The sequence below is a fragment of the Rana temporaria genome, chromosome 2 (genome assembly GCF_905171775.1).
Source record: "Rana temporaria chromosome 2, aRanTem1.1, whole genome shotgun sequence".
Classification (NCBI taxonomy): Eukaryota; Metazoa; Chordata; class Amphibia; order Anura; family Ranidae; genus Rana; species Rana temporaria.
The window spans coordinates 123115069-123382170 of NC_053490.1; the positions used below are offsets into that span (position 1 = coordinate 123115069).

Consider the following 267102-nt stretch of genomic DNA (forward strand, 5'->3'; position numbering starts at 1 on the left):
TTTGGAGCTCGGTGGGTGGAGTCGTGATGTCAGTAGACTCCCCGCCCACCTCTACACCCCCCTTGCCAACATGCATTTTCTCTTGTGTATTCCTTACAGTAAATTCTGCTATGATCCCTAACATCCAGTCAAAATCCAGAAAAGTAACCACATGACTTCAGAAAAGGAGTGGGGTGTGAATGTAAATAACCTGATGTTGCAACTGTGATCAGGTGACCTCAGACACACACACACACTGCAATTCTGCCCAGCTCTTACTAGATACATCTAACCTAAATCGGATCACTTGTCTGTGTGTATATTCTGCTTTCTGTTCTGTGTTTTCACTGCAATATAGATGCATTTCCTGTCACACTGAACTGTGGATCACACCCCATGATGAGAAACATCCAGTCAAAACACAGTAAATGCAGCCAATCCTGGGAGAGCTGGAGAGGGAGGGGAGGGGAGAGGGATGTGAATTGTGAACTTTTTACACAGGATGTGCCTCTGTCTCAGGCTAGTGCATGAGATATGTAAATAACCTGCCACTGACAGCATGGGGGCCGAACGGACTAAGTCTGTTTTATTTCACTGAAACAAGAAAAGAGGATTGCTCAGAGCTGGATTAACTCTGTGTGGCAAGACTGGGCACAGATGATAGGAAATCTTATACCCTACATTGTGACATCAAAAAAAATAAAATTGGGTTTACATCCACTTTAACTCTTCCCTGTCCAGTGTCATTAGTACAGCATACCTCCCAACTTTTTGAGATGAGAACAAAGGTCACTTATTAACAAAAGTATGCAGCATAGGACACATCCACCCCCCCCCCCCCCACACACACACACACACACACACACACACAAGGACCCACACGTGCCTTTACCACTACTATTCCTTTAAATTGGCTTTTGAAATTTACAAATGCTGCCATTTAGAAACTGGATGAAAGGTTTAGTACTGGGAAACGCATTTTTGAAAGATAAAAAGTAAATTTTATATATAACTATATAGATCAGAAAATTAGGAAGAAACAAACCAGGGACAGTCCCTCGAAATCAAGGACATATTTTAAGCACTGATCATTGTATTAGTGTCACTGGTTCCCACAAAGTGTCAAAAGTGTCAGATTTGTCTACCGCAATATCGCAGTCCCAGTATAAGTCACTGTTCGCCACCATTACTACTATAAAAAAACACCATACTTTGTAGACTTTTGCGCAAACCAATCAATATGCGCTTATTCGGATATTTATGTTATTATGTAGTAGAATACATATTGGCATAAATTTATGGAGAAATACATTTTTTTGGATATGTTTTACAGCAGAAAGTAAAAGATTTTTTTTTTTTTATAAAAACAATCGATCTTTTTTGTTTATAGCACAAACAAATAAAAAAAGCAGTGGTGATCAAATACCACCAAAAGAAAGATCTATTTGTGGAAAAAAATGACATTAATTTCATTTATGTACAGCATTGCATGCAATTGTCAGTTAAAGTAATGCACTGCTGTATCGCAAAAAATGGCCTGGTTATAAAGGCGGGTACGTTTTCCGATGGTCAAGTGGATAGGCACCTATGTCAGTGTTAAATGGCTTGTCTCATCCAGTGGCGTCACTATGGATGGTCTCACCTGGTGCAGTAAAATACGGTATCGCCCCCCCCCCCCCTCCACAGGGCACTGAGCAGGCTAGTGCAGGGGTCTCCAAACTTTTCAAACAAAGGGCCACTTTATTGTCCTTCAGGCTTTAGGAGGGCCGGATTGTGGCCAGCAGGGGCAAAAAATGTCACGGGCCAGACATCAGTGAGAATAAATATGGCCTCAGGGTTGGTGGTCAATAGGAGGAGGAGTATTCCCCCGTCATTGATATCGGTAGAAGATATAGTGCCCAATTGTTGGTGTCAGTGGGTGGAATTGTGCCCCAAGGGCTGGATAAAGGCTAGCAAAGGGCGACATCTGGCCCTCAGGCCACAGTTTGGAGACCCCTGGGCTAGTGCATCGGCGCGGCTCTCCCCCTTAACCTGATACAATGGATGGAGCCAGGATGGGGTTGGGGGATGAATAGAATTGGGGTGGTAGATGGACCTGGAGCCAGGATGGGAGAGGGGGATAGATGGAGCTGGGATGGGATCAGGGTGGTGGATGGAGCCGGAATGGAATTGGGGGAATCAATAAACCCGGGATGGGATCGGGGGAATGGAAAGAGGAGGGATGAGATTGGGGTGGTGAATGGAGCTGGGATGGGATCAGGGTTGTAGATGGAGCTGGGATGGGATCAGGGTGGTGGATGGAGTCGGGATGGGATCGCGGAGGTGGACGGGATCGGGGGGAAATGGATGGAGCTAGGATGGGATTGGGGTGGTAGATGAAGCTGGGATGGGATCGGGGGGTAGGATGAAGCCGGGCTGGGATCAGGGTGGTGGATGGAGCCAGGATGGGATGGGGAATGGATGGAGCAGGGATGAGATTGGGGTGGTTGATGGAGCCGGGATGGGATCGGGGTGGTAGATGGAGCTGGGATGGGATCAGGGTGGTGGATGGTGCCAGGATGGGATCAGGGGGATGGATTAAGCCAGTCTGGGAGCAGGGCAGTGGATGGAGCCTGGATGGGATCGGGGAGGGTTGGATGGAGCCAGGATGGGATCTTTGATTTGAGAGGGTTAGAGGATATGTGCTAGGGGGTGCTTTGGGATAAGAAAGGAATTGTGCTGGGGGGTTCAAACTTCAAATCTGCCCCCCTCCTTCTAGCACAAGTCCTGTCTAACTCAAAACAAAGCACATACTAGCACATATCCTCTAACCCTCACCCCCTGTCTAAAATAACTCCTGTCAGCATAATTGTTACCAGAACCCCCCCTCCCCAATTACCATATCCTCCAAGACTCCTGTTGTTCCAGAACTCAGCTCCAGCCCCCAGGCAGATGCTGTAGCATGGTGTCCCTCCTCCTCCTCATCTCTTCCTCCCGGCCAGTGTACTTGACATGTCAGAGCCGAGGAGGCGGCGCGTATAATCCAGTGTGCATTGAGTGTAGCTGTTGAGGAGAGAAATGCGATTGTGGCGTGTGGTGGTGTGTGGGATCGTATTGGTCAGACGTGGGGCACCCTGCCTGTCTGTCTCTTCCTCACTCCCTCCTCCCCGCACATCGCGTAGAGCTAAAGAGATCCCAAAATAGGAGGAAGAGGGAGCTGCGCCGCCCCTCTCAATGCGGCCCAATGCCAGTCTGGACCTGATGTCACCCTCTGGCAGGTGTCACCCCGGTGCGGGCCACACCCCCGTACCCCCATAGCGATGCCACTGCTCTCATTCCTTTGACTAATGCATCTGCAGGAGAGCTTGTTCTGTTAAAAAACAAGAGACTTACTGGCTGGATCACCAGGTGAAAATAAAAGAAAGAAAGACTAAAAAGGAAAACGAAGGCAGCCGTTGCATCTAAGAAATGGTGGGAGGGATTGTCCTCCCGCGGGTGCCTCTCCAGACTCCCCTGTGTGATAGGGAAGCCCAGCATCCAATCAGGCGATTCCACTGGCTGATCATAGTGTAGAGTTCAGAAAGTCTCCGATCAACTCTAGGACACAGGGGTGCCCAATCTCCAGGTCACGGACCAGTACCAGTCCATGGGCTGTTGATTGGCAAGCCACACAGTGGGAGGTGAGCGGCGACCGTGGTCTTGACAGGACTATCACAGGTCGCGGTTGCCGCTCACATCCTGAAGTGCGGCTGTGTCTCCGAGCCTGTGTGTCTTCTCCCAGTTCTCCAGCCCCACCACCGATGCCATCCTGATATAAGCGTGTAATGTGTATAATGTGTAAAAAAAATCCTGATCACTTCCCTAAAGTAGTACAATGTTATTATGGTAACACTGTATTGCTCTAGAAATGGGACCTTATATGAAGCTCAGGATGACAAAATGAATAGAATGGTGGAAAATAAATAGTTTACAAAGAAATGCACCCATAACATGGTGCCAATTTCTAACCCGGCAATCATTAGTAATAACATGTTTACAAACATTTAATATTTATTGTAAAATATAAGGGGGCCACCATATTCTTAGTTGGATATATATGTTGAAATAATAGCATCTGCATGGTCAATAGTCTTATGATCCCTATCAAGGTAGAAATAATATAGACACATATCATGGTGGGTGTGTAGCTCGTACACCATATCTAATAGCTTGACGCGTTTCAATGGCTTTAAACCGCTCTTCGGGAGCAGACATGTGAGGTATCTGCAATGGGAGAATAAATTAACTACGTAAGTTAAAGGGTCACTAAAGGAATTTTTTTTTTAGCTAAATAGCTTCCTTTACCTTACTGCAGTCCTGGTTTCATGTCCTCATTGTTCGTTTTTGCTTTGAAGTAGCTGTAATTCTGCTGTGATCTCAACACTTCCTGGTTGCCTGTTTCCTTATAACCATGGTACTGGGAGATTTTCATGGTGGTCTAAGCTGTCATTACTGTGTGTCTAAAACTCCTCAGAACCAATCAGATTCATTTTAAAAACAAAACACTGCCCTGGATTTGTTTGTTTTTGTTCTGTGAGTCTTCCCGACTCACCTCTCACCCGGAACTTCATGTATGTACCTTTAAAACCGAAAGTGAAACTAGAGGCACATTATATGATAGATTAAATTCAATTTTTAATCATTTTTAAAAGGAATCAGTTAACTTTTATGTCTCTATACCCAATAAACGGTAATTTCAGCAAAGAAAAATGTTTTCCTTTAGTGACCCTTTAACTATGTCAGGGTAGGGGAGGATGGGCAAAACCTCCCAAAAAACTATGACAAGATAGCTTATGAATATGTGTGCACTGGAAGGTATGGAGTGAAGGACTGTGGGCCAGCTAAGAGCATCAGTTTTGGGAGCCGAGGTCCAAGTTGGACCAAGGTAACTATGTATAAAATGCCCATGCCTGGAATTATTCTTTAACATTTTTGTACATAGTGTTGCAGCCAGGTAAGGTTTACCGTTTTGCCACTGTATGTTTTAGGATTAAGGCTCCATTTAGATTTGTGCGGCTTCATTCTGTGTGTATGGCTGCCCTACCTCTAGAAACGCAGAGAATGAAGTCCTGACCCCTTTCTATTTATAAATCATTCCACACCTAGCTGCATGGTGCTGCGGCACCACGCAGTTTGCCATGGCCAAAAAGACGCTGCAAGGGCTGATTCTATTAAGAGTTAATGGCACAGCCCGAATCTGTTAAAGTGCAGCTTGTTTTTCTGCAAGTCAGGGGTGTGTGCGATTTTTGAGTGCGGTCCACAGCCGCAAAGATGAGAGCATAGCCTAATACAGCAGTCAAAATTAGTTAATTGTGAATATAATATGAAAATGCAACATGCGCAAACAGTATAGCCAAATTATGTGGTAGGACTGCTTAGAATTCTTTTTAGAGTTTGATCAAACATCATTGTTAAATTGTGTTCACATTTGCAATTGTATTTGAATACAGATGATAATGTGCAAATTATAATTGTATGGTGATGATAACTGAGTTGCGGAAAAGGGTCATGGCGGACTAAATTCAAAATGTAACTTGTGAAACAGCATTGACATAAAAGAAACAAATTAGGAACTGTATTTGACTTTGAAATCTGATGCTACAGCAGCTCACTGCTGCCCTCTTTTGATAGAAGAACATCTCTGCATATTCCCCTTTGACTCTTCATACTAGTGTTATATTGTATCAGAGGCTAGAAATACTAATGAAAGGTGATCCTAAAGATTGACAGGTGTGGGGAGCTATATAAATGGCATTAATGAATAATATATGCTTTCTACAGAAATCTCTTTAGACTGTTGTATATTTTGCCTACATAACCCCTGTAAAAGAAACCTGTCATAGATAGATAGAGATAGATAGATAGATAGATAGATAGATAGATAGATAGATAGATAGATAGATAGATAGATAGATAGATAGATAGATAGATAGATAGGACAGGCAGTTGTTGGCACCAATGACTATCCTTAGAAAAGAACCCTTAAAAAAGTCGGGACTGCCAGTAAAACATTGGAGACGTGGTATACTGTGACTTTAGCCCCTGAATTTTACTTTGTTATAGTAAAGAATGCTTTCCTTGTTTGGCCCTTTATCTACAAGCAAATTACTGGCTTAAAGTGGTAATAAATGACTAAGCAAAAGATTAGCTTAACTGAAGTGTAGGTTAGTGAACTTTGTGTTGCATTATTCAATTTCAAGTCATTACAGAAGACAAGGGGGCACTCTTTACTTCTGAAGGAAAATATATTTAACATCAACATACAGAAAGGTTTCTTCATTTGTTGAAAAAGAGCACACTCGACCATTCTCTTCTCACCAATTTTAGACCTATATCTCTCCTTCCCTTCCTGGCAAAGATCCTGGAGCGGGTTGTCTTTCAACAGATGCAAAGCTTCTTTGAGTGTAACGACCTGTTCCATGATTCCCAGTCCGGATTCAGGCCGGGACGTGGCACTGAACTTTCTGCACTAGATATGCGTGAACGGTTGTTAAAGGTAAAGGATGCAGGGGGGGGGGGTCGTCAGCCTTGGTGCTGCTTGACCTCTCCGCAGCCTTTGATACTATCGACCATCAGATTCTGGGAGATCGTATGAAACAACTTTTTGGATGTAGAGGCACTGTTCTCCGGTGGATAAATCATTTCTTAAGGACCGGACCCATCAAGTCCGGATGAACACCTACAGCTCTCCAATTGAACCCCTTATCTATAGGGTCCCACAGGGTTCGGCATTGTCACCCCTGCTAGTCAACTGCTATATGCGCCCTTTAGCTGACATCATTGCTACACACAAACTAGCTTGCCAGATGACACGCAGATCTTGGCTGATTCCGCTGACGGGACTAACATGCACTTACATCTGAGAATTGGACTTCTCCATATACAAAAATGGATGGCCGATAACAAACTGGACCTTAATGAAGTAAAGACCGAGGTGATGCTGGTGGGCCCTCAATCTTCCACCAATTTCCTCTCAGCTTGGCCCACTTCTTTCTGCCCTATTCCAACGCCGGCAAAACAGGTTAGGAACCTAGGCATCATCTTCGATCCATGTCTGTCATTTATTCCTCATGCAAAACACTGTATTAAAGACTCATATTTTTATATACAGAGACTCAGAAAAATGAAAGAACTGTTCTCGCATGAAAACCGGCTAACTCTAGTGCAGGGCCTTGTGCATTCCTGGTTGGATTGTTCCAACATTTTTTTTCTTGGACTTCCACTAAAGTGGCAAAAAAAATTGCAAGTGACTCAGAACCAAGCTGCTGCCTGATCTCCAGATGTACAAGAAGAGACCGCATTACTCCTGTGCTCGCAAAATTGCACTTGCTCTCCATTGCAAAGAGGGTACTATTCAAGGCAATGTGCTAAATGTATAGGGCACACCAGAAGCTGGGCCCAATCTATCTGTCTGAATGGGCCTCTCACTATGTACCATCGAGAACACTTCGATCAGCCAATCTACGTCTAACAAAACCAACAACTAGCAGCCTACAATCCACTGGCAACAGACGCCTGGTCACAAAGGGAAATGAGCTATGGAACTCGCTACCATCGACCCTAAGGTCATTGCCCTCCCTTTTGAGCTTCAGGAAGGGTTTAAAGACCTTTCTATTTATCCAAGTCTATGGATAAAAACCTGACGATAATCCTGCTATACATGGTTTCTTCCTATGCTTTCCCCCCACTCTATCTGGCTTGTCTTTGTTCTACCTCCCCCTCTTATAGCACTGTATTTTCAACCCAGGGCCCTCTACCAGTTTATCGGTCATCTTAGCTGATTCTAGGGTCAGTGTGCACCTAGACGCACTCCTAATGGGGGCATATTCGGCGTAGTATAAAGCCTATATCATCATAGTAAGAGCTGTGTGGCAGGGTGAGCCCATGCCACGGTCTAAGACGGCAGTTTGGCCAGATTTTGGAGGTAATGGGCACACTAATGGTGCAGGTGTGCTGGGTTTATGTTAGAGATAGAATTAGAGATCAGTGCCCCACCCTCCCGAGGTGGTCAGTGTGTGAAGGAAGAAGTGAGAGGTGCACATCTGTTTATATGTTTTTTTCTCGTATTGATGGTTGAAAACCCCCTGCATGGGAAGATTTTCATGTGTAAACTTTTGCTTTCTTTTAAATAAAAGGGGGCAGAATAAGCCCTGAAATGTACTTGTAGCGCTCACCCCCGAAGGAGCCGCTGATTAGTTTAAGATCGGCGTACTAAGTTGCCCTCTTGTTTTGTCTAGGGTGGCACTTGTGAGTGTAGATAAAGAGTGAGTGTCCAGACAGCAAACAAGTTTTCAATGCTTTATTCCAAGGCCTGACACGGCCAACATCAACATGGTACACAATAGAGAAAGGTTGATGAGCAAGGAGAGAACTTTGGTATCCGGCCTTGGATATGAAGGAGAGCAAACCCGCTCTCAGCAATAATAAAGCTCAACTCATCGCCACTCCAGCCAGAGTGGGTAAAGTGCCCCCGGACAGGCGACTATCACAGGCCTGGCAGCCGGAGCGCCACTTGTAAATCGCTGGCAGGAAACAGGCCTCTGCCACAGGCTTTGCAATTTGAAATATGAGATTAGGTTGAATGAATCCTCCCAGATAGTTCAAATAGTGTCACCAATTGACAGCTTTAAAGCGGGAGTTCACCCATTTAAAAAAAAAAAAAAAATCTCCCCTTAGCTTCCTGCTCGTTCGGTCTAGGGGAATCGGCTATTTATATTAAAATATGTGCAGTACTTACCCGTTTTCGAGCTGCATCTTCTTCCGTCGCTTCCGGGTATGGGTCTTCGGGAGCGGGCGTTCCTTCTTGATTAAAAATGGAAAATGGAATGGGGTGGTGGCGCTGCCCTACTTATAAACTGTGTAAATATAAAATATAGTAGACAGTGACCCTAAGAGGTGCGTGAATAAGTGAATAAGTAAATGTTATTAAACCGTGGAAACCAACAAATGCTGGGTAGTAAGTGTAATATCAGTGACCAGAAACTGGCATGTAAAGACTGAACTCAACCAAAGGTGGTACACTATACGAGTAACCCAAGCTGTGCTATCACTACTAGGCTATGCGCTAGCCTGTGTGTGTGTTTCCACTAAGTGGGTGCAATATACTCATAAGACCCATAAGCATATGGGAAGTGAAATATAATAGTAAATGCAGACGGTAACTCAATTAGTAAAATACAGTGAGACAATCAATCATCATAGGTATTGAGTGTATAGAAGATAAAAAATGAAAAATGGAAAATAAAAATAGTCCAGAACTGTGAAGCAATATAAAGGACAGTCTTCATACAAAGTAACAATTAAATGAATTAACAAGGGATAAAGTCCATCCAAAAATTGAAGGGATCCGTGCTTATAAAGGTGCACCTAAGAAGGTGGGTGCTCAATTGGGCATTGGTGACAATTCCACGCAGTGATCACGGTGCTCCCCCTTTGGGTCCCCACTCACCAGAGGCACTAACCCCTGCAGGGGTACAGTGCAAGAAGTATGCCTCCAACGATTCTAGGATCTCCCACGGTTCCTCTGATGCCCTTGGTGTTTCCTTTCCTCCTTATTGGTGGAATTCCGGGTTCAGGAATGGGGGTACCGTTTATTGGTCAGCAGTCCTCCAACAAAACAAATGAGCTAGCATAGCGTAGTATGTTTGATCAAACGCTGATTTATTAACACTAGCAATGACATGCGCAGTGTATAAAATGTAAAAATAATAATAAATAAAAATACTGGGTAATAAAAAATAATAGAGCAAGGAATGTACTCTATATAAGATAAAAACTAAAAACCGAAGTAGCAGGTGGAGTGGCTAACAAAAGCTAGCATAACTCCTAGCGCCGCACTGCGTGTACCAGGAAGTGTCGGCAATAGCCTGGAAACGGCGTGCGTTCCACCAATGACCAGCTGGAAACCGGAAGTGCGTGCGTGTATGCGTGTATCCGCTTTACGTACGTTTCGTTCGGATACGTCTTCAGAAGCGGGTGCACGCATACAGCAGAGGGTTGCCCATATAGCCGACTTCATTATGCAAACACCTCCCACCAGCGGCGGTAGCCAATCGTGTTTATTTGCATTGGTTTCCCATCAAATCATATATGAAGGGGGTGAGCCCTTGGATTGTTCTATTTGCATATTTATGCCTCGGCGTCCCAAATGAGGCCAATAATATAAATGAAACGTCAGCAATATAAGCGCAGATCGATAAACATTACTAATATCACAGTATAACATTAAGCAACCTGCTCTGCTGTAGTGAGCCCTAAATGGACAATCATGGGCAAGTATAGATATACAGACTGGATAAAAGAAAATTGTGTATAAAGGTTGAATGGGGGAAATATAAGGTATAAGGTACAAGTAGGTGTTTAGTTCTAGGGGGATAGGGTCAAATATATGAACCAGAGCCCAACTATCATAGGCTAGTAATTGGAAAACGAAATATCCCCTCGGTCTTAGGTGGCTACATTTAAAGATGAAAGGTGTAAATGAAAAATGTATATTAAAGCCACCATAATCTCATGGCAATCCAATGGTAGGTAAATGATGAATAATAATTGATAATTAGTTAGCAAACAAAGGAGAATGTTAGCTAGTAATATATGAAGAGGCTCCCAAAGTGATCTAAATGGTGATCCTTACTAAGCAATATAGATATTAGTAATTACCTCGAAAGGGTAAGTATCTAGAGATTATCTTATTGAGGACTATTCTCTTATTGAAGTAGAGACCTTCTAGGTGATGGGCAGGAGTGTAGTTATAATACACGGTCTAAATGACCTATTGACAACATTTATAGTAGAAGTGCACATAAATGAATGTGAGTCTCCCCATATCCGCTAAATGGTCATCAGTCAGATAGAGTTTGAAATAAGAGGGACAAAAATATATCAGCGGGTGGTATAATACATAACCCAGCTACCATAAAATTCTGTATCACCCCAAAGAAGGTAGGGGTGCACAGAATTGGTAAAATCCCATACGGTATGTCAAAGAATGGGGGGCGACGAGCTGATTTGGAGGTGGAGATCTCGCCTAGTAAACGAATAGTGCTCAGAATTAGTCAGATTGGTAAAAGATGGTACATATGTCTCGTTTTAGATGGTCAAATTCAGGGGTTTGCCAAGAAACAGTTTAAATCTATGTCCTTATTTAACCCATAAGGCGCCAATGTTCCCAGACGGTAGATCCAACTGGTTTCGTTCTGGGAGATGGCGGTGGTTTTATTGCCACCTCTCCAGTTGTCTTTTACAAGGTCTATGCCGTAAAAAATCAAGCCACTAGGGTCTTTGTGGTGGACCTCTTTGAAGTGGCGTGAGAGGTAATGTTTGTCATATCCTGTTTTGATCCTATTTATATGTTCACGAATTCTCACTTTAAGAGGTCTGGTGGTTCTTCCCACATATTGTAGGTGGCAGGGACATTCGATGATATACGTCACATGGGTAGTGCTGCAGGTGATGAGTTCTTTGATCTTGTATTCTTTAAAGTCAGTTCTTGATTTAAAACTCATTTTTCGTCTCGGTTGGTTTTTGCTCACTCTGCAAGGCAGGCATTTCTGGCATTTATAAAAACCTTTAAGTTCAGGGCATATATTGACTGATTTTGGTGGGTCTATGACGTTATGCACAAGGAGATGACGAAGAGAAGGGGCACGCCTGTAAATAAAATTGGGTTTTTTCCCCAGTATTTTAGTAAGAGCATGGTCTTCTTGTAGGATTGGCCAGTATTTTTTGATTATGTGCTCAAAATCCTTATATTGAGAGTTAAAACCTGTGATAAATGCTACATTTCGCTTATTCTGCTTGTTCTTTATTTTAGGTGCTAGCATGTTGTTCCTATCCATGTTGAGAACTTCTTCTTTCAATTTTAACAGGTTTTGCTCCTTGTACCCCTTTTCCTTGAATCTATCTACGATTATGTCGGCTTGTATTTTGTAATCTGCAATCGAACTACAATTTCTCCGGAGCCGCATCATTTGTCCTTTAGGTATGTTTGACTTCCACCTAGGGTGGTGGCAGCTGGCTGATGGAATGTATCCATTGCGGTCCGTTGATTTGAAATGTGTTCTGGTCTGTAATGTTGAGCCGTCTTTGAAAATCTGAAGGTCAAGGAAATCTATGCATTCTCTATCGCATTTTCCCGTGAAGGTGAGGCCATATCTGTTGGAGTTCAGCTCCTCTAGGAATTCCTGGAAGCTGTCGATCGTCCCATCCCACAAGATGATGACATCATCGATATACCGACGGTATAGTTTGATATGGGGAATGTTTCTATTGTAAACGTATTCCTCTTCCCAACAGTCCATTAATAAATTTGCAACACTGGGGGCATAACGTGCCCCCATCGCCACGCCTCTGGTTTGAACGTAGTAAGTTCTGTTGTACCAGAAATAATTGCATTTCATGGCCATTTCAAGTCCTTCTACAATGAAATTAATCTGTTGTTGCTTTAGCCCTGTGCTTTGATGTAGTGCTTTTTCCACCCCCATAATGCCATCTTTCTGTGATATACTGGTGTACAGTGAGTTGACATCTATAGTAGCTAGTAGTAGATCTTGTACTTCGTCAATATGTTGCAATTCGTTAATAAGTTGCAGGCTGTCCCGAAGATGTGATCTCCCCTCTTTAACAATCGGTTGTAGGTAAGTGTCCAGATATTCCCCCAGACGGGAAAAGATGGAGTTTATCCCGCTTATAATGGGGCGACCTGGGGGTTTAAGCAGTCTCTTATGGATCTTCGGAGTGTAGTAGATCACTGGAGTTTTAGTGGAGTTAGACACCAAATACTCTGCCTCCTTTTTGTTGAGTATCCCCATAGTGGCACCCTTTTTGACATATTTAGTCAATTTTTTGATGTATCTCGCTTTCGGGTTGCCTTTGAGTTTTTTATAGGTGTTTTCAACCCTCAATAGGTTCTCCATTTCTTCCTCATACTCTGCTTTATTTAGGATTACCAATCCACCCCCCTTGTCAGCTGGTCTGATAATAACCTCATTTTTGTTGCCAATCTCCTTAATAGTTTTCCACACATTTTTATTTTTATTTTTAAATGTTTTCTGTAGTTTCCTTAATATCCTGTATATCTATACTTGCCCATGATTGTCCATTTAGGGCTCACTACAGCAGAGCAGGTTGCTTAATGTTATACTGTGATATTAGTAATGTTTATCGATCTGCGCTTATATTGCTGACGTTTCATTTATATTATTGGCCTCATTTGGGACGCCGAGGCATAAATATGCAAATAGAACAATCCAAGGGCTCACCCCCTTCATATATGATTTGATGGGAAACCAATGCAAATAAACACGATTGGCTACCGCCGCTGGTGGGAGGTGTTTGCATAATGAAGTCGGCTATATGGGCAACCCTCTGCTGTATGCGTGCACCCGCTTCTGAAGACGTATCCGAACGAAACGTACGTAAAGCGGATACACGCATACACGCACGCACTTCCGGTTTCCAGCTGGTCGTTGGTGGAACGCACGCCGTTTCCAGGCTATTGCCGACACTTCCTGGTACACGCAGTGCGGCGCTAGGAGTTATGCTAGCTTTTGTTAGCCACTCCACCTGCTACTTCGGTTTTTAGTTTTTATCTTATATAGAGTACATTCCTTGCTCTATTATTTTTTATTACCCAGTATTTTTATTTATTATTATTTTTACATTTTATACACTGCGCATGTCATTGCTAGTGTTAATAAATCAGCGTTTGATCAAACATACTACGCTATGCTAGCTCATTTGTTTTGTTGGAGGACTGCTGACCAATAAACGGTACCCCCATTCCTGAACCCGGAATTCCACCAATAAGGAGGAAAGGAAACACCAAGGGCATCAGAGGAACCGTGGGAGATCCTAGAATCGTTGGAGGCATACTTCTTGCACTGTACCCCTGCAGGGGTTAGTGCCTCTGGTGAGTGGGGACCCAAAGGGGGAGCACCGTGATCACTGCGTGGAATTGTCACCAATGCCCAATTGAGCACCCACCTTCTTAGGTGCACCTTTATAAGCACGGATCCCTTCAATTTTTGGATGGACTTTATCCCTTGTTAATTCATTTAATTGTTACTTTGTATGAAGACTGTCCTTTATATTGCTTCACAGTTCTGGACTATTTTTATTTTCCATTTTTCATTTTTTATCTTCTATACACTCAATACCTATGATGATTGATTGTCTCACTGTATTTTACTAATTGAGTTACCGTCTGCATTTACTATTATATTTCACTTCCCATATGCTTATGGGTCTTATGAGTATATTGCACCCACTTAGTGGAAACACACACACAGGCTAGCGCATAGCCTAGTAGTGATAGCACAGCTTGGGTTACTCGTATAGTGTACCACCTTTGGTTGAGTTCAGTCTTTACATGCCAGTTTCTGGTCACTGATATTACACTTACTACCCAGCATTTGTTGGTTTCCACGGTTTAATAACATTTACTTATTCACTTATTCACGCACCTCTTAGGGTCACTGTCTACTATATTTTATATTTACACAGTTTATAAGTAGGGCAGCGCCACCACCCCATTCCATTTTCCATTTTTCTTCTAGCCTTTCCCCTCGGGGAATTGTTCTTGGGGGGCTGCAGCCTAACCTTTTACTTTTCATATTTGTTATTTATCCACTTCGTTGGCACTGATTGGCCTCACACTATAGTATTCTACATCTGTTTTAGCCCTGGTAGGTCCTAAGCGCGGTTCATTTCCTTTTTTATACTAGTTCCTTCTTGATTGACATTCTTCCGAGAGGCTTCCGACGGTCGCATCCATCGCGTCACTCGTAGCCGAAAGAAGCCGAACGTCGGTGCGGCTCTATACTGCGCCTGCGCACCGACGTTCGGCTTCTTTCGGAAAATCGTGACGCGATGGATGCGACCGTCGGAAGCCTCTCGGAAACCTGTCAATCAAGAAGGAACGCCCATTCCCGAAGCCCATACCCGGAAGCGACGGAGAGGATGCGTCTCGTAAACGGGTAAGTACTGCACATATTTTAAAATAAATAGCCGATTCCCCTAGTAATAACGAGCAGGAATCTAAGGGGGAAAAGTGCCCTCTAAGGGTGAACCCCCGCTTTAAGCATACCTGTCATGCAGTGTGGTGACTGGATCCCCGATGGTTCGTCTATGCCTCTTGGACAACCCCTAGTTCTAGGTTCTCCCCGGGCCGATACCCATCGCACAGCTCTCAGCTAAGGATCCTCCCAGCAGAGGGTTTGGGACCCAGCAAGCCGCTGGGGCCCCTCTCAGTGTTAGGTTGAGGCTCCGCATGGTGCGCAACCTCTGTGAAGTAGGCCACGGTGGCGGGGCCCATGGATGCACGCACCCTGAAGGTGGATGCACGCACCTGGAACTCAGGCCCTGCACAGGACAGCTAGCTCATGGCCGCTGCCACAGATATACCCCCCAGCATGCCCAACAAGGGAAAAACCTCCTCTGATTGGCTTCTGGGGAAGGTGGGTCCATCAGAACCCCTCTAGCGCCAACTGTCGCCCAGGGGTGGTAAAGCACCCCTGGAGCGCAGACTGACCCACAGGACAGTTCTGAATTGACAGCAGCCCAAATTTCAATAAATTGTGAATGGGAGTAAACTAATCCTCCCATTCCCCACTAACTTTGGCGTAGCGCCCATACTGAAAGTAAGGGGGCGCTACATACTTTTGGCATGACGTAAACTCACTGTTTTGCACTATCAATGAGCTACAAAACTGTCATTTCTTATTGCACAAAATTTAACTGAATATTAACACTTATAGGTAGTAACACTATGGAGTGTTGATTTAGGGAATTTGTGATTGTCTCCTGGAATTTTTTTTCTCAGCTAGAGCAAATTTGACAGTGCTTTTTTGTTTTAATTTTTTTCTTCTATTTGTTTATTTTTTCCTGTTGGTCGAAGTAGATGGACTTTTGTCTTTTTTTACCTATGTAATGTCCCTTTACATGGAAAGTGTTTTCAATACTACTAAAGAGACTCGACCTACGTAGCAATTTAACTGCAAATCTATCTTCCAAAATCCAGTAATACATGACTGGCAGCTCTAGCAATGCACTCAGTGGCCTAAAAAAATTAATTCATGTATTCTACTTTATTCTTCAAACAAGAATATTGTCCACTTCATTGGTTGAAAGCAGATACTCTTGAGGATAGAATCATCTAGAAACCTTTTCACTTCTAATGTAGTAATGTAGTGCCATTCTGAATATCCACCATCCCATCAAAATATTGTTTAAAGTGGATGTAAACCCCAAATTATTGTTTGATGTCACAATGTAGAGAATAAGATTTCCTATCATCTGTGCCCAGTCTTGCCACACAGAGTTAATCCAGCGCTGAGAAATCCTCTTTTTATTGTTCAGTGAAATAAAACAGACTTCCAGATAAAGACCAAAGTCCTTGCTTGAGTGACAGGTTATTTACATATGTTGTGCACTAGCTTGCAGACATGCACAGCTTCTGTAAAGTGCACAATTCACATCCCCCCCCCTCTCCTCTCCCGTCCAGCTCTCCCAGGATTGGCTGTCTTTCCTGTGTTTTGATTAAATGTTTTCAAAATATGGGGTGATCCACAGTTCAGTGTAAACAGTCATCAGAATATACATAGACAAGAAGCTGTGCATATCTGCAAGCTAGTGCACGAGATATGTAAATAACCTGTCACTCAAGCAAGGACTTTGGTCTTTATCTGGAAGTCTGTTTTATTTCACTGAACAATAATAAGAGGATTGCTCAGCGCTGGATTAACTCTGTTTGGCAAGACTGGGCACAGATGATAGGAAATCGTATTCTCTACATTGTGACATCAAAAAAATAAATAAAACATTTTTGGGTTTACATCCACTTTAAGGAATAGCTTGTGGACTGTATAAAATCCAAAAAAAACATTATTGTAGAAATTCCTCTGTACTTTACCTGTGTAATTCTGTCCCAAAGGTTGGTATTTATCATTATCAGATGATGTTTCAGTGTTTTTTCCTCCAGCATCATATTTTATGGTGTCATGGTCATCCAATAAACCAAAAGCAATTAGTGTTTTGCACACATACTCCAAACCTGATAGCTCCGGTTTTACAAAGTGCATTTATATTTAAATGAACGTTATAGAACAATTTACAGTTGAAGTATCTTTATTGTAAATTAACCTAATTATTGTATAATCAAAAATAAAACAATATTTGTGTTTTTTTCCAAAATTTTCATACTCTGCTTAACAAGATGGTTAAACTGTGCCTGACATCACACTCTCCAGAAGGGGAAGGGTTCATCAATAAAATATTTAAATATTCTTATTTAGCATAGCAATGTGCAAAGAGACATAAACCCAGCAGCCATTAGGAATTCATCCTTTATTCATTTAAATCAGCCGATTTAAATCTAATTGGCTGCCACTGGTTATTGCACTTTGTACATCGTTATTGCTACTTGCATTGTTTGGTCAAACAAATCTGTATTGTCATTTGCAATGTTCACAGAAAAGTTCTCCTATTTTCACATAGTACAGGAATCTTTTACAGAATGCCAGAGAATGGAAATCATGGCAAAACGAGTTCTACTGCTCCTCTATGATAGTTTTTACAATGTGCCTTATTTTTCAGTGCAGAAATAAGACGTAGGTCATTGTACCATAGGGCCAGATTCACAGAAGAGATACGCCGTCGTATCTCCTGATACGCCGTCATATCTCTGTGATACGCCCGTCCTAACTATGCGGCTGATTCATAGAATCAGTTACGCATAGCTAGCCCTAAGATCCGACAGGTGTAATTGACTTACACTGTCGGATCTTAAGGATGCAATTCTATGCCGGCCGCTAGGTGGCGAGGCCATTGCGGTCGGCGTAGAATATGCAAATGACTAGTTACGGCGATCCACGAAGATCCGCGCGTTTGTCGCAATCCCGTACGTCGTCGCTAGTCGTTTTTACCCGTCGCAAAGTTACACCTGCTTTAACATGGCTTATCTTTAGATCAGCCATGTTAAAGTATGGCCGTCGTTCCCGCGTCGAATTTCAATTTTTTTTTCTTTGCGTAAGACGTCCGGGAATACGAAACGCCGTAACGCACGTCGCATTTAAAAAAAACGTTGGGGCGCCGTAATTTCTCGCAATGCACGTCAGGAAATTTGAACATGGAGCATGCGCAGAACGTTCGGCGCGGGAACGCGCCTAATTTAAATGGTGCCCGCCCCATTTGAATTAGGCGGGCTTGCGCCGAGTGGAATTACGTTACACCGCCGCAAGTTTACAGGTAAGAGCTTTGTGAATCAGGCACTTACGCTGTAAACCTGCGGCGGTGTAACGTAAATAGGATACGTTACGCTGCCGCAGCGTAACGGATTTCTCTCTGAATCTGGCCCATAGCAACTAACTGGATTCTGCAAAGTCATTTTCCAGGGCAGGTTTGAATTTGATTGGTTCAGTACAGGCCATTCTTGTCTCAGAAACTGATAAATAAGGCCCATATTCTTTTACACTTTTTGTCTAGAAAATCTTCCTTGGCATTCCAAATCCCTATATTGAGCATTTTTAGAAAAAAAAACACAGCTCTAAAAGGTTGACTTTATCGATGTTACAGAAGTTTAGATCCACAGAGCCTGTTCACATTATGACATTGCAGGAACGAGCATATTACCACACACTTTACTGCAACACTCAGCAATGCGCGTTACATGCGTTGAATTCACATCAAAGCACCTTCTAAATTGCATGCTTTGAAGTGCAATGCACTGACGTTCATTGTGGTGCAGTGCAATGCTAAAAAAGCGCAACATTTTTTGACAGCACACCACAACACATGCAAGGCAAGGTGTGTTATGCCCCGTACACACAATCGGAAATTCCGTCACGAAAACATTTTTTCTGATGAAATGTTAGCTCAAACTTGTGTTGCATACACACAGTCACACAAATCTTGTCTGAAATTCCGACCGTCAAGAACACGGTGACATACAAGACGTACGAAGAGCTGAGATCAATGAAGTTCAATAGGCAGTTTGGCGCTTCTGCTTGATTCTGAGCATGCATGTTTTTTTTCGTGTCAGAAATGCATACAGACGAGTGGAATTTCCGATAGGACTTTTTTCCGTCGGAAAAATAGAGAACCTGCTCTCAATCTTTTGTTGGTGGAAATTTTGACAGAAAAAGTCAGATGGAGCAATTTCCGTCCAAAAGCTCACATCGGACTTTTCTTGTCTGAATATCCCATCGTGTGTACGCGGCCTAAGGGTGCCATTCAGAGTGAAGATCATTGCATTGCACCAACACATTTAATGTGCATTGCCATACATTGCAGTAAAGCACGCATTAATGTGCATGTTACCGCAACATGTAATGCTGTTGTTAAGAAAAAATCGCCAATTTTTTTCCCATACTGATGTAAAAATAAAAAGACAATTCTGTACCAAGCAACTGTCAGGCATTCATGACAACTGTGCACTCTAATACAGGCTGACATATCGGAACAGGAAGCAGGTGAGTTAATGTACTTTAATCAGAAACAAAAACATGTCCATTGTCAGTAAAACTTTACCTTCCCAAATATCCATTTAAACTTATATACCCCAAAGCCTGAGCACTGAAGACAGCATTACACCATTTTCATTGGCTCCTTTTAATCCACTCCTTGAGCATACATTACTAACCCCATGTTAATGACACAGTGTGAGATTTGACAGATATACAATAAGTTAATCTAGAGGATTGAGTTTTAAACACAAGTGGGTACATAATTGAGTGCATTGCAAAATTGCAAAGATATAGAATAAACATTAGCAGCTGTTAGTATACAGTACGTTAACAGAGCACGGTAGAAAGACACGGAGCAAGACAGTCATACAGGAAGGATAATGTTTGGCAGCAGAGGCCACAGGAAGCTAACTTGCAGCATGCTGGGAATAAGCTTCAGTTCCTTTGGAAACTAGAAGTGAAAAATAGAAGAAGAAAAAAAAGAATGATTAATATGAACGTTTGTTAGGACAAAAAAAGAGCAGAGGTGTGTATGCTGCCTGTAGTTTGCACTGGGGTCATAAGTTTAGACCAGTAGTCTCCAAACCACGGCCCATGGTTCAGATGCGGCCCTTAACTTGTCTTTATCCAACCCTTCCAGCAACATTTCTCTCATTGAAACGAGGCACTATTCCTCACGCTGATACCATCGATGGGGCATAATTCCTCTCATGTACACCAACGATGGTGTACTCTTAAAACCTCCCACTGTCACCAATGATAGGGTACTCTTCCTCCCACTGTCACCAATGATAGTACACTCTTCCTCTCAATGTCACCAATGATAGTACACTCTTCCTCCCACTGTCACCAATGATAGTACACTCTTCCTCTCAATGTCACCAATGATAGGGCTCTCCTCCTCTCAATGTCACCAATGATAGGGCACTCTTCCTCCCACTGTCACTAATGATAGGGCACTCTTCCTCCCACTGTCACTAATGATAGGGCACTCTTCCTCCCAATGTCACTAATGATAGGGCACTCTTCCTCCCACTGTCACCAATGATGGAGCACTATTTCTCCCACTGTCACTAATGATAGGGCACTATTCCTCCCAATGTCACCAATGATAGGGCACTCTTCCTCCCAATGTCACTAATGATAGGGCACTATTCTTCCCACTGTCACCAATAATAGGGCACTCTTCCTCCCACTGTCACTAATGATAGGGCACTATTCCTCCCAATGTCACTAATGATAGGGCACTCTTCCTCCCACTGTCACCAATGATAGGGCACTCTTCCTCCCAATGTCACTAATGATAGGGCACTCTTCCTCCCACTGTCACCAATGATAGGGCTCTCCTCCTCTCAATGTCACCAATGATAGGGCACTCTTCCTCCCACTGTCACCAATGATAGGGCACTCTTCCTCCCACTGTCACCAATGATAGGGCACTCTTCCTCCCACTGTCACCAATGATAGGGCACTCTTCCTCCCACTGTCACCAATGATAGGGCACTCTTCCTCCCAATGTCACCAATGATAGGGCACTCTTCCTCCCACTGTCACCAATGATAGGGCACTCTTCCTCTCAATGTCACTAATGATAGGGCACTCTTCCTCCCACTGTCACCAATGATAGAGCACTATTCCTCCCATTATTACCAATGATGAAATACTATTCCTCCCATGAATACTAACAATGGGGCCTTATTCCTCCAACTGATACTAACAACTGGGCACTATTCCTCCCACTAATACCAAGGATGGGGAATCTTTTGCTTCCACTGACGTCAGAACATTTTCTACTCCCACTGACCACAGACAAAGTTCCCTATATTCTGAAGAACAATAAAGAGGCCTTTTTTATTTGAGACCCCAGGTTTAGACTATTCCTAATGCTACATAAACTATACATTTATTTTACTAATTTATATAGAGTTAAGCCTCTGGCATAATCAGTAAAACCCGCTGTGCTCTCCGTGACCATGCCCGTGGGCCCCGCAAACTCGATGTTCGCCGACGGCCCATGATCATGACACAGAGAGGCAGAACAGGGATATGCCTATGTAAACAAGGCATTTGCCTGTTCTGCCTAGTAACATGGCAGGGATCTACTGCTCCCTGTCATCGGGAGCAGTGATCTCTGTCATGTCAGTGGTACCCCATCCCCCCTACAGTTAGAATCACTCCCTAGGACACACTTAGCCCCTTGATTGCCCCCTAGCATTTTTTAGCACTGTTTGCTGCCATTACTAGTAAAAAAATACTAATAAAAATGCCATAAATCTATCCCCTATGTTTTAGATGCTGTAACTTCTGTGCAAACCAATCAATATATGCTTATTGCGATTTTTTTTTACCAATAATATGTACAAGAATACACATTGGCCTAAACTCAGGTAAAAAAATATATTTTTTTATATTTTTGGGGGGATATTTATTATAGCAAAAAGACACAAATATAGCTTTTTTTCAAAATTGTCACTCTTTTTTTGTTTATAGTGCAAACAATTTAAAACGCAGAGGTGGTCAAATACCACCAAAAGAAAGCTATGTTTGTGGGAAATAAAGAACGTCAATTTTGTTTGGGTGCAACGTCGCGCAACCGCGCAATTGTCAGTTAAAGCGAAGCAGTGCCGCATCGCAAAAAATGCTTTGGTCAGGAAGGGGGTAAATTCTTCCAGGGCTGAAGCGGTTAAAATAACTTTCTATATGATCCTAAGGCACCTTATAAATTCAACACTGCTGGCTAAAAGACTTTCATCCATCCATCCAGATGTAGCCTAATAAAGTAAAAAAATTTGAGTAGGATGGAAGACTTAATCCATTCACAAAAGAAGAAAAAAAAACACCCTAGATATTATTCATAAAACATGGCAATTCTGGCACATGTCCATATTCTCAGACAAAAGGGAAATATCTGTTAGCAGGAGTTCATTGAAAATGGTTTGCCCATGTCAAGAACCAAATAGCTGTTATTACCTCTCCTTTTTTATCAATAGCAGTTGACTTCTCTTCCACTTAGCGGTCTTCAACTTCCTCTCCACCCCTTTTTTTTTCTAGTTCTCCTAATCCTAACAAGGAGCTTTTCCCTCTATTACTATAGTTCTTTATCCTTCCATTTAGCTTCACCCCATTTTTCTTTCCCACTTCCGTTATAAATGTAGAAATTAACAGATCGGAGATTTGCCCTAGTTGGTCACCTTAGTTTATTTACTTACATTCCATTTTTTTTTCACCTATACTGTTTTTGTTATAAGTTATTGAAAACAAGTTTCAAAGCATAAATCATAGCAATTTACAACTGCCTTTCTCGCTGATCCAACTTTACTGGATGTATTTGGAATGCACAACTTATATCTGCTGTGTTCTGTGATCGTAATGCTGACCTACATAAATATATGGAGATCTGATATGATAAATGACCTCTATGAACATGGCATTGTATACTCATATGACATTAACTATGCCAATTTCTACTGATGTATTTGTGACCTTGTTGAGTCTTATAAATAAAGAATTCAAAAATAAATAAAGAATTCAAAAATAAAATAACTTATGTCATGATCTTCCGATCCTGTACTTGCAATTTGAGATCTAAAAATCGTAAGCGATTTAAAAAGAAAAACTGATGTAAATTAGTTAATTCTGTTTGTCTAAATCAGCATTTTCATGAGGAAGAAAAATACAAATTGTCCCAAACAAGAAGTACATCGTCAATGTACCAGTCCAGAGTTTGAGCATGCCAGCCCATTTGTTCCTCAAATAAAAGATAGCTTAATTTCTGTGCAGGGTTGGGTATTTTATGTACATAGATTTGAATATTTTAGAAGATATTTTACTTTAGATTTGTTGGTTTTAAGTGCAACGCTTATTCTTTGTAATTCGGACCTGAACAAGTGAACAAAACTGCACCGGACTCCTTTGAAAAATCGTGATGAAACCAAGCTTAAAGAGGAACTGCAGTCTGCTCACATAGTTTGTAATAAAAACATCTTTGCCATTCTGAAGCTTCCCTCCAACCAGTTTGCCTATTATTTTATATACACTGCGATTCTGTACTTGCCAAATATACTACAGAAATCTCCCTCCACTGAGTCTGGCTGCATCCATTATAACTGTGGGCAGCTGAAGCTGCTGCCTGTTCACTTACTGGATTCACACAGAGGCACACCTCTAGCTCTGCAGCTCTCATTGGCCCTCTTATGAATCATTCCCCCTCCCTTCCTGGCAAACTCAGGAGAGTAAGAGAGAGAGAGAGCTGTGCATGATTTCATAAGCCTAGACTTTTTAACAGACAAGAAACAGGAAGTGGGCTGTAAAAGGTATTTGCTGGCAGAAAAAAAAAAGTTTTACTATCCAAAGTTAAAACAACAAGGGCAGAAGATTTAATAGATAGAAAGTTGAAAAAATTACTGAGGGTCCGTTTTAAGCTGATGTTTTATGTCCGTTTTTCATGATACTATATGTAAAAAATCTTTGTTTTACAAAAAAAACATTTATAAAATAACAGAGGATTTCTAAAGCACTACAAGTTTGCTAAAGAGACAGCACAGCAGCAGACATGCAGCTGGCTTTGTGTGCTGGTTCACCGTTTCAGGTCCGATTTCAGTTCCGAATTTTGGGCTGAATTTGGACCTGAAACGGACCAAAAGATACAAAAGTGCACCGGTCCTGCTGCGGAAATATGTGAACCGGCTCCATAGAGAGCTGGTCAAAATCTCCTGCTATTGCAAATTGGATGCGGAGATCCTGCATCCAATTCGCAATGGTGTGAACCCAGCCAAACTGTGTAAAAAAAAAGAAAAATATTATATATTTGATAATTACTTGACAAGAACAAAAAACAAAATGGAAAGCACTTTTTTTTTTAAATTCTTGACCATAAAAAAATAAAATAATATGTATAAACCTTACATTGCCTTTTATTATAAATGTGTGTGTGTATTTCCCCTGTGAAATGTCTCACTTACTATCTTATACACTACCTGGAAGTGCAGGAGAGAGGACTTAGGTGATCTCTGTTATTAGCTAGCTGCAGTCTCCTGATGAAGAGGGAATAACTGGGACTGATCATCCGCTTCGCAGCCACATGGCAAGTCACTTCTGTAAGAGATAAGGTGTACAATATATGAAAGTGATGTTTAATAAGACAATAAAATAGTATCTTGTCTATAAAAAGTAACATTTTAAAATGGCCACCACAAAGGCAACACTGGTGCAAGAATACAGCAGTAGGTCATGGCACAGAGATAAAAAATTGGCTTCCTTAAATGTTGTGCAATTGTTTTATTGGAAGAGGAGCCCATTTGTCCCCAGACAAAAGAGAAAAAGAGACACACACTTTAGCTATGTATAGTGGTTAAGGGAACAAGCTCTAAAAGGTGAAGTTTGACACCCTGATGCCGCGTACACACGATCGGTTAAACCGATGAGAATGGTCTGATGGACCGTTTTCATCGGTCAAAACCGATCGTGTTTGGGCGCCATCGGTTATTTAACCATCGGTTAAAAAAAAGCCAACTTGTTTTAATTTAACCGATGGATTCCTAACCGATAGAACAAAACCGATCGTTTGTAGGCACGACCATTGGTTAAAAATCCACGCATGCTCAGAATCAAGTCGACGCATGCTTGGAAGCATTGAACTTCGTTTTTTTCAGCATGTCGTTGTGTTTTGCGTCACCGCGTTCTGACACGATCGTTTTTTTTAACCGATGGTGTGTAGGCACGACTGACCATCAGTCAGCTTCATCGGTTAACCGATGAAAACAGTCCATCGGTCCGTTCTCATCGGATGGACTGATCGTGTGTACGCGGCATTAGAGTTTATCTACAAAAACTGGGGAGATATGGATGAGACAGTTTGTGGAATACACATATACTTACAGTTCCAGTACCCCATTGCATCAACCTCTATACAGTATCTACAGCAAACCATTAACACATGAGAACTTTCTTATAACCAAATTCCACTAGTCATCTAGTCATTTGATCAACTTGTAATATGACCATCAAGTGGTTTTCCTTTGACAGCATAAAGGGTTTTAGAAAATAATGTTTCCAACTCGAGCATTGAGAATCGCTTTGTCTGCAGTGTCAGCATTAGGAAACCTAACACTAGATTCAGTACTATTGCAGCATGTGTAGTCTAAAACCTCATACACACGACCGGTTTTCCGAGAGCTTTTGGCCGGTGTGTATGCTTCCTCTCAGTTTTCCCGGAAAACAGCCAGGAATCCCAGCGGGGAAATAGAGAACCTGGTCTCTATTTTCTCGTCGGGATTCCCAGTGTTTTTTTTCCCGCCAGATCTACTACTTACCTATGGGAAAAACTGCGAGGCAGTGCCGATGGAGCATACATACGGCCGGGATTCCCGGCCAAAGTTCCATGGCAGTTTTCCTGCCGGGTTCTCGGCTTTCCCCTCGGGTCTCACCGAGCGCGTGTACAGGGATTGACTCTTCTTTTGAACTAAAAACGAATGATTAGTACACATGATCGTTTTTCCCGTCAGGAAAACTGCCGTGTTTTCTTTTGACCGGGAAAACTGGACGTGTGTATGCTCCTTAGCAGTTTTCCCGACAGGAAAACTGCGGTTTAAAAAATGAGAACATGTTCTCTTTTTTCTTGCTGCTAATTGCGGCGTTTTTTTCCCTGCAGTTTTCCTATGGGAAACACTGCGAGGGAGCATACACACGGCCGGTTTTCCCGAACAAAGTTCTCCTGGCAGTTTTCCTGTCGGGAAAAACGTTCGTGTGTACAGGGGAAAAGGGACCGAGCCAGTTCCCGGTTTTCCCCTCGGTTTTCCCGCCGGTCTTTTCACCGTTGGGAAAACCGATCCTGTGTACTATGCATAACTGACTAATGTCACTAAAATAAATGATTTTTTATAAATGCTGTATTAGATATATGTTTCTGAACATAAGACTCATGAACTATTAGGCCTTATGCACACAGAGCCTAAAAACCTCCGCTTATACAGGTGTTAAGTGTTTTAAGCCAGTAAAAGCACCAATAGAGTAGATTTACTAAATCTCGTGCACTCAGAATCTGGCACAGCTGTGCCAATCACCTTCTAAAATCAGCCTGTTTATATAAGCTTTGGCAATAAAACCTGGAAGATGATTGGTTTCTATGAAGAGCTACACCAGATTTTGCACTCTCCAGCCTTAGTAAATAACACATATATGCATTTACAGTTTATAGGTGTATTAGAAGAGGAGCATTTACAGGCAGGAAAAAGCACACCATAGGTGCGTTCACGAGAGGAGCATTGCAGCAGAAAAAAATGCACAAATGCGCATAAACACTAGCCTATAGAATTTAAGTGCATTCCAATGGCAGGAATAGATTAATATTCTGGCCAGTAGAATGCATTTATGCTCAAAACATTTAATTGCGTTTTTTGTCCCACATTTTCCTGCCAGCTGTTCTGGCGTTCAGAACTTGTTTAGATGCTCCATGAGCATGAGGCCTTAAAGGGTTATATCTTTCAGACTTCTGGGCACTAGCAAGCCTGCTTTTATTAGACACATTAAAAATAAAGCACACTAATAATTTCCTTATGATTCATTGATGTATTGTGGAAAATGTGACCTGTCCTTAGGACTGGTTTGGGAAAAATATTGGTAGCACATGATATGATGTGATATGAATCAGGTTGATGTGTATGTGAAGGACAAGCCATGCCTTACACTGCGCTGTGTACCCGTGACTCACCTGTTATCATTGATGTCTGTAGCGTTGCCTGTGTGTGCAGCATGGCGTGGAAAGAAAGCTTATTAAACATTGTTTGACAAATAATAACAGCTTTTAGATCACATTTTTTCAATACTAGCCCATAGACATATGACGTCCACGGATGGGATCTCCCATCCTGGGTGGACGTCATATGACGTCCTGGGATTTGCAGGGGGATATCTGAATGATGCCTGCAGCTAGAGGCATCATTCAGATATCATTCTTTATTCCCGGCAATCCTGCGCACCATAAGAATGATCATAGCAGAGGTTCCGCTGCTTGATCATTCTTATAGGCGGCGGGAGGGGACATCCCCCCCTCCCGCCACCATCCGGTCCTTCTCCGGGCTCTTCCGTGCCATCGGGGGCCCGGAGAAAGAATCGTCCGGCGTAGGAAGACCAGATGGTCACCAGTCATCTCTATGACCGTCGGAGGCCCGGGCGCGATGTGATGACGTCACGCCCGGGTCCCCGTAAGTAAACAAAGCCGCGATTGCGGCTAGTAAGCAACGGTAATCATGATATCGGTGAATTTTTTTTCACCGATCTCATGCTTTCCAGCCTGGAGGAGAGATGCAGGGTCTTTTTAACCCCGCATCTCTCCATAAAGAGGACCTGTCAGACACATTTCCTATTACAAGGGATGTTTACATTCCTTGTAATAGGAATAAAAGTAATAAAAAAAGAAAAACATTTAAAAAAAGTATAACAAAATAAATAAATAAGAAAAAAATTAAATAAAATAATAAGAAAAAAATTAAAACGCCCCTGCCCCCCGGTAGCAGGCGCGCAGAAGCGAACGCACACGTAAGTCCAGCCGACATATGTAAAACGCCATTTAAACCACATATGTGAGGTATCGCCGCGTGCGTTAGAGTGCCAGCAACAATTATAGTACTAGATCTCCTCTGTGAATCTTAACTGGTAACCTGTAAAAAAATTCAAAGCGTTGCCTATGGAGATTTTTAAGTACCGAAGTTTGGCGCCATTCCATGAGTGTGCGCAATTTTAAAGCGTGACATGTTAGGTATCTATTTACTCGGTGTAACATAATCTTTCATATTTTACAAAAAAATTGGGCTAACTTTACTGTTTTGTTATATTTTTAATTCATAATTTTTTTTTTCCCAAAAAAAGGCGTTTGAAAAATTATTGCGCAAATACAGTGCAAGATAAACAGTTGCCTAGGGTGTCTGCTAAAAAAAACATATATAATGTTTGGGGGTTCTGCGTAATTTTCTAGCAAAAGAATGATGATTTGTACATGTAGGAGAGAAGTGCCAGAATAGGCCCGGTATTGAGGTGTGTATAAAAGACCGGTATTGAAGTGGTTAAAAAACATTTCACTAGATTCCTTTAAGACATATGGCTACGTGTCACAGAACAACATGGAATCACATTTGTAAGGGTACCCAGGGCTGGACTGGGACAAAAATTTGGCCCTGGACTTCATCCAGACTGGCCCACTTTGACAGGTCTCTCCCATGGCAGCCGGACAACTCCCACACCCCCCTGCCAGGCCACCGAAGCCCCCTTACCCCTTTCACTAACCACAATACATTCTACTTTATTAAAGTAGAACGGCTGGTACTGGTACTCTTATAGGCAGTACCAGTGGGGAAGCTAGATATTATTTCACCCGGGCAAAGAATCAGTTCGGTGCCCCCCCCCCCCCCTTATGGGACAAGATTAGACAGAAGTGAGAAACTCCCAGGCCATAGCTGTTGAGTCAGCTGTCTGTCCCCTCCCCCATGCTCCTCTGTCGTCGTCCCTGCTCCTCTGGTCCTCCCCCTGCTTCTCTGTTCACCCCAGGTGTGCGCTGCGGGGAGGGAGAGGAGGTGAGCGCTGCGGGAAGGGAGAGACAAAGGAACGGAGGGGGCGGCGGTCCGCTGTCACTGAAGCCGGCCCACTGAGCCATCGGCCCACCGGGAAACTCCCTGTAGTCCCTGTGGCCAGTCCATCCCTGAGGGTACCCATACACATGATTCACTTGTCTTGCTGGTTTTTGTCAAACCAACAAACAACTACATGTTTGGCACCCTGACCTCTCCAGATATCTACTTTTGAAGAAGATTCAAATCGGTCAGGCTGGCTTAGCTATACATACGCAGATTATAGGAAGTAAAGCTTTTATTCTACTTCTTAGGAAAAGTAACTGCTGAAAGATTGCAGAGACATTCTAACTTGTTGGAAAAAATCTGAAAAACCTTAAAGTCTATGTCTGAGGAGAATAAAGAAGCACATGCATGCGTCTCTGCTATACATGCACATTTCGCCATCTTTTGTGCTTTTAATGTATAACTAAAGCCACATTTTGTTTTATCACTGCCCCTGTTAGGGAGATTCACTCTCTCTACTTGTCCTGGTGACCATAATCACCATGAGTGAAAGAAAATCCCAAATTTTCAGTTATCACCACTAAAAGAAGAGAGGAGAAAATGTACAATTTTCCAATGAGGATACCAGTTCTGGTGATAACCAGGGATTTCCTCTCACTCCCTGTTTTGGCTATAAGACGGGAAGTACAGTAAAACCTTGGTTTGAGAGCATAATTCGTCCCAGAAACATGCTTGTAATCCAAAGCACTTGTATATCAAAGCATTTTTTTTACAGGGTATAAAAGAGAAGAGAGGCACCTCTAAGTGTAGCAATAAGTTGCTAAATGTTGCACCTTCATTAAATGTAACCATATTGCTACACTTAGAGGCTCCTCTCTTCTCTTTTTTACTTAGTTGTGACATGACGCTACTCTTATATCAAGACATCGCTTGTATATCAAGGCAAAATGTATTAAAACATTTTGCTTGTCTTGCAAAACGCTCTCAAACCAAGTTACTCTTAAACCAAGGTTTTACTGTAAAGAGGAAAAAAACAGATCTAAGCATTTACAGCATGTGCATTATGGTGAGTCAGTTGGGGTACCTTACTAAATAAATATCATCAAAATGCACAACACATGCATTCCATACATTGAGGCACCAAATGAATGACGGCACAATGCTCTACACCAGGGAAATGCAATTAGTCCCATCATGCCTCTGCCTCTGGGTGTCATGCTTGTGGCTGTCAGAGTCTTGCTATGCCTCATGGGACTTGTAGTTCTGCAACAGCTGGAGGTCTGCTAATTGCATATCCCTGCTCTACACAGTGCAGTGCATTACCATGCATTGCAGTAACATGCAGAAAGACTTGTGTTTTACTGCAAATTACTAAAACCCATAGGTACGAAACCTGCCTCAAAATGTCAGCCTGTACCTCCCTCATGGATACTTAGAAAGGCTGCCCAAAACTGGCATTTGATTATTTGATTTGGTCTTTTAGGTAAACCCCTTACCATTATCCACATTCATCTTTGTGTAGGGAAGTAGGCTGCTAGAGGAAGAATTGCTCTTTGTAGCGGAACAGGGGTTGGAGAAACTAAAATGAGAGAAAATCAAAAGGTTAGTGATTGTATTGTATGAGACTTATCTTGTAGTTTTTGACACAAGGCCTTCAGTAGAGGAAACAAGGTAAAAAAAAATCTAATCCTAATTTTTATCTTAACCCCATAATTCCAACCCCAAAACTTGAGCTTTCATTTAAAGCAGTATAATGCACCTTTCACCCAGGGGCAGGAGGTGCGGTGGTGGTAAAGTCCTGCTATTTTTAGCGGCGCTTTACCGTCGGAATTGCAGTGGTATTCGGCCGCTAGCAGCCGAAAAATGGTTAATACCGCCGGTAATGTGCCTCTGCAGAGGCGCATTGCCGGCGGTATAGCCACGGTTTTCCATTGCTTTCAATGGGCAGGAGCGGTGGAGGAGCAGTAAACACACCGCTCCTTCACCGCTCTAAAGAAGCGGCTAGTAGGACTTTTGGAGCGGTCCTTCTAGCGCACCGCTCCAGTGTGAAAGCCCTCGGCTTTCACACTGGAGAAACAGCAGCCGCTGTTTCAGGTCGGATCGCATGTGCTATTTTTAGCGCAATAACGCCTGCAAACCGCCCCAGTGTGAAAGGGGCCTTTGAACCCAAAGCAAAAATTTATTATTTTGCGTCTTACCAATTGTTAGATGTGGTGGCTGCATTTGTTTTCCCTATTTTTTTTGGGGGGGGGGGGCTTTTTCACTCTATATTTTTTACTTGATGATCCAGCCAGTACGTCTGCTATTTTTACACTTCCTTTAATAGACCAACCTGTCCAGCAAAGGGGAAGTTAGAGGGTTGCGACAAACCATTTAACCGTGACAAGGGTGCTAACTATGATGAGCTTTTATTCATTGTAAAACCATTATTCCAAAAGGAAAAACATGTTTCCTGTAATTGCTTATAAAGCTGGAGTTCAGCTTCAGTTTGTTAGTCAAGTCACCAGCCTGGAATGCTGCTGTCCAAAGGTTTCTGCTTTACCACTTTATCTAGAATGCGGACATCCTAAGACAGGAGGTATGTTACTGGCTGGATCACCGGGTGAAATAAAGGAAAATGCCTACAAAAGAAATGAATGCAGCTACCTCATCTAAGGATCGGTAAGCTGAAGTATATTACACTTTTGTTTTTGGGTTTAATACTGCTTTAAGGCTTGTGACTATGGGCCATTGAGTGTATCGGATGCATTCCTATACAAATGCATGAGGGTCCAAAGCCTGTTTGAAGCAAGTTAAGTGCAGATAAGAGGGAGGTCAACTGCAGGTCAAATGCACTTATCAGTTAATTCTGAATGATCTCAGGCCTCGTACACACGACCGAGGAACTCGACGGGCGAAACACATCGTTTTCCTCGTCGAGTTCCTTGTTAGGCTGTCGAGGATCTCGGCGAGCCAAATTTCTCCATTCCCGTCAAGGAAATAGAGAACTTGCTCTCTTTTTGGCTCGACGAGATCCTCGACAGTTTCCTCGTCGAAAAGTGTACACACGACCGGTTTCCTCTGCAAAAAAAAAAAAACAGCAAGTTTCTTGCTGTCGTTGTGTGTACGAGGCTTCAGATCAAACTGATGCTCTTGACACAGACCCTAAATTCATTGGTACATGTCCCTTAACCCCTATGTGTAATCTGAACCAATAATCACTGACCCTAACGTAACCCCTAGTGGATCATGATTACTTTAAAGGGGAGTTCCACCCACAATTTCACTTTTTAAATATAAATACCCCTGTAATACACAAGCTTAATGTATTCTAGTAAAGTTAGTCTGTAAACTAAGGTCCGTTTTGTTAGGTTGTTACAGCATTTAGATTAGTTTATAATCTAGAAATAGACCGTGGCCATCTTAAGTGTGGGCATCATGAAGCCAGACTGTATGACTTCCTGGATTTCAGCTTTGCATATCTCGCACATGCTCAGTGCTGCACAAGCAATGTAATAGGTTTCAGTCAGGTTTGCAAGGACTACTGGGAAACATGATGCCTATCCCAGAAACCCTTGCGAATAGCCATGTGACTTAATAGCCTAGGCTAATAAGGAGGAGGAAGTAATGAAGGACTACAAAATAAAGGTATTTACAAGCAACAAAATAAATAAAAATTGTCCATTCTGAACACTATGAGATTGGGGCATGCAGCACAGACAAACATAAAAAAATGGGTGGAACTCCACTTTAATTTGCACATGAAATACCAGCACAAACCTAACGCTGTAGCATCCAGATGTCACAGTGCTGAAATACTGGCACTGCAAACAATGGGGGTTATTTACGAAAGGCAAATCTACCTTGCACTACAAGTGCACTTGTAAGTGCAGTCGCTGTAGATCGCTGTAGACCTGAGGGGAAGCTCTGAAATTAGGGGAAGCTCTGCTGATTTTATCATCCAAACATGTGCAAGCAAAAATGCTTTTTTTTTTTTTTCCTTGCATGCCCCCCTTAGGCCGCGTACACACGGTCGGACAAAACCGATGAGAAGGGACCAAGGTTCAGTTTCATCGGTCCAAACCGACCGTGTGTATAGCCCATCGGTCTGTTGTCCTTCGGTACAAAATTTTAAAACATGCTTCAAAATCGAACCGATGGCCCGCTGCCGGATCGGTCCAAACCGATGGTTAGAACAGAAAGCATCGATTCAAAACCCGCGCATGCTCAGAATCAAGTCGACGCATGCTTGGAAGCACTGAACTTCGTTTTATTTAGCACGTTGTGTGTTTGACGTCACCGCGTTCTGACCCGATTGGTTTTTGGAACGATGGGGTGTACGCACATCAGACCATCAGGCCACTTCAGCGGTGAACCGATGGAAATGGCCCGTCGGACCATTCTCATCGGTTTGGAACGACCGTGTGTACGCGGCCTTAGATCTACAGCGACTGCACTTGAAAGTGCACTTGCAGTGCACTTGTAGTGCAAAGTGGAATTGCCTTTTGTAAATAACCCCCAATGTGTCTTTTTTGTGGATTACATATTATTAAAGTGAAAAAAAAATAATGAAACATGTTCTATTGGAGCCAGTATGCTCTTTATAATTACTTTTGTCTCAAGAAAATGGAAAACATAATGTAATATCTTTAAAGCGGAGGTTCACCCTAAAAACATGTATATACCATTCCATTCAGCATACTGCCGACATGTACAGTATGCTTTTGTTTTTTGTTTTTTCGCTGTACATACCGCCGTATAGCTATTTTCCCCCCCGGCTTCTGGAAAGTGGCTCCCGTGGGAGTGGGCGTTCCTATTCAGAGACTAAGTGATGACAAAAGCTTTCCCCCGGCGCATAATGCGCATCACCAGTTTCCGAAAGAATCGCGAACGTCGGTGAGCAGGCGCCGTATAGAGCCGACTCGCAGTTCGGCTTCTTTCGGAAACTGGTGACGCATCTTATGCGCGGGGGGAAGCTTTTGTCATCATGTCATTTACTTAGTCTCTGAATAGGAACGCCCACTCCCGCAGGATCCACTACCCGGAAGGGGGGGGAAATAGCTATACGGCGGTATGTACAGCGAAAAAAACAAACAAACAGTATACTGTGTACATGTCGGAAGTATGCTGGATGGAATGGTATATACTTGTTTTTAGGGTGAACCTCCGCTTTAAGAAAGGGTGTATTTTGTAATCTAAAGAGACGTACATAGACTATTATTGTTGATCTCCTTTCAAAATTGCCTGCTGCCGTCATGCTGGCCCACTTACTTCAATGAAATGCTCAGAATGAAGATGCATTCAATGGAGTCAGAACCCCTAAACTGTATTAGTGAAGCCAGAAAATGAGTGTAATAGCCATGCATCTAGCATTTTCAGAAGAAGGTCAGACTACATATTTTTCTTAGCACAAGTTTTAAACTGTACTTTAGCAATGGCAAGAATGTTTGAATGCGTAAAAAAGACAAAATAACATTGCCGGGATAGATCAAAAGCACATTTGAGCTTTTCGCTTACATACCCGCCTTGTGAGACAGATTTTTCCATAGTGGCAGCTTACTAAGCATTACTATCAATTATCATACAGTTTATGTAGAAGAAGAAAATCTGCACACATCATCATTTAATGCATGCTTCAACAGAAAGAGCTGGATTGTCATTTTGATTAGCAAAACAAGATACTCATTCCCTTCCGTACCATTATGATACCTTACGTCTGCTCAATAGAAGCTCAATGATGCCTAAACTGACTGTTTTGTTAGGCTGGCCATACATTGTACAGGTTTCTTGAATAATGTTTCTTTAGATTTACCAAAACCCTATACAGGCATACCCCACTTTTAAGTACACAATGGGGTTTATTTATTATCGCTGGAGAGTGTAAAATCAGGCTAATTTCTGCATAGAAACCAATGAGCTTCTAACGCCAGCTTGCTCAATTAAGTTTTGGTAATAAAACCTGGAAGCTCATTGGTTTCTATGCAGGAGTGAACCTGATTTTGCACTCTCCAGCGATAGTAAATAGTATGCTTGTAATATGAGGTCAAACCTAAACAATTTCAATTTCTATGCAATTAGGCAGGCCCTTGGACTACATCGTTGAAGGTAAATTTAAAGGAAATTGAATAAGAAAATGGAATAATGCATGGCCAGCTTTAGATATTGTTTGAATAAAGATAGGGTTCATTGGGACCCCAGAGACCCAAAGAAGCCAAGGGGATACACACCCGGCCCTGGGACACGCTTCTCGGTATACCTACCATAGTGGTCTCAAACCTTTTACCCTCACCGCTGGTACCCCTTAATTGGTTCTTTCCAGCGCTGTTCCTGGCTGCTCCTCTCTGGTCCCTGCCTACTATCAGTTAGGTCCTAGGGACCAAAAGTTTTTGAATATTTTACACAGTCAGCACAGATCCTCACCTTGCTGGGGGCATCTTTATCACCATCTTACACCCTGTGTGAGACCCCTTTCTCCACGTTGGGCTCAGACTCCCCCAAGGAGTGAATTTGTGTGCACAGATCAATATCTCCTGACGAAGCTACCACGAGTAGCGAAACTAGTAGAGATCCTGATCTATATGACCCCCTCCGCCTCATCGCTGCCCGCAGACTAGGGCCTATATACCACCCTATGATGTGTTGGCTGGTCGTATAATCCATCTGTTTTACACTACTATTGTTGTAAATTTAAAAGATTGTGTACTCCTTAATCCCCTTATGCTATGTTTATTTTTTAATAAATTGAACTTTTTTACCTTTACTATACTCTTCTGTATAACTGATTTACCTAGTACCGATACAGTCCACTAGCCCCCACCCACTCCCTTTGGCTTCTTTGGGTCTCTGGGGTCCCAATGAACCCTATCTTTATTCAAATTATGTTAGGATGATGGTACTTTAATGTCATGTTATTTTCTTCTACTGAGAGGTCTCCATATAAATCATTTAGATATTGTTGTAACATTTACAGTAAGAACAGTAGGGGAGAATTACTAAAACTGGTGCACTCAGACTCTGGTGCAGCTGTGCATGGTAGCCAATCAGCTTCTAACCGAAGCTTGTTCTTTTACAAAAAGGCTTTATTGTATTTAAATCATACACAACAGAGCTGATGGGATGACAATTTAAAACATACAGTATGTATGCGTATATTGGGATTGCAAACATAACATTGATGTGGATTTGTTTAACAAATAAACTTCAGCTTGTTCAATTAACCTCCCTGGCGGTATGATTCTTTCAGAAAAAACATGCTGAAAGCGGTACCATTATTTGCAAGGAAATTTGGCGTTTTATATTGTAGGTCTGTAATTTTTAGAAATAACTCACTTAAATCTGACCAAACAAGATTCTAATAGGCATCCCGGGTATGACATTTTTTTAAAAACAAAATTATAAATTATAATATAATAAATAATTATAAATAATTATAACAAATAATAATATAATTATAATAAAAATTATTCAATAATGTAATCAAATTAAAATCACTGAAATTTGCTCAGTTGCAGAATTGTTGCTGTCATTATTTTTTTTTTTTTATGACGAATTTCCCCACAAATCGCTATCGCACAATTCTGCAAGTGATTATAATTTATTATCGCTGTTTTTTAGCTGATCTAAAACTATTTTTGACATAAAGGGACACTTTTGGTTGCTATGGACAATCTACAGTTTGCAGGGAGAAAGAAACGTTTTTATTATATAAAATGACATGCATGACACAGGACAGACCACTAGGGACAGGGGGGGTGTGGTTTTTTTACATACAGTACTGTAATCTATAAGATTACAGTATACTGTATGTAAGGTGTTTGTTTACGTTTTTGAATTTGGCGCCGTTCTCCGTCCCCGTGCGTCGTAACGTCGCAGGGAACGGAGATCGGCGTCACACGGAGGCACTATGTGAATCGAGCGAGGTCCCGCTCGCTCACACAGCACGGTGGCATCGCTGGATCCAGGGACAAGGTAAGTAAAAAGTGCCTGTGGATCTAGCGAGGCAAGCCCGAGTCTGACTCGGGGTTACCGATCGTAGCAGGAAAATCTAACCCCGAGTCAGTCTCGGGAACACCGCCAGGCAGGTTAAAGGGGTTGTAAAGGTAAAACATGTTTTCCCTAAATAGCTTCCTTTACCTTATTGCAGTCCTCCTTAACTTACCTCATCCTTCCATTTTGCTTTTAAATGTCCTTATTTCTTCTGAGAAATCCTCACTTCCTGTTCTTCTGTCTGTAACTACACACAGTAATGTGAGGCTTTCTCCCTAGTGTGGAGAAAGCCTCTTGAGGGGGGGAGGGGGCGAGCAGGCAAGTCAGGACACTCTCTACTTTGCAGATAGAGAAAGGAGCTGTGTGTTAGTGGGTGTCCTGACTTGCCTGCTCGCCCCCTCAAGAGGCTTTCTCCATACCAGGGAGAAAGCCTTGCATTACTGTGTGGATTTACAGACAGAAGAACAGGAAGTGAGGATTTCTCAGAAGAAATAAGGACATTTAAAAGCAAAATCGAAGGATGAGGTAAGTGAATGAGGACTGCACTAAGGTAAAGGAAGCTATTTAGGAATTTTTTTTTTTTTACCTTTACAACCCCTTTAAGCTTTGACAGTAAAACCTGGAAGCTGATTGGTTTCTATGCAGAGCTGCACCAGATTTTGCACCTTCCAGTTTTAGTAAATGGCCCCCAGTGATATGAATTTTTCCTGGAAATACATATTTACAATTTATGGGTGAAGATAGAAGCATACATTGTATTACATGCCATTAATACTTACAATGTGTCATTGGAGGAATTGGATGAATGCATGTACATGTTTTGGTATTGCTGGAAGATGTTGTTGGTGTAACTAAGAGAATCTGAACTGCGAACTCCATAGGAATTGGTTGGGGAAGATGCAGGGTAGTGTCCTGGTCTGATTGGCTTGGCTAAAAAAAAAAAAAAGTTAAAAATAAAAAAAAATGTAAATGAATGAATTAAAGTAAACAAGTTATACAGTATTGGATGTTTGTATTTCGTATAATTTACATGGCAATACAAGAGACAGGACACTTAACAAGCTTTGTATATGAGATGCGCATTAGCCATGGTTTCTATAAGTATTTTACTCCCATTTCTTTTTTTATACAGTATATGTTTTTTTTTATTATGAGCAGATTAGATTGTCAGAAAAGACAGTGATTTACACTGCAATAAAGAAAATGCATCATGGTGTCTTGTCTTTTGTCCTATATCTTTTAATACTACAAAGTGCAATTTAGTAGTGTGCAAAGTGTAAAGTGTAAGGTTTTCTGTGTATTCTTTTTTTATTACTTGAATTCAAAGACTTCTTGCGTCCAAAGGACTAAATTTGTTACTAAGTTTCTTCCCATTGTTACTTGTTTTTTAGGCTTTAACTACTTGAGAGCTGCGCTATAGACGAAAGACATCCACAGTGTGGCTCTCAACTGCCGGGTGGACATCCCTGAACGTCTTGCTGTTTACATTCCCCCCTGGCGGGGAAAAGCTGTGCCCGCTGTGTCACGCCAGCCGCGATGTCCGCCAGGTACTCGCGATCGGCAGTTACAGAGGCAGGACGTGGAGCTCTGTGTGTAAACACAGAGCTCCACGTCCTGTCAGGGAGAGAGGAAACCAATGCTATGTCCCATGTACACAGATCGGTCACCTCCCCCAGTTAGTCCCCCTCCCCCCACAGTAAGAATCACTCCCAGGGTACACATTTAACCCCTTGATCGCCCCCTAGTGTTAACTCCTTCCCTCCCAGTCACATTTATACAGTAATCAGTGAATATTTATAGCACCGTTCGCTGTATAAATGTGAATGGTCCCAAAATAGTTTCAAAAGTGTCCGATATGTCCACCGCAATATCGTAGGCCTGACAAAAATCACAGATCGCCGCCATTACTAGTTAAAAAAAATAATAATAAAAATGTCATAAATCTATCCCTTATTTTGTAGGCGCTATAACTTTTGCGCAAACCAATTGATAAACGCTTATTGTGATGTTTTTTACCAAAAATATGTAGAAGAATACGTATCGGCCTAAACTGAAAAATAAAATAGTTGGTTAAAAAAAATATTGCAATATTATTATAGCAAAAAGTTAAAAAAAATTGTGTTTTTTTTTTAAATTTCTGACTTTTGTTTATAGTGCAAAAAAATACCACCAAAAGAAAGTTCTATTTGTGGGAAATAAATGATAAAAATATCATTTGGGTACAGTGTTGTATGACCGTGCAATTGTCATTCAAAGTGCGTCAGCGCTGAAAGCTGAAAATTGGTCTGGGCAGGAAGGGGGTTTACGTGCCTAGTAAGAAAGTGGTTAATTTCTTGATATAAGATATTTACAAACAGGTATAATAAATAAATAAATAAATAAAGGGAAAGTGCACTTGGCAGAACCACACTCTAACCAACACATTTTCTGTAATTTAAGCTAAGGTAATAGCTGGGGAATACAGCAGAGGGATATTCCCTTTGGATGGAGATAAAACTCGGATGCAGATATCTTGCCAAAGAAGTTTCCAATAAGCTTGGCCTTTTAATATAAATAAACTTACCCTATAAACATTTACGTTAAATTAAAGAGACATTGGTGGTTATTTCCAAAATCCACTTTGCACTACTACTGCAAAGTGCACTTGAAATTGCACTGAAAGTGCACTTGAAGGTGCAGTTGCTGTAAATCTGAGGGAAAGATCTGAAATGAGGGGAAGCTCTGCTGATTTTATTATCCGGTCATGTGCAAGCTAAAAGGCTGTTTTTTATTTTCCTTGCATGTCCCCCTTGGATCTACAGCGACTGCACTTCCAAGTGCACTTTCAGTGCAATTTCAAGTGCACTTTGCACTTGTAGTGCAAAGTGAATTTGCCTTTAGTAAATAACCCCCATTGTCACCTTGCCCATTCAGAGCAAATGTCTCTACAAATTGTCAAACTAATACTTACCTTGTCAGTGCTCCCCTGTTGCTCTTTTCTCTATTGTAACCAGCAGTAAAATCTGCAGTGTCAGCAGGTGTCGGAAGCTAGGAGGAGCAGTGATATTTTTCCCTCTGTTATGTAACAGTGCTGGGGTCTAGTAATTGGCAACTAGACCCCAGCACTGTAACATGGGTTCATTTTAATGCTCAACCATACCAAGAATAATGTATTGCCACCAGCTGTTATGGAGGAAGAAGTGGTGGGGGAACCTGCCAAGGTGAGTTTTTGTGGGGTTGGGTGGGCTCCTTTGTAAAGACTTTGTAATGCCTCATTTCCACTGAGCGGATCGGTTCGGTACGCTTTTCGGTACGGTACGCTATTTTGGGTGTTTCCATTATGAAAGTGTGCCATAAAACCGAACCATCCGTACCACACCATTCTGGGTCCTGCTTCAGATGTGGGGCCATAGAAAATGGAACGGTTCAGTTAGGGAGGAGCTGCAATATATTCCACTGATTGGTGGACACGCTAGGCATTTTTTCTAAACCCTGTATGGCCCCTGACAGGCTGACTTGCAGTGGAAACGCTCACCAGAATAGAACGGACCATTCTAACCGTTCCAAACTGTACCAACCCGAACTGTTCTGCTCAGTGGAAACGAGGCATAATTGTGCCATAAATGGGCCAGGTCACAGTATTATTGTACACTGCTATTTTGGCACAATATTGTTACAATATATTCCTTCTAAACCTAGAAAATTGAGATCACAATAAAATACATGAAAAAATGGCACAAAAAATTACACAGAAAAACAAGTGGATTGAGCTATAGTTGTCATTTGCATTCTCAAAAGCCCAGATTACATTAAGATGTTGTTAGTCAATAGTAATTCACTACAGAAAAGCAGAAGGGCAACTGTCTGAGGGCATATGAAGGGCCCCAGCTAGACTGCTACTTTATAAACTTGTGTGCAACTGGCGACTTTTGTATTGACCAAGAAAGCATTTTTTTTTTCTTGTATAGTTCAATATACTTTCTCTTATTTGCTGCTACAAAATTTCATTAAAGCTGTACTCCAGGCATATATCTAAATACAAATATTTAATACATGTATTGGAGCTGTTTTATCTGCCAAATGGATTTGAATTTCTGTCCTTCCATCCAGTTGTGAGATCTATACAGCTTCACCACACAATACAGCCCTTTCCAGCAGGACAGATGACCTAGTTGTTTTCTGCTGCAGCCAATTCAAACTTATGCCGCGTACACACGATCGGTCCATCCGATGAGAACAGACCGATGGATCGTTTTCATCGGTTAACCGATGAAGCTGACTGATGGCCCGTCGCGCCTACACACCATCGGTTAAAAAAACTATCGTGTCAGAACGCGGTGACGTAAAACACAACGACGTGCTGAAAAAAACGAAGTTCAATGCTTCCAAGCATGCGTCGACTTGATTCTGAGCATGCGTGGATTTTTAACCGATGGTTGTGCCTATTAACGATCGGTTTTTTTCCCATCGGTTAGGAATCCATCGGTTAAATTTAAAACAAGTTGGCTTTTTTTTAACCGATGGTTATATAACCGATGGCGCCCACACACGATCGGTTTGGACCGATGAAAACGGTCCATCAGACCATTCTCATTGGTTTAACCGATCGTGTGTACGCGGCATTAGAGGTTTTCTCACCTAAGCTGGACATTAAAGGAGAAGCAGCAGAGTGATAAACTCATCTATCTGATTGGCTGCTTGTGCTGCTTCTCCATCTCCCTTAAACCTTGCAGAAGGCTGATGTCAAATTCAGATACTTACACGGTTTGTCTTAAAAAATAAATGAAATTATTTATTAATGATTATAGAGCCACTAGTAGGTAATATTATGGGGCTAACCATGATGCAAATACCTATGTCACAGATCACGCATCTCCCTTACCAATCTGTGCAGTGTGAGTGCGCCTCACTGTATTCTTGTAGCGTACAGCTTCCTTAATGCGGTCCACCTCCTGCTGGTACCTTCTCTTATCCTTCATGGCACCCTCTTTGGCCTCTTTCAGTGCACCCTCCAGGGCCTTAACTCTCTCAGCCGTAGCCCGAAGACGTTTTTCCAGTTTAGGAAGCTCACAACGAAGATCTGCATTGTCACGAACCAGCTGGATGAGACCATAAAAGAAGAGCAGAAAAATGAACTAGGCACAGAAAGTTGACCAACCATGACCAGAAAGCTTGAAAAACTATTTTATGAGCCAGTAAAAGTATTTTTTCACCTTAAAATTATTTGTATAATGATGATTTTATTTATTTTTTGATATGCAAACTGCAGCTAACAAGAATTTAAGTTTTTCATTCAGGATGTTTTGAGGAAATTGTCTGCTTTAATTTAGTCAATAAAGATCAAAGTGACCTATTTTAGTTTCTGTCCTAACATCGGTCTCCCTCTTCAGCCTACAGCACATATAAATGCTTTATTTTATGAAACATTTGTTCACAAAATAAAATTGTGTTCATTAAATGCACAATGAGCCTGTGTGCATATTGCGGTACTTTGATGAAATCATTAAAATGATCATAAACTGCTTCAAAGATGAAGACCTTGGACCTGAGTCAATCCCAAATCCAATGCTGCCAGCAAAAACTGTACTTTTACGCCTATCTACCGCCAATGAATGTCTTGTAAAAATGGCTGACAGCAGCACCAAGAGATATTATATTTAAAGCAATAGAAAATGAATGTTATTATATAGGCACGGTTAATTGATCTATAACAATATTAATGGTTAATTAAAATAAATACGTGTTCAGTGATATTTCTTTGAACGCACTGTAATGTGTAACACATTTCTAAGCCTTAAAAAAAGCAATTACAATCATTAGGAAAAATATATCAAATTATAAACATTATAAAAAATGATATTATATTTTAAAATTCATGGTTGCCTACCCTTGTGCGCGTGAAGGTTAGCTTGGGTAAAATCTTGGTGATGTGTGCCCAACTTTAGCAAATGTGTATACACCTAATCCCAAACCCAAGTCTAATCCCAGATCAGTATAGGTTTGTTTTTTATTTTCTAAATAGGTTCCTTTAAGTTGGTGCATTGTTGGTTCACTTACCTTTTCCTTCGATTTCCCTTCTAAATGTTTTTTTTCTTTGTCTGAATTTCTCACTTTCTGTTTCTCCTCAGTAAACTTGCCACCAGCATCCGAGCGGTGGTTAGTCAGCCAGAACAGCTTACTGAACAGCTTACTGAGGAGGAACAGGAAGTGAGAAATTCAGACAAAGAAAAAAAACATTTAGAAGGGAAATCAAAGTAAAAGGTAAGTGAACCAACAATGCACTAGCTTAAAGGAACCTATTTAGAAAATAAAAAACAAACCTTTACAACCCTTTTAACTGAACAAGCTGAAGTTAAACGCTGATTTGCTACCATGCCAATCATTAACCTCAGTATGTATTAAAGCCATTAGATTGCCATGATAGACAGGTAACTAGCATTTTCAGAAGGAAAGGTATGCAGTGGCAGCCCCCTTATTCAGCTGCACAGATTTCCTTTAAATCTGCATCAAACTATGAATGCCAATTACTTAACCTCACAGGAAGGTAAAAGTGATGACACAGTTCTATTCTCTCTTCAGCCTTGCTGTATATGTGACAGATTCAAGCCCTTAGGGATGATTTACCAAAGTAGAGACTATTCATTTAGGTAAGTGAATGCTGGGATATAAGATGAACCTGTGCTCACTCTTAATACCCTAATGTGTGCAAGTATCCGTGATTATATTCTCTAATTGTGCCAGATCCTCATAATCTAGACTAAAATGAATACCCCTTGGGTGGACTTTTAAGAAACTAATTACATAATATGTTAGATACAGTAAAAAGTATTTATTGAATAAATATATATAAAAGAACATATTAAACATGGAACAACCACAACTTTGAGTAGAAATGACACCATATAGAGGCAAATTATTATGATCCTCCTTCACTCGATGTGTTTCAGAGCAAAATTATCTCCTTCTTCAGGGGTGTTTGAAGGGTAAGATCATATATCTATAACATAAAATGGATAATCATAGAACAGTGATGACACATAATTTGCCTGTTCATAGTATATGTATATATTTTAATAGTTTCAAAGACTCGTATTTCAATGGTGTCATAAGTAGACATTCCATGTTGATTATTAAAATCAAAGAACATACATAAAAAGGATGTGTCTCAGAGATTCCTGCTGCAAAGGCTCTTCGTAGTACTAATCTTATGGCTGTCTGATGTAGTCAAATTTTTTAGGAAAGGATCTCCCCTGTAGTCACCCCCCAGGGGATAATGGACAGCAGAGAACACTGAGGTCAAATATTGAACAGGGACCTGCAAACACAAATATTAATGGTTTTATTATCCTTTTTGTTATATATTTATGATCTAACCCTTCAAACATCCCTGAAAAAGGAGATGCTTTTGCTCTGAAACGTGTCAGGTGAAAGAGGATCACAACAATTTGCTTCTATGTGGTGTCATTTTTAAACAAAGTTGTGGTTGTTCCATGTTCAATATGTTCTTTTATATATACTGTATTTGTTCAATAAATACTTTTTACTGTAACCAACATGTTATGCAATTAGTGCCTTAAAAGTCTGCCCAAGGGGTATTCATTTTAGTCTATTGCGTGCAAGGGACATCTTTGAATTAGGGTTTTTGTTACCTAATGATTCAGTATTTAAAGTAAACCCCTTGTTTTTACTAACCTTCATTTTGATTGCTAAGTGAGCAATGCTCACAAAACCTGCTTGAATTACAGCTGATCCCTGCTGAATTTCCAAACTTTGAGCCATGAATGCCCCATTTGACACCACCCAGCTCGACAAAAGTCATTTGATCAAAAGACTCTCCTCAAAGAAGAGTTAAAAAAATTCTCTCTCATCGTCAAATGTGCTTTCAAAATTGTTGGCTGTCGTGACCAAATAACACCTGCATTCACTATCTGTACTCACTGTTCAGGTATAATGGCAGGGGCAGATTTGTCCATCTGCACTGTTTAGTATGGATAGAGGAGTATGTTAGAGTTCTTTCGTTCAGCCCCATGATAAATTAAAGAAATCTATGAGTGCAAAGCCACCTTTACTCATTAAGTAAATCAACCCATTTTTAAAAAAAAAATAATTTAAATAAATAAATAAATGTGATAAACTGTAAAAAATCTTATCAATGTCGATAAGGGTTAAAAAAACAAAACATTGTTATTGTTCAGTATATAATTTATAAGTATAAGTATACATGTTTGGGCACCCCTGGTCATATTACATGTTTGGTAAATTTTCAATTATAAATTAAATTGTAATTTCAAAACACAATTAATTAACATTTTCTGTAAGGTTAGTTCTTTGTTGATAACTGAACAAAAGAAAAACAACTATTGCCATGCGCAACTGTACTATTAAGCATACGGACAAGAAATGTTCTGTTGTCACGACAGCCTTTATTTCCCTAGTTTTAACTTAAATAAAAGAGCAGCGGTCATAAAGGTGATCTAGGCTGCAAATACTGCTACAAGGTCTAGGTAGGTATCTATAGCAGGATGTCAAAAATTCCTGAAAGAAATAAAAAATATTTTACAAATACATAATAAATGTAATGTATTTTAATGGTAAAAATTGTTAGTAGATGTATTGTCTTTTTTTTTTACACATACAACATTTATCCTTTACATGCTGCAGGTCAAACTGAAATACACTTTCTCGTTAGGTGTGAAGTGATTGATAGTGCAGCAGCTATGACATTGCAAGGGAAGCAGAAGATTTTGTGAGGATGGGATGGGGCTCCACATAGTGAGACTCAGGTATCTTAAGATCTTATTGCACTATTGCAGCCTGACATAAAAGGAGGATGGGGACACTGACAACGGCAAATGTAACTTTCAAGACACTAAGCTGTATCTGGCTTCCAAAATTAAGACAGCTTTAAATGCTACCATTACCTACTCATAGCCCCCCTTTCCGCTATCAAGCTGTATGAGACACAATTTTTTTTATTACAGATTAAAGTATACACTATTCAAGTATACAAACCAGGGATAAATTACCATCACTGCAACATATATACACACAACTTCTAGTGCCCAAAGCAACTCCCCTGCTAGGATTATCATATTACACAGAACATTTTCTTGTTTTGCTGGTCCTAACCTGGCTTAGCATATTGTGACAGTTGGGCTAATTTACTAAAGGAGTAGAGCATGTTCACTTACAAAGTGAATTGACACTTATCTTAAAGAATAATGTAAAAATTTGCTTGGTATAAGATTTGATATTTTCTTGCACATGATTTGATGATTGAGGTCAGCTCAATTTCACCTCTATCATGAAGATAAGTGCATTTTCACTTTGTTTCACCTTATTTACTAGGACAAATGAAAATTCACCTCTTTTTGTAAATTTTGTAATTGTCAGGGCTGTGCTGCCCATGAGGCCAGTTGAAAAGGCTGAATGAAGGAGCACTCATGGAGAAAGATGGAGGGGAAGTCAAAAAAGTTCATACTGGACACTCCATCCTCAGTGCAGGTTAGTAAATCCGAGCAGGAAAAATGGCCACCTTGGGCAGCATCCGCGACTGGCATGGCCATAGTCATTGTGTAAATCGGGTTCATGAGCTGGACAATAAATATAAAGCAGCCTCATTGCTGCACCACCTAGGCTTGTACCTAATTATAAGTCAGGCCCTGATAACAGTGTAAAAATTACATAGGATATGTGCTTTAAACACATGCATTCATTATACAAGTGTTCTTATTGCATGCAAGCACTGCAAAGGCCAAATGCAAACAATGGATAATGCTGGTGTATCTTATGATCCCCAGTTAGTGAATGAGAAGCAATGTGATAACAGAAGCTAAGCATACCAATTCATGCAGACCATAAAATACTGCAAATACTAACAGTAGTATGAATGAGAGTAGTAGCACCAATGAAAAATAATACGTAGGCAATGCCTTCACTTACATAATAGACATTATTGGCTCTGTGGGTTAGAGGGCTGACCTTTTTTTACTATAGAATAGTGTGGTCCAAAAGATTGGGGTCCAAGTTTAGTTCAACAGAAATAGAGAAACAAATGTAAAGCTAACAGCCGTAATGATCCAGTTGCACTATTTACCTGCAATATCATCACAGCTGTACAAATATTCTCTCCTGAAAATACTTTCAAATTGTTGTTTATGTATGCCAGGTAAATAACCACATCTATAATCGTATTATATAGAGCAATCATTCACTGCTATATGGCCTTAGAATGTTCAGTTCTAAATGAAGCCCTCTTGGGCTCACTGATCTGAAATCTAGTTGTCAAAATGAGAGTGCTCCAATAGGACTTTCTTTCCTTTTTAGTTTCAAATGTCCAAAAATTTTGATCTAAAAACACCAATAAAAAGACTGCTTATAGGAGGATGACCACATGGGCTTTACAAATGGGTAACATATTTTGCAAAATACTGTTCACGACAACATGTGATAAAACAAATGTATAATAGTTAACCCGGTAATAAAATAAAAAAAACAGACAATTTACATGTAATTATCATGATCTGGCAGTAATTTAGTAAGTTTTACTCAATTTTTTTTGTAAGGGTCAGTCCACCCAAAATTAATAATTTAGTTACAGAGGTGTGATCTTGTATGCCAGCCACTTACTAGCACATTGTATATGTAGTTTTTTTTAAAAAAAAAAACAGAGCTTTCTCTCCTCTAGTTTCAAGCTTTGTTGGCTTCTGTTTGTGGCCTTGCTCCTCTTAGTACCACAAAGGCTTTGGAACTACCACCCACTTTTGCTGCATTTTCATAACATAAATTAAAAATCCAACTGGAAAAGTGGAAAAGTGGGAACCACATGAAACTGCCACAGCAGATGTGCAGATCTAGGCACTCATATCAAATCTCACTATTAGAGTTCCCAGAGGTAAAAAAAAAAAACTTTAAATTCTAAAATAATTTCTCCACCACTGGCTTGATCACATGGAATGCAGTGTGAATCACACATGTATTACTTCCCTCCAATATTTTAAGTCCTTCCAAATATATGCCAGGGTATGGTAAAATTGGTTAAATGAACCTGCAAATCTATATCAAAGCAGTGTTTATATTGTATTAAAGCATGATTTGACTATTCTCCCAGTGTAAGCCACTATATCATTACCCAGCCAATATAACTGGACACCTGACATATTGTAATGGATCTTGTATTTTCTACAATAATTTTTTTTTCCAACAATATAGCCATAGCTATGCAATGGAGATGAAGTACAATCAGAACAGAATTGACGCATATTATGGCTGAAAAAAATAATGCAGAAATATAATAAGGAGCAGGGTGGGACTAAGTTTTTAATGGTAGATGAACATTTTACAATCAAATGAAACTGGAGTATAAAGTTTGGATTGTCAAACATCAGATAAAGGATGCAAACAGGATGTGAACTAAATATACATAGTGCTTTAGCAATCCTGTTATCCATAAACCTCTAACAATTTGCAAACTTCTGAAGCCTCGTACACACGACCGAGGAACTCGACGGGCGAAACACATCGTTTTCCTCGTCGAGTTCCTTGTTAGGCTGTCGAGGAATATGACAAGCCGATTTTCTCCATTCCCATCAAGGAAATAGAGAACATGCTCTCTTTTTGGCTCATCGAGTTTCTCGACAGTTTCCTCAACGAAAATGTACACACGACCGGTTTCCTCGGCAAAAAAAATATCTCCCAGCAAGTTTCTTGCTGGTTTTTGAAGAGAAACTCGGTCGTGTGTACGAGGCTTAAGGCTTTTTGGGGAGAAAACATTGCAGAGGTCTTACAGTGGGATCACCCACAGACATGGGCTCATCACCCATTGAGCAACTGACATCTCAAGTCTATTGCCAAATTAGGGTCAACTAACTGCAAGCTAAGCACACAACTGGGTAAAAAAAGAAAAGGGCAAAGCTGTTCTTGGGTTGCTTGTAGACAAGAAATAACATCGCTATTGCCCGTCCTGTAGCTGCATTCTGTTGCACTCAAATGTATGAAATAATAATCACACACATAGGTTGGACTTGATGGACTTGTGTCTTTTTTCAACCTAACCTACTATGTAACTATATGTAACTATGTAATTCAAACCCTGATCAACTATGTTTAGGCTTCTGTTTTAAGACCAACTTGATGACCATTGAAGCCTTAAAGTTGAGCAATCTAGAAATAAGGATGGACAAAATCATAGTTCACATGGAAGATTTGATGCAGAACATCTCAAAAATTTCCTCTCTATTTTTTCTAGGTTGTCAAACAAAGACGTTGCAATCTTTACTGCAGGTAAAAGCAACAATGCAAAAGAGTTTTCCTTTTCAAGTGATCCATGTATAAGAGAGGCGTGCAGAGAAGCATGCCAAGTCTACAAACAACATACCTCATTCACTAATGCCACATGTAACACCTATCGTCAGAGCTGCCACCCTGACTCCATGTTGCTGCATTTATTTAAATTATTTCGGTTTTTGCTGTGATCATATTTTTGTACATTATAATGGACTATGAAACTTAAAGAGGAACTCCAGTCAAACAAGCAAAGCAATTATTGCATAGAATACAGCTCCCCTTCATGTTTTGTACAACCAGTCCTTGGTACTATATATTGTCTCTTATTATATGGGGCTGCTTTAACATTTAATGTTAGCATCAGTTCTAGAAGTAGACGTAGAGTCAAGGCATTAGTCTATGAATTATCTTTGAGAACAAGATTACTGCTTAATGCAGAAGAGGAGAATTGGACACACATAGGGCTGAGTGAACAGACACCAGCAGACCTGGAGTTAGGCAAACATCTCTGCATTAATATCTTTCAGTACCTTGGATACCCAGTCATCCAGCTAAATGGAAGGCAGCAAGGAGGGAATGGGGATACAAATGGGAGTCATTGAAAAGAGTTTGCTTTTCTGCACAAATGCAACATGCAAACCAAAAAAGAAAAAGAAAAAAGAACATGGAATGAATAGAAAAAAAATGAACACAGGGTGAGATGGCACTTAAAAATAAAGATGCAGAGGATGCTTGGTAGATAGAACAATATAAATTCAATTATTCATTGAATTTCTATTGAGGTGAAAGATGGAAAAGGTTCATAAAAGCTATTAAAGAAGCAAGTAGAATGATATTCCTTGGACTGTATAAGACATTTGATCAGAAAAGCTGCACAAGCAGATAAAAGCCTTTGACTCTGTCACTAAAGGTGGAGCTGGCATACTCCAAGCAAACTGCTGAGGTGTAGGAAATAATTCTGTCTCTTGTAGGTTTGAGCTGAGAGCCCTATGTTCAAACATCATATAAAACGACTATCAATTTATTCAAAATAGTATACATAGTACTTTATATAAAGATAAAACAAGTCTACTAAAAAAGGAACAACTCTATTAAGACAAGAGTCTCCAGTTAGCCTATGTAATTTTAGAATATGTATATTTTAACTTCTCCTTCAACAGCCACTTTAAGGATATATTTGTATATCAATCTGTGGATGAAAAATGATTATTTCTTTTATTGTAAAAAGCACCTAGAAGGCAGGTGGGGAAACCTTTCAGTCATTTCACCCAATTTAAATTATTCCTGGCAATTCTGGGAACTAGTAGAATTACATTATATTAAAACATAGCCAGAGTATATTAAGATAAACAATGTGCTCGCTACGATGTGCTACAGTAGTATTTATTAAATTAACTTAAAATATAAACTTCAGAATAATCATGTGTTTGCTTCTAAAATTATTATGTAATTGAATCACCTTTCCATTTCGGTTTGTAACTAGATGTAATTTTCTAAAACTGCCAAAAATCTATTCCTAATACAGTATTCAATTAGCAGATATGACTTTTTAGAGTCTTTACTCACTGCTCCTGTATTTAGCTCACTGGCTCACTGTGCACAAAGTATGTAAGGAATGTATGGAGGTTATATGTATTCTTACTTATGGTGAGACTAAAAAAAGTAAAATTCCTAAAATGATTTCCTTTTATTTCTCAGGTTTTGTGTTAAAAAAATAATCCTGTTTACCTAGCTCCAGCTGACATTATCATATACAAGTGGACAAGTCCAAGGTTTCATTCTAAAAGGTCAATGGATATCCTGTGTGCAGACCATCTTTAACATGTTCATCGGTTTGGCACGCGTCTCAAACCAAGTGTTTGCACCAGAGAAATGGCTAGATGGTAAGCTGGGTCTTAAGCTTCTATGCATATATAATTATGTGATGTGATGGTGTATTCATCTGGTCTGCTTTGGTTTCTGGTAAATGCACATCAATCACAAAACAATTGGCTTAATTTACTGAAGTGTAAAGCTAGGTGAAGCGGCCCTGTTTTTACTTTAAACATCATTTGTTGAAGGATTTAAAATAGACCTGTCCTAACAGAACTATGGAGCCTGTCACTTCCCTTCTTCTTCTGAAATTACTAGTTAGCTGTTATGCTGACCAACTGATGTCAATACTTTTCAAATCATTAGCATATTAGTAATTTGTACTGTATACCAGGAAAGTCACTTATTTTGTGTTAGAGACTAAAAGTAATGAACTGTGAGGGACAGTATGACAGTCAGGCAATAAGCAGAATATCTTCAAAAGTCTCTAGAATTCTCTAAGAAAATATGACCTCTGACCATCAGATTTAACCTCTAGGATGGATGGGTGACACTGTTATTGACACCATGTTGTCCTCCCAAAAATACCATAAATACAAACTTTGGGGAAGATTTAGTAAAACAGGTGCACTCAGAATCTGGTGCAGCTGTGTGTGGTAGCCAACCACCTTCTAACCTCATCTTTTTTAAATAAAGTTTGGCAATAACATCTGGAAGCTTATTGGTTTCTATGCAGAAGTGAGCCTGAATTTGCACTCTCCAGTTTTAGCAAGTAAACCATTCTGTCTAAGCTCTACTCCTACATAGTGCATTCTGATATTATTTACATCCATTATCCAAAACCTGAAACTTGGTTTGGAAAAGTATAGATAGATTGCTTATATATACTATGAAAATAGTAAATAAATACTCCCACACTATCACTATACTCTCTACAGGCCAGTCAAGTTCCTCCACCCTAAACTCGCTCATCCATGTCTTTATGGACCTTGCTTTGTGCACTGGTACAAATCATTTGCTGGAGGGGAATTATGGGGTTGTCTTCCAAGGCTTGGGCTTGGCCCCTTAATTCTGGTGAAGGGAACTCCTAAGGTGTCAGCATACCAAGATTTTTTTGACAATTTCATGTTCCCAACTTCGTGGGAACAGTTTAGGGATGGCCCTTTCTTGTTCCAACATGACTTTGCACCAGTGCACACAGTAAGGTCTATAAAGACATAATAGTAATGGTAATATAATGTATGTAACAGCTTCCTCACAACCATGACAATACGAAACAGTATATGCAGAGCATCCCCAGAAAATAAATTCTCAGAATGTGAGGTTGTCTTTCAACTTTTTGCAGAAGGTAAAGGTCTGGCATCCACTGACCTTGGATGGGAAACTTGGTGAGAATCTTTTAAAGGTACCACACATCTAGAGGGACACCAATATGAAGTAAATGTCCTCACTGTAGCTGGCCATCTAGAACCTGTCCTAGGTAGCTAATATAACCTACATGTATATACAGCTAAACCTGCTAAGAACCTAAATGTAATGCACATGTTTATATGTGAGAGACAAAAGCAAAGTTATTCACTGTGATTTTATGCTTGAATGTCATATAATAGTTGTATGTTGTGTTCACAGAAGCAAAAGAAAAAATATGCCTTTAAGAATCGTTTATTTATATGACAGTGAAGGTAATCTCAAATTACACAGTAGAATTCATACCAGAAAGCATAGAGTTAAGCTTTTGTGACTCATCAGGAGTCTTTGACCTATCACAGCTACCTTTGCATCCATTCTGTCTGGGAGGTTCCTAATACTGTACATGTGCTGCAAATTCATTCCACATGAAGACAGAGAGCAGAGCAGACATACAGAGTTCAGTTTTATGGAAGCAAGGGCCTAAATAGGTATGTTACACAGTTATATATGTTCTTATTGTAAATAGTGTGATCAGAACTGTATACTGATCTAGTTGTGTGTTCACTTGTAGTTCCATCAAACAAAGTCATCTAACCGCCCTAACTGTAGTTCCACCGAACTAAATCACATCCATCCATCCACTTTAACAAGCTAACCGAACTAAAGCAACCCTGCAAACCAAGTTGCAAACCACAGTTATACCTTTCAGAGAAATCCGAGAATGCTCAGATAACTTACAGAGAGAGAGAGTAAAAATACTGAAGAAAGAAATATATCCACCATTTTATGTTGAATGACAAGATTGAATATTTGAACCGCCATTTTGTGATACTTATTCAACACGTGTTTGTACATGGACTGTCTGCTGCAAAGCAGCAGTGTTATCTATGAAGAAAAGTGAAGTTAATAAAGAAGTTATTTTAAGCATTTGGTGTGCTCTTTAAACCTTACTGCTTCCATAGAACGGCAATAGAGGAATTTCAGAGTAACATACAGTCTTGTTGGACTGAAAAGTCAGAGATAACACAATTCTTCTAATGCCACAGCGCATGAGGCACTTTATAGTGCTGCGCCTGCCACACTCACTATGACAGATTTTGTGATTAGAGCAGATACCCCCTAAGTAACAGCAATGGCCTTTTTTAAATTTCAAAAGAACACAAGAACTCATCAATCTGCAAAGAAACATGCACATTTTTTTTGCAGTGTACAGTACAGGCATACCCCGCTTTAAGTACACTCACTTTACATACACTCGCGAGTAAGGACATACCTGCGAGTGTATGTAAAGTGCCTTACAAGTACTGTACGGACATTTTGCAGCCGCAGTAGAAGGAGCTGAAGCTCCGAGAGCATACCCCACCCTGTTCCAGTGTGCCTTTGACACCCCCACTACAGCCCCTGAGACCTCAACTACAGCTTCTGACACCCCCACTACAGCCCCTGACCCCCCACTACACCCTAGAAGTGAAAAAGGGTATTGTTTCACTTTAAGTACATTTTCGTTTTACATACATGCTCTGGTCCCGTTGTGTACTTAAAAGTGGGGTATGCCTGTATACAGTATAAGGGGCTCATAAGTAATTAGGATATTTTGAGCAGCAATGCTCCATTCACAGAAGTACACTCAATTAACAACCTACAGAGTGAAATATTCACTATAAAACTATCAATAAACAAGTGTGAGTTGGCATGTTCACAAAACTGCAAAAATCCTTGTAAGCTGCTATGAATTAGCAAAAATGGAACTACAAAAGCCACAAATTATAGTAAAACCTTTCTTGTTCTAAGTTACCTACTCAGCATAGTACATTAATAATTAGTATTTTTACACCTGGGTGCAAGTCAAATATCAGACCATATTATAGAATCTTTGAAACATTAACTAAACAATTATGCATGTACCACGTCAACAGACAGAGTAAATATTGCTATAGCTGTGCAAACATCTGTCTGACTCAAGGAGTAATCTACAATGACAGGCTTTCCTAGATAATACGAAAAGCTCCCATGCGCTTTAGCAGGAAATAAGGAACATGCACCAGAAAGTAATCTCATATCCTAGCTAATATCCACATAGACATTTACTGTTTATTGACTAGCAAATGGGTACCTGTAGGTGCACCGTTTCCTAAAACTATATTCTCATGCACCAGTTTTGCTGATATTTGACCATTTTGCCTATATTAAAACATTTTAAGAACTAGACCACCTAAAAGTAATATGCTAGTTATAGGCCTTAGCTTTTTATATATCTTGGGCAGAGATGTATCTTGGCCTAGGCCGACAAGGCCTAGGCCTAGGGCGGCACTTTGCGGGGGGCGGCCGCGTTTTGCGGCCCCCCCGCACGAAAAACCCCCCAAACGTCTTCCCGAATAGTGAGGCAGCCACCCGCAGAGATTGCTTGCCTTGCCGCGGAGCTGCCGCCTGCCGCGGCTGGCTGCGGTTCTGTATGTGTCACTGTGACTGTCACGGTATCACCGCTGCATACTGTGGGGAGCGACTGCCAGTGCCGCCCCCCGTAGATCAGGTGCACGGCATGCACGTTGTTTAGTTTGGGGATGCTCCGCCTCCCAGCCTCTGCGCGGCATCGTAGCATCTGGTCGGGACGGGAGGAGGAGCGAGAGAGGACATGTGGACGGACACGATGTGATGTGACCAAGCAGCTTCACAGAACAGGTACACATCGATAAGAGCTCAGAACTGTATACAGATGTCTGTCTGCTGCACACCCTCCCCCCGCTTATTATTCTAAGTCTAATTCAACAGTTCCCCCCCCCCCCCCCCGCTTATTAACTTTTTTTTTTTACATACAGCATGATGTCTAAGTCCAAATTCCTCCTCCCTGCTTATGAACTTTTTTTTACATGTGAATACATACAGGCTGTATGTATTCACATGTAAAAAAAAGTTAATAAGCAGGGAGGGGGATGATTTAAACTTAAACATCATGCTGTATGTATTCACATGTAAAAAAAAAAGTTAATAAAAAGGGGGGGGGGGGGGGAGATAAAGGAGGGTGTGGGTTAGACATCATGCTGTATGAAACTTTTTTTTACATGTGAATACATACTGCACAATGTCTGATGCAAAAACATGTATATAACATTACATTCTAAATACTTCCAACATGTACAGTATGCTGTGTTTTTTTTTGGCTCTATATGCCATATTATTCCTATTTTCCATCCGGCTTTCGGGTACTCGCTCCCGCGGGAGTAGGCGTTCCTATGCAGAGGCGCAGTGTCATGTGGGACTTCGCCCAGATGATTGACATTCTTGAGAAAAACTTCCCCCCGTCGGATAAGGCGAGTTTCCGAAAGTAGCCGAACGGCGAGTCGGCTCTATAGGGCGCCTGCTCACCGACTAGGAGCCGTGTAGAGCTTACTGCGCAAGCGCCCTATAGAGCCGACTCGCAGTTCGGCTACTTTAGGAAACTCGTGACGCGCCTTATCCGCCGGGGGGAAGTTTTTCTCAAGAACGTCAATCATCTGGGTGAAGTCCCACATGACATTGCACCTCTGCATAGAAACGCTTACTCCCACCGGAGTGAGCACCCAGAAGCCAGGTGGAAAATAGCAATAATACAGTATGTAGAGCCATGTGATTGATGTAAGTATGGAGTAAATGGTGTGTGATTGTGTGTGCTACTTCAGAGAGGAAGAGGTGGAGCCTAAATAGGAAGGGGTGTGGTTTACAGATGACAGGGCGTGTCTTAAATAGGAAGGGGTGTGTCCTTAACAGGAAGGGTGGGTCTTATTTAAATTAGGGGGTGCATGAGTTTAGTCAGGCCTAGGGCAGCACAAAACCTAAATACACCTCTGATCTTGGGTACACCAACAGCAAGATTTGTGAGTCCCAGCTCCTCCTATAACATTCTCCATACTTTAAAGTGTTACTAAACACAGGACCCTGCATTCACTATATCTGGTCTCCCACAGTACACAGAACATAGAAATGCAATTATTTTAGTAAATCTAAACTGCTGAATACCTTTTCTCATCAGCAGTATATAGCAATCTTGTGGCTTCTATCAGTGTCTGGTTAAAGCGTGTAGGAGGAGTTTTCATTCTACTCTGACAGTTCTAGAAGGCTGCAGGGCCCCTGACCCTCTGTCTTGACAGTGTTGATTGGCCCTGTGAGGCTCACATGCAGCCTCCCAAGAAAAAAGAAACTGAGCATGTGCAGAGTGACTCCAAAAGCTCTGTCTTATAAGGAGATGGATTGTGGACAGTAAAAGGGGAGGATCAGAGAAGACAGGATTAGACAGCCTTTTTGCACAATGCAGAGGATTAACCCTTTAGGTTCCACTGTGGGTATAACAAGCATGCTTTACTGCATATACAGACAGATTTTGCTGTTATGGGTTAGTAACATTTTAATATGAAAATAGGGAGAATGAGACACCCTTGTATAAAAGACAAAACATGTACACACCCAGGAAATAAGGTATGGTATGTTAAACTCAGGTGGTTTAAAGTGGTTGTAAAGGCAGAAGGTTTTTTATCTTAATGCATTCTATGCATTAAGATAAAAAGGCTTCTGTATGCAGCAGCCCCCCTGATACTTACATGAGCACCCTCTCAATCCAGTGATGTTGCACGAGAGACTTGGCTGTCTGGGACTCTGCCTCCTCATTGGCTGGGACAGCAGCAAAGCGCCATTGGCTCCCGCTGCTGTCAATCAAAGTCAGCGAGCCAATGAGGCAGGGTCAGGCCACGGCTCCATGTCTGAATGGAAACAGGGAGCTGTGGCTCGGCTCAGGTGCCCCCATAACAAGGTGCTTGCTCTGAGGGCACTCAACAGGAGGGAGGGACCAGGAGTGCCGAAGAGGGACCCAAGAAGGGGAGGATCTGGGCTGCTTTGTGCAAAACCACTGCACAGGGCAGGTAAGTATAAAATGTTTGTTATTTTTATAGAAAAACAACAAGACTTTATTATCATTTTAATGCTCTACAATCTACCAAAACTGGTAAGGCAGTTTTGGGTTGCATGACCCTTTAAAATGACCAGCCCTAGTTATGAACAGAGAGGGTGAATATATCCAGAAAAGTACACTCTTCGGCAAAATTATTTGTTAACATCTCTATGCTGAAAAGGCGGCTCTTCTTTTTTTTTTTTTTTTTTTATTACAGAATTATTTAAAGCCCATGTTACACAAGCTTTTCTCTAACAACGTGCCAGTGGCAGTCACTACCTTGCTACCCGGACCAGTAATATGTCATTCCCTTTTTAGTAAGATCTGTCATGGTTCCGTGACAGCATAGGAGAGATTCCATTAAGGTAAGTAGACGCCTCTCCTTGATGATTTTGCTGTTTGCAATGTTGCCAGCAACAGAATTGTCTGTGTGACATGGCCCTAACACTGCCTGCTACACTTGTTTATTGCTAGGTGGTCTATCACTTAAGGAATAAGATGGAGACAGTAGGAAAAGCTTCTGAGAAAATTACACCAGTGGCTGGTGAGGTGTAGCGCAGAGAGCCACTGATAGAAAAGGACAAGTCCAGAGAAAATTGACCATAATATGCAAGTACTGTATGCTAGGGATTCGTGCACATTATTGCAAGTATTTTCCTACCCCCACTTTTGTTTTCTGGAATATGGGGTTCAAAACCGGAAATTCCCTAATTACCTTTCAGGAATAATTAGCATTGACATGATCTCTGTGCTTATCATTAAATGTCTTCCAAAAAAACAAAATTTGTGCTGCTACAGGACAAGATCTTCCTAAAATGAAGTTTTCAACTCAATAGCAACTGCACTGTATAGAAATGAGAATGCAAAGATATCCAAATAATGCCATTAGTACAGCAACAGAAATGATTATAATTTCAAAGCAATGTTGAAAATTTTACAAAGCGTAAATGTTAATGCAATTTATTGGTGAAAAAATAGGCTACAAAGCCTAAATATTATTTGCCTTCCATATAATACTGACTCGCACTTAAGCAAATACACAAGCGATTCTTGTGAACACTCATGTCAGTTTGCCCTCCAATGCCTATTAAATATATACTATGCATAACATACAATTTTTTTATGCTATAACAAGAATATAATGAACATTCAGTATATATTAGACATTGGTTTAAACATCAATTCATAATTTTTGGGACAAGTACTCTTTCGATCTAATGCTACCAGCTTAAATCTCTAAAGGAAACTTGTAGTGAGAAACTATGGGGACTGCCATTGCTGACCTTGCCTTATGAAAATACTAGTTCCCTAGATGTCGTACTGATTCGGTGGCTTCATTTATGTTCACTGATTCAGAAAATATAGTTTTAGTTCTGACTCAGAACATGATGTATATGTGGATGAGAAAAATGAAAAAAGCCCTCACCTGTATGTGTATCCTTATGCTGGGTCAGTAAACCAGACTTTAAAAAAAATAGGGTTAGCATGACAGAAATGCAACTAACATTTTAGGGAGGAAAGGTGAACAATGAAAACCTCATGTTTTTCTCTTGGTAAGTTTCTTTTTTTTTTTTTTTTAATAAAAGAAAGGGTTATCAGAGACAGCCAGGAAACTAATATATTTTTTAAGGCTCTCAACAGTGGTAGCCTCCATTTTTCTCTCAGTACATATTCCCTTTATATATTTATATAACAGGCAATAGGATATATGTATGTGCGCAGATAAAACATATAACTATGTCTTTATTGGATGTTAGTTGGAACATGCCAAGATATATGATAGGGCAAGTATGGGTTAGTACTTAAAGTGTAAGTAACCCCCTATCGTTTTCAGCCAAGGAAGCTGCCATCTTTGCCTCGGTTTAATCTACAACTGCCATGATGATGTACATGTGATCAGTTATGACACCAGCCATTGGATGATTTGACAGTTTGGTTGAGAGCCCAACCAATGGGAGTGTTACTTTTTTGGCACGTGCCGGAAATGAATCCGTTTTACGGATGGGTTTACTTTTGCTTTAAACTGGACTTATATTTAAGGATCATCTAGGGTCTACAGCAGATAATGATTATACTACAACAACCAACTGAAAAAGTAACTATAATGATTTAAGATGATTTACCAAATTGTGATATATAGAATAAAATTAAGGTCTCTACAAGTATAGATAGATCCATTTTCCATCGCAGTTTACAGACATGCACGGAAGACTAATGGTGAAGAATGAATTCAAACAATGGCAGAACAAGCATTTTTAAGAACCATTAGCTCTCCATGCTACACAATGAAAGAGACACGGACTCCTTTATTCAATAGCGTAAACATTGATGTGCAGAAAAGGGTATCTCATTGCAAGTAATCAGACATTCACAGAACTGACTTAAAGCGTATCTAAACCCATAAACAAACAATTAAAGCCCAAGTCAGGGCTGAAAAAAATAAAAACATCCAGTGGGGCCCTTCACACTGCAAAGGCTAAATACGCATTACTTCTAGGGGGAGAGAAAAAGGCTGCTTTCTGGGCATTACTTCTGTGTCATCACATACAAAGCAGGGCTTTTACCCTTGCATAGTACATGAAGGAGGCAGGAGTATGACTGTGGCCTATAGTGCTTTATAGAGGAAGCTTTGCTGGACTGGACGCACCACTGGAGGGACCCTACTGAAGCAAGGAATAAGGTAAGTATTACACCTTATTCCTCTACAAAAACACACATTCAACCCCTGTAGTGTGTGTGTGGGGGGAGTGGAGTCACTGCAAGGATAGTTTTTTTATTGAGTTGTAGTTACTAGCTCTAGATAGTGTATGTTGGCTGCATTATTCTTCTTTTTCAGAATATCCCCCCCCCCCCTGTTTTCACCTGTAATCCTGAGAATATCAATAGCACAATTCCTGTCCCTTCATGTCTGTTTCCCCCTCCATTGTATTTACGGGACAGCCATGGATGTCACACAGGCTAGACTTTTGATATGTTTGCCTCTGTTCATTTCCATTACATGGTAGACCAATGAGATAAGTAGTTTACACAATAAAGATAAGGGGCCAAATCCTCAAATATACTGCCTAACTTATCTTTTCCCATTTAAGTTACACTGCCTTAAAATTTCTACCTAAGTGCCCGATCCACAAAGCACTTACCTAGAAATTTCAGGCCGTGTTACTTAATTTCTCCCGGCGCAAGGCGGTCCTCTTCTCCAGGGGGCGATGACAATTTAAATGAGGCGCGCTCCCGCGCCGGCCATACTGCGCATGCTCGTGACGTCATTTTCCCGACGGGCAGCGTGCGAAATTACGTTACGTCGGGCTTTGTGGATTGCGACGGGACAATAAAGTTGCGTCGGGTAAAAAAAAAGTTACGCGCCGAAAAAAAAAATTAAAAATTTTAAAAAAATCGCGGCGATCGAAAAAAAGATCTGTTTTTACAAGGTGTTACTAGTTTACACTTTGTAAAAGCAGAACTAATTTTACGTATGCAAACGTAAACTTACGCAGAAAACACAAAGCTGAAAGGCTTTGTGGATCTCCGTGAGTCCTCATTTGCATACGCAAAGCGGCATTTCAACGCAAAATGCCCCCAGCGGCGGATGCGGTACTGCATCCTAAGATCTGACAGTGTAAGTGTCTTACAGATGTCAGATCTTCTGCCTATCTTTGGAAAACTGCTTCTGAGGATCAGTTCCAAAGATAGGCACAGGAATACGCAGGCTGAACAGCAGTTCCGCCTGCGTATCCCTTTTGAGGATTTGGCCCAAGGTTCTTCATAGGATGTGGCAATGACACTGCACTAAATTAAACACCAAATTTTTCACTATATTACATTTTCGTTTTTGTGTTCAGATATGCTTACGGTCACTTGAGATACTGTCACCTCATTAAAAAAGAAAACAAACATAGTTTTGTCTAAGACATGTAATACTTCCTTTATCTACTCCATTGCAGCTAATCTTTGTTTTCTTGCAGACATAAAGCTGCTTGTAAGAATCTATAGTATTTGACACTTCTGGGTGTGTGTGATGCTTGCGCCTCCGTGTTGCACACTGCGACTTTCACCCCACAGCTCCTACATCCCTAGAGGGTCCCTACCCAGCCGAAGGTTGGGGCGAGGGGGCTGTGGGTGATACAGGCATCTGACACAACCAGAGGTGACAGATGCTGAAGATTCTTAGCGGAAGCTCTAGCTTTGCAAGTCAGAAAAATTTGACATCAACTGAGTTTAAGCATGCAATACACAAAGCAATGTTGTTTACTTTTTAAGGCTCATTAACATGTGTGCAGAAGAGCTGCGTTTATGCACCCTAGATTCACAGGCCCTGAGCTGCAGCCTGTTAAAGATAAATGACAAATTTCCTCTTTGATATCCCTGCACACCACGCTATCCTATTGGGAGTGGACACTGCCTGTAATAGGATCAGTTGCAACTCTTGGAAGTTTGGAGGAAAACCGATATGCCATCGGATAGATGACTAGCTGCCTTGGATAACCGTGAGTGACCCCTGGTTTGCTGAGCTCTTAAGATCTCCGTAATAGAGGTCCATCTGATCCGGTAAGCGGCCCCTCTGTCTATTAAATGTGTTCCATCGGAAAGGCTGGAATATTGGATGAAGATTTGTCTTCTTTTTGATTACAGCAAGCTATCATCAGCTGTTTGCAATTTGGACACAATTTATTTTTGTTGGCACCATTTGTATTGTTTCAGTATTGGGTCAATATTTTCACATTTTCACACTATGGCACTGTGTTTGCTTTCTTATTTTGGTTGCGCATTTGGTATCCATTTTTGACAAAGATAAATGACAGTCTGACAGATGCAGCACCTTTACAGATCTTTCCACACATCCAAGCATTTACATCTGTACAGGGATGGATGCATACCCCTGGATGCTGTCAGAACACCTTTTACTACTCGGCACATAAAAACATGCAATTCTGCATGATGTACAGGCCTGTGAATGAGCCCTTATGAGGCAACAGGGCCTCTTGAAATATACTAAAAATGTATTTGTTTCCATGAGTTACTAGACTTTACACCTCACTTCACTACTTTATTAAATAAGCCCCAAAAAAGGTAAAGAAATTATTTGATCTCTTCTCTTAAAGTGGTTCACAATGTTGTTCTGTCTTGATCGCGGATGACGCAGTGTACAGTAAGCTAGACTGTCACAGCACAGGCAAGCTTCTAATGAGCTATTGTCTAGCATGGTCAGATGCATAAAGTCATGTCTTCCCAACAGGGCACACTTACCTGTTTGTGAACCTTTGTAAGTTGCTCCAAGTTGTTCTCAAGAAAGGAAATCTTCTGCTTCTGTGAATGAATCCCCCCACTGTCCTCGGGTTCCATCTCAGAACTCTAAAAAAAAAAAAAAAAAAATTGATTATTTAGCAAAACAGCCCATTTACAAATGTCTACTTTACTGACAAATCTATTGTCACATCCAACAGTTCTTTTGGTTCTTAAGCCAATTTACAAAAATAAAGCATGAAAATTTGTGGAGAAAATGCAGCATAGAAACTTATCAGATTTTCTATTTCCATATCTAGGGAAAAAAGCAAGAAATTGAGTTACTGTGGGCAGTAGCTCCAAATACAGTAAACATGTCAAATAAACCCCACTAGGCTGGAAATGTTTGTGATGGATTTGATGTTTTTGCCACTGTACAATGGGTTTTGTGAAAGTAAGGCTTCAAAGGCATGCATTGGAAATCATAACTTCCTTTGTATGTCTTGTTTCAATTTAGATAGTACTTTAAAATGATCCTGTTCCCAGATCTTTCATTGAAAAAAAAATCCCACCCTCTTAGGGCCTGTATGAACTGGCTTTTGGCCTTTGTTGATGGTATCAGTTTGACATCAGTTTGAGATGCTCCTGAAATCACATTGGCAGGTGGTGATCTTCTTCTGACCTGCATTCCTATACAGGTTTATGGGGATACAAAACCCATCTGATGGGAGAATGTCAGGACCACGAAAATATGTAATAGAGAAGCGGCCCCATGGTATTGTCACCCCTAACTCCCATTTGTTTTATAAATACATTTTATTCTTAATAGAGGGCTTTGATGATTGTTAATTACATGCCTCTCTGAGGCTGCTTTGCTGGTTCTTTCGGTTTTGTGTTTCAGGTGGCAAGCTGCCTGCTGCTGCTAAGAAGATTTAACTTGGCTGCTGAGTCAGCATTTTCCTCAGGTCTATCAGCTGGACTCACCTCTGGTCTCTCCTCAGCCATCCTTCTGGATCTTTTGACCTGCTCTACCACCCTCCCTCCCCTTTGTTATTTCCCCTCATCGCAGTCCCTCTTTATGTGGGTAATGTCGCCCACTTTGTGGGCGGACAGTGGTTGGTATGCTGTTATGTGGTGGTATAATATGCTATTGCTGCTTGAGTCTTAGTGTCTAAGCATGTTGGTCTGGTATTGGTTAACAACAGTATTAAAGGTTAAAGTTAATCTTATAATAAAATCGTTTTAAACTCAATAAAGGGCCCGCAACCTAAACTTTTCCACAATCTTTGTTGTGTGTTTATTTTATATTTCAGGTATGTTCTTATGGTATGATGGGTGTCAATGGGATGTACGATCCCATATGTCCTGTACAAGCTGTCACTCTAGTGATGCTCCATATTAATACCAAGCATGTGGTATTTTTCAGTACTAGTGTGTTTAAATACAAATTTGCTGGGATGCTGGTACCTTTATGCCTACAGTAAGATATTATTCCTTCTACTTTCCATATAATAAACTCTGTAATACTACTTCTTAAAAACACATTGTATAGTATCCCATGGATCCAACCACACAGTAATTCATAGGACTTCTATTTGAAATGCAAAAACACAATAAGAATACTTATAATTATATAAAAAATATATAATTATCTTTTATACATCACCAGTCCGGGAAGTGCTACAAGGTAACTTACTTTCTTGACTCGAGATGTGACGTCTTGAACAAAAAGCTTCCGAAGATTGTGGAGGGTCTGAAGTTCACGTGCCTTAAAATATATTACAACATGACAGTAAATCCAAACAGACAGGAGAAACAACATTACAATAGCTTAAAAAAAAGATACTTACAACAGTCTCCTCGAGCCCTTTAAGATCCTGCTTGGACTGCTCGTGTTTCTCATATAGAAATCTATCAGAGATAAAACAAATATAATATATTGGATAATTGTTCTCATCATACCAAGAAAGAACGGTATCTTAGTTCATCTTGTCTTTCCCATTGCTTGCACCTATTAGTAGTTTTTTTTATGTTATAGCATACTAGTCATAGTATCTCCATGTTTCGAAGGGTAAACAAAATGTAAGGAATTTTTAAATACACTTTCTACTTTTCCATCAGCAAAATTTCTGCACCTTATTTCCTGGCTCTGCCCATTTGTCACAACTGCTACAACAGATCTTACTTTAAGTTTATGCAGTGGTTACATTTTTAACGTTTTTTTTTTTTTTTTAACTTGGAAAAACCAACTTTATTAAGACAAAGCACATATTACAGGACAGTCAAGTACATTTGTCAATAAAAGTACAGTTTCATATGGAAATATGCATAGAGTTTTTTTTTTGTTCACTCATACACCTCCAGATATACATTCACTTGTTCAAAAGGACAATAGAGCCTTCTGATGTAGAATACCCTCCGGGTGAGGCAGAATCAGACACACATTTCTCCATCCTCTAGTCACCTGTCCCATACTTTGAAATATTTTTGTGTGGACCCCCCTGTGTGTGTAAATCAGCTTTTTAAATGGCAAAGTGTCATTAACAGCCTTTTTCCACAACTGTAGAGTGGGGGGCAAATCCTGCATCCATCTCTGGGCACATTTTAACGCTTTTAACGCGCATTCTGACATGTTGCACAAGCATTTCCAATGCCCGGTGAGATTTTTATTTTTTTACATTTTTTACAGTGCTAAAATAGAAATGATTGCTTTTGGCAATCTGCAACCGTGTTGCATTTAAAATGTATTTACAGTTCACTTGCAGTGCTTTTCAATAGAAGTGAGTGAAGGTGTTTACAGTCAACTTCTGTCGTACTCCATGGGCAGCATTATCTTTTGCTTTGTCATGATGCAAGGCAATGCCAACACTGCCAATTGGACATCTCCATGCATTCCCTGTTTTAACAATTGTGAGTAGCATTGATAGGTGATAGAAAAATTGGTTAAAAAATGCAACCCAACTGTCTATTTTCAACACCTGTGTGTCTGGGGCCTTACTACTAAATGTATTTTACATTGCAGAAAAAGTAGCATCAAGTATAAGACACAAAAAATCAAGAACTCCAGTGGGAAAATATTGCTGTGTAGCGATATAAGTTTCTAAGTCCCAGTATGGAGCTAAAATTTAATTTCAGTTGTGAATGAGCTTGTCCCTAATTTTGATTCAATATTATTTGTTAAAAATTTACCTCTAAAGCCTTGTACACACGATCAGTCCATTCGATGAGAACGGTCTTAAGGACCGTTGTTATAGGTTAACCGATGAAGCTGACTGATGGTCCGTCGTGCCTACACACTATCGGTTAAAAAAACGATCGTGTCAGAATGCGGTGACGTAAAACACAACAACGTGCTGAAAAAAACTAAGTTCAATGCTTCCAAGCATGCGTAGACATTATCCTCTGGTTAACCTATCGTGTGTATGAGGCCTAACTGGTAAAAAGAAGAAAGAAGGAAAGACTCCAACACTTGAAGGCAATGGCTTTATGACCGGAAGTTGTGTGCCAAAAATAGCTATGAGTGCTTCAGAGACTTGACATCTTTCTTTTTTCTTGTCATTATATTTTAACATTTTACTTTTTTGGGCTCTGCAAAGAAATAATAACTGTGGACTCTGTGATCTCCATAGGTTAATACCATGGCTCTTTTTTAAATTACCTTTATTTGAGCCCTACACTATAAAAAGAACAAATATAATAAGGTCTACATGGTTAGGCAATGCTTGAAGAGTCACATTTGGTCCCTGGACTGTTGGTTGGGCATCATAAATCTCTAGATCCATAGATCTTCATAAGTACAAGATAATAATACTAGTGTGGCTTGGAATGATACTTACGTCAGCTCCTGCAGCTTGCTGCTCTTCTCGTGTTCCTCACTTTTCAGCTTCTCGTAGTCAGCTCTGAGCTTCTCCAATTCCAGCTGCAGCTTCTGGTTCAAACTGAAAAGAAAAGAGGCACATAAATTACATTTACCAGATTTCCTATTCCTCCTTCATTAAATAACAAAACATTTTCCTGGTAGCTTTTATTGTTTACTGCAGTTGTGACCAAAAACCCAAGTGATTGAAATATTCCCAACGCACAAGTTCCTGGAATTAACTTTTAGTTGTCAGTGGGTGCTGCAGCTACTGTAGGTGACCGCGATATTGTGTCAATCTCGCTCCCTTTCTCGGCAAGATTGACCACCTACGAGCCCCGTCGCGGGAGCCAGCGCCGAGCCGGCTTGCCGCGATGGGAAAAAGCCGTCATAGAAGCGACGGGGATCAGACTTGGATTCCCGCCAATTCTAGCCGCGGCGTTTGGTATGAATCATGAGGGGGAACTCCACGCCAAATTTTAAATAAAAAACCGGCATGGGTTCCCCCCCAGGGGCATACCAGGCCCTTAGGTCTGGTATGGATTGTAAGGAGAACCCCCTACGCCGAAAAAACGTTGTGGGGGTCCCCCCACAATCCATACCAGACCCGTATCCAAGCACGCCGCCCGGCTGGTCAGGAAAGGAGTGGGGACGAGCGAGCGCCCCCCCTCCTGAGCCGTACCAGGCAGCATGCCCTCAACATGGGGGGGTTGGGTTCTCTGGGGCAGGGGGGCGCCCTGCGGCCCCCCCACCCCAAAGTACCCTGTCCCCATGTTGATAAGGACAGGGCCTCTTCCCGACAACCCTGGCCGTTGGTTGTCGGGGTCTGCGGGCGGGGGGATTATCGGAATCTGGGAGCCCCCTTTAATAAGGGGGCCCCCAGATACCACCCCCCACCCTAGGTGAATTAATATGGGGTCTTCTCCACTCTCCGGGGGGGGGGTCTTCTTCCGTCTTCTCCGCTGTCGTCTCGGCGCTCCCCTTTTCTTCTCCCGCTCGCTCTCCGGTGCCTTCTTTGGGGCTGGCCGCCACTATATTCTTTTTAGCTCTCTTACTAGCGGCGGCACAGCCCGCTCTTCTTTGCCGTCTTCTGCCTTCTTCTTTTCTTCTTATGTTGACGCAACGCTTCCTCCCGCTGTAATGCTGGGTGGCTCACACCGATTCATATAGGCCTTATATGACGTCACAGTCCCATCATGCTCTGGGACCCACGCGCCGCCGCTAGTAAGAGAGCTAAAAAGAAGATAGCGGCGGCCAGCCCCGAAGAAGGCACCGGAGAGCGAGCCGGAGAAGAACCGGGGAGCGCCGAGATGACAGCGGAGAGCGTAGAAGATGGAAGAAGACCCCCCAGAGAGTGGAGAAGACCCCCCCCCCCAGAGAGCGGAGAAGACCCCCCGGAGCTGACTAATAAATTATTTTAAAACCCTGTGTTGTGTGTTTATTTTATTGATACTTTGCCTTCAGGTGAATGGGTAGGGGTACCGATGGCCAGGGTTGTCGGGAAGAGGCCCTGTCCTTATCAACATGGGGACAGGGTACTTTGGGGTGGGGGGGCTGCAGGGCGCCCCTCTGCCCCAGAGCACCCAACCCCCCATGTTGAGGGCATGGGGCCTGGTATGGCTCAGAAGGGGGGGGGGGGCGCTCGCTCATCCCCACTCCTTTCCTGACCGGCCGAGCGGCATGCTTGGATACGGGTCTGGTATGGATTGTGGGGGGACCCCCACACCATTTTTCGGCGTAGGGGGTTCTCCTTACAATCCATACCAGACCTAAGGGCCTGGTAAGCCTCTGGGGGGGGGGGAACCCATGCCGTTTTTTTATTAAAAATTTTGGCGTGGAGTTCCCCCTCATGATTCATCCAAGTCGGATCCCCGTCGCTTCTATGACGCAGTCGCTGGAATGTGCTTTTTCTATTCCAGCGAGTGCGAGATGTCGCCGAGAATCAGCGCGATGCCGTCGTGCTGGAAACACATTCTTGGCGACAGGTATTGTTCTAATGGCTGGAATCCATAGACATTCAAAGCTGAAGATACTGTATACCAGCACACCAAGAAGTCTTCAAATTGATCCAAAGCTTTATTCGGTGGTCACAGCATATTAACAAAGTCAACGTTTTAGAGTCATGCAGAACCCCTTTTAGGCAGGTCACTTGCCTGTGTGGCTTGGAAACGTTGTCTTTGTTATTATGCTGTGACCACTGAATAAAGCTTTGGATGCGTTTGGAGAATCCTTGGTGTGCTGGTGACATATCTCCAGCTTAAAAAACCCAAATGATCATAAATCTGAAGGCATAAAGCAGTGATGTAAATAAAACAATGTTGAAAACACAGAGTAACCTGAATCAATACATAACCTGAGAATGGTGTGAGCATTCAAGACCATCTTTACTAATGCGGTAAAGTACTTTGTAAATATTTACAGCAACAAAGTAGTAGCAAAAAAAACCTGCTAACATGGAAACATGGAAACATGGAGGCTGCTGTACCTGATTTTCCTTTCTACAAATGTTAGTCACCTGACTCATTATGACCGTTCCTCTTCCATTTGTTAACTCATTATTATAAAGTAAATAAGCACACAAGGCTTTCTGACTTATTTCTTTCACAAGTTGCAAACTTGTGCTAGATCAGTGATTATGAAGTACTAAAGGAAAGGGATCAGCATTACAGCCAGTAGATTTCCAGAAGAAGGTCAACAATAGCAGGTCTTGTGTCTCATGACCGATTTAGTTTAAATAGGTCCTTTACTGTAGTATTGTGTTCTGCAATTGCAAAGCTGCTTACTATTGGTATGCACTGTGAGCTCTGCTTGCATAAACCATGTAAGAAAAAAAATATGATTGCATTTACATGTCATTGCAACATAATATACATAACATTCCAAAACGTAAAATTAGATCTTACTCTTTAAGCTCATCAATGATCTTCTGTTTCTCATTTATCTCATCACGGAGACGTGCCAGTTGTTTATGGTGGGCCTCACGGTGGCTTTCCATCTGCATCTCCAGAACCTTCTGAAGCAAAGAAATTTAGCTAAATGTAAATGTACATTTTTCTATGCACTCACACCTGACCCAAGTACTAAGAGTTGTCAAAATGTACTGAAATCTCCAATTTAATTCAATGTTATGAATTCTTCATCTGAACAGTATTAATTTAAGTGTATCTAAACCCAAAAACAAAAATATAATAAATTGCAGCTTACTAGTCTTTATTTCCCCCGTACACACATGCAGGATTTAAATCCCGAGGGGAAAGCCGAGAACCTGCTCGGTCAGCCTTTCCCCCTACACACGGCTGCTTTTTTTGACAGAAAAACTGCGATGGAGCTTTGGTCGGGAATCCTGGCCGTGTGTATGCTCCATCGCAGTTTTTCCAATAGGAAAACTGCCAAAAACCGCCGGGCAAAAGTCCTCCGGTTTTCCCGGTGGTTTTTGGGCAGTTTTCTCGTCGGGAAAACCGGCAATGTGTACGAGGCTTTAGGCTAGTTTTACATTACACGCATTTCTACATCTGTATGCAGCCGCACAGGAATGTGTTGCCTTAAAGAAAATGCATAGGCATGCTATTAACTCTTGATGGCACACCCATATAGTGAAAAGTGTGGTGCAGTTTCCTGCATGTTGAATTGCATTGTGCCAAAGCACTGATGGGTTTGCATGCAGCCATATTTTAAAAAAAGGTGCAGGAACCTTTTTCCTCCTGGAAAATGCAGCTCAGCAGCCCAAATGAATGGGCTTTTATGCTCAAGCAAATGTGGCACGCAGAACCACATTAGGAGCTCCACCCAAAGGGTAAGTTCCGCTTTAGGCATTCCCCCTCTCCTATGCCACATTTGACATGTCATTTTTTAGGTACCTAGTTGACAGGTGCCTGATCCCACTTTCACCCATGTGGCCTAGGTGAGCCGAGCGTAAGTTCTCCTCTCCCCCTCCCTCCCTGCAATCTTCTGGGGCACATCACAGGTCCCAGAAGATTCCCAGACCATTGAGTGCGCAACCTGTCAAAGCCGGGTGCCCACACTTGTAATGCCAGCCCTGGGGAGAGGGGAAGGAGAGAAGCCAGGGTTCAGGCGGCCGCATCGCTGGATCCTGGGACAGGTGAGTGTGTGTTTATTAAAAGTCAGAAGCTACACTTTTTGTAGCTGCTGACTTTTAACAAACACAAAAACAACTGGAAATCTGCTTTAATGTGAACCTAAGATGTAATGGCAGCATTTTCTTTCTTTTTGAGGTTAAGCACTTAACTGATCTATCAAAGAATGTTATATCCAGGCTATCTTCAGTAAGCTACAAGCTTCCCTTTATTTGCATCTGGTGATCCTGCTAGTAATAAATATCCTGTCCAAGGGTGAGAATTGTCTCTCACAGTGCTGTATCTATAGGTGAACACCCTAGAATAGGCAGTGTTAAGACTAGAAAACGCCTCCTCATTTCTTCAAGTCCATTACATAGGGAGGATATGTTCTGTCATTTAAAAGCATAAACACTAATAACATCGTCCAGTTCAGTGGACAGGAAGCTACAAGGACACTGGTTTTCTGTTAGGATCAACCAGTATTTTTTTGTACTTTCAAAAAAATGTTTTTAACTTAAAAAGGAAAACGAAAGTGGGCATTATATCTAAGGAGTGGTAAGCTGTGTTTTTTTTTACTTCTTGGACAAAATCTATACTTTAAGCAAATACGGGAAATATATTTTAAATATCATTGGTGAGGGAGCAGGCTATTGCAATTGTTTTTGTAACCAACTAAATAACCATTAAAAAAAGTCCTCCAGACATCCTCAATGGAGCTGGGGGCATGGTAGACTTGTGGACTTGCAACCGCACTGCTACTGTATATAAGATAATGCACTTAACAAAATACCTTAACAAATGGATGCTATATTTAAAATGTAAAAGCTGGCAGATCGAAACCAATCAAGTGATGACATCGTTGGTTATAAAATATCAAATGTGTTTTACAGTATCACTTTATGAACTTTAAAGCACAGTCTGTCCAGCAGCACAAACTAAAGCATAACTACGGGCAAAATAAAACATAACATACAGTATATGATTTTTGACAGTTTTTGTTTTTATCTAAGTACTTCCTGTAACAGTTTTTACCTAAAAAGTATAGCGTCTTTATTGAAAAGTTATTACAAGGAAACCGAAAACACATTAGAGTACAATACAAAATCATATGAATAGTGACTAGTGACACACAATAACATTTTAGGGGATATTATTTTTCCATTATCAAGAACAGGGATGTCCAACCTTTTGATCTTCCTGAGCCACATTGGAAGAAGAGGAATTGTCTTGGCCCACACATAAAATACACTAACAGTAAGGATAGCGGAGGAGCAAAAAAAGTCAGGAAGATCACACGTTAAGTCCAGTAAGGAGACACTGTACATTTTTCTTCAGCCACGTGTGTTTGTTAAGTGCAAACTATTATTTTTTTTAAACCCCCCCAAAAATAAAAATCAAACTTTTTAAGTAAGTTTACGATATTGTGGTGGGCTGCAGGTTGGACACCCCTGATTTAGAGCCTCGTCCTATTTGTCATCATCTAGACCAGTGGTTCTCAACCATTCTAGTGCCGTGACCCCTTCATAAAATTTCCCATGTTGTGGGGACCCCTAACAGTAAAATTAGTTTTGTATCGTGGGTTGTCCGCACCCAAGGCAAGAAAAGTAGTTTACGCCCCTACCCCACGGACATTTAGTGCTCCCCGAGTCCCTTCCACTCGAACAGTTGTAAACCCCTTATGGTACATTTTAATTTGTACCACTCTTTCTCTTTGTTCTCCTTTCTTTCCCTTTTATCTCTCTATATCCTAATTTATTGTCCCCCCCCCATCCCTCTCTCTAGCCGTATTTATTGCGCTCTCTCTTATTCTTTCTCTCCCGTCTTCTTTGTTCCTCCCCTTCTTTTCCTCTCACTTCTATGTATTCTCTATTTTTATTCCTTATCTTACTCCTTGGTGGGGGGAATAGGATGAGTGGCAGTGCTGGCGGGGAGTTGGGATGAGTGGCAATGTTGGGGGGAGTTCTGATCAGCCAACTTAGGTGCTCTTGATCAAGGGCATCTGCTGATCTGAGAACTGTAGCGGGGACTTTTAATGGCAACTATAATCACAGGTAGTTTTACTCACTGTGTCTTCGGATTCACTGTGTCTCGAGCAGTGACACCTATGCCGAAATCAGTAGATAGGGTCTCCTCCAGCCCCTCCTACTTCACATTCCTCACCAGTCAGCTGACCTCTAGTCTCTTTCCCCCCAGCCATGCTGTGAACTGAATGGGCAGCTGCGAAGAGGCTGAGTGGGCGGCCATGGGCTCCAGGAACAGCCCAGCTGGGCAGCCACGAAAAAACTGGGAGAGTGGTGCAGGCTTCAGGAACAGCCCAGGATTTGGTGACCCCCTGGCCAATCATCATTCGACCCCCGAGGGGGTCCCGACCCCCAGGTTGAGAACCACTGATCTAGACCATCTACATCTTCTTCCTAGGTGGTTTTGGGAAAGTAGTAAATTTTAGATTCTAAGGGGGTAAGTAATATATTGTAAAATGGTGAATGGTTAGTTTTTTAGGGGTCTCTGCCATTTATAACACTTATGGTGGTAAAGAAGACTATTTAAATTATGAGCTGCAAAGGATCCCCGGATCCCTCTTAGCACAACACACAGAGGGTGTGGTGTGGCAGACGTGGATGATTTGCAAACTAGGGATAAATCGCATCTATCTGCTTAGACAGTTGAGCACCAAGATAATATAGGCTAAAGTCTTGGAGTGCTGCACCCCCTAAGGTTGTCAGGTTCTATCAATATTAGTTTATGTCTGCAGCCCCTAAGGTTGTCAGGTTCTATCAATAGTAGTTTATGTCTGCACCCCAAAAGGTTGTCAGGTTCTATCAATAGTAGTTTATGTCTGCACCCCCTAAGGTTGTCAGGTTCTATCAATTGCAGTTTATGTCTGCTATCGCCCAAAACAAAGGACTGAAGTAAGGTGTCCATAATCCTAAAGAATTTAGGGGTATATATACAGGGGAATGCCAAAGAATATACAGAATTTTGGGCAGTAATATCCTCTTAATTAAATTAATTCCACCCATATCCCTTAAAGGAAGTCTGGCCCGTGTTTCAGTTTTGGCTTTTATTATGGTGAATAAGGGTTTAATGTTCAGTGATATATAGTCTGATGGGGATCTGGTGAAAACATTGTTTTATTATCTGTTGATCCTGCCAGGACACACTGCTACGGTCACATTGCAGATAATTTAATACAACAAGTTGCTTTTGGCAGGAAGTACTGGCAGACCATTCTGCAACTGCGTTCACTGCATGCAATTGCAAAGCAGTACTACAGCCCCCCCCCCCCACCAGCCAAAAAAAAGATGTGTCCAGGGGGCAGCATATTACCTCTGAGCTGCCTGTAAAACCAGCTCTTAAAAGCAATTCCCCATGGGTTTCTTTTCAGTGCTATCAAAAAACCTCAATATAACAATACTACTGTGCAATTTTAAGGCAAAACATACAGTGTTGTGACCCAGTTAAAGGAGGAAGAAAGGTAATAGATCCATAGATAATAAAATGATATTTCAGGGGGACTAAAAAAAAATGCTCTGTTAATGCTAGTTACAGACTGCAGCACATATGCCATTTTTGGACTGGATACTTGTTACCATAAAGGAAGATCTGAAGAAATAATTAACCTGGTTGATTGATTGAGGATCAATCAATCAACCGGGTGCCAAGGCCCTGGAGACCGCTCTAGTTCCACTGTAGTCCACCATCCAACTTAAGGGTGGCACACGGAAGAGTTTCAACTCCAGCCAAGGTTTATTGCAACAACAGCATGGTGATCCCCACGTTTAAGTCCAGTTGTGGGTGAAACATGTTGAGGGCATGGCTTTGGGTGGGCGTGAGTGATGTGCTGTCATTGCAATAATCCCTGGATGGAGTTGAATGTCTTTGGTATGCAGCCAATTCCTTGGATGGTAAACCATAGCAAGCAATTACATTCCTCCATGTGTGCTTTAATTCATGAAATAGAAAAACTGACCGGTTGCTATGGGCAGCACAGACTGTTCTAGTTTTTAACGCTTTCTTAAACAAAACCCAGTGTGGAGTTATCAATTCTTTACCACAGATTGTTCTGAATGTTTTTTAAATGTGATGATCAGAGTAATAGAAAATGAGAAAATGTATGTTCTATCCAGATTAGAGCTCAGTTCTAGAATATATGTGCGATATGTCCTCAATATACTTTACTATATTTATGATGCATTGCTTTGACTAGTGACACTAGAATGCTGACCTTAACCTCGTGGGCTTCCACCACATCCTGCTCCTTTTCCTTTGTCGCTACTTCAGTCACATTTTCTGCCAAGTGAAAGTGACAATGCTGATTACACATCATTTTCAGTGAATTACAACATCTCTGACATGTAACATTTATTGTGACAAGATGAAAATATCACATATAATACCCTGTAATAAACAAAGACATGACAAGCCCAGCAACTGCCATTATCACTTATTATAAGACAATTTTACCAATTGGAATGTACTTGCGCACACCCCCTGGTCCATTTATAGCGTGCATTGCAGTTTTACCTATTTGAGGCAACTGTGAATTAGCAAACTGCTGTAAAATACAAAGAAGTATGGAAATCATTTTTTTCCCCAATCATACTTACCTAGGTGGATACAGCATCAGTCTAATACTGCATCTGTCCCCCGCCAGCTCTAACACTAAGAACCAAACGATCTAACACCGTTGATCGCTCGGTTCTCACAGCTCACTGAGCAGAGAGCTGGTGACTGTCAGTCAACAACTCTCTGCTTTGACCCCCCCCCCCACACACACACACACTCACTGGAGTGCTGGGCTGTGGAGGGGACTGGAGCGGCTGGCTCAGGCTCTCAGCTGCATGTCAGGAATATGAAATGTTGGGGCAACATATTTTTTTAAGTGTGGTAATGATGCTTGCTCATATGTGGCATCTTAACATCAATGCAGGACACATTAATCACAAAGCCTGGCTTTACAAGTATCCGCTGAGACAATGCACACTGCCATTCATTTAGAATGGAACCCCAACCCAAAACTACAGTAGCTGCCAACACAACCTTGCTGGAGCTAAATACCCCCCCCCCCAAATAAGAAAATTAGCTCAAAATAAAAGCTGTCACATTCTTGCAACCCCCCCCCCCTCCAAACAAGAATTCCTCCTTAATTTTTCCATAAACTGCAAGGTAACACCTTATTAATTGCTATTAACATCATTGTCAATGTTGTTCTTTCTTTTCTTGATTTTAATGAAATTACTCTAAAGTCTGTTGAGCTTTATTGTCACTTTAAGACATAGACTTTATTTATACTTTATTGTCCTTTTAAGACTCAAGCTGGTCATAGATGGTTAAAAAACGAAAGATCATTTGAAAATAGGAATAATTGTTGATTCACCCAACACTGTATCAAAGATTTTCCACCTATCATCTGCATTCTTTAGTTTGTTTTCAGCATTAAAGAGTACCACCACTTTTGTTGAGAAAAAAAAATCCTCTCTGGGTGACATTGTCTAGGTGTCCATGTAGGAAAGTGAATCTAATGGGAGTGGTTTCAAAATTTCAATCAGCTGCTGCACCTGCAGGGCACTAATGAGGTAAGCTGCTGGGCCTGCATCCCGTTAGACCAGTGGTCTCCAAACTGCGGCCGGGGCCAGATTCGGCCTATTGCTTGCTTTTATTTGGCCCTTGGGGTACTATTTTCATCCACTGATACCAACAATGGGGCATAGCCCCCCCCCCCCCTCCACTGACACCAATGAAGGGACAGAATTCCCCCCAGTAACACCAATGACACCAACAATAGGGCTTTGCGTAGAATGACGTTCACGTCGAAAGCATTAGCTTGTTGCGGGTTAATTTGAAGCATGCGCACTGGGATACCCCTACGGATGGCGCATGCGCCGTTCAGAAAAAACGTAATTTACGTCGGGTCAAGATGTATTACCATAAAACACGCCCCCATCTCATCCATTTGAATTGCGCGCCCTTACGCCGACACAGTTACACTACGCCGCCGTAACTTACGGCGCAAATTCTTTGTGGATACGGGAAATACGCTGTAAGTTACGGCGGCGTAGTGTATCTGAGATACACTACGCCGGACGTAAAGAAGCGGCGCGCTACGTGGATCTGGCCCTCTGTGTACAGAACACCTCCATGTAGCCATATTGCATTGCATGTTACAGAAAGAGTTGCAGATTGAAAAGGAAAGGTCATTTTTAAGAACATTCAATTACAAAATGACTTGTATCGCAATTGTATGCGCTATATTATTTTTTCTTTATTTGCAATTTTTCCCCCCACAAAAGTGGAGTTACCCTTTAAAGTATCACTTTTTGTTCAATCTGGGTTAAACTCTTGACAGGCTCATTATGCTTTTAATGTTTTTTATTTTAGTTTTTTATAAATTTTAGTACTCATTTTAGTACTCATGCTTAGAAAATCATTCGGTCAAACAAAATTTTCCAACATGGCCGGTAATTTTTTCCATGCAGATATGAATATTGATAGTGAAATTGAGCACATTATCCATTAGAAAATAATTTTAAGGAAAATGGATGTGTTGTGCGAATCAGTCATATTTCTATTGTCATTTATCGAGTTCAGGCTGAAAAATAAGTAATAAGTAAGCAAGGGGTTGGCTGCTGTGGGCAAGACATCCACTTTTCTTTTATAGAAACATATTTATCTATTCTACAATTCTCTAATCTCCTATTTCATCTGTCACAGTGAACTTAACAAGGGTGATTGATATCTATAGAGTACCTTGAGCTTGCATATTGGCTATTTCTTCACTCAGAGCATCATAGGATTCCTCCAGCTGACGTTTCTTCACCTCTACGCTATGCATGTACTCTGTCAGAGACCTGATCTTAGCCTCGTGCTATGAAACAAAAGAGAAGGCCAAGTTATATTCTTACTCTGTGTTATGAACTCAGTGTTAGTCTTAAATCTTATGTCACTTAAAGGACTATAATACAATTGTACTATGGTAGTGTATAGGATAGAGAGACAAAGATTGCGATCTGCAAATGGACATTTTGAGCCGTCTGCACTCTTGGACATTTGTTTGGCACTCTCATTGAATTATATGAATGTGGAAGGATAAGGATGTCAGCCCTGGAATCCCAAGACGAAGTTGCAATGACAAAACGCATTGGGACGTGGTTGTACGGCAACCGTAAGTGATGTTTACGCATCACTGGAAGTGGTCTGACATGTTGGTTGGGTGAAATTCAGTGTTTAACCACTTACCGACCAGCTGCTATCATTATACTGCGGCAGGTCGGCTCGTTTTTGCAAATCACCATAGGTAAAAGTCAGCACCTTAAAGGGCGATACCAGGCGCATGCTGCGTGATGGGGGACCCGATGTGCGTAGTCGGCGGCCGCAATGTTTGGAACGGGGATCTGTGTATTAAAACAGACAGATGCCCGTTCTGACAGGGGAGGAGAAATAGATCTGCTGTTCCTAGTGATTAGGAACAGCGATATGTCTCCTCCTCTAGTCAGTTCCATCCCCCCACAGTTAGAAACCCACATGAGGGAACAAATGTAACCCCTTAATCGCCCCCTAGTGTTATCCCCTTCCTTGCCAGTGACATTTACCCAGTAATCAGTGCATTTTTATAGCACTGATCAGTGTATAAATGTCAATGGTCCCAAAAAAGTGTCCAAAGTGTCCAATCTGTCCACCGCAATGTCGCTGTCCCGCTAAAAAACGCAGATCACTGCGATTACTAGTCAAATAAAATGGCATAAATCTATCCCCTATTTTGTAGACGATATAACTTTTTGTTCAATAACTTTTGCGCGGACCAATCAATATACGTTTTTTTCGATTTTTTTACCAAAAATATGTAAAAGGATTTATATCGGCCTAAACTGATGAAGACATTTTTTTTTTTACATTTTTGGGGGGGATGTTTATTATAGCGAAATGTAAAAAATATATATATTTTTTTTCAAAGTTGTCGCTCTTTTTTTGCTTATGGCACTGAAAAAAAAGCAGAGGTGATCAAATACCACCAAAATAAAGCTCTATTTGTGGGGAAAAAAAGGAAGCCAATTTTGTTTGGTTACAAATTCTCAGGCTATATTATATGCAAAACACCACACTGACCACTAGATGGAGCTGTTGAGCATATTTATTTTCTATGATACTTAGCACCATCTGATGGCCATAATGCAGTATTTTCCTCATTCACAGATTTAATCTGCAGCAAATACAGTCTGAGAACATTCTATTTTACCCTCATTTGCACAGTACACATTTATTTGCAGTTTTATTAGACGAACGGCTATGCACATTTTTTTTATAAATACACTCTTGTTTTTATTTTTGCATTCTGCAGTAGCATTTTTCAGTTATCACGAACAGATCATGTTTTAAGGTTTCATCATATAAACTGACAAAAAAAATTAAAACATTACCTCTTGGAGATACTTAAAAGTTGTTCACCTAAACTTCGTTTGGTCACCAGCATCTCATAATCTTATTATTCTGTTATAACAGATCATTATGAGTTCTTAGAGCACAGCATAAGAATGCAATGCACATTTTTTTAACCATTATAAAGATGGGTTTATACAGAAATTCCCTAATAGGATGAAAAGGGAATGTGTACAATCCAGTTAATTATAAGGGAGGTCGACCATACCTGTGATATAAGCAGTTGGCATGAGGACAGTTCCCGTCCAGTAACTTCCATCTTGCGGTGACATTCAACTTGAAGATTCTCTAGCTGGCGACACCGTTTCACCACAGATTTCACTTCAGATTTAATCTTACTGATGTATAGACGAGCCACAGTAAACTCCTCCTCTATGGCCCCGCTGATTTCCACAGGCTACAATGTCAACAAGTCATTTTTACAAAAAGGGATATAGTTTACAAGCACAAGCCAACCATATAATAAGTCTAAAGTCTAAAGGTGCCTACAGTTCACCCAGCTGTGAAAGTTCAAAAAATGTTCATATGTTTGTAGGCTTCTCCAATGTCCATGGCAGAATTCCCTTGGTCATGCCTACCCAGGTAAAAATTGATCAGCTGGTGAGGATTATCCTTGCCAAATCTCTCTCCTCAATAGGCATAACTACGCAAGTTCACCACATGTAAACTTTCACATTTGGGGAAAGGTCTTTTGGTAGAAGCACCATTGGTGTTGCCTGTGCTTTGTCCAAGCATGGCAAAACAAAACGTTCATCTGAAATGCCCCCACCACCAGCAAATACTCAGCTTGCCTTCAATCCCTGATCGCTCTGTTAAAGCGGAACTAAACCCTCCTATCCTTTTCAGCCAAGGAAGCTGCCATCTTAGCTTCCGTATGACCTGCAACTGCCATGGAGCTGCACATGTGACCCATTAGGACACCACACATTTGATGGTTTGACAATTTGGCTGAGAGCACAACCAATGTGACAGTTACACTCCGGTCATGTGTCGGGAATGCAACTGTTTATTGAAACTGGTTAATCGATGGGTTTAGTTCTGCTTTAAGTAATCATTACTTCAGGGTATGAGGAGTATGTGACAATCTCCCCTTCCTCAATATATACATATCCCTTGTATATTGTGCCGTAGTATGACAAAATGATTCTTTATAATTAACAGCTTTACAGTTGTACTTTTTACTGTCTATTGTATGGAAAGGCCTTGTTTGCACATAATGCAAAATAAAATTCCTTGTTCTGTGTAGATAGTGTTTGTTCTGGCATTTTTTTCAACTTGATTGAAATGACATATGGTGAGATTTTATTAATTTCTATGCACCAGAGCTCTGCCATGGTGCATAGAAATGCAGAGAGAAATGGAGCTGCAGGTGAGGTGTGATGTCGCAGATTTCTGCACTGCACCACAGCTCACCTGAAGGTTGCATTCCAGTGCGAATGGGGCACATAGAAAACAATCATTTTCTGTGTAACCTCGAGGTGACCTGTGGTTTGTAGTGCAGAAAACCACAGGTCTCCACACAAGTCTGAACAACCTTATTAGGGAAGAAAGTGAAACACATTTGCTGGTTCACCTTGATTAAAAGAGAAGTTGGACTCTTTTATTTTTTTAAATCATACTTACCTAGGTGGATGTGTTTTGGACCGAACCGAACTGTCCGGCTTTCTGTATCTGCTTCCTGGCCCAATTGATAAGAGATGTTGCGTACACACGGAAAGCAAATTCACTGACACACAGTTCAATGTGAAATTACTTCTGCTTTTATTATTTCCTGCTTCTTGATTTATGTATGCATGTGATATGAATATGCAAGCATGATCATGAATATGTGAGACGTTCCGCTCTGTAAGCTTTTAACTATTTCATGTCAGGATGGCGCGAGGCAACAATAGCTATTTATATATCTATATATATTCTTCCAGACAATTGGCAGATGTTGTTGATAATGTGCTGACACCGTGTCTGTGTCTGCCCCTGTCTGGTTTCTTGTGGTTGCAGGGACTGCATCTGTCCCTGCATCTGTCCCCAGCCGGCTTTAAGACTGAGAACCTCAGTGATGAAAGACCTCTAATCACTTGTTTCTTAGAGCCCTGTGAGCAGAGAGCCGGTGACTGTCAGTCACCGTCTCTCTGACTGTCAGTCACCGTCTCTCTGCTCTGCTGCTCTCCCCCCCCCCATGCTCACTGGAGCATTGGGCTATGTAGGGGGTGGAACCGGCTGGCTCAGGCTCTCAGCAACTCACTGAGAGGCTGAGCCGGGTGCTGGTCCAGGCATGTGGGAGGATCCTGACTTTATTGTTTCGCTCTTACCTGAGCCTGAACCGGCTCTGTGACGTCAGCCGAAAGAAGGCTTCAGTCCGCTGTCTGTAGAAAACGGGTCACAGGAGTGCAGAACAAATTGCACCCCTCTGATCCACAGGAGAAGTACAGGCAAACAGCCTGTACTTCTCCTTTAAGGAGGAGTATAAAAATTGTTACACAGAAAAATGTCTTAAAGCAGAACTAAACCCTTTACCGTCAAGGAGGCTGCCTTCTTAGTCTCTGTCTGATCTGCAGTTGCCTTGGTGCTGCACATGTGGCCAATTATGACACCAGACAATTGATGGCTTGACAGTTCGGTTGAGAGCATAAGCAGCTGTGACAGTTATCATTCACTGCATGCCTTGCAAATACAGTACAACCTTGGTTTGCAAGCATAATTCGTTCCAGAAACATGCTTGTAATTCAAAGCACTTGTATTTTAAAGCATTTTTTTACAGGGTATAAAAGAGAAGAGAGGCACCTCTAAGTGTAGCAATAAGTTACTAAATGTTGTACCTTCATTAAATGTAACCATATTGCTACACTTGGAGGCTCCTCTCTTCTTTTTTTATATTCAGTTGTGACATGACGCTGCTCTTATATCAAGACATCGCTTGTATATCAAGGCAAAATTTATTAAAACATTTTGCTTGTCTTGCAAAATGCTCTCAAACCAAGGTTTTACTGTAACTGCTTTGGGAAACAGTTAAGGCAATGGGTTTAGTTCTGCTTTACTAAACTGTATACTCAAATAATTAAAATTAGATGGTAAGCTATATTTTTTTCTGGATTTTAAACATTCCAGTGAACGTTAAAAAGCCAGGAGAATATTAATGTGGATGGTAGTTCAAGCTACCATGTACAAATAGTGGAATGTTATGGTGAACCAGGGACAAGTCTTCAGAACAAAGTGCTAGTTTTTAAATCAGTGATACATTATGTTACAGTAACTTACCAGTTTAAATTCTCCATTGCCCACAATGACGCTGAACTCACTTAGGTCTTTCATGAGTCCATTGAGAACTTCAGCAATTCGCTTGCGTTGATGAGTGCTGAATTCCTGCAGGCGATGCAGGTCACTTTCCAGAGACAAAAGACTGGCCTGAAATGGAGAAAAATGTTTGTGTAATCACTTAAAATACTAATAAGCAGCTACTTCAAATATTATTAAATCTTGTTATATAACAGCAACAAGCACTGTCCTGCCAATGCTTAAAGTGGGTCTAATAAATCATACCAGTATAAGTCCTTATCTCTTTTCTGTGGTCAAATTTTACAAATAAAAGCTAAACCGGGTGCCGACTGATATAAACAGTAGGTTATACTTGCTTTTTTTTTTTTATTGAAAAGTTTTTATTGAATGATTATACTTGCTTTTATCTCTGACTACAGAACATATGTTATGGCCCTGAACACATGTCCCCTGCAGATATAAAGGACTTTGGAAGGCAAGGCGGTAGCTCTTCCCTCAAATCTCACATTGCCTCTATTCTGTGTGAGACTCGTCATCTGCATGGTCAGCGTGGTAATGCATGAGTTGTATTATGATCTCCACTGAGGTCTGCAGCCAGGGAAGCATGTCTTTGTATTTTATTTTAAAATCATGCTTCTGATCACATCTGGACCTAGCAATAGGTTCACTATAGAAAAATCACTACATTCATATTATCAGCAAACTACCACCATCTTGTGGTCAGAATACAAATTACAATAGTGTACTTACAACTTTCTGAGACAGCTCATCAGTGAGGATTTTGTTCTGTATAGTTTTATCGTCAACTTCCTGAGACTTCTGATCATAGTTCACTGCAAGTTCCTCCAGAGCCTGTAGAACCTCCTTCACTTCTTCCTTGGCACAATCATTTTCTGACTGCAAGCGGCTTAGTTCCATCTGCACCTTGTCATTATCTCCCCGAGTGGATACTAATAGCTGTTTGCACAGAAGATGGTGTCAGATTTAAATCATTTGTCCAGACATCCTTACTATGCTAGCAGCTGAGTAGTATGAAGGTACATAAGTAAACTCTAACTTATACAAAAAAAATATTTATCACAGAAGACCTCTGTGCAGACACTTTGGCAGACATGTTTTACATATACCAGCTTGCATGCATTTATTCCATTTTGCGTATCTTTCAATAAGCAATATGTAAGTTTCCATTTGAAGAGTGAACAATTCAGGGAATGGATATGGATTAGGATTACAGTACAAAATTAGCAGTAACCTACAATGTATGTCAAATGTAGAAAACCAGCTAGCTTGCCAAACTGAAACCTATGTAAAATCATGATGCTGTAGCATCACAGTGATTTTCATGTGGGAAAAAAATGATACAGCTATAATTAAAAATAAAATAAAAATCTAAACAAACATTTCTGGTACACAATGTGGTGCCTGCAAAGACCTTGGATCTCAATCTCAGGATGTATAAAGGGCCTTGACTTATTTGCAAATTAGCCTTAAAGACCATCTCAGAATATTTATTTTTAACCACAAGATCTCTTTAGTCCTCCAGGTTGAATTATGTCCAGAGACACTAAATACTGAGGAGATACTGTGAGTTCCGAGCCTCATGGGTCTGTTCATTGAGTGGGCATTGCCACAGCACCCTCCATTCACAGTATAAATATGCATTATCCAGGACCACCCATAGACAGTAGAATGTTGGAAGAAAAAGGGGTCCTTGTGCATCACATAACTTCCCTGAAGACTTCAGAAAAATGTTAGTATTAAAAAAAAACAACAAAAAAACAATGGGCCTTCTGGGGCAAAAGGCACATGAGTGTCTGAGGCCCTGTACACACGATCAGTCCAAACTGATGAAAACGGACTGAAGTTCAGTTTCATCAGTCCAAACCGACCGTGTGTAGGCCCCATCGGTCTGTTGTCCTTCGGTCCAAAAACAGGGAACTTGCTTTAAAATTGGACTGATGGACGCCTTACCGATAGGTCAAAACCGATGGTTAGTACGCAAAAGCATCAGTTCCAAACCCGGGCATGCTCAGAATCAAGTCGACGCATGCTTGGAAGCATTGAACTTCATTTTTCTCTGCACGTTGTTGTGTTTTACGTTACTGCGTTGGACTCAATCGGTTTTTGAACTGATGGTGTGTAGGCACATCAGATCATCAGACAGCTTCATCGGTTAACCGATGAACTGAACTTCAGTCCGTTTTCATCAGTTTGGACTGATCATGTGTACAGGGCCTAAGACCAGAGTTGGATTTTAAGTGGCACCAGAGCTTCTACTGGTACAAGGGGTCTACCATTTGGCAGTTGAATGAAAAGGGCTGAAGAGCAGCAACAGAAGTACGTGACTTTACTATGTATTGACTTTGAAAGAAGTCAAGGTCCTGAACTCAGCGTTGGTCATTCCAGGCACAAACAGACTAATATGAAGACGTTGCTGATACAAGTTCTCATACCTGACCAAATATTTTAGTTTATACACTTTGCTAGACATGGCAGAATAACTTTAAGTGGCAAAATGGTTCTATAGATATCCAAAAGCTAGAAGCTGAGATGACAACCTGCTTATGGCAGGCTTTACTTGGAATAGCAGCGTGAATGGACTTTGGAGTATAACAAATGTTTGTCAAGTATGTTATTCTTCAGCAAACCTCTCACCCACTGCATCATATGTAATACTGTAAGCCATATCAAAATATGTTCCCTGGTGTATTTTTATAATTCTATTCTAAAGTAATACCATTGATCTCACTAAATGTAATTATTTAGGGCCATATTCACAAACGAGATACGACGGCATATCTACTGATACGCCGTCGTATCTCTGTTTCTAACTATGCGACTGATTCATAGAATCAGTTACGCATAGCTAGCCCTAAGATCCGACAGGTGTAATGTCGGATCTTAGGATGCAATACCTCGGCCGCCGCTGGGGGGAGTTCTTGTCGTAAACCAGCGTTCGGGTATGCAAATTAGCACTTACGGAGATCCACGAAGCTTTTTCCCTTCGTTAAGTCGCCGTAAGTGTTAGTTTGCCATCGCAAAGATAGGGTACCTTTTACAAAGTGTAAAGTTAGTACACCATGTAAAAGTGTACCCGTCTTTCCCGCGTCGCTGTCAAATTTAAAAAAAAAATAAAAATTTTCCCGGCGCAACTCTTTTTTTCCCGACGCAACTTTTTTTTACCCGTCGCGATTCACAAAACCTCGGCGCATCGTAACTTCGCGCAATGCACGTCGGGAAATTTGCGTCGGGAGCATGCGCAGTACGTCCGGTGCGGGAGCGCGCCTAATTTAAATGGGACTCGCCCCATTTGAATTGGCCCGCCTTGTGCCGGCCGGATTTAGGATACACCGCCGCAAAGTGCTTTGTGGATCGGGCACTAACTTGGAAAAATTGCGGCGGTGTAACTTAAATCGGAAAAGTTAAGTTGCGCCCGGGCTACGTGAATCTGGCCCTTAGAGTGCAAGGTCGGAGATCTCTTCATCAACTTGCTTTTACTACTAAAAAACGATGGCATAAAACTGTTGTCAAATTTCTCATTGAAAAAAGGTCTGAATCCTATGCTCAGAACAGAAATCCAGAGTTGTAGCTTTTTGCCAGCTAGATCCACAGAATTGTATCTTTTTGGCAGCTGCATCCAATCTTTGAGCTACATCTCTTGTAATGCCTACAAACAAAAGCTGCTCTATTTCCTATTGAGGAAGCTATTCTATATGACAGCACAGTACAGACACCCCAATTATATCTTATGGGCTGTTGTTTCCTCCTATTGGACTGAGAAATGTAAACGAAATTCATGAGTAGTATTTAAATACCTGCAGCATTTTGTTTTTATAAGTACATTGTGTGTTGAAAATATTACCTCTTCTTGATCCAACATCTGCTGCTTCAACTTTTCTACTAATTGACTGTGCTGGTTGATCTCATCATCCTACAAAATAATAAATAGAAATTACTTTACATGCATTTTTTCCACAGGGGATGGTTTTCTCAACTTCATAACAACCTACCTTGTCATCCATCTGTTTGTACATCTTACGGATCTCTTCCTCATACTTCCTTCTCTCCTCCTCTGAGATTCGGATCACAATGGAAGAGTTATTATCATTGACTGGGGTCTCATCACAAGTTTCCGGAATAATCTGTTCATTGTCGCTCAGCTGCTCCGTTTCAGGTACATTCTCTCCTAAAATAATTTTTTTTTTTTTTATAAAATATTTTTCTAAGTATAGATAGTGTGTATAACTGCCAGTAATTAGCGATCTGCTAGGAACACTGGGCCAGATTCTCAGAAGTACGCCGGAGTATCTACTAATACTCCGGCGTACTTTCAAATTTGCCGCGTCGTATCTTTAGTTTGAATCCTCAAACTAAGATACGACAGCTTTTGGCTTCGATCCGACAGGCGTACGGCTTCGTACACCTTCAGATCGTAGGTGTAATACTTCGGCGCCCGCTGGGTGGAGTTTGCGTAGTTTTCCGCGTCGGGTATGCTAATTAGCTTTTTACAGCGATTCACGAAGGTACGCGCGGCCGTCGCATTCTCTTACGTCGTCGCTAGTCGGCTTTTCCTGGCGTATATTTAAAGCTGCTATTTCTTGACCTATCTTTAGACTTGCCATGTTAAAGTATGGCCGTCGTTCCCGCGTCGAATTAAAAAATTTTTTTTTTGCGTAAGTCGTCCGTGAATAGGAAAGGACGTAACTAACGACGACGTTCAAAAAATTGCGTCAGTGCGAAGTCATTTCGCGCAAAGCACGGCGGGAAATTTCAAAACGGAGCATGCGCAGTACGTTCGGCGCGGGAACGCGCCTAATTTAAATGATCCACGCCCCATTTGAATTAGGCGGGCTTGCGCCGGAGGGATTTACGCTACGCCGCCGCAACTTTACAGGCAAGTGCTTTGTGAATCAAGCACTTGCCCGTAAAACTTGCGGCGGTGTAACGTAAATGCGATACGTTACGCCGCTGCTATTCTACCTGAATCTGGCCCACTATTCCTAACACATCCAAGCCTATTTTGCCTCCTTCAAAATCTCTACACCAGATGCTTTCCAGTGCATTGTGTTTGCCATGTATTCCAAAGGCCCAAGTTTACACTAGTGCAGTCGGGTCCAGTGCTTTCAACAAAAGTACAACCCGTGCTTTCAACAAGTAGAATCAAAACATGTGTAAACGCATTGGAATGCACTGGAATAAAGAGCTCATGAAAATAAAGATTTTTCAAGTGTTGAAATAAAAACGAAGAGGAAAAAAACGCACTGGAACACGTGAATATGGAACCACAAATGCGTGTAATGCTATAATTCTGGTGTGAAGAAGAATGCAAGAAGATAAAACTATGTTAGAAACACCACTTACAACTCGAAAACTAGCATGGGAAAGCTCTTAAACAGGCATAGCCCCAGTCCAGATGGGCTTAACCTTCAATAAAACACTCCAGGTTCAAAATTTTTAAAATACTTTCTAGCAGCTGACAACTCCATAATCCCTGAGACCCCAATACAGTCTCTGATTTACTATGCATCCACATTATGATAATGTCAAAAGACGGCAAAGACACTAAACTTTGCTCCAGTTACAGGCCCATTTCCTTTTTAACAACTTCACTACCGGGCACTTTCCACCCTACCTGACCAGGCCAATTTTTAGCTTTCAGAGCGGTTACTTTTTTTTTTGACAATTGCACGGTCATGCTACACTGTACCCGAACATTTTTATCATTTTGTTCCCACAAATAGAGCTGTATTTTGGTGGTATTTGATCACATCTGCATTTTTTTTGCTAAACAAAATAAAGTTTTCCTTTGTTTCTGTTATAAAATGTTGTAAATAAGTACGTTTTCTCCTTCACTGATGGGCACTGATGAGGCTGCACTGATGGGCCCTGATAAGGCGGCACTGATGAGGTGGTACCAATGAGGTGGCACTGATAGGTGGCACTGATAGGTGGCACTGTTGGGCACTGACAGGTGGCACAGATATGCAGCACTGATGGGCACTCATAGGTGGAACTGATGGGCACTGATAGGAGACACTGATGGGCACTGAAAGGCTGCACTAATGGGTACTTATGGGTGGCACTGATAGGCGGCACTGATGGTCACTGAAAGGTGGCACTGATGGACACTGATAAGTGGCACTGATGAACACTGATAGATGGCACTGATAGGCATCACTGATGGCACTGTCAGGCATTGCTGATGGGCACTGATTGGCATCACGTCTGGGTACTGATTGGCCTCATGTCTGGGCACTGACTGGCATCCCTGGTGGTCCAGGGTGGCATACCTGGTGGCCATCCATGATCAGCATCCCTGGTGGTCTTGGGCGGGCATCCATGGGGGGGCTGTGTTGATAATCAATCAGCGCAGACCCCCCTGTCAGGAGAGCAGCCGATCGTCTCTCCTCTACTTGAGTGAGGAAACCCCGATAAATGGCTTTTCCTGTTTACACTGTGATCAGCCGTGATTGGACATGGCTGATCACGTGGTAAAGAGTCTCAATCAGAGGCTCTTTACCGAGATTGGTGTTGCGGTGTGTCAGACTAACACGCCACACCACCAATCACCGCGCTGCGTTCTCCCATGTGCACGCGCCGGCTGTTATCCTAAAAAAAAAATCATATGACGTCCAGTCAGGATAACAGAACCAGACCCCAATACAGTCTCTGATTTACTATGCATCCACATTATGATAATGTCAAAAGAGGGCAAAGATCCTAGTCTTTGCTCCAGCTACAGGCCAATTTCCTTATTAAATGTGGACTTGAATTTATCATCCAGATTGGAAATCATGCCATCCAGACTGGCCATGTGCTTGTGATTTTTTATACATGCTGATCAAGTAGGCTTTGAGAAATTCAGGCAATCCTGAGAAAACACTGCAAATACCCTATATATTATCCACTCAGTATGGTCAAAGGCTCAAAGACTCAAGCAGCTTTCCACAGACACAGAAAAGGACTTAGACCTTGCTTACTGGGACTTAATGGAGGAGGTGCTCGGGCATAGGGATGAGCCCAAGGTTCGAGTCGAGTCCAGGCCCATGTTGAGGGCATGTGGCCTGGTACGGGTCAGGAGGGGGGACGCTCTTTTCCCCCCCCTTTTTTCCTGCAGCCTGCCAGGTTGCGTGATTGGATAAGGGTCTGGTATGGATATTGGGCGGACCCCCACATCATTTTGTTTTTTATTTTGGTTTGGGAATCCCCTTAAAATCCATACCAGACCTGAAGGGCCTGGTATGGATTTTGGGGGGGGGGGGGGGGGGCACGCTATTTTGTCACAGGGATCCCCTTAATATCCATACCAGACCTGAATATTCTTTGATAAAGAGTGCACAGAAACCAGTCCTTTTTCCCTGCCAACATCCCAATGATCAGAATACTTGATCCCATATTTCTAGAAATGGGAAAAGGACCTTAAGATTACATTCTCCTAAGTTCAGACAGACAAAACGATACACTTTACCCATAAATCCTCTATCACACTATAAACTTTTTACATGATAGTACAGGGTCCTCACCAGGGGTCAAGTCCTGGGGAAAAAAGTGTGGGAACTCCCACCCAAGATCCTCTCCCCCACCAAAAAAAATAATAATAATACGCTCATATGCATAATTACTAAACTGCATGTTTTTTTTTTTTCGATCCACTGTACCTTAGTAATCCTTTATGTTACTGGCCGCTTCCTGTATATGGATTTATTGGGTAGTGTGCAGGTATTCCGTCACTTCAAGTTCTGTCTAAATCCCGCGATAACTCGTGGCAGACCTCCGCAATGTCTCCTGGAAACAATGACAAAAGCTCCCAGGAGACATTGCGGCATCGAGGAAGTGACGGAATACACTACCTGATGAATCCATATACAGGAAGCGGCCAGTAACATAAAGGATTACTAAGGTTCGCCTGCTCCTGACAGTGACTCGAGCTGGGTATCGCCGCTTAGTGAAGTGATTGGCTCGGGCGGCTCGGCTGCTCTAGTCCTGCAAAGGGAACTGAGTTCCTGCTGTGAAAAAAGTGCAGGAACTCCATTCCCACGCGTTCCCGTAGGACTTGAGCCCTGGTCCTCACCATCCTTTATGCCCTCCACTTCTATTCTAAATTATATTGGCCCTTTGCTTCACTATTTCAACTACCCCAAACTTTGAGACTTCTGAATGGGGTCACAGCAATCATCCAAAGGTCAACAACTGCCTCATGACCCCATTTAGTTTCCTACTCGATCACAATACCATGAGACGGAAAATATATCAATGCTCATTAATGATTCACCCCATCATCATACTAGAGCCTGCATCCCCTCTTGTTTCTAGAAAGCTATAATAGCTTCCAAATATTCACCCCCCTACCCTTTATCTTCCTATAAGTGTTGTAAAATTAAGGTGCACTGGAAAAGGTGCAAGGTATGTATGGAATGACAGCACATATGGACAAAGAGATTGCCATTGCTTTAGTGTTGTACAGGATCACAAAAAAACGCATGCATAGCGATGAATTGTAATTTATACTTTCCTTGCAATCTTTTAATAATTATAAAAATAAATAAAAAAAGAGGCCTTACCATTCCTCCAGCGACTGAGTTCAGCCTCCAACCGTTGAATGGTCTCTTTCATGGTCTTGTTCTTCTCCTTCTCCTTCTCAAACTTCTTCTTCCACTGCTCAGCTGTCAGCTCCAGGTTGACGGATGCAGTGTTCTTGATGGTCTTGGCTCTATAGAGAGTGTTATAATAAACATTTAAAAACAAATTATTATTTCAAACAAAAGAACACAATGATATCAGAAGGCTTAGATTGAAAAGACAAGATACCAAAACCAAACAATGATTACTAATTTGAACAGCTTTAGCACAGGCAATAGATCACCATCTTACACCTCTATAGGTACAGACAGTACTTGGTAAATTCCCTCTGAGGCCCCGTACACACGTCCGAGGAACTCGACGGGCAAAACACATCGTTTTGCCCATCGAGTTCCTTGTGAAGCCGCCGAGGATCTCGGCGAGCCAAAATTTCCCATTGAACAACGAGGAAATAGAGAACATGTTCTCTATTTCCTCCCCGAGATCTTTGTCGGCTTCCTCGGCCGAAAGTGTACACACGGCCGGGTTTCTCGGCAGAATTCAGCTCGGTCGTGTGTACGGGGCCTGACAGGCGTCAGGAACAGCCCACGTGACCAGAAGTGACGTGAGTCCGTCCCCCAGTCCGTTTGGATGCTATACATTTTTTCCTGTTGGTTTTATATTTTTTATATGTAAGCACATATTATACACTTTTATTAAATTAGTTTTATCAGTACGTACTTCACTATGGATATTTCTTCTGTTCATTCTGGTTTGGTCTGCTTATACATCTGACCTGTCTGGGAGTCTCCATTTTCCTGAAGCTCATCACAGCCTGTATCAGACACCTGCACACAGCAACCACAATCTGCCTGAGAGGCTGGAATTCAGCCATTTAAAGCTGTTTTCACCCTGTTTCAAGGTAAGCGCTCTGTGAGCCCATCTATCAGGAAGATCTGAATTTTGAAAGTCCTTTCTTCTTGAATTTCAAGCTACACACTATGGACTGTTTATGATACACCTCATTGAGTGCACCAGCAGCCAGTGACCAGGATTTATTGATGTTCATTGTTCACCTTTTAAGGTCACGGATATTGTTTTTTATATATACTAGTTCGGTATGGTTTTTTGTTCATATGATTTGATTGATGGTGTGAACCAGGGGTCAAGTCCTGGGGGAAAAAGTGTGGGAACTCCCACCCAAGATCCACTCCCCCACCAAAAAAAAAAAATTATACGCTCATATGCATAATTACTAAACCACATGTTTTTTTTTTTTTTTCGATCCACTGTACCTTAGTAATCCTTTATGTTACTGGCCGCTTCCTCTATATGGATTCATCGGGTAGTGTTCATCGGGAAGTATTCCGTCACTTCCTCGATGCCGCAATGTTTCCTGGGAGCTTTTGTCATTGTTCCTAGGAGCGAGCAAATTCTTTCTAAATCCCACGATAACTCGCGGCAGACCTCCGCAATGTCTCCTGGGAACAATGACAAAAGCTCCCAGGAGACATTGCGGCATTGAGGAAGTGACGGAATACCCGCACACTACCCGATGAATCCATATACAGGGAGCAGCCAGTAACATAAAGGATTACTAAGGTTCGCCTGCCCCTGACAGTGACTCGAGCTGGGCATCGCCGCTTAGTGAAGGATTGGCTCGGGTGGCTCGGCTGCTCTTGGCTGCTCTAGTCCTGCAAAGGGAACTGCGTTCCTGCTGTGAAAAAAGTGCAGGAACTCCGTTCCCACGTGTTCCTGCAGGACTTGAGCCCTGGTGTGAACACAGAGTTTTGACTTCATGCATTATACTTATTTATTTTTTGGAACACATTTAAAGGCACACACAAGCTCTTATAGTTATTCTAAGACACCATAGGTGTAATTGTCATGTTCTCTATGTAAACTCTGATGGAATTCATCGGAATTTCCATTGGAATTACTCCGATGGGGCATACACACGGTCAGAATTTCGGATGGAAAAAGTCCGTCTGACTTTTCCATCAGAAATTCCGATCGTGTGCACGGGGCTTTAATGATTTGTCCTTTGCAAACTGCAGATGCTTTTCACTCTTCACCATTCATTGAAATCCAAACCATAGCTGGCTGTTATTTGGCTTTAATGAATGTAGTCAGACAGACAGCCCTGCTATCATACATTCTGTTACCTTTGACCAAACATAAGTGTTGACTTGGTTTCTGCATCATTGTAGCTGGATGGAGAACAGCAGATAAACATGGTTGTCCTGCAATTTCCGCCCAAGGAGTCTTGGAGGATTCGGGTCATCTTACTATCTCTGTAGGGAACATATCCTTTCTAAAACACAATAAAAATAGTAATGTTTTAGATATGATGTTGATATGACATTGTACAGTTTTCAATATGTAATAGATACTGATAGGAATTTTCATCTGGAAAAATATAATTTTCACACCCTTCCTTCAAAAAGCATTTTAATTGACCTTTGCCTCCCATATCACCTAAGTACAACTTATGCTGTGCACATGCATCAGTTATTTTGCTGGTAAACCTGGGGACTGCATAAGGCAAACCACTGGCACAGTTTGCCAGTTTGTATATTTTTTGCACCATAGGCGAACAAAGAATCCTTGTTTTTTGCAAAGTTTGCCAGGGTATATCAGTGTATAGATGATTAATTGAGAATATGAATTATCTCCTGATCATATTCGTACTGGAACTCCAGGTTGACAAACTATTTATATTTATAATTTTATTATTATTTATGTAGAATTAAAATTTCTTTATATTCAGATGCCACTCTACCCATATATATTAATTATTTTTATAGCAATAACTTCCAGGTGTAACAGGTTTTATACTCTAACAGGGAAGCATAAACCATTTGCTTTCCAAGCCTATTCTGACACTTCTCCAATAAATGTAAATATCATATTTTATTTGCAAGAAAATTACTTAGAAGAACCCCAAACATTAGATTTTTAAGAAGAGACAGAGCTAGAAAATAAAATGGTGGATATTACAATTTTTTATGACACGCGGTATTCAAATGCCATTTTGTTTTTGTGAATTTTTATGAATTTTAATGCACAACACAATATAATACCAAATTATTTGGCAAAATCTAAAAGATGATTTTACGCTAAAAGTAAATAAATACCTAACATGCCGCACTTACAAGTTGCGCAGGCCTGTGAAATGGCAACAAACGTATAGTGAGATGAAAACCTACAACAGTATATTCCCCTGATGATCTCTGTTAAAGATAGGTTCAACTTCATTTCTTGTGAAAAAAAGATAGGTTCAACTTCAGTTCCTACATAGGCTATAGTATACCCTACTTAGACATGTAATAGATCTAGTTCAGATTTAGGCTCCTTTATTGTATGCACTTGTCCCTGTATCCAAACCTTCTGGCTGAATGGAGTAGAGATCATAAACATAGTTATTGACTTCATAATTGGTAAATTCCCTCTGTTCTCCTTTTGGGCATGCTATATTATGTAATATCCCCTACCACATAACAATTAGTTTCTTATTCAGAATACTTACTGTGCCAACAGGAAAATATCACTTCATAGTAGGTAGATGGAAATAAGCTATAATCAAACGCTGTCTTTATATCATCTAACATAGGTATATGGAATTATATGTCTGTAATAGCTTGTGTTATTTCATAGAAATGTTAATATCCAGTTATATGTTATGCCTTTTGGAATACATTCAGCTCCTTTTTAAACAATCTACTGAGCTGACCAGAACTAGTTCTTGAGGGAGTCTCTTCCACATTTTTACATCTTTTACTGTGAATAAGCCTTACTGTATATGGAGGCTAAATATTTTTTCTAGGCGTAAAGAGTGCCCCCTTCACTATATGAACCACTTATGTGTTGTACATGGTGAAAATATCCTCCCTTAATCGCCTTTTCCCAAGAGAGAATAAATTCTGTTGAGCTAATCTTTACTCATAGCTGAGCTCCTCCATGCCTCTTATCAGTTTGGTTGCTCTTCTCTGCACCTTCTTCTGTTCACCGATATCCTTTTTATGAATTGGTGCCCAAATCTGAACTGCACATTTCAGGTGAGATCCTACTAATGATTTGTACAGAGGAAAAAGTATGTCTCTCTCTCTCTCTCTCTCTCTCTCTCTCTCTCTCTCTCTCTCTCTCTCTCTCTCTCTCTCTCTCTCTCTCTCTCTCTCTCTCTCTCTCGTGTCTATACCTATTTTAATAAGGCAGCTTGGCATTACAAAACTCAATTTTTTTTCCTCACCAGCCAGTCATTTAAGAGTCTCTGAAAATTAGAAACTATATCTTTGAAATAGCAGAACCCAACTCTTTGAGGACACATGGGTGTATGTCATCTGGTCCAGGTGTTTCATGCATCTAAATGTTTCTGGACCATATCCGTTTTTAGCCATTGTGGTTATTCTGGGGTATGTCAATACTTTCCCCATTATGGACTCCCCATTTTCCTTTGTATACACAGAGCTTAAAAAGGTATTTAATAGTTTGCTATCTTATTGTCTCCAGTCACCAACTGTGAATTATCATGTAAAGGGCAAATATGCTCAGACTTTTTTTTTTACTAATAAAACATTTGAAGAATTTTGTAGTATTTGTAGCTTTCTCTTTTGCAATCTGACAATTGTTTTGAATTTTTGCGGCTTTGTTTTCTGTTCTATATATTTTGTTACATTCTTTGTAACTCTAAAATGACAATGGTGTTTCTTAATTTTTCCATTTTGTAAATGCCCTTTTCCTATTTATAACTTTTTTTACTTTTAGTCTTTTAGGCTAGGTTCACATCTGAGCCGGCGTGGGAGGGCATCTCACTGGCAACTGCAGAGAAAAACATGCTGCTGCTTAAGCCTCGTACACACGACCGAGTTTCTCGGCAAAAATCAGCAAGAAACTTGCTGGGAGATATTGTTTTGCCGAGGAAACCGGTCGTGTGTAGAGCATGTTCTCTATTTCCTTGACGGAAATGGAGAAAATTGGCTTGTCGAGTTCCTCGACAGCCTAACAAGGAACTCAACGAGGAAAACGATGTGTTTCGCCCGTCGAGTTCCTCGGTCGTGTGTACGAGGCTTAAGGAGATGCATGGGGGTACCATTAATCCTAATTGCATCTCCACGCACTGGATATCACAGCATGGCTTCCTGTACTGGGAACCTCACAGCACTATGTGGTTTCCCTGCGTCCATGTTTTGGGAAATACAGGGACATTTTCCAAGTGTTTTTTCAAGGGTACAGCAGCCTGTTCAAATAAATGGGCTTCTGTGCCTGAGAAAACCCAGCTGACGGAAAACACATAGATGTGAACCAGGTGGTAAAACGTATTGCCCGTGAGAATCTTTTATGTTTTTTAGTTGATACTGCTATACATAAAAAAATGAGATGTGTACTTATGAACCTCCTTTGAATTGTTTACACGAGACACAGCAATGTTTAAGCGCTTACTGTCAAATACTACTCAATGGGGGTTATTTATTTACTAAAGGCAAATTCACTTTGCACTACAAGTGCAAACTACAAGTGCAAAGTGCACCTCCAAGTGCACTGAAAGTGCACTTGGAAGTGCAGTCGCTGTAGATCTGAGAGAATGATCTGAAATGAGGGGAAACGCTGCTGATTTTATTATCCAATCATGTGCAAGCTAAAATTCTGTTTTTTATTTTCCTTGCATGTCCCCCTTGGATCTACAGAGACTGCACTTCTAAGTGCACTTTGCACTTGTAGTTTGCACTTGTAGTGCAAAGTGGGTTTGCCTTTTGTAAATAACCCCCAATGCATTGATTTGGTTGCATACATATGGAATTAATTATTTTTATAAACTTTCAAAAATATATTTCCATATGATACAGTGATAGCCTCTTTCACTGGTTATGCTATTTATGCAGTGTATTTGACACTTACCGATCCTTCTGCCAAGGATGAAATGACATTTCCCAGAGCAGATAAAGACTTGTTGATGTTCTTGGCCTCATCCAAAACAGCACCTTCAGCTCCAGTTTTGCTAACCTAATCAAGCAAAGTAAAAGGAATTTACATGAATAAATGACACATACCTATGTTATTAACACTGTATTTTAAGGAAAAAGTTATAAGTTACAGTATTTGAATACAACTGCAAGGGAACTGAGGAGTGTATACCAGGCCAAACCATGTTAAACAGGTGATTTTTTTTGTATTTTTAATCATTACAACAACATTTTCATGGAATACACGACTAAGGTTCTATGGGCTGGTGACAAAATCCCTACCACAAATTTATGATTTTATGTGTATATAAAGTTGACCTTTCAGTATCTTTATAAGTATGCATGGATTAATTCCTGACATGCCAAAATAGTAGTAATGTTTGTCCAAAAAATGCTCTATCTTTTTTCATTTGTATACACTAGAATCACTCTTATGCCCTGTACACACGATCGGTTCGTCTGATAAAAACAGACCGATGGACCGTTTTCATCGTTTTTTTTCCCAATGGTGAAAAAAAAATAGAACTTGTTTTAAATTTTTCTTATGGTTAAAAAACCGATAGAAAAAAACGATCGTCTGTGGGGAAATCCATTGGTCAAAAATCCACGCATGCTCAGAATCAAGTTGACGCATGCTCGGAAGCATTGAACTTAATTTTTCTCAGCACGTTGTTGTGTTTTATGTCACCGCGTTGGACACGATTGGATTTTTAACCGATGGTGTGTTGGCAAGACTGATGAAAGTCAGCTTCATCGGATATCTGATGAAAAAATCCATCGGTCCGTTTTCATCAGACGAACCGATCGTGTGTACAGGGCATTACTCTCTACTTACCCTGCCTTGTTTCCCACCCCTTCCCTTTCAACTCGTCAATGGTATCCTTATTCCCCATGTTTTTGCATGTCCCCATCCCGTAATAGTGATCTTCCACTCCTGTGCACAATGATAGGTTGCCAACTTCTCCATGCTTTGTCATGTGGACATTCTGTAAAATCTTCTGACAGCTCAAGGTACCATCCTGGTTATTGACTATTTTATGTGACATTCTACAGAATTTTTGGCTCCTTCATTCAGTTGCATTTTTCATTGGTGTCTGTTGTGTTCTGATTTACTAAAACTCAGTGGCTGAGTTTGATTAACTTTTGCAAAGGATAGATGTGAGCACAATAATTGATTGTTAATACAGAGTTTTAGATAATTGTACATACTACGCCATTTTTTTTGTTTCTTGTTTTTCTTTGTGTGAGATGATATAACAATTTGGAGGAAGAGTTAAATAGAATGAAAAGAAGCCGCGCTAAAGGTTTTTGAAATCAAGCTTTATTTGACACATATCCATTGAAGGTCATCTCATTTGGTGAGAGTTTAAACATCTTAAAGATATAAGAATAGCTTGCAAATATTGGGATACAGTTTAAGGCTAGGCATTTAGGCTGCGTTCACACTAGTGCGAATTGGATGCGGGTTTCTCCGTATCCAATTTGCAAAGCATGAGATTGTGACCGCCTCTCTATGGCGTTGGCTCGCACATCTCCACAGTGGCTCCGGTGCGAATTGCACAGGAGTCCTGTGTGTCTTTTGGTCAGTTTCAGGTCCGAATTCAGCCCAAAATTTGGACTGAAATCGGACCTGAAACTGTGAATGGAGACGCACCGGACTCCAGCTGTGAGCCGGAGCATGCTGCAGTGTGAACCCAGCCTCAAAGTGCTGGTCTTGATTCATATATGTTTGCTGTAACTGCTTATTGCTGTAACTGTTAGCTGAAGTTTAACTTTAATTTGTTAGCCAAGTCCATCTAAATTTACTAAGTCTAACATACCCTTCCACAGACTGACTATGCTGCCACCTGAAGGCATCCGCTTTACTACTTTATCCAGAATGCATACACTCTAAGACAGGAAGTGTGTTACTGGCAGGATCACCAGTTGAAATAAAAGAAAAAAAAAGCCTAATGCCCCGTACACACGATCTAGCTTTTGCCTGGCCAAACTCACATCGGAATTCCAACGTAAACTCCGATGGAATTCTTTGGAAAAAAGTCAGATGGGTCATACATACATGGTCGGAATTTCCGATGAAAAAAGTCTGTCTGACTTTTTCCTTCGGAAATTCAGATCGTGTGTACGGGGCTTAAGGCTGGGTTTTACACATATGCGATGACAGACATTGCATGTGATTCACACCGCATTTATCTGCACAAATTATTAGCAGGAGTGGGAATATTTTCTGTGATTATTTGCCATATGGACTTATATATGATCATGTCAGTGGTCTATATTTGATTGCACATTTGTTTGCACTTTGTTTACTTGCATGTATTATATCACTCAGCAGGAGTGGGAATATTCAGATTCTGTGATTATTTGCCACATGGATTTTTATATGACCACATCAGTGTTCTATATTTGATTGCACTATTTGTACTTTGTTTATTTGCACAAATTATGTATTGCAATATTGGGCACTTTCCACCATTGCACACAGGCACGCATGCACTTTATTGGTATCAACATTTTATATTAATATTTTACTATGCCAAATGTATTCATTAATTGAATTATAGAACAGCGCCACATCTACTACTATTTTTCTTCTCACACTGCATTGCTGTGCAGATCACATGTGCGATGAGAATTCATCCATACAGTTTGTGGTGCTGGACCTTTTTTTGGTCCACACTGGACACTCATGCGATCCAATTCTTGTCCAATTTGACAGTTCCCACTGCGATCTGAAAACCGATTTGGGGGGTTATTAACTTTATATTGACACCTGCAGCGGTTCGCAGAGTGCAGTGTGAACTGCCTACGAGTTTGATGCAATGCGGGGAACGTGCACAGGAATGGCGCTGGTTCCCGCATTGCACATGGGTGAACCCAGCCTTAAAAAGAAGATGAATGCAGCCACCACATCTAAAGAAGGGTAAGCTACAATAAAATTATAAAATTTTCTGTTTTGGGGTTTAATACTGCTTTAAGAGTCCATGCATTTCCCTTGATGCATTAGCATTGTAGATCAGTGACTAGTGAAACAAAAATGAGACTTGCAGTTCACAAAGCTTTAAAATAAGTCAGCAACATCAACTGTCAAAGTTCTATACTGGCCACTTCTTCTTAATTACGCAATATTTGCCACTAGCATAGCTATATGAGGAAAGTATTTGGAGAGTGGCTTAATTTAGTTAATTCAAGTTCTTTCTGTACCACTGAAGCAAAACAAATCAATCATTTGGCAGCAATCTATTTCAGATATTTGTCCATTGTTCATTTCCCTCTTTGCAGAATTCTGCTGTCTGAGACAATACAGACAGTCTGGGAAATGAGCACAGAGCAAAAATCAATATGTCTTGTTCAGCCTGAGCTCACATCAATTTCACAGTATTCCATGCAACTATATTTCATAGCTTCTATCCTGATGATTGTGCATAATTATCAGTAATGTATTTCTTTATGCGCCATCTATTATATGTACCGTGACTCCTCAGTACTGAATGCTCCCTGTGAAATGAACTGTCAACAAAATCAGAAATGTAGGAAAGAAAAACATAAAATAGCAAGTTTCAGCAGCTCATCTTGTAGAGCTATAAGGAAGAAACCAATACATTCCGGGAACCTTAGGTAAATCTCCCCCATTGTGTGTTTCTCCTCTTCTCCTCAACAATATCAGAACATTACACCAGGCATACCAAAGGGAATCCCTGCAAGCAAACTGCCCACGAGTAATAATACCAGCTAGTGCAGCCTTTAGCATGCCACAAATGGTTCAGGAGGGAGGCCTACAAAAAGATGGGGCTAAAGGGGGGGGGGGGGTGGAGGAAGTGGACAGGTAGGAAGGCAAATCTTGATAATGTATTCTGGGCATTTTTAACATTGTGGCCTCGTACACACGTTTTCCTCGACATAATCCATCAAGAAACTTGGTGGGAGAGCTTTTTTTGCCGAGGAAACCGGTCGCGTGTACCCTTTTTTCATCGAGGAAACTGTCGAGGAACTCGACAAAGAAAGAAGAGAACAAGTTCTCTTTTTCCTCGACGGGAGTCTCAATTTCCTCGTCGTGTTCCTCGTCGGGCTGGTTTTTGACGAGAAACACGATCGTGTGTATGTTAAGAAACCTGCACATGCTCAGATCAAAGTATGAGACGGGAGCACACCTTCGGTAAAAATAGCGTTTGTAATGGAGATAGCACATTTGTCACGCTGTAACAGACTGAAAAGTGCAAATCGTCTCTTATCAAACTTTTACTTAACACGCAGTAACATGAGATTAGCAAAAGCAGCCCCAAGGGTTGTGCCAGTGGAATCGAACTTCCCCTGCCATTTTATGTGTTGTACGTCACCGAGTTTGAGAACGAGGAGATTTTGTCTTGACCGTGTGTACGCAAAGCAAGCTTGTCGAGTTCCTCGACAAGCCTAACAAGGAACTCATCGAGGAAAACGATGTGTCTTTTCCGACGAGTTCCTCGGTCGTGTGTACGAGGAATAATAGCTACTTTAACAAAAGGGCATAAGAAGCTGGGCACTGCCATGAGGGACATTTAACAAAGCAAAAACATTATAGTCCTTTTTAGGACTATCATTTTTTGTGTCAGCAAAATGTAGGCACTTTTTAGCATTGTTTGGGCTTTATTTATTTTTATTTTCTGCTAGGTTAAAAAAAATATTTAGTGTTGGGCTTTAGTGTTTCAGGGTTTATTTTATGAGGGCTGTATACATTGTTTGTTGTTTTGCTACTGCCTTTTTTATTTTGGGGTGCATAGTGTATACTATTAGGCTGGGTTCACACCTTTTTGAATTGGATGTGGTTTCCCTGCATCCAATTTGCATTGAAAGAGATTGTGACCGGCTCTCTATGGAGCCGGTTCACATATCTCTGTTGCGGCTCTGGTGCAAATTTGTACAGGGGTCCTGTGCGTCTTTTGGTCCGTTTCAGGTCCGAATGTCTGTAGCAGGTCACCACATACTTATGCAAAAAGTTAGTGTGCACCGAAACACCACATATGTTTCCTCTTTATTGCCCAAATGTGCCATTAAAGTGTTAATAAACTCAGAACCCTGCCAGCCATTAGCCGAGAGTGATGATTGGGAGCCGATTGGCAGACTTTTTTTCGGTCTTGTAGCTGAGAGTTTTCCTTTGTCTAGCTAGAGGAACTGTGAGGAGATCTTGTGCATGTACTACAGTTTACTGTTATGACTTTATACGATGCTTCCTTTCATAAATATATGAAACTTGGAAAGCTTTCTGTCTGGAGTGTTGCCTATTTATTTAGACCACAAACGTCAAACCAATGGTGGCAGTGAACCCAAACCTCGTCCTCATTGATGTTCATTTCTCAATAAATTACACAGAAACACAAAAAGGGAGGGGGAAGTCCATCACTAATCATAACTTCTTCATTCCTTCAGTCATGTAATACATTACGGTTTTCCAGTTGAAAGTCAATGCCGATCTACTTTGAAGAAAAGTGTTACAAACCAAGAGCAACTAAACTAAGTAGCATTTAATTAAAAAATGCATACGCATGGGCTATGTTCAGTTAACCACATGTGAAAAATATGTAAATCCAGAGACATAGGCAATGAAAGACATATGTGAACCTTAACTTTTTCTGTAAAAGTCAAGGTCTTATTTCTTCTTATGCTTAGTTTGAATTGCCCGGGTTGATGCATACTTATAATACATCAGCATTTCCATCCATAGAAGTCTATTTTCCACAGGAAAGTGGTACGGTTTCTCGTGCCACTCAAACCAAAGTCCCACAAAGCTTTACCACATCTTTCAGTCACCGATGAACCTTGACTAGAGAAACCATGATAGGAGCTCTTCAGCACGCCAAGAACTTCAAGAAGAAACGTTGCTTGCAATAGGTGTGAATCCTGCCAACAACTAGACATTTCTGTGTACTATTATTTCACATAAATGATCTCTATTGTGTTCCTTTTCATGACATTACATTTTGACTTTTTATACATCATGTTTGTGGCATCAACACAACTTGGAGCTCATTTTATAAGACCTTCAAAGAGTATTGATATTTAGAGTAGCCTACAAAAATCCATCAATATCTCAGTTTATAACAGAATACGATCAAAAGAGGCTAAAATTGGGTAGCTTTTAACCTCTTTTATTGTAATTACTAATGCTTTGACGACTGCCAGTGCAACACTGTTCTTTATTTGAACATTGCTGAAAATATTCAGCCAGTGCAATAATTGATGAAACAAGGCTCAGTATACATACCTTTTCACTACCAGCCAGGTCAACCAGATATAACTTTCCACTTAGTTTCAGCTCAGTCTCCACATTCTCCTGTTTGATATTGATAAGGAAGATGCTGTGACTGCGGGAACTGTGTTCATTCATGTCTGGAAAAAACAACAGTGTGTTAAGAGTAATTAACGGAGGCATAGGAAGAAAAGGATAAGCAATGATAAGCGCCAGTGAATGGCAAACAGAATAAGCTGAAAAATAAAAAATAAAACATCACACAACCAAACTTGCTTATCATTTGTCTACAGAGGAGGCCTGCAGACTTTCTAAACAAGGGGCCATATTACTGTCTTTTGGACATTAGGGGGGCAGACTGTGACCAGTGGGAGCAGAAATGTCCTGATTTCAGTGAGATTAAACAAAGCCACATCTTTAGTGGGTTGAATAGTGCCCCAATGTTGATATCAGTGGGAGGAATAGTGCCCATCATGTTGTCAGTGGGAGGGATAGTGCCCCATCGTTGGTGTCAGTGAGAGGGACAGTGCCCTATGATTGGTGTCAGTGGGAGGGATAGTACCCCATCTTGGTATCAGTGGGTGGAAGGGTGCCCATCATTGGTATCAGTGGAAGGATGGAGGGAATAGTCCTCCATTGTTGGTGTCGGTGGAAATAATTATGCTCCTATTGTTGGTTTCAATAGGAGGAATAGTGCTCCAAGGGCTGGATAAAGGCAAGCAAATGTGGCCTCCGGTGCACAGTATGGAGACCACTGGTCTAGAGCAAGAAGTGTTTAGTACTGCCATCAGTTAGACTCAGACCTTCACCAGACAATGATGGCTGAAATAAGAAAAGATCCGCTGTCTGTTTTTTGTTGCTGTCTGTAATGTAATGAGTACAGAAATTAGACTTGCTAATAATTGTAAACCTAATTCAGCCATAAATTTTCTAGAAATGGGCACCAAAATGTTCATGCAGGAACACAATTGAAGTTTATGCTACAACTGTGTTCCCACATGAACGTTTTTCTTGCCCATTTCTAGCAAAGTTCTCACTGAATTAAGTTTACAATTACAACGTATACGCAAGTCCAGTTTCTGTACTCATTACATGATGACCACTGCTTAAGCATATCAAAAACAAAAAACAAAAATGTAATATATTGCAGCTTACTTACTAGTCCTTAAGTATGGTTGCTGCATTGATTTCTTTTTTAGCCTTTTTTTTTTACCTGGTAATCCTATAAATAACACAATGGGGTTAATTTACTAAAGCTGGAGAGTGAAAAAATCTGCTGCAGATCTGCATAGAAACCAATCAGCTTCCAGGTTCTATTGTCAAAGCTTTTGCACTCTCCAGTATAAGTAAATCAACCCCACTATCTAACCCTGGATGCCTAGGCTCATTAGGGATGAGCAAATTTGCCGAGTTCAATTTACAAGGGGTTCATTAAATCCTGCTTGAAGTTCACAGATTTCCAACTTAGCATCAAACCCCATTAATGCCTGTGGGGTGTGAATATAATTTTAGGCCATTTTCAAGGCTAACAGGTTAAGCATTGTCAAAAAAAGGCATGGGGTTTATTTCTCATTAGAAACAACTGTCTAATCCAGACATTCAGCAATCCTTGTCTGCTTCACGGACAACAGGGTGCCTGTGCAGCTGAATATGGCTGCTCACAGGCACTTTCTGGTACCGTTGTCAGTGTCTGTGCAAGTAGCACAGCACAGCCTCGCTCAGCCCAGCCAAGCCCAGCCCCAGTACCACCTGGATCTGCCCACGCCTTGCCCTCATCCACCACTGTACCACCGACCCTGCCCCATCTATGATGTCATATATTTTCTCATGAATTAGGAGGCACAAACGCTCTCATTCATGAGAGAGCTTGAAAGGAATGTGATGCAGCTACAGAGGACCAAGCATATCACTTCCTTCCTTCCAAAATATTAAAAATTATTATTATTTTTTTTACAGATATTGTTAAAATTGTGTAAAATTATAGTGTACTCCAACATAGTTGCATCAAAAAGGAATGACCTATAGCATATTGCAGAAGCCTCTGATGAATAGTACTTCTAAATTCTTAAAGCGGAGTTCTGGCCACAATTTCACTTTTTAAATATAAATACCCCTGTAATACACAAGCTTAATGTATTCTAGTAAAGTTAGTCTGTAAACTAAGGTCCGTTTTGTTAGGTTGTTACAGCATTTAGACACTTTATAAAATATAAATTGACTGGGGCCATCTTAAGTGTGGGCATAATGAAGCCAGACTGTATGACTTCCTGGATTTCAGCCTTGCAGATCTCGCACATGCTCAGTGCTGCACAAGCAGTGTCAGATCAGGTTTCAGCACCTGTGCTGTCCAAGTCACATGATTCTTTGAGACTGGGGAGTGCACAGACTCCTGGGAAGTTACACCCACTACATTCCCAGGAGTCTGTGCGGTGTAGGTTAGGAAGCATTAAGCACCTAGGTGCAGGAAGTGGGAAGATTAACTATTCTGCCTAGCAACAACACTTTGAAGGCATCTAAAAAAAAAAAAATTTTCGTAAAGGACTAATGACATTTTTTTTAAAACTACTGATGTAATGTTATATTTATGGGTGGAACTCCACTTTAACTTGTCATATGTCATACATTATTTGCTTCTCAATTCAACTTTTTCATACAAGCTTGAATATGGACCAATGAAGGAAGTGAACAGAAGGAATGGACTTTATAGGCATATTAAAAAGCTTACAATCTTTCTTATAACTAATATTTAGATAAAAAAATACATACAAATATAAAAGGTATATACCACAATGGTGAATCTTAAAAGGTGTTTTTCAATAACTATTTTCATTGAACTAAATAAAAACCAAACTATAACGATCCAAGGAACCCTCAAGGTAAGTAGGTTACCCCAATGTAAGAATCAATGTAGTACATAACCCAAAAAGAGGAGGAACTGTCCTGGTGGTTGTTTAAGGGGGACCAGCGGCCATATTTAGGGTGGATCAGCTTGGTTCAGTATTGGTTTGGTATGTGCTCAACTAGTTTTGTGCCATTTTGCACTTCTTCAGGAGCTATTCATACCTATATATTTCTTATTCAAATTAAATTAAATTCAACTCTTGTTCTTAGGCTTACATATCTTTATGAAAAGAAAAAGAAAAATAGGGCATCTCACTTGTGACAGCCACATGGCGATTGGATTTTCCCTCATCAATGACATCCAGGATCTCTTCTGGGCTGGACACAAAACGCTCAGTACAGCCCTGAAAACATATACAACATATCAAGGGATTCAGTTATACAAGGCAAATGTGAGTTAAAGTCAAGTGATAATGTACTTTTTTCCTCTGAAAACAGAGGGTTAACAGTGCCTGTTATACGCCGATATCATGTTTTACCAATAGGGAGCGGGGATCGGGCGGTCCGCCCCCCATGGCCCTGGAACAGCGCTCCCTACATAGTCTAAAATTGAGAAAAAAAAAGTCACTTGCCAGCCTTTTCTACACCGCTCCTCCTGTGTCAGTGTCATTGTAAAACGAAGCTTGTAAATATCTCTATAGCTCCGTTTTTTCTGGCTGCTTTCCTCCTCCTCCTCTGAGTGTTGCTTTGATTGGAGGAGGAGACCATTTGTGTAACAGAGGAGAGCAGTCATGTGACCAGGTCAGTGAAAAAAAACTGAGCTATTGAGGTATATGGAAGCTGCAAAATCTGGTACAGCTCTGCATAGAAACCAATTAGCTTCCGCCTGGATTCACACTGCAGCAATGTAGGAACCAGCACGATTCCAGCGCCGGTTCGCGCATCGCATCTCTCCCACAGGCAGTTCACACTGCCCTCTGTGAACTGCTGCGGATGCCAATACAATGTTAATGACACTCCCAGATCGGTTTGTAGATCCCAGTGCGAACTGTGGATTCGGACAGGAATCAGATCGCATGGGTGAGAACACCCATGCAATCTGATTCCAATGCGGGGAAACAATAAGTTTGTGCAAATCCAATGCGAGTTCAGCCATACAACTGTATGGCTAAACTCGCTTTGCACAGACATCGCCTCCGGGTGCGAATCACATGCGATGTCTGTGTTTGCTAAAGTGTGAACCTGGGCTCCAGGTTTTATTGTCAAACCTTAAAGTGTAAGTAAACCCTCCTATCATTTTCAGGCAAGGAAGCTGCCATCTTGGCCTATGTTTAATCTTCAACTGCCATGATGCTGCACATGTGATCAGTTATGACACCAGCCATTGGATGGTTTGACAGTTTGGTTGAGAGCACAACCAATGTGACAGTTAGCAATCCCGGCATGCCGGAAATTTAACTGCTTTTTGAAACTGTTAAATTGATGGGTTTACTTCCGCTTTAAATGAATAAGCTGGGGTTAGAAACTGATTGATTACCATGCACAGCTAAACTAGATTTGCACTCTCCAGTTTTAGTAAATCCCCCCAGTGTGTTTGTGGGGACCAGATGGCATGATATTGCTCTATTATGTAATTAGGTGCTGCGTGTTTTTTAAAAGTAGTGCATGTATTAATTTTTGTGCATTCTAGTGACATTTGCAGCCAATTCAAATGAATAGGCTGTAAACTTGCACCGCAGGGCAAAGTGCAGGAATCACAAAGGAACATGGACCACATTGCTGTGCAATTCTGGTGCCCTCAGTTATAATCACCTCACTTTTCTTAAGTTTTAAAAACTTCTGAATGACACCTACGCTCAATTCCTGAAAGTGTGGGAGCCATGGACCACACATAAAGCTGCTGTGCACCTGGACCACTATTTACTCTCTTGACCTGATGATGCTTATGTAGATCTCAGCTGTTGCTATGTGGTGGTTTATCGCGCCCCCCCCCCCCTCTACACACACACATACACACACACTCCCTCCCTTCCTCTTCTATCCCCTCTCTTTCTCTCCCCTCTCGCTCCTTCTCTCTCTTGTTTCTTTATTCTCTGCACTATTAGTCTTGGGCCGTCATGGGCTTTTTGCCCATAAGCTCGCTCAAACTGTGGGTACCATGTCCCCATGTCCTTCCTTGGGTTGTAGGTTGCCCCTATCAATCACAAGGTGCAGACCCCATGAGCTCCAATGCTCCTATACACAACTGTGAACCTGTATCTTGATTGCTTTGACTTCATTGATTGTTGCTGTACCAACAACTATCTCGTTTTACACTGCCTTCTTTGTCATTGGCCTGATGGCCTACATTTTTTTTCTCGTTATAATCAATTTTGTTATCTTTTGTGTTGTCACCTTGCGCTGTATGAAAGTAAACACTTGTGTTGCATTGTGCCTAGGCACTTTATAGCTGCAAAAAACAGAATAACATACTTGTTCACAAAAGCATTAAGAATATAAAAAAGGTCCTGTCAGGGGCAAGATTGCAGTTCCACATAATTCTACAGTTGTATTGATTTAGTGATAAGTGGCAACTATATTCATTGACACTGATCATCATTATTAAAATAATATTAAATTCTTAAGCGCACTATAACCTTTGATTGAACCTGATTGCAAAACAGTTACTTAAATCAGAGGAGCCAACTGAAAACTCAGCTGCCTTTCACCACTCGTTGTCAAGGGCACAATCTGAGTTATAAAAACAGCATGAATATCATTCCGTTCCTGAGAACACAGAGACGTTATGAAATGATACCATATATTTTGTATTGTGATTTGGTTTAAGCAAAGCAGCATGAGATCGATATTTCGTAATCCTGGCTTCCAAGAAAAATCTCACAAATCTATGTTCTGTACCTGCCCACATAAAACTGTAAGAGAAAAGGCTATTGTGTTGTTTTTGTAATGGGCTTTAGGATCATAGTGATTTCTGGTAACATGGAACAACTGCTCCTTTATGATGGTGCAGCCTATATCGATGTGTGACTATGTATTTGGAATTGGAACAACTCATGCCAGTGTGTAGAGTGGGACAAAACCTTCTACCACAGTATTGTGGTACAAGGCTGTGCTTGGCATCTAAGGTCCCATTTACACTGGTTTGATTTTTTTTGTTGCCATTTCTGTGCTCTTTCTCCTTTCACTGTCCAGTCACGGGGTGGGTCTAGGAAAACCTGGGCTCAAAGGAAGTGGGATGAATGATGCTGGCTGAGGACATCTTGTGGCACAAAAAAGTACTGCAGCTGAAATCTAATGCCGCGTACACACGATCGGTTAAACCGATGAGAATGGTCTGATGGACCGTTTTCATCGGTCCAAACCGATTGTGTGTGGGCGCCATCGGTTATTTAACCATCGGTTAAAAAAAAGCCAACTTGTTTTAAATTTAACCGATGGATTCCTAACCGATGGGAAAAAAAACGATCGTTAGTAGACACAACCATTGGTTAAAAATCCACGCATGCTCAGAATCAAGTCGACGCATGCTTGGAAGCATTGAACATCATTTTTTTCAGCACGTCGTTGTGTTTTATGTCACCGCGTTTTGACACGATCGGTTTTTAAACCGATGGTGTGTAGGCGCGACGGACCATCAGTCAGCTTCATCGGTTAACTGATGAAAGCGGTTCATCGGTCCGTTCTCATCGGATGGACTGATCGTGTGTACGCAACATTAGTATTGAAGGTGAATATTTCAGCTAAAACCGGTTTTGTAAATGTTATCCTTTAATGAGCTATTTATTTGTATCTAGTTGTTTTAGCTGGAGTTCTGCTTCAATTTTTTAAATCAAATGAAAACATTTCCAGCTAACCCTGCCTTGTTCTTTTTTCCTCATACAGGATGTTCTTAGCATAAAGATTAAACTTTAATTTAAGTGTGATTGCATTTTTGGCCAGAAAACAAAACCACTGAGATGTCCTCTCTCACCTTGACAAATGGAACGCGGTTCTTGTCTTCATGTACCGAAAGGTTTGTTTTAGAGACTGCAAAAGCAAGGAAGAGAATTGATTTTTAAGCAGTTAAATAAAAGTAAACACTAGCAATGCATCCAGATTATTTTTCATGAAATTCATAAATGAATTGTGTTTTGTGAAGGACAGTAATTAGTAATATATTAGCAACATTAGCAAGTTAAACAACCTGTGAGCTGCAGTACATTAAATATGAAAACTGCCCTCTATACCGTGTGATTAGGTAAAAACATACACATTCTTTAAGATTCTCCCTGTTACAAGTAGACCTTAAAAAGTGTTCTAAAGTACATAAGAGCTTTTTTGATAATTAAGCCCTCGACCAATGTTGCAGCTTTTTAAACAGTAGCATCAATATAAGCACTATTAGGAAACAAAGGAAATTTACAGATTATATTATATATACAGAGATATATACATACATATATATATATATATATATATATATATATATATATATATATATATATATATATATATATTTATATTTATACAGTTTTGCAAGAGAAAATAATGTAGATGAAGTAAGCACACAGTGGAACAGCCGTCGATTCTAGGACCTTGTGACTTTGTGTTGGATTGGATTGGGCTAGCATTGAGCTCACCCTTGGGTATAAGTGTTAGAATTAAGGGCTTAAGTGTTAGGGATTTTAGGATATGGTTTTTATGTAGGATGTGGTGTCTAGATAGGGGATGGTTAAAGTGTATGTAAAGGCAAAACCTCTTTATTTAGTTTTGGATAGAATATGGAAGTGTTAAAACCCTTGTTATATTTTAATTGCTGCCTTTTTTCCCACTGGGGAAATGCACCCTTACTATAGGTCATGGTGACCATGGCCAAGTATTAAGGTTAAGGTTATAGTTATGTATTAAGGGCTGCCTTTACAGGTTTATTGTTGTTGGTGGTTAAGTGTTTAGGTAAGGTAGGGTTTCTTCCAGGGCTCAAGTCCTGCGGGAACGCATGGGAACGGAGTTCCTGCACTTTTTCACAGCAGGAACTCAGTTCCCTTTGCAGGACTAGAGCAGCCGAGCCGCCCGAGCCAATCCTTCACTAAGCGGCGATGCCCAGCTCGAGTCACTGTCAGGGGCAGACGAACCTTAGTAATCCTTTATGTTACTGGCCGCTTCCTGTATATGGATTTATCAGGTAGTGTGCGGGTATTCTGTCACTTCCTCGATGCCGCAATGTCTCCTGGGAGCTTTTGTCATTGTTCCCAGGAGACATTGCGGAGGTCTGCCGCGAGTTATCGCCGGATTTAGAAAGAACTTGCGGTTTAGTAATTATGCAATTGAGCGTATTATTTTTATTTTTTTGGTGGGGGAGTGGATCTTGGGTGGGAGTTCCCACACTTTTTTCCCCGGGACTTGACCCCTGGGTTCTTCATTGCACTATCCAGATATACTATTTGCAGTGGTCCCAAGAACCATGGATTCTACATCTAAAACTATCAGCTGCAGGCTTCTAATCCTAAATCATGAGTGAACCCAAAACCAAAAATGTAATCTATTGCAGCTTACCAATCATTAGATGTGGATGCTGCATTTGTTTTCTCTTTTTAGTTCCCCCCCCCTCTGTTTTCACCTGGTGATCTGGGCTGTAACACCTTTCCTGAGTATGGATGAAGGAGCAACAGAGACACCTTTGGAAAGCAACATTGTCAGCCTGGGTGAAGGATAGTATTAGATGTACTAGCAGATTTAGATACACTAAACAAATCAAGTCAAATTCCAGCTAACACCTTTTAGAGCCGGTTCACACATGCGCGACTCGTCAGGTGACTTAGCCGCCTGACAAGTCGCACTCCGCTTTGTACTATGGAACCGTTCTAATAGGAGCGACTCAAGTTGCTCCGACTTAGAAAAAGGTTCTTGTACGACTTTGGGACGACTTCAGGGCGACTCACATTGAATTCAATACATAAGTCATTTTGCAAGTCACCTCTGAGGCCGTGGGTAGATCGCCTTGCCGAGTCGCTCGGCAAGTCGTGACGCCCCTGTGTGAACTGGCTCTTAAGGGGTTACACTGGTACAGCAAACTGTTTTTTTTTCCTTTTGAGACAAAGGCTTTACATAAAGAAATAAAAACTGATCATTGTAAACACCCCTGCTAGTGTTAAATGGTTAGTCCCAAACTTCTAACTGCTATATCTGCAGGACAGCTTGTTGAAAAACAAGGCTAGATCACCAGGTGGAAACTAAGGTAGTCGTCCCATCTAAGGACTGATAATCTGCAATATAATTAATGTTTGCTTTTGGGTTTTATACTGCATTAAGAGCAAAATGCATTGTCTAGAGAAGCCACATTATATAACACATTAACTTGTATCAGAACATCTAATACAATCAGCTTTCCTGCATATGATGCCTTCACTTTAAACTGAGCACATGAAATATTTATTTCAGCTCTGCAGTAGAGTCTCCACACCCACACACATTATTCCTAAGATCCCTTTTGAATTGAAGGATCATTAAGAAGCCACAATATTTTGTCTGTTTACACAGAACACTAAGCTTCATATATATATAGCTACTGGAAAAACCTTCACAGTGCACATTGGAGTTGGATGCACTGACATTAGCAAGAATGCATTTGCCCTCTGGGAGTCAAAGCAGATTCTCGTATCCCCTGATTCTCAGTGATCACTTTACTTTCTGCTGAACCACAAAAAATGGTTCCTTCTTTGTCTAACTCTAATTCATAATTCATTAAATCGTAGAAAATAGCATCCATCCATTTTTTTTCTGCTAAATATGTTCAGCGCTGTATAAGTAGGCAATAAAACATTACCCCAAAGCTCGATTTTTTGTAAGGAATTACACCATTAAAATAGAACTAAACTTGTTATTGTTAAAGAGGAACTACACTGCATCTGTGCATCAAAATCCAAAAATGCTATACCACACACTTTTTTCCCCTTAAAATCAAGGTAAAATCGTGGGTGCGCGATATATGCCGATACTGTTGCAGCAGTGTTTGGTTTTTTGAATTAGGCGCCGAGCGCCGCAGCCTAAACCAGAGCCGAGCCCGAGTGTACTGCACACTCGGCTACGCTCGGCTACGCTCGGCTACGCCCGCAGCCACCCGAGAGAAGCCGAGAGGAGCCTAACAAACAGGAAATCCGGCTCCTCTCGGCGCCTAATTCAAAAACGAACACCGCCGCAACCCCGGGAAACGTGCAGATGGAGGACTGGACGGACCCCGCAGACGGACACCTGGACGAACCCCGCGAGGAAGCCGCAGACGGACACCTAGACGGACGCCGCGAGAAAGCTGCAGACAGTCACCTGGACGGACGCCGCGAGGAAGGCTGGACGGACCCCGCGCACAGCCGCAAACGGACGCCAGACCGAACAAGGCCGCCGATGGACACCAAAACTGTAAGTAATTAATTTTTTTTTCCAGGAATTTCCCTTCTAGATTAGGGGTGCGCGTTATACGCCGGTGCGCGCTATAGGCAGATAAATACGGTATTCACTAATGCTAGCATCATAAGGATTAAACTAGTCAATGTTGATTGAGAGAGTGAAGTTCCTCTTTAACGTGAAGCTTTTACACAGTCCTGCTGGGATGGATAAATAAAGGTTAACAGAAAAGAGTTGATTCACTAAAGGCAAATAGACTATCCACTTTGCAGGTACATTTGCTCCAGAGCTTAGTAAATGAGGTGAAGCTTCACTTTGCAAAAAAAAAAAAAAAAACAATCACATGCAAGGGAAATTTAAAAACGTACACATGATTGGATGATGAAAGTCAGCAGAGCTTCTCTTCAATTACTAAGCTCTGGAGCAACTGCAAGTGCACAGTCTATTGGCTTTTAGTAAATCCACCCCGAAGGCCAAAATATTTAGCAAAGATCATATGACCAAATGCCAAGCCTTCTGGGCTACTAAGGACTTCTAAATTAGGTCTAAGTAATGTGTGCCCACTGATTTAGGAATAGCAAACTCTACACGTTTATATTCAATAACCACTTTATGGCCTGCAACAGCACACTTGGGCTACTTTCACACTGGGGCTGTGGTGCGATTTACCGTCCTTTTAGCAGCGCTTTTGGCCACTAATAGTGTGCTTTTAACCCCCACTAGTGGTCGAAGAAAGGGTTAAAAGCTGCTGTGTGTGCCGAATCGTTTTGTAGGTACTTCGGCAGCGCTGCCCATTCATTTCAATGGGCAGGGCGTTTTAGGAGCGGTGTATACAGCACTCCCATCCCACCCCAAAGATGCTGCTTGCAGGACTTTCTTCCCCGTCCTACAAGAGCACGACACCAGTGTGAAAGCACTCGGGCTTTCACACTGGGGAGGCATGAGAGGCGCGTTTCAGGAGCTTTACAAGTGCTGTTTTTAGAGCTAAAATGCCTATGCCTGAAAAGTGCCCCAGTGTGAAAGGGGTCTTAGGGGGAGATTTACTAAAACGGACGTAACACAGAATCTGTGCATAGTAGCTGATCAGATTCTAACTTGAGTTTGTTTAACCACTTAAGGACCGGACCAATATGCTGCCTAAAGACCAAAGGTGTTTTTACAGTTCGGGACTGCGTCGCTTTAACAGACAATTGCGCGGTCGTGCGACGTGGCTCCCAAACAAAATTGGCGTCCTTTTTTTCCCCACAAATAGAGCTTTCTTTTGGTGGTATTTGATCACCTCTGCGGTTTTTATTTTTTGCGCTATAAACAAAAATAGAGCGACAATTTTGAAAAAAATGCAATATTTTTACTTTTTGCTATAATAAATATCCCCCAAAAACATATATAAAACATTTTTTTCCCTTAGTTTAGGCCGATACGTATTCTTCTACCTATTTTTGGTTAAAAAAATCGTGATAAGCGTTTATCGATTGGTTTGCGCAAAATTTATAGCGTTTACAAAATAGGGGATAGTTTTATTGCATTTTTATAAAAAAAAAAAATTTTACTACTAATGGCGGCGATCAGCGTTTTTTTTTCGTGACTGCGACATTATGGCGGACACTTCGGACAATTTTGACACATTTTTGGGACCATTGTCATTTTCACAGCAAAAAATGCATTTAAATTGCATTCTTTATTGTGAAAATGACAGTTGCAGTTTGGGAGTTAACCACGGGGGGGCGCTGTAGGATTTAGTGTTCACTTTGTGTGTGTTTACAACTGTAGGGGGGTGTGGCTGTAGGAATGACGTCATCGATCGAGTCTCCCCTATAAAGGGGATCACTCGATCGATGCAGCGCCATAGTGAAGCACGGGGAAGCCGTGTTTACATACGGCTCTCCCCGTTCTTCAGCTCCGGGGAGCGATCGCGACGGAGCGGTTATAAATAAATAGCCGCGCCGTCGTCCCGGATCGCTCCCCGAGGGAACCCGACCGCTGCGTGTAGCGGGGGGGGGTCACGATCGGACCCCCCACCCGCTAGAAGGCAGGGACGTACAGGTACGCCAATGTGCCTGTACGTGCCATTCTGCCGACGTATATGTACATGCGGCGGTCGGGAAGGGGTTAATTAAGCTTTGATAATAAGCCCCAGTTCACACTAAACGCGGGTTTGAAATCGAGCGAGTTCAGCTGAACATGCGCGATTTCAAACCCACGTTTCAGTGCGAGTTCAGGGGTAACTTGAAAAACATCTGTGCGGGTTCATACACAGATGTCTATTGAAATCAACGCCGAAATGGCCAAAAGTGTGCAGGAACTACTTCTGGAAATCTGTGCGACGCAGGAAAGTCGGCGTCACACAGATTGGGACAGTGCCATTGCCATTACTGGCAAAAGGCTGAGATTTAGCATGCGATTTCATATGTCAAATGGGGGCTTAAAACCTAGAAGCTGGTTTGTTACTATGCACAGCTGCACCAGATTCTTAGTCTTAGTAAATCTCCCCCTTATTGTCCTAGTGTTTATAGCTATTCTTACAATGGCTTTTCAAATTATTCATCTGCAACCAACACCAACAGATTTATGAAGAGAAAAACAAGATCAACAGGTGCCTCTTAACCTCCCTGGCGGTATGATTATTTCAGATTTTAGGTGCTGAGAGCGGTACAATTATTTTGCAAGGATATTTGGCGTTTTACATTGTAGGCCTGTAATTCTTAGGAATAACTCACTTAAATCTGTCCGAACAACAGTCTAGTAGACATCTCGGGTATGAAAAAGTTTGAAAAACAAAAATCATAAATTATAATATAATAAATAACTATAAATGATAACAAATAATAATATAATTATAATAAAAATTATTCAATAATGTAATCAACTCAAAATCACTGAAATTTGCTCAGTTGCAGAATTGTCGCTGTCATTACTTGTATTTATTTATGACGAATTTCCCCACAAATCGCTATCGCTCATTTCTGCAAGTGATTCTAATTTATAATCGCTGTTTTCTAGCTGATCTAAAATCACTTTTGACATAAAGGGACAGTTTTGGTTGCTATGGACAATCTACAGTTTGCTGTCAGAAAGAACATTTTTTATTATATAAAAGTACATGTAGGACACTGGGCAGACCACTAGGGACAAAGAGGGTGTGTATTTTTTACATACAGTAATGTAATCTATAAGATTACAGTATACTGTATGTAATGTGTTTATTTACTTTTTTGAATTTGGCGCCGTTCTCCGCCCCCGTGCGTCGTAACTTTGCAGGGAACGGAGATCGGCGGCACAGGGACACTGTGAATCGAGGGAGGAGACACCGCTCGCTCACACAGCGCGGCAGCGTCGCAGGATCCAGGGACAAGGTAAGTAAAACCTGCCTGTGGCTGCTGCGAGGCGATCCCGAGTGTGGCTCGGGGTTACCGCTTTTGGTACAGAAATCTCACCCCGAGCCACACTCGGGAATACCGCCAGGGGGGTTAAGTAAGACTGTTTTGAATTTAATAAACAAGTGCAATAAAAAACTCACATAGTAGTATCTTTAGACAGGCCCAATTGAGGTCCAGTGTGGTCAATCTCTGTCTCAGCTGTCAGCAATGTTTTTCTCTCTGTTCCTCCATGTGCGGCCAGCATTCTGTCAAGCAGGGATCTTCCAATATTCAAGCGGGATCCAAAGTAAGGCTTGGAACACAGCTGGTCGGTCACAGAGAGGGCTAGAACGCAGCGTACGACGGGATGACGTCACAGACGTGAAATCGAGGCGTTTCAGCGCATGCGCACCAGGGGGATACTGAAGGTGCGTGCTCCTTTGTGAGTTTTTTTAATGCACGTGTTTATTAAATTCAGAACAGTCTTACTTAAAGGAACACTAAAGGTTCGTTTTTTATTAGATCAATTGATTGCTGTAAGCTAGAGCATTTAAATATCACTTACCTCGTTTTTCCTTTTGACCTCCAAAATACAGTAATCCAGCTTTGAAAATGCCATTTCCTGTCTCTCCTCTTCTTGCTTTCCACCAGCATCTGAGCTGTTTTGCATGGTGGAAAGCAGAATGTGCTCACCCCCTCCCTATGACTACAGCCCTGCGTGAAGATGCTCTCTTATCCCTCACAGGCATGGAGGCTAAGCCTAATAGGAACTGTAGTTCCCATTAGGCCATGATGTAGCAAGAATGAATGTGCACCGCAAACCAGGAAGTCAGTGATAATAATGATTCAGGAGTGATGGAGGTGAATAAAACAGCTCGATTTTAACAGGTATCAAACTAGTTATAATGCAAAACATTACTTTTTACTTTATCAGCTACTGTCAGACTTTAATTTAAGAGGAAAATATTTTTGTCTTTACAAACCCTTTAAGAGGTGCCTGTTCTTGTTTTTCTCTTTACATGTTTGGAGTGGCTTCAACTCCCTTTGCAAGGCTGCCCTATCATCATAGACAGTACTTCTCACACAGAGCTAACTGAGCTCAAAGGACTCTTGTAAAGACTAACATTGCTTTTCCACATACTACAACCTGTGCTACTATCTATTGCATTTTTCTGTACAACAGATTTATGAAGAACATGTTATATAATGTATTTATAAGTTGCTAGCTGTCTCGCAATATGTATTTATTCAAACCACTGGCGATTATCATTTATATTTTTCTTATTTTTCATTCAATTTTAAGTATATTTTTAATAAAAGTACATACATTTGTATTATATCAGCAGTATACAAATCAATAATATACAGAAAACAGTAAAGCAAGTACATTACTCCACATATTAGACATTCCTGTCATAGTAACTGTCCATCACATCTATCCATTTCTCATGTCCTTCACCATACGGTGAGATTAAGACAGTTCATATAAGCAAAGGAGAAAAATTAGGTGTAACTAATAATTTATAATTAAATAAAATAACAATTTAATATGCTATATGATCCCTTAGGGCTATCGTTACCACACAATAAATTATATATAAGAAAAAAAAAAAAAAATCCCCATGTGTGTACTAGACCTAAGTTCACGGAACAAATAAAGGATAGGATTTCTGGAGCACAATAACCTCTCCGACACCTCCAACGGGAACTGCCTGTGTCCAAGAGATCAAGCAACCCCTTCAATCCCCCCTCCCTCCCTCTAATAGTTTTTATTAAAACCCACCGGTTTCTATAATCATATATTCTCTAAACCCTCCTCAAACCTAATATCCCCAAAAGTTTGGTGTAATCCTTTAAAAACCTAAACATAGGTAAATACAAATGTTTATAATATATTCTTTTTTTTTTCTTACCTAAACATAACACCCTGAGAATGAGAAATAGTGAGGATTCTATCCTCATAGATAAGACAACGAGAAATAAACACAGAAAAATCAAAGAAAGGAAGAGAAAAGAGAAAAAGAAAAAGATATGGCAGCCTGCCTGCCAATGAACACCATCATCTTCAGGATATAAATGTCTTCACAGCCTTCACGGGGAAAAAGATATTCCCATAAATTGCATCCAAGGTTCCTATATTTCATGGAAAAGAGTAGACATATCCAACATGGAACAAACCCTCTTTTCTTGTTCCATGATCCATGTAACCTTTCGTTTCATATACCTGATGGAGACAGTAGTTTTTTTCCACGCAGCTGCAATTGTGATCCTGGCACCCGTCAGAATGTATTGGATGAGTTTTCTAGTAACCTTGGAGGTCTGGGGTAACATTCCGTTAAGTAAAGCAATAGTGGGGGATTGATGTAAGTTACATCCTGTGACTCGTCTTATTATGTTAAACACCTTATTCCAGTATCCCCGTATTTTGGGACATTCCCACCATATATGTACCATAGACCCCAGTCCCTGACAACCTCTAAAGCATAGGGGCGAGGTTGACGGATACATGGAAGCCAGTTTAACAGGAACTAAATACCACCTAGTATAAATTTTTACATTAGCCTCTACAAGGGATATATTCACATATCCTTTAATGGATCTAGTATAGTTATTACACCAGTCAGATAAATCCCAAGTGTTATTAAGTTCCTTTTCCCAGGCCAACATATGAGGTAATTTGGTACAATTATTAGCAAGAGATTGATATATGATTGAAATATTTCCCTTCCTGATCAAACCCTGATCACAATTACTTTCATAAGGTGTCAATAATCCAGAGATCGAGTCACTATCCCATAGGCTTTGTGCATAATCATGTAGTTGGGAAAATCTTAGTTTTTCTGAAACAGGAAGATCTAGCTTGGCTATGAAGTGTTGCTCAGGAAGTGGACCTGAGCGTGAAAAAAAACGACCTATACGATACAACCCTTTATCATGCCACCATTTGAAAGAATCTATATCAATTTTAGAAACAAAGAGTGGGTCTAGAAAAACGCTTGATAAAGGCCTGCCTTTAGAAATTAGAGAGGGATTGTTTTTAAGTGAATCCCATAAAACTAAGGTTTGAGAAAGAGTCGGAGATAATATAGAAGGCCTATTTTTGGTAGGACTCCACATCAACTCCTCTATCGTTAGATTCGGGGTCGCCTGCTCTTCTATATCTAACCAGTCAGGGCGTTCATGTTTAAGAAAGGTTTCCGATAATTGTGCCAATCTCGCTGATTGATAATACCATAATAAGTTGGGTACCCCCAGACCACCCTGTTCAGGTAAGTTATAAAGAGTGCGAGATGGAAGGCGTGGACCCTTGTTGTTCCAAATAAACTTGGTAATCTTTCCTTGAAAAGATTTTAGATGACTTTTAATTATCGGTATGGGTAATGATCTAAAAAGATACAAAAGCCTAGGGAGAAGAGTCATCTTTACCGAGTTAATTCTACCTATCCAACCTATATTCTGAGTACCCCAATCTTTCAAATCTTTCTCAAGTTTTCTATACATAGGGGGATAATTGGCCAAATACAAATTTTGGATGTTGGGGGTCAAATAGATACCCAGGTATTTGATATAAGAGGTGTCCCATTTGAATCCATAATCTTTCTTCAGTAAAGAAACCGTGGATTCAGAGAGAGAAACATTGAGGGCCCTAGACTTGGCCACATTCACAGTTAGACCTGAAACCATAGAGAATTTGTCTAAAAGAGAATATATTTCTGGTATGGATGTGTCTGGATCAGTTAAAAACAATAAAAGGTCATCTGCAAATAAGGCACATTTATGCTCCTTTTTGGCACATCTAACTCCCCTGATGTTTGTGTTTTCACGAATAGCTATAGCCAGGGATTCCATAACTATTGCAAACACCAGGGGAGACAGAGGACAACCCTGCCTAGTACCCCTATGAATCTCAATAGGTTCCGAAAAAATACCCTGAAAGCGTATATTAGCTTTAGGGTGAGAGTAAAGTGCAGATAAGACTCCAAGAAATTTCGTGCCAAACCCCCAACGTTTCATCACTTCGAACATGAATGGCCATGATACTGAGTCAAATGCTTTCTGAAGATCTATAGAAAGAAGCATTCCCCTTTGATTAGTATCACCAGTCCAACCCGAGTTCAAAATAGAGATCAGATCCACAGCCCTCCTAACCTGATCAGGACCTTGCCTTCCAGCGATGAAGCCTACTTGATCTTTACTAACATACTGGCCAATGAAAGAGGACATTCTATTGGCCATTATCTTAGTGAGTATCTTAAGATCGTTATTAATGAGAGATATAGGTCTATAGTTTTCCACCAGGCTATGGTCTTTTTCTGGCTTAGGGATAACCGAAATATAAGCCAAATTAAGTTGTCTGTCTATGGGAACTCCACCGGTCATGTGGTTGAAAAATCTAACCATGTAGGGTGTCAAAATGCTCGAATATGATTTATAGTATGCACTTGAAAACCCATCTGGGCCCGGGGCTTTATCTAATTTTAGATTTTTAATCACTAACGATATTTCTTCAGCGGATATGGGAGACTCCATTACTTCTCTATGAATTTCAGTCAATCGAGGAAGTTTCAGATTGTCCAGAAAATCATCCATTCCCACTGAAGAAAAATCAGCAGCGGATGCATAAAGCTTAGAAAAGAAGTCCTGAAAGGCCTCCATTATCTTCCTAGGATTTAGGGTGAAAGAACCATCACTCATTCTTATTTTAGGGAGAGTCCGTGATTGAAATCTAGGTGATAATTTATGAGCTAGCATCTGGCCTATTTTATCTTTAAATTTATAGAAATTAGCACCAGTCCATTTCAAGTCTTCCCCTGCTTTAGTTGTAAGTACCAAATTCAAGGCAGATCTAGCTGCACTGCATCAAGTGCCTGAATTGGAAAGTTAAGAGGATCAGATTTATGTTTTTTACGGAGTTCTAAATAGTTGTTTTCCAGTCTCCTTATGTCCAGGTTCCTTTGTTTCTTGAGGTTAGCGGCCACTTGTATTATTTTGCCCCTGATAAAGGCCTTGTGGGCAGCCCACAAAGTTTCAGGGGATACATCATCTGTATCATTATGCTCAAAATATTCTAAAAGAGATCGCTCAATATCCTTCATTAAGATAGGATCCTTCAAAATAGACCTATTAAGTGTCCAATGAGATATTTTAGGAGAGGTGTCCTCTCTCCTCAGAGACAAATGAACCATCGAGTGATCTGACCATGGAACATCAACTATATGAGACTCAATGGCAGCTGGGATGTGATGGTTAGAGATTAATATATGATCTATACGAGAATATGAATGGTGAGGGTTAGAATAGTGAGTATAATCTTTAGTTTTGGGGTTCAACTCCCTCCAAATGTAAGTCAATCTAGACTGATGTAGAATGCGTGCTACTTGCAAACTAATTTTAGTTGGTCTGATGATTCCATTAATAGAAGGTTTGGATTTATCCAATCCTGCATCGAAAGCTAGGTTAGAGTCCCCACCCATAAGAACGATTCCCTCCATATATGGACGAAGGGTATCAAGCATCTGTGAAAAAAACTTTTTCTGACCTCTGTTAGGAGCATAATAAGAAATAAATGTGTACAGTCTTCCATCAAGGGTACCCTGTATCAAAAGAAACCTACCTTCCGGATCTCCAAATTCTTTAATCAGGTTAAAATTACAATACCTAGAAAACAGAATGGCCACACCCTTAGTTTTGTTTTCTGCTTTAGCAAGATAAAATAACGGAAAGTGGGCATGCAAAAAGGAGGGGTTATATCGTTTAGGAAAGTGGGTTTCTTGAAGGAAAACCACATCTACACGGAGAGACTTGTATACTTGAAAGGCTGTGCGCCTCTTAGTAGGAGAATTCAACCCCTGAGTGTTGTGAGTAACAACACTAAGGGGTTTAGATACATCATTCGATCCAGCCATAAGTCTCATCATCATCGACGGACAGGCAGAACCATATAGATATTACCAGTAGTTCCGTAAATATGAGCATCGGCAGGCAGGCTGAAGAGAAGAGTTAATATGAGGAAGAAAGAAAAAGAAATATAAAGAAGAGATAAAAAAAGAAAAATAAAAAAACATAGTGCACAACAAACTATTAGATCGTGCAAGTTTAAATCGTAACCAAGAATGAGGGAAGAGATTGATTCTCCTTCCCTCATTCAAACAAGAAATTTTAGTATAGTCCCATAAAAGGACTATATTCTTACCCATTGGGTCGACAAAGTGTCGACACAAGAGATAAGTTGAGGTTCAATACCTCACCGTCGTCAGTTGTCGACAAACTAAAAGATTACATCTAAAAACAATTTTCAAGAAAAAAGGCATTTTGAATCAGATGATGACCAGAAAAAAAGAGGAGAAAAATCTAAAGAAAAACTGCATTCAACCAGGTATTCAAACCCGGAATCTCTTTTTTTTTTTTTTTTTTTTTTCCAAAAAGCATCCGTTAAAAAATTCATCTGAATCAAAGAATAAGAGAAACGTTCTGGGTAAGTCTATTCAATATTCAGGGGACTTGTTCACCTCCAATTTTCCTGTATTTGACCTTGTTCCATGGATTCTGAGTCGGACTAGTAGGAGTGTTTCTCTTGGTAGATTGAACTGGAGGTGGAGTGGTGTCCATGGCAGGTTCAAGAGAAATAATTTTCAGATCAAACAGAAGTCTTTCACCCTCTTGGAAACTATGGATCACATGGTTTCTACCATTATAATTGAATTTTAAAGCGAAGGGGAAAGCCCATTTATATTTGATGTTCTTGTTAATAAGGGCAGACAATAACGGTTTCATTGCTCTTCTTCTCTGAATGGTATATGGAGAAATGTCAGAGAATATTTGTATGGTATTACCTTGGTATTGAAGATTCTCCTGTTGTCTGGACCGTTTCATAATGTCCTCTTTGGTGGTGAAATAATGTGACTTGACCACCACATCCCTGGGCAAACCATCTTTTCTCAGTGGACCTAATGATCTATGAGCCCTATCAATTTCCAATTTTATATCAGGCATAGATGGAAGGAGGATTCTCATAATGTCTCGTATTGCTGAATGAACGTCCATAATGGACTCAGGAAGACCCCTAACCCTGACGTTTTCTCTTCTTGACCTGTTTTCCAAATCGTCAATCTTAGCCTGAGCGGCCTCCAGTTGTTCTTGTAGGAAATGGATATGATCATCATGTTGTTCAGTTTTCGAAACGTTAGTGTCCAATTTATGTTCCGCCGAGTCAATCCTGTTGCCAAGACATTGGAAGTCTGCCCTAATATCTTTAGTAATTTTCTCAGCCGTAAGAGCTAGACCCCTTTCCATCATTTCAGAGATCCTGTTATAGAGATCAGCAACATTGAAAGAAACTTCTGGGGCATTTTCAGTGTTAGCAGTCACTTGTATAGGGTCATGTGAGGGAGAAACCATAGGAGTCCCGTGATCAGCCATTGTAGGTATTATTTCCTCCCTTACTACAGATGAAAATAAAGCTGAAGTTGTAGTAGAACCTAAGGGAGGAGGTGATGAGGAGGGTGTCACATGAGACGAGAAATGTTCAGTAGACTTAGGATCCACCACAGTCACCTGAGGGCTTGTATGAGGAGGGGTGTCCATATCAAAAAGACACTCCTTGATAATAGAGTTCTTATTTTTTTTTTTTGCACTGTTTCCCCTTCATATATAATAAGTGTTATAGTGAATTCGTATCAGCAGGGGTAAAGGTGCTCTATATTGTAAAAGCAACTGTTCACTCCTATATCAGCTCCTATAGGTATAACAGTCCTATAACCACCATCATACAGTGGGTGTTACTTATGTGAACAGACCAAGCCCAGATTTGAGCCTTTACAGCAAGTATTGTGAAAAGTTCAGCATCATAAAAATGCCTCAAATTACTTATCATGCAGGTGTTATATTAGCTGATTGGTTTGTAGCTTTTGTCGACTAACATCGGACGGTTTGTAGGAACACCTCAGCAATTTTCCATAGCAGGGCCAATCATAGGATATTTCCACACTGTATAATACAGACCCTGGGCATCGTATCCAGTTGGTAACCAACCTTCGACTACTATTATTAGATTATCATTGCAGTCAGGTAGCCAGTGAACTAAGAATTACCTCAGTTTAGAGAAAAAATAAATATAATAAAAACTCCAAATAGTATGATACAGTGGATTATGTATGTTTCAGGATGTCACGGTGACCTGTGCATAAAATCCATCCATATTCTATCAGATCCTTACAGTAATTCCACAATATAATGGTCACAATTCACTACACTCTGAGTTTAAATCACTGAGGCGGATTATGAGAGAAAAGTGGTTAATTGCAGTATTTTTTGCCACAGAAAAGTGTCTATAATATTTACAAATTAGTAAGAAATATGCAGGCCACTAGATGGCGGCGTTACCTCCTTATATATACCTCAAGGGGAGTCTGTGAGCTTAATGTGTTAATATCGGTCTCTTTTCTATTAAAGCATAAAAATGTCTCATCCACAGTAAAGGTGAAGCAACACAGAGCCTTAATTAGATAGGATCGATCGTGAGGTAAAACAGTGTATAAAGCAAGATGGCCGCCGGGCCTCCGTGTGCAGGCCGAAACCGCGGGCCTCGAGTAGCTGAGGGGGAAGGAGATATGCCTCCTGTCGCTTCCGACGGCTAGCTGAGGGGCAGAGAATCTAATCCTAGGTAAGGATGTTCCTATGTGAGCAAGTAGTTTGTCCTATGGAGCCCGCGGAACGCGGAGGGATTACAGGCCTCAGGGAGAAGGGATCCGGCAGTGACCACTGGAAGGATCGAATCCAACGCTATCGATGTCTGTCTTAGTTCCCTGAGCCTATGGCTGTATCTGACTCCCAGCACAAAGTAATGTATCCTGGGTGGACGGAGGGGTGTATACCGCTAAAACGGCACCGCGATCCTTACTTGAGTCCGGGGATGTCCGTGCAGCCGTAGGCCTCAAAATGGCGATGACGCCACAGAGTGTAGAGGAGGCCTCGGGTCGCATCCACGGGTAAGTATATCATCAACCGCCTCAATAATGGTATCCTTTTGTGCAGGTATACCTCCTGATACGGTATGGGGCGAATTTAGAACCAAAACGGCAATATCTGTAGCCGATGGTTCCAGATTAGATTCTGCCTCACGGAGCTCATCTAAAAAGCGTCCAACGCCATCTTCGTCCGGCCACGCCCCCCATTTATATTTTTCAATCATTGTACCTCAATTAATATATTGTTACACAGAATAGTTACAATTATCTTCAGCTTGCTCACAGATTCATGGTGGGGTTTTAATACTAAATGCAACATACAGAGGCCCATTTATAAGAAAGCGCAGTTTCCACTCTCTGGATCCAGCAGGACATCACTAGAAATAATTTATACTGCTCCTCTAATTTACATTATATTTATTAAATTCAGGAAATTATTTGCAAAGAATAGCATTAGAGCATTGACACATGCCTTGAACAGGTCATGTGAAAGATTCTCTCCTCCTCCATGCACAATTCTTTCCCCTATTTACTCAAACAAAATGGTCTTTGCTTGCTTCAGAATCTCAAAGCAAAAGAACCGAAGACTACCTTTATGAAGAATAGCAGCAGCAGGGCCGCTATCCTAGACCAATACCATAACCTATTTGCAAATACTATTTTTGTACATATTAAAAAGATAAAAAAAAATACAAAATCTCTTTAACAGCAAATCTTAACAGCCTCAAGCAGGTGACACGTTATTATCTGTAATAAAAGCTCTAATTTTATCAGTGTAACGGTTCAGAGATTAGCAAATTTCAGTGAATGTATAATAAGCTAATTGCTCATTTACATAGACTTTACCATGTCACGTAATATATATCAGCACCATGATTATGCGGTTAGGTCATTTGCTGGCAGCTGTCTTTTTGTGTACCAGTCTATAAACATAATTATAATTTGACTAATACTCAGGGCAGGAGAATAGATCCAGACATCCAACAACCTGCTGCAATAAGATTGAAAGTTTGTAAAGTGTTACTAAATCCAGGACTCTGCATCCACTATATCTGGTCTCTCACAGTACAAAGAACATTGAAGTGCAATTATTTTAGTAATTATAACCTGCTAAATGCATTTTCTTATTAGCAGTATATAGCAGTCTTGTGATTTCTATCAGTTCCTGGAGAAGCTTGTAGGATGAGTTTTCATTCTACACTGAGCTGTCCTATGAGGCTGCAAGGCTCTGTGCTGATCACATGCACTCTCCCAAGAAAAAAAATACCTCTCTAGCAATACACACCAAACTGAGCATGTGCAGCCTGACTCCAAAGGCTCTGTCTTATCGGAACTTGTCCAGGGAGACAGTGCAGGGAGGGGAGGATCTGTGCATACAAGATCAAGCAGCCTTTTTACACAATGCATAGGATTAACCCCTTAGGTTCCACAATGAGTAAACAAGCATGCTTTACTGCATATACAGACTGATTTTACTGTTGTGGGTTTAGTGACATCTTAACAGTAATCGTGAGTGTGAAGGTCTAGTCAATATTCCAATCTCACACGTTCCTGATAAAATGGCTCATAGAGAAAAGGTGGGTGCTGAAACACCAGCTGGGCACTGGAACCATCAAACAAATGAACATATTCGCCAGCACACCGTGGATCGTCCAATTACATCCCAAAATTGTATGCAAAACAAACATCACAATAGTGCAACGTTTCGAGGTCACTGTCACAGACTATGGTGAACGGGAGTGAACCACAACTGCGGTTAGCAAAAGATTTCAATGCACTTCTCTATGTCATGGAAGATTTCAGTATTGGACCCCAGGCGTCAATCCAATATGAGAACAGGAGTTTTGGGGTTCACTACATAATCTCTCTCACATATAGTAATGCGTTAAGCTACTAGGGTGCTGGTATTACAACATACCTTCAATCCCTAGCATTGAAAGATTCCAATGAATGTAAGTAAGCACAAGTGTGTTTAAAGATTCCAATGCACTTCTTTATGTAAGTGATTATCAGTACGCGACCCCAGGCGTCACTCCAATCAGAGAACAGGAGTTTGGGGGTTCTCTACATCATATCACTTTAACATAAAGGAATGCATTAGGCCACTAAGGGTGCAGGTATGAATTACCATCCACCCTTAGCATAGAAAAGTTCAATAACTTAGGGCAGGGGTGGCAAACACAAGGCCCGCGGCCCGAATCCAGCCTGCCAGGCCTTGTCATTTGGCCTGCGCAGCGGCCCCCGTCAGCAGGGGGATCTCTCTCATGATGGTAATCAGCGAGGGGCCGAGCCGAGGACAGATAGGCCTGAGAGCCCGGAAGTCGTGAGGATAGTTCAACCACGTCCGCCTCCTTCTTGACCTCTCCCTCCTGACCCCGTCCCCCCCTGGAGGTGAGAAGCAGTGGGCGCAGCATCTCCCGTGCCTCCAGAGCATTGCTCTAACTTCCTCTTCACAGTGAAATGAGGCCCGGGGAACAGGCTGACTGGGGACCCAGATGACGGGCACGCTGCCAGGGAGCCGCTGGAAGGATCAAAGGAGACACATTGGCATGAAAGGTAGAGATAGCAGTCTCTCTTGTCATCTCTCAGCCTTCCCTTCCTCCCCCTTTCCCTCAGCTCCACTGTCTCTCTGATCCTAATGTCTCAGTGAATCCAAATCACGATTGCTGAAAAAAAAAACACAATTGTACAAATATATAAATAAATAAACAAACTAATTTTAAATATATATTAATAAAATGTTCATTCATAGCCATGTTTTTTGGATGTTTTTTATTGATTGTTATATGGAATTTGTTTGTTTATATATTTGCACAATTTTGTGTTCTTGCAGCACTGGTGATTTGGATTCACTACCCAGTAGGGCTATCTTAGAATTATTGTATTTGATGAATTGTTTTATGACATTTTCTGTACTTTATTTATTTGCTTTATTTGCATAATGAGGTTGAGGTTTCTTGCAGCACCGGTGATTGGGACTCACTACACAGTAGGGTTATTTTATAATATTTCAGTTAATTGACGAGCACGCTCTCCTCTCCCCTGCAGCCACCGCTGGCTCACACAGGGGATCATGTAACCAGACTGGAGCTAGGAAAATAGGTAAGTCTGCGAGTCAGGGGGGAAGCAAATTATCCCAGGCGCTGACAACCATTGGCGTGAGCGCAGATACAACCGGCCCTTTGAGGGCAACCAAACTGCTGATGTGGCCCCAAATCAATTTGAGTTTGACACCCCTGACTTAGGGTGTGAGCCCATAGACATATAACAACGTATGTCAAGCACGTAATAAATAAGGATAATGTAGGCAAGCAAGTTGCGTAAGAGAGGCAAATATAGCTCAGCTAAATAGAGAGTGTATATCCCTTTAAGATATTCCACAGCGAACAATCAAAGACACAATAAGTAATCCCAAGCCGTTGGTTACTATTAAAATAGCCGGTTTAAGTACAGTACTTGCTAGAAGCAATATATGAAGCAGGTAATTCTAGAGCAGTACAAGTATAGTAAGTGCTACTTATCCGTTTGCAGAGCTTGAATGTTGTAGTATCTTTAGCAGCAAGGTTTTTGTAGTGCAGGGTTCCCTGGGGGATAATAACTTTAGGGTGTCCCCAGCAATGGCAGCACGGCAGCGTGGGTCCAGTTTAAGGCATGAGTTAGATGGTCCTAGGGATCCAGCTTAGCGTGGTGTCCTTGTGGGGATAGATGGTGCCAGTAATTGTAACGTGGCCGAGTACGGCTGACAATAATAGAACAGCGTGTATACAACACGCTGTTCTGTTTATAGGTGAGAGGCAGGTGTGTCGAATAGGGCGTAATTTCACTCGGCACTTTCGCGTTCCAGGCTGGAACGCACGCGGTGCCGAGCGATGACGTCATCGCGCGGTCGCCGTGTTGAGGTCCAGCGTGGAACGCATTATGGCGCCAGGTGCCGATTACAGTCACACAGGACCTCTTCGTCAGACTAAGAGGTCCTGTGTGACCTCGAAACGTTGCACTATTGTGATGTTTGTTTTGCATTACATTTTTGGATGTAATCGAACGATCCACGGTGAGCTGGCAAATATCTTCATTTGTGAGTGTGAAGGTGACCTCCAAAGGCTACAGAATATGTGCATTGATTTTAATAAAAAGTAAAAAGAAAAATGTGGACAGGACCAATCTGAAGTGTAACGTTTCTGAACAGAAGGCACATAAGCAGCAGAAAACTAGGAAAGACAATACACATTAAATATCAGTGTACATTTTTCTGTTAAAAAAAAATATCAGTGTACATACAATCAGTTACAGTAAAACCTTGGATTGCGAGCATAATTAGTTCCAGAAACATGCTCGTAATTCAAAGCACTTGTATATCAAAGCAAATTTCCCCATTAGAAATAATGGAAACTCAAATGATTCGTTCCACAACCATTTATTCATAGGACCTTCAGTTTATAGTCCAAATAAAAAGATTATAGCAATGTGACCCAGTTGTGTAACCATAAAATGTCCATCTAAAAATAGCAGCCTCCACAAGGGGATTAGAAGCAAAATCCAGCAGGAGCTACAGAGTATAAAAGAGAAGAAAGGCGCCTCTATGTGTAGCAATATGTTGCTAAACGTTGTATCTTCATTAAATGTAATCATATTGCTACACTTAGGGGCACCTCTCTTCTCTTTTATACTGAGTTGTGACATGACGCTACTTGCATATCAAGACATTGCTTGTATATCAAGTCAAAATGTATTAAAAAATGTTGATTGTCTTGCAAAATGCTCTCAAACCAAGGTTTTACTATATATAATTTTGTGGATTACCATCGCTATTTGCACAGATACAAGGGTGCACAATGCAAGAATACCATAATATAATAATTCATATCTTCTCTTGTTCATTTGCTTTAGTAAATCAACCCCCAGTATGTTTCTGTTCATTCCATTTAGGCTAATATAAAATCCACCCTTGCACAGAGAACTCACATCAAAAGTTCCTAATAATGTTGTCATATTCTGCACTATTCCTGTGCCCTATCTATTTCCTGTTTAATTGTCAGAAATGTGAAAGCAGACAGACAGATCAAAAGATGTCTATGTGTGCTCATAGCCTTTAGCTGGCAAGAGACAGAAAGGGAGATGTGTTTCATAAAAGCACTGATATCGCCCACAATCCTCACCCAATACTGATAGTGATGCATGTGCTGTACTTCTCATTCTTAAAGGAGAAGCTCTTTTGGCTGTATTTCTTCTGTGAGTCACAGGAGTGCCCTTAGTTCCGCACTCCTGTGACCACGGATTCATCCAACAGCGGGCTAAAGTATGCTAATGGCTGACAGCTGACGTCACAGATGCCTGACTGCGCTGCCGAAAGCCTGAGCCAGCCGATCCCGCACCCTCCCCAGCCCAGCACTCCAGTGAGTGTTGGAGGGGCACAGCACAGAGCCAGAGACTGAAAATCACAGGCTCTCTACTCACTGAAGACTGAGAACTGAGCGATCAGTGGTATTTGATCATTCAATTCTCTGTGTAGAGGCGGTGGGGGACAGATGCAGCATCAGATCAATGCTGCATCTACATAGGTAAGTATGAGTGTTTATTTTTGTGAGAATCCTGAAATTCTCTTTTAACTCTTCTTCACAGAAGAATGAGAAGTACTGTATCAGAGCTCCATTACAAGGAAATCTTCCAAAAATCTTGCAAAAAATCTCACTAAGCAATAATGAAATCCTCTGACTTCTAAAGGCTCCCATTTTTACCTATTATATTATATTACCACTTGCTTTTAAAAAGTCCTCTATATCTAGATGGGTGCTCTAATGCTCAAATTTAATTGTGAAATTAAACCTCAGATTTGATGACATATTTATTCTTAATCATTTAAATATTATTAAAAAATTAAATTTAAAAGCCACAGATAATATTAGTACAAAAAAACTTTGTTAGCAACATTCAAATAATGTGTTTTCCTTTTTCTCTTCTGTGCAAAATACTTTTTGTGTTTTTAATACATACTTTCACACAAGATTCACACCGCTTTCACCTAGAACAACAACATTTTTCAGTCCAGTTAGAAATATTTTTTTAAGCTTGCTCGAAAGCTGTGTGAATCTTATGTGAAATAATTATAAATAGACCCCTAAGTTTTAAGGCAAATTCCAATAACAAGCCCCCAAAATGACCAATAATCACCATGCCTCATAAAGCTAATCTTATATTTTATTATACAATATCCTCTTATTGATCACCGCCATCATTGTAGCGACTCTTACTGTACTGCCAGCGAGCCAGTCACCTAATGGCTTTTTATGTCTGCTTGCAAACTTTCCAGGTATGAACTACTTACCATCTAGCAAATCTCTAATTTTATCCAGGTAGATCTCAAAATAAGAAACCTGGAAAAAAAGACAATATTATTATTATTTTTTTTAATTAGTCTGATGGTCCCAAAAATTGCCTATTAAAACTCTTAAAATCATAGAACCTTAAAGACTTACCGTAGTTTACTCAAATATTACTTAACTCAAGGCAACCAGTGAAACAAATGAGGTAATCAGTGACCTTCTAATGCTAAACAGAAAATACAGCAGTTTATTAGACTCTACTACCTTGAGAAAGAGTGCCATGAGGTATGAAATCTGTGATTTTTTTTAATACGTAAACCAATAAAAGAACCAGCATAGTAGTGAGCATGAGGTTGTAACTTCGTTGTGTATAGACTGAACACTGTGCAATTGTGCTAAAATCTGAACATGCATCTAATTTTCCTTCTGATTTACTTGTAATCCATCAAACTGTGTTGTGTGGAGGATCTGGTTTTCTATGTTATCTTTATGAAGAGGAAAGCTCAGAAAGGCAAGGCCATGAGCAAGCATTGTGATAGCAATTGTGATTCCAGAACATGTAACCATTAAAGTGTATCTGTATTTTTATTAATATAAACTAACAGGCTGTTTACCCACAGTACAATACGTTATGTTTAGATAGAATTGTACAGAAATGGATGGGCTGGTTAAAATTTGTTAACCTACCCTCACATCAGTAAAAGTTAATTCTACTTTTGAAGAAAAGCAAGCCATAGAAGTTCACCCAGCTCAGCAGGGACGGAATTGCAATCAGTGTGTGGCAGTCCCCACTCAACAGACAACTATCATTTGATCTACTTCTGTCGAAGGGAGAGGTTGGAAAACTTTGCTCGTTAAGCGACTGCATCCACTGATTAGTGTATTCTGACAGCAGTGGGTCCCCGCTGTCAGAATACAATGTCTCAGTGGGGGCATTCCTCTATCCACCTCAGTTGAAGAAACAAAACTAACAGTGTATGGTCAGCTTTATTCTACTGTAACCAAAGAATCTTTTTTCTTACATTTTGATTTAAGGTATTTGTATTTTTGTGCTGATCAGTCTAAGCTTGATGTACTGTACAACAAGAATGTAACATGTATAGCCAGATTTACTCTCAAGTTTTGCAATACATAAGTCCTACTTGCTTTGTGAAAGGACTTCCCAGTAGGGACACAGCAATAAGAAGCTGGCAGAGGTGCTAACACTACAGAATTTTTCCAAAACTAACAAAAAAGGTTAAAGTGCAAGGCGGACATTGCATTTTATTGTCAAATTTTTCAGTTGTATTGGAATTCAATGTATGTTTATGTACATTTGTGTACTAACATTGATGCAAGCGCCAATGTTTACCTCTCCGTAAAGAGCAATCCAGTAATGTACTGTTTTGTTTGTTACACATCAGAATGTATTGGATCACTTCTTATAAAATAAAATGTTTTATTTTCCTTACCCGACTGGAATATGTATGTGGGGAACCTCTCTTAAACTGGAGTGCCCCTAACTAAATTTAGCATATGCAGCTACGCTGTGGCCAGTCTGAGTTTTTTTTTTTTTATATCTATGTTTGTTGGGTTTCTACTAATCTCAGGACAGTGATTTCTTTCACCTGCTGCTGTTGAAGTGTCCCCAGTAGTTAGTGTAAGAAGCAATATTGTACTGTATTGAATTATGAATTTTTGCCTGTCACTGCCAATCACTGAAGGCCTTGTTCCAGTGATGTGAGCTGAGAGAAATATTTGGAAAAAAGCTTCTAGAAGGGTAGGAGTGAAGAAGGGTTTTCTTCACTTGGGGGCCTAAACTGGGCCCTAAAAAATCTAAAGTGGCCTGTGCCAGAAGTCTAAAGAGTCTAAGAGAGATGTCCTGTGGCATTAGGGCTAAAGAAAGAAGGTTACAATTCTCTAAACTGACCCCTGGCAGAGACTTAGGAAACAGGAAGAAAGCTGCCCATCTGAAGCATCTTCAGGAGAGTCTGTTGTGTAGGGGTATTTCCAGGAAAACTGCTGCTGTTGGTTGGACATTGCATGAAGATCTCATTAATCAACTATTTAGGGTACCTTTGACTACTGTCATAGGGACAGGAATTCCTATTGGGAGGCACTATTGCAGAACCTAGGGTCACTGAAAGACTGCCACTAGATGAACTAGAACCACCATTAACTTTTCTGTTTACAGAAGACTGCCCTTAAAGGGATATTATAAGTGGAATGCTTAGGATAATTTTATGTATTTAGTTATTCTGTACCCATATCCTCTCTCCACATGTAAATCAAGAAAATAAAGAAAGAGACGTCTGCTTGTAGTCCCTGGTGAGTTAAAATGTTGTTGGGTGCATCTACAGGGTGAGTGACCATTAGGGAGACAGAAAAGCCTGTAAATTCCAGCCGCCCCTTTAGGGGTGAGTACTAAATATAAATAGGCTTATATGAAATAAATGTATTTCTATTGATGATGAAGAAAATGTGTGGTCAAAGTCTCTCTGCCAGCCCTAGGTGGAATAAAGTGCATGAAGAAAAAATATGCAATCCCATAATGCAAAATGACACCTTACTTTGATATGGAATTCCAGGTTTTCGTCCATGGAGTAAATGTGATTGAAGATATCTCTGGCAATTCTTGGTATTATTCCCATCATCTGGGGATCATGAAGCTTACCCTGAGGAAAAGTTACTTCAGGTTTGAAAGAGAACTTAATGTTTTTTTTTGTTTCCAATAATTGTATTGGGAAAATGTAAAGGTTACAGGCATTATAATTCCAAACAGGTGAGAAAAGTCGTAAGCAAACATCAACAGTCATCATGAACATTTGAAGATGATAAAGACACATTGCTAGCACTCCCCCCCTCCTTCCCCAGGGGTAACAGTCCCTGATTTGTCAAATTCTAAAATGGCAACTTCAGGGTTACAAAATAACACTTTCAGAAGAGATAGAAAATGAAAGAAAGGAAGAAAGGGATTGTATAAAGTAGTCTCTGTGATTGTAGATCTCTATGCAAAATTTCCAGGAAAGCTTACGGACTTATTTCCAGAAAGATAGGTGATCCAGAGCTCCCAAATCTTTTCAAATTGAGGTAATTTTATTATTGAGGATAGCTAATATTTTCTCATTGACCATTATCCAGGAGATTATCCAGGTCTAAGGCTGGGTTCACACTACTACACTACTTTCATCCTACTTTGCTCTGTGTTCAATGTTTCCCTATGAGAGCGTCTTGTAGCGTCCTACACAAGTCGGTCCGACTTTGAAAATGCTCCCTGTACTACTTTTGGTCCTACATTGATCCTACTTCAGGCCCATTGAATATCATTGAAGTCGGACCAAAGTAGTATCCTGTTCATGAAAGTAGGATGGATGTAGGACCAATTTAGGATAAATGTAGGACCAATGTAGCAGAGCAAAGTAGGATGAAAGTAGTGTAGTAGTGTGAACCCAGCCTCAGGCATGTCAAAAAATAATAAGGATAATGGGAGATTTTCACGACCTAGCTACAGCAATACGAGCCATCAATAGCACAAAATAGACCAGCCTTTTTACATACCGTGGAGCCTCTAAGATGGGTCAGCCCAATAGAGCCTATTCTTTTTAAGATCAGTGCCTGTCAAGGAGTACAGAAAATTATTTACACAAATCCAGAATCTGCAGACATTTGGGCATTCCCACCAGGTATGTAGAAAGGAGTCCTCCTGACCGCATCCTCTAAAACAGCATGGTGAAGCTCTCGGAATGTAAGAGGCCAGCCTCGTTGGGACACTTACTGTCTTTTTCAAACAGCACATATTAAAGAAATATAAAATATATGCAGCTATGTCACAAAGACTTACTTACCCTGGAAAATAGCAACAAGTGTCTGCATGCTGGCTCTGATTCAGTATAGAGTGCCTTTGCAACTCAAACCCAGGCTGCTCAATAATGCACAGCTTTCATGGTAGTTACACAAGTACCCTCACATGTGCTACTACTGACCCATCACTGTAAGGGAAAGGATGGGGTGGGAACTAGTGTTGAGCGGAATACGCCATACTCGATTTCGCGATATATCGCGAATATATAGCCAAATATTCGTGAAATATTTGCTAAAATCGAATATTCGTGATATTTTATCAAAAAAAAATTTGGCGAAATTTCGCTAATGCGAATGCGAAACTGATTGCGAAATTCCGCTAATGCGAATGCGAAATTGATTGTGAAATTTTAAAACATTCAATTTCACCTGCCCTTTGGAAAAAGTGTAGTTTTACGTAATGGACCCTGCAACTAACAAGGTATTAATAAAATAAATACATTATTATATAGATTTGAGGGTTTACTTTGACCAATTTGTATATTGATTAGTTTAATAAATATTGAATAACCATAGATTTGGAAAATACAAGTAAACCGTTTACGTTGACATCTCTTAAATGTCTTTATGTTAAACAGTTATTATTCTCATTAAAGAGGTGAAATGCAAATGATGATGACACAGGACAAAAGATGGAAAATTCTTTGAAGATGTGATACACTGGAAAAACGCACATAAACACTCCACTCTCTCCTATGACAACTGTGGTAGGAGAACTCTGATTGGCTCTGATGCAAAAGAAGGGCGGAGAAAGTATTCGCGAATATTCGGAAATCGAATATTTGCGATTGCGAATATTCGGCAACATAAAAGGATCGCCTCAGCTTAGCTACTCGGCCCAGGGTCTCTAATCATACCAGCAATGCTTTTAGACGTCGATGGAGATCACTAGGATGTGATCTGTTTTAAAAATAAAATTTAAAAAATACGAATATTCGGAATAGCGAATATTGGCCGCGAAATTCGAGTTATTCGCGAATATTCGAATATGCCATATTCGTAACGAATATTCGCAATGCGAATATTCGTGAGCAACACTAGTGGGAACAGAGCTAGATACCATGAATACATGTAAAGCATAAACAAATGGCCCAGGTTTGGGATGCCAAGGAACTTTACAGAGGAATGGAGTCGGCACAGAGATGAAAGTGCTTACTATTCAAGGTGGATAAAGATTTTTTACTTTTTTACTCTATTTGTTGACTTTAAATTCATTTTCAATTTAGCATCACCATTTCTATATGCACATTACTGTAATACTATTACTAAATTATACATTAGGAACTGCAGATTTATCCTTTTGTTTGTATTCCACTGCAATCTTCCTTGATTTACAACAACCTTAGAGAGCCCACTAAAGATAAGTGCACTAATATCGTATTTTATTAAGAAAACGCTCTGAACAAGCAGTGTCTTGTTTTTTGCCTAATATTTCTACTTTCTACTACTGCTTATTGAACAGAAAGTAATATTTATAAATTTTTGCTGAAACAATTTGGCTCCCTTTGCCTCAGACTTGGAACCCTGCTGTACAAAGTGGTGATCAAACATCTATTTATCCTTATAATGCACTTTGTGGCACTGATGTGGTCTCAATTTATGGCTAATTGCCATCCCCTTCTCAAAAGAGATTGCTCTATATGGCAACTGAGGGACATTGGACAATTGAATGCCAGTTGAGAAGGCTTAGTCATGAAGTCTTGGAAAGTCATGCCCCAATAACAATGTGATATAAAATAAGAAAGGGGGGGGGCTTTTATGGCTAATAAAGAAGTTCACTTTAAAGTTTAAAATGGACTAGTCACATTTAACAAGTTGGTGTACCACAGAGTGAGAACTTGGCATAGAAGTCTGTCAGGGTAAAATTCCATGTGACAGAAACACTTTAATTGGGGCTGAGGACTGAATATCAAAGGTGTCTGCAGTACTACCAGCAGGTGAGGTGTGGTACTTTTTGTATTGCTTCCTGACTATTTATACAAAAATAATATAAAGCCACATTTTTGTTTAACCTGAAACCCCTTTTTGATAAACTCTGAAATGTTATAATTCCTCTTACTGCTTTTTATACATCCTGTGCTTACCTCCATGGTGTGGGTCTTCCCAGAGGCGGTCTGCCCATAGGCAAAGATGGTCCCATTATAACCAGCCAGCACATCTGCAAGGAAGATGAAGGTAGATCACTGAAGTATACAGTGCATTGAAAAAGTATTCACACCCCTTGAAATGTTCCACGTTTTGTCATGTTACAACCAAAAACGTAAATGTATTTATTGGGATTGTATGTGATAGACCAACACAAAGTGGCACATAATTGTGAAGTGGAAGGAAAATGATAAATGGTTTTCAATTTTTTTTTACAAATGAATATGTGAAAAGTGTGGCGTGCATTTGTATTCAGCCCCCATGAGTCAATCCTTTTTAAAAACACCTTTCGCTGCAATTACAGCTGTAAGTCTTTTTGGGGTTGTCTCTTCCAGCTTTGCACATCTAGAGAGTGACTTTTTTGCCTATTCTTCTTTGCAAGATAGCTCAAGCTCTGTCAGATTGGAGGGAGAGCGTCTGTGAACAGCAGTTTTCAAGTCTTGCCAAATTGAATTTAGGTCTGAACGTTGACCTGGCCATTCTAATACATAAATATGCTTTGATCTAAACCATTCCATTGTAGCTCTGGCTGTAAGTTTGGGGTCATTGTCCTGCTGGAAGGTGAACCTCTGCCCAAGTCTCAAGTCTTTTGCAGACTTTAACAGGTTTTCTTTTAAGATTGCCCTGTATTTGGCTCCATCCACCTTCCCATCAACTCTGTCCAGCTTCCCCCTGCTGAAGAAAAGCATCCCCACAACATGATGCTGCCATCACCATGTTTCACAGTGGGAATGGTGTGTTCAGGGTGATGTGCAATGTTAGTTTTCTGCCACAAATAGCATTTTCCTTTTAAACCAAAAAGTAATTTTCTGGTCTCATCTGATCAGAGCACCTTCTTCCACACGTACTGTACATGTCTAACTCAATGAGCTTTGTGTCTTAAATGCTAGCAGCAACTTCCACTAGTTAGATGGTAAATGTATCATCTAAGAATTACTTTAATTTTTCATGAATGCAAAAGTACAACATTCATGCTTTCTTCCTTTAAAGAGCCATAACATGTATTAATACTTAGCTTAAAGCACAACTTTAATCCCTTCCCACATGCCCCTGTGTCCCTTTAAATAGTTTGAAACACCCAGGGAGGGTGGGATAGATCGGCGATCATGTGACCACTGTCACAGTAGTCACACAATTGGAAGCCGGTCCCGCCTGGAGCTTGAACCAAGAGCTGTCAGCAACAGCTCAGTCTATGTACTGAAAATACACAGTGAGGAAGCTTTCAGCCCATAAACAATGACTGCCCAATAATGCATATGTTACACATAGTTACATAGTTAGTCTGACTGAAAAAAAAAGACACAAGTCTATCTAGTTCAACCAATATAAAAAACACACGCACATACACACAAATAGAAAACCTCCATATACACAATCCTATACCCACAGTTGATCCAGAATAAGGCAAAAAAAAGCATGATTTAATTTGCTTTAATGCTTCAACTACCCCTGGTGATAAAACATATAAATATAGGTATCCAGATATATTTTGTGCATTTAGGAAATAATCCTACTGAGCTGGCCATGACTACCTTTCTGTACGTGAAGGTTACATCTTTTAAATCCCTTGTTCTTTCTTATGGCCTTAAAGTTAATATATCTCTACAACAAGTTCACTATATGGAATGCCTATTTATTTATACAGTAGATGGTGATTATACCCCCCCTTTAATTGCCTCTTTTCAGTTCTTAATTGCCTCTTCTAAGATCAGTTCAGCTAAACTTTCCTCATAGCCAAGCACTTCCGGGCCTCTTATTAATTTCGTTGCGCTTCTCTGCACTTTCTCCAGTTCCCCGATATCCTTTTTGTGAACTGGTGCCCAAAACTGAACTGCATATTCCAGATGAAGTCTTATTAATACTTTGCAGGGGCAAAATGATGTCTCTCTCTCATTAGAGTCTATACCTTTTTTAATACAAGAAACTATTTTGCTTGCTTCAGAAACTGCAGCTTGGCTTAAATGCTATTATATGTCCAAGATTACAGCGTCATATTTGTGCTGAAAGGAGGACAACACTGGACTCCATGGACTAGTAGATATAGTATATATTTTTTTTTTTAATTTACATACAGGAACAATTAAAGGGACAACGCTGGACTCCATGGACTAGTAGATATAGTATATATATATATATTTTATTTACATACAGGAACAATTAAAGGGACAAGAAATACAATTTTAGGTAGCTTGGGTGAAGTCTGTCTTTAATTTAGCTTTAAAAATAATGACATAAATTACTTAATGATAGGAGGTTGAAACATTTACCTTTAACAATTTGCATGGCACAGGCATGGTAGACTTGCTCTTGGGTCGTATTTGGTGGAAACACTCGGTCAAAAACATATGGTTTTCCCTAGGACAGATAAATCAAACACAAAAGTAAGTTAACAAAATTTAACAAAATAACAAGTTTTAGGCAGGTGTTAAGAAATGCTGTAGTAAGAATACATTCAAAAATGTATACTTTAATTGTTATTTTTTATCAATATAAGACACTATATATATAATATTATCTATTTATAATATATATTACAGTATATTAGGCATTTATGCTATGATGAAAAATATGACTACAGATAGGAACTCTTATTAGTAAACCTTTTGTATAATATGTATGTGTTGTATTTACATAGCTGTGCGCGGACCTGGGGGTGGGAACAGGAAGTAGAAAGTTATGAAGTGAAACTAGGGTAATAGGTTTCACATGTGACTCTCTGCTGACTGGAATAAACAAGGTCTTCCCAAGATTCATCTGACTATTCATCATTGCTTCTATAAAATCTACACCTTTAAAGCCAAACTCCAGGGTTACTGCCCTTATGTCGTCATTTTGAGACTGCGGATTGAGACTTTGTCATGGTTATGCAGTAATGTTTTTCTGTCAGCTTACCTCCTCCATATGTCCTGCTTTAGAGGCCAGCCACTCTCACCTGGCTGTTTAAGTAATCTCTCCACTAAGCATGGCCCCACCCCAGGCCCTATCAGGGAACACTATATTAACCTGTGCACTGCAAGCCAGCCGTGCTGATCAACGTTTGTATATCTGTTGTGTGTTTGGGTTCCTGCTTGCCGTGTGCTACATCTGTCTCTGGTTTACCGAACTTGGCTTGTTCTCTACCATCCCTGTCTGCTTGGGTCCTTGACCTTTGGCGTGTCCTATGTTTATCCTTGTCTGCTAGTCGCCACGACCTTCGGCTTATCCCCTCACTATCTTTTGTATCCTGAGCGGCTGCTTCCCCCTATCTCTATAGCCTACTGTGAGCGAGAGATGGGGAACTCTGGAAGCCGCAACCTGGATTCAGTTGAAGCCCAGTCCATCCTCACCACTAGAGGCTCTGGTGAACACCTGCTGGATCTTAGACTCCGCGCCCTGGGGAATCTTAGGCTCTAGCTCCCTGTGGGATCCCTCTCAGTGCTCCAGTGGACCTGCCTTCCTTAACCACCCCGAGTTCCATCCGCAGCAGTCAGCCATAAGGTTCACTACCATAGTGGTGCACTCCTGACCCCAACGGTGTGCATCTGTCACCTGAACCCAGGTGACCTGACAGCCGTCCTGTACTGGTGAATCCCATTTCCTTTTTTTTCTGGTGTCAAAGACATAAAAGGGGACTGTTTCCCCAGTGGAGTCACAGACAGTAATAAAAACTGATAAGAGTTCAAGCCTTCCTCTACAAATTCAAAACTAAAATAGATCTATTTTAACTGGTCGTAAGCTAACCCAACTGTCCCAGCCAATTCAATCCACAGAGCCAATGCAGGATGCCAACAAACTGTGCTAATATATTGTATGTATTAGCTCTCCATTTTAAAAGCTGCTCACATCTGAACTGATACACATTAACATGCATTTTGAAATTAAGTTGATGTGCACTTGTAACGTGCATTAAAACCTCTATATTCTATCACCACGTAAAGTGACTCTCTAAAGATATAGTAGCAGTATTTTAAGTGCAAAAACCCATGCTTTATAAACTGACATGTACAGACTGATGCCGCGTACACACAGTCGTTTTACGTGTGGGGGGAAAACGTAGTTTTATGTCTTCTGAAAAACGTAAAAAAAAAATGTTTATGTCGTTTTTTAAAACGTCGTTTTTTGTGTTATTTAAAATGATAGTGTGTGGGTAAAACGACGTTTAAAACAACGTTTTTAAACCCGCGCATGCTCAGAAGCAAGTTATGACATGAGCTTGAATGGAACAGAGTGCCGTCGTACGTGATGAACGTAACTGCGCTTTGCTAGAGCATTTTGAAAAAACGATGGTGTGTAGGCAACATTGTTTTTTAAAATGAAGTTTGAAAAACGTTGTTTTGTTTCATGATAAAAAACGTTGTTTTATTTCATCACAAAAAACGACCGTGTGTACACGGCATGAGTCCCTAAAAGTGTAATAACATAATCCATGTGCAGTAAACTTAATTTTATGGCAAACAGGAGGCTCATATTATGCTATAATCTTTCTTTACTGTCATCCAGCAGCAAGAGAGTTAATGAAAAGAAAAAACGTTACACAGATAGGTATGCAAATGAACATAGGTAGACTGTCCAATCAGGTAACAGGAGTATGTTATAAAGGTGAGGTACAGGTGATATTCTTCCTCTTTCTTGCTGCTCCAGCCAGATAAGTACATTGAAATTTTTTCCTCAGATGCTTCTACATATATTATATATATATATATTGTGACAAGGTCGCACGGAATAGCGGTAATGTAATGCAGCAAAGTCGCTGAACTTAAGCAATAAATATGGCTTTATTGCACTCAAAAGAAATAATACAAAAACAAAACGGCCTACTTCAGCTTAGGAAGCTAACAGTACGGTCCCTGACTACTGTGTACTGGAGGGGCTATTCCAGCCTCCAGTATAAAACAAATAATAGTCCAAATAAGTGTTTGTCTGTGACAACAGACCTTGTTTCTCCAAAGAAGACAGTCTCCAACCTGTCCTGTTCAGCTCAGCATGCCTCAGGCTGAGCTCTCCCTCCTCCAATCTCTATCAGGTGTGCGTAATTAATAGGGAGAGAGAGGAGGTTTTCCTGTTGGCCAGGCTTAACCCTTTCTAAGACAGGGAAAGCTGATCTTTACAACCTCTCACTGACATACATGGAATCATGTACCCTGTCACAATATATAACTCATTGCAGAAAATGAATATAAATATATATATGTAGAGTTTTCCCTGCAACCCTGCGCTTGTCACAGTTTGCAGGGCCATACTTTTTATCCTTAATGGCAGTCCCAGCATTGCCCACCCCCCTTCTATTCATTAACTTCCCAGGTGGTCTCCTCACCATTCCAATACCCCCGCTTACAGCACACTCACTTGTTCTCCGACGGCCCGCATCCCCTCACCGCGGCCGTTCGGCGGTATCCCGGCAGTCCGGGATATCGTTTCCTCACAGCTGGTGCTCAGCTGTGGCGCGGTCCCGCGCAGATTCGCGGCCCGACAGGCAGTGTGTCTCCTCACTGCGCTGCAGCGATGCTATACCGCCGTTCCCTGACAGAAAGTCCGTTCTCCTGTGTGGGTGTGTGCCTGCCACATACCAACCCTGAACCCGGTTTAGGTTCAGGGGTGTATGTTTGGCACACACAAACAAATAGTAACACATTTACACAAACAAATTTAAATAAACATATGTTTGTTCATATGGATATATGCATATAGATATATGTATATATACTTTTATATATATATATGTATATATATGGATGTATGTATATATATATATACATATATACTTACACACTTTGAACTGCAGTCAGAATATTAGTAATAAATATATATATGTATATGTTTGGGTGTACGCTCATAATATATGTGCCCTCTTGCTGACATATATGTTGTCTGCTGATACAAAAAATATATATAGTTCTGCTGCATATATATTAATTAGTTCTATTATTTTTTCTCTTTCAGAATAATTTGTCTTAAGTCAATCACATTTACTCACACCTCACTATGTCTAATAAAGATTCCACTACTGTTACCCCCTCAGATATCCCTGAGGAAAACCAGAAAATCCAATCCATAATAGATAAATCCATCCAATCTGCTATGCAGACGGCCATGCATGATTCCATTGCACAATCGGTAGTCATGGCCCTGTCTCAAAGTAAACCTCAGGTTACCCCTGAACCTTTACCTATTACCCCATCTGACATTTATTGGTCAGCGGAGGACTCTACATCCCACATGATTCAGGGATTGAAAAAAGCGGGTAAAGTGTCTCAAAAACGACATCATATATCTCATACCGGTCCCTCCCATTCTAAAAGAATGGTCCTGATGGAGAACCAGGGTGAATCTTCTAAGCCTCCTAGTAAAGGAAATGCTACTGTCAGTGACAAGAGGTCACACGTTATACCCTCTGCCCGGGAGGAGTTGATCTTACAACGGGTAAAAATGGCCTCAAAGAGGCAAAAACCAGACTCTTACCGTACCTCTTCCAGCAATTATTCTTCTGATAAGGAATCTTTATCAGAAGAAGGAAGAGACTCTGAATATGAGAATGTCTCTGATGCAGAAGAAGGAATACCCTTGAAAAGGAGGAATCCGAGGATGCTATTATAGACGGCTCTGGTGATCCGTATTTCGACCCAGGTCAAATTAAACATCCCCGTTCAGGGGAATGGGTTACCCATTCCCTAGTTACGAAATGTTTAAGCCTCTGGATCCAGAAACCATTAGATAAGAACGAGGCTAGTAAGTTAAGAGCAGAGTGCCCGAGACCGTCCCTCCCAAAGAAATTAGCCAATACACCCTAATTAGACCCCGCATTAGTTAAATTCCTTCTAAAATCAGGAAAACACCCAAAAAAGGGGGTGGACAGATAATATCGTTTCTGTCAAGATAAATTATTAGACATGTTAGGCCCCTTAGCTAAGATTCTAGATTTAATAGAAGAAGCAGTTTAATCTAACACCCCAATAGATTTAAATGTCCTGAAAGGTTGGGCTCAGCGAGCCATTGTACTATTTGGCAACGCCAATGCGGCCATCTCTAGCGAAAGAAGAAGATCGATTCTGACGAAGCTGGATCCACAGCTAATGCATCTCGCTTCATCTCAACCATCTTCCATCACCAAGGGTCTACTTTTTGGTGACTCTTTTATTAAAGAGATCAACAAATACGTAGCTCTCTTTACTTCTTTAGACAAGGCCCAATCATCACTCAAAAAGGTTTTCCAACCAAAGTTTTTCCCAAAGCTGGGAAACGCAAGGGCCGATTTCCCAACAGATCTTCTACCGAAGGTCATTTCCCCAGAGGCCCTCTGAACACCGTGTTAGGTTACCAGATAGATTTCACCTCTTTACCGACTCAAAGTCAGGATCCTATTCCAATAAGGTTCTCAGAAGAGGACAAAAAGCTCATCTCACTGGAGATAAAAGAGCTTTACTCCAAAGGGGCCATAGTTCAAGTTCCCTTGCAAACTCCAGGTTTTGTGAGCAACCTGTTCCTGGTCAAAAATAAGGATGGAGGTTTCAGACCAGTAATAAATCTGAAATATCTAAACAATTTCGTCCATTACCGCCATTTCAAAATGGAAGGTATTCACCTGTTAAAAGACCTTTTATTACAAGGAGACTGGTTGGCAAAAATAGATCTGAATGATGCCTATCTTTCAGTGCACATGCACGAGAATTCCCAACCATTTCTTCAATTCCTGTGGCAAAACAAGAAATGGCAATTCACCAGTCTACCATTCGGTCTGTCATCTGCCTCCTGGTGCTTTACGAAATGACTGAAACCAGTAGTAGCAGCTCTAAGGAGCAGGGGTGTTCGTCTAATAATATATTTAGACGACATTTTGATCATGGCACAATCACTTCAGACTATTCATTTACACATTCAATGGACGATATCCCTTCTGAACATGCTGGGATTCATAATCAATTACAAGAAATCCATCCTAACCCCTTCAAAGGAGGTAGAATTTATGGGTTTTCTTGTCAATACCCAACTATCCCTTCTGAGTCTTCCAAACAGGAAATTGAAGACGATCAGAAGAGAGATTCGCTCAGTCCTGAACAAAAGTCAAATATCTCTGCGGACAATTGCGAGGATTGTCGGTCTATTATCAGCTTCCATTCAAGCGATATTTCGGGCACCTCCACACTACAGAGCACTACAGAGACTAAAAGCCCAACATCTAAGAGACGGCTTGGCATATTCCGACGAGATAACACTAACTCCGGACACCAAAGAAGAATTACTTTGGTGGCTGACTCACATCCAGATGTGGAATGGGAAGACTTTTTTCCATCCACATCCGGATTTAATAATAGAATCAGACGCAAGCAACTCAGGTTGGGATGCTCGCTGCGGTCCTCTTACAACAGGAGGGAAATGGTCTCCAGACGAAGCTCTGTTACATATAAATTGTCTCGAACTCTTAGCGGGATCATTTGCTCTCAAGAGTTTTGCGAGAGACAGATCCGATTGTTGTATTCTACTGCGCATGGACAACATATCCGCAGTACAATACATCAATCGCTTAGGAGGTACAAAATCCAAACCTTTGGCGAACATTGCAAAGGATTTTTGGCATTTTTGCCTGGACAAGAACATTATATTGAAGGCGGAATACATCCCAGGCCTATCCAATTCCATTGCAGACTGGAATTCCCTGTTATCTAACAGATTCCAGCGATTGGATGTTGAACCAGACAATTTTTCAACATCTAAAACTCCCTGTGGGGTCCTTTCCAGATAGATCTGTTTGCATCGCGCCTGAACAGACAGATTCCAACATATTTCAATTGGCGTCCAGACCCAGAAGCATTGGGGACAGATGCCCTTCTACAAATTTGACCGAAAGGAACATCTTACGCTTTCCCCCCCTTTGCTCTAATATCAAGGGCTCTCCTTCTGACACGTTACCTAGAATCGAACATAGTTCTGATAACCCCTTACTGGCCATCCCAAACATGGTTCCCTCAGGCTCTGGAGATGAGCATAGACTACCCACGATTACTCCCAGTATTCCCTTCTATTCTACTAGACCTATTTCAGAATCCTCATCCTCTTAAATTTTCTTAACTCCTGGGGTGATAATGAGAATCTGTCTTTAAAACTTCTATCTTTCAAACTAACAGTACTACTTTGTCTCATCTCCCTTAAAAGAGTAGCGGATGTAAAAGCCCTAGATATATCCCGTAGACAATTCTCTCCCCAGGGTGTTCAATTTTCCATTTTCAGACGCACATAGACCAACTTACATTCGGTCTTCTATCCGGCCTTTCCCTTCAATCCAAACCTTTGTGTAGTCCAATGTCTAAAAACCTATGAAACCAAATCTCAACCTTTTAGAGACCCTGACTCATCTCAATTACTAATTTCCTACTGCAAACCCTTCCATCCAGTTTCCTCACCCACCTTGGCTAGATGGGTGAGACAAACCATGGATTTGGCAGGCATTGACATTTCCATATTTGGCGCCCACTCCACCAGAGGTGCAATGGCCACTAAGGTATTTCAATCAGGTGGTTCTCTATCAGATTTAATGCGAACCGAAAACTGGTCTTTAGAATCCACTTTTAAGAATTTCTACTTTAGACCTGAATCTCATGTGTCTATGAATGTATTATAACTATAGGTTGTACGTTTATTTAATGCTCTAGAGTATACAGCTTTGAACTAGCATAATATGAGCCTCCTGTTTGCCATAAAATTGGAGATTTTCCTACCCTCGGGGACGGAAAATATAGATTTTATTAAAAACAGGAGGCGAGTATTATCCCACCCTAATACCCTACCCTTCAAGATTTATTTTGCTCTTACATAATGCATTCTTTTTCAGCTTAATGCGCCTATTCTACTGTGGACTTCATGACATATTGAAGAATGAGTTCCAGTTCAAGTTGTTCCAATTAGTTTCCAGTTCAAGTTATTTCCAGTCTAGTTTTATCATCAAGAAAGAGGAAGAATATCACCTGTACCTCACCTTTATAACATACTCCTGTTACCTGATTGGACAGTCTACCTATGTTCATTTGCATACCTATCTGTGTAACGTTTTTTCTTTTCATTAACTCTCTTGCTGCTGGATGACAGTAAAGAAAGATTATAGCATAATACTCGCCTCCTGTTTTTAATAAAATCTATATTTTCCGTCCCCGAGGGTAGGAAAATCTCCAATTGTACAGTATATATAAAACCTGTTGCCCAAGGTTCAGTAAAGGTTCTCTACGCGGAAAGCCTTCAAGATTGGTTGAACTCATTTGCTGGTGTTTAGGACCGCAATATGGAGATGTTAATGCTAATGCAGTATATTTGGTGGTCTTTTATAATCAACACTGTAGATTTTCCTCCTCTCTTGGCCTGATAGCTATTGTGCAGTGTGGCCCCCCAGGGGCTATTGGGCATTTCTCTTGATACTTTTGTTTGCCTCCTGGCCTAGCATGTGTCAGGGGGACTGGTGAGAAATTAGAAGGATTGCTATACATATTTTGAAACCAGAGGAAGGGGTTATTTCCAGTGAAACCCATAGACCTTGGTTCTTTTTTTGTATTAACATTGTATTATTCTTGCGGTCTTATATATGCACATTATAATGATGAAAATTTAAGGTGATGTTTTTATGTCCACCTAGGGGCGGTTTTTATCACCAATTTTAAATAAAAACAATATTTTATGTATCCTTATGTGATATTATATTTGTGAGAATCTGTCAGAGGTATATCCAAAGTCCCCTTTATTTTTGGCTGGAGTAGTGCATGCATGGTACTAATGGTACTAATACTAATAAGTACTAATGCTACTACTAACTAATACCTAAACCACCTCAAATTTTGGTTTTGGCACTGACCAAAGTTTCACCATTCCCCCTATAAAAAAAAAATGCTTCAACCCCAAAACAGTTATTTGATTTCACACTGTATCAATATGCCTTATTTAGAGAAATCCTTTTTTATAAGCAGAATAAGAAATGGCTTGTTTTGTAAGATTGGCTGAAATGAATGCCTTGTGCTGCATAATGTACTAATGGCAAAATCAATTACATTATTTTAAAATGCTTTCTCTTACAGCTAAAGGTAGCCACCGCAATGACTACTGAAGAATGGTAATGGAATGTTCTGATCCATGGAATTAATCTGACTTCCAATTTACGGGATAAAGAAGGGCTTTTTTCACCTATAAGGTAACACTTGGTTTCAATTTTAATGGGGAGAGGTTATTATGTTCTGAACCAGGGATGCAATACCTATTTAATATTCTATTAATATAATTGTTCTTGTCTGAAGGACAATTTTAAGATTACCATATTAATGTGTGAGATGTGTGTCTGTTAATTACAAGTTTGAACGATTACTCAGCGTATGTGGCTAGAGGATCTCCAATGATTCAAAAATCGAAGAAAAATGCAATGTAAATTACTCTTTTTGAAGTTCCTAAATATTATGCAAATCGATTTGTTCTGGTGGTCACAGTTCTTTGTGTGCCATAGACACTGGTCTCAGTCCTAGCTACATACATCAAACTATAATGGTTTTGGGCTACATTTTTTTTTTACTTTTTAAAGTAATACATTTTTAAACTGATGTTTATTATACTGTATACTGTATACAAAATGATTATGGATGTATAGCCCCTCCTCTGTTAGGTTAAATTTTGTTTTTTTATCTCACTGTAGTCAATGGAGTAAAGATCAATTTTTTTGGTCAGGTCTGGTATTGCTAGGCTTAGTGATTAATTGCTCCTGCCTGTTTTTCAAGGGAGCTCCCAGATGATAGAGCAGGGACGGTCATTCAGACCTCAGCCAATCCCTGGGAGGGGGCACCCAGAAGGTGACTGAGATAGGTGATAAATATTTAGGAGTCCACTCCAGAGTGTTATTTCCTCTACAAGGAGGGTTCCAGTTCTCCTGGGGTTACTACCCCTAGAAGGTAGCTAGTGTGAGACAAGAGTTGCCGTTTGGGACCTCAGCTGGTGCTGGGCTGAGGGGCTGGAGAAGACTTATGGACAATGTCTTGCTGGAGGGCACTGTACTGGAATTCTGGTGTGGAGAGGGATCTTTTTGTCTCCTTCACTAAAGAGTGCCATATGGAATCTGAGTGGCAGTCAGCTAGTGAGACACTGTGAGCACTTTCATGTGTGCCTGCAGCTATAATGATATCTCCTAAGAAGTTTGTCCTTCTGTTGATTTCTGATATTGTTTTGGAATATCGTGCATCCTTATTTCTCCTCCTGTTCATGGTTTCTACAATATATTCACAAAAAAGGCATCCTCTAGACCACAGGTGTCAAACACAAGGTCATCCGGCCCTCCAGGCCATTTCATGTGGCCCTCGCACCTCTCCTGCAACTGCAGGAGAGCTCCAGCCCTCCTCTGGTCCAACTTCAGACCCTTACTTTCTGCTTTCAAACATTACATCCAGCTTCTTCCCAGCAGTCGCATAAGGAAAGGGGGTGCACTGTGATGTAAGGGAGAATGTGGGACTCAACTTCTGATGGTGGGGTGGCTCTTGACATCTAATGTAAAGGGGAGAGGATGCGCTGGACATCTAATCTTAGATACAACCGGCCCTTTTGAGGGCTGATGGCTGATGCTGAGGACTGATGGAGTCCACAATGAAATTGAGTTTGACACCCCTGCTCTAGACTGAGCCTGTGTTGTTAGTGTGCAGGGAACTGAGAATGTGGCAGGCAGCCTCTGCACTATCAAGGGAGACCTTGGCATATTCTCACCCTTTCTGGGGGTAAGTGCTAAATGCCTTTTTCTAATAAGGCAAAAACATAATGCTGAGGAGTTTTCTCTCAGACTGTCTCGCTTAATTGAAACTCTGTGTGAAGCGGTACAAAGTATGGAGGTAGAGGAATAGGTCACTTATTTATTCCACTGTGAGTGCAATCCAACCATCAGCTTTTACGTTCTGTAAATACCAGGCTTTTTCAGCAAGCAATTAGGGTTAGTGTCAAAAGAAGCATAAGGCTCAACTTGCTGACTGGAAATAGTAAACATAAAAAATTCTCATAATATATTTCATATTTACTTGGCTAAAAAAAACTGTTGTATGTAAATTGTAGCCTTGAAGATAATAAACAAGCAAATATATATAAAAACACAATATTTTTTTATTGATTCACAAGGATACTAACCACATATCGATATCAATTCAGACAGTTTAGGTTCCCAATTAAAGTTCTTTAAAAATAGAACATACATTCCACATTAATAGTTATGCTACCAAAATTTGTGTGTTGTAAATTGCCCCCAGCATTGCTCCTGTTTATTTGCTGGATGCGGCCATTTTGTTGAAGCCCTGAGCAGTCACTTCCTTATTGGAAACTCTCCCTCTCTCTTTGGTCTCAAAAACTATGTGTCATTTTCTTCAATTAAAACATTTAAATTTCCAGCATTGACTGTATGTCTTGGCTCCAATAAAGTGGAAGGCTTACAGAAGTTGTACAGTGCTGAAGTTCACAGATCTGCAGATGAGGGAGAAAGGACAGAACATCAAATAGATAAGATAAGACACTATCCTAAGTTTAACTCTTTTTTTGTCTCCATTGCAGCAGAGTTTGTCCTTTCACCTTTCCTGCTTTTTTTCTTCTCTCTCCCTTATTTGTGTTCTCTCGGCACAGTCTGTGTCATTCCTGTTGCTTTCTTCCCCCTTCAACATTAAATCTTAAAGCTGTCAGCTGATCAGCCTCTACTGGCTCTGATTTTAAGCACCGTGTTGAGAATAGAGAGCAACTGAGCATGTGCAGAGCAGGATGAGATAGTGCCTCATTGGATTGTAAACAGTATAGGCACGTATTTTTTATGTTTTACATATACCTGCAAAAGGGGCCAGCCTGAAGTGATCTATCAGGCCTTAATATCCTGACTAAAGTTGCACTTTCAAGTGATTGTAGCTGTATTAGTGCAAATGCAACAACACAGATGATTACTGTCAGTTACATTTTCAGGACAAAAAAGTGTACAAAGTGCAAATACAAAAGTATCACGGACAGTACTCAGTTCAGACATTGGAATACTACGAAAGTGTACAATAGTAGAACTGTTGTCCATAGCAACCAATTTTAGCAAAAAAATAACATTTGAGTCTGATTGGGGGAATAGTTTTTCATTTGCATATATTCCTCTAATATAAGAGTGTTCTCTTTTTATAGGATCAGTTCATTCAAACGACAGAGAGAACTATATTGTCGAAGGAGTCTGCAAACTTCAATGTGATACAAAAACACTTAAAATGTGCAAAACATGCCTATTAATAAAGGGTGTATTAACACCATTATGAAGTAGGATGTAAAGTGTGGGAAGTTGGCCTGTATGATCACAGGACAGCAAAAAAGCCAGATAGAATCACATTCAAATCAGAGGATCATAATATAGATTATATCTAGCTAAGCCCATATACTTTACCAAAAGACATTACTCCAACAGCTAATATTCACTAAATAATTAATCTATCCTTCTGGCTTAACACACAATTACAGCCAACAGTTTGGTCTTGGATGCTCCAGGTCATCATGAATCAAGGTGCCACAAAGCAACACTTTCCATAATTGGGTAACTTGCAGAACCCTGACTTTTCTCCACTATAATAATAATAAGAGTCCACTATAATGTTAGATCCATTTAAAATGGAATTGCAATATTTAGAAAATGTTATATAATGGAGCTATATAATGGAGCTGTACTAAAATTTTTGTCTGAAAATGTAATTCCCATATTAACCACTTTCCCTCTTGAGGATTTTTTTGTCACACATCTGCATTTTTGGCTATAAAATTACTTTGATCCCCTAGACCAGTGGTCTCCAAACTGTGGCCCTGGGGCCAGATGCCACCCTTTGCTTGCCTTTATCCGGCCATTGGGACACTATTCCTCTCAATGATACGGGACACAATTTTGCCACAAATGATGGGGCACCATTTCTCCCACTGACACCAATAATGGGTCACTATTCCTTCTAATTATACCAATGATGGGGTACTATTCCTGCACCTAATACCAAACGTGGTGATGTGTACTCTCACTGATGCCAGGAAAATTTCCACTGCTGCTGGCCAAAGTCCGGCCCCCCTAAAGTCTGAAGGACAACAAACTGGCCCCTTGTTTAGAAAATTTGGAGACCCCTCCCCTAGACCATAATATATTTTCTGAAAGCAGAGGCATTGTAAAAAAAAAGATTGTTGCAATTTTTTCTGTTATACAATGTTTACTCAATTGTTTTATGAAATGCATATTTTCAGAAAAAATAAACTAATGAATTTTAGTGCCAAGAAAAACAATAAAATACAAAATGTTTAGTAAAATATAAAAGAAGGGTTGCATCGGCTAAATAGATACCAAATACATCAAGTCAAGGAAAATTGCATGCGCCCATGATATCACAAAAAACGATAGTACCTAAAATACATAAAAGTGAAGGAGTGGGTATTACTGCGCTACCAAGAGGTGGGGGGGAGGGAAAAGATGGATACAGCTGCGGCACTGAAAGGTGTATCAGACCATAAGATAATAACAAAGAGAAGGTAGTGCTGCGCTGTGAGTGGGGGATGGGGGATGGGAAAGGTGTGTAGAGGAAGTAAAAGGTGGTCTGTCTGTGGTTAGAACAGTACAAACAAAATGGCATCAAAAAATAATCAGTGAACTGACTGACAAAGGTGTATCAATTCTAAGCATGAGTGCTAATAAATAACTTCATGAACTCTTCTTGGTAGAGTAAAATAAACAATAGAATAAGTGATAAAAAAATGCAAATAAAGATATACAATGTGCATAACACAACACCCAAGTGGCTGGGATAAGCTAAGCTAAAAAGTCCATGCAGCAGAGCTTAATAGTAAGAACGGAAAATTGAATGTTAATCAAAAGTCCAAAATTAAAAGGTGCTGGTGTAGATCCCAACATGTAATGTAAAGAAAGGATGGATATCCAGTGATCCCTTCAAGGTGAGTGAGGATGTCCCCTTACCTTACTGCTGTAAGGTAACAGCATATAGATCCAAACGCACTTTCTAATCGTATCTGTATGGGTGGTTATCCGAATGGACTGTAATTCAAAGAAACACAGGTCCCTCTTGGTAGTCACGTCTCAGGATTGCCAATGAATAGCTTAAGATAAAATCAGGCATATAAAAAGGGGGAAGTAGTTCGCCAACGTCACCTCCGGCACCTCTCGGTGGACTCTTACGCGTATTCGTCACTACACGTGACTTCCTCAGTAGTGAGAGGTATAATGAGGGTCCTTTATATAGAGTGGCTTGTTTGGTGGGCTGTAAGTAAGACAAATGGCCATTTTCCTATACAGGAAGTGGAGCAGCGGCCATTTTGCTGTAGCCTGCTAGTTGTGATTAATAAATGTATATTGCGCCCCATAGAGCAACTAGTTATAGGTTCAATGGCACACGACAGAAGGGTGACAATCTCGCACCCTATCTGTCAAAAAGTTTGAAGAGAAACGTCCATTTAATCCCCATCGGTGTACATCTCATATGCTTATGAGTGCCGCCGGAAGTGGAACGGCCGCCATTTTTTCGTAGTTCGAGTATGGACGTCGCCCTGTGTCTCACAGGGCACTGGGCGTACGTCTCAAATAACTTACCACGTGACCAGTCGCTTAGCTGGTAGCCAGTCCGGGGTCCCGAGACCTCAAAAAATATTAGCAGCAAGCTGTTACCAATTAGCTTGCTGCTAATATTTTTTGAGGTCCCCAGACCATCACTGACCCACCACCAAACCGGTCATGCTGAACGATGTTACAAGAAGTTCTCAGCGGCTTCTCCAGACCCTTTCACATCTGTCACATATGCTCAGGGTGAACCTGCTCTGATCTGTGAAAAGCATGGGGCACCAGTGGCAGACCTGCCAATTCTGGTGTTCAATGGAAAATGCCAAACGAGCTCCACGGTGTCCGGCAGTGAACACAGAGCACACTAGAGGACGTCAAGCCCTCAGGCCACCCCCATGAAGTCTGTTTCTTATTGTTTTGTCAAAGACATTTACACCAGTGGCTTGCTGGAGGTCATTTTGTAGGGCTCTGGCAGTGCTCATCCTGTTCCTCCTTGCACAAAGGAGCAGATAATGGTCCTGCTGATGGGTTAAGGACCTTCTACGACTCTATCCAGCTCTCCTAGAGTAACTGCCTGTCTCCTGATATCTCCTCCGTGCTCTTGAGATTGTGCTGGGAGACACTGCAAACCTTCTGGCAATGACACGTATTGATTTGCCATCCTGGAGGAGTTGGACTGCCTGTGCAACCTTCATAGGGTCCAAGTATCGCCTCGTGCTACCAGTAGTGACACTGACCCTAGCCAAATGCAAAACTAGTGAAAAACCGTCAGTAAAGATGAGTAGGGAAAAAAATGTCAGACACTTCCACCTGAAAAAATATTCCTGTTTTGGAGGTCGTCTCATTGTTGCCCATCTAGTGCACCTGTTGCTAATTTCAATTAACAGCAAAGCAGCTGAAACTAATTAACAAACCCCTCTGTATACACCACTCCCCCTCTGCTACTTAACTGACCAGATCAATATCCCAGGAGTTCTGATTCAAAAGTGTTTCTTTACATTTTTTGAGCAGTGTATATATATATATATATAAAGTATTTGCCCTGATTTCCTCTAGCACTGCACATTTTTTAAACTGAATATTTTCAGACAAAATCCCATGTTCTATAGCGTGTCTCCACTTTTCAGCCGCTGTTCAGGACATCACCATATTGTAAGATCCTTTGTTAGGCTCCACACACAATGTAAATCATATTTTATAGACTTTTTTTACAGTGATTATTAATGAATCCAAGGACAAGTTCCCTCGATTGTTTTCTGTGTTCCATATGGCAGGATTTTTTCTGTCTCATACAGATTTCCAAGGGACTAATTTAGCTAAAGGTCTTGATTGGTTTCTCAGCACAGTGTGAAATAAACACAGCTGCCATTCCGCTTGGCACCATAAACTATGCCCAATCATAGTGCCACTCACTGCCTTTTCTGTTGTTCCCAGCCTGCACTGGTATTATATGTTTTGTAGTAGGTGGCTTTTACCGGCCTGAGGGCCCATCTGTTTTTCTCATCTCCGGGGCTAAAATGAAAATGAGATTTTGTTTAAGAAATGTTGCACTGAGTGACAGAGAGAACCGCTGTATATTGCACAGAAGAACACAGTGGTCTGCTTGGGGAATGTCATTTGCATATCGCTGATTACACATCCTCAGGGTGAGGTTGCAATATTTCTTTGCCTTGCTTACATCAATGGAGTTGATGAAATTCTCTATTCCTGGAGGCTGTCGCTTGCTGTGCTTGAAATCAGCACCCGGAGCTGTCCAAGGCCTGAAATCTCTTTTCACTCTACGCAGGGACTCTACTAGCCTGGCGCTCTATTAGGGTCAACAATAACCAGCTAAACAGGCTGACTGGGAGCACACTTGCTGCAAATTATGTACAAAGTGAAAACGGGAAGGCTAAAATTAGAATATACACAGGAGAGAGCATTTTATAGTTGACTAAAGTCAATATAAAAGTCATGCTTGAGGCAGCAATGCTTTTTATCTGTGTTGTGCACATACAGTTATCTGTCTTCTCTGTCAGTAACTATTTTCTAACTCAAATTAATTTAACAAGCTTTGTTCTCAGTGACCCAGTATTTAAAAAAAATAAATCTAACTAAACATCTTTGTAATAACAAGATTAGCAAGATAATGAAAGTGTATGAAATAAATATGAAAGCCTCCAGTACATCTTCATAGTCTAGCAGGATCTGCGCTTATTATATATTTTTTGATTTACATGGGTACCAGTTCTGCATCTTACAAATGACTGCCATTGTACTGTCTGCAAATAAAGTGAATGTATGGGTGGAGCTGAAAATTTCTACAACCAAAAACCAAAAATGCCCCCCCCCCCAGAACAAATCAGTGCAAAACCATTAGTTGGTTGTACATTTTTAATTTTTGCTATTATTATTATTTTTAATATGCATACACACAGATATATGTATACAAAAATAATTATTGAACACGTCACCATTTTTCTAGGTAAAGATATATCTAAAGATGCTATTGATATGAAATTTTCACCACATGTTGGTAACAATCCATGCAATCCATTCAGGCCCGTATTTACTCCATTTGCCGCCCCAAGGCCAGGTCCTTCAATGCCGCCCCCCCACACACACACCACCATTCTCGTCCTTTATCGATGACTGCTACAATAGATCGATTAAAAACTTATTTCCACACAAGAGAACACTGAAAATAACTGTACCCACTAATTGCAGCCTCTGTGCCCACTAATGGCAGCCTCTGTGCCCACGAATGCAGCCTCTGTGCCCACGATTGCAGCCTCTGTGCCCACGATTGCAGCCTCTGTGCCCACTGATTGCAGCCTCTGTGCCCACTGAATGCTCCCCTCCCTCTGTCCTCTGGCGCTCGGATGTCACGGAGCTGGGTCTGTGTCTGTGTGCAAGGTTCCGCCCCCCTAGAACAGCTTGTGCGATAGGCGGAACACTGATTCAATCTACTATCACACAAGCTAGTCTAGGGGGGCGGGACCTTGCACACACAGACCCCGCTCCGTGACATCCGAGCACCGGAGGACAGAGGGAGGGGAGCGAGCCACCCCTGCACCCACTTCCGCCCCGAGGCCTGGCCTCTGTGGCCTTGTGAGGAATCCGGCCCTGAATCCATTCCTACATAGAAACCAAAGCCAATAAGTTTAGAAATTAAGTTATGTGTAATAAAATGGAATGACACAGGGAAAAAGTATTGAACATGCTAACTAAAATGTATTTTATTCTTCACACAAAATCCTTTGTTGCTAATGACAGCTTCAAGACACCTCCTGTATGTAGAAATGTGTCACTCAAATTTTGGTTGAAATTACAAACGTCAAGAACGCGGTGATGTACAACACTTCTGACGAGCCGAGATCAATGAAGTTCAATAGGCAGTTCGGCTCTTTTGCTTGATTCTGAGCATGCGTGTTTTTTTTGCACGTCATAATTGCATAAAGACGGACGCGATAGGATTTTTTCCTGTTATGAAAATTGAGATCCAGCTCTCAATCTTTTCTCGGCAGGAAAACTGACCGAAAAAGTTTGATGGAGCATACATACGATTGGTTTTCTTGACAAAAACCTCACATTGCACTTTTCCTGTCAGGAAAACCGATCGTGTGTACGAGGCATAACAATAAGCTGGTGAGCAGAAAAAGTTGGGAAGATCACAAGTTAAAGCACAAGTTGGGACCCCTGCTTTTTTTGTATTTAAGTTCAACTGCGTGGTGTAAACTAATTTTACTGGTAAAGCACAGGAACCTGGAAAGAACATTGGATCCTAGGACAGCCTCTACCTCTCTTTAAGAAAAGTTTAAGCCCAACCTTTCTAAGTGCTAAGCATATGTGCAGCTGTCAATCATTGGGGACCTGTATTTGCCTCAGAGGCTCTTTGATATGTTAGCTAAATGACTGTTGGTGAAGCTTAGCACTCTTTAAGGGAGAGAGGTATTCATCCTGACTTGGAGTAGAGCAGAGGCCCTGTATGTAGACCCCAAGATCTAGGGTCTTGGCCTGTGAAACAATAGTTGGAATCACAAGGTGCCTGTCTTTTGCCAGTAATGTTAGGGTGTTTACATTGGGAAGTAGGACATGTTCAATTCATGCTTTAGTTTTAAAACTCTGGCCTTAACTTACTTTGACTAATACAGACAACATAAGGGAAAAGATTTATTGTGTAGTACATGCAAAAAGATTCGATTTTTTTGTGTAAAACATCTGGATCACAGAGGCAAATATACTACATTTCCAATGATGTCATAAATACTGTTCCTGAATACATGTAATACAGAAAGTTCTTTGCATCTAAATAGATCTGTAATCAATACAGAAGCCTCAAGCCTCAATTCAACATGGAATGAAAAACAATTGTTAAAAGCACTTCTGATCAATACTTAAGCAAATTACAACACACGGAATGTACAGCTGCCATCGGATTTAAGTGGATTTCCATGACATGTTAGCATGCCTCAGCTCTCAGTCTTCTCTTCTAACAATTGCACAGCACCCATGAAACATTTCATGATCCTCCCAGCACTCACAAAGTACAATTAGTGGTTGGCACAGATTTAGCGTGACCTTAAAAGTGTGTTTTTATTTTATTTTAACGTAAATGGAAAAGCTACATGTAACAAATTGGTCAATGGAATCTTTAGCATTACTTTATTGAATTACATTACTCTTGAGTTAATATATAGAAAATTCATCCATCTTCTCCAGGCGGTTGTTGTAGGCTTTTACTGCTAAGTTAATGGCAGGAAGAGACCTACTATGAAAACAGCAGTGGAAGCACTGTCCTGTCATGTCATAATCTATTCATTAAGGATATTAGCACAGTGGGGAACCAAAAGACAAAAGTGGCCAGAAATGTTTTAATGGTTGGAAGATAGTGCTGTCAGTCCCCAACCGGAAACTAAAAAAACGCTAGGATTAAAAAGTAATTACAAAGGGACATGAAACATTACATATTAGCTTTCTATGTAGATAAGGTCGGCAACCAGGCGAAGGATGAATACAATTTCTCTTTATTTTGTCCAAGGAGTACACATGTTCCAAACGGAGCCAACACATGGTTGCCAACTTTATCTACATGGAAGGACTCTTGTGATGCAGGGTGGAGACCGCAAGTCAGGCACGGTGAGTAGAAACAGAGCATTAGCTGGCCCTGATTGCAAGATTGGGTTGAAGTGCCATTATCTTGCATGTATGATTGCATAATATCTGTGTTTATTAACGGTTATATGATATAACAAAGTTAAAGGAGGTATTTTAGCTTGTACATATAAAGGAAACAAGGCAAGTAAAATAGTAAAATTTCTTTAGGAAGAAATGTGGCAAGATAATCAAACCAAAGGCTAGCATTCAGTTTGTTGCCATACACCTAGGACTGCGTGGAGTTTAGTTTTAGCAACTTAAAACATGAATATAAAGAAGGTAGCATAAATAATTTAAAGAGGGGGTTCATTGTGAGCCTGTGGAATGTGTACAGTGAGCCCATGGAGCGTACACTGTGTTCCTGTAGGAGATTCATATTCTCTCTGTGGGAGCAATAATATGTGACTCTAAAAGGGGTCATTTTGAGCCATTGGGAGCTGAAGTGTGCACCTCTGGAAGGGGCCACTGTGTTCCTGCAGATGGTGCATTGTGTTCCAGTGGGAGGACTGCTGTGTGCCTGTGGAGGATACATTGGGGTTGATTTACTAAAGACAAATAGACTGTACAGCAGAAGCACTCTTTTTCTCATTGTAAATGTGGTGAAGCTTCACTTTGTAAAGGATACCCAATCAGGGACAAGAAAAACAAAAACAAAAAAAACAAAGCATTTCTGCTTGCACATGATTGGATAAGGAAAATTAGTGTAAAACTGCAAAAGTGCACCGACAATTTGCATTTAGTAAATAAACCCTTTGTGATCCTGTGGAAGGGCCACTGTGTGGCTGTAGAGGGCATATAGAGTACCTGCATAATGTGAATTGTGTACCTACGGTGAATGCATTGTCTGCCTCTGGGTATGGAACTGGGAGACAATGAGATCCATACTGTCTGCTTGTGGGAATGGCCAATGCCAGTGATGAAAGCCATACCGAATGCCTGTGGAAGGTGCAATAGAAATGATTCGCTAAAGGCAAATAAGATGTTAATTTTGCAAGGGAATTCCTTTAGCTTAGTGAATGAGGTGGAAATTCACATTACAAAGAATAATCTATTCACGTGCAAGAATAATGAAAAAAATATTTTTTCTTGCACATGATTGAATGATAGAAGCCAACAAAGCTTCATTCACTAAGCTAATTCCCTTGCAAAGTGAACAGCCTATTTGTCTTTAGTAAATCAAGCACACTGTGTTCCCAGAATAAGTTGAATTGTGACATTAATTTTAGTACTTGTTAAAGTATTCATAGTACAATGTCCCATTTAAGTTAAGGTGGCTCGTTTGTTAAAACAGGAATGGAAAGTTGGGACTTTGCAAAAGGTGCTGGGATCTGTCTGGTACTTATAATTAACACAGACATTTTTCCATCAATTTTCTATAATCCTGTCTCAGTGGGGCTGACACATTATTCAGAAAAGGAGATGAGCAGGAGAACCCCACAGCATCAGCATTTCACAGGAAGACCCACTTTTAAATAAATTCAGGAGCACCACATTACTCATTAACACTACAATGTTTCACTGTTTCATATGTCTGCCCTTGAGCACTGAAGCCAAGTCTTTGATGCCAATTAGTTTGGCGGTTTTATACTTTTTTTGTGTGCTTCCCCAGAGTGCTGCAAATTACTCCCACAGATGAGACAAAACTAGGGGGTTTATCCAATCTTCAGCAAAACTGTTCCATGTGCGTCTTTGATAAGGAAAGGAGAATGCAAGTCACTGGGGCAAGAAATGACTGCATGACTAACCAGTGGGACAATAATATCAACTATGTCATGCAATCCCTGCAGAATTAGAAAGCTATCAGCTCGCTGCTTCTTTATTGAATGCTTCAAAATGACTGATCAAATTGTTGCAGCTGGTATTTTTTATTTAGAAAAAAATCTGCATTAGCATAACATAATAGAGTCAATGATAATATGCCTATACGGGATATTACAACTAATGCCATGATAAACAGAATATCATGTTTAATACTGTAAGGTTACTTTTGATGGCTGTGTAGAGGGCAGGTAGATTTAACAGACTCTTCTCCTGTAAATATATAACTCATTAGTTGCTAGTTCATCACCATCATTTGTCGTCATGGAAACGGCATCCCAACGGAGAAGGTTATTAGGCTAATGCAACCAGAGTCTGAAACTGACGGCTTACCAGTCTCCGTCCTATCAGCTCTGTTCAAGATGGGATTTTATATAATACTCATCTGCTTTGTCTTAAGCCTCGTACACACGGCCGAGGAACTCGACGGGCGAAATACATCGTTTTGCTCGTCGAGTTCCTTGTTAGGCTGTCGAGGAACTCGACAAGCCAATTTTCTCCATTCCCGTCAAGGAAATAGAGAACATTCTCTCTTTTTGGCTCGTCGAGTTTCTCGACAGTTTCCTCAACGAAAATGTAAACACGACCTCTGCAAAAAAAATATCTCCCAGCAAGTTTCTTGCTGGTTTTTGCCGAGAAACTCGGTCGTGTGTACGAGGCTTAACAGATTCATTGGTCTACAAGATTTGAGAGTTACATCCAACATTATAAAAAGGATTTTTGGCATTATTCTGACATCTTAATGGAATCTGGCATAAAACAGTCATATGGATATGTTTTCTTGTTAGAACTATATTGTAAATCAAGAGTAAAAAAATAAATAAATCTGAAATTCATAGGAAAAACGCAAATTTTGTTTGTAATTGGTCACTTCTCTTAACCATTATTCCACGCTATTATGACGTGAAACTGTGTTTAAACAAAGTCACTGATCAATTTACTTGCCCCTACTGAGAACTGCTCACATGCCAGTGGACAGAAAATCACAGCCAAGAAAAATAATAAAATTGTCTGCCAAAAAATAATTGAGCCGCACAGCAGGATATTAATGTTAACTAACATTCCTGACTTCTCAATCCTGTTGGCCTTATACTTCTGAAATAAACTTTCCACTTTATGTCACTGCTGATGTGTTCATCATCTGGGATGATCTAAATATTCTACAGTGCTAAAAAAAAAAAAAACTGAAGGCAAAGTTGTGTTTAAGATTATGAAAAGACTGCCCCATCTGTCGCATATGATTATGGCTACACCCAAGAATAATTAATTCATCAATATGTACTCAGAGCAGACACCCTATTTGAGTCAGTGAGTGAGTGAGTAACTTATATAGCGCTACAAATGCAAACTAAATCACCTCAAGGCGCTTTTGCATTCAGTGTCGTCCTGATCCTTCAGAAGAGGTGGGTCTTCATTTTTTTTTTGAAGGCCCAATGGTTTTCTTCCATGCGGATGTTTGTGGGTACAGCGTTCCATAGCCGTGGTCCTTGGACTGCAAATCTTCGTTCTTCTTTAGATTTGTAGCAGGTCTTGGGGATGTGGAGGAGGTTTTGGTTAGTTGACCGGAGTGCGACAAGGGGTGTAGTGTTTTACTTTCTCGCATAGGTATTGAGGAGCGTTTCCTTGTGTGAATTTGTGAGTGAGGCTGAGGGTCTTGAATGTAACCCGATCCTTTACGGCTATGTAGGGACCTCAGGGACGGGGTGATTGATTCTCAGTTTTTTTTCCCCGTTACCAGTCTGGCTGCTCTGTTCTGAATGACTTGTAGATGCGAAATCTGGTATTTGGGTAGTCCGAGGTAGAGGGAGTTTGCATAGTCTAGTCGGGAATTAATGATTGTTCCAACTACTACTGCTGTGTCCTCTTCCGGGATGAAGGGAATGAGTCTACGCAGCAGGTGGAGCATTAACCCTATTCTCCCACACGGACACAGAAGGGGGGGCAGAAGAGGTCCAGTTCGTAAGTATTTCTTTTTTGGCATAGAACAAGAGGTATAAGATCAGTAGCTTGCTATGATGGGACCTTTGATCATCGTCCATGACGCCCAGCAAGGCCAGTGCAGGTGCCATGGGGACTGGAAGCTCCAGATGGGCATTCAGATGGTCAAACACACCCGTCCAAAAGGGCACCAGAGTCGGACATGTCCAAAACATATGTAAGAAAGTGCCCCGCTCCAGCCGACACCGCGGGCACAGTGGGTCCCTGCCAGGGTATATCCTAGACAGGTGCACGGGGGTGAAATAAACCCTGTGCAAGAATTTTGTCTGCACAAGCTTATCTCCCGCAGATATTACCAACCTGGGGGCACGCACCAGACGCACCAGACACTCCTCCCAATCCTCCCTCTCTAAATCCGGGATATCCAACTTCCAAGCGTCCCAGAGCCTGTCCAATTTAGGGGAGTCAATGGGAAGCAATACGCCATACAGGGCAGATAGAGGCTTTGACAGGTCCTCACCAGATAAGAGATCCTCCACCGGGTCAAACCTAAGCTCAGGGGGAGTGGGAAATTGGGCCCTAGCCGCGTGACGAAGCTGAGCGTACCGGAAAAACATCCAGCCCGGTAGCCCATATGACTGGGTCAATTGCGAGAAGGACAGCAAAGCTCCCGACGGCATAATATCTCTTAAAGTCTTAATACCAAATCTTGCCAAAACCTGAGGGTCAGGCATGGACCGAAAGTGAGGCAAGCTAGGATTCCCCCATAAAGGTTGTATCGGAGCCCAACACCCCTCATGAAAGAACCTGCGTCTCGCCGCCACCCACACCCTAAGGGTAGTTCTAGTTGGAGGCGGCAGACCTACATAGGCCCGCAGGCCCCTAAAAGACAGGTTTTGCAGTGCCCGAAGGGAGCCCAGCCAGGCCGCCTCCACACAGACCGCAGCATTAGAGCGCTTGGCTGCAAACCACCAGTACACCGTGAACAACACTGCAGCCCAATAGTACATTTTAAAATTCGGGAGCGCCAGACCCCCAAGGTGAGTAGGAAGATGTAGCATGGACCTAGCCAATCTAGGGACAGCCCCATTCCAGATAAAGGAAAGAATACATCCATCCACCTCCCGAAAGAAGGCCGCCGGAATCCAGGCCGGGCTGTTCCGGAACATGTAAGTACATTTAGGTAAGAGAATCATCTTCAAGATGTTAATTCGAACGATTAAGTTCAACGGAAGGCCAGACCAAGACTGACAGCGTTCCCTAAGGAGCTGGAGCAGGGGGAGCACATTAAGCATGTAATACTGGGTGGGGGACCTAGCCACCTTCACTCCAAGATACTTGAATTCGGTAACCCACTGCAGCGCGGTGGGGCTGGACAAAGCAACAGTCTGTGGGTCTAAGGGGAAAATAACTGACTTTGACCAATTAATACGGATACCAGACAGGGAGCCAAACTTATCGAACAGTTCTAGAGCAGCAGATAGGGACGGGCCCGCGTCATTTAAGTATAATAGGGTATCGTCGGTGTAGAGCGATATCCTCTCCTCCAGTCCACCAATCCACATGCCCCGAACCACCAGAGACTCCCGGACCAAAATTGCCAGTGGCTCCAGCGCCAGGGCAAACAGGCCAGGGGACAGAGGGCACCCCTGACGCGTACCCCTGTGGAGGTGAAAGGACTCGGAGACCCAACCATTCGTACGCACCCTAGCCCTCGGCGCCCGATATAACAGCCGAATCCACCGGAGGAAATTAGGGCCAAAACCAAACCGCCACAGAACCCCCCAAAGGTACTCCCATTCCACCGAGTAATAATTCTGCCTTTACTTTTCTCCACTTCTGTCCTGAGATCCAAGTTACTGTGTGGATGTTTTACGCTGCATATAAAAGGGATGATCATTATCAGATCTTTTCTTCTCTGGGCTCAAAACAAGACTAACTAATGCTGAAAAAAGGAGGACACAGCAGACAGTACTGACAGCTTAGGGCACAAGTGACTTAAATAATTACCTGCAAGCAGTCAGATCCAAGCTTATTTTTAAAGAGAACGATATACATTTTTTGACAAGTTGGACTACTAAAATGAATTATAATATTTATAGGAGTTAAATTATACAGTAATTTATTTTAATCGCCTAAGCGACAGGATATCACAACGTGATATCTTTGTGATTAGTGAAGATGTATCTCAGTACTTATCTCCACATTCTGCAACAGAATATGAGGGACAGAGTACATTTGTAGAGAAAAGCCGACATTTGTACTAAAGGGACCATGGCAACTCAGAAAACTGCCATATACTTGAATATTTTCATTCTCTCTGCAATGGATTTCCCTTGGTGTTCAATTAGAACACTAGCTCTCCTCTCTAGGCTATGTTACTGATAGGAAAAATATCATTTTTTTTTGTAAAACATATTTAAGCTAAAGAGAAAAAGTGAAAGCAATGGAAAAAGATAAATAAATAATACCCATAGTAATGAGGAATCTACTGCGCTTAGCAATCTAGGTACTCACATTTTCATGTAGTTCGACTGATAATGGTCTAATCCCATCAGTAAAGGCTGTAAAATTATTTTATTTTCTGTGGTTTAAATTTAGGATTTAAAGAGACTGTCAAGAAGCAAAACATCTGTGTAATAAGGCACTGATTGGGGGTTATTTACTACAACTGCATGGTGCAGCTCTGCATAGAAACCATTCAGTTTTATTCTTAAAGCCTATCAGGCGTCCAATCATAGCAGAGGACGGGAAGAGAGGACGGGAGAAAACACAGAGGAGCACAGAGGACACCGCTCTCCACCTGCCACCTTCACCCGCTGCCCCACCGAGACAGGGTAAGTGCCGGACAGACGGTGGGCGGGCGGGGGGCACACTGGCAGCATTTGATGGGCACAGTGGGAACATTTGATGGGCACACTGGTTGCATTTGATGTCACAGTGGGAGACTTTGATGGGCACAGTGGGATGATTTGATGGGCACACTGGCAGCATTTGATGGCACAGTGGGAGAATCTGATAGTCACACTGGCATCATTTGATGGCACAGTGGCAGCATTTGATGGCACAGTGGGAGCATTTAATGGCACAGTGGCAGCGTTTGATAGGCACATTGGCGGTGTTTGATGGGCACAGTGGCTGTGTTTGATGGGCACAGTAGTGGAAATTGATGGGCACAGTGATTGCGTTTGATGGCACAGTGGCTGCGTTTTAATGGTGCAGTGGCTGCGTTTGATGGGCACAGTGGTTGTGTTTGATAGCACAGTGGCTGTGTTTGATGGTACAGTGGCTGTGTTTGATGGCACAGTGAGGCTGCAATTAATGCTTTTTTCCCCAGAATTTTCAGTTTGTTTGTGCCTACCCTTCCCCCAAACATTTTGAGCACCGGCCACTACTGTTTATACTTATACCTGATGCACATTAAAACAGTATAGTTCTTCTTTTTTTTTTTAACAGGGAAACTATAGTTCTTCTTTAAAAGAAGGATTGTGCATTGAATGTAAAAGAAATATGTAAGTTATGTCCCAAGAAGACTTGTGTTCAGTAATATCAGAATCCCAGAAACAATTCTGTGTTATAAACCCGAAACCCATCAACATAATCTGCTTTATGTGCCTCAGATACAACAAATAATTATTTTACTTTTCTAGAAACCGGGGTTGACGACATACACAGAGAGCAAGTTATGAAATATTTATGCAGACAATGAAATTCCGAATTCCCAAGCACTGCCTCTCAATGCTGTCATAAAATTCACCCTGTGAAGTTCTGTTACCAAAGCCAGTGCTTGGAATAAGCAGCCCTCATGATGTACACTTGCTGCATGTCTGCCTAAGGACCATGTCATTACCCACTTGGTAGCAGCAAATTAAAGCAGCTACAGAATTGCTTTGTTTAGCATTTTTGTTGCTAGGAACAGATATACTGCAGGCAATGAAAGGTCTGTGTCACAGAAATTCACAGCTATTTGAAGCTTAGCCAGTGTTGGCTGCGCGACTTTTTGCAGTGTTTGGATCTAGTTAAATAATCACCAGCTTCAGATCATGGTACACTGGAAAAATATGGCTGCCTAATTAATCATTGTAGCCATCTACAGCAGAAAATCTGTAGTTAAAGTGATTGTAAAGGCTCATTCTTTTATTTTTTTTTAAATAACCAACATGTTATACTTACCTCCCCTGTGCAGTTTGTTTTGCACAGAGCAGCCCGATCCTCCTCTTCCCCAGTCCCTCTTGGCAGCTCCTAGCCCCTCCCTCCTTTGAGTGCCCCTCAGCCAGCATATTGCTACAGGGGGGCACCCAAGCTGAGTCAGAGCTCCTTGTATCCATTCAGACACGGAGCCCGCCCCCTTTCTCCCCTGATTGGCTGACTGACTTTGATTGACAGCCGTGGGAGCCAATGGCGCCACTGCTCTGTCTCAGCCAATCAGGAGGAGTGTACTGGATGGCTGAGAGGATCGTTGACATCGCTGGAGAGAGAAGGAGCTCAGGTAGGTAAATAGGGGGCAGTGGCGGCCCGTCCATAGGGACGCCCGGGCGCCGCCCCTCCTCCCACAGTCACAAAAAAATAAAAAAAAATAAAAAAAAATAAAAACGGGCCCTTTAAGAACTTTTATTCGGCTAAAATGTCATTTTGACATTTTAGCCGCAGTTCTGGCGGCCGTCTATAGAGGGCGCTGCAGCGCCACCCCCTCTCGCAAATAACACACATTCGTGCATAAATGCACAAATGTATGTTATTGTTGGTTGCCAGCGCTGCCTGGTCTATTCAGATAACCGGATGCGGGACGCCGGTTACCCGAATAGCGGCAGCTGGTTGGCTGAGGGGAACTGCCTATCAAAGCCAGCGGCTCTGATAGGCTTTTCTCCGGCTCTCAGTTGTCTATACTCACTCATACTGCACTCATTGTATAAGACAAACGGCCGTTTCAGCCAATCAGGTTCCCGGATTCTGGTTATCAGGAACCTGATTGGCTGAAGCTTCACCACAGCGGCAGAAGACATCGAGGGAGCACATGGAATCCTCAGGTAAGTGCTTTTTACAGGGAAAGGGGCACAGTGGTGACAAAGGGCACAGAGGTGACAATTGGCACAGTGGCATCATGGGGCACAGAGGTGACAATTGGCACAGTGGCATCATGGGGCACAGTGGTGAGTGACAATGGGCACAGTGGCATCATGGGGCACAGTGGTGACAATGGGCACAGTGGCATCATGGGGCACAGTGGTGACAATGGGCACAGTGGCATCATGGGGCAAAGTGGTGACAATTAAAGGGCACAGTGGTGACAATTGGCACAGTGGCAACAGTTGAGGGGCACAGTGGCTGCGTTTGATGGCATGGCACAGTGGTGACAATTGATGGCACAGTGACTGCGTTTGATGGTATGGCACAGTGGTGACAATTGATGGCACAGTGGCTGCGTTTGATGGCATGGCACAGTGGTGACAATTGATGGCACAGTTGCTGTGTTGCATGGCACAGTGGTGACAATTGATGGCACAGTGGCTGCGTTTGATGGCATGGCACAGTGGTGACAATTGATGGCACAGTGGTTGCGTTTGATGGCATGGCACAGTGGTGACAATTGATGGCACAGTGGCTGCGTTTGATGGCATGGCACAGTGATGACAATTGATGGCACAGTGGCTGCGTTTGATGGCATGGCACAGTGGTGACAATTGATGGCACAGTTGCTGTTTGATGGCATGGCACAGTGGTGACAATTGATGGCACAGTGCCTGCGTTTGATGGCATGGCACAGTGGTGACAATTGATGGCACAGTTGCTGTGTTTGATGGCATGGCACAGTGGTGACAATTGATGGCACAGTGGCTGCATTTGGTGGCATGGCACAGTGACTGCGTTTGATGGCACAGTGGCTGCATGTGATGGGCACAGTGAGGCTACAATTTTTTTTTTTTTTCGTTTGCGCCCCCCCAAAAATGTTGAGCACCAGCCGCCACTGATAGGGGGTGCTGGGGCTGCTACACACAGAAGGTTTTTTATCTTAATGCATAAAGTGCATTAGGATAAAAAACCTTATGCCTTTACAACCACTTTAACAAATATCTCCAAAAAATTTGCAGAGATATTTACAACTGCTACGAACCTCTTCTACAAAGTTGATACCATTATATGGCCCAGAAATACTCGTGATGAACAAACAGAGCAGTGGGTCTTGAGTTAAAGCTCCATTAGACCACTCATTTGAATTTCAGTCGACAGTCAATTACTGGTTCAAGATTGAAAATGAAAGATCAAACTTGTTAAATTTTTTTTTCAAACAATTACCTAATCATTTGTAGGTCAGTTGTTCAAAAAAAAAAAAAAAAAATGAAGTGAAATGCTCATAGCAGTAGGAATAGTGTTAGAAATCAATTGGGAAAAAAATGTGTAATGTTGAAAGTTATCGGAAAAAAAATTAGTTTGTTTTTCTACTAATCGTTGGGCCGCTGAAGCCTACCTTCACACATTCACATGGTAGTCAGTGTGTGCTCAGGGGCCACTGCAAGATCATTAGATTTGCACACTTCTCACTACTCTATTACCTAGATTCAGGTACGGCGGCGCATCTTTCCGACGGCGTAGTGTATCATATTTACGCTACGCCGCCGTAAGTCAGAGAGGCAAGTACTGTATTCACAAAGTACTTTCCTCCTTACTTACGGCGGCGTAGCGTAAATGCGGCCGGCGTAAGCGCGCCTAATTCAAATGAGGATGGGGAGGCGTGTTTTATGTTAATTACTCGTGACCCGACGTGATTGACGTTTTTTACGAACGGCGCATGCGCCGTCCGTGTACATATCCCAGTGTGCATTGCTCCAAAGTACGCCCCAAGGACGTATTGGTTTCGACGTGAACATAAATTACGTCCAGCCCCATTCACGGACGACTTACGCAAACAACGTAAAATTTTCAAATTTCGACGCGGGAACGACGGCCATACTTAACATGGACTACGCCTCCTAGGGGCAGCTTTATCTTTACGCGGCGTATCTCTTACAGAAACGGCGTATCTTTACTGCGACGGGCGCACATACGTTCGTGAATCGGCGTATCTAGTCATTTACATATTCTACGCCAAACTCAACGGAAGCGCCACCTAGCGGCCAGCCTAAAAATTACACTTTAAGATACGACGGCGTAGGAGACTTACTCCGCTCGTATCATAGCCTAATTTAAGCGTATCTGGTTTCCAGAATACTCTTAAATTTACGACGGCGCAGATTCAGAGTTACAACGGCGTATCTACTGATACGCCGGCGTAACTCGCTCTGAATCTGCCTATATAATCCTAAATTCAAGGAAAGGCAGCCATTCAGATCCTCTTCCTCTAACAGATGTGATCCATTGTTGTGGCAAATAGTGGGACTTTGTGGGACTTAATTTTAGGAAAGATAAAGGTATCTGGAGAGCTTGAGTACCAATGATCCTAAAGTAAATTTTTGATTTTAGAACTGATTTAATAACAAAAAAAATTTTTTGTTTTAACCTGCCTGGCGGTATCCCCGAGCGTGACTCGGGGTGGTTTTTTTATGTTGCGATCGGTATCCCCGAGTCACGCTCGGGGTAAGCTATGCAGAGCCTGCAGCGTGCTCGGGGTAAGCTATGCAGAGCCTGCAGCGTGCGCTGGCTTACCTTGTCCTGGATCCAGCGATGTCACCGCGCTGTGTGAGCGAGCGAGACCTCGCTCGATTCACACAGCGTCCTCCTGTGCCGCTGATCTCCGTTCCCTGCGACGTTACGACGCACGGGAGCGGAGAACGGCACCAAACTCAAAAAAGTAAACAAACACATTACATACAGTATACTGTAATCTTATAGATTACAGTACTGTATGTAAAAAATACACACCCCCCTTGTCCCTAGTGGTCTGCCCAGTGCCCTACATGTCATTTTATATAATAAAAACCTTTCTTTCTCCCTGCAAACTGTAGATTGTCCATAGCAACCAAAAGTGTCCCTTTATGTCAAAAATGGTTTTAGATCAGCTAAAAAACAGCGATAATAAATTATAATCACTTGCAGAATTGTGCGATAGCGATTTGCGGGGAAATTCGTCATAAAAAAAAAAAATAATGACAGCGACAATTCTGCAACTGAGCAAATTTCAGTGATTTTAATTTGATTACATTATTGAATAATTTTTATTAGAATTATATTATTATTTGTTATAATTATTTATAATTATTTATTATATTATAATTTATAATTTTGTTTTTTAAAAAATTTCATACCCGGGATGCCTATTAGAATCTTGTTTGGTCAGATTTAAGTGAGTTATTCCTAAAAATTGCAGGCCTACAGTATAAAACGCCAAATTTCCTTGCAAATAATTGTACCGCTTTTGGTACGTAATTCCAGACAGAATCATACCGCCAGGGAGGTTAAACATTTAAGAGAACACCTATTCCCTTTTTTCACTTAGTTCTGAATAGGCGCTCCCCATAGAGAAAGAATTTTCAGTGATATGCTTAGTTTCTCAGAATCTAACAAGTCTCGCCATTGTGTAACTGACTAAATAGTAAAATGTGTTATGCGTGTTTGTTAAAGCAATCCTTCTAATGATGACACTTTATTGTATTTAGTATTTTAACTGAATAATAAGACAATGTAATTACAACAGCGTAACAGTCATCTTGCTCAGCTCATAAAATATGTGACCATTTATAATTAATTCTTTACAATCCCTTGTTTTTAGCATATACTGTTCCCCAAGGGAAAAGTTTAGTGAGGGAAAGATGCTATGCCTTTTGACAATAAAAAGTCATGAGATTTGAGGGGGAGTCCCATATACAGTCTCGGCATAAGGGGTAAGGGGGTCCACACACTGAGATCAATTTTAGGACTAACACAGGCACTTGTCAGCACCATAAGGTCCCTGTGCTCTATTACTGTTACCAAGTTCGTTTTTTTAGAAGTGGATCTTAAAGTTTTACTAAACCCAGGACCCTGCATTTACTATATCCAGTCTCCCACAGTACACCGAACATGGAAATGGTTTTAGTAAATATAAACTGCTAAATACCTTTTCTCATCGGCAGTATATAGCAGTCTTGTGACTTCTATTAGTGTCTGGTTAAAACTTGTAGGAGGAGTTTTCCTATTGCACTGGCTGTCCTATGAGGATGCAGGACCCCCTGTCTGGATAGTGCTGATTGGTCCTGTGCTGATCACATGCACTGAGCACAATTATTTGGTCATGTTTTAGAGACAATGCAAGAAGGGGAGGATCTGTGCATACAGGATCAAACAGCCTTTTTACACAATGGGGAAGACTAATCCCTTAGGTTGCACAGTGAGTATAACAAGCATGATTTACTGCATATACAGACTGATTTTACTGTTATGGGTTTAGTAACACTTTAACTCTCTCAGTCAACATTGACTATTTCTAGTCCCTATGCTGCTAGCATTAGTAAATAGATAAGAAAGTATATCATATTTACTTTTTTTACAATTTTTCTGGTACTTCCTGGTTTCTGACCTAGGCAAATAATGTCATACCTCCCATGAGTCGTCAGGACGGGAGAAGGGGTTTTCTCACGTCCTGCCTTCATGCCTGAACTAATGGCTGATGATTTTCTGGAAGTAAATGCTACATGAATTATCTGCCCTTACTCAACATGGCCATGGCCAGAAATGCTGATCATGGAGACATGGATGGATGGGTGAGTTTGCTTTAAATATTAAAAAGGAAATAAATAGCATTTTTGCTTTTGGTACTCAGATGCAGTGTAGTTCCACTTGGAGGACATGTGTTGAACCATATTTAGGTTTACTAATGGAAAGATGCTAAAATGGATGAGGCACAAAAGATAGATAGATAGATAGATAGATAGATAGATAGATAGATAGATAGATAGATAGATAGATAGATAGATAGAAAGAACAATAGATAGAAAGATAGGTAGAAAGATAGATTGAGTTTTTCATACGTGGCGAGTGACATTGTATTAGATGAACATTCTGGAGTTGATTTACTATAGGCTATTAACTTTGCAAGGGAAGTTGCCCCCAGTGCTTAGTAGTCACTGTGCAAAGAATACCCAATCACGTACAAGGAAAACAAACAAAACAGCATTTTGCTTGCACATGATTGGATGGTGGACCTCATTCACTAAGCCCTGGGGCAATTCCCATGCAAAGTAAACATTCTATTTATGTTTAGTAACTCAACCCCACTGGGTCTGCCTGAGATGCAATGCAATGGATCTCTAAGTAATGGCATTTTCAAGGGCAAACTGACAAGAGCAAGATGTCGCTATATAAATGTAAAGAGATTGTTTTATTGCTATAAAATGCTGTCACACTGTGCAAACTTGCCAGCTTAGATGAGAACACATAAGAAACCCCAGGGAAGAAAGAGAAACACTTTATACAATCCTAAGTTAAATCAATCTTTTTTTGGCATGCGGCAATACAATGCAGGACAGCTACAAAGCATAAAGGATTTGAAATAACCAGGTCTGTATTTTCCGCTGAGGATACTGTGACCAAATAAGTTCTATATAAGGGTGACCGGGGTAATCGCATTGAAATCCAGTGAATAAAGTAAAAACAAAATACGGTGTCAGATGTGTTTATTTACTACCTTGCATACACCGGAGTTGCTTTGATAAAAGCAAATAGACTGTGGGGTAGATTCAGGTACAGCTGTGCGCTCCTTACGGAGGCGCAGTGGGCCCTTTTTACCCTGCGCCTACGCAAATTATCTGCGCTACGCTTCATTCATGAAGCAGTAGCCACGTAATTTGCATGGGCGCTCCTCAAAAATGCCTGGCGTAAGGGCGCCTAATGTAAATGATCCTGTAGGGGGCGGGAATCATTTAAATTAGGCGCGTTCCCGCGCCAAGCGTAGGGCGCATGCTCCGTCGGGAAACTTTCCCGACGTGCATTGAGGCAAATGACGTCGCAAGGATGTCATTTGCTTCAAAGTTAACGTGAATGGCGTCCAGCGCCATTCACGATTCACTTACGCAAACAACGTAAAATGTAAACCTTGCGACGCGGGAACGACGGGTATACGTAACATTGGCTGCCCCTGCTATCAGCAGGAGCAGCCTTACGCGAAAACCCGACGTACGCAAACAACGTAAACTGCGTACGCAGGGCTCGCGTAGGGTTGTGAATTGGCGTTAGTATGCAATTTGCATACTTTACGCTGACCACAACAGGAACGCCCCCCTAGCGGCCAACGTAAGAATGCAGCCTACGATATGACTGGCATAAGAGCCTTATGCTAGTCATATCTTAGACTGCCGTCGGCGTAACGAGGTTCCTGAATCAGGAGCATTCGTAACGCCGGCGCAAGTAAGCAATTGCGCTGCGTAACTATGGTTACGCAGACGCAATTGCTTCTTGAATCTAGGCCTGTGTACCTTGCAAGTGCAGTTGCTCCACAGCTTAGTAAATGAGGGGAAGCTTCACTTTGCAATGAATACCGCAAGGGGAAAAAAATGTATTTTTGCTTGCATATGATTGAATGATGGAAGTCAGCAGAGCTTCCTCTCATATACTAAACTCTGAAGAAACTGCACTTGTCACAGTCTATTTGTCCTTAGAAAATTAACCCCACTGAGTCTTTGCTGCAAGTAAAAGATGTATATTACCAGCCCTTTATGTCAGCAATTGTATCATGTAAGCATTCAGTACCAAAAACGCCACTCCCTAATATCAGTAAAAGGTCAATGTGGAACAGTAGTAAAGGATGCCATGTTTGGGACCTTTCTGGCCTTGAAATCTAAAAGTATCCATAGATTCCACCCAGTTGTTCACTTTGGGAGTTAGAAAACTTTGCCTGGTCACTCCTGATAAGCCAGCCCCAGAGGTACTGTAATGTGCTTTCTATAACTCTCTGTACAAGGTAGTTACACATGCTTGCCAAAGCTAGCCATTTGTGTTTCTGAGCATGGTGGATGTCAGAGATGCTTGACCCATTCTTTAATGCTATATTCATTTCTTTATGGAATCCCAGCTCTGACTTATGAGATGCCTGATCTTTTGTGTACTGTCCTCCGTCACTTCCGTCACCCACTCCCAGTGCATCAAACATGATACTTAAAGCGGGGGTTCACCCTTAGAGGGCACTTTTTCCCCTTAGATTCCTGCTCGTTTTTACTAGGGGAATCGGCTGTTTATTTTAAAATATGTGCAGTACTTACCCGTTTACGAGATGCATCCTCTCCGTCGCTTCCGGGTATGGGCTTCGGGAATGGGCGTTCCTTCTTGATTGACAGTCTTCCGAGAGGCTTCCGACGGTCGCATCCATCGCGTCACGATTTTCCGAAAGAAGCCGAACGTCGGTGCGCAGGCGCAGTATAGAGCCGCACCGACGTTCGGCTTCTTTCGGCTACGAGTGACGCGATGGATGCGACCGTCGGAAGCCTTTCGGAAGACTGTCAATCAAGAAGGAACGCCCGCTCCCGAAGACCCATACCCGGAAGCGACGGAAGAAGATGCAGCTCGAAAACGGGTAAGTACAGCTCATATTTTAATACAAATAGCCGATTCCCCTAGACCGAACGAGCAGGAAGCTAAGGGGAGATTTTTTTTTTTTTTACAAATGGGTGAACTCCCGCTTTAAAGTGGAAGTAAACCCTCCTATCGTTTTCAACCACGGAAGCTGCCATCTTGGCCTCTGTTTAATTTGCAACTGCCATGATGCTGCACATGTGATCAGTTATGACACCAGCCATTTGATGGTTTGACAGTTTGGATGAGAGCACAAGCAAATGTGACAGCTAGCATTTCCGGCATGCCGGGAATGTTAACTGTTTTTTGAAACTATCAAATCGATGGGTTTACTTCCGCTTTAACGCTTAAAACTTAAAGCGGTGTTCCAGCCCCAAACATTAAAAAAAAAAAAGTCAGCAGCTACAAACATTGTAGCTGCTGACTTTTAACCCCCTCAGCGGTATTCCCGAGTCTGGCTGGGGGTGGAATTTCAGAACCAAAAGCGGTAACCCCTAGCCAGACTCGGGATCGCCTCACAGCATCCACAGGCAGGGAATTACTTACCTTGTCCGTGGATCCTGCGATGCCTCCCTGTTGCGTGATCGAGCAGTGTCCTCGCTCGATTCACACAGTGCCCGTGTCGTGCCGAGCTCCGTTCGGTGCGACGTTACGACGCACGGGACGGAGATCGGCGCCAAATTCAAAAAAGTAAATACACACAATACATACAGTATACTGTAATCTTATGGATTACAGTACTGTATGAAAAAATACACACACCCCTTGTCCCTAGTGGTCTGCCCAGTGCCCTACATGTTCTTTTATATAATAAAAACTGTTCTTTCTGCCTGGAAACTGGATATTGTCCATAGCAACCAAAAGTGTCCCTTTATGTCAAAAGTGGTTTTAGAGCAGCTAGAAAACAGCGATAATAAATTATAATCACTTGCAGAATTGAGCGATAGCGATTTGTGGGGAAATTCGTCATAAAAAAATAAAAGTAATGACAGCGACAATTCTGCAACTGAGCAAATTTCAGTGTTTTTGATTTGATTACATTATTGAATCATTTTTATTATAATTATATTATTATTTGTTATAATTATTTATAGTTATTTATTATATTATAATTTATGATTTTATTTTTCAAACTTTATCATACCCGGGATGTCTACTAGACTCTTGTTTGGACAGATTTAAGTGAGTTATTCCTAAGAAATACAGGCCTACAATATAAAATGCCAAATTTCAATGCAAAATAATGGTACCGCTTTCAGCACCTAAAATCTGAAATAATCATACCACCAGGTAGGTTAATAAGGACACTTACCTGTCCAGGGAGCCCGCAATGTCACCCCCCCTTGTCCAACGGATTGGGTGCAGGCGCCGCCTTTCTAACTAATGCAAACCGGCAGTGGAGCCTTGCGGCTTTGTGAAGGGCCAGCTTGTTTTCTGGGACACACACAGGTCCCAGAAGACAGCAGGGGGGCTCGCCACACAAGAGCACATGACATCCTGTGCCGTGGCCTGGCTGGAACAAAAATACACTTAGGCCCAGATTCTCAAAGGGCTTACGACGGCGCAGCGCCATGTACGCCGTCGTAAGTCCTAATCTGGGCTGTCGTATCTATGCGACTGATTCTTAGAATCAGTTATACATAGATATCCATTAGATCCGACAGGCGCAAGTCTCTTACGCCGTCAGATCTTAAATGCAATTTTTTTTTGTCCGCTAGGTGTCGCTTCCGTCGTTTTCCCCGTCGAGTATGCAAATTAGCTAGATACGCGAATTCCCGAATGTACGCGCGGCCGACGCAGTAAAGTTACGACGTTTACGTTAGGCTTGTCCCGGCGTAAAGTTGCCCCTGGGTATATGAGGCGCAACCAATGTTAAGTATGGCCATCGTTCCCGCGTCTAAATTTATAAATTTATGTCGTTTGCGTAAGTCGTCCATGAATGGTGCTGGACATAATTTACGTCCACGTCAAAACCAATGACGTCCTTGCGACGTCATTTAGAGCAATGCACGCCAGGATATTTTAGGGACGACGCATGCGCAGTTCGTTCGGCACGGGGAGGCGCTTCATTTAAATGAAACACGCCCCCTACCTGCCGAATTTAAATTCCGCCGGGTGATTTACGTTACGCCGCCGCAACTTTACACGCAAGTGCTTTGTGAATAAAGCACTTGCCTGAAAAACTTGCGGCGGCGTAACGTAAATCAGATACGTTACGCCCGCCCAGTTTTACGCCATTCTACGAGAATCTGGGCCTTAATACGTCAGAAAAGGTGAGTTAGAAAAAAAATCTAATAAAAATAGTTAGCCAAAAACGAGTGGTGGAGGGGTCGTCTTTTTTTTCTTTAAGACAAAGTTCTAAAAGTGGGTGGAACTCCGCTTTAAGATGTATTTCAATGATCCCAACAGAAAAATAAAAACTTATTTTTTTCAAAATTTCAGTCCTTTTTAATTTGTTTAACAAAAAACACAGTGGTGACTAAATACCGCCAAAAGAAAGCTCTGTCTGTCCCAAAAAAATGCAAAAAATGTCATATGGGTACAGTGTTGCATCACCGCGCAATTGTCATTCAAGTGTGACAGCGCAAAAAAGCTGAAAAATGGCCTGGGCGAGCAGGGGGGTGAAAATTCCCAGTATTAAAGTAGACTTATAGGGCCAAATTCTCAAAAAGTCTGCGTAACTTAAATTTCAGCAGTTAAGTTACACTGACTTAAAATTTCTACCTAAGTGCCCGATCGTCAAAGCACTTAGGTAGAAATTTCAGGCCGTGTAACTTAAGTGCCGCCGTCGTAAGGCGGTCCTCCTCTCCTGGGGGCGTTTAAAATTTAAATGAGGCGCGCTCCCGCGCCGGCCGTACTGCGCATGCGTGTGACGTAATTTTCCCGACGTGCAGCGCGCGAACGTAATTAACGCCGGGCGGCTTTGAGAATTTCGACGGGACACTAAAGTTGCGACGGGTGAAAAAAAAAGACGCGCCGGGAAAACAAATGATTATAAAAAAAAATGACAGCGTCGCTCAGCATGCATTCCTGAGAGGGTGAACTCCATGCCAATTTTCAAAGAAAAAAACGGCATGGGTTCCCCCCCCAGGAGCATACCAGGCCCTTAGGTCTGGTATGGGTTGTAAGGAGACCCCCCCACGCCGAAAAATTGACGTAGGGGGTCCCACTACAATCCATACCAGACCCGTATCCAAAGCACGCTACCCGGCCGGTCAGGAATGGGAGTGGGGACGAGCGAGCGTCCCCCCCCTCCTGAGCCGTGCCAGGCCGCATGCCCTCAACATGGGGGGGTTGGGTGCTCTGGGGCAGGGGGGCGCACTGCGGGCCCCCCCACCCCAGAGCACCCTGTCCCCATGTTGATGAGGACAGGACCTCTTCCCGACAACCCTTGCCATTGGTTGTCGGGGTCTGCGGGCGGGGGCTTATCGGAATCTGGGAGTCCCCTTTAATAAGGGGGTCCCCAGATACCGGCCCCCCACCCTAAGTGAATGGATATGGGGTACATCGTACCCCTATCCATTCACCTGGAGGCAAAAAGTAAGTTAGTAAACACACAACACAAGGCTTTTTAAAATAATTTATTATTCTGCTCCGGATGCCCCCCCTGTCTTCGTTATTAGCTCAATTACCAGGGGGGGCTTCTTCTTCCACTCTCCGGGGGTCTTCTTCCACTCTCCGGGGGTCTTCTCCGCTCTCCGGGGGGGGGGGTTTCTTCTTCCGCTCTCCGGGGGGGGCTTCTCCGGACTCCAGGGGGGCTTCTTCCATCTTCTCCCCTCTTCCGCTGTTGACTCGGCGAACCCCGGTTCTTCTGCAGCTCTCCGGTGCCTTCTTCTTCAGCACTGGCTGCCTGCTATGTTTGTGTGTTAGCTCAATTTCAAACAGGCAGCCGGCGCGGTCTTCTGTGACGTCAGGGTCTTCTCTTCTGTTCTTCCGATGTTGACTCGTCGCCTGTTGTCGCTGTAATGATGGAAGCGCGCCTTGCATCACATTTATATAGGCATCACCGTCCCATCATGCTCCGGCAGGTACCCACGTGGTGGGTGCCTACCCACGTGCACCCACCACGTGGGTACCTACCGGAGCATGATGGGACGGTGATGCCTATATAAATGTGATGCAAGGCGCGCTTCCATCATTACAGCGACAACAGGCGACGAGTCAACATCGGAAGAACAGAAGAGAAGACCCTGACGTCACAGAAGACCGCGCCGGCTGCCTGTTTGAAATTGAGCTAACACACAAACATAGCAGGCAGCCAGCGCTGAAGAAGAAGGCACCGGAGAGCTGCAGAAGAACCGGGGTTCGCCGAGTCAACAGCGGAAGAGGGGAGAAGATGGAAGAAGCCCCCCGGAGTCCGGAGAAGCCCCCCCCGGAGAGCGGAAGAAGAAACCCCCCCCCCGGAGAGCGGAGAAGACCCCCGGAGAGTGGAAGAAGACCCCCGGAGAGTGGAAGAAGAAGCCCCCCCTGGTAATTGAGCTAATAACGAAGACAGGGGGGGCATCCGGAGCAGAATAATAAATTATTTTAAAAAGCCTGGTGTTGTGTGTTTACTAACTTACTTTTTGCCTCCAGGTGAATGGATAGGGGTACGATGTACCCCATATCCATTCACTTAGGGTGGGGGGCCGGTATCTGGGGACCCCCTTATTAAAGGGGACTCCCAGATTCCGATAAGCCCCCGCCCGCAGACCCCGACAACCAATGGCAAGGGTTGTCGGGAAGAGGTCCTGTCCTCATCAACATGGGGACAGGGTGCTCTGGGGTGGGGGGGCCCGCAGTGCGCCCCCCTGCCCCAGAGCACCCAACCCCCCCATGTTGAGGGCATGCGGCCTGGCACGGCTCAGGAGGGGGGGGACGCTCGCTCGTCCCCACTCCCATTCCTGACCGGCCGGGTAGCGTGCTTTGGATACGGGTCTGGTATGGATTGTAGGGGGACCCCCTACGTCGAATTTTCGGCGGAGGGGGGTCTCCTTACAACCCATACCAGACCTAAGGGCCTGGTATGCTCCTGGGGGGGGAACCCATGGCGGTTTTGAATTTAAAAATTGCCGTGGAGTTCTCCCTCAGGAATGCATACCAAATGCCGTCGCTGGAATGGGCCTTTACAATGTGTGACTAACTTTCCACATTATAAAACCAGCCCTAGTTTTGCGCAGGCAAATTCGGAACTTACGCAGAAATCAAAGTGCTGAAATGCTTTGAAAATCTGCTTAAGTCCTCATTTGCATACGCAAAGCTGCATTTCAATGAGAAATGCCCCCAGTGGCGGATGCGGTACTGCATCCTAAAATCTGACCGTGTAAGTGTCTTACACCTGTCAGATTTTCTGCCTAACTTTGGAAAAAGCCTTTTGAGAATCGTTTCCAAAGTTAGGCACAGGGATACGCAGGCTGAACAGCAGTTAAGTTTGCGTATCTCTTTTGAGAATCAGGCCCATACTTCCTACCTAGTGCCATGATCTAAAATAACCCACTTTCCCTCCACCTCAGATGCTTGCTTACCTAGATCCAAAAGTTGTGGCCTTCCACAAAGTTGACTTCCTACTGTTAAAATCTTCCTGCTGCTGACTGCATGGTCAATCTCCCTATGCTTCTAGGAGACAGTCGCCTGAGGCTGATGACACTCTGGAAATGTTCCCTTTAAACGAATAATGATGAAATAAAGAGTATTCCATATATTCCACAAGACACTCCTGAACTTGCATTTCAATGTGGACCATTTGGGGTCTCCTTCCTTGTAACCCCACCAATCAGGTATTTATAAAAACAGCTGTGAAGCATAACAATTATCTGGAGATTAGTCGTTTTTAGACAAAAGCAGCTCTAATTGGAAACCCATTTCTATTTTACAATCTCCTCATTATTGCCAGAAATGAACAGAAAATGTAATGAAAAATTCCCACTGACCTATTTACTTGTGATTTAGAAGCCAATTTCCTAATTCATCCATTTGGTCACTCACTATTCAAGGATATATTAGGACCGATGCCTGCAGCATTTCACAATATACCGTACTTTATGTCTACGTAAAACCACTGTTATATTTAAAAACTTTCTTAAATGTTGGAGTTGGGCATTAATTAATAAACGTAAGAATTCGGACTTTGTGTACATATTGTTATAACAATATGTTCTAGTTTCTATCTTTCTCTAATGTATTGAAATGTCAACTGCTCAGGCAAATATTGCATTAGCAGATAAGATACTGTGCACAAATGCAGATTTTAATTACTTCAGACCATGCATTATGTATCTGCCATCTAATTCTAAAGATAACATTTTATCTTCATAATCCTTCCCTGACATCCCAGAACACACAAAGTGCTAGTAGCAAGAAAGATGAGGGAAATGGAACACACAACATAAACACAGCTCTGCAGTTTACTGCAGTACAGAGCATACCACTGCGTACTAAGGCTGTAAAAAAGAATTACTATTACTATAAAAGCAAAGTATACAGGAAAATGCAGTGATTTCTCTATTCTAGAAAATTTCAGCTGCTTATTCAAAATAAATGATTTTACTTCAGACTAATTAGTTTATTGTGCGTAATATTTTGTAGCATGAAGTGGGTTTATGATAGCAGTTCGGGTAATGTGTATATATATATATATATATATATATATATATATATATTACACAATATATGTTGTAATATTTTTCGGAGTTCACCAACCAGCCACATTGGTTAGAGCAAAGTCTTTATTTTCCAAAGGGTAAAATGAAATGGTTTGACTTGAGCGTAAAATAAACAAAATAGTCCATTATCCCTTAGGCCCCTTTCACATGTGCGGACCGTATGTCCGCATTTTCATCCATCCGTTGCGGATGAAAACGGGACATACATTGGTCCCTATGTGATTGCGGGTGTCAGCGGATGACCATCCGCTGACATCCGTAATCACCCGCCTCCGCAAAGATCCGATTTTTCGGACGGAAGAAAATCCTATTTTTCTTCCGTCTGGCGAATCGGATCGGGTGAACACGGACATACGGTCCGTGTTCATCCAATCCCCCCATAGGGGAGAGTGGAGGAAAGACAGGGCGGTCCCTGCATAGTGTTCGGGGACCGCCCTGTCAGCCGACGGCTCAGCGGGGATTTTACGGAGGATCCCCGCTGAGCTTGACGGACACACGGAGGTGGATCATTACTGATCCGCCCAGTGTGAAAGGGCCCTTACACAAATTAAGACTTTGGCTCACCGCCAGCATCAGCTTGACCCACCACAGGGTTGTTAAAGTTCCTATTTGCTTCAGGTGTCCAGGAAAAGTTGCAACAGCTCAGCAGCAGAGTCCCAGTCCACAGCGACACACAACTGTGTCCTGATCTATTCAACACATCACTGACACCTATTGACTGCAGCCTGCCCATTTTAACACTCTCTTGCAGGTGGTTAACCCTTTTAGGACCAAAGTACCTATAATCAGAGTTGAAGGCTCTTTCCAAGCCAACGTCTCTCCAAGTCTCCAAATTCCAGGTCCCATATAAGGACTTAACAATCCTGGGACAACTACAAGTCAATTTCCCCCCTTTCTGGATCACCCTGGAACCCTTCACCCTGAATAGGTGAGAATCCCTAATTATTCCCAAACTTACTTATGTCATCCCCCCTAAAGGGACCTGAATCCGAATAGCAGTGGTATATATTTGTTTTCCAAGACCTATTCTTGCTGTCCTATAAAGTACAGCATATATAGCATATATATATATATATATATATATATATATATATATATATATATATATATATATATATATATATATATATATATATATATATATATATACATATATATATATATATATATATATATATATATACTGCATATCTATCTATCTATCTATCTATCTATCTATCTATCTATATAGATTTATATATATATATATATATATATATATACTGCATATCTATCTATCTATCTATCTATCTATCTATCTATCTATCTATATAGATTTATATATATAGGTAAATAAATCTATATGTATAGATCTATTTATCTATCTATATATCTATCTATAGATATATATATATATATATATATATATATCGTATTTATCGGCGTATACCACGCACTTTTTTGCCCTGAAAATCAGGGCAAAATCGTGGGTGCGTGGTATACGTCGATACCTGCTTTCCTGCGCCGAGTTTGAATACTGCGCCGACATATACCGAGCGCAGTACACTCGTGTATTGTCGGGCAGTCTCGGCTCCTCCCGCGCTGACGTCCTGGACGTACAGGACGTCAGCGCGAGAGTAGCCGAGCATTGCCGACAATACATGAGTGTACTGCGCTCTGTATATGTCGGCGCAGTATTCAAACTCGGCGCGGGAAACGAGCAGGGAGGACGCGAGGACGCCGCAGAAGGACGCCGGACCCGATGAAGAGGACACCTGAAGCCGCAGACGGACGCCGGACCCGACGAGGCCGCCGATGGACGCCGAGCAAGACACCAAAACTGTAAGTACAAAAAAAACTTTTTTTCCACAGGATTCGGGGCAACTTTAGGGGTGCGCGGTATACGCGGGAGCGCGCTATACCGCGATAAATACGGTATATATATATATATCTATAGATAGATAGATAGATAGATATACAGTAGATAGATATATAGATACAGTCAGGTCCATAAATATTGGGACATTGTTTTGGCTCTATACACCACCACAATGGATTTGAAATGAAACGAACAAGATGTGCTTTAACTGCAGACTTTCAGCTTTAATTTGAGGATATTTACATCCAAATCAGGTGAACGGTGTAGGAATTACAACAGTTTGTATATGTGCCTCCTACTTTTTAAGGGACCAAAAGTAATGGGACAGTTGGCTGCTCAGCTGTTCCATGGCCAGGTGTGTGTCGTTCCCTCATTATCCCATTTACAAGGAGCAGATAAAAGGTCCAGAGTTCATTTCAAGTGTGCTATTTGCATTTGGAATATGTTGCTGTCAACTCTCAATATGGCATCCAAAGAGCTGTCACTATCAGTGAAGCAAGCCATCATTAGGCTGAAAAAAACAAAACAAACCAATCAGAGAGATAGCAAAAACATTAGGTGTGGCCAAAACAACTGTTTGGAATATCCTTAAAAAGAAAGAATGCTGCAGTGAGCTCAGCAATACCAAAAGACTCGGAAGACCGAATTCCATTGTGATTTGACCGAGCAAAAGCCTGATCGTGTGTACGCGGCATAAGAGGAGATACGTTTATTCATGTATGTGTCTTCAAGACATGACCAGTCATCTGACACTGGCTCAATTTCCGGAGTCTTTATGTTATTGGAAGTCAGGTCTCTTTACAGAGCAGTCCACATAATTAGCAGTGTATGGGCGCCACTTGGCCGCAATGTAGGTTCCTCTGCAACCCACTGATACATTTCTTGGCACATTGGTTTCTTTTCCCCATTGTTTTATTGATTTTAAAAAATGTTATCCTATTTGCAAGCAATTCGAAGATGTGATTAACGTAAAACCATGAATGCAGTACAAAACAGTTAAAACATCTGATCCAGAAACAAGTCAAGAAGAAAAATTATTTTTGCACAGCCAAAGAGACCATTACTGTGACCTTATATTAACTCTGTTCTGACACCTTTCTCCTTTTTATTTTTTTGAAATCGAAGATAAATAATTCATCAGCCCTGTCTCTTCCCATTAGTCTAAAAAATGAAGGCCATGAATGTGGCATAAATTCTTTCCTGCAGATAGAAACACCAGGCTGTAAATGAGACTAGTGTGGATGTTTGTTAGAAATGTTGAAATACAGCTTTTTTTACTTCACAAATATAAATAATGTTGTGACAAACTTAGGCAATACCGACTGAGCATATGATGAACAAAATCCATAAGCAGAAGTGTTGCCTTCATTTAAAACCACATATCAAAACAGCAAAATTTGTTGAAGAAGATGAGGACAGCCGCACTCCAAAAAAGCATTTCTTTTTATTAAAATAAGTCACCAAACTGACATGTCACAGCAAAAATCAGAAAGACACAGCTGACACGTTTCACACGACAGATTTTTTTTTTAAAAGCCAGCAGCTACAAATACGGAAGCTACTGACTTAAAAAATGGACACTTACCTGTCCAGCGCGCCCGCGCCAGCGATGTCAGCAGCCGAGGCTGAGCAATCGCTCGGTCCTCGGCTGCTTCCGCCGCCATCCTCGGTGAGGGAATCAGGAAGTGAAGCCTAGCGGCTTCACTGCCCGATTCCCTACTGCGCATGCACGAGGATCGCGGTGCGCCGCCACTGGTCCCCGCTCTCTCCTGGGAACAGTGTTTCAGTGGGGGGGGGGGGGGGGTGACGTGACAAGGCTGGATTCCCCGCGGGAGTCAGAACCCGGAAGTGGTGCAAATACCTGTCTCAGACAGGTATCTACATCCCCCTCCCCCTGAAAGGTGCCAAATGTGACACCGGAGGGGGGGAGGGATCCAAAAAGCGGAGGTTCACTTTTTGCATGAACCTCCACTTTAAAGAGTACTGGGTATTGGTGCCAGCTTTGATGGAAGAAGCAGCTAGGGAGCACTGGAAAGGTGAATATAATTCCAGGAACAAATGGATAGCATGGTAGCATAGGTTAATCCAGCCCTATGCAGGAGTGCTCCCGATGAAGTCAGAATGACAAAACGTTTAGGGTTGGATTAACCCCTGTAGCTCCAGTCCACAGCGCTGCTCTGCTTTGTAGAATGGACCATGCTACTACTGCTGCTGTCACTCCCACATGTCCTATTAATCAGCCAATGAGTGAAGGAAAAAGAGAGAGGACACAGATGCCGCAGGGCTAGGAAAGGACAAAACTTGCTGTGAGGAGCGAGGACTTGTGAGAGATGTCTCATCTAGTGACATTGCCAGGTCTGTGGAGCATTTCGGAGTATGGTGTTACTACTTCCAGGTCTATAGGGTGGACAAAGTTGTGTTGCAGCTGACATTTGCTGAGCCAGGGCCGATCCTAGGCAGGGTGCGCAGGGTGCTTTGCACCCAGGCGCCTGCAGAGGTGGGGGCGCCGAAGTGCCAGAGTTCTCCCTTCCTTCTGGCAGTGCTCGGGGGAGGGGCCGCTCCTCTTCCTGACATGAAGGGTTCTAGTTTTCAGTGGCTGCTGAGTGCTGATGTGCAGAAATTAATTCCTCACACTGGGAGTCTTGGATCCCGCAACTCCATTTGGAATGCCTCCCCCTCCTATCTCTATTACATGCTGCAGAGAGCGCCTCAAAGAAGCTACTTGCAGAAAAAAATTGGACGTCCTGCCAGCGCACCGCTCCAGTGTGAAAGCACTCGGGCTCTCACACTGGAATTGCAGATGAGGCTTTTTTCAGGCGCTATTTTTAACACTAAACCGCTTGAAAAATGCCTACAGTGTGAAAGGGGTCTAATGGACCATCTGCTGTACTACTGTCGGCAGTCACTGACCATCTCCTGTACTATGTCTGCAGTCTCTGACCATCTCCTATATCATGTCTGCAGTCTCTGACCATCTTCTGTATCATGTCTGCAGTCTCTGACCATCTCCTGTATCATGTCTGTAGTCTCTGACCATCTCCTGTATCATGTCTGTAGTCTCTGACCATCTCCTGTATCATGTCTGTAGTCTCTGACCATCTCCTGTATCATGTCTGTAGTCTCTGACCATCTCCTGTATCATGTCTGTAGTATGTCTGGGGGTCTTTCTAACAGACTCTCTAACAGAAGCCATCTCTGTGTCCATCAGAGAGGCCCCCCTCCAGCTCCCAATAAAGTACTCTGCTTCTCTTCTTGTATTTTGTTTATTGTTAAGAGATCATGTAAGGATCCCAGGGTAATGAAGACTTTGTGGGGGAGCATTTCTGTGGTTGAGTCGTTGCCATAGAAACATTTGTAAAGGGGAGGAGTTAGTAAAATTACCACGCCCATGTGGGGGCACCAGAAATATTTCTGCACCCAGGCACCTGTGACCCTAGGATCAGCCCTGTGCTGAGCCCAGATGGAGAGAGGGGGAAGGCAAGTCATCAACTTAAGTGGTGGTGAAAGGCGGCTGGCCATTTTTTAAGGGAATAGAATTACCTGTTTCGGACAAAGTTTTGAAATCCTACACCCAGATTTGTAGGATTTCAACACTGGATTTGGCCCCCATCATACACCAATGCAGAGAGACTGAGGACTTCTGATTCTTGCATTAGGACCCCCACTTAGTAAGGGGTTTAGTGGCAAAAATATTGGTCCAGCGTTATTTCCAGAGTTACATTATTTTGCAACTGTTTTTGTACTGTTAGTGTATCTACTGTTGCTTTTCTGGTTTTCTGGTTATTGTTTTACTATTTGTTGCAACAATAATTATTCACTCTTCAGCCGTGGTGTGTCCGGGAGTGTGGTGTTGCCTAGAGAGTCTCCTTTGAGCATTACACCTTCATCATCATGTGGTTTATCACTGGAGCCAAGGCAGTCTGATACTTAGACATGTGCAGAATGGAAAAATGTGTTTTGTTTTGTTTCGATTCATTATTTACATAAATTTGTTTAGTTAAATTTGTTTAATTTGTTGAATTCATTTTCGGAATTCGTTTCATTTATTTGTATTTGGATCTATTCGAAACCTTTTCAAATTCAAATTTAAAAAGTTGCTGAATTTGAATAGTTTTTTTATTTGTTTTCCAGAATTAAGAAATAAAATAGAAAATGAGATAAATATAACAGAACATAAAATAATAGAACATAATAGAGTAAAACAGAACACAATAGAATAAAAATAAATAGAATAAAATACAAAAAATATAACAATTTTCCTAAATTTGAATAGAAAAGAATAGAATATTAATAAATGTTATTTTTTTTAAACCTTTATATGTGCTTACCTATAAACAGACATACTATCTCACAAAAGTCCCAGTCCACACTGAGAGAGCAATTGCCCTCTCATTTTCTTTCTTTTAAGAATAGAATTTAAAAAAAAAAACTAGAAAGAATATAACCATTTCCCAAAATGTAAATAGAATCAATTCGAATTTGAATTGAATAGAAAATAATAGAATAGAAAAAATATAACCATCTTCCTATTCTAATTTATTATTTTCTATTCTATTTAAATTTGAATTGATTCTATTTGAATTTTGGGAAATGGTTATATTCTTTCTATTCTATTCAATTATTTTCTATTCAAAATTCTAATTTCGGAAGATGGTTGTATTTATTCTTTTATTATTTATTGTTTTTTTCTATACTATTCTGTTATTTTCTATTCTATTCTATTCTAATCTATTCTTTTCTAGTCTATTCAAATTGATTCTATTTGAATTTTAGGAAATGGTTATAATCTTTCTATTCGTGTCTATTGTTTTTTTTAATTCTATTCTATTATAGCCTATTCTATTCTGTTCTTTTTTTATATTCTATTCTTTTCTAAGATTTTATTTATGTATTCGAATTCAGATTTATTATATTTGAAATTTGAATTTCAGAAGAAGGTTATAGTCTTTCTACTTTATTCTATTATTATTTTATTCTATTCTATTATAGTATTTTCTATTCTATTCCTTTATTTTTTTATTCTATTTTATTCTCCTTCGAAATTGGAATACAAATTGAAAACTATTCAAATTCAAAAACTATTCTAAATTGACTGGAAAAACGATTTGAATTCAAATTTCATCTGATTTTTTTTTTTTGTTATTTCAGATTCGTTTAAATTTAGTACTATTCTAATTCGCAAATTCAGATACATCCGAATTTCCGAAAACAGAAGATTCATCTGGATTTCAATTCGGAACGAAACAAACTGCACATGTCTACTGATACCTGGAAGATTGTTAGTATTGTCGGAGTGTGGTATATGAGTATACTGTATGTCTCAATTCGCTTGATGTTAGTGCTGCATGTACACACTTAAATGTGAATACGCTACAAAGCGCTTTTGCTTTGCTTGAGCTTTTTATGACCTTTGAGGATGTATGGTCTATAGTGGATAGCCATTAAAGCCATGTGATATTGGAAGATGTAATAAATCTGATGTGAGATGACCTACCCATAATGTGAAGTTCAATTTATTCTGGTGAATGCTTTTCCCACAAGTGGAGGTTTTCATCACTGTGCAGAGGGTATAGTTTGGATAAAGTTGATACAGGGAATATTTGGGCGAATTCATCCAAGTGGTAGATTGTTTATGGACTCTATAATCGCTCTGTAGACACTTTCACAGCAGAAAGTGTCTACAGAGTGTCACAGCAGCCAGATTCACAGCAGAAATACGCCGGCGTATCTACTGATACGCCGGCGTATTTTCAAATTTGCCGCGTCGTATCTTGATTTGGAATCCTCAAACCAAGATACGACGGCTTTTGGCATAGATCCGACAGGCGTACGGCTTCGTACGCCTTCGGATCGTAGGTGTAATTCTCTGGCGGCCGATGGGTGGAGTTCGCACAATTTTCCAGCGTCGGGTATGCAAATTAGCTGTTTACGGCGATCCACGAAGGTACGCGCGTTCGTCGCATTCTCTTACGTCGTCGCTAGTCGGTTTTTCCCGTCGCAATCTTAAGCCTGCTATTTCATGGCTTAGATTTAGACCAGCCATGTTAAAGTATGGCCGTCGTTCCCGCGTCGAATTTCAATTTTTTATTTTTTTGCATAAGACGTCCGGGAATACGAAAGTACGTTATGCACGTCGCCGTTCAAAAAACACGTCGGGGCGCCGTAATTTCGCGCAAAGCACGGCGGGAAATTTCCAAACGGAGCATGCGCAGAACGTTCGGCGCGGGAACGTGCCTAATTTAAATGGTACACGCCCCATTTGAATTAGGCGGGCTTGCGCCGGACGGCTTTACGCTAAGCCGCCGAAAGTTTACACGCAAGTGCTTTGTGAATCAAGCACTTACGCTGCAAACTTGCGGCGGCGTAACGTAAATGAGTTACGTTACGCCGGAGCGCAGCTATGTGAATCTGGCCCAAGGTTGTTGGTGTTGCAGATGTGTGAGTTGCACAGTGTTTAGGTTATTATTATGCAGTTTGCATTGTAGACATCCTCTACTAATGTATTTTTTCATCATATGATCAATTTATATACCGTATTTATCGGCGTATACGCGCACTTTTTTGCCCTGAAAATTAGGGCAAAATCGTGGGTGCGCGATATACGCCGATGCCCGCTTCCCGCGCCGAGTTTTAACCACTGCGCCGGCATATACCGAGCGCAGTACACTGGGGTATAGTCGGGCAGGCTAGGCTCCTTTTACAGGTTTAAGAGATATTCTTTATACCTACAGGTAAGCCTTATTATAGGCTTACCTGTAGGTAAAAGTGGTAGTAAAGACTTTACTACCACTTTAAGTTTCTTAGAGTGGGAGACAGAGATACAGTGTTTATTCTTGAATTCCCTCCATTGGTTAAACACTGGATCAAACAAGTTCACTTTATCATGGAGGCAGAGGAATGGGTACGCTACACACCTGTCACAACAGATTGCACATTGTGCATTAGCAGCTAAGGTAGGTCAGATAAAGCCCGATTAATACCCTGGCAGAACGTCCATCAGGTCTTTCCTCCCCAGTTCCACTATCCATGATCCGCCACTTTCATTCATTGGGTTTCAGTTCTTTTACTCATGGGGCTCAGCATCACATATGGGCGTTACCTAAGGTGGTCTGCATGCAAATGCAGCCTACCTAAAAAAATGGCCACTTCTCCACACTGTCATCCATCCATCAATACATTTTGATATTTGCATAGCTCTTTCCAAGACCCAGCCCACTGCTTTCATCAGGCCTATAAACTATTGAGAGGAGTACCGAGGCAGGAAGCTATGTACAGCATTGTTATGGCATCTATCACCAGCCATGATATATATAGAGAAACACAGAGATCCAGTGTTGACACTGTCACCTGATCTAAAATAACGTATGTAATGAAACCTAGATGGTTTTCTTTAAAAAAAATTATTAGCATGATAATGGGGGGAGGGAAAGGCAAAATATAAGCAGATACAACTTTAGCTTTAAGTCCACCTCATCATAATTTTTTCAGTATATTTAAACAAAATCTTTACTTATTTTAAATAATAATATATTATATTTATGCATGATGAGCCCACGACACAGCTGTGTGGGTAAACGGAAATTCATCTAGTTATGTAATTAAAAGTGTTTTTTTTTTTTTTAACAAAACTGTTAACCCCTTCATAATGCCTGCCGGGGGCTCTTTAGGTAGGCTTCAATGCCAGGCGGTGCAGCAGTTTTCCAATCACGTGATTACTGCGATTGGCTGCCACAGCGGTCACACTACCTCCCGATCAGAAGCCATGACCAAGAGCTATTGGAAACATCATGGCCAGTATCAGTGGCGGCTGGTGAGTTCTTCTTTTGAAGGCGTCGGCAAACAAACAACACCCCCCCCCCCCCCAGCGGGTTGCGCGGCACTGAAATTACATCATCCTGGTGGTGCGGCACTGACAGCACGCCCCCCTACCTTCGCAGGCGGTCTGGCACTTACCCGCTTGTGTGGCGGAGCTGTGGTGTCCTCTCCTCTTCTACTAGAGTGCGGGCAGTGGCGGCTCTGGTGCCCGCTCTTCAAGCTTGTGTCTTGTGTCAAGCTTGTGTCTCCTCTTCTGCCAAAGCACTCACCGAATAGAATCGGCATTCCATAGAATCGCCTGATGTTTTGGCCAATTGGGAAACAGGTTTCAGGACCTGCTTCCTGATTAGCGGGGAGGTGTGAAAATGAGTGTGAAAATAGCGAAAATTTGTTAGCTATCATCAGACAACAGGGAGAGAGGGAGTAGCCGTTCCAGGTGGGAACCCAAATGAAGATCCACCGTAGCAGATAACTCAGGTGCAGGCAATGCACTCGGCAAGGCAGGAACAAGAAATGTCTCTGGACAGCCGCACTCTGGACAAATTGTAGCTTTTATTAAAAGAAGGGCAACACTACAAGTCACAGCAAAAAATAAATAAAATAAAACCTGGCTACTGACGTGTTTCGCACTGGAACTAGTGCTTAGTCATAGCTGGTGCTATGACTAAGCAACAGTTCCAGTGCGAAACGCGTCAGTAGCCAGGTTTTATTTTATTTATTTTTTGCTGTGACTTGTAGTGCTGTCCTTCTTTTAATAAATGCTACTGTAGCGCTACCCCCGCAGGAGCCGCTGGTTAGATTTGTGACGGCATTTTATGTTACCTCTGAGATGTGTCTAGGGATGATGATGGTGATGATAATGAGCAATGACGCAGGGTGTCATTTTCTGTGCTTTTATTACTTGCCCAACATGGCAAACAGTTAAAGCGGGGGTTCACCCAAAAATACATTTTTAACATTACATTCAGCCGAGTTGTCAGAATGACAATCGGCTGTTTTTTTTTATTTCATCCCCGTACATACCGTATTTTCACCGCCGCTTCCGGGTATGTCTTCTGCGGGACTGGGCGTTCCTAATTGATTGACAGGCTTCCGACCGTCGCATACTGCGCGTCACGAGTTGCCGAAAGAAGCCAGACTGCGAGTCGGCTCTATACGGCACCTGCGCACCGACGTTCGGCTTCTTTCGGCAACTCGTGACGCGCTATATGCGACGGTCGGAAGCCTGTCAAAAAAAAAATAAATTGTCATTCTGACAACTCGGCTGAATGTAATTTAAAAATTTTTTTTTTTGGGTGACCCCCCGCTTTAACTTGAGGTAGATTGAGAAAGGTTGGTGAAAGGAGAATTTGCAGATTCAGGCCTATGGATAACGGAAGCAGTCCTGCCTCCAATGGGACTTTAACTCACGTCACCACTCCAGCCGGAGTGGGTATAGTGTACCTTGACAGGCCTCTCACACCGACCTGGCAGCCAGGGTATCACTCGGAACCTTTGAGAAGGAACAAGTCTCTGCCACGACTTGGCTCTAATAGAATTAGAATTCTACTCAGGAACGTAGACAATAGAGCGAATCCTCTTAATGACTATAATTTTGCCTGAATCTCCCTCAGGTAGACTTCTTTGGTTTTGGGGTCACCGACTGACAAGTTGCAGCATACAACTTCTCAGTGTCCGGCCACCCAGATCCCCGATGGATTGTCTAAGCCCTGTTGGATCACCTGCCTCCGGGCTCACCTCAGACCGACTCCCCACCGAACAGCACAACTCGCTTGGGATCTTCTTCATAGAATGTGGGGACCCAGTAAGTCACTGGGGCCCCTCTGCAGCTTCAGTTGCTCTGGGCCATGAGGGCCCAGAACTGGGAACTCCGCATAGCACGTGCGATGGTAGGCCATCTCGCAGGGGCCCGTGATGTGCGCACACCCTAAAGGTGGGTGCCGCACCTGGAACCAGGAACAAGCGAAGACCCCACAAAATGGCGTCTGCCCAAGAAATACCCTCCCCCAGCATGCCCAGCGAGGGAAACACTCCTCTGATTGGCTGCTGAAGAAAGGCACCTCCGCCTGGACTCCTCTGGCGCCACCTGCTATCCAAAATTGGAAATGTGTCTTTGGAACACAGAATGGAACCACAGAACAGCCCAGGCTGGCAGAAACCCAATTTACACAAATCAATATGGATGAGAGCAAAGTAACTCTCTCATCCCCCTCTAAATTTAACATAGCACCTGTACTGAAAAGTACACAGGCGCAACACTACAATTTGTTCAGAGTGTGGCTGTCCAGAGACATTTCTTGTTCCTATTATGCTTTCTAGCGTGGAGGAGAGATGTGGGGTCTTATTGACCCCGTGTCTCTCCATAAAGAGGACCTGTCACACACTATTCCTATTACGAGGGATGCTTACGTTCCTTGTAATAGGAATAAAAGTGAAATATAATATTTTTTTTTTTTAAATAAATTAAGTAGAATAAAAAATAAAATAAATAAAAAAATTTTTAAAACGCCCGTCCCCAGTAGCTTGCGCTCAGAAGTGAATGCGCACTTAAGTCCCGCCCACATATGTAAACGCCGTTCAAACCACACATGTGAGGTATCGCCGCGTGCATTAGAGCGAGAGCAATAATTCTAGTATTAGACCTCCTCTGTAACTCTAAACTGGTAACCTGTAAAAAAAAATATAGTCGCCTATTCCATGAGTGTGCGTAATTTTAAAGCATGACAAGTTAGGTATCTATTTACTCGGCGTAACATCATCTTTCACGTTATATAAAAAAATTGGGCTAACTTTACTGTTTTGAGTCTGGCCGGTCGTATCTATGCGCCTGATTCTTAGAATCAGTTACCCATAGATTTTCCTTAGATCCGACTGGCGTAAGTCTCTTACGCCGTCGGATCATAACTGCATATTTACGCTGGCCGCTGGGGGCGTGTACGCTGATTTACGCATCGAAATATGTAAATCAGCTAGATACGCGAATTCACGAATGTACGCCCGGCCGACGCAGTACAGATACGCCGTTTACGTTAGACTTTTCCCGGCGTAAAGTTACCCCTGCTATATGGTGGCGTAAGTGCGGTGTACCAATGTTCAGTATGGCCGTCGTTCCCTTGTCGAATTTTGAATTTTTTACGTCATTTGCGTAACTCGTCCGTGAATGGGGCTGGACGTAATTTACGTCCACGTCAAAACCAATACGTCCTTGCGGCGTATTAGAAGCAATGCACACTGGGAGATTTCCACGGACAGCGCAAGCGCCGTTTGTGAAAAACGTCAATCACGTCGGGTCACAAGTTATTAACATAAAACACGCCCCCTGTTCCAAATTTGAATTAGGCGGGCTTACGCCGGCCTTTTTACGCTACGCCGCCGCAACTTACGGAGCAAGTGCTTTGAGAATACAGCACTTGCCCTTCTAAGTTGCGGAGGCGCAACGTAAATCGGATACGTTACGCCCCGCAAAGATACGCGGATCTACGTGAATCTGGCCCGTATTGCGCAAATACCGTGCAAGATAAAAAGTTGCAATGACCGCCACTTTAGTCCCTAGGGTGTCTGCTAAAAATAAATATATATATATATATATATATATATATATATATATATATATATATATATAATGTTTGGGGGTTCTAAATAATTTTCTAGCAAAAAAAATATGATTTTTACATGAAGGAGAGAAGTGCCAGAATAGGCCCGGTATTGAAGTGGTTAAATATACCTGTATACAGAAAAACTATACATTCTCTTGAATAGAAATATTGCCTATTTATACAAAAGAAAAAATAATCAAAGATATGGAACACTGCGCATGTAAAAAGTGAAAGCCAGATATAATTCAGGTAAATGTTGAAAAATTAGCAATTGCTAAATATATAAAAATGATATTTCTCTTTTTATATGTAATATGTTATTAAAGGCAAAACAGCTCAGAGAAACTCAGCCAACCATTCCTTCTGAAAATGTCAGCTTCAATTCTTTCTGAGTCACTGACCTAGAACAATTATAGAGATATAGAATTCTGACACTTTTCTGGCACTCATATAAGGAATGAATGTTCCAGGTTTGTCACTCACCACTGAGAACACAAACAGACAGACACAAAACATTTTTTAGGAGGCCAACTATGGCAAGCCCTGTACTGGGGTGCTGGGGTTTGAATTTCATCTAGGACTCTATCTGCGTGGGTTGTGCATGTTCTTCTACCCATCAGAGATGTACTGGTAGGTGAATTATTTCCTGTCTAAATTGGCCCTAGTATGTAGGGACCTTAGGCCAGCTATGGACAGTTTGAATATCAGCCGGTCTGAACTGTGTGTGTGGGCAGGCTTAATGTACCAAGTCACCTTGGGTACAACAGCCTGCCGTATTCAGTTGCAATTCTTCGCTAGCGGCTGCTATAGCCGCTAGCAATAATCACTGTCTTCTCTAATCTGGAGTGGCTTCCCCTGCCCGTCACCCCACTGGGAGCAGACAATTGCTTAGCAGGATATATTCCCTGTCAGCACTGTTTGATTTGATGGGGGAATCGTGCAAAATTATTTCCTGCAACCCGTGGTTGCAGGAATGAAATTTGCATGTGTGCCTTAGACTTTAAGCTCCTTGAGGGTAGGGACTGATGTGAATGAATGGTAGGTAAAGCTGTGTGTAAATTGTTGGCGCTATATAGATGCCTTAAATTTGTAGTTTTATGGCTTGCTGATAAAGAGGACCATATGCAGTATAAGAGCTCCTGAGATATCACCTTCTAATATCCTAGGCCCAGATTCTCAAAGGAGATACGACGGCGTATCTCCAGTTACGCCGTCGTATCTCTGAGTCTGAGCCATCGTATCTATGCGCCTGATTCTTAGAATCAGTTACGCATAGATTTGTATTAGATCCAACCGGCGTAAGTCTCTTACGCCATCGGATCTTAACTGCATATTTACGCTGGCCGCTAGGGACGTGTACGCTGATTTACGCCTAGAAATATGTAAATCAGCTAGATACGCAAATTCACGAACGTACGCCCGGCCGACACAGTACAGATACGCCGTTTACGTTAGGCTTTTCCCGGCGTAAAGTTACCCCTGTTATATGGAGGCGTACATGCGGCGTACCAATGTTAAGTATGGACGTCGTTCCCGTGTCGAATTTTGAAAATTTTACGTTGTTTGCGTAAGTCGTTCGCGAATAGGGCTGGGCGTCATTTACGTTCACGTCGAAAGCATTGGCTTCTTGCGGATTAATTTGGAGCATGCGCACTGGGATACTTTCACGGACGGCGCATGCGCCGTTCGTAAAAAGCGTCATTTACGTGGGGTCACATAAAATTAACATAACACACGCCCACATCTACCACATTTGAATTAGGCGGGCTTACGCCGGCCTATTTACGCTACGCCGCCGCAACTTTCGTTTGAGAATACGGCACTTGCCTGTAAAAGTTGCGGAGGCGTAACGTAAATAGGATACGTTACGCCCGCACAAAGATACGCCATTCTACGTGAATCCGGGCCATAATCTTTAGCATCCCCAGACAACTGCTGTGATCGAGAAGGCTCCCAATTGCCTTCTGTTTGATGTTCTGATTCTCTACGAAGAAACTTGGGGTGCGGCAACCTGAGCAACATCCGTCTATCTAATGCCGTGTACAGAAATTCCGACAACAAAACCGTGGATTTTTTTTCAGACGGATGTTGGCTCAAACTTGTCTTGCATACACACCATCACACAAATTTTGTCGGAAATTCTGAACGCCAAGAACGCGGTGACATACAAGATGTACGACTGCACTATTAAAGGAAAGTTTAATACCAGTCGTGTTAGTAGAAGTTTGGTGAGAGACGATTCGCGCTTTTTAGCCTTGTGCTATCTCCATTACGAACGCTAGTTTTACCAGACCGAGCGCTTCCGTCTCGTACTTGATTCAGAGCATTCGTGGCATTTTGTGCGTCGGAATTGTCCACACAAGATCGGAATTTACAAGAACGGATTTTGTTGTTGGAAAATTTGAGAACCAGCTCTCAAATTTTTGTTGTCGGAAATTCCGACAACAAATGTCTGATGGGGCCTACACACGGTCGGAATTTCCAACAACAAGCTCCCATCGAGCATTTGTTGTCGGAAATTCTGACCGTGTGTACGCGGCATTAGTGTGAAAAGTCTGCCTTGAACTCTTTATGTGTTTATATGACAGTGGCTTTTACTATGTTTCCCTTGCATCCGGTCCAAGAAATCACAATTATCAATAACAAATTCTAGCAAGTTTCAAATTTTCACCTCATCACATGCACAGATTTACATTATAATTATTAACTGTACTAAACGCAAAGTCCTTTTATATCACCTGTGAATTGTATTTATGCCATTACAGTCAGCAAGCCTTATTAAAACTTTTATTACTGCAATTTGTCACATGATTCACTATTGTGCTTCCTCCCACTTTAAAACTAGAGGGCAGCGCTTGGATCTTCGAGTAACCACCAGTAATAAGGTTAGGTTTACATTAGCCCAACAAAAACTATTGACACTACATTACTAAATGTATTGGGATGCCTGCCTTTATACGCACATGGGGCTGGATTCAGATACCTGAGCGTATCTTTCTTCCGGCGTAACGTATCTCCGATACATTACGCCACTGTAACTTTGGGCGCAAGTTCTGTATTCAGAAAGAACTTGCGCCCTTATTTACGGTGGCGTAACGTATGTGTTGCGGCGTAAGGCCGCGTAATTCAAATGGGGATGTTGTGGGCGTGTTGTATTTAAATTTGACTTGACCCCGCGTTTTTTACGTTTTTTTTTAACGGCGCATGCGCCATCGGTTTTAACTTCCCAGTGTGCATTGCGCCAAAGTACGCCGCAAGGAGGTATTGGAATTGTCGTGAACGTAAATGACGTCCAACCCTATTCGCGAACGACGTACGCAAACAACGTAACATTTTCAAAATTCGACGCGGGAACGACGGCCATACTTAACATAGGATACGCCGCACATACCCCTCATATAGCAGGGGTAACTTTACGCTGGAAAAGGCCTAATGCAAACGACGTAAAAAAAAGCGCCGGGCGGTCGTTCGTTTCTGAATCGGCGTAAATACTAATTTGCATATTCCTTGCGTAAACATACGGAAGCGCCACCTAGCGGCCAGCCAGAAAATGCAGCCTAAGATACAACGGTGTAAGACACTTACACCTGTCGGATCTTAGGGAGATCTATGCGTAACCTGATTCTCTGAATCAGGCGCATAGATACGACCTCCCGCACTCAGAGATACGACGGCGTATCAGGAGATACGCCGTTGTATCTTGTATCTGAATCTGGCCCACGAACTTTAATGGCATCACAGTCTTAGTCTGTAGGTTTCAATAATGAGTTGGCCCACCCTTTGCAGCTATAACAGCTTGAAATTTTCCGGGAAGGCTGTCCACAAGGTTTAGGAGTGTGTCTATGGGAATATTTGACCATTCTTCCAGAAGCACATTTGTGAGGTCAGGCATGAGGACAAGAAGGCCTGGCTCACAATCTCCGCTCTAATTCATCCCCATGGTGTTTTATCAGGTTGAGGTCAGGACACTCTGTAGGCCAGTCAAGTTCCTCCACCCCAAACTCACTCATCCACGTCTTTATGGACCTTGCTGTCAAACTTGACAATTCAAGTTAACGGCCATTCAAGTTAGGCAATCAAAGGGCAACAGGATTGCCTCCTGGATGCCTAAAAACGGCTGCTTAGCCACACTCTTAAAGACGGATTGCTTTTCATAAAATGGCCAAGTGTAAACCTAGCCTTTGACATGTGCACCTGTCAACTTGACAAGCAGCATTAAAGGTCTCAAGGTTTTTCACCTTAATGCATTCTATGCATTAAGGTGAAAAACCTTCTTTGGTGCAGCTGCCCCCCAGAGACCCCCTTTTTCTGACCTGAACACAATCGTTCCAGCAGCTCCAGCCGCTGTCTCGGGTCCTCATAGGATAGATTGATAGCAGCAGAAGCCATTGGCTCTTGCTGCCGTCAATCAAATCCAGTGACACAGGAGCCAGGGGTGGGGAAAAGTCCTGCTGTCTGTGCCCGTCGGGTGCCCCCACGAGTGACCCCCATGGCATGCAGCTCTCCGTGGGGGCACCCGATGGGTAGGAGGAGCCAGGAGCGCCGACAGGGGACCCCAGAAAAGGAAGATCGGGGCCACTCTGTGCGAAACCCTTGCACAGAGCAGGTAAGTATAGAATTTTTTTTTTAAACAACCCTTTACAATAACTTTAAATTTTCCACGCATGTAAATAGCCCCCTCTCTCTGCATTGTGGACTTTAGGTGGGCAATGAGTGATACCTAGCTGCACCAGATGAATGGTAGTAGGAATGTTATAGAAACTCAGCATTCTGTGTTCCATGAGTGAATTTAAATAAAAATTGTTCATGTTTGCTTAAAGTGTTATCTTATCCACACAAATGGAATGAAGTTACACAAATAATAGCGATAACAATTTAATGAGTCGCATTTTACTGAAAATGTTTAATTAGTCTCAATGGCCCGGATTCACAAAGCACTTACGCCGACGTATCTCGAGATACGCCACGTAAGTGTAACTATGCGCCGTCGTATCTGTGCGCCGTGCCCACAATCTGAGATACGCCTAAAAATAGGCTTCCTACGACCGACGTAACTTGCCTACGCCGTCGTATCGTGGGCGCATATTTAAGCTGGGCGCATTTTCCGCTCCCATTGGTTTTCTATGCACATATGCAAACGAGGGAGATACGCCGATTCACAAACGTAGTTGCGCCCGGCGCATAATATACGCGGTTTGCGTAAGTCGTAAGTCCGGCGTAAAGTTATTCCCCATATAGGAGGCGCAACTCATGCAAAGGTATGGACCAGGGAACAGAGTCGTCGTATTTTACGTCGTTTACGTAGTACGTGAATATGGCTAGGCGTAGGTTATGTTCACGTATCTTCGGCTGATGTTTCGACGTGATTCTGAGCATGCGCACTGGGATGCGGCTACGGGACGCCGCATGCGCCGTTCGTTTTAAGTACTTCTATGGCGCTTAACCCATCATTTGCATGGGGTCACGCCTCATTAGCATGGCTCACGCCCACTTCCACCTATGCTGGCTTACGCCGAGGAAACCCAGTGTAGATTTGAGAATGAGTGGGAGCAAGTGCATTGTGAAAACTGTGCTTCCCTCTGCGCTGCGTCGGCGTATCGTATATTCGATACGCTACACCGGCATAAATATGCGCCGATGTATGTGAATCCGGGCCATTATGTGCATGCATATTTGTCCGATCCTTAAGGCTGGGCTCACACCATTGCAAATTCCGTATTCCGCAATAGCAGGATATTTTCACCGACTCTTTATGGAGCCGGTTCACATATCTCCACTGCGACTCCGGTGCCCTGTGCGTCTTTTGGTCTGTTTCAGGTCCGAATTCAGCCCAAAATTTGGACTGAAATTGGACCTAAAAGGATGAATGAGGACGCATCGGACGCCTGCTGGGAGCCGCATTGGTGTTAGGTGTGAACTCAGCCTAAAGAAATATGCAATTCATGAAATCAGGCCATCAGGGTTTTCAAATTACACAATTTTTCAAATATACATCAAATTTTGTGACTCCCATAAAAACCAGAGTCACTCTACTGACCAGATCCTTAAATGATTTTGCTCATCTATAAATAATAAAGCACAAAGACAGAGAAGCAGCCTAGCAACACAAAGGGGAAAAGTCTTCATACAATAATGCTGTATTCAGCAGCTGTTACTCGTGTATCGCTGAGATATCCAGCAGGAGGCCCATAATGTGTTCTCTTCATGTGTATTTATTAGCAGAAAGATGGAGTAAAAATAGGAATAATTAAATAAAAGATTAATTAGATTGAAAACTGCAAATGTGCACTTGTAAGTAAGATGACTCAAATCCCAAGACTGAATTATTCACAGATTAATGTGCTGAATGAGATATATTTCTTAAGCAGACACATGTACTATACTGTAATGGGAAGAAAATACATATATATACTGTATATGTTGTAAAGTGCTGCATAAACTGTTGGCACTATACAAATCCTGTATAGTAATAATACTATATACAGTATATACTGTATATACAGTATAGATCAGCAATGGTGAACCTTGGCACCCCAGATGTTTTGGAACTACATTTCCCATGATTCTCATGCATTGTAGGTGAGCATCATGGGAAATGTAGTTCCAAAACATTTGGGGTGCCAAGGTTCCCCATCACTGGTATAGCTATATATAGATATATATCTATATATCTATATATATATATATATATATATATATATATATATATATATATATCTATACAGAAACGTAAAGAAATGTAAATGCTCCGGACATTTTTTTAAAGAGAAGTATGACTAGAGCTTGTTTTATAATTCTTCTCTTGTGGATCACAGAAGTGCACTTACTTGCTCTCCTGTAACCCAGAATCAGTCAACTGTCAGGTGACATCACAGAGCTGCTCGGGGCTCTAGAGGGATCCAGAACATATTGTCAGGATCCACCCAGCTGTTGATTGACAGCTGACACCGGCTCTCAGCATGCAGCTGAGAGCCAAAGTCATCTGCTCCTGCACCTTCTCTAGACCTGTTGCTGGAGGGGCAGATGGAGACCGGTGACTGATAGTCACCGCTCTCCACTCCAGGAAGGCTGAGAGTTGAGCGATCAGAGATCATGTGATTGCTCAGCTCTCAATCTTACAGCCGACATGGGACAGCTGTAGAATCACACTAATACTGCAGCACTAAGTATGTATGTTTGTTTGTTTTTATTAACCCCATACATCTCCTTTAATTCTATGAATAATAATTACTAGAACTCTGTATATTGTTAAAACTGGACTCCAGTCTGTTATAAAAGATACATATGAATACAGCTCTGTATTTATTAATACATCATTAATATAGTTTTTAAATGCAAGTAGTGTTAATACCTGAATTTGGCCCTGCTGAGGAAGTTGTGAAACGCAACGCGTCCGGGGGACAGCAGTCTGCACTACACGTCGCTCGCTGCCGTCCTGAGAACTCCCTGAGGTCCATATTCTGTTACATGCCTATTGTTATCTGCTAAAGTGTGAGTAGCCTGTGTATATGCTTTTATTTGAATTAAACACGTGAACCCAGCGGAAGCTCTTAGATATTGTTTTTTTTCATGCTCCGGTCCTTGATCTTGGCTGTTTACATGAGGAACTGAATTACCATTTTTGCTCCCTGGTCTCCTGTGCTGATTTCATTCTGCTTATTTGACCATCTGGTGAAACAGTGGTCTATTGCTGAGGTGAGAGTACCCATCTTTACTGGTGGAGGGATCACATACTAAGTTCGGGTGTGTCTAATGTCACTTGGTGAAGATTCCAAAGAATTGGATCGTTGGATTTTAATTGCTTTTTGGACTTTACTGTTTTATTATTAATTTTCACTTTTAATATAATTGGTTTGCGCTGCACTGTTTTCTATATATTGTATAATACCTGAATTTGACCTGGTATCAGCCTATTACAGTCCCTGTACAACAGAGCTCAGAGTGGTGGGGGAAAGCAGCACAAGGAGGCAATCAGGTGTGTTGCAATGAAAGCCACATGCTAACAGGAGGAGAGAGTATAGTTATAGGTGGATAAGCATATCACTGTTCTGCTTCTACCTTCCCTGTCCTTATATGTAAGTGAAAGTGGAACTGCAGCAGAGAAAGATCAGGTCTCGCCCTGTTAGCCAGCACTGTGCTATGTGGCAGAGTGATCTAAATATCCCAACTAGATGGACAGAAATCCATTTGGCAGGTAAAACAGCACCCTTATAATTATTTTGTAAATGTATTTAGCTGTTTGCCTTGAATTCAGCTTTGAGTCAACTTTTGGGTCAAGTATATACAGGTGTCTTAAAGTGGTTGTAAACCTCAGACATGAAATATGAACAAAGCATATCCCTCTAAACTGTGTACTTGTCCCAATTAAGAGCAGTGTCAATCCTGTCTGCTGCCTCTTTCCTCTGCTATCAGCAAAAATAATTTCTGACAATTTTTTTCCTGACACCAAAAGAAAAAAGGTGACAGGGGAGGGACCTCCATTTGATTGACAGCCTCGGCTCTGTTCCTGTGTGCTGTGTGAAAGGGTGTGTGTTCCGTACCTCCAATCAGGTCTCAGAGCTGTCCTCACTCCGCACTGCAGAATGCTTTATAAATTCTGGACTTTGAATGGATGTAGAGAAGAGAAGACTGCAGATAGACGGGTACTTATGTAGCAAGATTTGTTTCATCTCTATGTATTACCTTTACACAGTGGCGGCTGGTGCTCAAAATTTTTGGAGGAGCGCAAACAAACTGAAAAAAAAAAAAAACATAACTACTGTGCCATTGAACGCAGCTACTGTGCCCATCAATTGCAGCCATTGTGCCATCAAACGCAGCCACTGTGCCCATCAAGCACAGCTACTGTGCCATGAAAGGCAGTTACTGTGCCCATCAAGCGCAGCTACTGTGCTCATCAGTTGCCGCCACTGTGCCATCAAGCGCAGCCACTGTGCCCCTCAAACGCAGCCACAGTGCCATCAAACGCAGCCACTGTGAAATCAAAAGCAGCCACTGTGCCCATCAAATGCAGCCACTGTACCATCAAATTCTGTCACTGTACCATCAAATTCTGCCACTGCGCCATCAAACGTAGCCACTGTACCCATGAATTGCCGCCACTGTGCCATCAAACGCAGCTCCTGTACCCATCAATTGCTGTCAGTGTGCCTATCAATTGCCACTACTGTGCCCATCAATTGCTGCCAGTATGCCCATCAATTGCTGACACTGTGCCCATCAATTGCTGCCAGTGTGCCCATCAATTGCCACTACTTTGCCCCGTCAATTGCTGCCAGTGTGCCCATCAATTGCCGCTACTATGCCCCATCAAATGCTGCCAGTGTGCATCGCCCGGCTTATACCTGTCTCACAGCTCATTGATGTCTTCTTCCGTTCTCTCTTTCAGGCGTTCAATCACAGCGCCTGATGTTTCAGCCAATCAGGTGACAGGTAACAGACCCAAGCATCTGATTGGCTGAGAGGTGGTTCAGTGTTAGCGCTGCTGTCAATCAACTCCAATGACGAGAGGGCCGGGGAGCGAGGCCGAGTCCTGTAGTTGGCGGCTATGGACACCGAATACAGGACTCGGGAGCGCGCCCGCAAGGTAACCCCCTTGGGAAAGCGCTTCCCAGGGGGGTTAGCTGATGCGGAGAGGAGCCGAGACAGCCGCTGAGGGACCCCAGAAGACCAGGATCGAGGCCACTCTGTGCAAAACAAACTGCACAGTGGAGGTAAGTATGGTATGTTTGTTATTTAGAAAAAAAAAAAAAATTCAACCTTTATAACCCCTTTAAACACGCATCTAGATATAAACAATTGAAATACTCTTATTAAATCTGTTTACCTGCTAAAGAATTTGTAACTCTGTGCACTTTTGCTAAGCAGTGCAGCCACATCGTACACATGAACTAAAGCTCTAATACAGCCTAGTCAAGAACTCACCGCCAGCTATGGAAATCCCTCTACTACTGCCCTGTCAGCATGAGGCTGGTATTAATCCAAATTTCATTAGTACACTTGAATAAATATAAAAATACATTTGAATTAATGAGTGTGTTTTTTTCTCTCTACCTTGAGGTAACTTTTTGAAAACCTTTCAAGCCAATATAATTTGTGACACAGAATTTTTTCGGAACCTACCAATTAAACCCCAGGAGTGATTCTAAAGCAATGCTTATACTGTGAACAGCAAAATACTCAGGGCTCAAACAGACATGTCATTTATATGTTCGACAATTACTAAGAAACCAAAACAATATAATTTCTACTCCTGGCCTAGTTTTCAGCTTCTATTGTTTAACCACTTAAGGACCGCCACACGACAATATACATCGACAGAATGGCATGGCTGGGCAGAAGGGCGTACATGTACGTCCCCTTTAAGAACCCAGCCATGGGTCGCAAGCGCGCCTGTCCGAAGCTCCGTGATTGCGCAGGAGCTGAAGAACGTGGAGAGGTTAGTGTAAACAAACCTTGCCCGTTCTTCTCTGTGGCTTGTCACTGATCGTCTGTTCCCTGTCATAGGGAACGACGATCAGTGACATCACACGTCCAGTCACGCCCCCCTACAGTAAGAAAAACACAGTAGGACACACTTAACCCCTTTAGCGCCCCCTAGTGGTAACCCTTTCACTGCATTGTCATTTTCACAGTAAACAGTGCATTTTTATAGCACTTTTCGCTGTGAAAATGACAATGGTCCCAAAAATGTGTCAAAGGTGTCCGATGTGTCCGCTTCAATGTCGCAGTCATGAAAAAAATAGCTGATCACCACCATTACTAGTAGAAAAAAATTATTAATAAAAATATCATAAAACTATCACCTATTTTGTAAATGCTATAACTTTTGCGCAAACCAATCAATAAACGCTTACTGCGATTTTTTCTTTTTACCAAAAATATGTAGAAGAATACGTATATGCCTAAACTGAGGAAAACTATTTTTTTTTATAGATTCTTTGGTGGGTATTTATTATAGCAAAAAAGTAAAAAATATTGAATTTTTTTTTAAATTGTCGCTCTATTTTTGTTTATAGCGCAAAAAATATAAACCGCAGAGGTGATAAAATACCACCAAAAGAAAGCTCTATTTGTGGGAAAAAAAGGATGCCAATTTTGTTTGGGAGCCACGTCGCACAACCGCACAATTGTCAGTTAGAGCAACGCAGTGCCGAATCACAAAAAGGGGCCAGGTCCTTTACCTGCATAATGGTCCGTTCTTAAGTGGTTAATCTTTGGTGGTAGTGTCCCTTGTGATACATATCAAAACACATTCAATACATTTTTATTGCCGTTGGATGTCCAGTCCCATAGAAAGATCAAGGTCACCATACATCTTTTGGGTCATAGTTCCCACACAAAGATACATTCCCTCTCATTGCTGAGTTATTTATTTTTTTGCTATGAGAATGCAGTTGACAATGAGGGTGGCTGCAATATTTGGCTTAGATAATGATACATTACATTAAGTATTCTTTTGGATAATAAAGTTTAAGATTGAATTGTCGGTACTGGGTCAAGCAGTTGTATGGATGGTGGTCTAGCAATCAGAGGAATAGGGGATGGCATTTGCCAACAAAATATAAAATATTGTTAAGATGGGAGGTAAAAGATCAATTAGAAGGTCATTAGTTAATAGTCTGGTTAGATACAAGTATTGGGAACATTGTACTATGGAGTGTTAGGTGTCAGTAGGCAAAGTCTGAATGAAAGATTCCCAGACATTTTTTATGTAAGAACCCATTCCATGAGGAACACAATAGACAGTTTATCTAATAACAAAGAGAGAATTGTTGGATTTGGTGTAAATCTATTTATGCAGGATGGCTTTCCTTGCCAAGAGAGTAAACAGCGTTTGTGACCTCTAGTCTAGAAATATATAGCTAGATTCAGAAAGCTTTACGCCGGCGTATCAGTAGATACACCGACGTAACTCTGAATCTACACCGATCTAAATGTAAGCATATTCTGGAAACCAGATACGCTTAAATTAGGCTAAGATACGAGCGGCGTAAGTCTCCTACGTCGTCGTATCTTAGGGTGCAATATTTACGCTGGCCGCTAGGTGGCGCTTCCGTTGAGTTTGGCGTAGAATATGCAAATGACTAGATACGCCGATTCAGAAACGTACGTGCGTCTGGCGCATTTTTTTTACGTTGTTTACGTATGGCTTTTTCCGGCATAAAGTTAGTCGAACAAATAGCTGGCCTAGTCAATGTTAAGTATGGCTGTCGTTCCCGCGTCGAAATTTGAAAATTTTACGTCGTTTGCGTAAGTCGTCCGTGAATGGGGCTGGACGTAATTTACGTTCACGTCGAAACCAATATGTCCTTGCGGCGTACTTTGGAGCAATGCACACTGGGATATGTACACGGACGGCGAATGCGTCAATCATGTCGGGTCACCACCCATTTACATAAAACACGCCCCCCTCATCCTCATTTGAATTAGGCGCGCTTACGCCGGTCCCATTTACGCTACGCCGCCGTAACTTAGGAGGCAAGTGCTTTGTGAATACAGTACTTGCCTCTCTGACTTAAGGCGGCGTAGCGTAAATCGATACGCTACGCCGCCGTAAAAAAATGCGCGCATCTACCTGAATCCAGCTAATAATTCCTGGAATGTCTATCAGGCCAAAAAGTGCCCATTCTGGAGTTAAGGGCAAACAGTCTACTAGGTGTTTCCTAGCATAATGCACCTGTTAATTTTTATTTTATTTTTAATTGAGGACTGTTGAATTGATCTTCTGGTCTAATTATGCAGTTACTGATCCCAAATAAAGATGCAGGTCAGGCTACATGCTTGTTTTGGGTCAGAGACCCAATGGGGTAGATTTACTAAAACTGGAGCTCTCAGAATCCGGTGCTGCTCTGCATAGCAACCAATCAGCTTCTAACTTCAATCAATCAAGCTTTGACAATAAAACCTGGAAGCTGATTGGTTTCTATGCAGAGCTACACCAGATTTTGCACTCTCCAGTTTTTGTAAATCAACCCCAATGTGTACTGAAATGATAGCTATTAATTGCACAGGTTTGTAACAAGTTTAGCTCAGGCCTAGAAACTAAACATTTTAGGCTATTGCCATTTCATAAATGAGAGAATTTTCATTAGACTGGCAACATTATATTACATTACAACATTTTTTTAGTACAAAATCCCTTTATAAAATTAGATGAGTGGAGTTGAATCTCACTGGCTTTGGTACGCCAACCAGCAATAGATTATATTGACATTTTCCCAGTAGTGAATAACAAGGGATGCAGGGAAAGCAAATCTTATGGGGAAAGATAATTAACGTGAGCCTCTGCAAGCTGAATATTTGAATATTTCTTGGAACATGACAGACTCTAAGAGCTAATTTATCTAAACGGTGTTTACAGCGAGAGAGAGAAAAACATTTTCCATTTAATAACTTGGATGTTAAAGATATAAAATAATTAACTTTGCTTCATCAGCAGTTTTAGATACAGCAAGGTCACAGAAAAGCCCAAACACAAACAGAAACAAATACACCATGTTCGAGCAATTCACAGAATCTTATGGAGGCCTCTTGTGTGTATCCTTCCAGTAGCTTCTATGTATAAATCTAATTCCTGTGTTATTAGATTGCAAGAACCCTAAAACCCATGCTCTGAGCACTTACAGAAACATGGCAATATTCCCAGTGAAAATGGGAAGCTTTGATAATAATAGGATTAGTATTTAATATAATAAGGGCCGTCTTTAATATTGATTGGACCCTGGGCAAAAAAATTATTTGGCCCCCACCCCCATGCAATTTCACTCTCCACGTGCTCTGAGACATACAATAAATATCAGCTAGACTTAAAATCAGTTTACTGTATCAGATCAGGTAGCGATTGCGATTGGTTGCCAGAGGTTACAGCAGGGATATGCAATTAGCGGACCTCCAGCTGTTGCAGAACTACAAGTCCCATGAGGCATAGCAAGACTCTGACAGCCCCAAGCATGACACTCAGGCCTCGTACACACGACCGAGTTTCTCGGCAAAAATCAGCAAGAAACTTGCTGGGAGATATTTTTTTGCCGAAGAAACCGGTCGTGTGTACATTTTCGTCGAGGAAACTGTCAAGAAACTCGGCAAGACAAAAAGAGAGCAAGTTCTCTATTTCCTCGATGGGAATGGAGAAATTTGCCTTGTCGAGTTCCTCGACAGCCTAACAAGGAACTCGACGAGGAAAACGATGTGTTTCGCCCGACGAGTAACTCGGTCGTGTGTACGAGGCTTTAGAGGCAGAGGCATGATGGGACTTGTAGAGGTTACAGCACACATTACGGCTCACTGATTAGTTGCTAGAGGTTACAGCACATGATTCTGCTTGTTGATTGGTTGCTAGAGATTACTGTACAGTAATACTGCTCAATGATTGGTTGCTAGAGGTTACAGCACATCATCTCCTCACTGCAGAGGGGCATGATATACATATAAATGCCGCCTTTATTTACATGTCAATGCCGCTGCTATTTACATATGAATGTTCCCGTTATTTGCATATGAATGACAGTTATTTACATGTAAATACAGGGTCTGCAGGTGAGTCATCTGTACACAACAATAGGGCAGAGCTGGACAGCATTAGTAGCAGCACTTTACACTGAGATATCAGGACACAGTACGGGACTAAAACTTTAAGGCACACGACCAGTTTCCTCGGCAGAATTCAGCTTCCGACCGAGTTTCTGGCTGAATTCTGCCGAGGAAACTGGTCGTGTGTACACTTTCGGCCGAGGAAGCCGACGAGGAGCTCGGCGAGGAAATAGAGAACATGTTCTCTATTTCCTCGTTGTTCTATGGGAGCTCTTGTCCCGCCGAGCTCCTCGGCGGCTTCAGGGCTGAACTGGCAGAGGAACTCGATGTGTTTGGCACGTCGAGTTCCTCGGCCGTGTGTACGAGGCTTCAGAGACAAGGGAATTTAAACCAGGATAGTTGGCAAGTATGAAGCCTCGTACACACGACCGAGGAACTCGACGGGCGAAACACATCGTTTTCCTTGTCGAGTTCCTTGTTAGGCTGTCGAGGAACTCGACAAGGCAAGTTTCTCCATTCCCGTCGAGGAAATAGAGAACTTGCTCTCTTTTTGGCTCGTCGAGGTTCTCGACAGTTTCCTCTACGAAAATGTACACACGACCGGTTTTCTCGGCAAAAAAATATCTCCCAGCAAGTTTCTTGCTGTTTTTTGCCGAGAAACTCGGTCGTGTGTACGAGGCCTTAGGCAGCTTCTTTGGGCCCCACAACAATGACAGGGCCCATGGAAGCTGCCCCTTTTGCCCTGAATATAATACAAGCGAACGGCTTTAAGGCCTGGTTCACACCTATGCAGGTTGCTGTTTGCATATTCCAGGTGCATTTTGCATTTTTCAATACATGTTTTTGATCCTTTGAAGTCATAAAAAAGTCCCTGGCCCTTTCCAAAAAATGCACAGATGTGAACTACATCCATAGGAAACCATATTAAATGAACTGTAGTGTGTTTCTACAAAACTGAAAATGCACAAAAAAAAAATAAAGGAAGAACAAAGGAACAATACATGCAATTGTACTTTCTTCTAACTAAAACCATTATTCTGTACAAACGAATAGATCACAATACTCTTTTAAAAAACACTAAGTTGAAAAAAAACACAGGTCAGTTTCATAAATGTGTATGTGTGAACAGGGAAAGTCAAAAAGTCAATGTCATCTATAGAGGCTTCCTGCTATGAAGATATTTAAATCTGTGATGCAAGGACAACACTTATGGCACTGGTAAGCATCCCTAGAGCTAGCGGAAATAGCCTCTGAAATAATTCATTTCAGTTCCACATTATCTCTCAGTTCCTACATTTTCCAAACTAATCAATTTATCATTGACTGGCAGGGCACATTGTTTCACATATTAAAGAGGAATGTAATTATGTTTACAATGGTTTATGTAGCTATAGTGTTCTAGTAGATGGTCTATGCAGCAAATTTATATTTTTATGCAGGGCTTTTTTTCAGCAGGAACGCAGGGGAACGCAGTTCCGGCACCTCCCAAACTGAATGTATGTAATGGAAAAAGGTGCTGGGGTGTGCTGGAGAGTCTATTGATTCTGGCTGCTGGGGGATATATTTTTGCTGGAGGGGATCTATTTTTGTGAAGGAAGGGGATTTTTTGCTGCTGGGGAGTTCTTCTGTTGCCCGTGGGGGATCTGTTGTTGCTGGGGGGGGGGGTCAGTCGTTGCTAGGAGGTATGTACTGTTGAGGGAGGGGTCTTTGTTGCTGGCTGCTGAAGGGTCTATTGATGCTGGCTACTGGGGAATCTATTGTTGCTGGAGGGGATCTATTCTTGCAGGGGGTTCTATCGTTGCTCAGAGGTGGGTAGGGGGCGGAGTCAATGGTGGCTTGGAAGGGAGGAGTTCCTGCACCTGTTCTCTGAGAAAAAAAGCCCTGTTTTTATGTAAGTAAAAGCAAAATAACAAAGAAAAAAAACACAAATGTAATTATCATGCATAAAATAGTAACATTTCAGAAAACTATACACGTCTCTGTGAAAAAAATGCTGTTTATGGTGAATACATGCCAATGCGATGAACATGTAAATCCCAGGATCATATTTATTAAAGCAGGTGAATCTTGGCCATTTGCAAATACTAGATTTGCCTGTGTTCACCAACCATTTGCCCAAAAGAATTATAGTATTTGAAACATAAAACTGCAGCAGAAGTAGAGGTCAAACACAAATGAGGATTTCAGGCTTAAAATCCTCATCTGCAGCCGCACTGTGACAATCTCATTTCCTAATTTCTTTAGAAAGAAAAAGAATTGGTGCATGCCCATATATGGGTAGTAATTTGCGGCGTTATCACGAGTAAAGTAAATCTGTTTCATACTTTACAAGGGTTCAAGAAGGTTTTGCAAATTAGTTGCTCCCACGTTAAAGGAAACTAGACAAAAAATATAATAATTTGCTCATGATATCAGAATCACATTTTAAAAATCAGACCAGAGTTCTTTTAAAACTAAAATTTGAAATACCCCAAAGCCTTTTTATTCAGATTCAATGGCTTACCAACACATATTCTTGAAATTATCTAATGCCATCATCAAAAGCTCTTAAGATTGACACTTGAAAATAGTCATTTAGTTAAAATGCAATTATGTTAAGATCTTAAGTGTAAAACATTTAATTCATAATAATGGTAATGGATTTCATTAAAATACCATTAGAATTCCAACATTCAAAGCATATCTAAGTAGGAAATAATTATATATTCTGCATATGACTCAGGTCAAATGGCAAAGGACAAATATGCTTGCATTGAACCTGCTGTATATAATGTAAATAGCATTAATATTCCAAGTCTCTTTGTCTGTCAATCTCTTTTACACAATAATGTCCAATGTACATTACATAAAAAAAAAAAAATTTATAGTGAATTTAATCTGGAACATGTTCAGATAGTAATTGCTGCATTGTGTTAAACCTTATTCATCATTGTCACATTTGAGTGATTATCCTGGTTATCAAAACTAGATAATGATGAAATAGTGCTGGAATACAGTGCATATCAGCCAATTTGTATCTAAATTAATAAAAAAAGGAACTATGTTTATATAATGACACCATTAGCGCACTGTAGCGGAGACTCCGTTTTTATGATTGTAGGTTGCAGTCCATTTTCTTGAAGATTACACAAGTGTCCCAAAAAACACACACCAAGGCATAATTATTCGCAATAACCATTGACTATAAATTGACCATTGACAATAAAAATTGACTGGGATTAAGCCATCCCCCTCTTGGCAGTAGTGGAAAATTTAGGGTCATATTTCTGCATTTAGCAAGACTTCATATGACCCTGTAGAAAGTGGCCCAATTCAACATTTCCACACGTTGGTGGCGCTTCCATGCCATAAAAATGATGAGTGCATCCTGACACATTATACCCATAATGATATCAACTTTGCATACAGGACAGCTTGCTAAAGTTTGGTGATGAGTGCATCTGTCTATCACCATTTCGGAATTTTTCAAATTTTGCTGAAATTGTCTGCGTTCTGCTCATCTATAGGGGTAATAAATGCTCAAACAAAAGGCATGGGAATGCGGGCACTGCCATGCACAGATGCAAAAACACAAATAAATTAAAAACAGTATATTTCCCTACAAAAAATTGTCATCTTCCCCTAACACCTCCAACACACAATGGCAATATGGCTTCTGTGAGCAAACACAAGGGGGTTGGGTTATCCATTACTTCAGATGAATGCCTCTTGTGACTTAATTGACCTGTGCCCATAGGTGTGCGCAGCCTATTGCAATAGGGTGTGCACCCTAAAACTCAAACACACATGCATGTGTGTGTGTCTACATATATATGACCCTGGCACATTGATCTCCCTGCCGGCACAGTGAAAGAGAAGAGCATAGACACTTCTCTTATGGCAGAGCAGGTAAGAGGTAGATCTTTCCCATTTTCCTGTTGCTACCTCAAGCAATATTACTAATGCGCATGAGGTGATTAGGGTGTGCCTGGGCACACCCGGCACACCCTGTGCGCACGCCTATGCCTGTGCCAAATGCTATGCATTGCATTATGGATTGTTCCTTATCCCTGGCTGTGAACCTGCAACATTTTCAGCCAAACACTACCTGAAACCCTGGAACTCGTCACAAGTATATGATAGTGGCAAACCCAAATCTGATTGATTAAAATCCCCATTGATTTTACACTTTTCATTAGAAGGGACTGTTGTATAAAGCAGCATAACTTTGTGTTAACAGTGGTCATTTCCTTGTTCCTTAAAGCGTAGCTCCACCCAAAAGGGGAAGCTCCACTTGTTTGCCTCCTACCCCCTCTGTTGCCACATTTAGCACCTTTTGGGGGGTAGGGGAGTGGGTACCTGGTTTTAAAAGGTTCCCACTCCCACTTTCGTGTGACATTGCTGTGGCGAACTCAGTCGGATGTTTAGCCCCCCTCCTCCTTCCCCCCACTGCTAGGCCTAAACAAAGCACAGAGCGCTTTGCGCATGCACAGTAGGGAACCGGCTGTTAAGCCGCAAGGCTTCACTGCCGGTTTTCCTTAGCCAAGACAGCAGAACCTTTGAGAGCCGATTGTAAAATCAGCTCGGGTGAAGACACCACTGGATTTGTGGACAGGTAAGTGTTCTAATGTTAAAAGTCAGCAGCTACAGTATTTGTAGGTGCTGACTTTTAATTTTTTCTAAAGGACCCTGGATCTCCGCTTTAATAAATACCAATCGTTCCCTAGAAAAGTATAGTGAGTCCCCATTAAAAGAGAAGCATGGCCAAAGTTTTTTTGGTCATATTTTTCTTGTGGGTTATAGGAGTGCAGTTACTTTTACTCTCTTGTGACCCCAAGTCAGTCAATAGTCTTGCCCGCTGTCAGCTGATGTAGAAAAGTCACTCCAAGCTCTGGAAGGATGCCGACCATATTGTCAGGATTTACCCAGCTACCTAAATGACAGCTGGCTTGGCTGAATCAAGCTGCACTTGCCCCCCTCTCCAGCCCAGCGCCCCAGTGAGTGCTGGAGGAACAGACCAGAGAGCGATGACTGACCTTCACTGCTCACAGCGGACTGAGAACTAAGCGGTCATGTGATCACTCAGTTCTCAGTCTTAGGGCTGACATGGGACAGCATCACAATGATGCTACAGCATAGGGGTGAGTATGAAGGTTTGTTTTTTTATATACCCCAAACTTCTCCTTTAATTATATTTGAATTTGTGCAGATGAAGGTAAGGATGAAGACAGTACAGGAAGCAAAGGGACACTTCTCCTTTATTGGTTGAACTAGATGTCTTTTTTCAACCTGACTGTAACTTCCTAAATAGGGGGACAGATTTTGTAGATGCTCACATAGATAAGGAGCATTGCTCAAGTACAGGAATTCAATTCAAAATGCAGCAAAGACTGAATTGAACTTGCAAAACAATCTTAAGAGGACCTGCGGTTTCCAAGGAAATACAACAAAAAGCAAAACAGTTGCACAAATATCACAGTTACATTTATAATCACCACCATATATCTTCATCAGCCACCTCGCTCATCTGAAAAGCTGAACCAACACCTTTGGCTTTGTTTCCCGGCAGCATTTGATGGCCCAGCCGTACCAGTGAGCAAGACAGCTGATGGATATATGCGGTGGTGGTTAAAAGAGCAGCTATTACACTTGTGCAAAGACTGTTTATTGAGTCTAGGTGCGGGCTATATATAGCCTTTGCTGGCTTGGTTGTTTTACAAGCACTGTCTTTTAAATCATTCTCTAAAAAAGCAAAGCTGGTAAAACCCAGCCACTGAATGGCCATTACCGCTGTACCATTAAAGTAAATAAGGATCTGCAGACTTGCATTTCACATGTGCTCAGGGGTGGACTGACAACTCATGGGGCCCCCGGGCAATAGAAGATTATGGGGCCCCAGGGCTTACAGATGGCCACCACGCCAGGAGGCATTGCATAGGCAGGGCAGCTAAAATCTCAGGATTTTCACATTAAAAGCATGTTGGTTTTGGACATATCAGGGACAGATGTAAAAAAAAACTGATTTTGACATACTGTCCCTGGTTTTATTGAGCCTGGCATCCCTGATGGGGCCCCCTAGTGGCACGGGGCCCTCGGGCAGTGCCCGAGAGTGCCAATGGTCAGTCCGCCCCTGCATGTGCTTCATCTGCACATCAAATGCAGGAAAACACTCATGAGCACTAAACCTGACATAGGTTCTAACCCTTCTCCACTGTACCTAAAACTAAAAAAAATTATATGGTAAAGAGAAATTAGTTGCAAGGTTAGAGTGAGGTCACAAATAGCTTTGACGTTGTTCTGACTTCAATAAAGGTTAATTTCAGGTTGGTTGCCAAGAGTATAAGGAAAAGGGAGTCGCGCTAGTAAAACGAACAATATGATGTGCTCAACATAGTAAAAACAAATCAATCGAACCACCAATATATATAATAATGATGAATGCAATGATGAGTGAATAACACAGTTGTGATAGACCACAATCAATGAAGAAAAAAATCCAATCATGCACAGGTGATGACATTCAGTAGTAGCCCCAGTGTAATATTGATTCACAAACGGTCCAGAAACAGTAATGACAAAAGCACCTCCACCACGATCAAACACTGACTCTTACCAGAAAAGAGATAAAAACCAGCATAAATACATGGAATCCTTAGATGGTATCTCCAACTCAAGCAGATCTCACCGATAGGTATTCATCAACAGTGCCACAATGGAAGATATATGCAGAGAGAAGAGAGGACTTGCATAGCATAAAATCTTAGGATATTTATTTAGAGTAAAAGGATGTACACTTACATCAACGATGATATCAAGGAGCATTACAAATCACAAGCCGGCCAGCTTCCAGAACATGCAGCCCGTATCTTCCGGGTCTGATCACGTTATGCAGTGACGTCAGAACGCCGCCTCCCAATGTTTCGTCTCGATGGGGACGTGGTCACGGGATACATCCCCATCGAGACAAAACATTGGGAGGCGACGTTCTGATGTCACCGCATCACGTGATCAGACCCGGAAGATACGGGCTACACGTTCTGGAAGCCGGCCGGCTTGTAATTTTTAATGCTCCTTGATATCATCGTTGATGTAAGTGTACATCCTTTTACTCTAAATAAATATCCTAAGATTTTATGCTATGCAAGTCCTCTCTTCTCTCTGCATATATCTTCCATTGTGGCACTGTTGATGAATACCTATGGGTGAGATCTGCTTGAGTTGGAGATACCATCTAAGGATTCCATGTGTTTATGCTGGTTTTTATCTCTTTTCTGGTAAGAGTCAGTGTTTGATTGTGGTGGAGGTGCTTCTGTCATCACTGTTTCTGGACCGTTTGTGGATCAATATTACACTGGGGCTACTACTGAATGTCATCACCTGTGCATGATTGGACTTTTTTCTTCATTGATTGTGGTCTATCACAACTGTGTTATTCACTCATCATTGCATTCATCATTATTACATATATTGGTGGTTCGATTGATTTGTTTTTACTATGTTGAGCACATCATATTGTTCGTTTTACTAGCGCGACTCCCTTTTCCTTATATTTTGCTGTTTATGTTGTATAACATTTTTGAGTCGCTGCTTACATCTTTATTATTTTATATTTAGAGTATGCACAGTAAATTTTTTTCCATGGTTGCCAAGAGGTTACTGCCCTTTACAAAGCACTGTTATTGAATATATGAAGATAATGTGCAACACAATGTTATCTACTATGTATAAATAAAGGTTTTAAACAATATCTAGCTAGTCTACAGCAGTAAGCAAGCAGCAATATATGTTATGAAATTAAGCTTTATTTAGAGACTACGTTCAGTGCCTTATTCTCTAGGGGCAGCTAAAAATAGGCATTTGTTCAAGGTCAAATGCACATTTGAAGCCAGCAAGCCCTGGCCACTGCGGTCTCACATCTCCTGGTAATGTTCAGTGTCATCTGAAGATTACACATTAATCAGTTTGAAATTAGTAAAACTCAAAACTAATTTTTGCTTGACTGAATTACATCAAAATGGTCCTCAGCACAGTCACCAATGTACTTCTGCATAGTAAATACAAATACTGGCAAGTGCAGCAAATCCTATTGTATAATCCTCTGCACAATTTCCCCTCATTATACTTTGGGTTTGAAAATAAATGTAAGTGTAACATTTCATTAATGTTATTTTCTGAATACTGTTACAATATATATTTTACATTTTATCTATATATATCCATAGAAAAATCATAATAATGACTTCAAACACTTTACCATATCCAATGAATAGACACACTGGTGTAATTAGTTGAGTTTATGCTGCCCCAGGCTCCCCAACTGAGCTCTACATTAATATGCATGTATATTTAATACTCATTTTCCTCCTGCAACGGCCTCCTCCTGTATTATTATTATTATGGACTGTCTTAATTCAATGCGCTTAAATATACCGCAATGAACCATCATGGTGTAGTTGGGTCCTAATCTACAGCTGAGAGAATATTAGCATTTAAAGCACTGTACGAAGTGTTATTTATAGTGTACAGGAGAGGGCATGTGCCCAACCCGGGTGTTTTACACACAAATGGGGCTCTAGGCAAAGTAGCATCTTTAACCCACTTATCCCATCCATTGACAAAAAAAAGAATTGCAATAGGTAATGAGAAGCCATCCTATTTGCACTGTTTGCCCCTTTCCATCAGTCCCAAGCTGCCAACAAATATATATACCTCCTTGTGAAGTGTTAGGCAGGTGAACAGCTTTGTCCTATTGCACTCCCTGATTTACCACAAGGAGCACAAAGGTTGTAGATGGTCCACTTGGATATACACTAGGTCCTGGGCTATCGCCTAGGTTACCTTGTAGATGATCCTGCTTCGATCAAGAGTCTATGGGTTACCCGCAATCCCCAACATATGTGGCATATTGGTGAACTTGCTGGAACTGACTCAGCAATTCCGGAACTTTCAACTAGTTCCTGGGTCATTACCCAAATCCAGCATTTCTCAAGGGATGGTCTGCAATGTTTGTAAAGCGTGTAGCGTGTGATGTCATTTTCCTGCACTCTGTACTCACTGGCTGCCTGGAAAGGAGGAAGGAAGGGAGGGGTGTTGTGCGGTAGCAGACATGGACCAGGGAGTGGGGGATGAGCTGCACCCTCCTCATCACCATAGCAGCAGATATGCCTCAGAATTGCAGGCCTTGCTAGCAGCTGGTGGAAGTAAAGGGAGCCGAGGTATCTGGAGAAGGAGAATGCAAGCCAAGCTTGGTTTACTCAAGTCTGGTGGGTGTGCATAGAATGCCTTACAGCAGTGTGAGTTAGTGTACACAGGCTGGGACATATAATTTCACTCTGTACTGGAACTAGTAGCTTCACAAAGGAGTGGTGACAGGAGAGCTGCAGAATGAAACATGCCATTCTGATTGTCACTACTGTCACTGTTATTGTCACTATTGTCTCAATTGTGCTTCTGTTACTCTCAGGCCCCGTACACACGACCGAGTTTCTCGGCAGAATTCAGCCAGAAACTCGATCGGAGCCGTATTCTGCCGAAAAAACACGGTCGTGTGTACACTTTTGGCCGAGGAAACCGAATGTCGGGCCAAATAGAGAACAGGTTCTCTATTTCCTCGTTAGTCAATGAGGAAACTTGGCTCGCCGAGATCCTCGGCGGCTTCACAAGGAACTTGACGAGCAAAACGATGTGTTTTGCCCGTCGAGTTTCTCCGACGTGTGTACGGGGCCTCATATTCCCACGATTGCCAGTTTGTTGCTTGTGTATTGTCACTATTGCCTCCGGACTTATCCTTTAACCCCCTCCCATCTGTTTAAAGTTTAGGTGTAGCAGCTTTTACATAGTTACATTGGTCCACCTTGGAAATATGTATGTCCTGTACCTGTAGGATCTCCATGGAAGCTGGAAACCACTAGTAGATACCGCTACTCCAGTGATCTCCAATAGCTTCCTTATCCCCTGCTGAGCGGCTGTCATGCTGTTTACTGAACTCAGGAGATTTCCCACTTAGTAGGGGCACCATTTAGAGAACACTTTGCAATTTCTGAAAGTCACTACCCCACTTCTCTACCTTGTTCAATCAGAGAACATTCTGCATTAATCACTGTAGTAGCGGTGTCTACTAAAGTGATATTCAGATTCCACAGATATACCAAAGGTATGACACATACATATTTACATTGATCCAAGATGGACTAACATAGCTGTGTCGGCGTACAGTGACGTCACTGCGTCAATTTGAAGGAGGAAGGGCTCCTATAGTGCTGGCTGGCATTGTGTTACATGCTTTTAATATACATCCATTTGTAAGTACATTACTTTATTTTATTAAAATTTCCTTATACGAAATAATGCTATGGTCTCCTTTCCTCTCGTGTCTTATGATCCATGAACTGCATGTATGTTAGAGCCTAGCATTCTCAATACCGGAAGAAGTCCTGTCTGAGTTTCCCTGAGTTTCCAATCCTGAGGACGGAGGCCGTGGCTGGGCATAAGACAAACGCTGTTTAAAGCTTGCCCTTTGGTAAGCGGCTTTCCATTAGGTGGTGGGCTCTCACTCATATATGGATTCACAGTGGTGTTCATTCGTCATGATTATGAATATATGGTCACATTGAGATTACATCCATTGTGTTTTGGGACATTGTTTTTCCGACCTTCATCCCTCAATCACCTATTTTGGTGTTTTTTTGGACTTATTGTTGGCGCAGTTTTCTCTGTTTCATTGTTATTGTGTTTATCCCACCCAAACTGCAGCCTTTTTTAACTGTTTTTATAAAAAAAAAAAAAATTGATTTTGTTAGGGGTAGCGCAGTTTTTTGTACTACATAGCTGTGTAAAAATTGTCATTCCTAATCCTCAGCCTTACAGCGGAGCTGTAAGCCAGTGGCGTATCTAGGGTATGGCAGCCATGGCAAGTGCCATGGGCGCCATATGAAGGGTGAGCTGTTGAGTGGCTGGGCAGCAAGGCACTTACTAGGGTCTGAGGGTCTCTTCTTCCCTCCTCCCGAGCATAGGCAGGATCTGCTTTTCAGCACCTTTGCTAATAAACAGTGGCAGCGCTATCCCTGCTGCATTCAGCCACAGCCCTGTTCTCCCTGGCTCTCCCATTCCATCTGGTCGGATTGGCAGCACACAAAGAAGAAGGAGGAACATCAGTTTCTCCCTCTCCTCTGTGAAAACTGAGGCCTTAAGTGATGAAGATTCCATCACTTCCAGTATTGGTTCTGCATTTACCTGGCCTTGGAGGGCAAAGGAGGGATCAGGGGTCTAATAAACTCCAGATTTTTCCATAAAGAGGATATGTCACTACCCAAGGTATCACAAGGGATGATAAATATCACTAGTTTTGTTAGCTGTTTTTTTTGTTAAGGTTATCTGAAAGATGGGTTTCAAATGTTTCGACAGGGGCGCAGTTTCAGTGCTTGCCATAGGCGCCATTTTCACTAGATACGCCTCTGCTTTAGACAAAATGTTAGAAACTGGGAACAGGCAGGCTTTTATGGCAGAAGAGACGTGCAATTACCTTGCACTTACTTGACTGTTTGCAATCCCCTCTAGAATGTACACAGAGGTGTGAATGGACAGCTCAGTTTATATTCCAGCACACTCCATCTGTGTTGGTATTCCTGCACATGTGTGAGAGGGACATCATCCTGCACTGGCCAATTAAGATGACGAAGGCCAGCACCTGGAAGAAGCCAGGGAGAAGGGACCTCACAGGTGTCAGACTGTTGGAGCATAGGTACAGGCCTTTAGTACCACTTTAGGTGCAGTTTGGTCCTGCCCACACCTCCCCCTTACATTGCTCCCATTCTCAGCAATTACTATTTACGTGCATATTGGAGAAAGTAATTGTGGCTTATTATTTTTGTTTTCCCTTGATAAAATGGCACTGGGAGGTGTCTGCACACACCTTCCCTTCTCCCCTGCTAAGGGTAAACACAAACAGCTGTCTATGCCGAAGATTCATGTTTAGTAGCCAGCCAGCAGATTCAGCTCTGTTCGATGAAGACACAGATCGTGTTTGTGTACCAACAGCAGGCCAATAACAACATGTAATGGTGCCCCATAGCAAAAAAAATGTATGGGCCCCTCTGTTTCTCTTATCTCCACCTCTAAGGCAATTCAGAATACTACTTTCTTTCATAGCAATCATAAATAGGTTTTCAAAAGATATACATACATTTTATTAAAATGTATTGACCAAATGCTATTGTCATTTGCATGTTTTACTGTGTAGCTAGACAGCCATGGATGGCATGGACTCTAATGGCACTGGTAGGCAGGGGTGTATTTAGGTTTTGTGCCGCCCTAGGCCTGGTGAAACTCGCGCACCACCTACTTTATATATGACGCACCCCTTCCTTTTTAAGACCCGCCCTGTCATTTTCATGGGATGAGGACATGGGGACAGGGTGGGATGAGGACAGGGGGACAAGGTGGGATGAGGACAGGGGGGCAGGGTGGGATGAGGACAGGGGGGCAGGGTGGGATGAGCACAGGGGGGCAGGGTGGGATGAGCACAGGGGGGGTAGGGTGGGATGGGATTTTGCCGCCCCCCTGCAAAGTGCCGCCCTAGGCCTGGGCCTTGTCGGCCTAGGCCATAATACATCACTGCTGGTAGACCAGTGTCTAGGGAAAGATTGGGCAGCACCAAGCCTCAAAATGTACAAACGGTGATTGCTATATGGTATTTTCTTTCCTACTTTTGGACCTGTGGATATTTGTGGCTTAATGAGGCAGAAGTCTAGGGGCAAGAGGCGAAGGCAATGGTGAGACAAGTCAGATGACTTTATAGTTCAGGAGATATTAAGCCATTTCTACTTTCTCTTGTATAATGTATAATTAAGACAGCATGTAGCCTTCAATAATGTATTATAGCAGTAGATTTTACCAATATATTCACGTGATACAAACGACAGGGAGTCATCATTTCTGTGTGCCTAGCATGATGTCTGATTACAGGCATGCAGACAATCCCTATGGTTCTGGGCCCCATAGAAGTCGCATGGTCTGCTATGGCTGCAACTTTGGACTACAACATGGTCCTGTGACAAACAGATCTCCTAACTATCTGACACCCTGTGTTTAGCATATTTGGTACAGGTATTTATATAGCACCAACAATTTCACAGCACTTTACATATGAGCCCCTATCTCATGTAAACACACGCTAAGGCCAGTCAGGCATGGAGCAAATTTATTTCCTGCAACCAGTATCGATCCTGACCTCCCTGTGGCCCTAAGCAAAATGACATGGCACATTAAAAATGAGAAGCGGGGGGCGCTGACGACAGTGACATGTCACATTAAAGAAAGTTGAGAAGTGGGGGAAGGGGGTGTTCTGCTGTCGGAAACGACATCTTACATGAAATTGAGAAGCGGGGGGTGCTGACTTCTTACCTCTTCTCCCATGCAGCCAGCGAGTAGAGAAGCTGGGTGAGGGGGCAAAAATTACTTCTCCCCATGAGGGGCCTCTAGTAATTTCGGGGGCCCTTACAGCTTTGCGGGGCCCTAAGTGCCTTGCATAGTGAGCCTATAGGGCGGATCAGCCCTGCCTGCAACCACAGATTGCTCAATTCCCCCATCAACACAGACAGTGTTCATGCGGGAATCCCTCCTGTTGAACCATTGTCTTCTACAAGGGGGGGGCAGCAGGGGAAGCCGCCCCCGCCGGGAGAAGACAGTGATTACTACCCGGAATGCTGGTTGTTCCCAAAGTTGATTAATCGATAAATTTGGTACGTTCAGCTTGCCCATACATGGTTCGAATCTCGGCTGGTTCCTGCTGAACCAGCCTAAGCAACATTTTTAAACAGGAGCTAGTTGGCCTCCCGATGCCAGTTTATCAAGGGAAAACAAAAATAATCAGCCATAACTTTTCAACCTGCCCAGTCACTACTTTCGACAGAATGCATACCTGAGAAACTACAAGCATGTTGTTGCAGTGTGAGAGAAAAAACATTCAAGCCATTGTTGGGACTCAAACCAAGGATCCAAGTGCTAACCACTAAGCCTAAGAATAGTAATATGCTAGATGTTGACTTTATCAATATCTTGCTCTTTTTTCCTTATGTAGTAAATCATTGACCATAATAAGCAAGACTTCACTGGCTAATCACTTCTTTCAGGAAGATGACTCAATAAGTAGTAAACTGTGGATAAACGTAATAACCATAGAGCCATGCATGCAAAAAACAAATCAGCATTGGCTCATATTTCCTTTCTGACAGATTCCCTTTGATTGTGATCACCTTGTGTGCCAGGCAATGACATCAACCCAGGCTACACACTGATGTCATCTAAGCCAATTAATGACATTTACCTTCCTCGCAGCCTACGATGCGATGCTAACCATCGATGCTTTGGTTTTACAGTAATAACGCTGAAAAAGGCGCAGTTTCATTTTTGAATACATTTTTTTATTATAAACATTTAGATGGGAAACATACTATATCTCACAGTACTGCATAATGAGCAGAAAGTACAGTACAGAGCAGATTTAGGAAGACCAATGAGATCTCTAAATTGTTATTCGTTTTAGTAAACAGAATAAGATGTTGGGCCTTCCCAATCCCTAGAAGATACTCTAACGATATGTTACTAACATACTACATTTTGTAAACTTTTTACTATAGGTTCTACAAGACTTCATGTAGAGTGTAAACATGTGTATATAATATATACCATATATATATATATATATATATATATATATATATATATATATATATATATATATATATATATAGATATAGATAACTATATATGTATATCTCTATATATCTCTCTCTCTCTATATATAGATAGATATATCTATATATATATAGATATATAAAGAGATAGATAGATAGATAGATAGATAGATAGATAGATAGATAGATAGATAGATCTATATATATATATATATATATATATATATATATATATATATATATATATATATATATATACATATATATATATATATATATATATATAGATATATATACAGTTTATATCTTTCTATATACAGTATTTCTATAATTAACCTCCTGAGACCCGCGCTATAGTCAAATGACGGCTACAGCGCGGATCTCAAAAAATCCAACTAGACGTCAATTGACGTCCGCCCCTTTGGGCGTTCCCCGCGCGCGCTCCAGAGCGCGCAGCGGGGAACTTCTGTGTTGGCCGTGTCCCTTGGACACAGCCAATTACAGATCGCCGCGAATGGCCAATCAGAGTGGCCGTTTGCGATGCGATCTGTGCGGCCAATGAGAGATGATCTCATATGTAAACATATGAGATCATCTGTCATTGCCGGCTCACACAGAGACAGCGGTGCTGTCTCTGGAGAGGAGACCGATCTGTGTCTCTTGTACATAGAGACACAGATCGGTCACCCCCCCCCCAGTCACCCCCTTCCCCCACAGTTAGAACACTATATAGGGAACATATTTAACCCCTTCCTTACCCCCTAGTGTTAACCCCTTCCCTGCCAGTCACATTTATACAGTAATTAGTGAATATTTATAGCACTGATCGCAGTATAAATGTGAATGGCGCCAAAAATGTGTCAAAAGTGTCCGATGTGTCCGCCATAACGTCGCAGTCCCAATAAAAATCGCAGATCGCCGCCATTTCTAGTAAAAAAATAAATAATAAAAAATAATAATTCTGTCCCTTTTTTTGTAGGCGCTATAACTTTTGCGCTTATTGCGATTTTTTTTTTTTTTTTACCAAAAATATGTAGAAGAATACGTATCGGCCTAAACTGAGAAAAAAAATTGTTTTTTTTTTAAATTGGGCTATTTATTTTAGCAACAAGTAAAAAATATTGTATTTTTTTTTCAAAATTGTCGCACTTTTTGATTTATAGCGCAAAAAATAAAAACCGCACAGGCGATCAAATACCACCAAAAGAAAGCTCTACTTGTGGGGAAAAAAGGACGTCAATTTTGTTTGGGAGCCACGTCGCACGACCGCGCAATTGTTAGTTAAAACGACGCAGTGCCGGAAGCTGAAATTTCACCTGGGCAGGAGGGGGGTATATGTGCCCAGTAAGCAAGTGGTTAATATTTATTATTCTTGGTACTGTTTTTCCCCAAGTCTCCACAATGTTATCAAGGTCTTTATGTTATAACATAGTACTTGTAACGTTTCAATGTCATGTCACTATGACCTTGGATTAGTCCTGTTATCTCTATGTTTGTATATGTTTTGTAGATCATAAGGACACAAATATATAGCATGTTTGTATGATATCATACATGCACACATCCACAGTCATAGAATGATTATAAGTGCCTCTGCTGTTGCCATAGAACTGTATATAGGAAAATGACCTATATTTGTGGAGTATAGCTGGTAAATAGTGATGCTGCAATTACATAAATCCTCTGGCGGCAGGCAGGGTGTGACATCACTACCAGAGAGATACATAGTGGGCCATTACTGTAATGGCCTATGTCTAGTTCAGGGAAGTGACAAAAAGTGAAGGAGAAGACAAATGAGGTGGAAAGTGGCCAGGAAAAAAGAATGGGAGGATTGGTGGGGGAGGAAAAGAAAATTCCAGCAAGAGTGGATAAAATCCATGTATAGAAGAGCAATAACAGGTGGAAAATGTCTGATGGGTGACTGCGGTACACAGCCAGAACAACTGGGCTACAGGAGTCCAAAAATCTAAACACAGACAGACTTATCAATGTAATGAGACATTTAGAAAGAACATGAAAATCAAAGAAAGAAAGCTAGATGACAGATAGGTAATATTGATACTTAACATAGATAGAGAGATAGATAGATAGATAGATAGATAGATAGATAGATAGATAGATAGATAGATAGATAGATAGATAGATAGATAGAATTGATAATATAGATAGATAGATAGATAGATAGATAGATAGATAGATAGATAGATAGATAGATAGATAGATAGATAGATAGATAGATAGAATGTATTGATACTTTGTAGAGATAGATAGATAGATAGATAGATAGATAGATAGATAGATAGATAGATAGATAGATAGATAGATAGATAGAATTGATCATTTAGATAGATAGATAGCATAGATAGACTATATTGTTACAATATCTAAATCGATGGATAGATTTAGATGATAGACAGATAGATTACTTTGTATAGATAAAGGGATAAGATAGATAGATAGATAGATAGATAGATAGATAGATAGATAGATAGATTATATTGATACTTTGGATATATAAAGAGATATGATTGATTGATTGATTGATTGAAAGATTAGATAATAATAGATAGATGCCATATTGTTACATTACATAAATAGATGGATAGATAGATTGTATAGATATAATAGATAGATTGGATAAATAGATAGATAGATAGATAGATAGATAGATAGATAGATAGATAGATAGATAGATTGGATAAATAGATAGATAGATAGATTGGATAAATAGATAGATAGATAGATAGATAGATAGATAGATAGATAGATAGATAGATAGGATAGATAGATAGATAGATAGATAGATAGATAGATAGATAGATAGATAGATAGATAGATTGGATAGATAGATAGATAGATAGATAGATAGATAGATAGATAGATAGATAGATAGATAGATAGATAGATAGATAGATAGATAGATAGAATAAATAGATAGATAGATAGATAGATAGATAGATAGATAGATTGGATAAATAGATAGATAGATAGATAGATAGATAGATAGATAGATAGATAGATAGATAGATAGATAGATAGATAGGATAAATAGATAGATAGATAGATAGATAGATAGATAGATAGATAGATAGATAGATAGATAGGATAAATCGATATAATAGATAGATTGGATAAATAGATAGATAGATAGATAAATAGATAGATAGATAGATAGATAGATAGATAGATAGATAGATAGATAGATAGATAGATAGATAAATAGATAGATAGATAGATAGATAGATAGATAGATAGATAGATAGATAGATAGATAGATAGATAGTCAAACTGCTTTGGCAAAACCAAAACACAAGCCCCATTTGGAAATGAATTGTCCCTAACTGGATAATTCCATTAATATATATATATATATATATATATATATATATATATATATATATATATATATATATATATATATATATATATATATATATATATATATATATATATATATATATATATTATGTATATCTTTAAAACCTAGCCAGTGGATTATCAGTCCCATACAGTAACATAAACACTGTGTAAGTGGGGAGTAGGGCTCCTTCCATGCTGTAGCGCAATGCAGCCCCAGCGATGGCAGTAGGGAGGGGGGCATGGTGGCACTGGCAGGCCATCTGTGTGTATGGTATGTTGTATAGAGCACCCACCTAGCATAGGGCAGATGTATGGAGAGGACTGTGCCACACCCTGCATAGAATGGCCATCCAGGGAGGGGCCACCTTTACTACACTGCATGGCTTTCCCTGTCGGTATACACCACTGCTATAATAATAATAATGATAATAATAAATAATAATAATAATATTACTACAGTGCTGCACATTCCAAACCCACACATCCTCTAGAATAGATGAATAAAACAATGGATCCTCCCAGCACTGCACCCCCTTCTAATAGAAAGGACAGAGGTAGGTGGTCACTCACCCCGACAACCACACCGTCGTCCCCCTGAAATAGGGGCAGATACTTGTCTCCTCTTTGGACCTCGGATTGATTTAAAGGGCGGAATCTGCACAGGACCTTGATGCTGCACTCCGTGGTTTCAGCCATGATGGGGAGATGAGGAGGATGGCAGAGGTGAGGACTATTCTTCCAGCCGGCTGGGGTGATGGATGGATCGGAGTAGGGTGTGGAAGGTGGGGTGTTGCTGTGTAGTGGATCCCCTGGGTGGATCAGGCGATCACTAGATCCAGACTAGATCCAGCTGTCAGAGCCCTGCCCTGGATGGAGAGGAAGGATGCTCAGGGAGATACACAGGCTGCGGGTGGAGGGAAGCTGGCAGAGGTATCCAGCCGGCTGACAGCTCTCATCTGCATGCGGTGGGCTGTGATGAGAAGTCCGTGTTGTTGGTCCGGCCAGTGGGCTGATCAATGGACATGTATACACAATGGAAGGTGACTGCTGCAGAGAGGAAGCCACCAGTGCGCACCGCAGCCTGTGTACACTGACTAATCATTCCCTGTACCGCATTTAAGGTGGAGCAGCCCTTTAAGGGGGGGAGCAAACCACTGCAACTGACACTGCTTCCTTAAGGGCGCTTTGCTTTATGGGTTGGATGACTTGTTAGTACATACTAGTAGATTGCAGTAATAAATAGAATCAATTTCTCCATAGCATAAGAATAAGCATTCTTCTCTTTATGGGTTGTCCTGGTTTGGATCACTTGTTACTACATACTAGTAGATGGCAATAATAAACATCACCAATTTCTCCAAAATACAAGTCAACAGGGGCGGACTGACCATTGAATTCGCTCGGGCACTGCCCGAGGGCCCCATGCCACTAGGGGGCCCCATCAGGGTTGCCAGGCTCAGTAAAACCAGGGACAATATGTAAAAATGTATGTTTTTTTTTACATCTGTTCCTGATATGTCCGAAAACGACATGCTTTTGATGTGAAAATCCTAAGTTTTTAGCTGCCCCGCCTCTGCACTGCCTCCTGGCATGGTGGCCATCTGTAAGCCCAGGGGCCCCATAATCTTCTATTGCCCGGGGGCCCCATGAGTTGTCAGTCCGCCCCTGCAAGTCAATAAGGGTTCTTCTGTTTATGGGTTGTCTTGGTTTGGATGACTTGTTAGTACATACTGGTAGATCTCAATCATAAATATCACCCATTTCTCCATAACATGAATAGATAAGGGTACTTCTGTTTATTTTAGATTGTAAGCTCAATTGAGCAGGGCCCTCTGATTCCTCATGTACCAAATTGTAATGTAACTGTAATGTCTGCCTTTAATTTGTTAAAGTGGTTGTAAACCCTTACATACCCTTACATACCACGTTTACCTTCAGGTAAGCCTAGATTAAGGCTTACCTGTAGGTGCAAGAAATATCTCCTAAACCTACACGGTTTAGGAGATATTTACACTAGAGACTTGCGCCGATGTCTACGGCGCAGGCGCACTCTAGAAACAGCGATCGTGCCATTTCTAAAGGAGGATGTGCGGTGACTGGCGGCTCCCGTGAGCATGCACGGGAGTGACGTCATCGAGGCTCTGGCAAATCACAGTGCCGGAGCCGCGATACCCATAAGTCACTCCGAGAGAGATGGCATCGACAGAGGAGGGAAACGAGGGCCGCTGTGGGGGCTTCGATCTCAAGTAAGCCGAGTTTTTTAGACCTTTTTTTAGGGCTGAAAATACCCCCCTCGGCTTATACTCGAGTCAGTGTACCTGAATTCTTGACAGGCGTCCATTTTTTTAAAAGTCACGATGTCCTCCTGGAGTTCCGTTCCATGATAGGCATTTGACACTGTTTTCCGCCTATCATGGTGGTCCTCTCATCCTCGGACAGTTTCCCAGCAGACACTGTGTTCAGTGTTCCGCCAATCACGAACGTCCTCTAGTCCGAGGATGAAAGAATGTCTGTGATTGTCGGAACACTGCACACAGTGTCTGCTGGGAAACTGAGTCCGAGGATGAGAGGACCTCCGTGATAGGCAGAACACAGTGTCAAATGCCTATCAATGCCACGAGGAAGCCACAAATTTTAAAAAAAATTAACGCCTGTCAAGAATTCAGGTACTCGGGCACAGTGAGACTGCAATGGGCACAGTGAGGTATGGCACAGTGAGGTATGGCACAGTGAGACTGCAATGGGCACAGTGAGGTATGGGACAGTGAGACTGCAATGGGCACAGTGAGGTATGACACAGTAAGGCTGCAATGGGCACAGTGAGGTATGGAACAGTGAGACTGCAACGGGCACAGTGAGGTATGGCACAGTGAGACTGCAATGGGCACAGTGAGGTATGGCACAGTGAGACTGCAATGGGCACATTGAGGTTGCAATGGGCACAGTGAGGTTGCAAATGGGCACAGTGAGGCATGCAAATGGGCATTGTTGACCCTCTTTTCCGCTTACAGTAGCTGCTGCATTCTCACCCTAGGATAATACTCGAGTCAATACGTTTTCCCGTTTTTTTGTGGTAAAATTAGGTCCTCGGCTTATACTCGGGTCGGCTAATACTCAAGTACATACGGTAATTCATAATGAGCTAGTATGCTATGCATACTAGCCCATTATGCCTTTGTCTTGCAAGGTTTTTTTTTCAGAGGGTTTACTTCCTGTTTAAGCACTGCGCAAACTGTTGGCGGTATATACATCCTGTATAATAATATAATAATAATAATGGATTGTCCTGGTTTGGATGACTTGTTAGTACATACTAGTAGATCGCAATCATAAACCTCACCAATTTCTCCATAATACAAGTCAATAAGGGTTCTTCTGTTTATGGGTTGTCCTGGTTTGGATGACTTGTTAGTACTCATTAGTATACAGGTGTCAAACACAAGGCCTGCGGGCCGAATCCGGCCCTCCAGGCCATTTCATGTGGCCCTCGCACCTCTCCTGCAGCTACAGGACACCCCCGGCCCTCCTCTGGTCCTACTCCAGATCCTTACTTCCTGCTTTCAACCTCTTCCCAGCAGCAGCATAGGGAAAGGGGGTGCACTGTGATGTAAGGGAGAGTGGGGGACTCAATTTCTGATGTTTGGGTGCTCTTGACATCTAATATAAGGGGGAGGGGATGCACTGGACATCTAATCTTACAGATACAACCGGCCCTTTTGAGGGCAATCATAATGCTGATGCGGCCCACGATGAAATTTAGTTTGACACCCCTGCACTAGTAGATTACAATCAGGGCTGGTGCTACCACTAGGCAAACTAGGCAGCCTCCTAGGGAACCCTCCTGCCTAGGGCTCCCAGCCACTGGTGTTCCTACTCTCTTCTCTCTGCAGCAAGCAACTAAGTCTCAGCATCAGCAGGCAGCCGCCGCTCCGTTAGCACATAGTGTCAGAAGAGCAGTGGCTGTCACGATCGCTATCGTGCCAAACAGACAGCGAGGCGTGGTCACGCCCCAAGGCTCTGGGTGGGATTGAACCCAGGACTTCTTCTTCACTGCTCCAGATCTTTGCCTCTGAGCCACTTCTCAAGTTCATATTCTGCTTGCTGTCCATCAAAGCCTGGTTCTGATCTATGTGCTGATTGCCTGTCTTTGAATCTCCCTGCAATCTGCACCTGTTTATCCTGGTCCAGCTGAGGCAGGTTTCCTAATCAACCAGGGTATAAAGCCCTGCCTCACTATGAGGCAGGTGTCAGTTCATTGTTCTCTGATAGTCCTGTCTGTGCCAACGGTTCCTGTGTTCCTGTGATTGTCTTCAGCTACAAGACTGACCTCGGCTTCTGACCCTTTGGCTTACGTACCCTGGATTGCTGCTGTCTCCTGCCCTCTGACTCCGGCTTGTACTTTTGGACTTTCCCTGTCTTCTCCATCCCTTGACCCACGGCTTGTGCCCCGGACTTGTCTTTGGTTCCTGTCTGCAAACCCTGAACTTTCCGTCAGTACTTACCTGACTCTCTCTGGAATCCTGGGCCACGGCTATACTATCCTGGGCTAATCTCTATCTAGCCCCCGTGCACAGACTCACAGCCCAGGTAGTGTCTTACCTGTATTACCGTGGGCTGTGTGTACCTGCAAGGGTGAGCTTACAAACCTGCAAAATGGACTCCACACAAGGTAAGCCCTTACATAATGAACTGACCAATAACATGGAGTCCGCAGAGTTGTATAAAATGCTCACCTCCCTGGCTCTGCAAGTCTCCAGCCTGGGCCATACCTTTCTGGAAATACAGCAAGAAATTCAATTACTTAAAGGGACAGCACACCCAGCCCCGGAACCAGCATGTCCTGAGCCGTTTGTTGTTATGCCAGAGAAATTTGATGGTAGCCGTGCATCCTTCTTGTGTTTTAAAATGGATTGTGAGCTGTTGTTTACTCTTAAACCTAAGACCTATGCCACGGACTATGTTAAGGTTCGCGCTTCAATCAACCTGCTCACAGGGCAAATCAAATCATGGGCTCATCAGTTGTTACAGGAAAAGAGTCCAGTCTTGGACACCTGGAAAACTTTCATGTTTGCTCTGGACTCTAACATTTCTGTTTCCAAGAGAACCAGTGTTCCCAAGTCCACTCTCGGTTCACGTGGCCTACGAGTATCCAGGGACAGGAATTCCCAGTACAGATATGACACCAAGCCAGCCCAGCATGTGCCAAGGTATGAAGCTCTGTATGTCCCCAGCCTTGACGCTCCTGTGGATGCACACACGCCTACCTTGGAGGATGAGGAACCCATGCAGATCGGGGCCATCCGGTCCAGCCTATCTAAGGTAGAAGAGAGCGGAGGAGAGGCTATGGACTTTGTTTTTATTGTGGTGCTAGCGGGCACTTAATATCTCTCTGCCCAACTCGCCCACCTCGGCCAAAGGTTCTTCAGGTGGGTACTATTGGAAGTTTTTTCTCTACCTCAGAATCTGTACCTACCTTCCCAGTTGAAGTTCCGGCTCCAGTGTCCCCAGTTCCGGCTCCAGTGTCTCCAGTTCCGGTTCCTGTGTCCCCAGTTCCGGTGTCCCCAGTTCCTGTGTCTCCAGTTGAAGTTCCCGTGTCTCCAGTTCCCGTGTCTCCAGTTCCCGTGTCTCCAGTTCCCGTGTCTCCAGTTCCCGTGTCTCCAGTTCCAGTTCCCGTGTCTCCAGTTCCAGTTCCAGTGTCTTCAGTTCCAGTTCCAGTGTCTTCAGTTCCAGTTCCAGTGTCTTCAGTTCCAGTTCCAGTGTCTTCAGTTCCAGTTCCTGTGTCTTCAGTTCCTGTGTCTTCAGTTCCTGTGTCCCCAGTTCCAGTTCCTGTGTCTTCAGTTCCTGTGTCCCCAGTTCCAGTTCCTGTGTCTTCAGTTCCGGTGTCCCCAGTTGAAGTTCCAGATCATGTGTCCCCATGTGAAGTTCTTCCACCTGACTGCACATATGCCTCGAATGGTACTATGGTCCGTAAGCAGGATCTAGCAGTGTTTGAACAAGCTTTACAAGCAGTGAGTGCACCCCCTACCAGAACTTCAAAAGCAACGAAGTCCAAAAAGAAAAAGTCTTCGTACTCTGTCGTTGGTGCTTTGTTTCCCCATGGTTTGGACGAGAACTGTTTGTATGGCATGGATGCCTATGGCAACATATCTCTCCTGTCGGACGATGTGTTTGACTACTCTAGTGAAGAGGGTGGTTTGGACTTTACAGACTGTGTCTATGAGGAAGCTCCTTCCAACGCCCGGAGGGCGTCTTTAAGGGGGGGGAACTGTCACGATCGCTATCGTGCCAAACAGACAGCGAGGCGTGGTCACGCCCCAAGTGGCTCTGGGTGGGATTGATCCCAGGACTTCTCCTTCACTGCTCCAGATCTTTGCCTCTGAGCCACTTCTCAAGTTCATATTCTGCTTGCTGTCCATCAAAGCCTGGTTCTGATCTATGTGCTGATTGCCTGTCTTTGAATCTCCCTGCAATCTGCACCTGTTTATCCTGTTCCAGCTGAGGCAGGTTTCCTAATCAACCAGGGTATAAAGCCCTGCCTCACTATGAGGCAGGTGTCAGTTCATTGTACTCTGCTTGTCCTGTCTGTGCCAACGGTTCCTGTGTTCCTGTGATTGTCTTCAGCTACAAGACTGACCCCGGCTTCTGACCCTTTGGCTTACGTACCCTGGATTGCTGCTGTCTCCTGCCCTCTAACCCCGGCTTGTACTTTTGGACTTTCCCTGTCTTCTCCATCCCTTGACCCACGGCTTGTGCCCCGGACTTGTCTTTGGTTCCTGTCTGCAAACCCTGAACTTTCCGTCAGTACTTACCTGACTCTCTCTGGAATCCTGGGCCACGGCTATACTATCCTGGGCTAATCTCTATCTAGCCCCCGTGCACAGACTCACAGCCCAGGTAGTGTCTTACCTGTATTACCGTGGGCTGTGTGTACCTGCAAGGGTGAGCTTACAAACCTGCAAAATGGACTCTGTAACGGATTATGGACTATTCTGCCTGGACATTGATAATAATTGCAGGATCTTGAGAGACTACAAGATGTTGGTTAATTGTGACCCCAACCAGTCAATATTCTATGACTCAGTCTAGTGACATGCTAATTGCGTCAGGGCCTGGGAGGCAGTCCATTGTCCTTGTATAAAGGTGTTGTAATGGACAGGTGTTAATCCCAGGTCTGCTCTCAGAACTATAATTATGCATGCTAAAAACTGTTTATGTGTGATAACACTGTCTCTGTATGCGGAGACGAAACGTCTGCCTAGGAGACGGAGTGGGTGAAGGTTTTGTTGTTATTAATTAAAGAATGTTTAGTAATTAGCCTTAGTGTGTGATGAGGGGGGGGAGTGTCATTTGTTTCTGTACAGTTGTAACCAGATATAAGGAGGAAAAATGTGGAAAATAAAGTCAGTCTACTTGACCCTTCAAACGTAGCACGTCTCGTTTCTTGGAAGGGCGTTCGATGGGATATACCGGCGGTACCTGCATATCGCAGCTTGCCAGGGAAAAGGACGTCTCAAACGGCTGAGACCCTCACACCAGTGGGTAGCCGTTACATTGGTTGGCAGCGGTGGGATGGTCCTTTTATCCAAAGAGCAAGTGCTGAATGGAGTCGCAGTATGCCAGGCTGAAAAGATCCACACTAAAAGATCTATTGGAGAGTCGTGGTAGGAGCGCCAGCAACAGACCACGGAGGGAGCTGATAGCTGACCTGCTGGAGCTGGACGAAATGGATGGATCTATGGAAGGAACGGAGCCCCTTGCACCTGTCAGCAAAGAAGATGTAATTACTGGGATTGTACAGCGGAGATTATCCTTGTATCCAGAAACGTCCGTGGAACTAATCAACCAGCTGTTCCGGGAAGCAAGGGAGGAGATACAAACGAAGAGGGGACAAGAACTGGAACTGGTAAGAGCGAGACAGCCCATTACACCTGCAGTTCCTACCCCCCCACCTGCTGCTACAGGAAAGAAAATACCGTTCACTGCATTTAAAGCTTTTGTAGAAAGTGAGGAGAAAATCGATGGATATTTGGCGGACTTTGAGAGGCAGTGCTCACTACACCAGGTACCACCAGACCAATGGGTCACTATTTTGTCGGGGAAATTGTCGGGCAAAGCCAATGAAGCCTTTCGGGCTCTTGCTCCAGAGGATATTTTACAATACCAGCAAGTTAAAAAGGCGCTGCTAACCCGATACGCCGTAACTCCAGAAGCCTACCGCCAGCGCTTCCGGGAGTCCAAGAAGATGGCTGTGGACTCCCACATGGAATGGGCCAACCAGTTACAAAGGGTGGCATCCCTTTGGGTCCAAGGGTGCAAGGCCAACACCGGGGAGGAAGTATTGCAGCTGTTCCTAATGGAACATTTCTTCCAAGACCTGGCCGCAGACATACAAGACTGGGTACGAGATCGCCGTCCCGCTAACTTAAACGAGGCGGCTCGGCTAGCAGATGAGTACGCGGAGACAAGGAAAGTAAGCCAGGGTACTATGCGGCTGGCTCAGAAGGTAGAACCGCGTACTCCAACCGTCACCCCACGCCCAGAGTTTCGGGCTCCAGTCCCATCACGTCCTCAGGGGCCTAGCAACTACCCCCGGGATTCGCCTAGGGTGACGTGCCATCACTGCAGCGACACTGGACATATTGCTCGTTATTGCCCTTTGAGAGCTACAAATAACAATTGGAGACGCACAACACCCAACACAGAGGTCACTCCATCACGTCCCTCTGCGGCCCACTGCCTGGAGACCGAGGGGGGCCCTGAGGAATGTCTGGGAATTTGGTATGAGGCAGACCCAATACAAGCGGCCTCTCCGGATAACCGTCAGCATCACCGTCAGGAGGTACGGGTGAATGGACAAGTAGCACAAGGCCTAAGAGACACTGGGACTACAATCACGTTGATTCAAAAACATCTGGTAAAGCCAGAGAACATGTCCACTCGCACAGTTGCCGTCCGGGTCGCAGGGGGTGCTGTATTTCGCGTACCCACCACCCGGGTGCACTTAGACTGGGGAGCCGGGTCAGGAAAGACCACAGTTGGTATCATGGACAACCTACCTGCCGAGGTGGTGCTGGGCAACGACATTGGCACTCTGACTTCGGCTTATTTACCTACACCTGCTGCTGCTTGTGCCGTGACCACCCGCATTGCTGGAATCAACCCACTTGCTGCTGAGAACCGGGTAAGACTACCTTCCCCGACATGTAGTGTAGATCCGGCACAATATCACAGTCTAAAATGGGAATGTGACAAGTTGGCCAGTGAGAAATCAGAGATGCAACGACACTATGTCATGTATTATGAGATGTCCCGTGGCTTGAACATTGAAATGCACAAACAGGCGGAAATTGTCAAAAGATTAAATGGGATTTGCATCCAGGTGGTGCCGTATCTGTCCCAAGAGCATCAGCAACAGGTTTTGGGAGCCATTGAGAGAGCAAAGCAAGTGACTGTTCCAGAATTGAATTCTATTATTCACCGTCACCATCAGCTACTGACCTGGTAAGCCAATGGGAAGGCCGACGGACTGTCCAGGCAAACGGAACTTTTACCCTAACAGCAGACCGGACATCCCCAAGTTGATCCGAAAAGGATCAATCCGGGTCTGCCGAAGTGTTCCACAAAAGGGGGGCAGTGTAACGGATTATGGACTATTCTGCCTGGACATTGATAATAATTGCAGGATCTTGAGAGACTACAAGATGTTGGTTAATTGTGACCCCAACCAGTCAATATTCTATGACTCAGTCTAGTGACATGCTAATTGCGTCAGGGCCTGGGAGGCAGTCCATTGTCCTTGTATAAAGGTGTTGTAATGGACAAGTGTTAATCCCAGGTCTGCTCTCAGAACTATAATTATGCATGCTAAAAACTGTTTATGTGTGATAACACTGTCTCTGTATGCGGAGACGAAACGTCTGCCTAGGAGACGGAGTGGGTGAAGGTTTTGTTGTTATTAATTAAAGAATGTTTAGTAATTAGCCTTAGTGTGTGATGAGGGGGGGGAGTGTCATTTGTTTCTGTACAGTTGTAACCAGATATAAGGAGGAAAAATGTGGAAAATAAAGTCAGTCTACTTGACCCTTCAAACGTAGCACGTCTCGTTTCTTGGAAGGGCGTTCGATGGGATATACCGGCGGTACCTGCATATCGCAGCTTGCCAGGGAAAAGGACGTCTCAAACGGCTGAGACCCTCACACCAGTGGGTAGCCGTTACAGACTCCACACAAGGTAAGCCCTTACAGTGGCGGAGGAGGACTGTGTCCCAACTCCTGAATGAATGGAAGCAAGCAAACATTCATTGATGGGCACTGGTAGGCTGCATTTGATTGGCGCTGGTGAGGCTGCATTTGATGGGAGCTGGTGAGGCTGCATTTGATGGGCGCTGGTGAGGCTGCATTTGATGGGAGCTGGTGAGGCTGCATTTGATGGGCGCTGGTGAGGCTGCATTTGATGGGCGCTGGTGAGGCTGCATTTGATGGGCTCTTCATTAAAAAGGAGGGGTTTACATGGGCAGGGGAAAGGAGGTGGAGCCAAGGGGGGGCGGCAAAAAGAGGTTTTCGCCTAGGGTGCCAAAAATCCTTGCACCACCATCATGATTGCAATAATAAACATCACCAATTTCTCCATAATATGAATGGAGAAGGTTGCTTCTGTTTATGAATTGTCCTGAGTTGGATGACTTGTTAGTACTCGCTAGTAAATTTCTGTATCAAATATCACCCATTTCTCCTAACATGGTATAAAATATGCTACAAATTGACAGTTGTTCAGTTTGAAGCAGTGATCTTGTTTGCATAAAACAGAACATGTATTGGGAGAGTTACAAAGTGGTAAACATTGTATCACCTTTATTATACAGCCATAGGCACCTCACTGTTCATTTTGCTTCAAAATATAATGAACGCCAATAATTATTTTTGAAATAATAAATAAGTAGAGGGGATACATTCAATCGACTGTACATGTTTATATCTAATGTTCTGATCTTGTAAAAAGATACACGAGTTATATAAAATCATAACTATATATAACACTTTCAAGTTTATTAATATTTTTTGATTCTTTGTAAGGACATTTTAAGGCGACCTTCACTAAAAAACAAAAGCAATCACGATCCTGCCCTGCCCCTTCCTGTTACACAATTATCTATCTATCTATCTATCTATCTATCTATCTATCTATCTATCTATCTATCTATCTATCTATCTATCTATCTATCTATCTATCTATCTATCTATCTATCTATCTATCTACTCTCACCAGCCACTGTATTGGGTACACCTTGCTAGCACCGAGTTGGACCCCTTTTGCCTTCAGAACTACCTTAAAGCCTTAAAGTGGACCTTCAGTCATTTTTTTCAACTTTACATTTATTAACCACTTGCCGCGCGCCAATGACATATTGACGTCGGCAAAGTGGTTGTAGAATCCTGAGTGGACGTCATATGACGTCCTCAGGATTCTGAGCCGCTGCGCACACCCGGGGGCACGCATCGCGGCGATCGTTGTTGCAGGGTGTCAGTCTGACACCCCGCAACACCGACAGTCTCACGGAGACTCTTTACCACGTGATCAGCCGTGTCCAATCACAGCTGATCACGATGTAACTAGGAAAAGCCGGTAATCGGCTTTTCCTCTCTCGCGTCTGTCAGACGTGAGTAGAGGAGAGCCGATCGGCTGCTCCTGTGACAGGGGGGGGGGGTTTGTGCTGATCGATCATCAGCACACCCCCCCCTCCCCCCGAGGATGCCCACTGGGCCACCAGGGATGCCCACTGGACCACCAGGGATGGGCAAACGGACCAGAAGTGAGAAAAAAAAAAAAGGATGTCACCCTAGACCACCAGGGATGAGGAGGACACACAAAATGGATGCCAATCAGTGCCGCAATGGATGCCAATCAGTGCCCACAATAGGCATCACTGATTGGCAGGCATTGTTTGGCACTGATTGGCATCCATTAGTACAACACATACAATAGTGCCCATCTATGCCCATCCATGCTACCTATCAGTGCCCGTCCCTGCCGCCTATCCGTGCCCATCCGTGCCGCCTATCCAAGCCCATCCATGCCGCCTATCCGTGCCGCCTATCAGTGCCCATCCGTGCCGCCCATCAGTGCCGCATATTAGTGCCCATCAGTGCCACCTCATCGGTGCCCATCAGTGCCGCCTTATCAGTACCCGTCAGTGCAGTACCATCAGTGCCCATCAGTGAAGGAGAAAACGTACTTATTTACAATGTTTTATAACAGAAACAAAAAAATACTTTTTTTTTCAAAATTTTCTGTAATTTTTTTATTTTTTTTGCAGAAAATAAATATCCCAGAGGTGATCAAATACCACCAAAAGAAAGCTCTATTTGTGGGAAAAAAAATATAAATTTTGTTTGGGTACAGTGTAGCACGACCGCGCAATTGTCATTCAAAGTGCAACAGCGCTGAAAGCTAAAAATTGGTCTGGGCGGGAAGGTGTATACGTGCCCTGTATGGAAGTGGTTAAATCTTCTGCCCTTGTTATTTTAACTTTGGATAGTAAAACATTTATTTCTGCCAGTTAATACCTTATACAGCCCACTTCCTGTTTCTTGTCTGGTCATTAGCCTAGGCTTGTGACATCATGTACAGCTCTCTCTATCACTCTCATGAGAGTTTGCAAGGAAGAGAGGGGGGATGAGTCATAAGAGGGCCAATGAGAGCTGCAGAGCTGGAGGTGTGTGTCTGTGTAAATCCAGGAAGTGAACAGGCAGCAGCTTCAGCTGCCCACAGTTAAAATGGATGCAGCGAGACTCAGTAGAGGGAGATTTCTGCAACATATTTAGCAAGTACAGAATCACAGTGCTGTATATATATAAAATAATATGAAAAGTGGTTGGAGCGAAGCTTCAGAATGGCAAAGATGTTTTTATTACAAATTATGTGAGCAGACTGCAGTTCCTCTTTAATTCTTCGGGGCATAGATTTAACAAGGTGCTGGAAACATTTCTTAAAGATCTTGGTTCATATTAACATGATAGCATCGCGCAGGTGCTGCAGACTTTGTTGGCTGCACATCCATGATGTGTATCTCCCATTCCACCACATCCCAAAGGTTCTCTATTGGATTGAGATCTGGTGACTGTGGAGGCCATTGGGGTACAGTGACCTCATTGTCATGTTCAAGAAACCAGTTTGAGATGATTTGAGCTTTGTGACATGGTGCATTATCCTGCTGGACAGGGGCGTTGCTAGGTGGCAAAAAGAAGTCGGCACCGGGGGGGGGGGGGGGGGCGGGGTCCGGTGGCGCGACCTACCTGACACACATACACTGACCTGTGTGTGTGTATATATATATATGTATGTCAGTACATACACACACTGACATGTGAGTCAGTGTGTGTATGTATGTCAGTTACACATTCCATGAGATCAGCATGTAAGGATTCTCTTAGGGACATGACCTACATACACAGACATGACCTACATGCACAGACATGACCTACATGCACAGACATGACTTACATGCAGTAACATGACCTACATGCACAGACAAGACCTACATGCACAGACATGACTTACATGTAGTAACATGACCTACATGCAGTGACATGACCTACATGCAGTGACATGACCTACATGCAGTAACATGACCTAAATGCACAGACATGACCTAAATGCACAGACATGACCTAAATGCAGTAACATGACCTACATGCCCAGACATGACCTACATGCCCAGACATGACCTAAATGCAGTAACATGACCTACATGCACAGACATGACTTACATGTAGTAACATGACCTACATGCAGTGACATGACCTACATGCAGTGACATGACCTACATGCAGTAACATGACCTAAATGCACAGACATGACCTAAATGCACAGACATGACCTAAATGCAGTAACATGACCTACATGCCCAGACATGACCTACATGCCCAGACATGACCTAAATGCAGTAACATGACCTACATGCACAGACATGACCTAAATGCAGTAACATGACCTAAATGCAGTAACATGACCTACATGCACAGACATGACCTACATGCAGTAACATGGCCTACATGCACAGACATAAGTGGAAAGATATACTTTAGTACCGGCTTTGAAAACAGGGATTTAGGAAAAGCTGAAAGTGTTAGATTTTGATGCCCAACATTTGCTGACATGGTTAAATCACTGACCTACCTCAGCAGCCAGCTGTGGTGTGGGGTGTGCGGTACCGGCGCGCCCAATGTGCCTGTCAGAGAGATGCAGCCAGAGGTGGCTCAGGAGCCGAGGAGGAGAGCGAGGAGAGCGCCGAACCGAGCGCCGAGCAGGGAGCGGGGATGTTGCATGGTGCGTTGGTGCATTGTAATTCCCGCCTTCTGAGCTTGCAGCACCTATGATGGACATCACATTTCCCCGCGGTCCCGGAATTGGACCAGTGGGACGTCCATCATAGGCTCTGCAGGCTCCAGAAGGCGGGACCCGCAATGTCTCTCGGCCACACTCATCCACATTCGGCGGCACTCGGCGGCTGTCAGAAACAGAATTGTCCTTGCTTGGCAAATGGCAGAGCTCGGGGCTAAGTAATTAAATACCGCATACCTGAGACTCTGGGCTTTTCGGGGACCCATTCGGGGCTACAGCCTCCCCAGCCCACCCCTAATGACGCCCCTGCTGCTGGAGTTAGTCATCAGAAGATGATACACTGTAGACCTAAAGGGATGGACATGATCAGCAACAATACTCAGGTAGGCCATGGCATTTAAATGATATTCAATTGGTACTAAGGGGCCCAAAGTGTGCCATGCCATTACACTACCACCACCAGCCTGAACCTTTGATACAAAGCAGGATGAATCCATGCTTTCACGTTATTTACGTCAAATTATGAACCTACACCTGAATGTCGCAGCTGAAATCGAGACTCATCAGACCAGGCAACATTTTTCTAATCTTGTATTGTCCAATTTTGGTGATTGTGTGTGAATTGTAGCCTCAGTTTCCTGTTCTTAGCTAACAGGAGTGGCACCCGGTGTGATCCTTTGCTACTGTAGCCCATTTGCTTCAAGGTTCAAAGTGTTGTGCGTTCAGAGATGGTATTCTCCTCTGACCTCTGACATCAACAAGGCATTTTCCTCCACACAACTGCCACTCACTGGATATTTTCAATTTTTTGGCCCATTCTCGTGGCTCAGGAGAATAAATGCATTAAAAATGAATATTTTGCCCCAATTAATATACCTATTTCAAATTATCCCAATAACATTACCTAAGAAATACTTCAGGAAACTAAGATCTATAGCAGGGATCTCCAAACTATGGCACTACAGCTGTTGTGGAACTACACGTCCCATGAGGCATTGTAAAACTTTGACATTCACAGACATGACTAGGAATGATGGGAATTGTAGTTCCTGAACAACTGGAGGGCCATAGTTTGGAGACCCCTGATCTATAGTGTTAAAATATATATGGACACACAAACGCCCTAGGATTAGCAGCACCCAATTTTAAGAAATACTATCAGACAATCACTATCTCATGGATAGCAGAGTGGATACACAATAAGGAAGGGAAAAGTTTGGTGGGTATTGAGAAAATTGGTGAAATAGGAATTTAGGGATGGGGATAGAGGTATAGATGAGAGATATTCCAAAGCAATAGATTTATTAAAATCATGTGGGTTTGATACAGTCTAAAGTTGACAAATGTTTGTGGAAAATGATTTTTGCCAGGATTACTGGTATAGTCTGTGGGCCGGATTCAGATAGGTTAGCGGATCTTTAGATCCGCGTAACCTATCTGATTTACGATCCGCCGCCCCAAGTTTTTGAGGCGAGTGCTTAATTCAGAAAGCACTTACCTCAAAACTTGCGGCGGCGTATCGTAAATCCCCCGGCGGAATTCAAATTCCGCGGCTAGGGGGAGTGTACTATTTAAATCAGGCGCGTCCCCGTGCCGATCCAACAGCGCATGCGCCATCCGCAAATTTTCCCAGCATGCATTGCTCCAAATGACGTCGCAAGGACATCATTGGTTTCGACGTTAACGTAAATTACGTCCGGCCATATTCGCGAACGACTTACGCAAACGACGTAAAAAATTCAAAACTCGGCGCGGGAACGACAGCCATACTTAACATAGGATACGCCACACTTACCCCTGCTATATCAGGGGTAACTTTCCGCCGGAAAAAGCCGAACGCAAACAACGTAAAAAAAAAGCGCCGGTCGGTCCGTTTCTGAATCTGCGTAAATGCTCATTAGCATATTCGACGCGTAAAAGACACGGAAGCGCCACCTAGCGGCCGGCCTGGAATTGCAGCCTAAGATCCGACGGTCCGACGGTCACTTACACCTGTCGGATCTTAGGCATATCTATGCGTAACTGATTCTATGAATCAGTCGCATAGATACGACAGGCCGGCCATAGAGATACGACAGTGTATCAGGAGATATGCCGTCGTATCTCCTATCTGAATCTGGCCCTGTATGAATAACTTCAAGGTGAATTGGTTTTATTGTGGGATTGGATTTCTGTAGCCTATTAGCAAGTAGAGTATGTAGTTTATAATTAACTATGTAAAATATATTTTTCCTCCAATTAAGATATTTATCCGCCTCAATAGTTAAGCAAAGATCTAATTGTGTGTGGGCGTCAGTTAGATCTTTTAAAAGGGAAGAGGAGGGGGTGGATTTATATTGAGTATGCAAAGTTGAATAGCATTCTTCTAATTGTTTAAATTTTTCAGCTCTCTTTTTTTTAATTGAGCAATAAATTAAATCAATTTATCATGTATTAGGGCTTTGTGAGCACACCACAGCGAAGCCGGGAATATGCCTGGGGTTGAATTCAAGGCAAAGTATTCTAATAAAGAATCTGATATTTTTTGTTGAATCATGGGGTCATTTAATTGAGAGTCATTCAAGAACCCTCTCCTGTCCCGAGGTCTGTTATATAAAGAGGTAAATACGATAAAGACAACATCGTGATCAAACAATGGGATGCTGAGAATGTCACAGGAAGCACTTAGTGGAAGGGGAGAAGTAGGTACAAATATATGATCTATTTATGAATGCGCTTGATGTGGATGGGAAAAATGCATATAATCTCGTTTGGTAGGAAGTATTTCTCGCCAAACATTCTCATAAGGAATGTCTGAAACGAAGAGTAAAGCCTCGTACACACGACTGAGAAACTCGACGGGCGAAACACATCGTTTTCCTTGTCGAGTTCCTTGTTAGGCTGTCGAGGAACTTGACAAGCCAAGTTTCTCCATTCCCGTCAATGAAATAGAGAACATGCTCTCTTTTTGGCTCGTCGAGTTTCTCAACAGTTTCCTCGACCAAAATTATCACACGACCGGTTTCCTTGGCAAAAAAATATCTCCCAGCAAGTTTCTTGCTGTTTTTTGCCGAGAAACTCGGTCGTGTGTACGAGGCCTGAGTTTAGAACGAGAGGAGTACTGAGAGCCAAGAGCATGGGATATTGTTTGGGGTGTATTTTTTTTAAGCAGGGGGTTAAAGTTACGTATATGTCCCCAGCGATAATTAGTGCTCCCAAGACGTAAGTTTGTATAATGTTTATTAAATAGGAAAAAGGGTATCTGCTTTGTATTGGTAATTGTCACTTGAGCATCATTTAATTTACCTCATAATACATATCTACCCTCAAATCTAAAATTTTCTTACTGGAAACACTTGTAACACAGAATTTTATTTACTCTCATGTACTGTTCACATTTCACTAAATCTGTGTATCAGGGTTTGAATCTGAACCTGGCTGGCACCTCTGTGGTGTTTGGCTGTAGGTCTTCTCGCTGTGCCCCCTGAGAAGCTGGACAGCTCCCAAAGCCAGCTGTGAAGCCCCAAGCAGTCACAGCCAGTTTACTGCACTAAAGATGCCGGTGCGGGGGACCTGATTAGTGAAGAACCAACTTGGATGAGGACGGTACTGGATCACTGGGCAGGTAAGGGTCCTTTTATTAAAAGTCAGCAGCTACAGTATTTGCAGCCGTTGACTTAAAATCTTTTGTTCCTAGGGTAAAGAACCGCTTTAACCTATTGTACAATTACATTTGTATATACTGTAAAAGGAAAATGTATCATAATAAGGACAGAAACACAGCCAAGAAGGTATTGTTTATTGGTAAGATTATGTATAGGTAGGACCGCAGTGGTCTCTGGTAGCAAGGTGGATGGCTCCTTTGTGGTGACAGCTTACCCTCTACCTCTGACCACGACTGGTTCCCCGGCCGGTGGAACCGTTACTTCTGGTTGGAATACACGCCTGCAGTGCCAACCCTGCAATTCTTCTGGATAGGCTCTCAGAAAACCTAGCAGCCAGATGTCCCCAAGATAGGCCTTAGGTTTCTGGCCTAGCAGCCCAGGGCAATACGACACACGTCCACCCAGATAGCCTTCCAGGTGGCACAGAACCCTAATCACCTTACTCCACCAAAATAAATAGGCTCTCCTAGAAGGCCAAGGGACCTAAGAAAATCCCTAGCCCATTGGCTGTGACGTCCCATTAATTCCTAATATGTCCTTGCAATGCCCTGGTCTACCAGAGACCACAGTAAGTGAGCTGAGCCCAGTACCAGAGCAGACTTCTCGCCCAGCCTGGGACGGTGAAGAAGTGGGAAAGCATCAGCAAGTGCCGAGTCAGGGACCCAACAGGACAGCAGAGATGACTCTTGTGGAGTGCCAACCAGGGACCTAACGTTTCAGCAGGGGTGAAGCTTGAGGAGTATCTGTGCATGCTAAGCCAGGGAAGCGGGGGTGACGCTTAAGGAAGATACTGAGTGCTACAGTGAAAGAGCTCAGGGGATCCAGTCGCTAGTGGATCTGAAGTGCAGTGAGAGAGACTGGGAACTCGTTGAGTGAAGACCCACAGTGAGTGAGTGTGGGGTAAAGTGAACTGTCCGTGTTGCAGATAGTTGAATACCTTTACTAACAGATACAAGATTGTTGCCATAAGATACAGCGGTCCTACCTATACAGAAGTGGCGTCCAGTTGGAGGCCTTCACCTGTATAGCAGTCTACCTATAGAAGTCTCTGAGTCTGCCAATTAACATTGCATCTACCAAAGGGTGTCCTGGCTCTTATACTCACTCCCACAGTTCTGTTAAGGAGACAATAAATCTCTTTGCAATGAAAAAAGTGTCTGGCGCCCACCTGTTTATCTTGCATTACACCCACCATGCCTTGTAACCCTCTCTACACTGAGGGATGTCAGCTGTCCCTAACTCTGGTGGTCACCATTGGGCTTCAGGGGCCCCAGGACTTTGTTACAAACATAATATTTGCAGTGCAGGGTTCAGGAGTAAAATCTATAACATAACTTATACAGTGCAGGGATCAGATGTATAATGTACAACATAGTATATACCAGTGTTTCTCAACCTTTTTTCAATCAAGGCACCTTTCAAAAATTATGGACAATCTTGAGGCACCCTTTAAAAATTCTCAAGGCACCCCATTCTAAAATGTAAAAACTATTCTAATTGTTTTACATAATGCAGCGATATCCAGAAGTCCAAGTAGGACACCCAGCATTAGAGGCAATTTATTCTTCCAAAGCAAATACACTTTTGCAAACCAATTAGTATTCCAATGTTTCCCCATCACCCAGCTAATGTGACCCACCACTGATGGAGATTGGCATTGGAGGGTCAAACAAGGATGCTATGCAGGCGACTGACATCCTCCTTATCAACTGATGACGTCATTGGTCACAAGGACGTTGGCAGCTAGAATGTTGTAATGGTGCAAGGCAACGTTCATCCACATGATGATTTGTATTGAATTTTTGGGCAATTTTTAGGCATTTGGCCAAGGCACCATTGAAGAAACCTCAAAACACTAGAGGGTGCCTGGGCATCCTGGTTGAAAAAGGCTGGTATATACAGTGCAGGGGTTAGGAGTATGTAAGATAAGCACTGTGCAGAAAGAGTACATTGGTCAGTAATATTGTGCCCCTTACTGCTGGTCAGTGAGAGAAAATAAACCCCAAATTTAGAAAGTGTAGTAATAATTCCCCTTTACCTCCATCCTACAATGGCTATCTCCTCTTTGCCTTCCTTTACAGAGGATCCCCGGTGCTTGGGTGTCTGTGAGAGTGCACAGTGTGGATAGATCCCAGCTGTTCCCCTTTTATCTGATCTTTCACTGCCTCTTCTTCTCAGTACTGCTCCTGTGCCATACCAGGACCTAGCTTTGCCCCCTAAGAAGGCACTGTCATGCTCCACCTCTCCCAATTATAGCAAGAGCTCCTGTGGGACCCCAAAATGTGTGTGTGATTTAACTCTATGTTAAAGCAGGTCTAAACTTAATTCCTAATCAAGTCTTCACATTAGCCTACTGAAAAGAAATCACCCACTTACACTCTCCTGACAGCACCTAGTTGGCTCCAGTAAAAAAAGTTTTAAGTGGCACTTTTCTGTGGCAGCTGGACAATAATTGTGCATGGCAGTAATAATGATTGTCTAAGCAGCCAGTCATTTCGACACACAGATCCTGGCCTACAGGGAGCCCAGAAGCACTATGAAATACAGTATATATGATAGGAGGTGCCAATCAGTAGTAGCTGCAAAATATTAAAAGACAAAACCATCAAAGACTAGAATATTAAAGATAGCACCTCTGGCAACATTGATTCTGCTCATACCTGTCACTATCATAGTGTCATTGCAAATTTTAGATATGGGAGTCAGAAAAGCGGTTGAAATCTCTGATGAATAAATTTTTCCCTGATCACCACATGGCATATTCATTTTTATGCGTTATGTGTGCAAGCAAAGGGTAAGCAATGGCTGTCCAGGCTTATATCTCAGAAATTAAGCTCTCATGCATTACATAAGATGTGATTTCTCACTCTGATGGGAGTGGAATAGTGGTCAATAGTATCCTAGATAGCAATAAATTGTGCTGCAAGTTTGAAACTGACTTGCTGCAGGGGTCTCCAAACTGCGGCCCGAGGGCCAGATATGGCCCTTTGCTAGCCTTTATCCGGCCCTTGGGGCACAATTCCTCCCAATGACATGAGGCACTATTCCTCCCATTGACATCAACAATGGGGCACTATATTATCCACTGATACCAATGATGGGATACTATTCCTCCTACTAATAGGGGGAATACTCCTCTTCCTATTCACCACCAACCCTGAGGCCATATTTGTTATCACTGATGCTGGGCCCGTGATTTTATTGCTGCTTCTGCTGATCTGACTTCCTGTTGGAGATCCAGTGCCCAACACATGGCCTGCAATCTCTTGAGCGCTAGTTAGTTAGCAGAGTGGTAGCACGCTTCCAGGCCAGGCTTCTTTGTGTTCCAGCACCTGGCATTGAAGTGGGGTGGGGAGTTAATTTTTCACTGCTACTGACCACCAATGCAGTGACCACCAATGGGGGGGGGGGTAATAGTTCTGCCACCCATGCTGGGAGCTATTATTGCACTCACTGGCTCCAATGTTATTGTTGTGTCCACTGACACCAATGCTGGAGGTTATCATTGTGTCCACTGATACCAATGTTGTAGGTTATTATTGCACCCACTGATACCAATGTTGTAGGTTATTATTGCACTCACATGTTGTGTGTTATATTATCCTCACTGAGCTGCCTAAGCTGACCCAATGCAGCTCAATGCACAAAAATGGCACTGTTATTTTGCAGCCCTCTGGAAGTTTTATGGCCATACTTAAAGCCCTCTATCATTTTCAAGTTGACCACAATTGTGTTAGATGATGGCTACTTTTATTCTTCATCGTTCCACTGTATGTAGGAACATAGCCACCCTTTTTTGTTTGTGCTTGAGATGAACTAAGAACTATAGGATTTGTAGTGTGCATAGAGCAGGGTGCATAAGCACAACTAATAAGCGCAGCTTGTTCCAAACGAATAGAAGAGGAGAGGATCAAGAGCTCACAGAGGATTTTACAAGAAGACAGAAAAATACAGTAAGGGCTCTTTCACACGGGCGGCCCGTTCAGATCCGCCTGACAGTTTTTTTTGCGGACCTGAACGGGCGCTCCGTGCTCCTCTTTGGTGACATGCCCGCTGACATCCGACCCGGAGGAAAAACCTACTTTTCCATCCTACTGGCGGATCGGATCGGATCGGGTGAACACAAACAGACGGTCCGTGTTCATCCGATCCCCCCATAGGGGAGAGCGGAGAAAAGACAGGGCGGTCCCTGCACAGTGTGCGGGGACCGCCCTGTCATCCGCCGGCTCAGCGGGGATTAACGGAGCGATGCCCGCTGAGCAAGCGGAGGTTCACGGGGCGAATCATTACTGATCCGCCCCCGTGTGAAAGGGGCCTAAGAGACAATTTCATGAAAAATAGATTACAGGGCCATTAAGTAGTTGATAAGGATTTTGGGCCAGATCCACAAAAGGGATACGACGGCGTATCTGCTGATACGCCGTCGTATCCCTGTTTCTAACTATGCGGCTGATTCATAGAATCAGTTACGCATAGCTAGTCCTAAGATCCGACAGGTGTAATGGACTTACACTGTCGGATCTTAGAATGCAGTACCGCGGCCTCCGCTGGGGGCATTTCTCGTCGTAATCCAGCGTTGGGTATGCAAATTAGCACTTACGGAGATCCACAAAGCTTTTTCCCTTCGTTAAGTCGCCGTAAGTGTTAGTTTGCCGTCGCAAAGATAGGGCTACTTTTACCAAGTGTAAAGTTAGTACACCATGTAAAAGTATACCCGTCTTTCCCGCGTCGCTGTCCAAATTTTTTTAAAATATTTTTTTTTCCCGCCGCATCTCTTTTTTACACGTCGCGATTCACAAAACTCGGCGCAACGTAACGTAACGCAAAGCACTTCGGGAAAATAGTGTCGGGAGCATGCGCAGTACGTCCGGCGTGGGAGCGCGCCTAATTTAAATGGGACTCGCCCCATTTGAATTGGCCCGCCTTGCGCCGGACTGATTTAGGATACACCGCCGCAAATTTCCAGGTAAGTGCTTTGTGGATCGGGCACTAACTTGGGCAATTTGCGGCGGTGTAACTTAAATCACAAAAGTTACATTGCGCCCGCTGGTTGTGGATCTGGCCCTTTGTTTAGTATCAATTTAAAAAAAATTGAGCAAAGAAGAACCAAGAGAGCCACGTGCAGAAAACTGCAGTTTTTCATGCCTACTCTAGTGCCTAACCTTAAAATTCTGTATATTTAACAGAAGAACGAAAAAATTGAGCAAACACACAGAAAAATGTGAAGTTTACATTAAAAAAATACTTATGATAAACATTGCGATGATAACTCAAAATATATACTGTACTTGCTTAGAATACACTTGAATTTCCCTTTTATGGTGGAGGTCCGTTAAATAATCCAGTGATCTCAATGATAACAAGGAATTTTGCATCTGGTTTATCATCCTTCATTATGACAGGTCAAATCTCTTTTCCATGAGACTGGAATAGATATAGCACACTGCTATGAAAAAACAAAATAGTGATAATAAAGACCGCTGGGAAAATTGAGGGGAAAACCGGGAACCGCCTCGGTCACTTTTCCCCTGTACACACGGCCGGTTTTCCCGACAGGAAAACTGCCAGGAGAACTTTGGTTGGGAAAACCGGCCGTGTGTATGCTCCCTCTCAATATTTCCCATAGGAAAACTGCGGGGAAAAAAACGCAAGAAAAAAGAGAACATGTTCTAACTTTCTAAACCGCAGTTTTCCTGTTGGGAAAACTGCTAAGGAGCATACACACGTCCGGTTTTCCCGGCCAAAGGAAAACACGGTAGTTTTCCCGACGGGATAAACGATCGTGTGTACTAGGCATAAGTCTACATTGTCATCATGGCAGCAATACTCATGCAAGCTTATGACCCACAGAGTGTTCCCTACCCATCATGTCAAGATCTCCACACCATTTTGTAACCTCCGGTACCCTGAGAGGGGTTCTATGCTTTCCACATATTTGGAATCTCATCTCAATTCGTTTCACAGTCTGCCATTAATTTAATAAATAAAATAAAACATATTCTGTGTATTTCTGCAATGAATGCATATTTCACCATGTTTTATTTCTTTAAAATCCTGCAAGTACAGAATTTCTTCCAGAATTCCAGTGATCGCTAAATTCCAAAGCACCATTATTAGCTTCGCTCAGTTCTTTCCTGTGGACTACAAAACAACCCATAAGTTATGAAGATGAAAGAAGGTGGAAGTGTTCAGTGGTCAATGAGAAGAGAATTAGGCAGGATGGTTTGAAGAAGCACTGTGTTCAATGTGAAACGCGTCGCCTCCAGGGTCCTGTAACCTTGTCCCGGCTGTCAAGTGTCATGTTTTGGAAAAATACAAGTTGGATTAATTCTTTGGTGTGCAGCCGTTTCCATCAGTTCAGCAAAAACAGGAGCTTGGGAGCACATTGGCTTTTTGACAGAGTATTTTTCTGTACATACTGCATTTAAAAAAAGATAAAACAGTGAAATGTACATGAATATGATCGGTGGCAGGAACGTCTTAATACTGGGTACTAACCCGCCCCCAAAACCTCACCCCCCCACCCCCCCACCACTCTCCGAACAACCATCTCATGTCGTGTCTCCGCTTGCTTATTGCCCTTCCTGTTCTACACCATCCTATCTACATATCTCCGTGACAGCTTAAATTGAAACCAATCCTGCCATTTCAATATTGGGTACTTTGATACAGAATTATTTCTGTATGTGAGAGACTGCAACACTACCCTGTGTAGGTAGGCTGTGATCCCTATATGCATTTCAGGGTTTAAAGCAGAGTTCCACCCTCCCCCCTCCGGTGTCACATTTGGCACCTTTCAGGGGGAAGGAGGGAGCAGATACCTGTGTAATACAGGTATTTGCTCCCACTTCCGGGCATAGGCATCTGGTGCCTTCTCCGTCCCTCCCGCTGTCTTCTGGGACACACACAGTGGGATCGCGCGACCCACGTCACTTCCTGATTCCCTTACCGAAGGTGTGCCAGCATCTGAGACCAGAGGGACAGATTGGCTTTGGGTGCCGACATCGCGGGAGGCCAGGACAGGTAAGTGTCCATATATTAAAAGTCAGCAGGTGCAGTATTTGTAGCTGCTGACTTTAAAAAAAGAAATTTTCAGCGGAACTCTTCTTTAGCCCTGGTTCACACTGGGTACGATTTGGAACGATTTGAGATGCGATTTGACATGTCAAATCGCATCTCAAATCGGCGGCATTTGCCGGCAATTGTCGGCAATGGCACTGTCCTAATCAGTGCGACGCCTCATCTGCGATTTTAAAAAGTAGTTCCTGTACTACTTTTTGCGATTTCGGCCGCGATTTACATTAAATTGCGGCCGAAATCGCGGCAAAATCGCGGCCGCGAAATCGCGGTAAAATCGCGCATTTTACCGCGATTTTGAATTTGCAGCAGTGTGAACCTAGGCTTAAAGCCTAACTCCAGCAGGGTATGGAAGGCATAGAAGCTTTCAGATTATTTTTTTTTTTTTTTGTGGTCTGTGTTGGCATTAGGGAGATTCCTCCTCTCTTCCTATTAGGACAGGAAATAATGACACCCCTCTTTACTGGGGATTGCAATAAAACACCTTCTTAGTAAAATGGGGAAGGGTTGGAATCTCTGTCCATTATTATAACTATCTGTGTCTTCCTGCCCAAATGATGCCTGCATCCCTCGTTATTTGTACGGCTATCATAGTCTGTAAAAGCTACAGTAAATTAAGTGAAATCTCCCCACTGGGGTCACAGACAGAAATTCAAATTTGACTGAAGTATTTACTTTTTTCAAGTATAAAACAAGTTTGGGCTTTAAAGGGGTTGTAAAGGTTTGTTTTTTATTTTCTAAATAGGTTCCTTTAACCACTTCCGGACCGCCGCATGTACATTTACGTCGGCAGAATGGCACGAACAGGCACATCCACGTACCTGTACGTGCCTGCCTAGACGTGGGTCGGGGGTCCGATCGGGACCCCCCCCCCCCGGTACATGCGGCGGTTCCCGTGGCTTCAGGAGCGATCCGGGATGGCGGCGCGGCTATTCGTTTTATAGACGCCCCGTCGCGATCGCTCCCCGGAGCTGAAGAACGGGGAGAGCCGTATGTAAACACGGCTTCCCCGTGCTTCACTGTGGCGGCTGCATCGATCGAGTGATCCCTTTTATAGGGAGACTCGATCGATGACGTCAGACCTACAGCCACACCCCCCTACAGTTGTAAACACACACTAAGTGAACACTAACTCCTACAGCGCCACCTGTGGTTAACTCCCAAACTGCAACTGTCATTTTCACAATAAACAATGCAATTTAAATGCATTTTTTGCTGTGAAAATGACAATGGTCCCAAAAATGTGTCAAAATTGTCCCAAGTGTCCGCCATAATGTCGCAGTCACGAAAAAAATCGCTGATCGCCGCCATTAGTAGTAAAAAAAAAAAAACTATCCCCTATTTTGTAAACGCAATAAATTTTGCGCAAACCAATCGATAAACGCTTATTGCGATTTTTTTTTACCAAAAATAGGTAGAAGAATACGTATCGGCCTAAACTGAGGAGAACATTTTTTTTATATATCTTTTTGGGGGATATTTATTATCAAAATTGTCGCTCTATTTTTGTTTATAGCGCAAAAAATAAAAACTGCAGAGGTGATCAAATACCACCAAAAGAAAGCTCTATTTGTGGGGAAAAAAGGACACCAATTTTGTTTGGGAGCCACGTCGCACGACCGCGCAATTGTCAGTTAAAGCGACGCAGTCCCGAACTGTAAAAACACATTGGGTCTTTAGGCAGCATATTGGTCCGGGGCTTAAGTGGTTAATGGTGTGTTACTTTAGCTTATATGACCTTAGATTTCAGAAACAGGGACATTCTCATCTGCTTCAAGGGGTTCTGTAAAACTGTTAATTGTCAATATTTTGGGAGTTGGAAGACATTGATTCAGTGGCTTGTATTGAGCTTCCTGTAAAGCGAAATTTGGTAAGAACATCATATAAATAATTTCAGTAGGCTTTTTAGCATCCAGAGAGATCAATGTTCCGTTCTTTTTTGGCAGAATGCATAGCTGTTATCTGCTTTGTGGGTTTAGTTGCTTGCTGTTTTTATTGTTTTTAGCAGCAGTTTAAATAAAACGTGTAAAGCCCAGCTCATGGCTGCTGTTAATTATACCTAATGCAGTAGGTTTCAAACCCCACCCCACAGTGCAAGGGTTAAATGTTCGTTTATCATTTTTTTTTCAAAAATATGTAGAACAATATATATTGGCCTAAACTTATGAATAAATTTGTTTTTTTATATATTTTTTTGGATATGTATTATAGCAAAAAGTAATAATTTTTTTTATTATTTTTTTTCAAAATTGTCGCTATTTGTTTGTTTATAGCGCAAAAAATAAAAACCACAGAGGTGATCAAATACCACCAAAATAAAGCTCTATTTGTGAGAAAAAAAGGATGTCAATTAGGTCTGTGCAAATTAACTTTTAATTAATCGATTAATCTTTAATTTTTTTGATTTTGATTGGTACTCACCTCTCCACCGGCTTCTGGGCCTTCAGGGAGTTCCGTCGGAGATCCAGTAACGTCACAGACACCGACAGGGCTCCTTTGCTGTGCCTTCATATCTGCATGCCGGCGGGACCTTACTATCTGCCACACGCAAGGGCTGTTGCACTTCCCTCTATCACTTCCCTCTATCAACCTGGGATTCTACAACCATCCACTGGGAGTTGTGATAGTTCCCTTCATGGGACATCTACATGCCGACGGACTGATGTTAACCTCTCCTCATCTGGATTCAGCAGTGGTATCATTGTTCCCCTTTTTTATACCAGTATCATACTTAGCTACATGTTTTTAAGATTGCTTTTGGTACCGTTTTTACAGTTTATGTAGCTACATCGATTTTATCTCCAGTGCAATATTTATTTTGTTACCTACTTGAAGACTATAAAAGTTTTAATGCTATTCTCATCGAGCGTTGCCTTTGTGTGTTTTTTGTATCCTGCTATCCATTTTTCCAGTGGTTGGGAATTGGCCTGCAAGGAGATCAGCTAAAAGTAGTTGGATCTGTATGTGTGTTATAATTAATCGAAATTAGTCGATTAATCGATAAAAAAAAAAAAAAATTAATCGAACATAAAAATTTTGATCAGTAACAGCCCTAATGTCAATGTATGTGCACAGCGGCGCACGACAGCGCAATTGTCAGTTAAAGCGGCACAGTGCCGTATCGCAAAAAATAGCCTGGTCATTAACACCCCTGGCGGTGTTCCCGAGTCTGACTCGGGGTGAGATTTTTTTGGCTACGATCGGTAACCCCCGAGTCAGACTCGGGCTCGCCTCGCTGAATCCACAGGCAGTGTTTACTTACCTTGTCCCTGGATCCAGCGATGCCACCGTGCTGTGTGAGCGAGCGGGACCTCGCTCGATTCACTCAGTGTCCTCCTGTGCCGCCGATCTCCGTTCCCTGCGACGTTACGACGCACGGGAGCGGAGAACGGCGCCAAATTCAAAAAGGTAAACAAACACAATACATATAGTATACTGTAATCTTATGGATTACAGTACTGTATGTAAAAAATACACACCCCCCTTGTCCCTAGTGGTCTGCCCAGTGTCCTACATGTACTTTTATATAATAAAAACGTTTCTTTCTGCCTACAAACTGGAGATTGTCCATAGCAACCAAAAGTGTCCCTTTATGTCAAAAATGGTTTTAGACTAGCTAGAAAACAGCGATAATAAATTATAATAACTTGCAGAATTGTGCGATAGCAATTTGTGGGGAAATTCGTCATAAAAAAATAAAAGTAATGACAGCGACAATTCTGCAACTGAGCAAATTTCTGTGATTTTGAGTTGATTACATTATTGAATAATTTTTATTATAATTATATTATTTGGTATAATTATTTATAATTATTTATTATATTATAATTTATAATTTTGTTTTTTAAAAAAAAATCATACCCGGGATGCCTACTAGACTCGTGTTTGGTCAGATTTAAGTGAGTTATTTCTAAGAATTACAGGCCTACAGTATAAAACGCCAAATTTCCTTGCAAATAATGGTACGGCTTTCAGCACCTTTTTTCTGAAAGAATCATACCGCCAGGGAGGTTAAGAGGGAAAATCCTTCCGGGGCTGACGTTGTTAAACTAATCAATATACATTTATCGGGATTTTTTTTACCAAAAATATGTAGCAGAATACACATTGGCCTAAATTTAGGAGGAAATTTGATTTATATATGTATGTATATATATATATATATATATATATATATATATATATATATATATATATATATATATATGTATGTATGTATGTGTATATATATATATATATATATATATATATATATATATATATATATATATATAAATGATTTTTTATTGGATATGTTTTATAGCAGAAAGTAAAAAGTATTGTTTTTATTTATTTTTTAATTGTTTTTTTGTTTATAGTGCAAGAAATAAAAAACGCAGTGGTGATCAAATACCACCAAAATAAAGTTCTATTTGTGGAAAAAAAAAATAGAAAAACAGTTGTGGCAAATGTTAACAAGTCCATAATAAAAGAACAGCTTCAAAGCCTAAATGGTGGGATATACATGTGTATTTTATTTGGGTACAGTGTTGCATGACTGTGCAATTGTCAGTTAAAATAATGTAGTCATATAGCAAAAAATGGCCTGGTCATGAAGGGGTGGTAAATCTTCTGGAGTTCAAGTGGTTAACATGGTTCTTTGCCATACTCAGACCTAGGCTGATGTATGAAAGGTGTACGTGGAATCCTAGAAAGTGTTGACAGCAGCTCCAGGGGAATTCAAATAAAAAATATTTTACTCTCAACCTAGTAGTTTTTTTTTTTTAAGAGAACAAAGACTAGTGTGAACATTACCTCTTCAATATATTTGCTGCACAGCAAGAAACAGCATGGTTTATCAGATGTGACAGCTAGGCAGAAAGACCCTGAGTATTTTTATGTATAAACTGAAAATGAAGTCCACATTGCCCCAAGGAACATGCATCAATGTGACTTCTAAGTAGCGGATCTGTCTTCCAGATATAGCCTACTGCTTAGAGAAGACGTATTATTTTAAACCAAATATATTTTTCTGCACATTTAAAGTAGTAGTATATCTAGACGTACAATCACGGGGAATATAAAATAGAAGTATTGAAGATTTTGTGATAAATAATAAAGCAAATTGGAAAAAAAATCCAATAGTGAATATAGCATTTAACCTCGGTTCACTTATATGCGATGCTGTGCGTTTCCCACACCGCATGAAATCGCATGGCGTTGATGCTATTTGTATTTCTTGAACAGTCAATAGCATATATTAACATATAAAAACATATATTTTCTGAAAGTCTCTGTAGAATTAAAAAAAAAGTTTTATGTTGCACAATTAGAGTTGCCCCGATACTGGTATTGGTGGCAATACTAAGGATTTGGTACTAAGGCAAATGCTCCAATACATGAAACTGAATCTTTCAGGCTAGGTTCTTTTAGCTGTCAAAAAAAGCTGGCAATTATTGGTTGTTAAGGAGCGGGCAACTGCATCCTTAAAGTGGAGGTTCACCCGGAAATGTAAATTTTTAACATTAGATTCATGCTCATTTTGTCTAGGGGAATCGGCTAGTTTTTTTAAAAACGAAGCAGTACTTACCGTTTTAGAGAGCGATCTTCACCGCCACTTCCGGTCCGGGTATGGGCTGCAGGACTGGGCGTTCCTATTTGATTGACAGTTTTCCGACAGGCTTCCGACGGTCGCGTCACAATTTTCCGAAAGTAGCCGAACGTCGGTGAGCAGGCGCCGTATAGTGCCGCACCGACGTTCGGCTTCTTTCGGCTACTCGTGACGCGATAGATGCGACCGTCAGAAGCCTTTCGGAAGCCTTTTTGACTGTCAATCAAAATAGGAATGCCCAGTCCCGAAGACCATACCCGGAAGCGGCAGAGAAGATCGCTCTCTAAAACGGTAAGTACTGCTTAGTTTTAAAAAAAACTAGCCGATTCCCCTAGACAAAATGAGCATGAATCTAATGTTAAAAAAAAATTCCGCTTTAACAACTTCTGACTCATTCAGCTGTCAGTGGGGTTCCCCTGTTAACAGCTGAAATGTAAACAAAGTCCCAGCAAAAAAAAGCTGCAATGTTTATGAACAACATTGCTCAGTACTGAAACAGAAAGATAAAAAGAAACATTGTTTAATTTTGTATCTTTCTGCTTATTCATTTACAAATCAAAGGGATGAACTTTGATCCACAGATGAAGTCAGTTTAAAGCAACCTGTTAAAGTGGGGGTTCACCCAAATTTTTTTTTTTTAATTTTACACACATTAGATCCAGCATAGTAAGGGCATTTACATTCGGCGTATTTTTATTTTTTTTGCTCTGTACATACCTTTATAATCTGTTTTTCTCCAGGGCTTCCGATGACTTCAGGACTGGGCGTTCCTATCCTTTCGTTGGATGATTGACGGCTTGTGAAACAGGTGACCTGTCGCACAACGCGCGTCACCAGATGTCGGAAAATAGCCGAGCTGCAAGTCCGGACTATACGGCGCCTGCGCAGTCAGCTCTACACGGCGGGCGCAGGCGCCGTATAGTGCCGACTCTTAGCTCTGGTATAAGAACATATATCCTTTGCAGAGACCCTGGGACAGCAAATGGATCTGGAGATGAACAAGGTTCATACTACTGTTAAGTAGTGTTTTTGTGACCTGCGAGTGAGCCCAGGTCAGGATCGGGACACGAACCCCGAAACGGCGTCTGTCCCTTAAGTACCCCTCCCCAGAATGCACAGCGGGTTGACCACGCCCCCTATGCTGCTTCTAGGAAAGAGATACCCAATGCATCCAGCCTGTTGCCTTTCTAACCTTGACCTGTTGTAACAGCGACACCCACCGTCATGGGGAAAATTGTGCAACCCAGCTGAACTAAAACAGAACCAACAATTTAGCATAATCATTCTGAGCTAAACTACAGCTCAGGCAACTAGAATTTAACATATAGCGCCTACTCAATGGGAGCATGGCGCTACAAATATAACCTAAACTATTCCTTTAACCTCTTCACGACCGCGATGATGGCTTCGGTGTGGTCAAACATTGCTGGGAGGGTGTCATATGATGTCTTCCCGTGATCGTGCCTCCTGCAGTGCACATTGGCAGTGATCTCTGATCGCTTGTGTCCTTTGCATAGCATCACACAGCTGATCACAGATTGGGGTAAAGAGCCAATTACAGTGGCTATTTACCATATGATCAGCTGTGTCCAATCACGGCTGATTACAGTGTAAACAGGATTTCCCGGTCATCAGCATTCCTCTTCTCACACTAACAGTGCATGAGGAGAGAAGAAACGATAACTGGTACATCCACACAGGGAACATCTACGCAGATAATCAGGGCACTAATAATCAGTGTCCTGATAATCAGTGCAGCCCCAACAATACCCACCAGTGCTGCCAATCAGTGCCCATCAGTGATGCCTGTCAGTGCCGCCCATCAGTGCCCTCAGAGCAGCCTATCAATGCCCATCAGTGAAGGAAAAAAAATACTTATTTACTGTATTTTTCAGTGTATAAGACGACCGGACGTATAAGACGACTGCATTTCCTACGTTTTTGCCTATACTCACTGTATAGGACGACCCCCCTTCTGAGGCTTCATATTCCTTCTTCTCAACAGAAGTTATAGCCATACGACGCTGAGCCAATAATGGCGAGCGATGTATTCTATTGATGAATACAAAGCCTGCTTGGATTGGCAGAGGCTGTGACATCATCAGCCCGCGCCGCTCTAACTCAGATGTATCCTGCTCGGATTGGCAGAGGTTGTTACTCCAATCCGAGCAGGTTTAGCAGGCTCAGTATCCATCAACAGAGTACATCCATCTGGCGGCCGCTTCACCCGGCGTAAAAGACGACCCCCATTTTTTGGCTGTGAAATTTAGGCGTAAAAGGTCGTCTTATACGCCAGAAAAAACGGTACAAAATTTTATAACAGAAACCAAGAAAAACTTTTTTTCGTTTGTTTAGCAAAAATTACAAAAACCCAGTGGCGATTAAATTCCACCAAAAGAAAGCTGTATCTGTGTCAAAAAAATATACCAATTTAGTTTGGGTGCAGTGTTGCATGACTTCGCAACAGTCTTTCGAAGTACGACAGTGCTGAAAGCTGGAAATTGGCCTGGGCAGGAAGGAGATCAAAGTGCCCAGTAGCATAGTTGCCAACAGTGCCAATCTGCCAGTCTGAGCCTGTGACGGGCAGAATCCCAAAAAATAGGGTTTGGCATGGGAAGGGGCGGACTGAGCCAGGGAGTCCGATCCCCCATAAAAAGGCTGCACTGCTTTCTGCCGTCACCCAGTGTGGCGTGCAGATGGTTGCCAAAGTGTCATCCCGGGCCGCCCACATAGTAAGATGGGTGGGATGCTATTGGCTGAGGAGGTAGGCTGTACCGCTTTCCTGCCAATGGGTGCGCTGTCCGCTCATGGAGCTGCTCTGCAAAGAAACTTCATCAGGTGAGGAAACAGAAACTGATTTGGCTGCTCAATGCAAATTTTTTTTTTACATTAGAAGCATGAAACTAGCAGCCTCAGAGTATTGAAATATGCTTGAAAATAATAAATATTTATCCTGAATTGTATTGCATCTCTCTCTCCCTCCTTCTTTTGCTCTCTCTCCCTCCCCCTCCATCCTTCTTCCTTCCTTTATTCCTTTCTTACTCCCGTCCTTCTTTCTCCCTTTATTTCTTTCTTACTCCCGCCCTTGCTTCATCCTTCTTTCTTCCTTTTCTTTCTCCCTCCCTCTCCCTACTTACTTCTTTCTCCCTTTATTTCTCCCTCCCTCCTTCTTTCTCCTTTTTTTTCCCTCCCTCCCCTCCATCCTTCTTTCTCCTGTAGCGGGCAGCTGTTTTTCTTTGCTGGCCCTGCTTTAAATTTAGAGGTTAGTCAGAGGATTAGTTACCTCTGACCTATTTGTTTTCAAATCTGGGCCTCTGTTCCAGCCATGGCTGTACTGCAGATGACCACTATTGTTGTCTGGGATGCCGGTACCACCCCAGGCTGAGGGTAGCAGCAGTCAGATTAAGCTGTGTTGGGTATTCTTTCTCAATGGTCAATCAGTGAGGGTTGATCGAAGTCGCCGAATGAAGTACCTGTTCTGGAGAGCACCCAGCACAAGGCTGGTACACTCAGGAAGGCCTGAACTTCATTGAAGGACACACTACTACTGAAAGGCTGAGCAGTGGTCGCCTTTCAGTTTCCTGATTGCACAAGTAATTACTTTAAGAAGAGATCCGGGTGCTTAATCCTAAAGTGAGAGGATTCTGGACCGATCATATCTCCACCTTTGGGAAGGTCAGTGGCAGAGACAGTACCAAGGTTCCGTGTAGAGCCCTGGCTGCTAGGACTAGTGAGAGAGGCCTATCCAGGGGCACACTACCCACTCTGGCTAGAGTGGCGACGAGGGTTTATGTCTGGAAGCAGGAGTGCGTCTTATCAAGTTCTACGCCTGAACCCACTACCTATACCCTATTTCACCTCTTCCATCTACTCTATTGTTCGTTCCTCTACCACATTCCGTAAATAAAGCAGAGAAAAATGAACGCAACGTGTGGACATTGACTGTGTTTCAGCTCTTATCCAGTACCGTAGACGGCGGAGAAATAGAGGTAACATCCCGCCAAAATAAACCTTTTATTTATTTCTCCCTCCATCCTTCTTTCTCCCTTTTATTTCTTACTTCCTCCCTCCATTCTTTTTTCTCCCTCCCCCTGAATCCTTCTTCTTCACTTTATTTTTTTCTTTCTCTCTCCCTCCCTTTTTCTTTCTTTATCATTCCCTTCCTTGCTTTCTCTTTCTCCCTCCTCCTCTCTCCGTCCTTCTTTCTCCCTTTCTTTCTCTCTCCCTCCATCCCTTTTTCTTTCTCTCTCCCTCCATCCCTTTTTCTTTCTCTCTCCCTCCATCCCCTTTTCTTTCTCTCTCCCTCCATCCCTTTTTCTCTCTCCCTCCATCCCTTTTTCTCTCTCCCTCCATCCCTTTTTCTTTCTTCTCATTTTCTTTCTTTCTCTCTCTCAAACTCCCTCCCTCTCTTTCTCTTCACCCCTCTTTCTTTGTCTCTCTCTCCCTCCATCACCTTTTCTCCTTTTATTTCTTTTTTTCTCTCTCCATCCTTTTTTATTTTCTTGTTTTATTCCCTTTTTCTTGTCCCCTCCCTCCATTCCTCGTTCTCCCTTTTTTTTCTCTCTCCCTCCCTTTTCTTTATCTCTCCCTCCATCCCTCTTTCTCTTTCCATCCATCCCTTTTTCTCTTTCCCTATATCTTACCATATTCTTCACTATGTAAGCAGGGCCGGATTCCAGACAAGGCCAACAAGGCCAGGCCTCGGGGCCGCAGTGGGTGCAGGGGCGGCACTGTGGCTGAGAGGAGAGGACACTTTCACTTTCATTTCGGGAGTTCCCCCTGTCATGCGGATGGTAAGAGGAGAGAAAACAGAGGGAAGAGGAGGTGAGATGGTTCTCGGCAGCAGCACCCCCCCCCCCCCCTCCCGGTTCTCAATGTCATTTTGTCATTTTTGGCAGAAGCACCCCCCAATGCTCAATGTCATTTTTGGCAGCAACACCCCCCAGGTTCTCAGTGTTATTTTCGGCAGTACCAATCCCATTCCCCATTCCCCCCCCCCCCCCCCCCCCCGCTTCTCAATGCATCTCAGTATCCTGCCGAAAAAGTCCCCCGGCGGATAATGTCCCCCCTGTACTGTGTAGACGAGGGCGGCATTGAAGGACCCGGCCTTGGGGCGGCAAAGGGAGTAAATCCGGGCCTGTATGTAAGTCATCTCAGACACTATTTAACCACACTCCCTTTAAGTCACAGCCAATCTTTAGTGTAATTCAAACTACGCCCATGCTTTGCGAGCCACATCTTTTGACTCCTGCTAGACCACGCCTACAAATGAATGTCAAATGAAATTAATTAGAATAATACTCCGTCTACATAAACAATAAGTTAAGGTGACCAGATTTTTAAAATGAAATCCGGGGACATATTTTTTCTTTACTAGTAATGGCGGCAATCAGCGACTCTCTGCCCGTCGCCGCCCGCCTCACAGCCTCTCAAGTCTTACTCTTCGGGCACCGGCTACTACTGGATGGGGAGCGGAGGAAGATCACTCCGCCAGGGAAGGCAAGGAGATAGGCAGGTGGCTGGCCAGGATTTGAGCCAAGGCAGAAGAACATGCGAGCGAAGCTGAATGGGCATGCGCCCAAAACTGAAGAAATATTCCCTCCGCTCCGACCAGCACATGATCATCAGAAAGGGGCACAGATAATGGGAAAATACAACCCCCCTATGCTAGTAGGCACGGCGGAGCGGGGGGGTGTAATTGTAATTATTTAAATTTTAATTCTGCACTGATTGTCTTGCCCCTGCCCCCTATTAAATCCAATCTGGGGACAAAACCAGGGACAGACTTGGTCTGGGGACAGTGTACTCAATCAGGGGACTGTCCCCTGAAACTGGGGATGTCTTGTCTGGTCACCCTACAAAAAGTGGCATTAAATTTTTTTTTGAATGTTGGCAACTATGCAGTAGGCAAGTGGCTAAGGAAAAAAAGTGAACCTCTGTAGAGAGATGGCTGTTTCCACATTGGAAACAGAGGTCCCCCCCTGAGGCATGCTGTCGGGGAACACTTTCCTACCAGTGTTGCCAACCGTCCGTATTTTTACGGACAGTTCGTAAAAAATTGCACTTTTTCCCCCCGTTCGGAAATGTCCGTGGTTGCGGGAATGTGTCAGTAAAAATAGCCGAGATCGCTTTGGCTTGGAACTGCGCATGGAGATTGATGGTGGCTGCGGTGGCACCGCAGAGGGCGATGGAGGCAGGGGGCAATGGAGGCAGGGGGAGATTGGAGGCAGGGGGTGTTAGTGGCAGGGGGAGATTGGAGGCAGGGGGTGTTAGTGGCAGGGAGTGATTGGAGGCAGGGGGTGTTGGTGGCACCGCAGGGGAGGATGGTGGCACCGCAGAGGGTGGGGGATGGAGACAGGGGTTGTTGGTGGCACCGCAGAGGGGGATGGAGGCAGGGGGAGATTGGAGGCAGAGGGAGATTGGAGGCAGGGGGTGTTAGTGGCAGGGGGAGATTGGATGCAGGGGGTGTTAGTGGCCGGGGGTGATTGAAGGCAGGGGGTGTTGGTGGCACCGCAGGGGAGGATGGTGGCACCGCAGAGGGTGGGGGATGGAGACAGGAGTTGTTGGTGGCACCGCAGAGGGGGATGGAGGCAGGGGGAGATTGGAGGCAGGGGGTGTTGGTGGCACCGCAGGGGAGGATGGTGGCACCGCAGAGGGTGGGGGATGGAGACAGGGGTTGTTGGTGGCACCGCAGAGGGGGATGGAGGCAGGGGGAGATTGGAGGCAGAGGGAGATTGGAGGCAGGGGGTGTTAGTGGCAGGGGGGGATTGGAGGCAGGGGGTGTTAGTGGCCGGGGGTGATTGGAGGCAGGGGGTGTTGGTGGCACCGCAGGGGAGGATGGTGGCACCGCAGAGGGTGGGGGATGGAGACAGGAGTTGTTGGTGGCACCGCAGAGGGGGATGGAGGCAGGGGGAGATTGGAGGCAGGGGGAGATTGGAGGCAGAGGGAAATTGTGGCACCGCAAAGGGGGGTGAAGACAGGGGGTGTTGGTGGCAGAGGGGGATGGAGACAGGGGGTGATGTGACTAAATAATTTGCCCGATTATATAGAAAATAACAAAAATGTTTTTTTACCTTAATATCTACCTTAAATCACATTGCTATTTCCCTAGCGTACTTGTTTGTAGCCTAAATACTGGAATTTGCACCTAAAAATGTAATTTAGTAACTTTTGTGAAGTGCAAGAAAAAACTTGACTGTAGGGTGCCCACGTGTCCCGGATTGCCCGGGACTGTCCCTTAATTGGCATCTGTGTCCCTGTTCCCGGATGCCTTCATTCCGGGACAATACAATGTCCCGGAATGAAGCACTGGGTAATGAATTCGGCAGAGCCTGAGCCGCGGTAGCGCTGTCTGCTGCATGCAGAACCACCTCCACCTGACTTTCATTGTGCTCACTGGTTGCTACAGCCGCTTGGCGTGTAGCAACCAGTGACATCACGGCTGCAGTGCACCCCCTCTGTTCAGAACTGAAAGCGCGGGAGGATTTCACTTCCTCCTCCGCGCTTCTGCTCTGTCTGTCTCCTGGGACCCAAAGCAGCTGAGCTCCGAGGCTGCCCCCTGACATACCAGAGAGGGACACAGCTTCTGATCTGAGAGGGAGAGCAGCAGCAGCATCTGAGAAGAACAGAGGTTGGGGGCCCCGGGGAGAAGCAGGAGGCTGACTGGAAGGAACAGCACGAGAGGGAGTGAGAGAAGACCTGAGCAGCAGTGACATCCTCCCAGAGCCTGCACACCTTCCCCCAACGCCTGCTCCAGCTGTGCCTGTCATCAAGGCTGACAGAGAGGACAAGGATGGTCTGGAGGTAGGTGCATCACACACACACCTACCCACAGACAGGGGGTACAGGAAGGACTGCAGGCCAGCTTAGGGGGTCAATTTCACTCACCCCCCCCCCTCTCTCTCCCATCCCCCTCTCTCTCTCATCTACCCCCCTCTCTCTCATCCACCCCCCCTCTCTCTCCCACCCTGTCTCTCTCTCTCTCTCCCACCCCCCCTCTCTCTCTCCCACCCTTTCTCTCTCTCTCTCCCACCCCCCTCTCTCTCTCTCCCACCCCTTCTCTCTCTCTCTCTCCCACCCCTTCTCTCTCTCTCCCACCCCTTCTCTCTCTCCCTCACCCCTTCTCTCTCTCTCCCCTTCTCTCTCTCTCTCCCTCACCCCTTCTCTCTCTCTCTCTCTCCCTCACCCCTTCTCTCTCTCTCCCACCCCTTCTCTCTCTCTCCCACCCCTTCTCTCTCTCTCCCCTT

At 42.2% G+C, this 267102-nt stretch overlaps 1 protein-coding gene across 5 annotated transcripts; it reads right to left on the reverse strand.

Annotated features, from left to right (window-relative positions):
* Positions 1-19464: 19464 nt before the first annotated feature.
* Positions 19465-229318, reverse strand: KIF5A (kinesin family member 5A). 5 transcript variants are annotated; one of them, XM_040340907.1, is made up of 30 exons: positions 228776-229317; positions 140105-140192; positions 137777-137850; positions 134402-134506; positions 131855-131903; positions 109804-109859; positions 106150-106237; positions 103008-103132; positions 96705-96809; positions 92975-93123; positions 90812-90960; positions 86261-86436; positions 86113-86181; positions 83001-83207; positions 82233-82379; positions 79186-79374; positions 77292-77409; positions 74770-74834; positions 69372-69481; positions 66449-66550; positions 64463-64523; positions 64309-64380; positions 62637-62741; positions 49783-49803; positions 41850-42066; positions 37768-37918; positions 30520-30602; positions 27166-27193; positions 24434-24551; positions 19465-19908 (listed from the first exon to the last, which is right to left on the reverse strand). In XM_040340907.1, the coding sequence occupies exons 1-29, from the start codon at positions 228899-228901 to the stop codon at positions 24473-24475; spliced, it is 3114 nt and encodes a 1037-aa protein (XP_040196841.1). In that variant the 5' UTR covers positions 228902-229317; the 3' UTR covers positions 19465-19908; positions 24434-24472. The 5 variants fall into 5 exon arrangements, with proteins under 5 accessions (XP_040196841.1, XP_040196839.1, XP_040196838.1 ...); XM_040340905.1 differs by lacking the exon at positions 27166-27193 and having other exon boundaries at positions 69372-69478; positions 228776-229318; XM_040340904.1 differs by lacking the exon at positions 27166-27193 and having other exon boundaries at positions 228776-229318.
* Between the last annotated feature and the right edge of the window lie 37784 nt (positions 229319-267102).

What these genes read in the sequence shown, in the direction of transcription:
- KIF5A (XM_040340904.1), bottom strand. Translation starts at nt 228,901, where the DNA reads ATGGCTGAAACCACGGAGTGCAGCATCAAGGTCCTGTGCAGATTCCGC. An exon ending in ACGACGGTGTGGTTGTCGGG is followed by an intron (nt 140,193 to 228,775) that starts GTGAGTGACCAC and finishes TATCTGTCCTAG; the next exon opens with GGAAAACCATATGTTTTTGA. An exon ending in ACCGCGTTCCATTTGTCAAG is followed by an intron (nt 106,238 to 109,803) that starts GTGAGAGAGGAC and finishes ATATGTTTTCAG; the next exon opens with GGCTGTACTGAGCGTTTTGT.